This window comes from Amblyraja radiata, chromosome 29, assembly GCF_010909765.2.
Source record: "Amblyraja radiata isolate CabotCenter1 chromosome 29, sAmbRad1.1.pri, whole genome shotgun sequence".
Classification (NCBI taxonomy): domain Eukaryota; kingdom Metazoa; phylum Chordata; class Chondrichthyes; order Rajiformes; family Rajidae; genus Amblyraja; species Amblyraja radiata.
This window is the reverse complement of record NC_045984.1, coordinates 22,597,285-22,885,642: the sequence shown is the minus strand read 5'-3', so window position 1 is coordinate 22,885,642 and position 288,358 is coordinate 22,597,285. Positions and strand designations below refer to the sequence as shown.

Below are 288,358 nucleotides of genomic sequence, written 5' to 3'. Positions count from 1 at the left end.
TGGACAGGCGACGTTTCGGACTGGAAAGGTTGCCAATCTATGTCCTCCAGAGCTGCTGCCTGTCCCATTGAGTTAGTCCAGCACTTTGTGTTCTCCGCAAGGTGCCAGCATTTGCCGTTCCTAGTGTGTACTATGATATACTGTTGTTGGGCAGCATGGTGGCACAGCAATATAGTTGCTGCATCATAGCACTTACAGAGCCAGAGAACTGGGTTCGATCCCGATTAAGGGTGCTGTGTGCCCGGAATTTGTATGTTCTCCCCGTGACCACGTGGGTTTTCTCCGAGATCTATGGTTGCTTCCCACACTCCAAAGACATACAGGTTTGCAGGTTAATTGGCTTGGTGCAAATGAAAAATTGTCGCTAGAGCGTGTAGGGTGGTGTTAATGTGCGGGGATCACTGGTCGGCGCAGACTCGGTGGGCCGAAGGGCCTGTTTCCGCGCTGTATCTCGAACCACAAAACTGAACCAAATAGACATTTGAAAATATGTGTATTCCTATATTTCTGAAAAATATTGGAATGCGTATAAAACATGATTTATTAAGGCATTGATTGATTGAATTGATTGAAAGATACAGCGTGGAAACAAGCCTTTCAGCCCACCTTAAAGATTGCTTTGGGCTAATAATTTTGATTATTAATTTGATTTGACTTTTGATTTGGAGATACAGCATGAAAACAGGCCCTTCGACCCACCAAATCCACACGAACATCACTCACCCGTTCACACTAGTTCTCTATTATCCCACTTTCACATCCACTCCCTGCACACTTGGGACATTTTTTCAGAGGCCAATTAACCTGCAAATCCACGCGTCTTTGGGATGAGGGAGGAAACCGGTGCACCTGGAGGAAACCCAAAATTGTCGCAGGGAGAACGCGCAAACTCCACACAGACAGCATCCGAGGTCAGGATCGAACCTGGGACCCCAGCGCTTTCAGGCAGCAGCACTACCAGCTGTGCCACTGTGCCATCCTCTATTTTAAAATCTGTAAAAAACTGATATAAAAATGCACTGCCTTGTTTATATAAGCTATCCTGACTAATATACACTACATCACATATATATATATATATACACATTATACATCATTATCATCATATCATTGCTTATGTGCTTTGATTTATAAAAAAATCAGACCCTAACCAGTCTGAAGAAGGGTCTCGACCCAAAACGTCACCCATTCCTTCTCTCCAGAGACGCTGCCTGATCTGCTGAGTTACTCCAGCATATTTGCATCTATCTCAAACCACAATCTGCAGTTCCTTCCCACACAGACAGAACGGTTCAGGTCATAGATTAGTATTTGGGAGGTGCCATTTTTGCTGAACTAACTAACAAAGGTTAATTTTAAAGGGGCTGTTTATTGGTAAGATGAATTGCAAATCAAAAAGAAGAGCTTTACTGTTTTTGGTCTCACAATATTTAAAGTAGTTGCTAGGCGATTGAACAACAGAATTATATTTTAAAAAGCCTGGCAACATCAAACAGTCAAATTCCATGGCCAGCTAATAATCATATCGGCCTTGTTTGTTGAGTTGACAGGCAAAACTAAACTTTGTTCCACAATTATTTTAGGTGACAATTAGGTGTGTGGCACGCACTTAAATTAAAGTTACACATCCGTAGAGGTATTTTCACTCCAGTTTCAAAACTAATGCAGAGAAGAGCTCATTTTAAAGCACACTGTATAAACAATACAATTTCTTCAATTTGGCTCTGATCCTAATTAAAAGTATGGCAGCTCAGATTTGGAACAACACCAGCTTAACATGGAATTGGTCCAAATAGCCAGTAGTCATAAGGCAGGATTTACTTTACTTTAGTGGAAACAGGCCCTTCAGCCCACTGAGTCCATACTGGCCATCGATCACCCGTATGGAGCGCAGAAGGTTAAGGGGGGACTTGATAGAGGTCTTTAAAATGATGAGAGGGATAGACAGAGTTGACGTGGATAATCTTTTCCCACTGAGAGTAGGGAAGATTCAAACAAGAGGACATGACTTGAGAATTAAGGGACAGAAGTTTAGGGGTAACATGAGGGGGAACTTCTTTACTCAGAGAGTGGTGGCTGTGTGGAATGAGCTTCCAGTGAAGGTGGTGGAGGCAGGTTCGATTTTATCATTTAAAAATAAATTGGATAGTTATATGGACGGGAAAGGAATAGAGGGTTATGGTCTGAGCGCAGGTATATGGGACTAGGGGAGAATACGTGTTCGGCACGGACTAGAAGGGCCGAGATGGCCTGTTTCCGTGCTGTAATTGTTATATGGTTTATATGGTTATATTCATTCCATGTTATCCCACGTTTGCATCCTACATAGCAGGGGCATTTTACCGAAGCCGATTAACCTACAAACCTGCATGTCTGTGTGATGTGGGAGGAAACCGGAGCACCCGGACGGAAAAAACCCACAGGGTCACAGAGAAATCGTACAAACTCCGCGCAGACAGCACCCGAGGTGAGGATCGAATCCTGGTCTCTGGCCCTGTGAGGTATTAGCTCCATCACTTTGCCACTGTGCCGTTATTCTACCTTTGGCGTTGAAACTACATTGGAGAATACCCGTGTGCTGCTGGCAAGCTTTGCTTGTGACGATCATAGATCAGTACTGTTAGGGTCGCCGGGTGGAAGAGACATTGACGGTATCAGTACATCCTTTCCATTGATGGAGGCACAGGGAACTGCAGATGCTGGTTGAATGTCAAAAAAGACACAAAGTGCTGGAGCAACTCACTGGGTCAGGCAGCGTCTCTGGAGAACATGGATAAGGCGACATTTCGGGTCGGGACCCTTCTTCAGTCTGAAGAAAACCCAACATGTTCACAGGGAGAAGGTACAAACTGCGTACAGGCAGCACCCGCAGTCAGGATCGTTCGATCCTGACCATGGGTGCTGTCTGTGCACAGTTTCTGCATTCTCCCTGTGACCACATTGGGTTTTCTCCGGGTTCTCCGGTTTCCTCCCACACTCCAAAGTCGTGCAGGTTTGTAGGTTAATTAACTTCAGTAAGTTGTAAAATTGTGCCTAGTGTGTGTAGGTTAGTGTACAGGGGCGATCGCTGGGCGAACGCAGGCTCAGTGGGCCGAAGGGCCTGTTTCCATACTGTATCTCTAAAGTCTAAAATCAGTCTGAAGGAGGGTCCTGACCCGAAATGGCATCTGTCCATTCCCTCCACGGATGTCACCTGACCGCTGGGGACCTCCAGCACTTTGCGTTTTGCTCAAGATTCCAGCATCCGCAGTTCCTTGCGTCTCCACCTCGGCAACAGCGATGGTTTCTAATCTCGCCCTCTCCTGGTGCCGCGATTCAGGAATTATGCCGGCATGCTTCCCACTCCCCAAACTTATTTTTAAAAACCTGGAAGTTAAAATTAGAAGCTGCTGAGCTGAATGGACAAGGGAGGGAAGTCAGAGCAAGGCCTCACTTTACACCTCTGAGCAGCTGTGAGCAGGATTGTCAAGCCTTCCCACACAGCTCCCAGACCCACTGCCTCTAGCGACTAAATGCAAAGCTCCTCCTCAGGAAAAAAATGTACACTTATTTATTTGAACTGGACAATTGAACCATCCAACCACAGCCAGAGAGCAGTCCTGAACTACTATCTACCTCACTGGTCACCCTCAGACTAGCTTTGATCGGACTTTGCTGGCTTTACATTGCACTAAACGTTATTCCCTTATCATAAGTTCATAAATTCATAAGTGATAGGAGCAGAATTGGGCAATTTGGCCTATCAGGTCAGGTCGGGGGGAGTTCCCCCCACCACGGGTACCATGTAATCCTGTGCTACCTGCTCCATGGTCGGATAGTCGGCGACTAAACCGTCTCCCCAACCTGGCTTGTCAGGTGAGGAGGGGGCTGTGGACCCCCAGCAGGACAAAACACAAGACCTGTCAAAGGGGGGATGAGCTCCTAGCGACCCAACGGCCATCCACACTTCAGTAGAAGTTGCGATCACTGTCGTACACAGCATTGTAAGGAACGATGATAAAGCACACACACAAAAATCCTATTCTTCCAGCGGCGGAAGTCCGCAGGAACTGGAGGACAGTCACCGTTCCCATTGGAAACCAGCATTTCTACGTCGCTAATGTTTTCAGCGATGATGATGAAGTCTACACCACTGCTCAATCATGGCTGATCCATTTCTCTCTCCTGACCCCATTTTCCTGCCTTCTCCTCATAGTCCCTGACACCTGAATCTATTTATCTCTACCCTAAAAATATCCATTGACTAGGCCTCCACAGCCTTCTGCGGGAATGAATTACACAGATTCACCACCCTCTGACTAAAGAAATTCCTATTCATCGCCTTCCTAAGGGCCTGTCCCACTTAGGTGAGTGCAGGAGACTCTGCGCTCGCCTCATGATCGCCACATGGTCGCCACATGTTCGCTGGTGGTCTCTGATGAGTCTCCTTCATGCTCGCGAGGAGTTCCCGCATTCTGGGAACTAGTCGCGGCCTCAGTATGGTCGCAGCAAATTTGTTAACATGTTGAAAAATTGGTCGCCATGGAGAAAATCGATACTTTTGTGGTCGTAGGTGCAGTTGTATTGGGGTGGCCATGTCGTTGTAGGTAGTCGAGGTAGTCGTAGGTAGTTTTAGTTAATCTCCTTTGCTGACCGGGCATTTTCATTGGCTCATTGGGGGAAAAAAACTTAAGCACGAGTTTTCAGAACCAAGAAAAACTGACCGGTAATGTTAAAAGCCCGCTAAACTTCACAGCTGTGTATCTCTGGCTTATTAAAGGTTGTCTGGCCTCTTAAAAGTGTCTCCACCCTCCTCCCCCCTCCTCCTCCCCCTCCCCCCTTTTCTCCCCCCCCCCCCCCCCGCTCTTTTAAAGGAGTTACCGTACACTGTGCTAGCCGTCTTAACCTTCCTGTTCATCGCGGTGTGTGTTTGTATCACCTTGGCTTTGCACCGTGTGAATTTCAGACAGCGCTCCCCCGCTTTCCCTGGCCCCCGCCTTTGCGATGTGTTTCTGTGCCACTCTTGACACTCGGCATTCCACTTCCACTTTTTCAGCTTGACACTCGCCGGCAGTCCCGCTGAAAGATTGCCTGAGTGGGACAGGCCCTTGGAACGTCCGTTAAATCTGAGGCTATGACCTGTTGTCCTGGACCCTCCCATTAGTGGAAACATCCTCTCCACATCCACTCTATCCAGGCCTTATCATGTATCTGTACAACGCAAATGGCTCGATTGTAATCACATATTGTCTTTCCGCTGACTGGATAGCACGCAACAAAATCTTTTCACTGTACCTCGGTACAAGTGACAATAAACTGAACTAAACTAAACTATTTCAAGTTTAATTTCTCACTCACAATAATTCAGGGTCTGGCATTGGGAAAGGTGCTTGTAAACCTCCTGGGTTTCCTCATCATGGAAACGTTGCTTCAGACTGCAGAGAGATAGGAACGATGGCAAACAGCCACTGACTCTGTCTCTGTTATAACTCCAGCCACATACAATACAATATGTACTCTGGTTCAACTCTATGTCTAGTCAAGAGTCTAGAGTGTTTCCGTAAGTTCATAAGTTCACTAGCGATAGGAGCACAATTAGGCCAGTCGGCCCATCAAGTCTACTCCGTCATTCAGCCGCGGCTGATCTATCTCTCCCTCCTAACCGCATTCTCCTGCCTTCTTCCCATTAATAATAATAATAATGGATGGGATTTATATAGCGCCTTTCTAATACTCAAGGCGCTTGTATACCCCTGGCACTTGTACTAATTAATAATCTACCTATCTGTGCCTTAAAAATATCCATTGACTTGGCCTCCCCAACCTTCTGTGGCTAAGAATTCCACAGATTCACCCCACTCTGACTAAATACATGTTATTGTCATATGTCCCGGAAGGGAAAAATCAAATCCTTACTTGCAGCAACAAGCATGTAAACATAATACTCTGTAAACAGCATGACAAACAACAGAAAGAAATTCAGTATTTGAATAAAAAAAGAAATCGTGCTGAAGTTCAAACAACTTTTGTTGTCTTTGGAGAAACAAGGAACTGCAGACGCTGGTTTACATAAAAAGACACAAAGTGCTGGAGCAACTCAGTGGGTCTGGCAGCATCTCTGGAGAATATGGATAGGTGACGTTTCGGGTCGGGACCTTTCTTCAGACATCAAAACTTGATGTTTTATGTTTTTTATGATCTTATTTTTCTTGGTTATTGGAACTGCAGCGAACCAACCAAGTTTTGCAATCCTTTAAACGTGCCTGGACAGGGTATAACTGTAGATCATGGTCCCGCAGCAGTACATCGCCAGAGGCCCGGGTTCGTTTCTGACTATGTGTGCTTGGCTGTGCGGAGTTTGCACGTTCTCCCCGTGACGTGCGTGGGTTTTCTCTGGGATCTTCGGTTTCCTCCTACACTCCAAAGATGTACAGGTTTGTAGCTTAACTTGCTCGGTATAATTGTAAATTGTACCTAGAGTGTGTAGGATAATGTGCCGGGACTACTGGTCGGCGCAGACTCAGTGTGCCACAGGGCTTGTTTCCGCACTGTATCTCTAAAACTAAACTCAATTAAACTGTAGATGCTGGAATCTTGAGCAAAACAGAAAGTGCTGGAGGAACTCAGCAGGTCAGGCAGCAAATGTGAGGGGAATGGACAAATGATGTTTCAGGATGGGACCCTTCTTTGGACTGAAGAAGGATCCTGATCGGAGAACGCCATCTAGTCCATTCCCTCCATAGATGCTGCCTGGCCCATTGAGTTTATCCAGCACTGTGTTTTGCAGTGACATTCTAGCATCCACAGTTACAGTGTATAGGTGTAAGTGTCAATTATCAATGTCACTTAAACGCCACAAACCTATCTGCCTCCACCACCACCCCGGCAGCATGTTCCAGGCACCCACCACCTTCTGTGTAAAAAAACTATCGTGCATATCTCCTTTAAACTCTGCCCCTCTCACCTTACAGCTATGCCTTTTAGTCCTTGACATTTACACCTCAGGAAAAAGGTGTTGTCTGTCTACCCTATCTGTACAGATCGTAAATTGTATTTTTTAATTTTAATTTATAACAGGTAATTACATCACATGTGATCACATTGAATGGCTGTGCTGGCTCGAAGGGCCGAATGGCCTACTCCTGCACCTATTGTCTATTGTCTATTGTCTATAAAATAAATAGATGACGTTTCGGGTCGAGACGCTTCTTCACACCTTCTTGCCCTGGGCCTGTTTGCATGCTGTACCTTTAATCTAAACTAAAACTGAACAGCAATCTAAGGTCCTTGCTGCCTCTGTGGTCAGGAGTATATGCAGAAACTCAGAGAACAATGAGTTCATCCAGCCACAGACCTATTTAGGCAATTGCAACTCACACTGCATTAGAAGGTGATTCAGCATCAACTAATCTTCATCTATAAACTACATAAGGAAACGGATTTCTCCTGTATCCTCACAAGGAAAATGTGGGGGATTCTGAACACTTCTACTGCAGTTATCTGAAGTATTTAACCCAGGTAAACTCTGCAGTAGAATAACGACTAAAATAGTTTCCTTTCCAAACCAATGTTATTATCCTGTGTGGTATCTTATGATTTACATCATTCAGTTTTATTACAGTGGAAAAGCTTTTCACTGTACCTCAGTGCACTTGACAATAACGAGGACTCTCCCAGTGGCAGCATGCTGTAAGGTTGTAACGTTGTTTGCTCCCTTAACTTTTAACTCCTTGCTTACCACTCTTTCAATGTTACTTGTTATTACTTGATTTCAAGACACGGTCTAACCTTTTTTTAAAGTGTTGATAACACTTTTATACGCTTCAATCGTGTAAAGGACGGAGACAAGAGGAAAAAAATGCTTCTCCGAGGAAGGAGCGTGGGGAAGGCGCAGCCTCTGACTCTGGTACCTTAGAAGCAATATCGAAAATGAACGGAGAAATTAACACACGGTTCTGCGGTTTGGAAGAAATGATGAAAGGAATTTCGAGCAAATTGAAGGAAGATCAAGACAAGCTGATTATGTTACAAGATGAATCTCGTGAACAGAGGGAACAAATGGATAACTTGCGAAACCTTGGGTCAGGAAAGAGATTTGAAGATTGAAACACTGGAACGGAAAATAAACGAAAATACTCGGGTACTCGAGAAATACAAGACTAAAAACATGGACCTGGAAAAGAGAAGCCGTCGACTGAATCTGTGAATTGTTGTACACTTGTCAATAATGAACCAGACAATATCATTCCGTTTTCCCGCTCGATAGAAGTGTTTGAGAAATATTAACCTAAAATGCTTTCAAAATTAACTTAGACTTATTGATTAAGTTGGCCGGGCACCGTATTAAGCTTCTTATTTACTGTCATGTCAAGGTCAATTTGTTCAGGAAATTATCTTAGTATCAGAGAATAGACACAAAAAGCTGGAGTAACTCAGCAGGACAGGCAGCATCCTGGAGAGAAGGAACGGGTGACGTTTCGGGTCGATTTCTTCAGACTGTTGTTCAGTTTTAGTTTAGTTCAGAGATACAACATAGAAACAGGCCCAGGCAAGCAGGTCTGAAGAAGACTCTCGACCGGAAACGTCATCCATTCCTTCTCTCCAGAGGTGCTGCCTGTCCCGCTGAGTTACTCCAGCTTTTTGTGTCTATCTTTGGTTTAAACCAGCATTACTATCAGAGAAAGCGGCTTCTGCATTAAATTCCAGTCAAACCCCGATACATATTGCTGCTGGCAAATAAATTGCAGGGTTTGTTCTTGGACAGTAATGCGTTCCTCTTGCCAGACAGAGCCTGTGTTTAAATCCGCTGTATTTAGACAAACTTACACAAACGTGTCAGGAGACAACTATTTAAATTGTATGTTATACAAGTGTGACTCAGCCTTAACAAATACTTGTACAGACCGACTACCAAGTGACTCATGCCACACGTTTGAAGTTTTTATGACTGCTATTTATTTCAAAAGAATTTGACAAAAAGTGTGGTCAGACGGTCCGTCTAGGAGTCAATTGGATGCTTTGTTGATATAACCTGCCCTACAAGCTAGTGTCTTTTGTTCCACTTCTACATATCTAGTCCATGTCTCATTGTCTACCTCTATAACTGCCCCACCCAACACCTCCCCTGCTGCCGCCTTCACCTCCACTCTGCTATTTACCCAACAGAATTGGCAGGTTGGCATCTTGAAGCTGGCGATCTTCCTCAAGGCCTCTGCAAATGCCATTCTTTAGATGAATGTCGAGAGCGGAGACAAACTTATCTGCTGCTCCAGTGCTGGAGCAACTCAGCAGGTCAGACTCTCCAGGTCTGGAGAGCATGATGGATAAGTGATGATTCGGGTCGAGACATGACCCGACACTTTGCCTTCCCCTGCCCTGCTGAGTTACTCCAGCACTTTGTGCCTATTTTGTGTATTAACCAGCATCTGCAGATCTTTACATCTATATGCCATGCCAACGAGACCTGGGTGTCATGGTACACCAGTCATTGAAAGTAGGCATGCAGGTGCAGCAGGCAGTGAAGAAAGCAAATGGTATGTTAGCATTCATAGCAAAAGGATTTGAGTATAGAGGGAGTACAGAGAAGGTTCACCAGACTGATTCCTGGGATGGCAGGACTTTCATATGAAGAAAGACTGGATAGACTCGGCTTGTACTCGCTAGAATTTAGAAGATTGAGGGGGTATCTTATAGAAACTTACAAAATTCTTAAGGGGTTGGACAGGCTAGATGCAGGAAGATTATTCCCGATGTTGGGGAAGTCCAGAACAAGGGTCACAGTTTAAGGATAAGAGGGAAGTCTTTTAGGACCGAGATGAGAAAATCATTTTTTACACAGAGAGTGGTGAATCTGTGGAATTCTCTGCCACAGAAGGTAGTTGAGGCCAGTTAATTGGCTATATTTAAGAGGGAGTTAGATGTGGCCCTTGTGGCTAAAGGTATCAGGGGGTATGGAGAGAAGGCAGGGATAATAATAATAATAATAATACATTTTATTTATGGGCGCCTTTCAAGAGTCTCAAGGACACCTTACAAAAATTGAGCATGTAGAGGAAAAACATGTAAGGGGAATGAAATAAATAGTAGTGACATGACTAGTACACAAAGTAAAGACAGAATTCAATACAAAACACAGTATGAGGCAATTATGAGGGATGGGATACTGTTGGATGATCAGCCATGATCATATTGAATGGCGGTGCAGGCTCAAAAGGCCGAATGGCCTACTCCTGCACCTAGTTTCTATGTTTCTATGTTTCTATGAAAGAGGTTGTTAAGCTGGAAAGAGTGCAGAGCAGGTATTGCCAAGACTTGAAGGCTTGAGCTATGGGGAGAGGTTAGGCAGACTAGGGCTTAATTACTTAGAGCGCTGGAAGCTGAGGAGTGATTTTATAGAAGTGTATAAGATTATGAGGGGAATAGATAGGGTGAATGCACAGAGTCTTTCATTCCGGGCACCCACTTTGACCCACTTGCCTTGAAGCTATGCTCTCTACCCGTTGACATTTCCACTGTGTAATAAATGATCGAATTACTCCATCTATGCCTCATAATTTCATATACTTCTATCAGGTCTCTCCTCAATCTCCAAAATTCCAGAGAAATTAATTAAAGTTTGTCCAACCTCTCCTTATAGCTCACTCTGTCCAATCCAGACATCATTCTGGTAAACCTCCTCTGCACCCTCACTAGAGCAACCACATCCTCCATGTAATGAGACGAGCAGAACTGTGCACAATACTGTATTGTGTGCAGTTCTGGTCATCTCATTACACGGTTCCTAACCAAAGTCCTATAGAGCTGTAACATGGCTTAATCAGTGCCCTGACCAATGAAGGCAAGCATACCTTCTTTACCACAACTGTTTTTAATCATTGTTCAGTTTCTTTTATCGATACGGGGTGGAAACAGGGGCTTAGGCCCACCAAGTCCGCGCCGACCAGTTGTTTTGGAAAATCAGCGGTAGAGCTGCTGCCTTACAGCACCAGTGCCCTGGGTTCGATCCTGACTATGGGTGCTGTCTGTGCAGCGTTTGCACGTTCTCCCTGTAATTGCGTGGGTTTTCTCCGGATGTACCCACATTCCAAAGGCCTGCAGTTGTGTAGGTTAATTGGCTTTCATACATTGTCCCTGGTGTGTAGGATAGAACGAGTGTACAGGTGATCGTTGGTTGGCACGGATACGGTGGGCCGAAGAGCCTGATTCTGCGCTATATCTCTAAACTAAACTAATCAGAAAGGCCTTACTTTGCACAATGACGTGCCACCAACCACCAATGACAACTGAGATGTCTTCTACTGGGAGATGGACAGCCAAGTGGAGAATGTTTAGGCCACTATGGGGCAGATGACAGCCAGCCCTAAATTCTAAGCTATTAATGGAGGAGGCCTAATAAAATAATGCTGTATTAAATGGGTAGAGAAGAAATATTCCATGAAAAGATATTTAGCGCATACATCTTGTATAATGTCAATGGTACCCAAAGCCCAGCAGTATGTGTCGAGTGAGTGAGTCACACTTACGGCAAGTTTGGTTATTTAATTAAACATTATTACGTATCATTGTTTAATCTTTCTTCACAAAAACCATCTCACTGGTTTGCTCCTTTAGCAAGTAGGCACAATTGAGCATCACACAATATCCCAGTTAATCAGCTCTTTAATTCATGTTCCATTGAATTTAATGATAGAATAGTTAAACTTTTCTTCCCTTTTCCAGTTCAAGAAGATAACAAACATGTGGGCCAATTAACTTTTTATATTCTAAACAAATACGTGAAGTTTACATTTTGTTTTGTGTGTGCGTGAAACTCTCTCTCTCTCTCTCTCTCTCTCTCTCTCTCTCTCTCTCTCTCTCTCTCTCTCTCTCTCTCCTCTCTCTCTCTCTCTCTCTCTCTCTCTCTCTCTCTCTCTCTCTCTCTCTCTCTCTCTCTCTCTCTCTCTCTCTCTCTCAATTCAATTTTTTCAATTTAAAAACTTTATTGGCATGATACAAAATACATTGTTATATTGCCAAAGTATAAAACATGGCATACATATTTAAAATGCATAAGTATAAATACAAGTATACAGTGCATGGATAGATATGTCCCTGTGCATAAACTCGCAATAGGCCTATAGCCCTTTATTGATTGCTACACGTTCTTGTATCTCTCTCTCCCTCTCCCTCTCCCTCTCCCTCTCCCTCTCCCTCTCCCTCTCCCTCTCCCTCTCCCTCTCCCTCTCCCTCTCCCTCTCCCTCTCCCTCTCCCTCTCCCTCTCCCTCCCTCTCTCCCCCTCTCCCTCCCCCTCCGTCCCTCTCTCTCTCTCTCTCTCTCTCCCTCGATTTCGCCCTCTCTCTCTCTCTCTCTCTCCCTCGCGCTCTCTCCTCTCCCCTCCGCCTTGCTTTTCAGGGAAAATGTGCAATTAGTTGAAAGTTTCAAGGAGAAAAAAACGCAGTGAAAATTCTCTCTGGCCCTGAAGGTAATCAAGTGAAAATTCCAGGATGTGAATCTAACCTCACAATCTACGTTCTGCAATCCTGAACAGTTGCATTCCATAGATAACATTTCCACGGTCCCAGCATTTCTGGAGCTAGCGTGTTCCTCGGCGAGCTTGATTATCTCCAAACAGCAGCACAGAGAAATGTGTTCATGCACTCCACACAAGTCCACACAAAATGTACCTCCCCGACTGAATGAAATGGAGAAAAATGAGTCTTGTAGGTCCTGCTAAAGAAATCCACCTTGGCCTACATGATCGCCCAGTCCGCCTTGGCCTACATGCAGTGGCGGACTGGGTCTAAAAATATTGGTTGCCAGGAGACAAAGGGGGCCCACTTCATCAGGGGCCCACTTGCCATCGGGCAAGCTGACACCCTGGCCAGTCCGCCACTGCCTACATGATCTCCAGGTCACCCCTTCCCATCCCCACACTGACCCTTCAATCCTCTGCCTCCTCCATTGTCAGAGTGAGGACAAATGCAAATTGGAAGAACGGAACCTCACATTTCGCTTGGGCAGCTTACAACCCAGCGGGATGAATATTGATTTCCCTAACTTCAAGCAACCCTGGCATCCCCTCTCTCTCAGTCCCTCTCCCACCCTAGTCATGGTACTAATTTCACTGCTGTCTTTGTGAGTTTCATTCTCTGTATGATTCATTATTACCTACCCCGCAGGCAACAACGGACTGTTTCCCTGGTCATCGTTACTTTTTTACATATCTTTCATTCATATGTTCTATATCTCTCTATATCATCGTCTATATCTCTCGTTTCCCCTCCCCCTGACTCTCAGTCAGAAGAAGGGATATGGGCCATACTCAGGCAAGTGGGACTAGTATAGATGGGGCATCTTGGCCGGCATGAGCAGGTTGGGCTGAAGGGCCTGTTTCTACTCTCTATGATTCTATGACAGGCAGTTCCGCTAACACGTGATAGTTGCGTTACTAAGTAAACATGCGTTATAGAAAATTGCATGAGGAATATCACCATGTCAGTTGGGGGAAATTGGAATTAGGGATGAGAGGATTTAAGACTCGCAATGTCAAAGTTATTTTTCCCACAGGATTTTCATGAATAGTCTTTTCAATGGCAATAAGTATATTCTTATTACAGCAAGCTAAAAATACTAAAGATTGTGTGCCACATTGTTTAATAGTACTGGGGAGGATGTACTTCCCGCGCGATATACTAATAGCCCTGTCCCACTGTACGAGTTCATTCAAGTGCTCTCCCGAGTTTAAAAAAAAAAATCAAACTCGTGGTAAGCACGTAGAATGAACGTAGCGGGTACGTCGGACCTCGGGGACGTCTCTTAGAGGCTCGTAACGCTAACGGGAAATGCGATAAGCTCGGGAAGACTCGTGAAGATTTTTCAACATTTCCACGAGAGCCCCGAGTACCTACGAGCGGCCATTACCGTAAATCTCCGAGTTCGAATCAGGGCAAACTCGGGAGAACTCTTTGAATGAACTCATACAGTGGGACAGGGCTTTTAGTTTAGTTTAGTTTAGTTTAGTTTAGTTTAGTTTATTATTGTCATGTTTACAGAGATACATTGAAACGCTTTGACTGCGTGCTATCCACTCAGGGAAAAGACTGTACATGAATCCACAAGCCATCCACCGTGCGCAGATAAAGGATAAAGGGGACAACATACACGTCCTAACATTGAAGTCCGATAAAGTCCAATCAAAGACAGTTCAAAGGTCTCCAATGAGGTAGATGGAAGGCCAGGGCCGCTCTCTGAATCTGGAGGTATGCGTTTTCAAACTTCTGTACCTCCTTCACAATATGTGAGAGGGGAGAAGAGGGAGTGGCCTGGGTGAAACTAGTCCTTGAGTATGTTGGAGTCTTGAGGGGGGGGGCAGCGTGAAGTGGCCATGGAGTCAATGGAAGGGAGGCTGGTTTGTTTGACGGGCTGGGCTACGTCCACAACCCTCTGTAATTTCCTGCAGTCTTGACTGGAGCTGGAGCACATATTCATTGCAACTGCATAGCTGTTTGCAGCCTACAATTGCTTGGAGGAACAATTATGATAAAGTGTTGACAATGGTAGCATTGATAACATAGGGAGAGAGAGGTGTTGCTGGCAAGATTTAGATAACAAGCAGCATACACATTTGTTAAATGGAGGGGAGCCAAGCTATTATTAAGACACAATGAACTGTAGATGCTGGAATCTTGAGCAAAACACCGAATGTCGGAATAACTCAGCGGGTCAGGCAGCATCTGTGGAGGGAATGGACGGACGACATTTTACCGTCGAATGGACGTTCGATTTTACCAGCACCTGCAGTTCTTTCTGAAACATTTTAGGTCAGCCTGACGAAGGGCCCCGCCCCAAAACATCGCCTACCCATTCTCTCCACAGATGCTGCCTGACCTACTGAGTTACTCCAGCACTTTGTATTTAGGTCAAGCTGTTATTAAGTTGTGTGCTGTGAAATAAGTGTGAGTGAATCCTCAGAATTTAACCTTACGACAATTAAAACGAGAAATCTCAATCCACCCTATTAAACTGCGATATTACCTCCGACAACAGAAAATGGCAGAGCTTAAGTGAATTAATCATACTAAAAATAAACACTAATTACTCTCTCAAAATGCAGTTCCCGATGCATCCTGTGATATCGTAGCTCAGATCAAATGTGGGAATGAATAGTCTACTGATTAAAAGCGCCATCATTTAACACGTGAGTAGGTGACTTCAAATAATTCCGCTGACATGCAGATGATTAGTAAAGGTCCCCATTCAGAACTTCACTTGTTTAGAGGCACACAAACAATTTCAATCCAGTCCACCCGATAAATAGATGTATCCAACCACAGACTCTTCATTAGCTGACCGCAACAGATAACTGTTGCAACTTCTAACAACATTCTGCCTTTGCATTTGCAGATATTCAATGTAACAGAGAATTCGAACAGTTACCATAGACCAAGCATGAGATTCTTAAGGCTTTTTGCGTGGCACAAGTTTCGAACCACAAGATGATGCAAAAGCCATAACATCATACAAAATCAGAGAGAGGCAAGGACGCCACGAGTGGACGACCATTCAGGAAGTGCTTCTGCTTTGTTTTGTAAATACCACAGAAGATCTTTCTGACCCAGTTTGATAGCCAAGGTGAAGAAAAAAAATCTGGCCAGCCTAATTTTAATCCGACTGTTTGGGAAAATCGAGGGAAAGACAGCAACAAATATGTTCTTGCTTGATAACACTATCGTACAAGTTTATTCAAGGACTGGGCATCAGAGTACATTTGAGAAGGGGGCAAAGAGCGTTTGGGTGTTCTATCACTCAGTCCATTTTTCTGTACAATGACTATACCTCGGGATTAGAAAGAGACCAAGGACTCAGCAACACTGATCTAAAATGCAGATAACTAAAGCTGACATCATAGAGAAAGTGTGTAGGAAAGAACTGCAGATGTTGGTTTAATTCGAAGATAGACACAAAATGCTGGAGCAACTCAGCGGGACAGGCAGCATCTCTGGAGAGAAGGAATGGGTGACGTTTTGGGTGGAGACCCTTCTTCAGACTGCCGCTCAGTTTTAGTTTAGTTTAGTTTAGAGATACAGTACAGAAACAGGCCCAGGCAAGCAGGTCTGAAGAACTCTCGACCCGAAACATCACCCGTCCCTAGTCTCCAGAGATGCTGCCTGTTCCGCTGAGTTACTCCAGCATTCTGTGTCTATTTACCATAAATAAAGTGGTGAGTTAATTCAGTGGGTGAAAATTTTAACTCTTTAGACTTTAGGCATGAAGCACGAAAATTGGTCCGTCGGCCCACCGAGTCAGCGCCGACCAGCAATCATCCCGTACACTAGCACTTCAAACAACTATCGATTGTTATTAAATTGGAAAGAGTGCAGATTTACGAGGATGTTGCCAGGACTCGAGGACCTAAGGTTAAGGGAGAGGTTGGGTAGGCTAGGACTTTATTCCTTGGAGCGCAGGAGGCTAAGGGGTGATCTTATAGAGGTGTATAAAAACATGAAGTTGCCAGTACTTGAAGGCCTAATTTATAGGGAGGGGTTGGGCAAGCTATGACTTTATTGCGTAAGCCCCTGTCCCATTTAGGAAACCTGAACGGAAACCTCTGGAGACTTTGCGCCCCACCCAAGGTTTCCGAGCGGTTCCCGGAGGTTGCAGGTGGTTGCCGGAGGTTGCAGGTGGTGGAAACAGGTAGGGAGACTGACAAAAACCTCCGGGAACCTCCGGGAAACGCACGGAAATCTTGGGTGGGGCGCAAAGTCTCCAGAGCTTTCCGTTCAGGTTTCCTAAGTGGGACAGGGGCCTTAGAGTGTAGGAGACTAAAGGGCCTGTCCCACTGTACGAGGTAATTCAAGAGTTCTCCCGAGTTTCCCCTGATTCGAACTCGGAGAATAACGGTGATATGTAGGTACTCGGGGCTCTCGTGGACATTTTTCAACATGTTGAAAAAACTTCACCAGCTTACCGCGTTCCCCGAGTACCTGCCGTTAGCGTCACGAGCCGCTAAGAGACGTCCCGAGCTCCGACGTACCCGCTACGTACATTCTACGTACTTACCACGAGTTTGATTTTTTTTTTAACTCGGGTGAGCTCTTGGGTAAACTCTTATAGTGGGACAGGCCCTTAAGGAATATCATTATAGAGGTGTACACAATCGTGACGGACATAGTTAAGGTGAATGCATATGGTCTTTTTTTCCAGGAAAGGGGAATCAAAAAGTCAAGGAGATAGGTTTAAGGTGAGAGGGGAAAGATTTAAAAGGAAACAGAGGGGGAATGTCTTCACACTGGGTAGTACTTACATGGAGTGAGCTACCAGAGCAATTAGTTAAGGTAGGTGCAATAACAACAGTTAAAGGACATTAGGACAGGTACATGGATAGGAAAGTTTAGAGGGGTATGAGTTGAAGGCAGGATTAGGTTAGATGGGCATCTTGGTTGGCATGGGCGAGTGGGGCTGAAGGGTATGTTTCCATGCTGTACGACTCCACGACTAATTGGTAAATAAATGCCTCTGAAAATACTTGATGGCAGCAACCAATATAACCCAGGTCCTGAACGGAATATCACTCTGACAGCATCAGCTGCCAATTGTCATAAGGTCTACGCACCAGGCACAACCATCAGATTGATCTTCAGGGAAACGCTGTTGGTATCATCTGATAATGAGTCACCACAAGTCATCAGGACGTGTCTACTTGTGAATCACGTGAAAGATCTCAGAGATAAATGCTTTTGCAAAATACCACTCTTCTGTATTTTAGATATTTCCTGTGTTCACCCCAATGCTCCACTTTAACTGCACATCACAATTCCTTCATCTACCGGGCGGCACAGAGGCACAGCTCGTAGAGCCACTGCCCCACAACAACGGGGACACAGGTTCTAACCCGACCTTGGGCGCTGTCCGTGTGGCGTTTGCACGTTCTCCTTGTGACCGAGTGGATTTCCTCTGGTTGCTCTCGTTTCCTCTACATCCCAAAAGGGTCCAAACCAGACCATTTGTCTATACATGTTCTCTAAAGATGCTGCCTGACCCGTTGATGTTACTCCAGCATTATGTGTCTATCTTTGGGAGTTAGGGAGCTTGGGTGACAAGAGAAATTGAAGCACTGAAGCATTGAAACTACAGAGGAATGGGACACCTATAGGCACTGGAGTCAAGTGTATCCCTGGAGGAATTTCAGGAACTAAGTAGCAAACAGGAGGGCAAAAGGGGGCAGGAGATAGCTCAGGCAGATAATATTGAGGAGAATTTAAGTACATTAAGAGAAATAGGGTAATTAAGAGAAATAGGGACAATAGGCCCCCTCATAAACCAAAGCGGTCATCTCTGTGTGGAGGCACAGGTGAGGGGAAGGTGTGAAGGGAAAGATTTAATAGGAACCTTAGGGGTAACTTTTTCACAGATGGTGGTGGATGTATGGAATGAGCTGCTAGATGAGGTCGTTGAGGAAAGTACTATAACAACATTTAAAAGACATTTTGGACAGGTACATGGATAGAAAAGATTTCAAGGGATATGGGTATAAAGGGGACTAGCTTTGATGGTCAGCATGGGAAGAGTTGGGCCGAAGGGCCTGTTACGTGCTGTGTAACTGTATATCTCAATGACTCCCAGTAACCTATTCTCTCTAACATACTGAGTTACTCCAGCATTTTGTGTCTATCTTTGATTTAAATCAGCATCTGCAGTTCTTTCCTACACTCTCTAACATACGTATCTATTCCCTCCTGATTCTCCTGCCGTTTACTGACTCTTTGGGAATTTAACGCAGCTGATTAATCTTGCAGCCAAGTGTAAAATAGGGAGTTGGACCACACTAAGCATCATTGCATTGAAAGTTGCAACACAAGCCCAGAAAAAAACTGTGCATGAGATTTCCATAAATGTTTAAATCATGAGCTCACGATGTATTGTGGAATAATATTGCCCGATAATCATGATTTTAATGTACAGTCAATGTAGTTCCAGCTTTATCTTAGTAAACAAATCATACTGTACCTTGTTTCGCTTTCCACCTCTTCTCTCTTATGCTGTACTCTTATGAGTCCAACAGGCTCTTCGGCCCAACTCATTCATGCCAACCAAGAAGCCCATGCATTCTTGCCCCATGTCCCTCTGAACCTTTCTTATCCATGATAATATTGGACCTGCTTCAATCACGTCTTCTGACAGCTCATTCCATATTCAGACGTCACCTGTTCCTTCTCTCCAGAGAAGTTTGTTCGTTCTCTCTGTGACCGCGCGGGTTTTCTCCGGGTGCTCCGGTTGGCTCCCACATTCCAAGGACGTGCAGGTTTGTAGGTTAATTGGTTTCAGTACATTGCCCCTAGTGTGTAGAATGAGAAAGTGGGATAACATGGAACTAGTGTGCGGGTGATCAATGGTCGGAATGGATTCGGTGGGCCGAAGGGCCTGTTTCCACACTATCTCTAAACAAAACAAAAGAAAACTTAACTAAACCAAACTAAACTAAACTGAAGGGCAGCATGGTGGTGCAGTGGTAGACCTCATGCCTTACAACATCAGAGACCCGTGTTCAATCCTGACTGCGAGTGCCTGTCTGTTCGGAGTTTGTACGTTCTCCCCGTAACCTGCGTGGGTTTAGTGTTTTCTCCGAGATCTTCAGTTTCCTCCAGAATTCCAAAGACGTACAGGTGCGTAGGTTAATTGGCTTGGTATGAATGTAAAATTGTCCCTAGTGTGTGTAGTGTTAGTGTTAGTGTGCGGGGATTGCTGGTCGGTGCGGACTCGGTGGGCCGAAGGGCCTGTTTCCACACTGTATCTCTAAACTAAACAAAATAAACAAAGCTAAACTAAACTAAACTAAACTAAACTAAACTAAACTAAACTAAACTAAACTAAACTAAACTAAACTAAACTAAACTAAACTAAACTGAACTAAACTAAACTAAACTGAACTAAACTAAACTAAACTAAACTAAAGAAGAATGGAAGGAGTGAATGTCGTATTTTCTTTCTTAAAGGAGACTTTTGCTGGGGATAAGAATACAGTACTGGGCATACAGAATAAAAGTTGTTGCCAAATTAGTAGCAAGACATCATGTCATTTGAAGGTCTCACCATCCTAAGGTAATTTATCCTTGGTTTTGACCCTCTGACGTCTCTCCACGATGGCTGCTTTGTCCTATGGTCACAAGTGATAATGTTTGTGCTACTTCCATTTCTGCTCAACAGTGTTCATGTTGGCAATCTGCATCATTTCCCCTTGCAAACCCTTGAAGCATGATGTTTTCTGAATGTGCTAATCCCCAGAGGCTTTCTCGTGGAGGTGTCACTAGGTATTTATTTTTGCAGTAGACTTGTACAATTAACTTCAGGTTTTTTTTTTTACAAAAACGAGAAAAACACATTTCATTTCTGCAATTGTGTTTTTTGTTATTGTGAACGTATTTTTCCTGTTATCTTTTAGCGGCCATTGGAAACGGACAATTCTGACAGCGGGCAGCGGGGACATGTTGACAGAGGGTAGCTCAATTTCTGGGAGCAGCTCCTCCAATGTTCAAACCAGCCCAGCAGCATCGAGCAATGGGTTTTAGTCACATCATTGGTAATCCACATCCTCACATTTACAATCATATCTCTTCCAGACATTACCATATATTTTTTATCAAAACTAACATTTAAATTGGTTGCTAAAATATCTGAATATTATAACAATCCAAAAATTAGCAATGATGTAAAACATCTGACCATAGCCATTGCAATTTGTTGGTTTAATATAGTTTAGTTTAGTTTATTGTCACGTGTACTGAGGTACAGTCAAAAGCCCTGGTTGCGTGCAGACTAGTCAGCGGAAAGACTATACACCATCACAGTCGAGCCATCCACAGATACATGATAAAGGGAGTAATGTGAATAACGTTTAGTGCAAGATAAAGCCAGTAAAGCCAGTAAAAAACCTGTACGCCTTTGTTAACGTGGGAGGAAACCGGAGCACCCGGAGAAAACCCATGCGGTCACAGGGAGAATGTACAAACTCCATACAGGCAGCACCCGTACGCAGGATCGAACACAGGATCAACTCTACCTCTGCGCCACTGTGTTGCCCACAGAAACGGACTCCCTTGGCCCATCACACTCATGCTGAGCTTTTGCCCATCTGCACTAATCCCATATGTCCACATTAGGACACTAACCTTCTGTGCCCTACCTATATTTAACTGTATGTCTAAAAGTCACTTGAATGTAGTAATTGGGAGCCTTAATAGTGTTTCCATTCTGAAGCGTTTTTATAGCAATCCTACAGTAGGTTGGCTCATCTGGAGACACCCAATTAAAAATATAGCATGTTCCTAGTTTCATAAGTGGTGCAATGGTGGTCACATCTCACTCACAAGCCGACAACAGCGTTTATTAATTTTGGAGGTACAGCTTTTTTCCAAAGATTTCCACCAGTTTTCCTAGCCCAGTTGACAAACATTTATGAAGGGTCAGTTTCAAGATACAGCGTGGAAACAGGCCCTTCGGCCCAACAAGTCCATGCTGACCATCAATCATCCGTACACTGGTTCTATGTTATCCCACTTTCACATACTGCACACCAGGGGCAATTAACCTGCAAACCTACACGTCTTTGGATTTTGGGAGGAAACCGGAACGCTCGTAGGAAACTCACCCGGAGAACGTACAAACTCTACACAGACAGAACCTGGACTCAGAATCGAACCCGGGTCTCTGGCACTGAGGCAGCAGCTCAACCACCTTTGTTGATAGCAATAGGATATTTGTGATAAGGACAGGACATTTCATGATACCTTATCAATGGTTAAAAGAATCATGAGCCTGCATTGGTACTTGGAACAATCTGCTGCAAGAACTCAGCGGGTCGAGCAGTATGTGTGGGTGGAAATGGACTGTCAACAATTTGAGATGACACCCTGCATCAGGACAATGCATTGATTCCTTTCCCCTCTTAATCTGCTCTGCCTGCATGTGGTCCAGACCCCTCCATTCCCTGCATATCCATGTGCCTTATCTAAAAGCCTCTTAAACACCATTGTCGTATCTGCCTTCTCCACCACCTTCCAGCACGTTCCAGGCACCCACTACTCACCAACAGTGAGAACGTTTTTTCCCAGGGTGAAGACTAGCGAGCATAGTTTTAAGATGAGAGAGACAAAGATCATTCCTGACTGTCACTGTATCATTCCTAACTGGCACTGTATGTCATGTTGTCACTTGCGGGCGGAGCACCAAGGCAAAATCCTTGTATGTGAATACTCGGCCAATAAACGTATTCATAAATTTATTCATTCATTCATTCATTCATTAATGGAGATGCACGGGTCAAGTTTTTTAAACAGAGTGGTGAATATTGCTGGAACACGCTGCCATGGGTGGTGGTGGTGGTAGTGACAGAAACGTCACACATTCCTTTTCACCAGAGATTCTGTCTGTCCTGCTGAGTTACTCCAGCTTTTTGTGTCCAGTTGTGTCCAGCATGTTTTTTTTACCATTCAATCTCGCAGAACCAGCAAATACAATTCCAATTCACCATTATATCTCCCCTCTGTTGCCCATAGCAACAGAGCTGACCCCCATCGCTGAAGTAATAGCCAACCTTAAAATAAACATTCTAAAACAAACGCACGACTCAAAGCAAGCCAAACAGCATGCAAATGTTAGCTCATCCTGCCCTTGTCATTGGTGTAGTTCCAGGGCTTAAGTCTTTGTGTGTCATTTAGTTCGGGCGCAGTGGTGACTGCATGGTTGGTGGAAGTGAGGAGGAGAGACCAAACTCGTGCAAGGAACTCGGAGCCAGGAAGGCCAAGTCTCTCGGCATGAGTAACAATAAGATCTAGGCTGGCTGGATGACAAACAACAGAACGAGCCCTGGCAGAAGGCAGTGGTGAGATCAAGCATGCGGCCATCCCGACAGCGGGTCCGGGTAGAGGGTAGTTTAGCTTAGCTTAGTTTAGTTTAGTTTAATTTAGTTTAGTTTAGTTTAGCTTAGTTTGTCGTGTTAGTTTAGTACATTAGTTTAGTTAGTTAGTTAGTTTGGTTTTGATTTGTTTAGTTTAGCTTAGTTTAGTTTAGTTTAGTGTAGTTTAGTTTGGTTTGGTTTAGTTTAGTTTAGTTTAGTTTGTCTAGTTAGTTTAGTCACTGGTTTAGTTAGTTAGTTAGTTTAATTAGTTTGGTTTAGATTTGTTTACTTTAATTTAGTTTAGTTTAGTTTAGTTTGTCTAGTTAATTTAGTTCATTAGTTTAGTTAGTTAGTTTGGTTTAGATTTGTTTAGTTTAGTTTAGTTTAGTTTGCTTTAGTTTAGTTTAGTTTAGTTCATTATTATCGTGTGTACTAAGTTCATCAGTCATAAGAGCAGAAGTAGGCAATTCGGCCCATCGAGTCTACTCTGGTACTGTACTGAGGTACAGTGGAAAGCTTTTGTTTGCTATCCAGTCAAATAAAATACTATATATGAATACAATCAAGCCGTCCACAGATGTATCAGTGCACAGATAAAAGATAAATTGTACAATATTTAGTGCAAGATATAACATTGAAGTCCGATAAAGTCCAGTTAAAGATAGTTCAAAGGTCTCCAATGAGGTAGATTGGAGGTCAGGCCCACACTCTAGCTGGTGAGAGTATTTCAGTTGCCTAGTAACAGCAGGGATGAAACAGCCCCAGAATCTGGTGGTATGCGTTTTTAAACATCTGTACCTCTTGCCTGATGTGAGAGGGGTGAAGAGGGAGTAACTGGGATGACTTTGGTCCTTGATGATGCTGGTGGCCTTGCCAAAGCAGCGTGAAGTGTAGATGGATTCAATAGAAGGGAGGTTGGTTTATGTGATGGTCTGGGCTTTGTCCACAACTCTCTGCAATTCCTTGCGGTCTTGGATGGAACTGATCCCAAACCAGCTGTTCCTAAAGTAACTTGGCATTTTAATAACCCACTGCCACTTCATCATGGCAACACCTCAACAGTCCAGGACCAGAGGGCACAGCCTTGGAATAAAAGGATGTACCTTTAGAATTAAGATGAGAAGGAATTTCTTTAACCAGAGAGTGGTGAATCTGTTGAATTAATTGCCACAGATGGCAGTGGAGGCCAAGTCATTGGGTATTTTTAAGTTGGAGATTTACATATTCTTGATTAGTAAAGGGTCTGTCCCACTTTCACGACCTAATTCACGACCTTTTTTACTCGTGGACATTTTTCATTATGCTAGAAAAATGCCCCGACCTACTTGATGCCACGAGTACCTACGACTAGCATCATGGCCTGCTACGACCTACCTCCGACCTACCTACGACCTCCTACGACCTCGTGACGACCATGCTGCGAGTATGAGTCAAGGGCAAACTCGGCAGAGGTCGTGAATTAGGTTGTGAAAGTGGGACAGGCCCTTAAGGATGATAGGGGTTATGGGGAGAAGGCAGGAGTATGAGGTTGAGAGGGAAAGATGGATGAGCCATGATTGAATGGCGGAGCATCATCCTGTTAAGCTTCTTCTGCACCATCTCCAAAGCCTCGACACTTTACCTGCAATAGAAACTAAAGATCTAACGTAAATCAGATGGTGGTTTAGCACCCAGTGGTTTTATTGGTTTACCTAACTAATTACTATTTTCTTCCTTAATGAAACCTATTTATTTATTTTTAATACCGAACAACACTTCCTTCTCCCTTCTCCCCAAATTCCCACACTCATTATTTTCCTGAATTTAGCATCCTGTTAAAGCTGCATAATTCAATCTCACTCCACCTCAGCATAATCCGCCACTTATGGCAACCTTTATAATGAAGGAAGCTGAGAGTTGTTTGCTACACGATCCAACAGCAAAATTCCAACTGTAACATGCAATAGATTTACATCATAGCATCAAATAATAATTATAAAACGTTGCCCTGTGACCATTTCACTGTATATCATTTTCCTGCAACCACTTATATGGTCTATTCTTAAATCCAACCAGGAAGAGGATATAGAAACATAGAAACATAGAAAATAGGTGCAGGAGGAAGCCATTTGGCCCTTCGAGCCTGCACCGCTATTCATTGCGATCATAGCTGATCATCCGCAATCAGTAACCCGTGCCTGCCTTCTCCCCATATCCCAATATCTCCATATCTCTCCATATCTCCAATGATATGGAGATAAGAGAAACTGCAGCTGCTGGAAACTTGAGCAAGACACAGAGTGCTGGAGGAACTCAGCAGGTCAGGCAGCATCTGTGGAGGGAATGGACAGACGACGTTTCAGTTCGGGATCCTTGTGACAGATTGATGAAAGAAGAGTCTGGAGGAGGGTCCACTCCCTTTCCAGATGCTGCCTGGCCCGCTGAGTTTCTCCAGCACTTTGTGTTTTGCTGAAAAGTATATACCTACTTGTAATTTTGTGCATCCATATTTCAAATCATTGTCTGTAAGTCATGAGTACCAAGCCAGTCGGTCCAGAAATGGACAGATTTTGAAACCATATCACTGTTAAAAATAGCAAGTGGACCCTATACCCCAATGACTTTAAGTGCATTCTGAAATTTACCTCCACGTGTGTTCCAAAGGAGAGTTTATCTCATCACATTAGTTCATTAAAATGTTAACATATTTCCCAAGTAATATATACTTGGCATTTTCAGATCAGTTTGGATTAGGACTTATTGCTTAGCCTGGCTAAGTAGCTTACATTTTAGCTGGTTATGTAACTGAGCCAAGTACTAAATTTTCTTTAGGTCCAGGAGTAATATAGTCATACATGGAACATAGAGCATAGGACAGTGCAGCACAGGAACAGGTTCTACAGCCTACAATGTCTGTGTTGAACATGATGCCAAGGCCAACTCTTTGCTGCCTGCAATAATCACAATCCATTCTCTGCATACCCACATACCTACCCAAAAGTTGCTTATATTCCACTTTAATATTTTCCTCCACCACCAGCACCGCCACCTTCCAGGCACTCACCACCTTCTGTGTAAATATCTTGCCACATTCATCTATATATTACTAAAACTCTCATCTTGTTTGTTTGTATATATGCGTGTGTGTGAGTGCGTGTCCCCAAAATACCACCAAAACGGTACATGTTAGCGCTACAATTTTCCGCCCACCTTACTCACCATTGTCCTGTGATGTAACTGAAACAAGTTTCGTTCAGATGGATGGTATATTTTACAAGTTATTCACATTTTAAACTTTGCAAAAACCACTTTTACACTTGCCCTGTCCGTCAGCCACGTTCGACGTCACAATGATGTCACAATTTTTTTTAAATTGCCATGTTTTTTTTTGCGTGTACTTGCCTGGCCTCACAACGGGGACCCAACGGTTCTACGAGTAAGTTTCCTTCTATGTTACAAATACCTCCACGGGTCCTCTCTTCAATTTATTAATTTCAATTTAATTTCTGCCATAAATGGCACAACTTTGAACTCGGCAGCCGCCATCCGCAATTTAATGGAATATTGCGTTGGGGGAGCGGGCCCAACGGGTCCACACTCAGTCTAGTCTCCTTTAAACTTTGCCCCTCTCACCTTAAAGCTATGCCATCGAATATTTGATACTTCCATCCTGGGAACCAGGTTCTGATTGTTTACCTTATCTATGCCTCTCATAATTTTATACACTGCCCAGAAAATGGCCCTTAAACCCAACTGATCCATGGCGACCAAGATACCCCATCTATGTTCATCCCATTTACCTGTGTTTGACCCCACATCCCACCAAACCTTCCCTATCCATGAGATCTGAGGATGTATACACCTTGGTCTTTGGGCTTCATCGATGTAAGTGTAGGTTGTGCTCTTTCAGCATGCGAGAGAGGAGAATCCAATTTCAAGCCAGTTGACTGCCTATAACAGCCCTCAGGTACATTCCAGGAGAGGCAGCTGCAGGAGGCTATTAGGAAGGTGGGATAATAACAACGTTTGGGCTGGAGGAACACTGAGCAGTGCAGGAGTGATTTATTCTCAAACAGAACTCCAACTTTGTATTAAACTGCTGGCCACGGTGTGAATCCTAAAACAATGTGAAGTCAGTGTCAAACACAAAGTGCTGGAGAAACCCAGCGGGTCAGGCACCATCTGTGGAGGGAATAGATGGCAATGTTTTGGATCGGGACCCTTCTTCAGACTGATAGTAGTGGAGGGGGGAGGAAGCTGGAAAAGAGGTGGGGAAAGGGTGGGATAGCACCTGGCAAGTGATAGGTGGATACAAGCGAGACATGGGGGGAAGGGTTGATTGGGAGGGGTGGACGAAGGCTAGAGATTATACTTTAGACTTTAGGGATACAGGGCAGAACCAGGCCCTTTGGCCCATTGAGTCCGCGCCTGCTAGTGATCACCTCATAGACTAATACTATCTACATGCTTGGGTCAATTTATAATTTTTACCAAAGCCAATTAACTCACAAACCTGTACGTCTTTGGAGTGTGGGAACATGCGGAGAAAAACCACGCGGTGACAGGGAGAACATACAAACTCCGTACAGACAGCACCCGTAGTCAGGATTGAACCAGGGTCTCTGGTGCTGTAGGCAGCTACTCTACCACTACACCACAGGGCCAAAAAGGATGAAAAGGAGACAAAAGGGTGTCAGATAAGGAGAGAAGTGAAATGTAAAACCATAGGGATGGATATAGGTGGAAGGAGAAAGGGCAAGTGGGGGAAAGGTGGTGGGTTAGAGGGGGAAATGGGTGCTCAGCAAGGTGGGGAAAGGCACATCAAAGAGAGAGGGGGAAGAGGGGGGTGTACTTAAAATTGGAGAATTAAACGTTCAGACCATTGTGTTGCAAGCTGCAAAGGTGGAATATTAGGTGCTGTTCCTGCAGTTTGCACATGGCCTCACCCTGACAGTGAATGAGGCCCAGGACAGAAAGATAGATACAAAATGCTGCCGTAGCTCAGCGGATCAGGCAGCACCTCTGGAGAAAAGGAATAGGTGACGTTAACGGGATGAGACCCTTCTTTAAACTGAGAGTCAGAGGAGAGGGGAAAAAAGAGGCATGAAAAGGTATAGCACAAACTCGAGCTGGCACCAATGACCAAGGAGAGGTGGAGCCCACAGTGGGAGAGGTTTCCCTCTCCGCTGACTCTCAATCTGAAGAAGGGTCTCGACCCAAAACATCATCTATTCCTTTTCTCCAGAGATGTTGCCTGCCCTGCTGAGTTACTCCAGCTTTTGAATGAATGAATGAATGAATGAATGAATGAATGAATGAATGATTGAATGAATGAATGAATGAATGAATGAATGAATGAATGAATGAATGAATACTTTATTGTCACATGTGACAAGTCACAGTGAAATTCTTTGCTTGCATACCCAAGGTATGCAAATGGTCACCCATAAAGGGCGCTTACAAAGTTTACGGTCTCCCCATGCCTGGTCCTCCGTTGCTCATTTCATGTCTATCTTCCACGTAAACCAGCATCGGCAGTTCTTTCCTACCCAGGACAAAAAGCTCAGACTCAGTGAGCTCAGTCTCTCTGTTTCTACGTAATTGAGAACGCCGCAAATAACATATTCAAGGGTTCTAACATCTGATTAAAGTGTATAGAGGAGCCTTGAATTCAGTATTTTGGACACAGACCAACCAACCACTAAATTGCTTCTCTTTCATCCGGTTGATGCCTGTAAAATAGGGGCAACGCAATCCAATTCCCGCTCTTCAGAATATTTTATTTATATCATTTATACATTTCTACGAACAGTTAAAAAACAATTTCACATGAAACCTTGTTTGCATGCAAATTAAGCTTAATTCCGATCAGTTATTTTGAGCTCAAAAAGGAAGTATTCATTCTGAATAAAATTTGCAGATCATTCTGTTAGTGTGCAAAAATACAACTATAGTTAAGGCCTTATGCAAATAGCAACATAGTGCCTCATGTACAGCTCTATTTCTCAGCCTTTTCTTGTAGTCATATATTTCTTATGCTGCCATTTCATTTTGATGCAGTTGTCAATATTTTGTAAAAACCCTCCATCTATTTCACCAGTTAACTCAAAAATATAATCTCTACTGGACATTGAACCATATAGTACTGGATATATTCGTATAGTGCTGTAGTAACTCAGCTGGTCAGGCAGCATCTGAGGAGGACCTGCATTTTGGGACATTCCCAAAACATCGTCCGTCCATTCCCTCCACAAACACTGCCTAACTCTCTGAGTTACTCCAGCAATTTGTGTTTTTCTCAAAATTCCAGCATCTGCAGTTCCGTGTGTCATGCCTGCCTTCAGTTAGAGATTTGAGATTTACCATGGTCAATGGATTCTGCTGTAAACACCCTATCTATTGTACTGAATTTGGTAAAGCGGCGTAATTCAAGTGCCTTTGAATGATAAATAACAGCGAAACCATTTCAGGTTTCTTCTTCACCGTGTGTGTTTCCAAAATGGTGTGACTTGCAATCATTTTCCAGATCTCGTGCACACACTGTTTGACATCCTCTCTCTCTGCCAGTGCGCCCATGTTCACTACATCACCATGAAATCACATCACACTTACACAGAGCCTGTAGCATGTTGAAGTATTTCAAGTTGCTTCAGTAGAGTGCTTTCAAATTAAATTTGACCTTGTGCCACTTGGAGATATCAGGACAGGAAAGTGGAAACTTCGTCACAGAGGTAGGTTACAGAGAACATCTTACAGCAGGCAAAGTGATAGAAAGGGAGAGGGATTCGATGAAGGGAATTTCAGACCATTTGGAAAAACTACCATTGGAGAAGCTTAAGGTCTCCGGCAATCTATTTTAGTTTTCCAGTATCTTTCTTTTGGCTTTTCATTTATACAAATTTTATTTATTGGGTGGCACAGTGGCACAGTGGTAAGAGTTGCAGCCTTACAGCGCCAGGGACCCGGGTTCGATCCTGACCACGGGTGCAGTCTGTACGGAGTTTGTACGTTCTCCCCGTGACTGTGTGAGTTTTCTCCGGGTGCTTCACTTTCCTCCCACATTTCAAAAACGTACAGCTTTGTAGATTAATTGGATTCGGAAAAATGGTAAAATTGTCCTTGTTTCCGTGCTGTATCTATAAAGTCTAAAGTCTAAAGTAAAGGGATAGTGCTTTTCAGACTCAGGGGGAAAAGACACAAATTGCTGGAATACTTCAGCAGGACAGGCAGCATCTCTGGAGAACGTGATGTTTCGAGACGGGACCCTTAAAGGTTTTGTCCTGCCTCTCCTCTTTTCCGATTTCCTCCCCCCCCTCCCCCCCCCACACTCCACAATACATCTGAGGAATGATCCAGACCCTAAATGTCACCTAATCCATGTTCTCCAGAGATGCTGCTTGACCCACTGCTTTATTCCAGCACTTTGCGTTTTTCTCTTTGTAAACCAGCATCTTCAGTTCCTTGAATCTTCACTGCGAAAAAACTGCGATCCATTACAACAGACAAAGCAATTTTGAACCCTAGCGTGCCAGCTTTTAAAAAAGTGTCAAGTCTAAATCTGAGTCTGAAGAGGTGTACTGTCTAGAATTTAGGAGATTGAGAGGGGATCTTATAGAAACTTACAAAATTCTTAAGGGGTTGGACAGGCTAGATGCAGGAAGATTGCTCCCGATGTTGGGGAAGTCCAGGACAAGGGGTCACAGCTTAAGGATAAGGGGGAAATCCTTTAAAACCGAGATGAGAAGAACTTTTTTCACACAGAGAGTGGTGAATCTCTGGAACTCCCTGCCACAGAGGGTAGTCGAGGCCAGTTCATTGGCTATATTTAAGAGGGAGTTAGATGTGGCCCTTGTGGCTAAGGGGATCAGAGGGTATGGAGAGAAGGCAGGTACGGGATACTGAGTTGGATGATCAGCCATGATCATATTGAATGGCGGTGCAGGCTCGAAGGGCCCAATGGCCTACTCCTGCACCTAATATCTATGTTTGTATGTTTCTATGTTAGACCCCCTGCAGTAGTCATTTTTACACATATTGAGTCTGTCAGTGGATGATGTCATGTCCCACTGTGGTGCAAAAGTGAAATTAAAAACTGCACAGTAAACCCTTTTATTCTGGGCTCATTAAATTTGGCTAGAGTGAATTTTAAACATTTGGGAAATGTTTGTTTTCCTGTCAATATTCTTACGTCTTTTATCAAATGGAATGTAATAAGCTAGGTCCTGTAAAATATGGCTCCAGACTTCGTATCCAACACAATTTTACATTGCTGAAACCTCCACAAGCCCCTGAACAAGACAAGGATGAACAACAAGGCTAACCCACTCTTAGCCACAATAGGAACAGGCAGAACCTCTGCACCAAGCACAAAGGTAATGATGGGTACGCTGCCCTCCCCATTCTCTGGAGACTCGTGCATGGTGACCCTTTGGACACATTCCACCTCGGATCTCCAGATGAATCAGAGGATGGTTCGGGTGACTACCATGGTGGAGGGGTGGAGAATGGGTCTCGCGGTCCCGACCTTTGTTGGTACTTGCCCATCTGCCCCAACCAATTCTTGCCTCATCGCCCGGCTCCTCAGAACCATATCACCAGCACCTTCAGGTGGTCTGGCTTGTCATTGAAGGGAAAAGAGGACCGGTTGCCAAAGAACATGGTCTCATTCTTCCAGTGGTGGACTCTGGCTTCATTTAACATCACAAACACTGATTGGTTGTCACAGGATAAAGACTTGACAGCTTGGGGCAGTAGCGCTTTGGTAATAGATAGATAAAGGCGTATTAAAACACAAAACAACTACAAGTGGCTGTAGAATGTTAGTGTATCATGTGAATGGGAATGAATCATGAAATTGAATTTAAAAAAGGGAGATAAGCAAAAACATTAAGATCTTAAAAGATATAGAGAAGGATCATGAAAAAGACATGAAGTAAACAGTTCAACTGACGGAAATGGCTATTGGCTTCAGCTCTTCACGCATACGGGGATCTTTATGATTCTATACATTTTGGGAGGGTTTTTTCTTTCTTTTCATCATCTGTTCAAAAGACAACGTTCAAGTTAAAAGCACTTTGGAACCGAGCAGGTGGCTTTAATAATGGTTCTTAAATCTCCTTTTTCAAAATGACTGATATCATCTCTGATTTCACCAAGGATCATACACTATCTAGAAAATACTTCTCTTCAGACTTTTATTGTCCATGAGTTGGTAAATTGTATTTTCTTTTAACTTGGAATCTCTTGTTATAAAAAAGATAGCTCATCTGTTCAAGACTCAACTTTTCGATCTACCACTTTTAGTGTTGCATTTATCAAATAAGTTGCATTGTATGACTCACCTATATCCATCATTGCACCTATCATTGCTTGGAAATAGAATCTGTGTGTTATTTTTTGCCATAACTGGGTCTACAGCATTATGGTTCAGTTCAGGTCAGTGTTTCCAGCTATGTCAAACACAAGGTGCTGGTGGAACTAAGAGAGTCAGGCAACATCCATGGAGGTAATGGATAGGCAAGGTTTCAGGACGGGACTCTTCTTCAGATTGAATCAGTATGAAGAATGGCCACAACCCCAAACATTGTCTCTTTATTCCCTCCACAGATGCTGCCTGACCCGCTGAGTCCCTCCTGCATTTTGTGTTTTACTCAAGTTTCCAGCATCTGCAGTTCGTTGTGTTTCCAGCTTTGTACCTGGCCTTCGCCACTTCAAGTAATACAGGTGCCTGCGTAATTTTAGTTTAGAGATACAGCGCGGAAATAGGCCCTTCGGCCCACCGTGTCCGCACCAACCAGCGATCCCCGCACATTGACACTATCCTACACACACTAGGGACAAGTTACTAGTCAAGTCAATGTCAAGTCAATTAACTTACAAACCTGTACGTCTTTGGAGTGTGGGAGGAAACCGAAGATCTCGGGGAAAACCCATGCAGACATGGGAAGAATGTACAAACTCCGTACAGACAGCACCCGTAGTTGGAATCGAACCCGGGTCTCCGGCGCTGCAAGCGCTGTAAGGCAGCAACTCTACCTCTGCGCCACCGTGCTGGCCTTTTGTCTGATGAACAAAGATGGCAGTTAAAATCTTTCCCATTGAATTCTTCATTACTCCTCCAGTTCCCATTCGCTCACTTATTTATCTTTATGTTTCTTCTGCTGCCAAATTGCTTATGCTCACAAGAACAATCCTGAAGAGTACGGTAAAAGCAAAATGACTGAAAATTATATCACTGCAATGACTGCCAATTTGTTAAAAACAGAAATTGCTTAACATGTTGGATGCCAAACATAATGTCACAGGAAGCACAGGGATCAATCCCCTGTCAAAGTCTTTTAACCTTTGCAAGACTTTTCCTAATGTCAAGTTGTCACCAATCTAAATTACTGTCTATATCAGTAAAGCTAAGGTACAGCACCATGGTTTGGCTGACGATGTGCTTGCACCCGACTATAAGTTCATATGTTCAAGAGGCGGAATCAGGCCATCCGGCCTATCAAACCTACTCCGCCATTCAATCATGGCTGATCTATCTTTCCATCTCAACCCCATTCTCCTGCCTTCTCCCCTTAACCCTGGCCGCCCTTACTAATCAAGAATCGGTCTATCTTCCGCCATTGACTTGGCCTCCACAGCCGTCTGTGGCAATTCACCACCCTCTGACTAAAGAAATTCCTCCTCGTCTCCTTTCTAAATGTACGTCCTTGTATTCTGAGGCTGTGGCCTCCGGTCCTAGACTCTCCCACTAGTCCCACGACTATGCCGTGAATGGTCCTATGCTTAGCCGAAACTCAGTGAGAGAGCAGGAAAAATTACAGGACTGTAGGGAAACCGTTGGGATGGACAGCATTGTCCTTTTCAACGCCCACCAATCTTCCTGTAATAACTGATGGATTGAAAGATATTGTATGGAAGCAAGTCTTCCAGCCCACTGAGTCCATGCTGATCATCGATCACCCATACACACCAGTTCTATGTGAACCCACCATCACATCCACAGAAGGGGCAAATGGTAGAGGTAAATTAGCCTACAGACCTGCACGTCCTTGGGATATGGGACAAAACTGCAACACCCGGAGGAAACCCAGGGTAGTGTAAGTGTGCGGGGATCACTGATCGGCACGGACTTGACGGGCCGAAGGGCCTGTTTCTCTAAACTAAACTAAACTAAACTAACTAACTCCGCACAGACATACTGGAACATACTGCCAGGGGCAGTGGTGGAGGCAGATAGGATAATGGTGTTTTAGAAGCTTTTAGATAGGTACATGGATATGCAGGGAATGGAGGGGTATGGATCACGTTCAGGCAGAGGAGATTAGTTTAACATGAAGTCATGTTCGGCACGGACATTGTGGGCTGAAGGGCCTGCTCCTGTGCTGTACGGTTCCTTCTATGTTTGTCTTCCCATCTTCTTGCTTGATGAAACCAGTGAGCTCCTGGACCCCACCATGGTCTAAAGTGATGGTTCTGCAGCAAAACTCTGGGCTCTTCTTCTGAACTTAGAGCAATCTTACCAGCATGGCCTTTGGAATCTGTAAGATCAGGACTCCCACATTTGACAGCACATGGGTGTAGCCCATGACTATAATTTAAACAGTTGGATGCCAGTGGTTTAAGTCAGAGCTGTCAGCATAAATAGCGAAAGCAGATTTATAATAATTCCATAATAACTTAAACCCACACAATTTATTTCCTTTATAATCGTAACATTAAATAAACTATTGGGTAGCTTACAATCCAATGTATGAATATTGAAGACAGACACAAAGTGCTGGAGTAACACAGTGGGTCAGGCAGCATCTCTGGAGAAAAAGGATGGATGACTTTTCGCGTCGGAACCCATCTTTGGACTGAAGAGGGGTCCCGCGTCGAGACTTCGCCCTTCCTTGTTTTCTAGAGATGTTGCCTGACCCATTGTGTTACTCCAGCACTTTGTGTCTATCTTTGGTGTAAACCAGCATCTACAGTTCCTTTCTACACAGGTTGAACATTGCATTCTCCACAATTAGGTAACACTCACCTTCTCTTTCCTATGCCCCCCGATCACTCCCCGTCCCAAAGCACATTTCTCCCAAATTTCTGTCTGTGACAATGTAAATGCAAATCCATCCGAAACGTCACCTATCCATTCCCTCCACAGATGCTGCCTGACCCGCTGAGTCACTCCCGCGCTCTGCCCTCTGTCTCTCTGTCTCTCCCTTAATTAAAATACTGTTACATGCACATCCAAAATCTCAAGAACTGTGAATCACTGTGCAACAAATGAGCATTACCGCAATGGTGCCAAATATGTGATGACATTTTTCACAGCAAGCTAAAAGAACATTTTGATTTGGATAACAATGGTTATTATACTACTAAAGGCATGGCAGCACCAGTAAATGCTTCATAAATCCGCTTGTGTGATTGCATTTTCAGTTCTGAGTAAGATGATTAGTAATTAATACCTTTTGATATGCTATATTTTTTGTGCCAAATTTCTGTCTGTGGCAGTGTAAATTTGGCTCAAGAACAATGAATTCTATGTGGAAATTGTATTAAGAAGCTGCCAAATTCTTCTCTGCTGTAGTTACATTATTTCCACTGAGACATTTTTGGAGTGGGCAGGAAAGAGTCCAATCACACAGCAAAAGCCTACGCAATATTTTAGAGTCCAATGTGTTTGGATATACATTGAAACTATTGTGGACTCACTTAGCACTTGAGTCAAGTCTTTGGAGCTGGTAGATGTAATCTTTGTGTGAAATTTCACTCGCTTGTGACATTTCGGGTTCAGGTCTGGGGGAGTTTCCCTCCCGCCACGGGTACCATGTAACCCTGTGCTACCTGCTCCATGGTCGGATAGTCAGTGACTAAACCATCTCCTCCATCTGGTTTGCCAGGTGAGGAGGGGGCTGTTGACCCCCAGCAGGACCAAAAACCAGACCTGTCAAAGGGCGGATGAGCTCCGACGGCCATCCACACTTCAATAGAAGTTGCGATCACTGTCGTACTTAGCATTGTAAGGCACCGTGCCCGTTGATGGTTTCAACAATGATGATGGTGATGATGATGATTGTGACATTGGATGCTCCAATTCCTTCTTTACAGATCATTACATTTAGTATTTCCTTTCATTTTCCTGTTTTAAGTAACCCAATCACCCCATGTTCCTTTCCCGCTCCCATCTGTCCACACAGGGTTCTCCCCCCTTATTCACCTTTCCCATCCAACCCTCCTCCCCCGAACCCCATTAGCTAAACTCATAACCCTCACCACCCGCCCAACCCATCTGTGTGCTCGCCACAGAAGCAGATCTACAGTCACATACAGTCACACAAACTGTACGCAATACTCCTGAGACCACACCTGGAGTATTGCGTACAGTTTTGGTCACCTAATCTGAGGAAAGACATTCTTGCCATAGAGGGAGTACAGAGAAGGTTCACCAGACTGATTCCTGGGATGGCAGGACTTTCATATGAAGAAAGACTGGATAGACTCGGCTTGTACTCGCTAGAATTTAGAAGATTGAGGGGGGATCTTATAGAAACTTACAAAATTCTTAAGGGGTTGGACAGGCTAGATGCAGGAAGATTATTCCCGATGTTGGGGAAGTCCAGAACTAGGGGGTCACAGTTTAAGGATAAGAGGGAAGTCTTTTAGGACCGAGATGAGAAAATCATTTTTTACACAGAGAGTGGTGAATCTGTGGAATTCTCTGCCACAGAAGGTAGTTGAGGCCAGTTCATTGGCTATATTTAAAAGGGAGTTAGATGTGGCCCTTGTGGCTAAAGGGATCAGGGGGTATGGAGAGAAGGCAGGTACGGGATACTGAGTTGGATGATCAGCCATGATCATATTGAATGGTGGTGCAGGCTCGAAGGGCCGAATGGCCTACTCCTGCACCTATTTTCTATGTTTCTATGTTTCTAACCCTCACCACCCGCCCAACCCAGGCGACTATCTGCGTGCTCGCCACAGAAGTCACATATCACAAACGCTCCACACTCCTAAATCTCTACTCCTACAGCAACATATCTTACTTTAACTATGATAAACATCATTCCCCTATCATGTACAACGTGTATGGTTTGATTGTAACCATGCATTGTCTTTCTGCTGGCTGGTTAACGTGACAATAAACTAAACTGAACTGAAACTGAACTGAATTAAACTGAACTAAACACCTGGGTTTCTTCTCCCTTGATTCACTTTCCTATCCCCCTCCCACTCCTCGTTCAGTTTAGTTTATTATTGTCACGTGTACCAAGATACAGTGAAAACCGTTTGTTTTGCGTGCTACCCAGTCAAAGAAAGTACTATACATGAATACAACCCAGTTCAATTGAATTATCAGTTCATTCTGAAGAAGGGTCTCGACCCGAAACGTCACCTATTCCTTTTCTCCAGAGATGCTGCCTGACCCTCTCAGTCACTCCAGCTTTTTGTGTCTATCTACCAGTTCATTCTGTATTTTAAGAAGTGCAACCTAAATTGAAGTTTAAATAAGTTTTCCAGCGATCGGCCCTTAAAGTATGAGTAATGAAATGTGAAAACAATAAGTGTTAACTGAATTAATAGATTTGAACAAATATTTTATCTAGATTCTCTTTTAAAAAATTGCAGTCATAATTTTCCTCAAACACTTCCACTCCAATAAAATAAATCAGTAGAATCTACATAGTAATTTTCACTGTGTTTGAAGAACACGACGAGCGATTAAAGAAAATGAATTGTACAAGCCTCTAATTAAAAAATCCATTTGTCTTGATTCATCCACATTAAAATTGAGATCATTGATGGGGTTCTGCTTTCTGAAATCTTATTAGCTTATTATAAACTGAAAATTATTGATGTGTGTGGTGGAGTCGTTTGGGAGCAAGTCAGATAACAGATTCATATCTAACTCCTACCACAGAGACAGAGTATATCAACTTACCTGTTAGTATCAACATCCATTCAACTCCCCTCATCTCTGTACCTCGAACTCCATTAATTTAACAAGACCGTCTTCACTGACTCATGTCTCAAGTCTTGCTCATATTGCACGTGTATTGTATTGTATTGTTTATTATTGTCATGCGTGGCATGATCCAGTGAACAGCTTTGTTTTCTATGCTATCAGTCAAAGCAAATCGGACTAGGCATGAGTAGAAGCAAGGCGTACACAGGTACAGCAGGTCGTGCAAAAAGAGACATATTAGTCTGCAGAGTATAATGTTACAGTGTTGCAGTTACAGAGAAAGTGCGGGTAAAACAAAAGTGCAAGGGTCTCAATGAGGTAGATTGGAAGATCAGGACTACACCCTCGTTTATGGGAAGACCGCTCAGTACTCTGATAACAGTGGGGAAGGAGCTGTACCTAAATCTGGTGATATGTGCTTTCAAGCTTCTTTCTCTTCTACCTGGGGGGAGAAGGGGAAGGGGGAATGACACAAAGCTGGGTGGCAGTGTGAGGATGCTATGAGAATGCTGGGTGACTTGGACAGGTGGGTGAGTGGGCAGATGCATGGCAGATGCAGTTTAATGGGGATAAATGTGAGGTTATCCACTTTGGTAGCAAAAACAGATTATTATCTAAATGGTGTCAAGTTGGGAAAAGGGGAAGTACAACGGGATCTGGGGGTCCTTGTTCATCAGTCAATGAAAGTCAGTATGCAGGTACAGCAGGCAGTGAAGAAAGCTAATGGCATGTTGGCCTTCATAACAAGAGGAGTTGAGTATAGGAGCAAAGAGGTCCTTCTACAGTTGTACAGGGCCCTAGCGAGAGCACACCTGAAGTATTGTGTGCGGTTTTGGCCTCCAAATTTGAGGAAGGACATCCCTTGCTATTGATTGAGTGTAGCGTAGGTTCACAAGGTTAATACCCGGGATGGCGGATCTGTCATATGCTGAGAGAATGGAGCAGCTGGGCTTGCATACTCTGGAATTTAGAAGGCTGAGAGGATATCTTATTGAAACATATATGATTATTAAGGGTTTGGACACGCTAGAAGCAGGAAACCTGTTCCCGATGTTGGGGGAGTCCAGAACCAGCGGCCACAGTTTAAGAATAAGGGGTAAGCCATTCAGAACGGAGATGAGGAAACACTTTATCACACAGAGAGTTGTGAGTCTGTGGAATTCTCTGCCTCAGAGGACGGTGGAGGCTGGTTCTCTGGATAATTTCAAGAGAGAGTTAGATAGCGGAGTCTGGCGTTATGGGGAGAAGGCAGGAACGGGGCACTGGTTGTGGAAGATCAGCCATGATCATATTGAATGGCGTTGCAGGCTCAAAGGGCCGAATGGCCTACTGCACCTATTGTCTATTGATCAGGATGAAAATAGTCCTTGATTATATTGGTTGATTTTTCAAGTTTTTAACAGTGATACAATTTGAATGAGTTCGGATAGGGGTTTAAAGTGCAATTCCGAAGTGAAGCTTTTGCGGAGTTGAAGGATTAATAAGGAGAGGAATCAACAGTGTAGAAGAAGATTCAGTCTAGAAGCAGGTTCTCAACCGGAAACTTCGTCTGTCCATCTCTCTCCATAGATGCTGCCTGACCCACTGAGTTCCCCCTTGGCTCTCCCTTATATTTTGAAAAGAAGGAATTATCAACAGCTTCAGAGCAGCTAATGAATTGGAGATGGGACGGGACTTATGACTCATAGCAAAGTCTAACCAATGCCAAATAGGTTATTTAGTCAGCAGGTTATAAACAGAAACAGAAACTAATGCGATTTCACCCAATAGTAGGATACAGTGTAGAGGATAATCACATATTGTATAACCTATATACATACAGGTAAAATCAATTTCAGTCACATAACAACAGTGTATTAACCAAGCTTAAGTCCCCGTGACCTGCGTGGGTTTTCTCTGAGATCTTCAGTTTCCTCCCACACTCCACAGACGTACAGGTTTTTAGGTTAATTGGCTTGGTATAAGTGTAAATTGTCCCAAGTGTGTGTAGGATAGTGTTAGTGTGCGGGGATCGCTGGCCGGCACGGTCAGCCAAAGGGTCTGTTAATAATAATAATAATAATAATATCTTTTATTGTCATTGCACATAAGCGCAACGAGATTTGGTTTGCAGCTTCCATCCGATGTCATAACTTAAATAACTAATAAAATTTAGATTTAGATACCCCGAGAACATGGTTTGTCAAAAGAACATTACAACAGTAAAATAGTCAAAACAGTTCAAACAGACTAAAGTGCAGATGTGTCTGTGCGACGTGACCATCCGAGGGAGACAGTCCAGGGGGGGGGGTGGGGGGCACTCAGCAGGGCCGGTTCAGAGCCGCTATAGCTCTGGGAATGAAGCTGTTCCTGAGTCTGGTGCGGGCGTAGAAGGCCTTGTAACGTCTGCCGGAGGGAAGTAGTTCGAACAGTCCATTACAAGGGTGTGAGGAGTCTTTATGGATGCTGACGGCCTTCCTGAGGCACCGTGTGTGGTAGATGCCCTCCAAGGCTGGTAGCGGAGTCCCAATAATCTTCTGCGCTCTGCTCTGGTTCCGCGCTATATCTCTAAACTAAACAAAAAATCATTCATCCCTGCTATTTCTGGTCGTATCGTTTTCATAATGTATTACCAAGAAGAAAATGGAAAGAAAAATCTAGATGCGGTCAAAAGCACTGCCAGATAGAAATAAAGGAAAATTGACTCCATCGACACTTCACACTACACTTAACGCTGCCTTGGAAAAGCAGCCAACATAATCAAAGACTTGTCTCACCCCAGTCATTCCTTCTTCTCCCTGCTCCCATAGTACAGAAGGTGCAGAATCTCAAAGGCGCACCAACAGACTCTTCCACTCTGTTATCAGGCTTTTGAATCATCCTTCCATAAGCTAGGGTACTGTCCGATTCACCTCTACCCCATTGTGGACATTGCACATTGTCTATGGAACTGATGGGCTACAATGTTGAGAACTACATTCTGCATTCTGTACCTTCCCCTTTGCTCTACCTATTGACTTGATTTACATATAGATCAATCAATCTGATTTGATTGGATAGTGAGCAAAGCCAAGCTTTTCACTGTACCTCGGTACATGTGACAATAATAAACCTAATTCTAAACCAGTAAAAAAACATAAGGAACACGGTGGTGCAGCGGTAGAGTTGCTGCCTTACAGTGCAGACCCGGGTTCGATCCCGACTACAGGTGCTGCCTGTACGGAGTTTCTACGGTCTCCCCATGACCTGTGTGGGTTTTCTCCGAGATCTTCAGTTTCCTTGCACACTCCAAAGACATGCAGGTATGTAGGTTAATTGGCTCGGTGTATGTGTAAAATTGCCCCTAGTGTGTGTAGAATAGTGTTAATGTGCGGGGATCGCTGGTTGGTGTGGACTCGATGGGCCGAAGGGCCTGTTTCAGCACTGTATCTCTAAACTAAACTAAAAAACTACCCTTGTAATCCAGTTGTTCCAAGGATGAGTGTAGGGCCATGGATATGTTGCCTCTACTGAACATGTTGCAGTGCCAGACAAACTGCAGTGGATCTAAGCTGCCTGAAAGGCTGGAGTTAATGTGCACCCTGGCCAGTCTCTCGAAGCACTTAATGATGGTGCATGTTAGAGGCAATGGGCAGGAGTTAATTATTTTGACCCTAATTCTAGTCATTCCCACTTGGAAAACATCCTTTCACCATTCAGTCTGTCAGTTCCGCTCAGAAATCTACATGTTCCAATAAGGTTAACTCTCACATTTCTAAAGTCCAATGGGCACAGGTTCAACCTACTGGCATTTAAGAGGCTTTTAGATAGGCACATGGATATGCAGGGAATGGGGGGTGATATGGATCAGGTGCAGACATAGGAGGCTAGTTGGTCTTGGCATCATTTTTGGCACAGACATTATGGGTCAAAGAGCCTGTCCCTGTGCTGTACTGTTCTATGTCCTGTGTACTCCGCCTCTTCAGCCCAGGAATCAACTTTCTGAGCTTTCTCTGTACTGCCTCCAATGTAAATATAATATCATTCCATAAATATAGAGACCAAAACTTTGTGCAGTGCCCCCAGGAGGTGTGGTTATACTGGTGTCATATAAAGTTGCAGAAAAACTTCTTGCAAGGAAGGCCAACATTCCATTCGCTCTCTTAATTACTTCCTGTGCCTGAAAGCTTTTTGATTTCCCATGCTAGGTTCTCCCACATCCTCTAGATCCAGAACACTTTGTGGTCTCGCCCTGTTTAAAGAGTGATTTGCTTTTTCCATTCTTCCATCCAAAGTTGATAACCTCCTGTTTTCCCGTGTGTTATTGCTCCATCTATCACTCCTGGCGTTCGCTTAATGTATCGATGTCCCCCTTGTTGCCTCTCTTCATGCCCTCCTCGCCGCTTGCTGTGGACACTATCTGCGCGTCGTCAACATCCCCGCAAAAGTCAAGAGAGTCAAGAGTGTTTAATTGCCGTGAGTACCGACAACGGAATAATGAAATTCTCACTTGCTGCAGCTTCACGAGCCTGTGAACATGGTTACACACAGGACGAATACATAATAATCAATAATACTAGAAATTAATAACCGTAATACTAGCTAACCAGTATTCAGTATTTACGTTAATGTCATTTTAACTGAGTACTTACATACACAGAAGAACAAAAAAAATTGTTTCTCAATCAGTTCCCGTCAGTGAAGTTAATAAAAACAGAATAAACACATATAGTTTTAAAATTAAAATTAACATATCTAAAATAGGCCTAAAAAATGTAAATAAAAACAGACATTTAGACCGAACAGTGGCTTTGCTTTGACAGGTGCTTAGCTGTCCACAATAGTGCAAAACCAAAGTCTCTAGTTCAACCAAAGGCATAGTTGTTGAGGCTAGCGCTGTGTACCGTGCAAGAACCTGATGGTTGCTGTGAAGAAGCTATTCTTGAAGCTGGTAGAAACAGTTTGCAGTCTCCTGTACCTTCATCCAAGTTATATCTATCTATCTATCTATCTATCTATCTATCTATCTATCTATCTATCTATCTATCTATCTATCTATCTATCTATCTATCTATCTATCTATCTATCTATCTATCTATCTATCTATCTATCTATCTATCTATCTATCTATCTATCTATCTATCTATCTATCTATCTATCTATCTATCTATCTATCTATCTATCTATCTATCTATCTATCTATCTATCTATCTATCTATCTATCTATCTATCTATCTATCTATCTATCTATCTATCTATCTATCTATCTATCTATCTATCTATCTATCTATCTATCTATCTATCTATCTATCTATCTATCTATCTATCTATCTATCTATCTATCTATCTATCTATCTATCTATCTATCTATCTATCTATCTATCTATCTATCTATCTATCTATCTATCTATCTACCAGGCGATCTATCGATCTATCGATCTATCTATCTATCTATCTATCTATCTATCTATCTATCTATCTATCTATCTATCTATCTATCTATCTATCTATCTATCTATCTATCTATCTATCTATCTATCTATCTATCTATCTATCTATCTATCTATCTATCTATCTATCTATCTATCTATCTATCTATCTATCTATCTATCTATCTATCTATCTATCTATCTATCTATCTATCTATCTATCTATCTATCTATCTATCTATCTATCTATCTATCTATCTATCTATCTATCTATCTATCTATCTATCTATCTATCTATCTATCTATCTATCTATCTATCTATCTATCTATCTATCTATCTATCTATCTATCTATCTATCTATCTATCTATCTATCTATCTATCTATCTATCTATCTATCTATCTATCTATCTATCTATCTATCTATCTATCTATCTATCTATCTATCTATCTATCTATCTATCTATCTATCTATCTATCTATCTATCTATCTATCTATCTATCTATCTATCTATCTATCTATCTATCTATCTATCTATCTATCTATCTATCTATCTATCTATCTATCTATCTATCTATCTATCTATCTATCTATCTATCTATCTATCTATCTATCTATCTATCTATCTATCTATCTATCTATCTATCTATCTATCTATCTATCTATCTATCTATCTATCTATCTATCTATCTATCTATCTATCTATCTATCTATCTATCTATCTATCTATCTATCTATCTGTGTGCCTGTCGCCTGCCGTCCGTCCGGCTGCCGGCTACCTTTCTTCCTTTTGATTCGTTCCATCGTGTGATGTCACAATGCCCAATACTCGCAGATGTCCAATCGGAATGGATCCATTTACATGGACGGCTGCTGGCCGCCTTTCTTCCTTTGATTCACTGCAACTCCGAAACCAGACGCAGAATCGCCGACATCTTTTCCATTTCGGGAAGAGATTTCACTTTTCTTTCTAAGTATCCGCTCCTCATTACATTTCGTCGTGTTTAAGTACACGTTTTTAATCAAATCCTTCTCCCCCCCCCCAATATTTCAAAAATAAACTGGCTTCTCACCCATAGAAGCAGCACCAGCCCCAACGTGTGATGTCACAATGCCCGATGCTCACAGATGTCCAATCGGAATGGATTCATTTACATACGCCTTTGCAGGAGCCCCAGCCAATGGTGAACGTTCCATCGTGTGATGTCACAATGCCCAATGTTCACATATGTCCAATCGGAACTTAAGAGGGAGTTAGATGTGGCCCTTGTGGCTAAAGGGATCAGGGGGTATGGAGAGAAGGCAGGTACAGAATACTGAGTTGGATGATCAGCCATGATCATATTGAATGGTGGTGCAGGCTCAAAGGGCCGAATGGCCTACTCCTGCACTAAATTTCTATGTTTCTATGTTTCCCTCTCCTCACCCCTCTCCCTCTCCCACCCAACCCTCACTCCCCCACCCACTTCCCTCTCTACCCCACCCCCTTCCCTCTCTCCCCCCCGCCCCCTTCCCCCATACCGCTCTGTCCCTCTTCCACCACTCCCCCTTCCCCTCCCTCCCCACTCTTCCACTTCTCTCCCCTTACCCCACCCCTCTCCCTCCCCCACCCCTCTCTCTTCCCCTCCCTTTCCCTCTCTCCCCCACCCCTTCCTCCTACCCCTCTGTTCCTCTTCCACCACTCCCCCGTCCCTCTTCCACCACTCCCGCTACCCCTCTATCCCTCCCTCCCTCCCCACTCTTCCACTTCTCTCCCCTTCTCTCCTCCCCCCTCCATCTCCTCACCCCTCTCCCTCTCCCATCCCTCTCTCCCCCACCCCCTTCCCTCTCTCCCCCCGCCCCCTTCCCCCTATCCCTCTGTCCGTCTTCCATCACTCCCCTACCCCTCTCCCCCCCTCTTCCACTTCTCTCCCCCCACCCCCTCCACTCTCCCTCCCCACTCTTTCCCCTCTCTCCCCCCACCCCTCTCCCCCTCCCTCCCTCTTCCCCTCCCTCCCCATCACCCCCTCCCCCACATCTCTCTCCCCATCCCCCTCTCTCACCCCCTACCCCGCTCTCCTTTCTCTCCCAAATCTGTCCCACTTCCTCCTCCTCATCTCCCCTCCCTCCCCTCCTCTCACCCCCCTCCCCACACCTGTGTGTTTGGGGGGTGGTTAATGTGAGTGTTATGCAGCAGCCCCCCCCCCCCCCCCACCAATGTTTCAAAAAATACTGGCTTCTCACCCATAGAAGCAGCCCCAGCCCCTGCCTCTGGTGAACGATCCATTGTGTGATGTCACAATGCCCAATGTTCACATATGTCCAATCGGAACTTAAGAGGGAGTTAGATGTGGCCCTTGTGGCTAAAGGGATCAGGGGGTATGGAGAGAAGGCAGGTACAGGATACTGAGTTGGATGATCAGCCATGATCATATTGAATGGTGGTGCAGGCTCGAAGGGCCGAATGGCCTACTCCTGCACTTAATTTGTATGTTTCTATGTTTCCCTCTCATCACCCCTCTCCCTCTCCCACCCATCCCTCTCTCCCCCACCCCCCTTCCCTCTCTCCACCGCCCCCTTCCTCCTACCCCTCTGTCCCTCTTCCATCACTCCCCCTACCCCTCTCCTCCTCCCTCCCCACTCTTCCACTTCTCCCCCTTCCCCCTCCACCTCCCCACCCTTTCCCCTCTCCCCCCACCCTTCTCCCTCTCTCCCCATCCCCCCTCCCCCACATCTCTCTCCCCATCCCCCTCTCTCACCCCCTACCCCGCTCTCCTTTCCCTCCCAAATCTGTCCTGTTTCCTCCTCCTCCTCTCCCCTCCCTCCCCTCTTCTCACCCCCCCTCCCCCCACCTGTGTGTTTGGGGGGTGGTTAATGTGAGTGTGATGCTGCAGCCCCCCCGCCCCCCCGCAAACGCCGTTGGGGAAACAGACCCGACGGGTCTGCACTTGGTCTAGTAGATTATAAATGGCTGATGCCCAAGCACTGGCCTCTGTTACACCCCACCAGCGACTGACTGCCGCACTGCTGTCCATAGGTTTAAAGTGAAGAGGAAAAGATTTAATAGGAATCTGAGGGGTGACTTTTTCACACAAAGGGTGGTGGGTGTGTGGAACAAGCAGCCAGAGGAGGTAGTTGAGGCAGGGACTATCCCAACATTTAAGAAGCAGTTAGACAGATACATGGATAGGACAGGCTTGGAGGGATATCGACCAAATGCTGGCAGGTGGGACTAGTGTAGCTGGGACACGTTGGCCAGTGTGGGCAAGTTGGGCCGAAGGGCCTGTTTCCACACTATCACTCTATGCCTATATATCGCACCCCAATCAATGTGTTCTACCATTAATGAACATGGACACCATTTGAATTTGTGCTCATAGGAGCAGAATTAGGCCATTCGGCCCATCAAGTCCACTCCGCCATTCAATCATGGCTGATCTACCTCTCCCTCCTAACCCTATTCTCCTGCCTTCTCCCCTTAATCTCTGACACCCATACTGTACTAGATAAGCTGAGTACAGATACTTAATTGATCAAAACACTTTGGTTATTAGTTACAACTATATTATAACCCAACAACCTGTTTAATGTCTGTGGTACAGGTGAGCTTAATGCCTGTTTCCATGCTGTGTGATTTTATAATTCTATGAGAAAGACAAAGAGCGGCCTAACAGAATGGGTCTTTCCAGAGCGATGAGTCCCATCTGTTTTATATTATTGAAGTGAGTACCTTTATCCCAGAAGAAGTCACATGCAGAAAGATAGAGACCAAAGGTATTGTAGGTTAGTTTAGTTCATTATTGCCATGTGTACCGAGGTACAGTGAAAAGCTTTTGTTTGCATGCGATCCAGTTAGAGAAAAGGAGATGCTGGTTAACAAAAAAAAACACAAAGTGCTGGAGTAACTCAGAGGGTCAGGCAGCATCTCTGGAGATCATGGATCAGTGACGTTTTGGGTCTGTGCACTTCTTCATACTGATTGTGGTGGTGGTGGTGGTGGTGGTGGAGGGAATGTCGGAGGAAAGGAGGTGGGACTTTGTCACACACCTTCTGCTATTTCACCTTATCTCTGGTCTTTGTCCAACCATCTTCATATCAAATTACATCCTTCACCTGTATCAACCTATTATGTGCCAGGCTTTGTCCTGTCCCTCCTGTCTTCCAGTTTACTCTCCACCTCCCCCCCCCCTCCCTACCACAATGAGTCTGAAGAAGGGTCCCCATTCGAAGTGTCACCCATCAATGTTCTCCAGAGATGTTGCTTGGCCCAATGAATTATTCCAGTGCTTTGTGTCTTTCTCTGCAGAATGTGTGAAAAGAAACTGCAGATGCTGGTGAGACACAAAAAGCTGGAGTAATTCAGAGGGTCAGGCAGCAACCCTGGAGAAAAGGAATAGGTTGTGCTTGATCTAAGCTGGCAATAAGCATTGAGCTGGTCACAGAGATTCCCCAGGCAGGAGGTAGGACATGGTGCGTCCAGAAATGTTGGTTCATAAGCAAAGCAAAAGTGTGACTGTTTTCAATCATATTGAAATGCCCTAAATTATACTGGTTACTTTTCAACAAATACATTTCCTTATAAGAAAACAATTGGCAATGAGCTTAAACAATGTTGTCCAATGGAATTTGTTGGCAAGCAGCAGGTGTCAACACTGTACTAACCTTAGCAGAAAATAGCTTGCATTCACACACAAACTACAGATAAATATACTTCACATGTGGCTATTTACTTACCAAACATCTATCACCATTCAGCAATCAAGGTAATCGAAAAACACCTGCATACTCTGCTTTTTGTCATGCCACTTAATGAACAAGTAGAAGGAAATGTTACAATCCACACACACACACACATGCCATCTTGAGTGAGTGCTGTGATCACATGGACAATAATGGTGTTTAGAACTCATTCTTCATTACCTAATCAGGACTGCAATTCCATCATCTGGATTCCCAATTAGTTAAGTGTGGTCGCCGTTAATGTATTGGACGCGACTGAGTTATGGGACTGTAATTCAATAGACTGATTGAGACGGTGTTTAACACTGCATGAGAGAGGCAAAGTCTCGAATGGTTCAGAAATGTCACAGTATAGAGGGCTGAATTATAGCAAGATCAATCCCAATTATTTGTAACTCACTTGCAATTGTCTGTTAATTTTGTTTAATCTTTGTTGGCCAATAGTTTAGTGGACTCTTTGTGTTACTTAATAGTCATTGGCAAAGAAACAGACCATAACTCAATGGGCAAAACCTAATCGCACACCTTGAATTTGTGCTTAGTGAAACTATGGGCACCACATCTGAGCCACTTTGGGCACCATACCTGAGGAAGGATGTGCTGGCTCTGGAGAGACGGTTTACAAGAATGATCCCAGGAATGAGTAGGGCCTGTGCTCACTGGAATTTAGAAGAGTGAGTGGGAACCTCATTGAAACGTACAGAATTGTGAAAGCCTTGGATAGAGTGGATGTGGAGTAGTGGGAGAGTGCAGGACTAGAGATCTTAGCCTCAAAGAACGTTCTTTTAGGAAGAAGATGAGGAGGAATTTCTTTAGTCAGCGGTTGTTGAATCTGTGGAATTATTTGCCACAGAAGGCTATGGAGGCCAAGTCAGTGGATATATTTAAGGAAGAGATAGATAGATACTTGATTAGTACAGGTGTCAGAGGTTATGGGGAGAGGGCAAGAGAATGAGGTTAGGAGGAGGAGGAGATAGATCTGCCATGAGATGATGGGCCGAATGGCCTAAATCTGCTCCTATCACTTATAATCTTATGTGTAAGAAAGAACTGCAGAAGGGGCTCGACCTGAAACATCAGCCATTCCTTCTCTCCAGAAATGCTGCCTGTCTGGTGAGTTATTCCAGCATTTTGTGTCTACATATGATCTTATGCCGTTCTTTTGCACTACGGAACAGGCACAAGCCAAAAATTGTATTTGTATCAGGAGCAGAATTTCTAGCATAATCTTTGTTATTCATTTTTACTCGAGTTTTAAATTATTTCCTCTGTATGATAGAATCACCTCTTATCTGAAAGATGTGCATCTAATCTTCACTAGCATGTCTAAAAGTTAAGGATAAAGTTGTGAATGATTCAAGCTTTAAGAGCTGGGGCAAGAGGAATGAGTTGGGTAGTTCAACAATCCCGGTGTATGGACATCAAACTTAATTATATATATATTTTTTGCATCTGCAAAGTACTTTGCTTTTCATTTAGTTATATCGTAGCAACAATTTTTGCACAGCAGATTTTCATTGAAGTTATTTGTTGAAAGTGAGCTGATAGAGTTTCAAGTCAGATTCATTATCTCATCACTAGCTCTAATGTCAACAGATCTTAGGTGCTATGTGGCTCCGTTATCAGTACTCACTCGGGCTGACAGCACTCCTCAGAAGGCTAAGAGTCTGAACCTCAGACTCGGGGTGAATTATCTTGGCCGATACAACAGCGCAGTACTGAAAGACAGTGAGACCGCAGGTACCAAGATGTTTAAGGCATTCCAATTCATTGCTGCACACTGGATGTGATGCCACTGACTGACTAGCTCGGTAAGTAAAGAAATTTAGCAAAGAAATGTCCTCGCCCTGGCTTATCTTTGGAGGTACGATGGAAGTCAGGGCTGTACCGAGATGTATTTGTTGCCCTGCTCTGCGATGTGTTAGCCAGGACTCGGAAATAGCACTCACCTCTGAGTCAGCAAGTTATGGTGCTTGCTGATACTCTTCAACAGTACTGAAAGGAGTTCAGTGTGTGAGCTGAGGTCTCTAGGATCAGAAGATAAAATGAAAGAGCTGGCCCACCTTATAATAGTCCCCATGGCACAAACTAGAAAATTGTAGATGAGATTTCCCAATATCCCAGTCAGAGGTCATATTGCAAGCAAAGTCACCAAAACAAGTGCTGGAGGAACTCAGTGGGCCAGGCAGCATCTGTGGAGGGAATGGATAGATGACATTTCTCGGTCTGGATTTTGAAACCTCTTCAAAGGCTACTTTGAAGGAAGGTCTCCTACACTCTCCCTCGAAAGTTCCATGAGACCCTCTCTCACTGCTCTCCTTTTGCAATCCTAATGTTCGACCAAGCTCTGACCCATACATGCGAATACAGCCACATGTGTCCACCTACCACTTGCCTAACTTTGTCCTGCCCCCACCTCTGTTTTCCAGCTTTCTCTCCCTGAAGAATGGTCCTGTCCCGAAACATCGCCTATCCATTTCCCTCCACAGATGTTGCCTGACCCGCTGACTTATTCCAACATGTTTCTGTTTTGCTCAAGATTGCAGCATCTGTAGGTCCTGTACCTCCACTGAAATAAGTTTCAACATGTTTAACATATCATTCTGCTGTCTGTGTGACCAAGGGGTGTCTACATCAGTCACCATGGTGTCCCTTATTTATATTAATGCCTACTTGTCAATGTATTTAATTGGGTTTGACGTCTTTGAGACATTCTGGGGAAGTTTAAGTTATTTCTTAAATGCAGCTTCTGTGTTTCTTTGGTGCACCATATACACATCACTGTTAAATTCTCTGTCCTTAATATGGGCACAATGAGGTTGGTTCTATTGCATTGTCCTCAGGTCTGAACCATTGACAATGGTTTAATGGCAATGACAATCGCAGCACGATGGTGCAAGTGCCTTGGATGCTGACTGTGTGGAGTTTGCTATGACCACGTGGGTTTTCCCCAGGGTGCTCCAGTTTCCACCAACATCCTGAAGAAGTGCAGACTGTGAGGTCAAACGACCCGTGTAGGCGAGTAGCAGGATCTTGAGGGAGTTAATGGAAAAGTAGGAAGAATTTAAAAATGGGATTAGTATTAAGACACAAGGACCTGCAGATGCTGGAATCCTGAGTAAACCACAAACTGCTGGAGTAAGCCAGCGGGTCAGGCAGCATCTGTGGGGAGAATGGATTGGTGATGTTTATCATCGGGACTCTTCTTCAGTCTGATTGTAGTAATGGGAGAAAACTGGGAAAGAGGAGGGGACAGGACAAAGGTGGATACAGATGAGAGGGGGTGATTGGCAGATTAATGGACTAAGACCAGAAATTAAGCATGCAAGTACAACAGGCAGTGAAGAAAGCTAATGGCATGTTGGCCTTCATTGTGAGAGGATTTGAGTTTAGGAGCAAGTAGGTCCTACTGCAGTTGTACAGGGCCCTGGTGAGACCATACCTGAAATATTGTGTGCAGTTTTGGTCTCCTAATTTGATGAAGGACTTTCTTGCTATTGAGGGAATGCAGCATAGGTTCACCAGGATGGCGGGACTCACATATGAGGAAAGAATGGGTCGACTGGGCTTGTATTCACTGGAATTTAGAAGAATGAGAGGGGATCTTATAGATTGGACAGGGTAGATGGAGGAAAATTGTTCCCCATGTTGGGGGAGACCAGATCCAGGGGTCACAGTTTAAGAATAAGAGGTGGGCCATTTAGGACTGAGATGAGGAACAACTTTGTCACCCAGAGAGTTGTGAATCTGTAGAATTCTCTGCCACAGAAGGCAGTGGAGGCCAATTCACTGGATGTTTGATATAGATACTCCTGCACCTATTTTCTATGTTTCTATGTTACAAGGGGACAAAAGAGTGAGATAAGGAATGAAGAGTGAAATGGAAAGTTAAAGGGAGGGATATAGGTGTAAGTGGACAGGGTGATGGGGAAGAAAAGGGGTGGAATAGTATGTGTGTGTGTGTGTATGGGGGGGGGGGGGAGGCTTTTGGGCAGAGGAAAGAGAGACAAGGTAGGGGATGGGTGTTACCTACAATTGGACACTTCACTCTTCATATCAGTGGGTTGCAAGCTACCCAAGTGGAACATGAGGTGCTATTCCTTCAGTTTGCATGTGGCCTCACTCTGGCAATGGAGGAGGCCCAAGACAAAAGGGTCAGAATGGAATTGGGAAGGGGAGTTAAAGTGGTTAGCAACCGGGAGATCCAGCAGGCCTTGGCGGACCGAGCGCAAGTGTTCGGCGAAACATTTGCCAAATATAAGATGGGTGTAAATGGATGTCGATGGTCTCCATGGACACGGTGGGTCAAAGAGTCTATTTCTGTGATTTTATAACACTTGAGGAGGAACATGGTGGATAGGAATGATTTTGAGGGATAAGGGCTGCACTCATGCAACCTTGGCAATCTCCACCACTGCGGGATGTACTGCCCGATTATAAAGGTCAGATTTATGGCAAATTTCTGTCGGATTTCACCAGTTGTTACAACAAGGATACTTTCAGATCAAAATATGAGACATATACTTGAGATCTGGTTACTCTGTGATCTAGTTAATCTAATGTTCTTCTGAGTCATGCTCATGTAACATATATCGCTGCATTTTATATTGGGGTTATAGAATGAAGCTGTTTGCAACCCATTGAAAAGGATTCTATTTTGATTTCCTCTCTTTCAATGCCACTCTCTCAGTTCCTGATACCATATTTTATTTACTAAAGCATACTCCCAATTATTTTGGAGCTGCAGATCAATATTTTGCATCAGGTTTAGCAACAGAAACTGTTACTATAACTATTGCAGTGTACATCATGTAAAAAGAGCAGATACTGTAGTTGGTTTCAGGAGTGCCTTTAAAGCATGTTGACCGTGTGTCAACGTACTACTGATTTACAATGTTCTAATAATACATTTATTTTTGTGGTGAAGTTGCGTGTTTGTTTGTGCAGGAGGTGTCAGAATTAATCAACAGAGTGCAACATGTCCCTCAAGTGCCCATTGCCATAAATTGAGTGTTGCCCAGCACAATAAAGGCAGACTTACTTTTGACCTGTAGTTCAGGGAAGGACAGTAGCGGAGCTGGTAGAACTGCTGCCTCGCAGTGTCAGAGACCCAGTTTGGAAACATAGAAAATAGGTGCAGGAGTCTTCGAGCCAGCACCGTCATTCAACATGATCATGGCTGATCATCTAAATTCAGTACCCCATTCCTGCTTCTTCCAAATATCCCTTGATTCCTTTAGCCCTAAGAGCTAAATCCAACTCTCTCTTGAAAACATCCAGTGAATTGACCTCCACTGCCTTCTGTGGTAGGGAATTCCACAAATTCACAACTCTCTGGATGAAAAGGTTTTTCCTCATCTCAGTCCTAAATGGTCCTACCCCGTATTCTTAATCCGTGACCCCTGGTTCTGGACTCCCCCAACACGGAGAACATTTTTCCTGCATCAAGCCTGTCCAATCCTTTAAGAATTGTATGTGTTTTTATAAGGGTTCAATCCTGACCTCGGCTATTGTCAATGTGGAGTTTGCACGTTCTCCCTGTAACCGGTTGGGCTTCCTCCGTGTGCTCTGGTTTCCACCCACATCCGAAAGACGTGAGGGTTTGTTGGTTAATTGTCCTCTGTATATTGCCCTTAGTGGATAAAAAAGCAGGATAACATCGAACCAATGTGAATGGGTGATCGATGGTCGGTATGGACTCAGTGGGCCGAAGGGCCTGTTACCATGCTATATTTCTAAATTAAACTATCAGAGGACAGCAATTTCATCTATGGATAATGTAGACAATGATAAGAACAATTACTTTACCATTTTTTGTTCAGTGAGGAACTGTGGGCAAAACCCTATATAGAGCAATATTTTATGGACTGTGATTTAATTTCAACGAAACAATAAACTTATTAAAAATTGTGGATTTTTGGGTGCGTTTTCCACCCACCTTTATTATGGCACGTCAAGTCTGTCATGTTAACAGAGGGAATAGAGCGATATGGATCATGTGTAGGTAGAGGAGATTATTTTAATCATCATGTTGTGAGCCGAACAGCCTGTTCCTGTGCTGCACTATTCTATAATTTATTGTCTCATTACCATCCTCACCTCTCTCTTCGCTAAGACCTAACTCACCCCTTAGAACCCCATGCATGCCCCCATGCATGCTACACCCTGTCATACCAACCATTGCTTCCTTGTGATTGTCCTCCCATTTGAGATATTGACCCAGTGATGGCAGCAATGGCAGGGTGCATGAAGGATATGACCCACTTAGATATGACCTACTTGGTAGCAATTCCTTGTGAGGCAGCAGCTCCACCAGATGTGCCACTGTGCAAGTGCAATACTTAACTTTGCCCTTACCCTTCCATAACTCTATGCCTCCCTCTATGACTCTCAGTCTGAAGATGGGGTCTCCGACCCGAAACGTCACCCATTCCTTCTCTCCTTCTGTCCCGCTGAGTTACTCCAGCATTGTGTGTCTATCTTAAGTGATAGGTGGATAAAGGTGAGGGGAGATTTGATTGGCAGATGGGTGGAGTAAGTGATTAAGGCCAGAGGTGAAAAGAAGACAACATTATGTTAGATAAGGCGAGAAGTGAAATGTAAAGCCACATATAGTGATTAAGAAGGAACTGCAGATGCTGGAAAACCGAAGGTAGACAAAAATGCTGGAGAAACGTTGCCTATTTCCTTCACTCCATAGATGCTGCCTCACCCGGTGAGTTTCTCCAGCATTTTTGTCTACCACATATAGTGATGTGGGTGGAAGTCAAAATAGTTACCTACTGTTAAATGTTACAACCTCGGCTTCAAAGCCATTGTCTCAGTTACCCAATTACTCTAATTTCTTTATCACGGTGTCTAGTGTTGGCCCAAGACGAACAATTTAGTCCATTCTGTTATTTAATTACTTCCTTTGTTGTAGCTTCCATTATACATTCTACTTTTTGAACACCCTCCAGAAAAAACTTTTTCCCTGTCAATATTTTCTTGAAAGGGGTTGATAACACTTTCACAGCTAAAGCTGCACTGAAATAGGCTTTGTGAGTACTAATTGTGGGCAAAACCGTGTTCTTAAACTGCTACGCCCGCCAACCTAACTCCGACATGACTTTTGCAGCCAGCGCTGGGAGGGGGTGGGGGACGACACGTTTGTTCGAAGAGTTCAGATCAGACTCGAGTGCTGGGCTTAAATAGCACGTTTGTTTGTTTCTGATGTTTACTTTTGCATTATCTAGAACGTGGGTGTTGCGTGTGAAACAGGGTTGTGCGCTGTGCACAAGTCAGGGAAGTTTTCGTCCATTAAAATATTACAAGAGTGCGCATGAAAGCATTTCTGCTTTTTGTACAGAGTAAACCCAGCGCTGTTTGAGCGAGGAAGGTGCATTGTACAAAATCTGCTCTGCTAAGACTCTGTCTCGATATTTGGGTGCCTCGAGGTTTTAAATGAAAAGGGGGAAAAAGAGGGGAGGGGAGCCTCTTAATTCACAATTGAGTTTGTGGCCCGGGCTCGACGGAGCGCTGCTTGGTGAGCGGCAGGACATTCGAGTCGACTTGGAAACCCGCCAGCAACACCATGACATCAGCGCCATTCCAAAGTCCTGCTCCGTTTCCTTTTCCTGCGAAGCATCAAATTTTGCTCGCGTTTGGTTAGGACGATGCTCCCAACAAGACGTTTGTAACGCTCTGTAGGCAAGAATCAATTGGCATTGTGGCCCCTGTTGCATTTGATTTTCTTAAATGCTATCAGACCATATTAAAGTGCATTGCATTTTATTTAATTTTATATATTGGTGCATATCTCTCCTTCTTTCACTCAAAGATACTATTGCCTCTCTCCCTTCCTCTTTTTATCTCTCCCACCCGTTTAGTCCCTCCCTCTTTCCCCTCTCCTATTTATCCCTCCTTCCTGTCTTTCCCTCATCCCACTTTCCTTTCCTTATCGCTCCCTCCGTCTTCTCCATTCCCTCCCTTCCCTTTATCCCCCCCACCCACCCACCCCTTTATCACTCATCACTCCCTTTATTTGCCCTTCTCTCCCTAGTGAGCATTTGCTAGTGAGGGGGAGAGGGATAGGGGAGGGCGGGATCTGTCCGCGCCTCCAGCCAATGAGGGAGAGGGAGGGCGGGATCTGTCCGCGCCTCCAGCCGAAGGGGGAGAGAGAAATAGGGAGGGAGAGGGGGGAAGAGAGGAAGGGAGGGGGAAGAGGGAGAGAGGAAGGGAGGGGGGAGAGAGGAAGGGAGAGGGAGGGAGGGGGGAAGAGAGAGAGAGGGAGAGGGGAGGGAGAGAGAGGGAGAGAGGAAGGGAGGGGGGAAGAGAGGAAGGGAGGGAGGAGGAGGGAGGGTAAGGGGGGGCGGGACTTGTCCGCGCCTCCAGCCAGTGTGCGCGCGCCGCCGTGCGGGCCGATTGGCTACAGTGCGGCGGCTACAATGTATCGGCGGGCGGGGTGAGCGAGGCTGTGATTGGCCGAGAGCGCCGCCCATCTGCGACAACCCGCAACAGCCGGGGCCGGGGCCGCGCGCTTACGCCGAATATTGTCCCCGGCGACCAGGCGCCGCCCGCCCGCCCGCCCGCCCGCTCACACTCTACTCTACTCCACTCCAACCCCCACTACCACGCAGCCCCCCACACACCCACCCCCCCCTCCCCTCGCCGCCGCCGCCAGCAGCAGCAGCAGCAGCAGCAGCAGCAACGCAAACGGCAATCGCCCACCCACCCGCACGCGTCGCACGCTGATCGTGGAGAGTTTTTAACTCATTTGTCCGCTCTCCCCGGATGTTGGCGCAGGGATATGTGCCCGCCTCACAATGTGATGATCATGTTGAAGAGGGTAAATATGTCGGCCGCTGGGAATGCATCTGCTACAGTCTAGCACCATTGCAATGAGATAGATAGCCCTCCGAGTGCGCCGGGGGTATCCGACGGTCGGCCGAGGGCAAATTAACTGAGGGGCTCGAAGGCGTTTAAACCCCGTTTTACCCTCCCCTCAACCCTCCCTCCCTTCCTTTCCCTCCCTCATATTTTTAATGCTGGCTTTCGGATGCTCGCCGATGAGGTAAACAAACGGGGGAGCGTGTACTTTTTTTATTGTTGCAGCAGAGCAGAAAGTTGTGTGAGCGCCCAAGGGTAATGAAGTGTGGAGCTGGCTTTTTTTGGGGGGGGGGGGGGGGGGGGGAAGAGAGAGCGGCGAGGCGTAGCTGGGGAAGCGATGGTTAGTGATAGAGTTAGTGGGGTAGGGAGGGAGGGAGAGAGAAAGAGGGGAATCTCTGGCCAAAGTGCCCCCCCCTCCACTCTCTCTCCCTCCCACAGTTGTTGTGCGGATAAGTGGATTTTGCTGCTGCCTTTTTTCTCCCCTCAATGCCCGAAGTTGTTTGCAGCCACTCTGGCACATGCACTAATGTTGCTGGAAGCTAATGGTCGGGGTTGGATTAATGCAGCCTAGCAGAGGCTGAACAATTCACAGCAGTCCCATAAACTTTTTTTTATTATATTAAAAAAATATTATTTAACACCCAAGTCAGAGTTAGCCGCCTTTTACTTTACCACGATCCCATCAACAATATGATTTCTGCTGACTTTTTTTCCCCCAAAAAAAGATGATCTTGTTCCCACACTTTCTTGTTGATGTTTGCATTTTGTTTTTTTTTTAATATATAAAATGGGAAAGCACTCTTTCCCTTAACTTTGAAGTCAAGGCGATTTTTTGAATCTCGTGATTAACATCACGGTGTGGTGGTCAAGGATAGTAAGGTTTGCTTTCCATTTCTTTTTTTTAACCTTTCTTTAGGGGTGTTTTAATTTGTCAAAATGAATCCTCAGCAGCGAATGGCAGCCATAGGGACGGACAAAGAGCTCAGCGACTTGCTGGATTTCAGTGCGGTAAGAATTATGGCGGTGTACCGTGTATTTGCGACCGATATATTTTGTTGCGGGATCGCTGCTTTACTGTAATTATGCACTAGTCACTTGAGAGTAACCAGTTTGATTTGCTATTACTGGTATTACAGTGATTAGTATTTGTATTGTAAGTGAGAGCAGATTCTGGAATGGCAATACCAGTTGGCGGTGATACTGACAGACCTTCAGTCCTGTACTTTGGCAAAAAAAAAACCCTTTTGTTTCCAAATTATTTTTTATAAACGGTGCTTAATCCTAGGGGTCGGTGTTGCAAGATCGTAATACAGTTGAAGTAATTACCCGGAGTGCGACTGGTGCACTTTTGAGTCGAGTTCATACTGTGGAACTAGTGTGAAATTGAGTGGCTTAGCTGTGGGTTTAATTAATTTGATTAACGGACACAAATTGTTTTGTTTTTTAAAAAAAACAACAATTGCCGTATTGTTGACCAAACTGAATTTTGAAAACACTTGACCACGACGCTCTGTTGCAAAATCCTTTATTCAAGTGACACTTTATTCTTTATTTCTTAGATGTTTTCCCCGCCTGCCTCTAATGGAAAAAATCGACCAACCACGTTAGGAAGTAACCAGTTCGGGGGAACAGGTACGGTGCGCTCCTATTTTGCAGTGGGCACAGTGTATTATGTCAGTGAATTGTAATGTGGCACGATTTCTATGTTCAGACTGCTAATCTGCTCTGAACTGTACGGAGGTTGCAAGTTGAAAGAGCTTTAGGGGTATAAAATCAACGCATGTTTTTTTTTTTAAAAGGGAACTGCATAGTTATTCATAGTTGAGACATCAGTGGGGAATGTGAAATGGAGTAAGCTATCTTGGAAAACAGCCTGAGGGGGTTTTACTGAACTAATGAAAAAAAGCAATGGTTTGACGAACAAAAAAACAAGATAATCATAGGAATTATGTAGGGGTTTTTTTCCCCCTGTTATATTTTGCCATCTTATTGGATAAAATCCAACATCAATAGAGATTTTTCACTCCAGCTATATCGTCTTTCATTCCGAATGGCAGTCAAAACATCTGCTCTTCTCGTGGAAACTGCATTTTTTTTTTTTTTGCTTGGCTGTGTGCATCTTGTTCAATGATTCATTGTGTGTGTGTTCCTGTAAGAAAAGTCGCCCAACTTTGTTTTGAACATAATGCATTGTGCCTTGACATCAGTATTTCAATATCACTGTTATGATGCAGCATGATTAATTCCTATATGAATGGTTGCACTAGTAATTTAGCGTGCAAGATTTATGACTCTTAAACCTGTTTTTGGCTCGAAGACTCCGTTTTAAAACCCCTTCTAGTTTGTTGCTTAAAGCTGAAGTAAAATCCCCATTTTAAGAGGTGACCTTCGTATTGACTTACCTCCCTGAGTTGGCAACTCTGGTTATTGTTAGTTATACATGTAATTTGTATTTTCCAGAGTAAAACATAGAGTAATATCATGAGTATTAGGATGGAGAGTATATTTTAAAGCGCGCACCACTATGCATGAAAGCAAAAATGTATAGCTCAAATGTGGAAAGTTTTTAAGTTTGGAAAATTGCAAGCGTGTATTTTTTATTTTATTTTTTATGCTGCAAAGGATATTGAGCATTGTCATTAATTGTTTACAGACATTTGGAAATCTCCACGGGTTGGGGGGAAATGGGAGAGAGGATAACATTTTCCTATATTTCCGGTTGCACTATTTCATTGTAGTACTTGAATTAAGAATTTGCTTTGAAGCTTTTTGATTTTTTTTTGAGTGATGAGGAGCAAAAGTGAATCGCTTCCTGCCAAGTATAAAATATTCCCTAAATTTAATCACTAATAAATTAATCGGCGTACATGTTTTTTTAAATTCTCCTGGATTGCGTTCCCCTTCCTTTCTTTTGTCCCCTTTCTCCCTGCCTCTTTCTCTCTCACCAAGGGGGGAAAAAAACACAGCATTTGCGTACAAAAGTGATGTTGAGGTAGAGGTGTAATTCAATCAGTTTTTGGCTGATGTCTTGAACCAAAGCAGAAAAGCCTGAAGAGTTTGTGAAAGCCTGTTGAATCTAGAGATTGAATTACGGCCTTTTGGTCCCTGCACAGCATCTGTTGTTTTGTATTAATGCGGTTTGTAAATTTTAAGTTGTTCTTTTAATATTATAGCTATGGCCTGTAGATCTCTGCAGGGGGATGAATTTTACCAATACTTTCCATGTTAGTGAGATTGTAGAAAACTTATTGAGAAGAAGGCAGTTAAAAACCTAATCCCAGCACACTAGGGCCATAGTCTTGAAAGGTCCTCAAGTGTACATCAGAGTACATTTTTGTTTAGAGATGCAGTGTGGAAACCGGCCCTTCAGCCCACCAAGTCCACACCGACTAATAATCACCCGTACACTAGTTCTATCCTTCACACTAGGGACAATTGACTGAAGCCAATTGACCTAACACCAGCAAATCTTTGGAATGTGGAAGGAAACTGGAGCACCCGGAGGAAACGCGCGCGGTCACAGAGAAAACGTAGAAACTCCTTGCGGGCAGCACCTGTAGTCGGGATCGAACCCTGGGGCTCTGGCACTGTAAGGCAGCAAATCTACCGCTGCGCCACTGTGCTGCCCTACTGAAATACATTGAAACTCTTTTTAAAGATATCTGTCTCCACCATCTTTTCTTGGACTGAGTTCCAGTGGTCAAATTACTTGGTAAAATCCAGAAGCTAGGACGAATGTTCTGTGGACAGGAGTTGAATACCACAAAGGTAGCTGTAGGAATTTGAATTCAGTTAGTGATAAAGACGAGCCTTGCAGTGACCATGAAACCATTGCGTGTTGCAACAAGCTGCCATCCTTGCCCCTTCTTGCTTGTGGGTGACTCCACGCTCACAATGTGGTTAACTCTTGAATACTCTCTAAAACTGCCTAGCGGCCTGTTCTGCTTAAGGGCTTCGAGGAATGGGGTTCAAATGCTGGCTTTGCCAGAGACCTCGCAATTCCAACAGGAGTGAGGTGTTTATAAAGGAAATCCTTGCAATTTACTCCATCCTGATGCTCAATACTGAGATGTATGCCGTTGAGTCTCCCGTCTCTGTGGCCTGTTCCAATAAACATCCCACTTAGGGTGCCCCGGTGGAGCAACAGGTAGTGCCACTCTCTGGGTTACAATCTGGACTTGGGTGTTGGGTACTCAATGGTTCTTGTAGGATGGCTGACTAAAAAGTTGAGAACATGCGCTCGTGTTCCAAAAGAACATGCCATTGGAACAGTATATTTCTTGTGCTGTATTTGGTGGTTGCTTCATTGTTTTGCTCTCTGGATATTAATATGGCACAGTGAAAGTTGTGCGGTGGTTGTGTTGGTTTCAAGACCAAGATGTGTGGGTATCATTTGTTAATTGCTGAACTAACTTGGGTTCTTAATATACACTGTCCTATCTCACCTTTCTTTTGCTGGGACTCGGGGGTCTGAGCTTGGGCAGGCTGGGACTTGATTCTTTGGAATGCAGAAGGCTAAGGGGTGACACAAAAATGCTGGAGAAACTCAGCGGGTGCAGCAGCATCTATGGAGCGAAGGAAATAGCTAAGGGGTGATCTTGTAGAGGTGTATCGAATAGTTGGTGAATGCGCAAACTTTTTAATCCAGGGTGGGGGAATCGGGAACCAGAGAACATTGTTTTAATGGGAGAGGGGCAAGTTTTATTACTTATAAGGTGGCGGGTGTATGGAATGTGCTTCCAGAGAAAGTAGTTGAGGGAGGTACTATAAGCAAAATTTAAATGACACTTGATACCTACATGGTTTGAGGAGTGATGGGGAAATGGGGCATGGACAAGTTGAACCAAAGGGCCTGTTTCCATGCTGTTAGACTCTATTCCTGCCTTCTGCCACTAGCCTGTTTATGTATAGACTTTGCTTTATTACAATCTTGTTGATCTTCCTAACCTGCATCATGTATAAACACCTAAGCTTTGTACAGCCACCAATACCCAAGTCTTGTTCGTCCATCATCCCTCTGTCCGTTGGTTCCTAGTCAAGCAAAGCCTTTGCCCTTGTTTTCATAGCCCTCAATAGACTTGGCTTTCCTCTCCCTGTCTCTGTAATCTCCTCCAGATCTAAGAACACTTTAAGAATCTGTAGTCCCCTCTTGTGCCTTGAGATTTATTTTGGTGGTCGAATATTGGTGTGCTTTGAATTTCACCCAGCTTTGCCCCCGCTATTGCAATCTTAACCTAAAATGCCACTAGTCCATTCCCTCCACAGATGCTGCCTGACCTGCTGAGTTCCTCCAACAGTTGTTTTGCTCAAGACTCGAGCATCTGCAGTTCCTTGTATCTCTGTCTTGTTGCCTAGTTTTTAAGAGAGAGTTAGATATAGCTCTTGGGTCAAAAGGAATCAAGAGATATGGGGGAAAAGCAGGAAGGGAGTACTGATTTTATATGCTCAGCCATGATCAGATTGAATGGTGGTGCTGGCTCGAAGGGCCAAATGGCCTACTCCTGCACCTGTATTTCTATGTTTCTAGACTCCAAACCCTGGCATTCTTCCCATAGATCTCTCCCTCTTTTATTTAAGCATGTCCTTAGCTTTTTTTTTCCACCTTTCTGCTATATGTCCTTTTCTCAAAAGATCCTATAGCGGAGCAAGATAGACCACTCCTGCTAAATGCAATGGGCTGACGTGTAGTACGGAACGGAACGTGGGCCTTTTTTTCATCCATTTCCGTAACCGGACCCGACCCGCAGTGTAATCATCGTTGCGGAGGGAACAGTTTGTGTTAATAAATTAAAATTCTGGAAATGAGAAGATTTATACCAAATAACTTTTATTTTTACGAGGATGTTTCCGTAACCGGCTTCAGTCTCTGCACTATTATCCTATGGGATCTTTGGTGCGGAGACGGAAGCTGGTTAAGGAAATGGGGCCTTAAATTACCCATGAATCTGCCCATGATCATGCTACGTCTTTTTCATCGAGTGGACTATCTTGCTAGCTATGGAATCTTTGATTTTCTCCACTGTGACTTACTGGATTTTGCTTGATGGTAGCATCTTGGATGACTTTGGCATTAAAGTAACTGTACAAATGCAAGGTATTACTATATGTGTAGAAACCCCCCCCCCCCCCCCTTTAACATGTTTCAGATTAATGCAGAGCTTTGACAAACAATTGACCATACATAAATCTGCCTTTCAAACATTGAGATGGAGAATTAATTGGACTTTAAACTGGTTGCTTTAGGCAGGTGGTTTCTTTGTAGCCTGTTGATATGTTAGCGATGTTTCCTTAAGTGATTATCGCTTCTTTTGTGTGTGTGTGTGCGCTTTTAATTTTTATTTTGGAAGTGTCCATATAATTTCCAGAATTACTCGCATGGAGTTACTTGAGCATGTACTTTGTAATTTCCTGATTATATTTTCATTTTGCTTAATATCAACGGAGCAACTTGTTAATAGCAAATGTTAAATAGTTTTGATTGAAAGATACAGCATGAAACAGGCCCTTTGGCCCACCAAGTCCACGACGGCCATTCACACTAGTTTAGATGTTATTCCACTCCCTACACACTAAGGGTAATTTACAGAGGACAATTAAACTAGAACCCCACATGTCTTTGGGATGTGGGAGGATGCCCACGCTGTCACAGGGAGAACGTGAAAACTTCACACAGACAGTAACCAAGGTCAGGATCAAACTCTGGTCTCTGGCACTGTGAGGCAGCAGCTCTATCACCTGTGCCACCTCTGGTTATAATGTAAAGTGCCTGAAGTAGAGCAGTTTAGAGCTATAGTGATAACTGTCCAAGATTCATGCCCTAATGATTCCAGACTGTCCCTTTAGCACATGAACAGCCATTGCTCATTCAAGAGAGAAGTTGTGCAATGCCTCCAGCCATGTGATGGGAAGGAGGGATTTAAAAATAAATACTACGTTTTAAAGTATTTTCCACAATGAGTTTGTCCTGAACTGTTCGTGTTGCTGTATCATGACCAGGAAATCTTCCCCATATAAAATTACTTCTTTAGTATTCTTATAATGACTATTCCTTTTGGATTAAAATATTTTCTTTCTAATATTGTAATGACTTTGAACTTTCCAATGTGATCTTAATAGCAAAAGTGCAGACTACTCAGATATTGAGTAATACGTTAAATTACTTAACATCATCAGAATATTCAATTTCAAAATCGCACAACTTAAGGGATTTGTATACAGTACAGGTGGGGTGACTGAGAATGCCTTTGATGTGACCCATGAATGTCTTTGGTGCGTAAATGATATTCTCGTAGCCCACAGTATTACAGCACTGCTTGAACGGAGGCATTCTAATGAGCTCTTGAACCACATGAATGAAGGCCCATGAGGTTGAATCACAGGCCAAAATGCAGTTCCTTTACAATATATTTTTGGTGTTTTCGTGGTGACTAAAAGCTTTCTGCAGTAGTTGGCAATTTTCGGAAACATTGCTGAGCATGTATTTTTACGCCATTGGAATTGGGCAGTGTTTGGTTGTCACCATTCATCTCTACATTGTGCAATCCTACCGGCCACATGATGCCAAGAAGAACTGTTTTAAATGAATCATTTTGCGGATTGCTACATAATTAAAAGATTCTGCATCGTCTTTAATTGTTCTATGTTCACTTGATGGGTGTAATTTTGGGAAGAGTCGTAACAGTAACATTACCTTTTATTCGAACAAGCTCCAATTATTGAGCGATATACTTTAAAGCTTTGCCTTCTTTGAAACGAGAGGTATGGGAGGAGCAGAAACTTGACATTTTCACTTTGTTCATTTGTGAAATTTAATTAAAACTGATTGGAAAAAGGATTGTCAGCACAATCTAAACTTTCTACAATCGGAGGCCACGCTCCCCAATGCTGGAATTTCAGTGCATGGAATCATATCCAAATGGGAAATGGAATCGAGGGATTTGGGGGCAAAAGCAGGAATGGGCCACTGATATTGGATGTTCAGCCACGTTTCTATGAATGCTTGCAATCGATGCTTACACATCTTAAAATTTTAGGCAGAATCTTTGTGCGTTTAATTTTTAAAGGGGTGTTTCCTTCTCATTCTTTATCTCTGGAACATTCACATTTATTTGACTCCCTTCTTCCCTCTTTTAAAATGCATCTCTTCCATCAAACCTATGGCTGTCTTTAACCTGTTTCATCTTGGCATTTTCTTTGTGCCTTTGATGTGCTTGTAACTGTTTGAGTTTAAAAACCACTGTACTATATAAATGTGGTTGAGGAGTTTCTAAATCTCTTTGATCCATTCTTGTATCAGTTGTATTGAGCAGTTTCTTATTTCTTTTTGAGTAAAATTAAGTCAACAAACTTTCAACTTGATGGGCCGAATGGCCTAATTCTGCTCCTACCACTTATGATCCAACCTCTCCTCTGCCCCACCTGGACACATGCCAATTTCTCCTTTCTCCTTCCACCTTTATTCTTTCCTCTGCCTTCACAATTTGCAAGTATTTTTATTTCATGTTCTGTCCTTTCATCTCTGGACCATGTCCAATCATCCATCTATCAAACCCCCCTCACTTGTATCCACCTAGCACTTGTCGGGGCTTGTCCTGCCTCTCCTCTCTCCCAGCTTTCTCCCCCAATCCCTCCCACCATCACCACCAATATCAGTCTGAAGAAGGATCCCGATCTGAAACTTCACCTAAACACGTTCTCCAGAGATCCTGCCTGACCCACTGATTTACTCCAGTACTTTGTGGATCAGCATCTGCATTTCCTTGTTTCCCTATAATTACCTCAATCTGATTTGTCTCCTTTCTTGAAGCTCTAAAATTCTCCTGTCTTGTTCATCTCTTCCCAGGTGACATTGTGTATTCTTGCCAGTAATAAGTTCTCTGACAAGCAAGGGCACTGTCCACTCCAGAGATGATTTTCAGCTGGCATGCGGCTATTATGGAACTGATTCGGAGAGCGATGATTCAGAGACTGGTTCAGATTGTGTTATGTGGGCTTGAGTTGGGGACAGTGTCTTGGGTGAGTTCTTAACAGCTCTCCTTGCGTCAAGTGCTGGCTGCCTGTTTATCCTAGATAAGCAGCCTTCTGTTACTGGCTCTTAGCAGGATGGTTCCTTTAGGTATTTGGTTGTCGATGGCCTTGACTGCGAAGAATCTACATGTTGCGGTTATCAGCGTATTGCCGGGTCTTGAGTTCTCTTCACCCATTAGACAGTCTGGTGCTGTGTTTGAACTCTTTAAGTATATTTTACTCCTGTAGTGTACCACTGTGCTGGTGTACTAGAGGCAGTGGCAAATGTTGTAATTATTGGTTATTCTGAGATATCGAGTGGTCCATGAATCTCCTGTCTTTCCAACATTTGTTCCGTATTCCCAAGTTGAGCCTTGGTCGTCAGTTGCCTGTGGATCTTCTATGAGGTTTAGTAGGGTTTTTTCAAATGGTTGTAGAGTCTCTGAACCTCATCAAACCAGGTCTATGATTTTCTGATCAAGATGCCAAGAATTTCTATGGAGGAGGCTTCAGGGTAGACTGGGCACTCCAGGTGCCTTGTGGCATCTGTTGGTCATTTGAGAACCGTTTTCTGTGGTAGTTTGTGTTGCAATTTTTCTAGCTGTAATTTTTCTGCCGGTGTTGCATTTTGAGGTCATAGTGATGGGATTGTCCAGGGCAGATTAAGCAGTGGTTGGCCGAGCATCTGGCATGGCTTCTGGATATATTCTTGTTTTGTGAATGACATAAACTTATGACATGGGAGCATGGTGGCACAGAGGAAAGAGTAGCTGCCTCACAGCGCCAGAGACCCAGGTTCCATCCGGTGCTTGTCCATATGGAGTTTGTACGTTCTCCGTGACCTGTGTAGGTTTTCTCCGGTATCTCTTATTTCTTCCCACACGGCAAAGAGGTACATGTTTGTAGGCTAATTGGCTTGGTGTCATTGTAAATAATCCCTAGTGTGTGTGTGTGTGTAGGATACTGTTAGTGTGCAGGGATTGCTGGTCGGCACTGACTCGGTGGGCCGAAGGGCCTGCTTTCGCGCCTGTATCTCTAAACTAATGGGTTCCTAATCAAGGCTGTTGCCTTGAGGGTTTTGCTTTTGTCTCTCTATGAAATGTTTCTCCACTTATCTCACCGGCTGGCAAACTCAATTGGAATTGACTTTCCTTGCTGCTTCCCCTCCAGTTATGCCATTCCAAGGGGTATTCTAGCCACTGAAGTTATTGGTAATGCAGACTTGCCTCAATGAGAGTTGAAAGTCTTCTCATCCTCCTATTGCTGCCTCATTCCATATTTGAGTGTTTAATAATTGAAAAGGGCGGTATGTTTACTAACATAGGATGATAACCCTGTTCACTATTTGTATTGAGCTGGTTGTTGATCCAGGAGTAAAATGTTTAATGCCAGTGGCTATGGTAATTTGGAACAAAATCTCGACTGCAATATTTACTTTCAGAGAAACTTGTTGTTCGAGTTTTCTCCTCAAGGCTGTAGGGAGGTAAAACTGGAAGATAAATGATAGGCCTCATCTTAGAAGCTTTTGGATAAGGATTTAAATCCTCTTTTTTTTTTTTTTCAATCTACCTTCCATTTTCTTTCTCTAATCTGTGGGTTAAATTTTACAATCACTTTTATTTGACATATGCATGTGGTGATTTATGATCTGAAACTCCATGCAGATGAGCTTGTCATAGTCATACAGCAGGGAAACAGGCCCTTTGGCCCAAGTCATCCATGCCAACCAAGATGCCCCATTTAAGATCATCCCATGTTCCCTGCATTTGCCCCCTATCCCTCTAAATCCTCTCTATCTGCTTACCTGTCCAAATAACAAGTAGAATCTGTAGCAGCCTTAAGGAGAGACTTCAGAGAAAATAACTTGCCATAAAATTATCGGAGGGTGGTGAATCTGTGGAATTCATTGCCACAGAAGGCCAAGTCAATTGATATGTTTAATTCAGAGATAATTATTCTTGATTAGTACGGGTGTCGGGGGCTATGGGGAGAAGGCAGGATAATAAGGTTAGGAGGTAGAGATAGATCAACCATGATGGAACGGCAGAGTAGACACGATGGGCCGAATGGCCGCATTCTACTATCACTTATGAACATGACAGTGTTGGGTTTTAGTACGTTGCCCATAGCTGCAGACTTGGTTGTGTGCAACCCAATGGACACCTCCTTTGATTTAATGAATACGAGCAAGATATTCTCAATAGGCTGGGACACAACAGAACAAACAAACTTGTCATGTACTTGTACTTTGTCATGTTGAAGCAGTGACGTCTTTACCAACACAGCACATTAAACACCTTTAGTTTTAGAGATACAGAATGAAAGCAGGCCCTTTGGCCCACTGAGTCAACACCGAACATCGTCATCCATTGACAGTAGTTCTATGTTATTCCACTTTCTCATCCATTCCCTATACACTAAGGGCAATTTACAGAGGGCTGATTAACGTACAGACCTGCACGTCTTTGGGACATGGGAGGAAACTGGAGCATCCGGAGAAAATCCACGTGGTCAGAGGAAGAGCGTAGAAATTCCAGAGACAGCACCCGAGATCAGAATCGAACCCTGGTCTCTGGCGCTGTGAGGCAGCAGCTCTACCAACTGCGCCACCATGCTGCCATTTGTGTTACTATGTCCATAATGTGGTTTTGTGGGGGGGCAACGTGTGAGTTGTACCTGCTGTTGGATCTGAGTGTCGGCAGCCCTGATTTACACTGTTGTCCGGAGAAAGCCAAATGGTACACGAGTGTCAATGGGGTTTTAATGCTCTTTTCTGCTAGAAAATAACTCATGATTAAAAATACAAGTGTTCAAAGGGCCTCCTGGAAATGTAAAGGTTTCAAAAGTTGTAATAATCATGAATTAAGTTTTCCTTGACTGCTGATTAGTAAATGTTGTCATGCACTGGATGGAAAATAAAACGATTGTTTTTCCAGAGCCTGACTTAATAGAACAAGACAAATGTATTTGGAGGTTGCTACAACCGGAGTACCAGGGGCTGCTTGTTTGAGCAGAACTCTGACGGCAGCTTGGTGTATTTTACAAATGACACTGCAGAGTTTACTTTTACTGCACAACAGATTGTCTTGGGACACAGAGAGTTGCAAGAGATGGCTGGCTTTGGATGGATTATAATTTTAGTAACCAGCACGCCCTGGGAATGCTTCAGCCTGTCTCTGAAGATTACAGGCATATCTCTTTGCTCTGTAACTTAATTGATCACATAATAAGCCTCTAATGTACTTGTCACGCTACCCATTTGTTTGTTTAATTTCCAGTGGATTTAAACATAGAACAGTAAAGCATAGGAACAGGCCCTTCGGCCCACAATGTCTGTGCTGAACATGATGTTAGGACCATTTCTTACCTGCCTGCACCTAATCCATTCCCTACATATCCATGTGCCTACCTAAATGCTTTTAAATGTCGCTATTGTATCTGCGTTCACCACCCCAGGCACCCACTGTCCTCTGCCTGATTTTTTTAAATTGCTCCATACATCGTCTTTAATCTATACCCCTCTCTTAAAGAACATATAACTTTCCAACACAAGAACAGTCCCTTTGGCCTTCAATGTCTCTGCCATACACGATGCCAAGATCATCTCTGAACTACTTGTGCATAATCCTTATCTCTCCATTTCCAGCACATTCATATGCCAATCCAAACGACTCTTAAAGCGAACCCTCTAATCTTTGATATTTTCATCCTGGGTAAAATGGTTCTGATTGTCGACCCTATCCCCCTCATGATTTTATATACTTTTATGCAGCTGAAATCCTCTAATCCAAGCAGCATTCTGGTAAGCCTCCCCTGCACCCTTTCCAAAGCCCCCACATCCTATAATGGGGTGGTCAGAATTACATGCAATACTCCAAACGCAGCCTAACGTAGTCTGCAGAAGGGTCTCTACCCGAAACATCGCCCATTCCTTCTCTTCAGAGATGCTGCCCGTCCCCCTGAGTTACTCCAGCATTTTGTGTCTCTGCAGCCTAACCAAAGTTCTATAAAGCTGTAAACACGTAAAACTCTGGCTGGCAAAGATGTACGCATGCCTGTATGGGGATGGGTTCAAAATGTTTCAACATGTTTAAGCCAGCATTGTGTCCCCATTGTTAGACCGTTTTAAATGGGCCTCCAGATTTCCTGTTTTGCTTTATTTTAAGAAAAGGCACCTCTACAAATGAGCCTTCCTGACTACTCAGACTATCCAGAGCACGTGCTGATTTTTGAAATAAACAAGGCCAATTGGGGTCTATTTATTGTTTTTGAGCTGTTTCCTGGCTTTGTGTTGGGCTATAAACAGTTTTGCAAGTTGTCTGACGCGGGAGTGAAATTCTCAAGAATATGGAGAAAAATTATTATTCTAACTGGAATGATATGAGCAGCTTTCAATGTTCAGATTGTGATCAGCAGCTGTCAATCCAGCAGTTTTGGTGGCGTTCCGGTGAGTTCCTTCGGTTAGCTTCAGCCACGGTTTTCTCAGACACAAACATTCCTTTTTCATTGAAATGTCTCTGTTGTATTAAGTCATTGTCCTTGTTTCTCGTGTATGGATTTGTTGTTGAACAGCCTGGCATTTTTGGTGTAGAAACTAAACCTGGATATTTTTTAGCAACTGCTCCCTTTTAACGCAGACAATTAGTGGACAGACTTGGATTGTTTTCTCTGAAGCGTCGGCAGCTGAGGGGAAACCGGGGAAGAAGTTTATAAAATTATGAGAGTCGTAGATGCGGTAGACAGTCAAGAGCCTTTTCTTACTGGGTGGAAATGTCAAACACTAGAGTGCATAGCTTCAAGGTGAAAGAGGCATGGTGTAAAGAGGATGTGGGAAGCAAATGTTTTTTTGTGAATGCCTGGAACGTGCTTCCAAAGGTGGTGGTGGAGGCTGTTGGGATCGTGGCATTTAAGAGGCTTTTGATTAGGCACATGGATATGCAGAGAATGAAGAGGTGTGGATCACATGCCAGCAGAGGAGATTAGTTTATCTTGGCATTGACATTATAGACCTCTTCCTTTACTGAACTGTTATATTTGCTGGTGGAATTTTTACTTTGCAAAAAAAAAAAAAAAAATTAGTGAGGGGTGTGGAGGTGATGCTTCAGTACTATCTACTTTTGAGAAGCAGCAAGTTTGCAATGAAGCAAATAACCTGTGGGGGAAGTTCTAGTGCCGCCAGTGACAAGGGCCATGGTAACTTTCAAACTGATCTTCATTCTCCATGGCAAGGGGAGGGGATTGGAGGGAAAGACTGAGAATGTTTCTCAATCAATGTGATGTACCCCCCCCCTCACCTGTATCCACCTATCACTTACCTTTGTATCCACCTTTGTCCCACCTTCGCCTCTCCGCCAACTTTCTTTTGTACTCCCTCCCTGCCACCAAAATCAGTCTGAAGAAGGGTCCTGACGTGGACCTATCCATGTTCTCCGAAGATGCTGCCTGACCCGCTGAGTTCTTCCCAAACTCCTTGTTTTATTTTGAAAACCAGTGCCTGCAGTTCCTTGTGCCTCTATCTCAAAGCTAGGATTGGTCTACATCCTGCTTGCTTTCACTGCATTTGCCTGGGGTCTTTGTTCTGTGAAAATAATCACCACCAGTTCAGGTTTAGCATGCGTGTCAACTTTTCTCTAAGTTCTCAAACCTGGTTTTTGCCCCAAGTCTGGATTTATTTTGCCATCTCTTCTGGAACTGGCACTTCACACACAGCAGAGAACAAAGAGATCAGCACTTGGCTGATCTTCAATTGCCAACTATTGAAGTTCTTGCATTTTTCTAGGCACTACCTTTTAAAACATTCTATATTCTGAAGAAGGGTCCTGACCCAAAACATTGTCATCCATTCCCTCTAGAAATGCTGCCTGATCTGCTAAATCACTCCAGTACTTTGTGTTTTGCTGATTTACAGTGGTCTAGTTAACTTTGTAATGTAGAACTTGCAGTAAACTTTTAATCAGCAATGGATTAGAAAACTGATCGGCCTTATTGGTGTTTAGCAAATATTAACCAGGATACACTTCTATTGCTCTTTCAAAACAATGTTATGCCTATCAGAAATGGGCCTAGTGTTAAAAGTCTCGGACAGAAGATAATGACACACTCCCCCAGTGCTGATCTCTTTGTTCTCTGCTGTGTGTGAAGTGCCAGTTCCATGTTGTGCAATGTGTTGGCTCTGTTTTAGCAGTTTGACGTGCACGTGTGGCATCGCTGAGACAGTGCCCCATTTGTGATGTCTTGCTTGATTTCTAGCCGAGTGTTGATGACTTGATTGACTTCGGATTTTGTTTTTGAATTGTGACTCAACGGTGTGGTTGGGCAATGTAAAATAGGATAGAGACAAAATGCTGGAGTAACTCAGTGGCTCGGGCAGCACCTCTGGAGAAAATGGAAAGGTGATATTTTGGGTTGGGACCCTTCTTCAGGCTCTCTCAATATGTAGAGACTTGCTGTACTGACAGATGCCAGTGGCACAAATGATCCATGGCAACACAACGTCTGTGCTCGATTCCACATCCAAAATTGTCAATTTGTTCTCTGCCGTGATGTCACCTCTCAAAGTTGCTTACTGATGTATACATCAGGATAATATTTGAGGTGTGAATGTTTCAGTTGGAATTGGAATATTTGGTTCAATTGAGTGTTTGTGCTTTGGTCATAATTGGCTACTTTCGATAATTTGAACCCCCTCCCGGTCAATTGCATTATTAACAGCTACATTTCATGATAACAGCAAATGGGTGCATATTGGTCGTGTATGTCACCACCATTTTGTGTATGGAGTGGATAAATATTCTTTGGCTGAAAATGCTTACAAACCAGTTTGGAGGAAATATTGATATTAATGAAACTTTATGCAGAGAAACAGTCAGTATAACTCTTGGGGAAAGTGAGAGCGCTGTTCGATTTTAGGGTACGGTTTTCGGCCACTTGAGAGCCATTCTCTCAACTTGGCGAATTGCTGCTGTTCATTTTGAGGTGAAATTAACAACAGTACTTTGTTGATATCTTGAAAGCAAAGAGATCCTGCCATTTGGATCAACAAGTGGTAGATCCAAGTACACAAGTATATATTTTTTTAATATACAAACTGCTGCGCAGCGGAGTTGCAGCCTTGCAGCGCAGGAGATCCTGACTACAGGTGCTGCCCGTGCGGAGTTTGTAAGTTCTCCCTCTAACTGCATGGGTTTTCTCTGGGTGCTCCGGTTTCCACCCGCATTCAAAATATGTGCTAATTGGTCTCTAGAAATTGTGTACAGGGATCATGCCAAAGGGCCTGCTTCCCCACGGTGTGTCGCTAAACCAAAAAATAACTAACATTTTTATTTTAAATTAATTTTAAATGCAATTTCAGTTTTTTATATCTGCCCTTAATGAGATTCTAAAAGTAATGGTTCTGTTAGTAAAGTCAACAAATCCTAATGCAATAAAATGACCAGCGTATATTTGCATTTTATGACATGCATTGCTTGGGATTATAATGCCGGTTTTTTGCTGAAATTGCAAGGGTAATATTCAAGGTTAACGATTGGACTATCGGATCATTAGGACTCTTTCTTTGTTTCGTCTAAACTGGGCACGTGAGTGAAGCAGTAATGTGTGAGTGTTCTCCTTTAGCCTGATTAGTCTGGTGTACGTTTCCTGCTGTTGATCCATAATCAGTGTGTTTCCATAAAAGTCTGTTGGAAGAAATGGTTCACCCAGCAATAATTGAACTTGTGCTACCCACATTGGAATGGGTGCGAACCGATTACTAATAGTTTACTCCTACCGAAAAGCCTAACTATTTGGCTTGTTTGGTGAAATGTAGATCTTTTTATTAAATGGATGTCCCTCCTTCATTTTGTGTATTGGATGGAAGAATTTGTATTTGGTATACTTGTATTGATGTATACTTGGAAACCAAATGTTTTGTTTTGGAGAAAACGCACCTGTGTTTAAGTGTGTTTGGCCCTTATTGCTGCCTTCCAAGTTTAGAATGTCTGTTTTGACTATATTCAGCTTAAGTCCTGACTCGAAGCAAACATAATACTGTGATCGCGTTTGCTTAACTGCACCAGTTCACATATGTAGATAAAGCTTGCATTGATTAAAGTGGGCACTTCACTAATTAGTTCACGTACAACTCTGTGGGCGAGAGAGAACCAGTGGCTTTGGGGGTTTCGTGGTGGCAAATTGTGTTGCTGCCTCCTCATGTGGTTTGATCTCTTATTCTCCTATCAGATAATGAGTACCTCCTTCGTATTGCTTGCTTCGAATTAACGAGGTTGGCTGCAGAATAGACTTTCACGATTTGATAGGGTTCTAAGATATCCATGTTTTTGGAATCCATTTAAAGATCCTGTTAGAATCAGTGAATTGGGTGATGATATCTTTCGACCTGGTAACATGTTTGTCTACACCCCATATACACAAAGCAAGTGCTGGAAGATGGAGTATGGGCACCACAGTGGTGCGGTAATAACGTTGCTGCCCTACTGTGCAAGAGACACTGGTTGTATCCTGACTGCGGGTGCTGTCTGCATGGACTTTGTAAGTTCTCCCTCTGGCCGTGCAGAATTCCTCCGGGTTTTCCGGTTTCCACCCACATTCCGAGGACGTGCAAGTTTGTGGGTTCTGTAAATTGTCCCTAGTGTGTAGGATAGACCGAGTGTATGGGTGATTGTGTTCGATGCGAGCGAAGAGGGCTGAAAGACCTATTTCCACAACGTATCTCTAAAACTACAACAAAGTGGTTCAGGCAGCATTTATGATGGGAATGGGCAGACTGCGTTTCAGCTCGGGGACCCTTCTTCAAACTATATTTTGTTGAGGAAAAATGTGCGGCTGGGTCCGGGTCAGAACATGGTCAAAGGCCAGGAATCACAGAAAGGGAGCTGTGAGTGAGGGTCTCCCAGTACTCCAGTTGGAGAAAGGAGGAGAACCTCTTCGAAGACTTTTGAAAAAGGATCACGGTCAGAAACGTCGACTGTCCATTCCCTCCACGAGTGCTGCCTCACCCGCTGAGTTCTCCAGCACTTTGTGTTTTGCTCAAGATTCTACAACATCTGCAGGTCTGTGTGTGTCCATGTTGGCTTTGTCCATTGCATGGGTCAGGCAGCATCTCTGGAGAATAAGGATAGGCTGTTTGACGTCTACCTGTAACATCGCCATGTCAGTACCTCATTTTAGGGTATGCCTGATGCTGCTATTGGCACCTCTTCAGTGGATTGGAGTTGGTCTCCTGTTTTGTTGATGGTGTGAGGAATGTACTTGTACATGGGGTTGTAGTGCAATACAATTCTGTTGCTGCCGCTAAAGAATCATGTTCGTTAAAGTCATTAAAGGGTTGATTGGACTCGATCGTCCTATATAAGACTGCAAGATATGGGTACAATGGTAGAATTAAATAATGAACTGTGCTAAATTAACCTCAGCTCCTCTGCCTGCATCTGATAGATAGATAGATATAATTTATTTGCCACACAACCAGGGTTGGTGGAAATTTGGGTTGTCAGCAGCAGTACAATAATAAAGAACACACAATAAAACTGTAACACAAACATCCACCACAGCATTCATCACTGTGGTGGAAGGCACAAAAATTTGGCCAGTCCTCCTCCATTTCCCCCCCCCCCCGTGTACAGGACCAGAGTCCAGTCAGTCCAGGATCGGCTCTTCCTCACCGGAGACCGCGGCTATAGATTGTTGTAGGCCGGCGGTCGAGATTTAAAGTCCCCGCCGCAGCCAGAAGCACCGTAGACCGCAGGGCTGGCGGTCGAAGCTCCCCTCCAGGGGTGATGGTAAGTCCATGCCGGCCCCGCGGTAGAAGTTGGCCGCGGGCCGGCAGTGATGGCTTCTTCTTCCCCCTGGTCGCCCACGAGGGATGCCGGGCTGTGGACGCCGCACCAGCTGGAGCTCTGCAGACCGCGGCTTCAGGCTGCCGGCTGCCCCGGGCCAGCGAAACGGAGCGCTCCCCTCCAGCGAGCCCCAGCGAGGGTCGCCCGCTCCACGCCGAGAGTCCACGCTGCTCCCGCCGCAGAAGCCCCGGGAGCGCCTCCGGGAAAGGCCGCGTCGATCCTTGATGTTAGGCCACGGGGGAGGCGACCTGGAAAAAGTCGCCTCTCCATGGAGGAGGCGACCGAAGCGGTTTCCCCCTTACCCCCCCCACACCACCCCCCACGCAAAACACACGAAGAAACACAAAATACACACTTTAAAACATACTAAAAAAAAATTTAAAAGCTGGAAAAACTGACGAGCTGCTGACATGGCTGCACACAGAGGAGCGCCCCTACAGATCCAGGTCCCTCCATTAACTGTGTATCCATGTGCTTGGCTAACAGTTTTTAAATGCCACTATCGTATCTACCTCCACCACCATCCCTGGCGTACATATACATACATAGACAATAGGTGCAGGAGAAGGCCATTCGGCCCTTTGAGCCAGCACCGCTATTCATTGTGATCATGGCTGATCATCCTCAATCAGTACCACGTTCCTGCCTTCTCCCCATACCCCTTGATTCTGCTATCCTTAAGAGCTCTATCCAACACACTTTTGAATGCATCAAGTGAATCGGCCTCCACTGCCTTCTGAGGCAGAATTCCACAAATTCACAACTCTCTGGGTGAAAAAGTTTTTCCTCATCTTAGTTCTAAATGGCCTACCCCTTATTCTTAAACTGTGGCCCCTAGTTCTGGACTCCCTCAACATCGGGAACATGTTTCCTGCATCTAGTGTGTCCAATCCCTTAATAATTTTATATGTTTCTATAAGATCCTCTCTCATCCTAAATTTCAGTGTATACAAGCCCAGTGCGTTCCAGGCACCCACCACTCACTTTTTTTTTTTTAAATAAACTTTGCCCTGCACATCTTTAAATATCACTTGTCTTGTCACTCGGGAAATGTTCTTCCTACCCTATCTATGCCCCTCATGACTGTATAGAAACAAGGACTCACAATTGCTGGTGTACACAAGGACACAAGTGCTGGAGTAGCTCAGTGGGTCCATCAGCATCGCTGGGGAACATGGACAGGTGATGCTTTGGGTCAGGATCCTTCTTCTGGCACTTTTACCTAATTTTATATACACATTTATCAGCCTCTGACACTACAGGGAAAACAACCCAAGTTTATCCTGCACCTATTTTCTATGTTTCTATGTTTATCCAACCTCTTATTGCTAATACCTTCTAATCCAGGCAGCATTATGACAATGACTATACCCAACAGAAAATCCTTTTAGTAGCGGGGAATATTGATTGGCAAGACGCAATGATGTAGGCGTTCTTTCAAATTAATTTATTTCCCAGTGCACGCCCCTCCCACTTATACCTATTTACTATGTAAACTGGCTAATTTGTCCTATGAATTGGTGTTCAGTATTTCCCCACTGCAAACTCTTCCACAGTAAATTGTCAAAGATGCCACCAATTGGTGAGCATCTGCAGAATGTCTATATGATGCAGTGTTACGTTTTGTATTGATCTGGGTTTTATTTATGCATGGTAGAAATACAGGTTTCCTTCCTCCAGCCCCTTTGTAGTTGGAGGTGATGATGTGTGAATGTAAGTGGTTCTGCCCATGGCTGAAAGAAGTTGGGGAGCTGTGGAAGTAACCTAGTCCATTTCACAGACCAGTCTCCCCATCAATGATTCCAACTACACCACACTGTCTCGGGAAGGCAGCCAGCATAATCAAAGCCTTCTCCCACCTCAGTCATTCCTCCTTTTCCATGCTTCTGTGCTAAAAAGATAGAGAAGCTTGAATGAGTGGCACGATACTCGGAAACAGCTACTTCTCTTCTTTTGAAATGAGGAACTGCAGATGTTGGTTTACTGGTCTCCCTCCTAACCCTGTCCTCCTGCCTTCTCCCCATTACCTCTGATACATGTACTGATCAAGAATCTATCTCTGCCTTAAATATATCCACTGACTTGGCTTCCACAGCCTTCTGTGGCAAAAATAATTCCACAGATTCACCACCCTCTGACTAAAGACATTTCTCCTCATCTTCCTAAAATAATGTCCTTTAATTCTGAGGCTAGGACCTCTAATACTAGACTTTCCCACTAGTGGAAAGATTTCAATGTACATTTCAATGAGGTCCCCGTTCATTCTTCTAAACTCCAGCGAGTACAGGCCCAGTGTTGTCAAATGCTCATCCGGCACTTGAGGCACTTAAACATCCAGTGTGTGCATTTGTGTGTAGTAGGGGAACAGTCGCTCTCATTGCTTGCAGTTACTTGTGCATTTTGGGTGACTTCTGAGGGGGTTGGACGAGGGATTGTCACCCATAAAGCCTTCCATGACCAATTAAGCCAAGTTGTACAGATGAACATAATGTGAGCATGAAATACATATTTTAGTTTGAGTTCTTATGTTGCTGATGGGGGGTGGACACTTGCAGAATGCGTTTTCCCTTTGCTGGAGGCACTGGCTAGCACCTTGCTGTGCCTCAGAAAATTACACACAGCTGGAATCGAAGGCTCATTTGTAAATGTCTGAGCTTGCCACAATTGTGTTTCAAATCTGAGACCACCTCTTCGGTAAGGGAAGCTATATTATCAGCTTCTCTGCTAGACTGAGTCACTGGGATATTTGATATTAAACTGTCTTTGCCCAGTTACATTGGAACATGTTCACAGCCTTTTTTTGCCTTCACTTTCTATTGTAAAGTTCACTTTCTCTTGTCAAGCAGTCAAAATGATAATTGGGCAAATGTGTGTAAAAGTTTGCAATTAGATCACGGAATTGCAGACATGATTAGGATGAACAAGTGAACTGCTTAAAGATAACTTCAATGCAGTTACATTGAGACACTGGAAAAATCATCATTGCCATCACAATCATTTTTTCCTCCAGAGATGCTATTTGTCCCGTTGAGTTACTCCACTATAGTTCCTTGTAGAAACAAGGAACTATAGTGAATACACAAGGACACAAAGTGGTGGAGTAACTCTGCAGGTCAGGCAGCATCATCTCTGGAGGACATGGCTTTTGGGTCAAGGGTCCCTTGAAGGGTCTGAACCCAAAACGTCACCTATCCATGTTCTCCAGATATGCTGCCTGACCTACTGAGTTACTCCAGCACTTTGTGTCCTTCTGTGTAAATCAGCATCTACAGTTCCTTGTTTCTAAAAATCATTTTTTAAATTTTGGGCTATTTGGATCACTTTTCCTAGAAGGGGCACACGGTACTGGGAAAAAATATTGGCTGGCTAATTTCAAAACTATATAAGTATGTTAGTGTGGTAAAGCAGATAACATGACTACCTCACACCTCCAGTGACCCAGGTTCAAACCTGACCTTGGATTGTGTCTGTGTGGAGTTTGTACATCCTGTGTCTGTAGGTTTCCTCAAGGTGTTCTATTTTTCCCCTCTGGTCCTGTGGACTGGTAGGGAGAGATGCTGCTCGAAATTGAGGCTCTTTGCCAACTGAGTCCATACTGTACATCAAGCAGCCACCTCTAACCTAATCCATGTTGCTCCCTGCATTCCCATCCAATATTTTGGGATGTGGGAAGAAATTGGGACCGAGAACATGCAAACTCCACTCGGACAGTACTGCCGTTTAGTGTACCAGATTTGCCAGTTAATAAGTTAATTAGATCATGAGGCAGGAGCAGAAATAGGCCATTCTGCTCATCGAGTCCAATGCCATTTGTTTATGGCCGATCTATTTTTTTTTCCCCCTCAATCCCATTCTTTTGCCATCGCCCCAGAGCCATGGATATTCTTACTAATCAAGAACCCCTGCTTTTCAAGTACCCTATGACTTGGCCTCCGCCCCCACCTGTGGCAATGAGTTCCACGGATTTACTGCCCTTTGACAAAATAAATATCTCATCTCCATTCTAAAGGTATGTCCTTTTGTTCTGAGGCCATGCCCTCTGGTCCTAGATTCTCTGCACTACTGGAAATACCTAACCGCATCCACTCTATGTAGACTTTTCAGTATTTGATCGGATTCATGCCCCATCATCCTTCTAAACTCCAGCAGGCACATGTCGAGAGCCATCAAACACTCCTCATGCGTTACGTCAATCCACTCACCCCTGGGATAATTCTTATAAACCTCTTGTGGACCCTCTACGATGTAAGTCCAACGGCAGCATATCTTTCCTCTGATATGGGGCCCAAAACTGCTCTCAATATTACAAATGTGGCCTGACCAGCCTCTCTATAAAGCCTCAACATATCTCCTTGTTTTTATATTCTAGTCCTCTCAAAATGACTGCCAACATTGCATTTGCCTTCCTTACTACTGAGTTTGCTGCTGCCATTTGTCCTTCGCCTAGGTGGCTAGCAAGAGAATTGATAGTCGATGTGTAGATGGGAGAAAATGGCTTCCCAAGGGATTATTCCAAGAGCTGGCATAGACTTAATGGGCCGAACTGGTGTTGTATTAAGTCATGAGAGAGTGCCGTTGCTGTGACTTTTGTTTTGAGAATGGGTGCAAATGTTATTCATGTGAAAGCTCTGTTTGGGGATCTCCACTTTTAGAGGTTATTGCTACACAGCCTGCATGGTGGTCAGTACTCTAAAGTGCACGGCAAAATATTAAAGTTTATTGGTAAATGCCGTAATTAGCCAAGAAGGTAATAGCGAATGATGGTGATGTTAAACTGGGAAAGATTTTCAAATGTTTTTCAGTAGTGAAATATAAGCAGATATATTTTGGTGCAATGGTGAGGGGCTATTGCCATCTAAGGTGGCAGATTGGGTAGAAAAGCCCGTTCCTTTTTTTTAAATTGTTGTTGGACCTCTGTCAGAAGATGGTGCGCAGTTCATTTAGGAAGAGAATTGCATATACCACAGTTCCATTGCAGATATGATAGTGGGGTTTAAGACACTTCTGGGTATCCACGTGGATATGCAGGCAATGGAGTGATGTAGATCAAACACAGGCAGAAGACATTGGTTTAGCTGGGCACCATGTTCAGCACAGACATTGTTGGCCAAGTGCTATGCTCTAAGAGAAGGTGATGAAGGGATTCACTGGAATCTGGGACTTCAGTTCTGTGAAGATGCACAATTTCTGTGCAGTGGAGGGGATTGAGGGGAATTGGTGGAATTGATCAAATTGGTGAAAAGCTTTGAAACAAAGTTTTTGCTGGATGTATGGAGCCTGTGATCATCGAGCAGGGAATTTAAAGGTATTGGTGAAGAAATAAGAAGACTTGCTTCTCTGCCCAGTCCATGTTATGGGCTGACCTACCTTGCCCGTTGGGATGGTAGGTGTACGTTTGGCAGTAATATGAAAATTGGCTAATTAATTGAAAGGGGGGAAATAAAGAATCGTGGGGTAACATTTGTCATGTTAAGAAACCCCTTGTAATGGCTAGCACAGCAGGATGGGTTGAAGGTCTGTGCCTGGTTTGATTCTTTGGCTGTGGAGCCCTCCGTCTATAAAATAACATTGTCATTTGATCTACTAATTAGCTTGCTTGATGTTTAGATGTTTGATCCAGCTGCCATGCTTTTCTGAACTCCCTACAAGAAACCAGTAACTGCAGGTGCTGGTTTACACTAAAGAATGCAAAGTTCTGGAGTAACTCAGCGGGTCTTGCAGCATCTCTGGAGAACAAGGATAGGTTGCATTGAAGAAGGGTCTCGACCTGAAACGTCACCTATCCATGTTCTGTAGAGATGCTGCCTGACTCGCTGAGTTACTCCAGCACTTTGTGTCCTTTCCTTCTGATATTCAGGAAATGGTGTGTCATATCAATGACGTTGACTCATTATTGAGTTCTCTCGAGACATCATTTCAGCATTGTCTGATTTGCATATTTATTTAAAAACCTAGATTACAATACAAATTTCTTCGTTGCATGTTTATATATCAGCAACGGTCCAGCAAGCTTTTTGGCAGACAAAGCGGCCTCTACACAAGACCTTGATCGTTGGATTCCATTGTTGTCCAAGTCCAAATTTGCCAGATCTGTGATCTAATTACAATGAACCGATTGCCTGGTGTATTACTGACTGCCACATAGTCTACAGACACAAGGAACTACTGGTGATGCAGGTGAACAGAAATATACAAAGTGCTCGAGCAACTCGGCAGGAAAAGCAACGTGTGTAGGTCAAAGGTCATGTAATAGGAGCAAGATTAGACCATTCAGCCCATCAAGTTACTCCTCTATTCAATCATGGCTGATCTATCCCTCCCAGCCCCATTCTCCTGCCTTCTCCCCATAACCCGTACTAATCAAGAATCTATCGATCTCTGCTTTAAAAAGTATCCAGTGACGGCCTCCACAGCCTTCGGCGGCGAAGAATTCCACAGATTCACCACTCTGACTAAAAAAAATATTTCTCCTCCTTCCTAAAAGAACGTCCTTTAATTCTGAGGTTATGACCTCCAGTCCTAGACTCTCCCACTAGTGGAAACATCTTCTCCACATCCACTCCATCCAAGCCTTTCACTATTCTGTACTGGAGACAATGTTTGTGTCGGAACCCTTCAGACCGATTGCAGGAGAGAGAGAGAGAGGTGGGGGCAGGACTGAGTCAGGCAAGTTGTTGTGGGGGGGGGGGAGGAGGAGGTTGATTGGCAGATGGGTGGGGGGGGGGGGAAGGAGGTTGATTGGCAGATGGGTGGGCAAAGTCTAGAGATTAAAAATGCCAGAGGGAGGGATGTGGGTGGAAGGAGACAGGGGAAATACAAACAATATCAAAAAACACGTGACAATAACAGACCAATATTAATTTCAGTGTTCCACTCCCACGGCAATTAAACACACACATAGTTGACACGTTGGCAATTTTTATTAATCTATATTTGAATGCTGAGTTTTCAAGATAGTGGAAAACCATGCCTGGATTGCTCTCTGTCAGTGTATTAACGTCTTGTTCCGAATCATTGATCATGTATCACGCTGCAATAGAGTTTCTTTTGTGCTGTCTTCTGAAATATTTGATAAAATGCTGAGATTTTATTTTAGGTCAGGAAAGCAGCTGGTTATAGATCATACTGGATGGCTTTTCAGCAAGTCTATCCAGTGAATCACTGAGTCCCACTTCAGTTTGTGGTTTGTGCTGAATTAGCTTTTTCCAATTGTGGCGCTTCTTGGGCAAGCTAAATTGGGTTCAGCACCCTCCGTGGAGAAGAAAAGACGACAGGATTGTTCATCTAAAAAAAATAGTAGCAACTTGTATATGGAAATTCAATGACTACAGATCTAACTACATTGTTAATTACCCTTACTGCTCTGTGTGATTAACTAGCCTAGTGACTCTAATCAAGGGCCCCTTATGAATAATAGTGGATAAAGTGTTCTGGGATTATTAGCAAAATCGTAACTGCTTTAGTGCAGAATATTATTCTAATTTTAATTTTATGCAGCTTCAAAAAGGTATTGGAGGATGAAATGAAAAGTCTTCTTGGCAAGAACAACTTCTTTATAAAGGATATGTTAATAAATCCTTGGATTAAAAGAAAATCTTGGAAATGGGCAATTAGTCAAATTCTGTGCGGATATTCTTGAAAAGTACTTTGCAAATCTTCACTTCCATATTTAGGTTACGTAAGGGGTATTAAAGGAACCCGTTTTATAATTTTTAGGTGCAGATAAACCTTTTCTCTGGTTGTGTAGTCATGGAAAGTACAATCGTATTTGCATGTGGTAAATATTGGGCCAGTTTGTACAAGTTGAATGTTAATTATAGCAAGTAAATTCAGGGTCAAGGTTCAGACTTGGAGTTGCTCCATTTGCAGTTCTGCCCGAGCTGCTGTTTGCTCCACTTCCCTTCCACGGCCAATCTTGTCTTGATTCAGACTTGCTATTTTAAGAAAGTTACTTCAACGCGTTGAGGCACTATGTACACTTGCAAAATTAGGAAGAGACTGTTGCAATATTGGAGTCGTCACTGAAAGATCTACGTGCAGACCATGACAGTGCCCCACTGGGTTGTACAGCAAGAAAACAAGCACTTTTAAGCCCAAATCATCATTTAAGTAGAAAACAGGAACTGCAGCTGCTGGTTTACATAAAAGGATACTGTGGCTGAAGAAGGGTCCCAACCCAAAATGTCACCTATCCATGGTCTCCAAAGATGCTTCCAGACTCACTGAATTTGAGCACCCATTTACACCTCATTTTATTTATTTTTATTTTTTCCCCCAACAAACCTATCAATTCTTTCTCCATCCCACCCCCAAAGATTCTACCACTCACCTGCATGCAAGAGTGCAATTTACAGTGATTGATCATCCTACTAGAAGTGGCATTGGGAAGTGGGAGGGAACTGAAGCACCCGGGGAGTTGAATAGAGTGCATGCAAACTCCACAAGACAGCACTGGAACTCTGCATTGAACCCGGTTGCTATAGCTCCAAGGCACCACTGTTTCATGCCTGCCGCTCCTCTTTATGTTCCAGTGGAATTTGTTCAGTAACTACATTGTGACGTAGCAAATTTGTCAAGAACCAGGATCTGCATGAGATTCCTGCACAAACGGATATAATTGAAAGCAAGTAAACAGTGCTGAAGAAACTCGGTGGGTCAGGAGATATTGGTGGAGAAAATAGACTGACAAAGTTAAATGCAACTTTCAGAGTTGGTGTGGAATCGCAACCTATGCAATGGATTAGATTTTCAGAATATACTGCTGATGTACTTTAATGTCCAGAGGATTCTTTGCTTGCTTGTGGATAGTGAACATCTGCTTGGAGTCAATGAATTAACACTACTTCAAGAGGATGGTTGTTGCCTTGTTGAAAAGCAGCAAAAATATCTTAATTGGCATCAAATGTGCTTTCAACTCGATCCCCATAGTGGGCACAATAGTTTGAATCATTTTAATCGGATCTGCACTAGGTGTAATGCGTTCTCTCTCTTTTTTGTCTCTCTCTTTTTCTCTCTGTTTCTCTCTTTTTGTTTTATCTCTTTTTGTTTCTCTCTTTTGTTTCTCTCTCTCCTTTTTGTTTCTCTTTTTTGTTGGCAACCAATTTGTTTTCACTTTTTTAAGAGGGAGATGGATAAAAATGTTCGGCCTTGTTAATGAGCCCACAACAAAGTGCTGGAAGTTGTGACGACATCACCAGTGGCTTGCATCAAATGATGCTTGTGAGTGCTTGGGAGTAGTGGCCCTGTTTTCCTGTATTCTTCTGAGAAGTGCACTCAACTTGTGCTCCTTGAACCTCCAGCCAATGGTGTTCTTTGGAATATCCTCCAAATACATTGGTTCACTTATTCCGTGGATGTCCTCTCTCAGGCCAGAATTTCAAACAATTAGTTGTACAGAGCCCTAGTGAGACCACACCTGGAGTATTGTGTGCAGTTTTGGTCCCCTAATTTGAGGAAGGACACTCTTGCTATTGAGGGAGTGCAGCGTAGGTTTACAAGGTTAATTCCCGGGGTGGCGGGACTGTCATATGCTGAGAGAATGGAGCAGCTGAGATTGTTAAAGGCTTGGACACGCTAGAGGCAGTAAACATGTTCCCGATGTTGGGGGGGGGGGGGGGGGGGGTGGAGTCCAGAACTAGGGGCCACAGTTTAAGAATAAGGAGTAAGCCATTTAGAACGGAGACGAGGAAACACTTTTTCTCAGAGAGTGGTGAGCCTGTAGAATTCTCTGCCTCGGAGGGGTGGAGGCAGGTTCTCTGGATGCTTTCAAGAGGGAACTAGATAGGGCTCTTAAAAATAGCGAGGGGATATGGGGGGTCGGCAGGAACGGGGTACTGATTGGGGATGATCAGCCATGATCACATTGAATGGCGGTGCTGGCTCGAAGGGCCGAATGGCCTACTCCTGCACCTATTGTCTATTGGTTTTGATGGGCTGGAATGTAATTTGAATTCTTAATACTAGACCATCAAAATGGACACTGTTCTAAAACTCCAGCATGGCAAGACCTTATCTCAAATTGTAGTAATCCCATCTGACTCAATGGCTTGCTCTGAGTGGAAATGGGGCGTTGACATTTGGCATTGAGAACCTTGACTTCACTTCTGTGTGCTCCTGACAAATGTAGTATTGAAGTGAGCAGCCCACCTCCAAAGCTACCCACTTAACCACCCATGGACCAACACCAGCCCAACCTGTAGTGTTGAGTCTGTGGATGCCACCTTGACCACCCCAGAACCCGCATAACTAGAGCAGAATCTAGAAACTAAGAACTGCAGGTGTTGTTTATACCAAAGTTAGACACACAGTGCTGGAGTACCGCAGCGGGTCAGGCAGCAACTCTGGGGGGTGGTGGGGGGGGGGGGTGGATGGCGTTTTGATTCAGGACCCTTCTTCAGACTGAAGGGTCCCGACCCAAAACGTCACCTATCCATGTTCTACAGAGATGTTGAACCAATGGACTGTTTACCCTCCTACCATCCGGGAGGCGCTACAGGTCTCTCCGTTGCCGAACCAGCAGGTCCAGGAACAGCTTCTTCCCGGCGGCTGTCACTCTACTCAACAACGTACCTCGGTGACTGCCAATCACCCCCCCACCCCCCGGACACTTATTATCACTTATTATTATTTATTTAAATCATTTGCTATGTCGCTCTTCCAGGGAGATGCTAAATGCATTTCGTTGTCTCTGTACTGTACACTGACAATGACAATTAAAATTGAATCTGAATCTGAATCTGAATCTGAATGTTGCCTGACCCGCTGAATTACTCCAGCACTTTGTCTATCTTTGGAGCAGAAACGAATCCTCTTCAATCTTTGGGTTGCATTATGAATGCCTTGTGTGTAGAATATTTGTGCCTCGTGAAACCTTTAACTGGTTGTCTCTCAACTGATACTGCTGACCTCTTGAGTATTGTCTATTTTTATCTCTGAATTCAGAATGTGTGTTGGTAGCTGCAGGTTTTATGCATCAGTGTGGGCTTATTGCAAACTTATTTTAGGAAGAGTAGGCAGTGGCATGATGGACAATGTTATCACATTTGTAGCCAGACTATAATAACACACATGAACTGAGTTTAGTGCATAATTGCACCATTCCCAACTTCTCAATTAATCCAATTTGTTTTAACTTGGGTGGAGTTCAATTTCTCAAATTGAATACTTAAAATCCCTTTAAAGAGCATTCTGTCCCGCCACCCCGGGAATTAACCTTGTAAACCTACGCTGCACTCCCTCAATATACATCTTCTAGATGCGCTGGGATACATCCTCAGTGATGTGACCTGGGGTCTTCGGGTCTCACAACATCAGACACCCTCGCCCAGGCGACCCAGCCGGGGTTGATCAGGCCCCAGCAGCAACCGCCCACGGATCGGCCATCTTAATAAATACTCTGCAGCGGTTGGGAGACTCTAGTGCGTGGAGGGACTGGGCCTCTGTGGGGTGAGTCCTGGCCAGGCCTCTCCTGCGTCATACCAGGTTCAAGGCCTGTGCGCTGCACCTCAGTAATAATGTAATCGAGAATGTTCACACTTCCCTCATTTCGAGAGCGTATCCATGCTGCAGTCTTGTGTGATTTTTTTTTTTTTTTTGGGGTTCTGGACAAGTGTCTTAAATACTTTTATGTTGGAAATGGCTGTACAAGAAGCATCTAGTAGCAATGGAGATATTTAGAAAGCATTTGTGTTAATAAGCCTGCTTTTATGGTTTGGAGCATTTGAAGCTATTGAGTTTTTAAACTCCTTACTAATGTTTGCAGGTCCAATGGTAGTAAGTTATCATTGATATTTGCAGAGGACAATTAACCTACAAAACCTGCACGTCTTTGGGATGTGGGAGGAAATATGCAAACTCTACACAGACGGCACCCAAGGTCAGTTTCGAACGATATCTCTGGTGCTGTGAGCCAGCAGCTCTGCCAGCTGTGCCACTGAGCTGCCCCGAGTAAAATTAATATAAAGCTGTTTGGATGGATTGCTGTACAGTAGAAAGTACCATGTTTACAATTATGCGATGGGATGGACTGCTGTGTTCAGGTTCTGGCGAGTTGCTTGCAATACGGGAAGTAATTGAGGTTGACTGGGATGGACATGTTTTACATCGGATTATCTTTGAATTTAATGAAATGTAATGGGTGTAGTAAACAAACAGCGTTTCATCTGATTTGGTGGATTTTTTGTTGCCTTATTTGTTCCAAGCTTAATCAGGAAAGGGGTAAAATTTAGATCTTTTCGATCAGTTTTGTTAAAGGATTGGGGATATCATTTGCAAGTGCATTTAATGTTGAGAGGTTATAATTATTGTTCGCATTATAAGGCTTCCAGACCTTCCAAGATTTGAATAGTGAATGGTTTAAATGTGTTATCTTGGACTTCACAAGATGTATGATATTTGTGTCTTTTTGCGTCAATATCTTTAAAAGCATCTGCCATGTGAATAAATTATGTTAGCTTTCAGATTTCTTGAAGGGCGATAAAATGTACATTTAACTCTTTTGTTGACATTAACCCTGATTATATATTTTTTACCAACCCAGGAATCATGTACAATGGTTAAGTGTGTAGCCGGGGGTCATGGAGAGAAGGCGGGAGAAGGGTTGAGAGGGAAAGGGAGATCAGCCGTGATCGAATGGCAGATTAGACGATGGGCTGAATGGCCTAATTCTGCACTCATAACTTATGAACTTATGAAAATATTTAGTTCTGTAAACTTGATGTGATTGCTTTATCTTAATTTTCCGAACTGACTTCTAGTAGAATACACTGCTAATGCATATGTCAGGATTTCCCATATTTCAGCGGACCCATGGAGCATTTTAAGATTTGTTCAGCGATATTCAGCTAGAGATCTTTGTTTGCATAGTTCTCCGAATATTGATTGAAGGCTTGTAAGATCTGGTAATGGAGAGGATGGGGCGAGAGAGTTCAATTTCCATTCTTGTCTAAATATTCAGGATCTTTTGTAACCAGCAGCAGGTTTTTACTGAAATAATTGAGGAAAGAATTGAGTGTACTTGAGCAGAGTTGAATTACCCAAAATTGTGCAGGTGGAAACCCCCTCTCTCTCCCTAGTTACAGGAGGCAAGGGGTTGTCCCTGTGTCACGATCTTCCATAATGTGAAGCCATGTCATCTGTATGTGCGTCAAGAAGCATGAATTTGCAAAAATTTAGTTAATTTACTATGTTTATAAATAAATTCTGCAAGAGCGAATTTTATTCAGTTTCCCAAATTTTTGGGTATGATTTTCTAAATCTATAACTGTGAATTTCTATTATCAAGATGGCTGTAAATCTGCCTGTATTTGAGAGGAAAAACTTGGTGCGTGGGCTTAAAAATTCTACATGATGTTTCCCCCTCCTTACTTGATGCGATTCAACATCAGTTCCCAAACCTAACATGGACAGCTGGGTTTGTTTTTTTTATTTTACCAGATTTGCAAAGGACAGAAGCAGTCACTGACGTTTCCAGTGTTGGAACAGAATTGATGGGTTGTTTTCTGTTTTTCTAACTAAGTTTAAAGGTGGTCTGACAAATTTCCTGATCTGTGTTTTTTCAATTTGGCTTCCCACCAACTGCAGTACAACTGCAATTTGGCACAACGTCATGTTGGCAGACAGGCTTTCAAGGAGTTCCATAGCAAATGCAAAATGCCAGGGCATTGATTGTTTAGCTGCATGTTTACTGAGCATAGAAGCTAGTTAATGCAATGTCACCAATTTGCTGTTTAACCAAACTAGATAGCAATGCTTTAAGTTATTAAAGTTTGACTGTGATTTACTAGTGCTGATTAAATTTTACAGTAACCAGAATATAAATTGCAATGTTTGTAAAAACCTCCAAGTGGCAGTTTCGGAGTTCTGAGGGACAGCAGGGAGTATCTCATTTGCTTTGGTCGTTAAATGCACATTAGTATACTTGCGTGTGGTAGGGTGAATGACAAATTCAAGCGATTTTCAATGTTTATAGAGCAGGTTCCCACTGAAATAAAGTGTGTGTGTGTGAGAGATTTACTGCTGTTGTTCCTTTCTGACCATTCATGATGCAATGACTATAAGATTATCATTTCAAGTTAATCGCTCACCTCGTACATTGAAGTTTATGAATGGATTTGTTCAGTCATAAGCAAAGTAAAGGCACCTAACAATTAGGTTAGCTAGACACAAAGCTGGAGTAACTCAGCAGGTCATAACATCAGAAATGATGGGAGCAGAATTGTGCCTTTCGGCCATTGGAGTCTTCTCCACCATTCAATCGAGGCTGATCCATCTCTCCCTCCTAACCCCATTCTCCTGTCTTCTCCCCATAACCTTGGACACTCGTACTAATCAAGAATGTATCTATCTCTGCCTTAAAAATATCCCCTGACTTAGCATCCACAATCTTCTGTGGCAAAGAATTTCACAGATTCACCACCCACTGACTAAATAAATTCCTTCTCATCTCCTTCCTAAAAGAACGTCCTTTAGTTCTGAGGCTATGACATCTAGTCCTAGACTCTCCCACCAGCGGAAACATTCTCTCCACATCCATTCTATCCATGGGTCAGGCGCATCTCTGGAGAAATGGGATCGGTGACGTTTCGGGTCGAGACCCTTCACCAGTCTGATGCTGCCTGCCTGCTGAGTTACTCCAGCTCTTTGTATAAACAAGCATCTGAGTTCCTTGTACACTTTTAACAATTAGGTTATCTGCTTTGGTGTACATGTTTTCTGACTTTATTTGTCTCAAATTCCACTATGGTCATGGTTGTTAAATCAATGTAATAAAGATGTCTCGTAGTAAAATCTAGTAAGGAGTTAAATACTTGAAATTCCACTTGAGTGTAATTGTCCATTTTTAATATGCATTTTAAAAACCTCATGATGTGGGGAAAACTTTTTTTAAAGCATATCTTGATTCTACAATGGCTGTATCAAATCTTGTGTGCTGGTATTCAAACAAAGATTAAATATTTATAATTTTTACCACTATCTTAATTTTCAGAAGTGCTTTCCTGCATAAAAGTAAGATGATTTGGGTAGAAAGGTGCGTTGGGTAGGGGGTAATTATACTTAAGATGAACCGCTGAACACCATTTATTGCCAAAAGTTTCTCAATCATCCTTGCTCTGTCTGACCTTCAGTCTTCTCACTATTTGCAGCCTTGGAAATTGTTTGTTCTTTAACTCTAACTCCATGGAATTTTTGGGAGAGTTTTCAGCGTTGAAATGTCAGCCAGATTATGTGCTGAAGTTTGAGAACAGACCTTCAACTCTCACTTTCTGCCCTGGTGAGCTCTGAGCCAAGCCTGATGCCCAGCAGTGGAGAAAGGGCATGGGTACATCAAGTTGAAGGGGTAGTCAGACCCATCTAGTGTGGCCACAATAGACAATAGGTGCAGGAGAAGGCCATTCAGCCCTTTGAGCCAGCACCGCATTCCAGTCCCTCTGTGACTGGTCTTCTCCACCAGTGAGTTTTGCTTTTGCTTGAACTAAATATTGCGGTAACACTGGGAAAGCTGTGTGCAGCTTTCATTTTAAATGTCAGAGACTCCTTTGTGTCAGTTATTAGAAAATTCTAGTGGTGGTCTTGCCTCATCTTTCAGAAAAATAGAAACAAGTAACTGCAAATGTTTAGTTTAGGGATACAGTACGGAAACAGGCCCTTTGGCCCACCGAGACCTCACCCACCAGCGACCCCTGCACATTAACACGCTCCTACACACACCAGGAATGATTTACACTATACCAAGCCAATTAACCTACAAAACCTGTATATCATTGTAGTATAGGAGGAAAACTAGGATCTCGGAAAAAAACCACGTGGTCACGGGGAGAATGCACAAACTCCGTACAGACAGCACCCGTAGTTGGGTGGGAACCCGGGTCTACGGCCCTGCAAGCGCTGTAAAGCAGCAACTGCTAGTTTACCAAAAAAGACATAGTGCTGTCAACAGGTCAGGCGTTTCAGTTTGGGTCCCTTCAGAAAACTGACAAGATTAGTTCTAACCGTTGACTTAGAACTGGTTTTAAAATAGTTTTTGTTATTTTAAGATTCCCCTGGGCATGGGGAAGTTGGGGAAATGAAAGGAGAGGTGCAGGAAGGCTGTGGGAGGCATGTTTCTGTGCTCTAACTGGGTGCGCCAAAATCAGCCAAAAACCTCAACTCGTATTGTCACCCTTTGAACAGCACCAAGTCCAGCACGTTTTACCCAGTTCGATGTTCTGATCTGCTGCTTTTCGTAGATGTCCTTTCATGAAACTGGGCTTGTTCGGGATTTTACTTCTGGAGAACCAACGAAATATACAATTTAACTTAAGATAGACACAAAATGCTGGAGTAACTCAATGGGTCAGGCTGCATCTCTGGAGAAAAGGAACGGTGATGCTTTGGGTCGAGAGCCTTCATCAGACCGAGGTGTGAAGGGTCTCGGCCCGAAATATGTCCTATTCCTTTTCTCCAGAGATGCTTCCTGACCCGCTGAGTTACTCCGGCATTTTGTGTCTATCTTTGGTATGAGCCAGCATCTGCAGTTCTTGTTTGACCTGCTCAGTGAAAACTTAACTTGAAGTGTAGTCCACATAAAATGAATTGCACAGGTTCAAATTTCAACTATATGTAGTGAGACAGCTTTTACGATCCATTCAGTTGCTATAAAGCCAGGCTGATTTAAAGCACTGTTGGCTTATCTCCTCCTGTTTTAGTGAATGGTGTACATTAAACAGAGTTGTGGTGGCCGAGTACATTCATTCACAAAATCACCTCAACCAGTGACAATAGCATGTGTACGCTACACATCCAGCATGCTCCAGTATATGTGCCTGACAGCTGATCTCCAATGCCCAAGGCAGTGATGACAGGTGAATGGGGACACTGACACATGCAGGTTCCTCTTTAAACTGCAACTTGAAGGGGAATCTGAATGTGCTCATCACCACCTCCTGCCCAGGATATACCACACTTACTGCATTGTCAAGTCTCTAGATCCTGAAACTCCCGAACTACCAAGAATGGGAGAACCTTCCCTTAACTAGAAGATCTATGGTTGACATAGTTGGCTCCACAGCCCCACCTGGTGGGGAATTGGTGATGGTCAATAAATGTAGGCGCAAGGACCTACAGATACTGGCATTTTGTGTGGAACTGTGCTGGAGTAAATCAGTGGGTCGGGCAACATCTCTGGAGGACATGGGTAGGTAATGTTTTGGGTCAGGACCCATCTCCATACATTAAATGGTATTCTTGCCAACATTACCCACATTCCTTATGCCACCATGGGTCTGATAAGGGTCCCGGCACACAACGCTGCCTGTCCCTTCAGATAAGAACATAAAGGCACTGGAGCAGAATTAGGCCCTTCAGCCCTTCTGCTCTGCCATTCAATCATGGCTGATCTGTTTTTCCCTCTCAACCCCGTTCTCCTGCCTTTGACACCCTTACTAATCAAGAACCCAGCAATCTTTATTTTATAAATATCCAATGACTTGGCTTCCACCGCCATCCATGCCAATACAATTCCATAGATTCATCACCCTGTGGCTAAAGAAATTGGATGCTGGCTGACCGACTGAGTCCCTCTATCACTTTGGGGTTTGCTCAAGATTCTGACATCTGGATTTTCTTGTCTCCATAACCCACATTACCCTCTCCTCAAAAGGTTTAGTGTTTAGTTATACCATGGAGTGAAGTATCGTGTACATGTTTATCTTCACCTCGGTTTTGGAGTTCTCTAGTATCTGTGTATTTCTGTGCTGCTTTATGAGTGTTTCTTCTTTGGGGAATCTGTCTTTTGAATTATTTCTGTCATTGATGTAACAAGTTACTATTCTGAAACACAATTTCAGCATTGGCCAATACCACCGAGGAATTTCCCCACTAACCACAGCAACTGGAATCTGATCACTTAAACACTAGAGGTGATTTGTAATTGGTGAGACAGGTTGCCAAGAATTAAACTTGGCAACAACTTTGTGACCTGTTTAACAGACCAGAGCGCAGATTTTTTTTAAACGGAAGTCTTTTTTTCCGTCTAATTCTAAAGGAGAATTGTTATTTTTCATTTCCCATTTATTCAGTGCATTACTGTGGGGAGGGTATATTTAAAGAATTCTTTTGTAAATTGTTATTCTACATTTTTGAAACAATTAGCAAGTGCTTGTGGGTGGACACTTTGCACCGTTAAGGCTTGTGGCAATGTTTGTTTTACTAGGCCTGGTCCCCAATGCAATATTCCACCACTCACCCATAGCCCCCAACTGGCTCATTTCCCCTTAAACCCCAGCGCTCCCTCCCCTTCCTCTTCAGCCTCCCTATTGCGCTTGCTGCCAGGACTTTAAAAAAATAATCCAATTGCACTTCCCCTGCCTCCCCCAGCACCCCCCCCCCCCCCCCCCCCACCCCCACCCCCACCCCCCTCCTCCAAAGTTAAAAACTTGCTTGCAGGACTCGGTGTTCTGTGATTGCAACATTGTTGCGGGAAGAGCCAGCGAGGATTTGGGTCCCATTGTGATGTCATAGCTGTAACTGCCAGTGTGCAGGTGGAAGACATTTTTTCTCAAAGTGGGATTTTGTAAAGTTAAAAATGTGAATAACTTGTAAAATATAACATTAATCTGACCGAAACTTGATACAAACCACCACATGACAATTGTGAGTAAGGTGGTCCAAAAATTGTAGCGCTATCCTGTACCATTTTGGTGTCATTAGAGGACATCACCGAATCAGAGATCACACTCACACACACATTTAGTATTATCTAGAGGGTCCCTGTCACACGGGAGGCCTGATCCCCCAACGCAATATTCCACCACTTACCCACAGCCCCCACGAGAGGCCTGGTCCCACAACGCAACCTGTTCCCAAACGCAATATGCCACCCGTTCCTCCAACGCAATATTCTAGTACTCACCCATAGCCCCCAACTGCGTAGGGTCGGCTCATTTCCCCTTATTCACCCTCCCTCAATAAACTTTTTTAAAAATCCTTGCTGCCAGAAATATATATTTTTAAAGTACCTCATTAAACTTTTTTTTGAATCCTTGCTGCCAGAAATATAAAATAAAAGGATTGCAACATTGTAGCTTGCAATTGCTAGGGCTGGCAGGACTCGGTGTCCTGGGATAGCAACATTGTAGCGAGCAGGGCTACAATCCCATTGTGATGTCATAGCTGTAAGTGCCAGTGCAGATAGAATAATTTTTTTCTCAAATTGGGGCTTTGCAAATTAAAAAATGTGAATAACTTGTGAAATATAACATCAATCTGAACGAAACTTGATACAAACCACCACATGACAACTGTAAGGTGGTCCAAAAATTGTAGCGCTATCGTGTACAATTTTGCCGTATTAAAAATGAATTCTAAACGAAGGAGGCCCAAACCAACAAGAAAACAATCCTAAGGTCTTTCCCTTTGCCCAGGTTGGAAATCTCAAAGGTGAGAGGGGCAAAGTTTAAAGGAGATGTTGGGCATGTTTTTTTTATGTAGAAATGGTGGCGCAGTGGTAGAGTTGCTGCCTCGCAGCGGCAAAGACCCGGGTTCAATCCTGACAATGGGTGCTGTTTGTATGTTCTCCCTGTGACTTCATGGGTTTTCTCATTGATCTTCGGTTTCCTCCCACACTCCAAAGACGTACAGGTTTGTAGGTTAATTGGCTTGGTATAAGTGTAAATTGTCCATAGTGTGTGTAGGATTGTGTTAATGTGCGGGGATCGCTGGTCGGTGTGGGCCGAAGGGCCATTTTCCATGCTGTATCACTAAACTAAAGGTGATGACTGCCTGGAACACACTGTCAAGCGTGGTGGTGGAGGCAGATACTATAGTGGTATTTAAGATGCTTTTGGATAGGTGCATGAGTATGGATCAAGTACAGACAGAGAAGATTAGTTTATCTTGGCATCATGTTTGGCACAGACATGGTGGGCTGAAAGGTTTGTTCCTGTGCTGCATTTTATTGTGTTCTATGGCACATAATGCTAGGGAGAGAGGCATACATCAGGAAACTAATGAGTGGAAATTATTATTATTGAATTAAAATGGGCATTGCCAGTAAGTTACTCAAACTTGTGCTATACAAGGAATAAGATTTACTCTACATGTTTGCTTATTGGTAATATTCCATAAATCACCTTTGAAACATAAACTTTTTGGAATATGTATTCCGGAAAGGGACCTGCTAGTGGTAGTTGAGGCAGGTGCAATAACAACATTTAAGACATTTGGACAGGTACATGGTTTGGAAAGTCCTAGAGGGATATGGGCCGAATAGGGGAATGGTGGGGTTAGCGTAGATGGGTGCTGTATGACTGAGGTTTTTGACGAGTTAATCAATAGGGTGTTTGGGAAAAGTACGATAGACCCCATCTTGATAATGGCACCACGTGGACTGAGTGGGTGGTGGGGGAGGATGATGTTCCAGGAAAGGTGAACTTTCAAATAGGTAGTCTTTGATAAGTGTAACTGCACAGTTCTAACAAGTTAAATACTTGATAGGTCAATCAATTGGGACTTAGTTTTGGACCAATTCTGTCTCCAATCCTGTCTCGCACCACCTGATTTTATGTCTGGCCTTTGTTCCAGCCATCAGCCTACCATTCTCCCCCCCCCCCTCTCTCCTTCTTGCTGTGTCCATTTATTACCTGCTGTGCTTTATTCGAATGGCCTACTCCTGCACCTAATTTCTATGTTTCTATTCTGCCTCTTCCCCTTTTCAGCTTTCTTCTTAACCTTCTTTAGTCTGAAAAAAACGCCCTAATCCATCTTTTCGAGAAATGCTGCCTGACCCATTGAGGTGCTCTTGCACTGTCCTGTAGTGTAAGCCAGCATCTGCAGTTCCTTGTTTCTACATGTGGATTGTGCTGGTGTTTGGGGGTTCCTTGCTGCTTGGGCTGATGAGACTTGAAGTGTTGCTGTTTCTCTCTCTAACCCGACTGATTCTGGCAGTATTTTGTTTTGATACTTGCAGATTAAGTTTGCCTTAATTTAAACATGCTAAAGCGTTAAAGTTTGTACGACACTGCCAGACTTGGCATAGACTTTGAGTGCAATAGCATTCCAAAACTCTGCACTGGCACTTTTTTTATTATTGTTTCAGGCTAGTTGCTTATTTTTGTGGAATGAGTTTTTGGATTTGGATGTTGCATTATGGAAAGTTTCCTAATGTGATTATGGTAGGCTTTTTTTTAGGTTGTGTTGATGTTTCTTGTTAATTGTCAGATCTTTCAGAGAACTTGCCTCAATCTGTTTCTGAGCTGTTCTGTGTGACTCCATTCATGTTAATACTCTAGTCCATTGAAAGCTGGGGGTGGTGATCATAGCTGCTGGCTGCATTCAGTGCCCAAATAAAGGTAAAACATCAGAGGTAGGACAACCTAGAAAGAGCTCGTGCTCTCCCTCTTTAATAGCGGTGTCTGGGTAATGTCAGCGAGACGAAGGAGCTAATTCGTGGACCCCCCCCAATCGGCCTCAATGGTGCCGAAATGGAAATGGTTGAGGGGCTAGGGTACCTTGGAGTTAATATTACCAATGATCTGTCGTGGACCAACCATATTGATGTGACTGTCAGGAGACTGAGTGAATTCGGCATGCCTCCAACCGCTCTTACACACCTGCGCAGATGCACCATGGAAAGCATTCTGTTAGGTTGCATCACAGCTTGGGTTGGGAAACAGCTCTGCCCAAGACAGCGAGAAATTGCAGAGAGTTGTAGATGTAGCTAGTCCGTCGCACGGGCCAGGCTTCCCACCATTGACACCATCTGCACCACGCTGCCTCGGGTGGGTGGGTAGTCGAGGAATGCAGACAACTTAATCCACCCGGTCGTTTCTCCTCTCTGCTCCGGTCCAGCAGAATATACAGATACTTGAATATGCGCACCGCCAAGCTCAGGAACGGCTTCTGCACCCTCTGTTATCAAACTTCCAAACGGACATTCCATAATTTAGGGTACTGTCCGATTTACCTTTTTGATTACATGAACTTTGTGTATGGAACTGGTGCTCTACAATGCCGAGATCTATATTCTGAACTCTGTGTCTTCCCCTTTGATCTGTCTATTGTACTAGAGTTTGACGAATGTATTTATGTATAGTATTTAAGAAGGAACTGCAGATGCTGGAAAATCGAAGGTACACAAAAAAGCTGGAGAAACTCAGCGGGTGCAGCAGCATCTATGGAGCGAAGGAAATAGGCAACGTTTTGTGTACCTATGTATAGTATTATCTGTTTGGACAGCATGCAAAACAAGGCTTTTCACTGTATCTCTTACACGTGAGAATAATAAGCCTAAACGTTCACTAAAGTCCCAGAAACTTCAGTGTAGTCGGCCACGTGCAGTAACTGTGTCACCAGCTAGTTTAGTTTGGAGATAGAGCAGAAGCAGGCCCTTCGGCCCACCGAGTCCATGCTGACCAGCGATCCCCATACACTGGCACTATCCTGCTCATTAGGGACAATTTACAATCTTTATGGAAGCCCATCAACCTAGAAAACTGTACACTCTTTGGAATGTGGGAGGAAACTAGAGCATCAGGGGGAAAAAACCCACATGTCATAGGGAGAACGTACAAACTCCGTACAGACAGCACCTGTAGTCAGGATCGAACCAGGGTCTCTGGCGCTGCGTTTGATCTTTTGATTTTAGCCATGGCCCTGTTTATGATGTACCTCAGTCATAGTGCCTCTTGTGTCTTGCAATGGGTGGATGTCGAGTGATCACAAGCAGTCTTGTGCATGTGGTATAACCAATGCCAGGGGCATGTTGTTGCTGCATTGCCAATGTTAAAGCGGTGATTGCATTTGAGCTGGCCCATGTTTTATTGGTTACAGCAGCATACAGATGGCCCTCTGCAAATTGAAGTATTTTTGCTGAGATTGGCATGACTCTTGTGGCTTTTCCGAGCTCAAGCTGATAGACTAAATGATCCCAATGTAAAGCAATCCATGGGTGATGCAGTGAAGAGTACTACAGTGTAGAGAGACAGCATTCAAACAGACCCTTCGGCCCACCAATTCCACGGGCAAGCATTGATCACCCGTTCACACTAGTGCTATGTTATGCCACTTTCACATCTGCCCTCTACACAGTAGGGGTTTTACAGCGGCCGATGAACCTACAAACCTGCAACTCTTTGGGATGTGGGAGGAAACCAGAGCACCTAGAGGAAATACACGGGGTCATGGAGAATGTGCAACTCTGCACAGACAGCACCCGAGGTCAGGATCAGACCTAGGTCTGGCGCTGACAGGCAGCAGCTGTGCCACTCTGCTGCTCCATCAGAGAACAAATATTATAATGAAAATGTGTAGGAAAGAAATGCAGATGCTGGTTTAAATCTAAGGTGGACACAATATGCTGTAGTAACTCAACGTGACAGGCAGCATCTCTGGAGAGAAGGAACAGGTGACGTTTTGGGTCGAGACCCTTCAGAATAATAGAGCACATGCAATGCCATTTTTACTGTGGTATTAGAAGCTTGCCTGGTCTTGTTAAAAATCTTATCCACCTCAAATTAAAGGAGAAAATGGGGAGGGTAACAGGAGTTCCTTCAGATTGTTACTTATTGCAAGATTAAATTATCAAGATATGTGTGCCATGTACTAATGAGTAAAAGATTTATAGTTTTTAACCAAGGGTTACCAGAAATAACATTTCGGTGTTTTGATGCTTTCTGTGAACTGATTTCAACATGAGATCAAATTAACAGCATGTGTTGCGGTTACCAGTTCCCAGAAAGCTGACCCACTCTAAGCTCACCCCCTTGCTGTGTACGTTGATAACACTTCCCAGTGACTCATTGTACGTGCACTTGCTTTGACAGACCAGCCACCCACCGACCAAGCCTGATCCTTCCTTTCACTTTGCGTGCCTTTCAGCCCCCCTCTCAATTTGCGCTTGCAGCTTCTTGCTCTTTTCACGCCCCCACTTCTCGTCATCAGCAGTTACCATAAGTGCAGGGTTGATGCAAATGTGTGGTGGGGACTTGCAGAAAATGTTGTCGCTCCTGAGAATACTTTTGTTGCTGTCCTGAAAAATTCAGTCAAAAATTATTTGACAGATAACGGGCGGCGCGATGGCACAGTAGTAGTGTCACTGCCTCACAGTGCCAGGGACTCTGGTTTGATCCTGACTAAGGGTTGCTGTCTGTACGGAGTTTGCACATTCTTCCAGTGACCACGTGGGTTTTCTCCGGGTCTCCGGTTTCTGTCGGGGTCCCTGGACAGAGTCAAGGGAGGAGGTATAGCGACAGGTGTTGCATCTTCCGCGGTTGCAGGGGAAGGTACCTGGGGAGGGGGTGGTTTGGGTGGGAAGGGATGAGTTAACCAGGGAGTTGCGGAGGGAACGGTCTCTGCGGAAGGGGGAAAGGGGTGGAGATGGGAAAATGTGGCTTGTGGTGGGATCCCGTTGGAGGTGACGGAAATTTTGGAGGATTATGTGTTGTATGCGATGGCTGATGGGGTGGAAGGCAAGAACTAGGAGACTACGTCTCTGTTGCGACGAGGGGGAGCAAGGGCGGAGCTGCGGGGTACCGAGGAGACATGAGTGAGGGCCTCGTCTATGATGGGAGAGGGGAACCTCCTCCGTTCCCTAAAAAATGAGGACATCTCGGATGTCCTAGTATGGAACACCTCATCTTGGGTGCAGATGCGGCGTAGACAGAGGAATTTGAGTCTTTGTAGGAAGCAGGGTGGAAAGAAATGTAGTCGAGATAGATGTGGGAATCAGTGGGTTTGTAATAGACGTCAGTCAATAGTCTATTTCCTGTGATGGAGACTGTGAGATCAAGAACTGCAGATGCTGGTTTAATTTGAAGGTAAATACGAAAAGCTGGAGTAACTCAGTGAGACAGGCTGGAGAGGAGGAATGGGCGACGTTTCAGGTCGAGACGTCACCCATTCCTTCTCTCCAGAGATGCTGCCTGTTCTGCCGAGTTACTCCAGCTTTTTGTGTCTATCCAGGTTTATAGGTTAATTGGGTTGGTATAATTGTAAATTGTCCCTAGTGTGTAGTATGTTGATCGCTTGTCGGCACGGGCTGAATGGCCTGTTTTTGCGTGGTATCTCTAAACTAAAATACTTAGTTTTAAGAACTAAGAAACGCATTGGTTTGTTAAAAATGAAACATTTTTTTCATTTTGTTATCAGTCCTTTTAGTCACAAAGTTATGCAGCATGGAATCAGGCCCTTCCATCCATTCCAACCAAGATATCCCACTGATCTAGTCCCACCTGCCCGTGTTTTGCCCATATCCCTCGAAAGCTTTCCTATCTGTGTACCTGTCTAAATGTCTTTTAAGTATTGTTATAGTACCTGCCTCCTCTGGCAAGTCATTACATTAACCCACCCACCTGTGCAAAACGATGTCCCATATGTTCCTATTAAATCTTTCCCCTCACCTTAAACGTGTCTCCTCTGGTTCTCTGTCCTCTTTTGTGGGAACCCATGTGTTTGGAAACATTCGATAAGGTTTTTCACACCAGGTAGTGCATAGAGTGATCCAGGAGCACAAGTACTTAGTTCCTCATGACTCCTGACACCTTTTGGTATCAAAGGTAGATAGGGGGGTGAAAAGGGTTTTTGGCACATTGGACTTCATCGGTCAAGGAATGCAGAAGTTGGGACATTGTCACAGTTGTACAAGACGTTGGTGAGGATGCTCTAGGAGTTCAGTTGTGGTCAATTTGTGACCAAATTGTGTACACGTATATAAATAAAATCATGAACGGGATAGATGGGGAGAATGTGCAGTGTCTATTTTACCAAGGAAGGCAGATCAAGAGCTGTGGGCATAGGATTAAGATGAGGGGAAAGATTTCATCGGAACCCGAGGAACAAATCTTTCAAGCAGGGTGGTGGGTAAATGGCCCAACAAGCTGCCAGAGGAAGTAGTTGAGGTAGTACAATAACAATAATTAAACGACACTTGGACATGTACATGGATAGGAAAGGCTTAGAGGGATATGGGCCAAATGCAGGTAAACCTACTAGCTTAGAGGGGGCATCTTGGTTAGCATGGACGATTAGTAACAAGGGCATGCTTCCATGCTGTATGACTCTAGGATTGACTTCACTGGTTTGTTTGTGGTCCCATCCTACGCTCAAGAGGGGGAGTCTGTTGCCTGTTAGGAAACTTTTGTAAAAATATTTGTAAATTTATTTGCAAATTGCCCAACATTCGATCCACTGACAAATATCCTCCTTCCAACAGTTATTGATTGGTGTTTTGAGTATATTAACATGGCTTGGATGATGGAGATTTGCCAGAACACTTGAATCCATGTTTGTTTCCTGTGAACTTGTAGATTGTGAAGGTGTTTTATCTTCTGGTCAGCTGTTACAGTATATCATGACACAAATGTAGTGATGTGGTAACATGCAAGTATCCCATTCCTTTGCTAAGGAAAGGCAATCAAAAGGCATGTTGCCCTTAGGAAATGTCATAAAAGTAAGCTTGCCCTTTATTTTTAGGCCTATCTTCCCTCATTGTTTGGGCTTCTAGTCTTGTCGAATGTACAGTTCTTGGTTAACTTGCCTGTGCTTGGTCCATATCCCTCCAAACCAGTTCTATCCATGCATCTGGAATTGTTTCTTAAACGATGGAATAATCCCAGCCTCAACTACCTCCTCTAGCAGCTTGTTCCATACACCCACCACTCTGTGTGGAAAAAGTTACCCCTCTGATTCCTATTAAATCTTTGAACCTTGTCCTCTGGTCCTCGATTTCCCCCACTCTGGGCAAAAGACTCTGCATCTACCTGATCTCTTCCTCTCATGATTTTCTACACCTCTATAAGATCCCCCCTCATCCTCCTGTGCTGCGTGGAATAGAGATCCAGCCTACTCAACCTCTCCCTATAGCTCACACCCTCTAGTCCTGGCAACATAGTCCTAGCCCTCGTAAATCTTTTCTGAACCCTTTCAAGCTTGAGAATATCTTTCCTATAACATGGTTCCCAAAACTGAACACAATATTCTAAATGCGGTCTCACCAACGTCTTATACAACTGCAACATGACCTCCAAACTTCTATACTCGATACTCTGACTGATGAAGGCCAAAAGCCTTTTTGACCACCTTATCTACCTGTGACTCTATTTTCAAGGAACCATGCACCTGTACTCCTAGATCCCTCTGCTCTACAGCACTACCTAGAGGCCTACCATTCACTGTGTAGGTCCTGCCCTTGTTCGACGTCCCAAAATGCAACACCTCACACTTTTCTGTATTAAATTCCTCCGCCCTCCTGGTCAATCGATCCAGATCCTGCTGCAATCTTTCACAACCATCTTCACTATCTGCAAAACCACTAACTTTTGTATCATCAGCAAACTTGCTAATCTTGCCGCGTATGATCGCATCCAAATCACTGCATTGAGTAGCATTGAAGGGCTAAATCTTGCTCCTATTTTTCTGTCTTTAATTTGCAAGGCTATGAGGAGGGCAGGGTAATGGGACATGCTGCACTGCTCTTTCATAGAACTGGTATCAGGTTAAATGGCCTTTCTTGGGGGGGGTTTGGGTGAAATGAGCAGAGTTTGATTTTCTTTAATTATCCTGCTAATTGAATCTTCATTTAACCTGCAGGCTTGGATGAGCGATCGGGTGCTGCTCCGTGGGCAGGAAGCGGACAGAATAGTAGTCCAACCTATGAGCAACCAAGGGTAAGTCCAGCTTGTTTACCCTCATAACAGGTTGAACAATGAGATAGCTGGAGGCTCCTTCCTTAATTTGCAATATTAAAAATAAATAAAGAAATTGGGGGGGGGGGCCTATTAAAAATGTGAGATGCTTTCATTTTGTTTTCAATGTTTACTTGTATTTTGCAATCATTATTTACATGCACTTTCGGTATCAGATTAAATATTAATTTCACCTGCAAGGTGTGCCCACTTATTTCGCAATCCTTTTAATCCCACTGGTCAACAAAACCATCAAGTAGTTTCCCCTTCACCAAACTCTCTTCAAGCTCCAGGTACCTTGTTGTGTTTCTTATTTATAGCATTTTGTTGGGAGGGGGGAAAAAGCTTCTTATAATCACGCATGATCTACATTTGTCATGCATGGAGAGGTGGCCTGATATGATCAGCATACTTTATAAATTATGCTCTTGTGAGTTGTATACATAGAAATAGTTACATAGAAAATTACAGCACATGAATGGGCCATTTGGCCCACAATGTCAATGCCAACCATGATAAATTAAACTAATATCCTCTTACTGCACACGATCCATATCCCTCCATTGTCTGCATATCCAAGTGCCAATCCAAAAGCCTCTCAAACGCCACTATCATCTGCCATATCCACTGCCACCTGTGGCAGTGTGTTCCAGGCACCCATCACCCTCTGTAAAACAAAATTTGCCCTGCACGTTGCCTTTAAAGTAGGCATACTGAAGAAGGGTTTCGGCCCGAAACGTCGCCTATTTCCTTCGCTCCATAGATGCTGCTGCACCCGCTGAGTTTCCCCAGCAATTTTGTGTACCTACGTTGCCTTTAAACTTTGCTCATCTCACCCTTAAAATATGCCTTCTAGTCCTTGACATGTTCACCCAGGGCGAAAAGGTTCTGACTGTTTATACTGTTTATCAACGACTCTCGTAAATTTATGTAGTTCTATTAGATCTCCCCTCGCCTTCTAACGTGCTAGAGAAAACTAATCAAAGTTTTTACAACCTCTCCTTATAACTAATACTCCTTCCTCTTCTGCACCCTCCCCAAAGCCTCCACATCCTTCCGGGAATGGGACCAACAGAACTATGCACAATACTCCAAATGCAGCCCAACCAAAGTCTTATGAAGCTGCATCATGACCCTTGTGCTCAATGAAGCCGAGCATACTATTGAGTTGACAGCATTTGTTAATCAGAAAAATGAGTATCATTACAAAAGTGAGGTTTTATAGTGCTGAAAGACATCTGAAGTGACGATTAATTGTCACTGTATCAAATGAAACAAATATCTGGGTAGTGCATATTAGGCCAGCTGTAACCCAGTTTCAAAGTGTTAAACTATTTGCTTTGTCAAACATTGCGAGAAATTCTGTCTCACAATTTGCCTGAGTTAGTGAAATCCGCCCCTTGCGATCGAGTCTACGAGTGGGCTGTTGCTGTTGATCAAAGTTTGCAAGCTAAGCAAATGGAAGTTGTTAAATTATTACAAAAGACTGGCACAGAAGTTTGTTCTTGGATGCCAAGGGTTTTTTTTAAAAAAGAACTTGTGCGCTTATGTTTTAAGTTTACAACTGTGAAACTTGCTTATATTGTGTGTATGTGGTCCGACTGGTATATATATATTTTTTTCCTTCTCCTTAAACAGAGCTATGGCGAAGGTTCCCACTACAGCGATCACACATCGAACAGAGAGCTATCATCAAACGATGGCATTTCTTCGTCATCCTTCATGAACCCTGGCCTTGTCGGTGAGGAGAAATATACGACTTTTTTTGCTCCTATATTTTCTGGCAGATCTCAAATTTCCAGGGTGTAGCGTTATTAATGTGGATTGTTGCTTGCATTTCCTCTTTGGGCAACAAGTTTTGCATACTTGTTCCAATGACTGCCTTGCTCATTAGTAGACCTCTGGATGCATAGTTCTTAGAAGCTTGTTTCAATTGTCCTTTTGTAACTGGATGACAAAGAATGTACATCTACAAGCAGTTGCGGGAATCGACCTTCATGTTCTGCAGGGTATCATTTTTCTAAAAGCGAAACGTAAAGGGCTGGAGGAACTCTGCAAATCGAGCAGCATCTGGGGAGGGAAAGGACAGATGATGTTTTGCATCGGGATCATTCAGTACAAATTGAGACCAAATTGAGAAGTGGTGCGATGAGTTGGATCCAGAGACATTGGCTAAGGGAAGGAATGTGGAATTCTGAAACTCTGAAGAAGGGTCCTGGCTTGAAGTGTCTTCTGCCCATTCCCTCCACAGATGCTGCCTAATCCAGAGTTCCTCCAGCACTTTGTTTTCCTCAACATCTGCAGTTCTCTATGTATTCATTTCTAAAAGTACTGCTCCCTCTGTTGCATTGCAGAAATTTAACAAATCGCATTTAAATACAGGACTTCTGACTGGGTGAAGTGGTCACACTTGTAGTAGACAAGACTATTCAAAGGTTTTGGGATTTATTTTGTAAGATGTTTTTCGAACCTTCATTGCCCAAATAGCCAAAAATGAAATCCGTACAAGAATTAATTTTCACACTGGATTCGCTTGATAATTGTCTTCTGATTATCAAATATTTTTACATTAGTAAATATGATTCTGGCTGAAATATAACGGCAGGCACCAGGGACTACAGATGCTGGTTTGTAAATGTTGACCAGCGCTGGAGTAACTCTGCAGAAAAAAAAATAATCTTGGTCTCATCGGAGGTGCACATGGACCTCTGTCTCACTTGGAGGGACTGCTAGGGTCCCTGGGTGGATGTGCGGGAGGTGTAAGGACGGGTATTGTACCTCTTGTTGCAGTGTGGGGGGGGGGGGGGGGGGGGGGGTTGGGTGGGAAGGAATGTGAATCAGAGTTGTGGAGGAAGCGGTCTCTGGAAGGCAAGGAAGGTGATGAGACGATGTGACTGATGGTGGGATAACATTGGAGGTGACAAAATGTCAGAGAATTATATGTTGGATGTGAAGGCTGTTGAGGTGAGGACCAGGGAACTCTGTCCTAGTTCCGTCTAGGGTGTGCAAGAGCAGATGTTCCGTTATTTTAGTCTGAGAAAGGATCTCAACCTGAAACATCACAAGTTCTCCAGAAATGCTGCCTGACCTGCTGTGTCTAGCCATATAATTACCTTTAATTGGTGCATTTAAAAAATGAATAGATCCAAGGCCCTATATTCAGAATGGAGAAATTCTTGGTGATTTTGAAATGAATGACAGAGCTTTGGAAGAGGAATTTAAACATAAGAATGGGTCTCTTGGTGGATTCTCTTGGCTGCAAATAACAACTGAATATCGGTGAAGTCGGGTGATGCATTGCAATAATAAAGTGGACTTAAAAAAAAAGAATCAACGGCAGTCTGAAGGTTTATAGCGGTTGAAATTGGAAGCTAGCAGGTGGAGCTGGAGAGAGAGGCAGCTGCAGGATGATCAAAGTATGTTGCCCTGCGTTTGGAAAGGAGCGATGGAGGCAGATTTCCAAAGGTGATAAAGGATTTTTATGATTGATTTTTGGCCGAGGAGGAGGAAGTTAAGGTCGGGGTTCACAAACTGCAAAGCTTTAACAACTTTAGGCTCGGGCTGAGGTGGTAGCCTGTGGAAGATTAAAGGCCAGAGGCATTTGGTATTTGCAAAAGCCTGAAGGATTTGCTCTTGCCTTGACATTCTGCCAGCTAATGGCTCATGTGTTTTGTATAGCCTGAGTTATAGGCGTGACTTTTGGCTAAAGAGTTTAGTTAAGGACGGGCAGCTCGTAGACATGTAGACATTTAAAATAGCCTGTTATTAAAACTTCCCTTTTGTTTGCCGTGCCTTATAATTTATCCAAATTATCTGACCCGTGTCTAAGTATCCACCTGTGAAGCTACTTGTAATATGGGGAATCCCATGTATAAAGAACCACAGAAAAGAATAGGGTGGCAGTTAAGGTGAGCTGCTGCATCACTGCACCAGAGACTCTGGTTCGATTCTGACCTCGGGTGCTGTTTGTGTGGAGTTTGCATATTCCCTCTGACCTCGTGGCTCTCCGGTTTCTGAGTGGGTTTGTGGATTAATTGACTGCTGTAAATTGCCCTTGGTGTGTAGAGAGTGGAAGCTAAAGTGGGCCACAGAACTAGTGCGCACAGGTGATCGATGATCGGCGTGGACTCGGTGGACCGAAGGCTATTCCTACGCTGAATCTTTCAATCGACAAGCCAGGTTTTGATGACTTTTGTCGGCACAAGGAATTGCAGGTGCTGGTTTACAAAACAAACCACAACTTGATGGAGTAACTCAGCTGGTCAGGCAGCGTCTTTGTAAAACCTGGGTAGGCTACGTTTTGGATCGGGGCCTTTCTTCAAACACTAACCCGCTGAGTTAAGCCCCTGTCCCACTTGGGAAACATGAACGGAAACCTCTGGAGACTTTGCGCCCCACCCAAGGTTTCTGTGTGGATCCCGGAGGTTTTTGTCAGTCTCCCTACCTGCTTCCACTACCTGCAACCTCCGGGAACCGCGCGGAAACCTTGTGTGGGGCGCAAAGTCTCCAGAGGTTTCCTTCAGGTTTCCTAAGTGGGACAGGGGCATTACTCCTGCACTCAGCACTTTTTGCAAAGACTTGTATAGCGGAGATGTAGTTTGATAAAGGGCTTTCCTCTTGTACTCTGCCCAAAGAATTGGTAAACATTGAAGGTGGTGAAAAAAAAGTTTCCTCTAATCCAGAGCTAGAATTCTTCTGCTAAGGCTTTCCAAGGCTGCAGGAAAGCTGGCTTGTAATTGGAGCTGATGTATTTTATGTCTGAAGAATCGTTGAGCAGAAGGTGTGCAGTGTTGACCATGTAATTAAGAGGCTAACATAAATATTTTCTGGTGAGCTACGTTTTGAAGCATCTGGACCCCAATGTACTGCAATTTACTACCTAGGCTGACGTGATGTACTTTGCTTTTTGTAATGCAAGTACATTGATGGCAAGAGCAAAAGTGTTGATTTTCATTTTATCGGGCGATGCAAGGAGACATGTCAAAGGCACACTGTCCTAACATAGAAACATAGAAAATAGGTGCAGGAGGAGGCCATTCGGCCCTTCGAGCCAGCACCACCATTCATTGTGATCATGGCTGATTGTCCCATATCAATAACCCGTGCCTGCCTTCTCCCCATATCCCTTGACTCCACTAGCCCCTAGCACTCCTCTTGCAGTTTTCAGAATTAAACATGGAATGAGGGTGACACAATGGTTCAGTCCCACAGAACCAGAGGCTTGGGTTCAGTCCTAACCTCTAGTGCTGTCTGTAGAGTTTGCACATTCTTTCGGTGACACTGTGTGTACATGTATAGGAAAGGTTTAGAGGGGATATGGGCCAAACATGGGCGAATGGGACCAGTGTTGATGGGGCATCTTGCTCAGCATGGATAAGTTGGGCCGAAGGTGAAAACAAAAAGCTGGAGTAACTGAGCGGGTCAGCCAACATCCCTGTAGAAAAGGAATAGGTGATGTTTCGATCGAGACCCCTCTTCAGACTGAAAGTCAGGGAAAAGGGAAACTTTTCTTCAGGGATGCTCTCTGACCCGCTGAGTTATTCCAGCTTTTTGTGTCTATCTTCAGTTTGAACCACCATCTGCAGTTCCTTCCGACACAGTTGGGCCGAAGGGCGTGCTCTATGACTCTGACTGTAGGGGTTTCCTCCGTGTGCTCCAGTTTCCTCCCACATCCCAAAGACTTGTGGAATAATAGGCCTCTGTAAATTGGCTCTAGTGTGTAGGGAGTGGATGAGAGGGTGGGATGTCAACGAACCAGTATGATTGGAGGTCGGCGTGGGCCGAAGGGCCAGTTTGCATGCCGTATCTTTCCATCAGTCAAAGTGGAAAAGTATTCCATATTTGGAAGGGGAAAGCAGTTGATTTCTCATGGAAATGTTCCTCAGAGGTATATGCTTGCAATTTTCTACTCGAGTTGGCTCCCATGCCATCATACATGAAGCATAACTAATGAAAAATCTCTGACAGCCCTAAGCTGCTTTTCCTCCCACAGTAACTATTTTGGCTCTGATCTGCTTTGTGATGTCCCCAGTGTTTTGCAGTATTTTGATCTTTGCCAAGTACACCCTGAAGGTCGCGCTGTATTGTATTTATTTATTTTTTGTTTGACCCCCCCCTGCCCCATCCTCGTGTTTTAAATAGTTGAACCGAATTGGCATCTCCATTCTATGTTTTACTGATACACGATACATTTCAGAACCATGTTTAAGTGTTCTGACTGTTTCTACTGTGCATTCTCAGTCTCCTGTCACTTCTGACACGTGTCTGCTGCCTTTTCTCGGGCCCTGTAGCTTTCCCTAATTAGATGCTCTGTAGCTCCTTTGAAACTTATTACTGCCAATTGGGAACCTGGCATTTTCCCCACTGAGTCTAGCGTTTTGGGATGAACTCCTCACATGCTCCGTGCAAACACCTTGAGGGACTTGCTGAAAAAGCTATGTTACCACAGTAAATAACTTGGAACAAATGCTGTATTTGTTACTGGGCCTTTTCTTAATGTTTATTAAAACAAAATGGGCTCCAGGGAGTGCAATATGTCACAATTGAGGCAAGCAGCTTGAACAAATGGAATACTTGAAATTACAGCCCTTTTGTTATCATAGGATCAGGGTCGCACAGCGTGGAAACGGTCCTTTTGGCCCAACTTGCCAATGTCGGTCAAGATGCCTCATCTACATTAGTCCCACCTGCCCATGTTTGGCCCTTGTCCCTCAATCTTTCCCATCGTCACTGGTTGATTATTGTGGTGCGGTCGAACTCCAAAAGATGTCGATTGTTTAGTGATGGTTATGTATATAAATAGTCCTGTGCACATGGTGTGACCACAAACAGCATTGTGTTAATGGTGCTGAGGTGAGAGGTTGGAATATGCCAAGCAGATTTCATGTTAATAAGTGATGGGAGCTGAGTTAGGCCATTCGACCCATCCATCAGACCCATCGCTTACCCCGTAAGTCTACTTTGGAGTTAATTTGGGAAAAATAACCATTTGAATTTGAAACAACTATACAAATTCAGTATCCTTTTGTATTAAGACCAGAGTTAAAAAATACACTTGTATTTTCATGTTTACAAAATATTGACTGATTTTGGAGCTTATAAAGTATTTTCAAAGTGTCGGAAATATTATGGACAGCAATCTGCCATAAACAGAAATGTAGTATTGGTGTGAAATTCAAGAGGGGTGAATTAGCTTACATTGCATCCTCCTTGCATCCTTGCACTTTTTCTTACCTGCACTTTCTCCAAGGTATCTTATCGTTATAGAATCAGACATTGCGGAAACAGGCCCTTCGGCCCAACTTGCCCCACACCATCTGACATGTCCCATCTACACTGGTCCCTCTTGCCTGCGTTTGGCCCAGATCCCTCTTGGCCTGTCCTATCCATGTATCTGTCCAATTTGTTAAATCTTGTAGGTTAATTAACAAGAGCAGTGTATCTGTGACATTGCTGTGGAGTGAACACTACAGCTTTTTTTTTTTTTTTTTTTTTTTTTGTACCAGTGTAAATAGTTCAGAGCAGGGGATCTCTTCCTCGTTGGAGTGTTTTTTTTTTCCTTTCATGAATGTAGCCGTGTGGTTACGATGGATGCAGAACATGTAGGCGACCATGTAAGATGTGTGAATGATGTTTGTCATGTAGGATTTGCAGAGAGTAATTGGGGAGTATCCATGTGTGAATTCCTTGTGGATTAGGGAAAACCGTGCAGTGCCATGCGGCTGCTTTGCACCTGCTCCTGGAGTGATTAAATTGTTATGCCAAGGGGAAGATTTTTTAAATATCACTGTCTTACCCTGCATTGTTGAAGGAAAAATATCTCTTGGCCCTTCACATGCTGGATTTTGATCATTTCGACCTCTAGGAATTCCACCAAGTGAAGGTGGAATAGGGAAATGGGGAAGTTATTTTGCTGATTAAATCGTACCTGTGGATTGGATTCTTGATTTAAAAAAGCAGATGTACAGATAACGGCTCGTTCACAACAAACTTTTGTCGTACAGCTTTGTGACGGTAAATTTGTCTTTCAACTTTATTTGCAGTTTAACTTCCATTGATCACCTGAATGATCATAGTTGCCATTTTCTCAAAGTATTTATCTCGTTCATTCAACAAAACAAAGCGCTGGAGGAACTCAGCAGCTTGGGCAGCATCCACGGAGACAGATAACCTTTCAGGTCGGAACCTTCATACTGAATTGGGTCTGAACAAGGATCCCGGACCCAAAAAAGTCTCCTGTCCATTTCCTCCACGGATGCTGCCTGACCTGTTGAGTTCCTCTAGCACTTTGTTTCTTTGCTCAACATACCAGCATTTTCAGTTCCTTGTGCCAACATTTCTTCAATTTTTCTCTCTCTTCTAACTTAACAGCAACTTGCTATTCTCCCATCTTCCACCTTGCAGACTGGAGCTCATCTATAAAACGTTGTCCCCTTTCTAAACTTGAATGCCACTGGGGCCTGTTTGCAGCATCTCAGATTTACATGCATTAATCGTTCAATTTCTTTTGCCTCCCTTCTTTTGTGGCTACATTGACTCTCAAATCTCTGATGTCTCCCTGCTCTCTGACATCTCTGATTTCTTTCATATCTCAATTATTCCTGTTCTTTCACTCATTTTCAATCAATCTGAAGAAGGGTCTCGACCTGAAACGTCACCCAGTCCTTCTCTCCAGAGATGCTGCCTGTCCCGCTCAGTTACGCCAGCATTTTGCATCTATCTTCGGTTTAAACCAGCGTCAGCAATTCTACATTCTGTTTTTTTCCCTACCTTATCAAGATACTGGTGAAAACTGACTTTTTGACCAAAATTTGGCCATAATTTATTAAAGTTTTTATTGTGCTTCTCTAACACTATGCAAATCATCAGTGCATGTTTTTGTATCACATCTCCACTGCAGGCACACAATTCTACTGTAATATTACCAGGTGGCAAGGAAATATTCACCTGGAATATTTATATTAATTGTGACAATAGGTGAAAATACAAGAGACTGTGAGAAATTTGGAAAGACTAAGTTTGTTAGCGATATGTTGACAAATGTGATGTTTATTGAAGCTGCCATAATATTGCATCAAATGATGCACGATTTGTTATTGACTTGCTGAACATCTATCACAAAATCTAAAGTCATGTTTAGAAGGGCCGAGGTTCTGTTCGGGGTCCTGTCTTTACAGTAATATTTGTTGACATTATCACCAAGCTTGTTTGTGATGGAATTCACTGAAGAATTTCAAGGAGAAGAGGTCAGGGTCTGCTTTTACATTCTGCTGTTAATGGCATCTTTCCCAAGATGAGGTTGGGGGCCTCTCTCTCTTTAGGTTGTAACCTCTATCCCTTCATTCCCATAAACAATGACCTCTGGTTGCAATCCCTGACTAGCGTGAATCAAGCAACTTTGCATATTTTGCAGGTGTTCATGTCTCTCAAACAATAGCTTGGCACCATCTAACACTGGTGATTTTCTGCGCGTGTCAATTGAGTACATTAGCAATTTTCCACATTAGTTTTTGTTTTTATCACTGTGTGGTGCTAAGCTAATCTCTGACCTTCTCTGGCAACAAAGTCCAATTCCTAGGTAAATATATGTTTGGATGTCTGCGAGTTTAAGTAATAGGCGGGGAATTTTACTGGTGACGTTGCCCAGCAGGACTGAGTTAAGAGTGTTTAATTCCCATGTGTATCGATAACAGAGCAGTAACATTCTTTACTGCAGCTTAAATCTATAAATTAAAAACCCCATTACTGGTGCAAAAAAGCCCATGGTCCATTGTGCAACCAAAGACTCAAGTTCATAGTTGAGTTAGTATTTTGGAGTTACACAAAATTGCTGGGGAAACTCAGCGGGTGCAGCAGCATCTATGGAGCGAAGGAAATAGGCGACGTTTCGGGCCGAAACCCTTCTTCAGACTGATGGGGGGTGGGGAAAGAAAGAAGGAAAAGGGGAGGAGGAGGAGGAGCCCGAGGGCGGGCGGATGGGAGGGTGGGAGGAGACAGCAAGAGGGTTAAGGAAGGGGAGGAGACAGCACGGGCTAGCCAAATTGGGAGAATTCAATGTTAATGCCATAAGGACGCAAGGACCCCAGACGGAATATGAGGTGCTGTTCCTCCAATTTCCGCTGTTGCTCACTCTGGCAATGGAGGAGACCCAGGACAGAGAGGTCGGATTGGGAATGGGAGGGGGAGTTGAAGTGCTGAGCCACCGGGAGGTCAGGTAGGTTATTGCGGACTGAGCGGAGGTGTTCGGCGAAACGATCGCCCAACCTACGCTTGGTCTCGCCGATGTAAATCAGCTGACATCTAGAGCAGCGGATGCAGTAGATGAGGTTGGAGGAGATACAGGTGAACCTTTGTCGCACCTGGAACGACTGCTTGGGACCTTGAATGGAGTCGAGGGGGGAGGTGAAGGGACAGGTGTTGCATTTCTTGCGGTTGCAACGGAAAGTGCCCGGGGAGGGGGTGGTGCGGGAGGGAAGGGAAGAATTGACGAGGGAGTTGCGGAGGGAGCGGTCTTTGCGGAAGGCAGACATGGGGGGAGATGGGAAGATGTGGCGAGTGGTGGGGTCACGTTGGAGGTGGCGGAAATGGCGGAGGATTATGTGTTGTATTTGCCGGCTGGTGGGGTGAAAGGTGAGGACCAGAGGGACTCTGCCCTTGTGTGTGCGGGGATGGGGAGAGAGAGCAGTGTTACGGGGTATGGATGAGACCCTGGTGTGAGCCTCATCTATGGTGGCGGAGGGGAATCCCCGTTCCCTGAAGAACGAGGACATTTCCGATGCCCTGGTATGAAATGTCTCATCCTGGGAACAGATGCGGCGTAGGCGGAGGAATTGGGAGTAGGGGATGGAGTCTTTACAGGGGGCAGGGTGGGAAGACGTGTAGTCCAGATAGCCATGTGAGTCAGTGGGTTTGTAATGTATGTCGGTCAGGAGTCTGTCCCCTGCGATGGAGATGGTGAGGTCAAGGAATGGTAGGGAAGTGTCGGAAATCGTCCAGGTGTATTGGAGTGCCGGATGGAAGTTGGTGGTGAAGTGGATGAAGTCAGTCAGTTGTGTGTGGGTGCAGGAGGTGGCACCAAAGCAGTCGTCAATGTAACGGAGGTAGAGGTCGGGGATGGGGCCCTGGTACGTCTCGAACAAGGATTGTTCAACGTGCCCGACAAAGAGGCAGGCGTAGCTGGGGCCCATGCGTGTGCCCATAGCTACGCCTTGTGTTTGGAGGAAATGGGAGGAGTCAAATGTAAAGTTATTGAGGGTGAGGACCAACTCCGCTAAGCGGAGGAGTGTGTCAGTGGCTGGGTATGGGTTGCTCCTCTGGTCGAGGAAGAACCGGAGGGCTCTGAGGCCATCCTGGTGGGGGATGGAGGTGTAGAGTGACCGGACATCCATGGTGAAGATGAGGGGGTGAGGGCCCAGAGAGTGGAATGCGTGGAGGCGGCGGAGAGTGTCTGAGGTGTCTAGAACATAGGTGGGGAGGGATTTGACCAAGGGGGATAGGATGGAGTCAAGGTATGTGGAGATGAGTTCGGTGGGGCACGAACACGCAGAGACAATGGGTCTGCCGGGAGAGCCGGGTTTGTGGATTTTGGGGAGAAGGTAAAAACGGGCCGTGCGGGGCTGGGGAACGATGAGTTTGGAGGCTTGGTCACGTAGGGCGTGGGAATTGATGAAGTCGGTGATGGTGCTATTTTGCAGTGTTCAGTAGCCTGAAGGTTGTTAGGAAGAAGCTGTTCTTGAACCTGGGTGTTTTCGTTTTCGAAGTCCTGAACTGCCACAGGAGGATTATGTGACTTAAGGGAGAAGTGAGCAGAGGAGAGGTAGGGGGAATTGGCGACTGAGGGAGGGGTGGGGGAAACGGGCACAGGTCGGAGTGAAATGACAGCTTGGCCAGGGTGATGTTGGTCTTTGCTGGCAGTATTCACTGACACTACAAATGTTTCTACAAAAATAGTGATCAGCTCTAAATTGGTTCCATTTCTTTTACTCCCACCTTCCTCATCTAACTCCTCTCATGGTATTTTTCTTCTCATCAGGCTGTTCTTCTTTATCCATGATCCAATCTCATTTTTTTTCCCTTGGCCAGGTAATCATTAATCAATTTTGTGCATAAAAGTGGCATCAAAAAGCTTTAGGTTACTAGTTTTCACGTCTCTTTGGAAATAGATCAATTGTGTTTTTTGAGTGTGTGTGTATATAGGAAAAATATAGGCGGAAAAAAGTCCCATTTGTAACTGATTTGTGTTGTCTCGTTCAACAGATTCACTAAAAAATGTAATTAGTTGGATATAATCTGTCCTTTTTAATTTGTATTGAGCCTTGAAGTCTCTGTGCGTATTTCCACATTTCTTAATCCTACCACTTTAATGTGGGCAAAATTCCAAACAATAAATTCTGCTGTGATAGAAATCATTGATATGTTATCAATAGCTGAGATCAGACACCAATTCCCTGCAATATGTGACTTGTTGCCACCTGCCCCATGATAAAAAAAAAAGATTCATTTATTCGCACTATTTTCTGTCAATATTTTTCATTACCTTGCTCCACATTCCCGCGTTTTAGTTTTACACGGTAACCTATTATCAAACCTTTTCTGAAAATCTAAGTTCCCCCACATCTGTTTCCTAATATATCAGTAACATCCTCAAAAAGAAGACTCTACCGGATTTGCCAAACACTTTCTTTCCCTTTCGTCAATTCATGTTGACTTTGTCTAATCCAGCTGATGTTTTCTAAGTGTCCTGTTATCTCATCCTTTACAATATCCTCTAGCATCTTTCCTACTAAATATGACTTGACCTCCATTTGTTTTGATGTTTAATTAATGAACTACCCAGAAGTTCAATAAAGCCTCTGTGCCGTGCCATGAAAAGGCTTGTGTCATTGCTTCATCTTCATTCTCTTCTGCCTCCTTGCTATTTGTTTTGAAATATTCTCTTGCTTTGTTGTATGTTTACCCCTACCGTGATAAGAAGGGAAAGGGCATCCCGTTGCACCGAATTTGATAAGCTTGCCAGAAACACGAGATGTAGCACTGTCATGAAAGTGGCGTCACAGATAGATTGGGTGGTCAAGAAGCCTTTTGCCACATTGGCCTTCGTTAATCAGGGTATTGAGTGTAAAAGTTGGGATATTTTGTTACCGGTGTATAAGACATTGGCATGGCTGTGTTTGGAGTATTGTGTTCAGGTTTAGTCACCCTGCGAGAGTGTTTTTTGTAAACCGTGTGATGAGTACTTCGAACACACCGCAATAGGTGGTGGCGGAGGCAAATATGATAGTAGCGTTTAAAAGACCCACTGAGGCTTTTCCCTGGGGCATCAAAGCCATCCACCCAGTAACTGATGCTGTCCTGGCCTGGATGACTACCCTTGATCTTCAACTTTAGGCTGTGCACGCCATACGCAAGAAGAAGTTTAAGAGACTGGATAGGCACATGCAGGGAGTGGAGGCATATGGATTATGTGCAGGCAGAGAAGAGTTGGTCTTGGCATCCTATTCTGCACAGGCATTGTGACTTCTATGTTCTATAGCACATGGAAGGTTGTGCTTAAAAATTGTGCTGAGATTTGTATATAGAGTGGGTGAAAATTGATGGACAAAAATTAGGAGTAACCTGCTTTCTTTTTGAGCTTGGTAGATTTATAACTAGTGGAGTCTCGCATTGTTTAGTCTTGCACCTTCAGCTGTTCACAAGTAATGATTTGGCTGTCAGCATGGTGCATTGTATCAAAGAATGCTGATACAAAGATGGGTGAGGAAGGTCCTGAGTCTTGTATATCTGGCTTTATATCTTGTACTAAATGTTATTTCCTTTATTGTCTATCTATCCAGAGTTGGATAGATTCTTGTGTTTAAGAAGGAACTGCAGATGTTGAAAAATCAAAGGTAGACAAAAGTGCTGGAGAAACTCAGCGGGTGCAGCAGCATCTATGGAGCGAAGGAAATGGGCAACGTTTCAGGCCGAAACCCTTCTGCAGACTGATTAGTACAGGTGTCTGAAGTTATGGGGAGAAGGCAGGAGAATAGGGTTGGGAAGGAGAAATAGATCAGCCATGATTGAATGGCGGAGTAGACTTGATGGGCCGAATGTACTCCTTTTCATTATGACCTTACACTGGATGGCTCGATTGTAATCATGTATTATCTTTCCGCTGATTGGTTAGCACGCAACAAAAGCTTTCCAAGGTACCTCGTTGCATATGACAAACTAAATTAAGTAGCAGGGGCAGAGTGTTATGGGGTTGACTACAAGATTGTACACTTTGGTTGTCAGGGTAGAAAACTAGTTTTAAATGCTGCGTGATTCTTGCATTCCATCTGGGAAGTACGAATGGAGCGTTTAGTCGTGTATGTAAACTTCACGTTTACAAGCAGCATTGAAATTTGATCTTTGTCATTTTTAATGTGGTAGAAAACATACCAAAATAGATGTGTTAACATGATCTGTTGGGTAGGTGGAATTAATCATACCAAAATAGTGTGTTGTATATGTAATGGAAGGGTGGTGTAATCCTTTAAATTACATGAACTTTACCTCTATTTTATCTGGCATATAGTGTTGCATCTTTTTATACACCTTTAAAACTCTAACAGTATATTTTAATGTCAGCTATTTATTTTGCCTGAATTTGCCTCGATGTGAGAGTATTCTGCTTCATGAACTGGAGTGCGGGGGATGAGGGGTGAGTGGCTTCTAACATAATGATGGCCAGAAATGGCATAGATAGTCTTGGATTCACCCAGAGTAAAGGAGTCTAGAACTAGAGAGTGCAGACAAGGATCTGCAGGTGCTGATTTACAAATGAAAAGTGCTGAAATAACTGTGGGTCGGGCAGCATCACTGGAGAACATGGATGGGTGATGTTTCGGGTTAGGACCTTCTTCCCGTAAAGAGGCCCATGGTTCTTAAAACTAGTGAGCGCAGGTTTGAGATGCGAGTGGCCCTGAGGGGTAGGTATTTCACATGGAATAGTAGCTATATGGAGCAAGCTGGAGGAGGAGGTAGAGGCAGATACAATCACAGCATTTGAACAGATACATCGAAAAGAAATAGGGGGGTATGGGCCAAATGTAGGGAAATTAGATTAGCAGAGATGAGCATTTTGGTCAGCATGGCTGCGTTGGGCTAACAGGCCTTTTGTGTGCTGTATAACTCTGAAGCTATGATCATTTTGAGGGGAAGGAAACTTTGATATCAACAATAAGGATAACTAGAAGGAAATTAGCCTGGAGTCGTTTTCCCCCATCCCTGACCCTGTCCAAAATGCTGTGGTTTGACTTGGGTCTTTGCACACTGGTGAACTTGGCATAATCCCGAAAACTTCCTGGTCAGTGTGACTAATGGTTTTGTACTAAGCAATAAACCTCGGTCATGGACTTGCCTGCAGACAACACACAAATTGCTACTGGGTTTGAAAGTACATGTTATGGTAATTGCATGGTTATGTTCGTTTGACATATTGGCATATAGCGTTTTTGCTTGGTTTTTGCACTTTAAAAAAAAGGATACAGCATGGAAACGGTCCCTTCAGCCCATAAAGTCCATGGCGACCACTGATCGCCCATTCACCTTAGTTCAATATTATACTACTTCCACCCCTTGCACACTACAGGCAATTTTACAGAGGGGAAAACGTGCAGAGTGCACACAGACAGCGCTCGTGGTCAGGATTGAACTCGGGTCTCTGGTGCTGTGAGGAGCGGCTATTCCAGCTGTGCCAACCCTTATTGAACTGCTTTGTTTATTATATTACCCATTGACCACTGTGTTCACAAACCTGCTTTGCTGCTGCAAGTAGGAATTTCATTGTTCCGTTTCCGTGCATATAACAATAAACCCACACTCTTGACTCACCAGATATAGAGTAGCACAAGCTCATTCTGCTGAGTCATTGGTATTGTGCCAAAAATGGAGAAATTAATCATACCTTTTATTTGTCCACACGGACTGTGTCCGTTCTCTATGTGTTGCTGATTGATGGTGACTTGTGTTCATTTTCCTACCTAGGAACATCCTCACCTTTTACATTTTATTCTCATATAATCTAAATCTCAATGACGTGATATTGAATGAAAGTGAGGGATTTTGTTCATAAATTTAGTGTTCATAAGTGATAGGAGCAGAATTAGGCCCATCAAGTATAATCTGCCATTCGATCATGGCTGATCTATCTTTCCCGCTTAACCCCATTTTCCTGCCCTCTCCCTATAATCCTTGACACCTGTACTAATCAAGAATTTCTATCTCTGCCTTAAATATCAATTGACAGACTTCGCAGCCTTCTGTGGCAATGAATTCCTCAGATTCATCACCCCTGACTCAAATTCCTCATCATCCCCTTCATAGGATTCATTTAATTCTGGGGCTACGACCTCTGGTCCTAGACTCTCCCACTAGTGGAAACATCTTCCACATCCACTCTATCCAAACCTTTCACTATATGGTATTTACTAAAATGTTTTTTGTTTAGGTCAAAGGGGGCTGAAAAGTAAGACTTTTTCATTGGCCATGAAGTACTTGGGTAATGGGATAATAGTTACACGAGTCAAAGGAAACGGTGTCAGGTGAGAGTTGAGTTGGCCACAAAGCAATTTGGCAGGTCATGAATGTGATTTAGTGTGGAGAAACTGGCCCTGCGGCCTACTGACTCCACGCTGCCCATCGATCACCCATTCACACCAGTTCTATGTTAGCCCACTTTCTCATCCGCTCCCTACGCACTAGAGGCAATTTACTGAGGCCAGTTAACCTACAAACTCCGGAGCACCCGGAGGAAAACCACGCGGTCACAGGGAGAATGTGCAACATGTACACGGACAGCGCCTGAGGTCAGGATTGAACATGGGCTTCTGGCACTGTGAGAACATAGCTCTATGAGCTGTGCCCCAGCAATATCCCAACAATGATTCTTGTTTAATCGTTAGGTACCTTAGTTACAATTGATCTTTATTGTCAGTGACACACCCACGAGGAGGGAATGGAGAGAAATAAATCGGAAGAACATTTCTATAGCAAGTTAGAGTTGCTCGTGCCACCAAGTTACGTCCTTTTTATCCTTGAGGTGCATTACCCTTTTGTTATGCTTACTGATGTGATATTTATTCATTGTGGTAATCTATTCAATTTTGTTGTTTAAATTTCACCCAAAAGTGTGAAAGAACTACTGTATCTATTCAGAGCATTCAAAAAAACTGCTGTCCTTTTTTACTTGAAATGAATAATCCTTTCTTGATACTAAATATTAATTTAAAATGGAGAGCGTTTTCATTTATCTTCATGTTAACAGCCTGTTTGGGAGATTCTCAAATCGTTTCCGTGAGGTAGAATTAGCTGTCGGCTTTATCGGATGGGACGACAGATGGCACAATGGGCTAAGTGTTCGGCTGGCAACCGGAAGGTAGCTGGTTCGAATCCCGCTTGGAGTGCATACTGTCGTTGTGTCCTTGGGCAAGACACTTCACCCACCTTTGCCTGTGTGTGTGGATGTAATTATGTGAAGCACTTTGGGGTCAATGCAAGTTGACTAAAAATGTGCTATATAAATAAAGAAATTAATTAATCAAACTGAAATGTACTCTAGTCCATAATTTTAGCTTAAGCAGACTGTTGATAAGAAGAGAGGCAGCCATGTAAGGGGCTACGCATTTGGAGATTGAAGACAGGTCTTTGGGAGCAACATGTTAGTGAGAAGAGGAGGACATATCAGCAAGGAGCTAATTAGTCTTCAAAATATTGAGACTATATCCAAACACATGCAAAAGTCTTGTGTTGTATTGCTGATATCGAATGCAGTTATCTAGAGGATTTTATTGTAAAAATTAAAATTAAAATACTGGCATGTCAATTTTGGAATTTTGAGTAGTTGGGAATCTTGGGAATTCCAAAAATTCCAATTTGGGAATCTTGGGTAGTTTACACCCCAGCGGTATGAACATTGACTTCTCTAACTTCACATAGCCCTTGCTTTCCCGCTCTCCATCCCCTTCCCAGTTCTCCCACTAGTCTCACTGTCTCCGCCTACATTCTACTTTGTCCTGCACCCTCCCCTGACATCAGTCTGAAGAAGGGTCTCGACCCGAAACGTTGCCCATTCCTTCTCTCCAGAGATGCTGCCTCACCCGCTGAGTTACTCCAGCATTTTGTGTCTACCTTTCATTGAGATAATAGGTTGTTGTGAACTCGCACCTTCATGTACCCAAATATGTTTGAGTCTTCAGCAATGTCATGTTCTTTTTAAAAATTAAAAAAAATCTAATTCAATCATCATTTAATTTTCAACTGGAGGTCAGCATGCCTATATTATAAAGGTACTGTACCTTGCTGACAGAAATGGCAAACAAGATTTGAATTGTCTAGTATGTGACAAAAAATATAATAGCGTGTGAATTAAAGTTGGTCATCAGGAAAGCTGTTATACTATTGGACAGTTGCTGATGTTGACAGATTCACTGAGTTGCTCCAGCAGTTTGTTTTGCTGCAGGTTACACTGTAGAACCAGGAACAGTACAGCACAGGAACAGACCTTTCAGCCCACAATGCTTGTGCTAAACATGCTGCCAAGTTAAACAAATCTCTTCTGCCTGCATGTGATCCACATCCCTCCTCTCCCTGCATATCCATGTGCTTGTCTAAAAGTCTCTTGAATGTCACTATCATATCCGCTTGCACCACCACCCCTGTTAGTGCATTCTAAGCACCCACCATCTGATTTTTTAAAATCCCTACACAGCATTTTGTTGCTGTCTTACAGTGCCAGAGACCCAGGTTCAATCCTGACTGCGGGTGCAGTCTGTAAGGGATTTGTACTTTCTCCCGTGGATTTTCTCTGGATGCTCCAGTTTCCTCCCACATTTTAAAGATGTGCAGTTTATTTGATTTCTGTAAATTGTCTCTGGTGTGTGTGTGTGTAGGATAGAAGCAGGCAGTGAAGAAAGCAAATGGCATGTTGGCCTTTATAACAAGAGGAATTGAATATAGGAGCAAAGAAGTCCTTCTGCAGTTGTATAGAGCCCTAGTGAGACCACACCTGGAGTATTGTGTGCAGTTTTGGTCCCCTAATTTGCGGAAGGACATTCTTGCTATTGAGGAAGTGCAGCGTAGGTTTACAAGGTTAATTCCCGGGATGGCGGGACTGTCATATGCTGAGAGAATGGAGCAGCTGGGCTTGTACACTCTGGAGTTTAGAAGGATGAGAGGAGATCTCATTAAAACGTATAAGATTGTTAATGGCTTAGACACGCTAGAGGCAGGAAACATGTTCCCGATGTTGGAGTCCAGAACCAGGGGCCACAGTTTAAGAATAAGGAGTAAGCCATTTAGAACGGAGACGAGGAAACACTTTTTCTCACAGAGAGTGGTGAGTCCGTGGAATTCTCTGCCTCACAGGGTGGTGGAGGCAGGTTCTATGGATGCTTCCAAGAGAGCTAGATAGGGCTCTTAAAAACAGCGGAGTCAGGGGATATGGGGGAGATGGCGGGAACGGGGTACTGATTGGGGATGATCGGCCATGATCATATTGAATGGCGGTGCTGGCTTGAAAGGCCGAATGGCCTACTCCTGCACCTATTGTCTATTGTCTAACTAGTGTGCGGTTGATCGGTGTGGATTCGGAGTGCAAAAGAGTCTTGTTTCCATCTCTAAACTAGATCTCCTTTGCACTTTGCCCTCTCACCTTTAGAGCTACGCCTTCTACCCTTTATCCAGTGTATTGCTTTTGAAATGTATCAGCTGGTTCCTTAGTGGCACATTCACATCAGCACAGAGGTCTTGGGTCAACATTCACTCCAGAGATTTGAGTGTAAAGTCAAGGCTGATTGAATGCTGCACTCGGTAAGGCTCCACTACTTGGACAAAATAATAAACCAGCAAGCCGCCTGGTTTTGGATATATTTTAAAGATCCTCTGGCTCTTGTTTAAAGAAAGTGTTTTTCCTTGTGGCTTCCTCTGTAGTTAAAACTCCATCAACGTACCTATTACTTTACACAGGATCTGTTATTCTCAACTTAACTAATTTTTTCTGCATTACTTCAGTGATTCCGATTTAACAGAACTTAAAGGAATGCAAAGCAAAATCCAAAATGCTAGAATGTCCAAAGAAGGGTCTCACCCACTCCTTCTCTCCAAAGATGCTGTCTGTCCCACTGATATACTCCAGCATTTTGTGTCCATCTTCCATGCTGGAGTAACTCAACGTAGTAGCCATTAGTAACCCTACAGACTGACTGTAGAGGATTTGGATATTAACAGGTTGTGGAAGGCAAGGTTTTTTTTTTTTTGTATAATATTGGTCACATAAGCAAGAGAAATTTTAATCATCATTGAATCTTTTTATGCTGTTTGAGAGAGTTAAGTGTTTAATTGTAATATGTATCAGAAACAGAACGATGAAATTTATACATGCGGCAGTTTTATTGGCACATAACACACAACACAATGAATGATTGTATTATTGTTTATGGTATATTTATCAGTAATACTAGGTAACTAGATCATAATGGTTCTTGCTGAAGTACATAATGCAACCAATACAAAGTCCATGGTGGTGTGGATCTGGGGTAAGGTTATGCTTAGTGTTGTGGAGGGTGTTCCCAACATCGGGAACAATCTTCCTGCATCTAGCCTGTCCAACCCCTAATGGTAGCAGCAAGGTGAGAGTGTGGACAGGGTGGTGTGTGTTTTTGATGATATTAGGTTCGTTCATGACGAAGTGCTTCCTGTAGGTACCTTCGATTAGTTAAGGTGGGGAGGTCGGTTCAAGTGATGGGTCGGCCGATGTCCACCATTTTGAGCAGCCGCCTTTGCTCAGGAGCATTCGAGTTACCAAACCAGGCCGTGATGGATTAATCATCAAAAAAAGTTTATCAAGAAATAATGCAATGAGATTTTTGATCCCAGCTGGAATAGGTGTAAAAAGTCGTAGTTCATCTTGTATATTGTGGCGCCTTTGCCGATAAATAATGTTTGATACCGCACAGAAGTATTAGGAAGATGAGGAGGAATTTCTTTAGTCGGAGGATGGTGAATCTGTGAAATTCTTTGCCACAGAAGGCTGTGGAGGCAACATCAGTGGATATATTTAGAGTCATTGAGTGATACAGTGTGGAAACGGGCCCTTAGGCCCAACTCACCTACAACAATGTCCCAGCTACACTAGTCCCACTTGCCTGCCCTTGGTCCATATCCCTCCAAACCTGTCACCTATACAGGGTGAAGGAAATAAACACAATAGTGAGGATTTTTAACCATCTGTTTAAATAAACTTTTTAAGGGAATGCAAGGAATGTGAGAATTAATCTTTAAACTATTGATGCATTGTGGTACAAATTTGAAATTAATAACGCTGTTTGTGAGGTGTTGAGTGATGTCCTGTTACTACACCCGGTGTGAAATGTACCCTTGCCTGCACACCAGGGCTGCATTTCCAAGGTCAGGTTTATGTTTGAAAGCTTTGAAGTGCGGAGAGCAGCGACTATTTTCCCCAAAACATTAAAGACTCTGCTTTGGTAATAAAATGCCTAGGTGGATTAGATGGCTACCAGAGCACCGTTAAAGCAAGCCCTGCTGTTTCTGCTTCAAGGCAAAGCTATGGGAAAGGTGAACAGGGGCTAACTCATTTTTAACCTGCTGTGATTTTTCTTCCATGTTTGCCTCTTGGAAGTGTTGGCTGTGAGACTCCAACTTGTGTTGAAAGTCTAACGGTGGATTCCACACCTCTTGAGCTGCATTCCCTGAGCTATGGAATCATGGGATATGGGGGGAAAAGCAGGAACGGGGTACTGATTTTGGATGATAAGCCATGATTATATTGAATGGCAGTGCTGGCTCGAATGGCCTACTCCTGCAGCTATTTTCTATGTTTCTACTCCCTAAACAGTTAACCTGCAGTGTGGGGGGAAAAAAAAAAAAAAAGTCCTGATCCCAAACACAATTTTTCCATATCCTCCAGAGATCCTACCTGACCTGCTGAGTTACCCCAGCACTTTGTAAACCAGCATCTGCAGTTCCTTCTGTCTCCTGTCGATCTACAGAATTGTTCCTCTACTTTTTCTATTAAAATTAGAGGACATTGCTTTAAGGGGAGAGGGGAAAGATTTAATAGGAGATTGAGGGGCAACTTTTTCCCCACTAGTGTGGTGGGTATATGGAATGAACTGCCAATGGAGGTAGTTGCAGTAGGTACTCTAACATTTAAAAGACATTTAGACAGAATGGACAGGACATTTTTGAAAGAACAACATCGGCCAAACGCAGGCAAGTGCAACTAGTATTGATGGGGCATCTTGGTCAACTTATACAAGTTTAGCCAAGGGGACTATTTCTATGCTGTATTACTCTACAAATGCAACAGACAGCATTGCGCATCAGGAGACCATCCTCCTAATATAAATAATGTTTCTTGGAATTAATTGTAGATGGTTTCTGGGAAGTTAATTATGCTTTGATTATAATTCCTTGAGTAAAACCTCAGCTCAGTTACAGATTCGAACTCTAGAACACAGTGGCGCAACTGGTAGAACCGCTGCGTCACAGAGTCGGAGACCCGGGTTAGATCCTGATCTCAAGTGCTGTCTACGTGGAGTTTGCACATTCTCCCTGTGACCATGTGGGTTTCTTCCGGCTGCCCTAAGACGTGTGGATTTATAGGTTGTTTAAGAAGGAACTGCAGATGCTGGAAAATCGAAGGTACACAAAAATGCTGGAGAAACTCAGCGGGTGCAGCAGCATCTATGGAGCGAAGGAAATAGGCAACGTTTCGGGGTTAATTGGCCTCTAAAATTATCCCTAGTGTGCAGGGAGTGGATGCGAAAGTGGGATTAGATAGAGCTGGTGTAAACGGGCGATCGATGGTCGGCATTGACTGTGGGCCGAATGCTGGTTTCTGCACTGTCTTTCTGAACTAAATTGAAATTGATCATTGTAAAACATTGGAGTTCAGTGTTTTAGCTTGGCAGCAAGGGCATTGAGGGAAATGGTTCATTCTCTACACACGCACGCACACACACAGATTTCTTGCTTCTGTGTTCTTACTGCATGTGTATCTTCCCTGATATCAGTCTTGATCATAGGATGTGTACACCAGCAGACTCAGGAACAGCTTCTTTACCTCCGTTATCTGGCTTCTAAACGGTCCTTCCATAAGCGAGAGTAATGTCCAATTCACTTCCACCCCATTGCGGACATTGGACCTTGTCTCAGGAACTGATGCACTACATTAATATAAGAATATATATTCTGCACTCTATCTTGCACTTTGCTCTACCTTTTGTACTGGAGTTTGTCTTGATTATATTTATATATGGTATTAACTGATCTGAACAGCTAGCATGCAAAACAAAGCTTTTTATTGTACCTCTACACGGGACAGTGATAAACGTAAACGGGGTGTGTTGTTTCAGGATATTGTGTATGAGTGCAAAAATGGAAAGAATGCTACTGTAGTAATTTGACCTGTTTTGTTGACTTGAATGTAACTTGTATCTTCCACAGTGAAAAGTGCTGAGAGAGTTACATTTCCGCCATTTGGAAGAGATTCAGCCATGCCAGCATTAAATCAGGTACGTAGATGTACATTTGCAGATCTATCGAGGCCAAAGTCTGTTTTGTGATAACAGCAGATATAATAGATTTTACTCCCCTCCAATACTCCCCTTAAATTCAAACGTTATTATGTAAAGCTGAATTGATGTGTAAATAATTATCAGCTAAGTATTCAATGTTATGGAAAAGGTTCACTTGAATGGGAGTATTGTCATTGTCTTATCAAAGAGAGAACACTTAAGTTACTCATGCAAGAAATTGTTAGTGTTGCCTGCTGTACTACTTTTGTACAGCAGTCAGCTAGCCTGCTAAAATGTCACCAGTGGAAATTTAATTTGTTCAACCTATAATAAATGCTCCATAAAACAATGAACTTCGGGTTAAATACCAGCATGCGACTTAGGAACGGAAATAGGCCACTTGGCAACGTGAGCCGCCAGCTACAATTCAATAAGATCACGACTGATCTGATTGTAATCTAGAGGTGCCTTTAAAAGACACTTGGACAGGTAGGTGGATAAGAAAGGCTGAGAGGGATATGGGACCAGCTTAGATGGCGTATCATGGTCAGCATGACGAGTTTCTGTGCTGTATGACTCATGGCACCACAAACCCATCTATCTGTAGTAGCGTTACCGCCCACATACCCCATGCATTTCAAGAATGCCTCTACCTCTGCCTTAGATTTTTTTCAAATTTTAAATTCAAGGATTCTGCTTCCATTACCTTTTGAATGTCTTAAATGAGCAGTTTATTTTGTCATGTGTATCAAAACCGAACAATGAAATTTGTGCAACAGGTTTGTAAACATGGTACTTGATAAGATAACATAATGAACAAAAGTTCAATAAGCTTTAAAAAAAAAAAGCAATGTGGTGCAAAAACAAAACAAAGCCCAACGTTCTTGGTGCAACCCAAGCAGTTCAAGCAGTCTGAAGAAGGGTCTCGACCCAAAATGTCACCCATTCCTTCTCTCCAGAGATGAGTCCCGCTGAGTTACTCCAGCACTTTGTGTCTATCCAAGTAGCTCATAGTTGGAAGTTTTTGTTTGAGTTGATAATGGCTGTTGGAAGAAGCTGTTCCTGAACCTGGATGTTACAGTATTCAGAGTCGCATACCTTTTGAGATGAGAGTCAAGAGTATTTAATTGTTGCAAGCGTGGGGACTGGAGCAGTAAAGTATTTGCTTGCTTACAGCTTTTCAGACACAAACCCAATAATGCAATAAATAAATATATAATAAAATAACAATTAAACTAGGTAACCAGTCTGTAACAAGTGGAAGGGTGCCTAGTTCTCCCTGGAGGAAGTATCCTCCACATCTACCATATCAAGATCCCTATATGTGTCCATCAAGTCACTTTGCCCTCTTTTAAAAACTCCAGTGCTATAAGCCTGGCCGGTCCATCCTTTCCTCGTGTGACAGCTGTTCTTGCTGGGTATTGGTTTGGTAAACGTTCTCTGAACTTCAAATCTATGCACATCCTTGTGTAAGAGACCAGTGCTGTACACTGAAATAATCTTACCAGTGCTCTATGTAACTGAAACATCTCTCATTTTTGTTTTAATTGATTTTCTGAGCATTTAACAGCAACAATCTTTTTAACTTTAATAATTGCTTTGCCCTTCCTGCCCAACTATGTTACCTTTCATAAAAGGTTTTTACCAGCTGTTGGTTTTTTCTCCCAATTTTGCTTCTTCCTTGTGTGAAACTGATAGAGTAGCAGATGCTTCTAAATTTCCAGACAGCCTATTAGTATTCTTCTGCAGGTACTGGGGAAATTGTTGGCAATTCTCATTTAACATCAGTTTAGTTGCTCTGCACTTGTTTAAGGTTATCAATCAATTTTATTGTTCTGTTGATGTTCCAATAAAGCACAACCTTCCTGTTTGCTGAGCATTTAATTTTGAAATCTTAATAGTTTGGGGGAAAATTGCAATTTTCTCAACACACAAAATTGATTAGAGTTGTAGATCAAATTTTAATTAGTGCACTCGGGTATTTATACAGTTCTAAAAGTTATTTAATTCTGTAAGTAGGGGTCTTTTTGTGAATTGTTATAAACCCCTGACAAAATTCAAATTTTGTTACTATTAAAACTTTGAGCTAACAAGTGAAGTTTTCTGTTCGTGTGTTTACATTGAGAACTGTTACTGAGTTATCCTGTTGCCTTGCCCATTCATTTCCCTGTCAACCTTTACAACATGGTTCCTTAAGGAAGGAGATTATGAGGAATTTCAGAGGTGGAATTCATTGTCACAGAAGACTGGAGGCCAAGTCAATGGATATTTTTAAGGCAGAGGTAGATAGATTCTTAATTAGTACGGGTGTCGGGGGTTATGGGGAAAAGGCAGGAGAATGGGGTTGGGAGGGAGAGTTAGAACAGCCATGAGTGAATGGCAGAGTAGATTTAATGAGCTGAATGGCCTAATTCTGCTTCTATCACTTCTGAACATGAACCACATTCTTGCTCTTATTGTGCAAAGATGCTGAAACTGTTTGCTTTGCAAAGATTAGACAATTATACTTTTTACCAGTTTGCTGACAAGCAAATGAAATCTCAATTAATGCAGCAGTGCTTGAAACACAATCAAGTACTCAGAAATGTGGTTGTTGGCTATTCAACGATATGACTTCATCCATTAAAAAAAAAATCTGAATTGTGTATAAAACATTAAGTTGCAGTTATTGCATTGACAATGCCTTAATGAAATTGTACTGGCTTTCGATGCAGAATGTCATTTTTTTTCTGTCTTGGAGTGAAATTGGTGTTCAAGACCCTTGGCATCCCTTCAAAACCGATGAGACCCCTTCATCGTGTTGCATTGATGACATTGTTCCTGGTGTGACTGAATCATTGTCATACAGCATGAAACAGGCCCTTCGCCCCCAACCTGCCCATGCTGATCAAGATGCCCCATCAACGCTAGTCCCACTTGGCTGCGATTGGACATGTCCCCTCTAAATCTTTCCTATCCATGTACTAACCCAACTGTTACTTCTAGAGTATTGTGAAAGAGACTTGTTGGAAAAACAGTGATTTGTTGGGGAACCTCTGGGACCATTAAGTCTTCCCAGTGTAATGTCGGACTGGCACCCTTGTCAGATTAATCATCTAATTACCTATCAGTGGTTCCTTTCACTGCACCACCACCATCATTCCAATGTTGCACCAGTCCCTGCAGCTCTCCAACTCTAGTGGAGCCCTTTATCCCCAAGTTCCCCCCCCCCCCCCCAACCAACCACTCATCCTTGCCACGAACACACCTCACCCATGAAAACATTCCAACCCGAAATATCACCTGTCCATTCCCTCCACAGATGCTGCCTGACCTGCTGAGTTCCTCTGGCGCTTTGTTTTGCTCAAGATCCCAGCATTTTAGTTTTATTTAGTTTAAAGATACTGCCTGAAAACTGGCTCTTCAGCCCAATACAATCATCGATCACCAGTTCACACTAGTTCTGCTTTATCCAATTTTCTCATTCACTCCCTACACACTAGGGACATTGTTAGAGGCCAATTAACCTATAATGCGTCTACATTTTCCTGTGATGCCCTTGTCCGTGGAGCGTTGCAGCATCTTGCCAAACCATCTTGAAATGCATAACGTTGGCTCAAATGAATATACTACTGCCACCCTCCAGATCTGGCTGCTGATGGCTCGTTGTCAGATTCTGGGCTGTCTATTTTCAATTAAGAATGCATCACGCGTCTTGTGCAAGAGAAATTTTCAGGAAGACAGCACGACCATAATGGAAACACAGGGAACTGCAGACCCTGGAATATTTTGCAAAACACAAAGTGCTGGATTAATTCAGCAGGACAGGCAACCTCTAAGAATGGATAGGTGATGTTTGCGGACATTCTGAAGAAAGATCCCAACCTAGAACATTGCCTGTGTCCTCCAGAGATGCTGCCTGACCCACTGTTACTCTAACATTTCATGACCAGAATGGTGATCGCCACCCTACTGAAACTCCCAAATTCCATGGTGGTCTAGAATCTCCAGACCTGGGTTTTTAAGGTCAGTTTTGGTGCATCAACTTTTAGAATGGGTGATTATAAAAAGACTAAAAATTGGATCGGTTGGATGTTAAAATAGTTGCAACAGTTTTAATCTTTACTGTTCTTGGGGTTCTGCACTAATAACGTTTTTTTTTTAAATAAATGACTGAACTTTTTTTTTAATTGTGTATTCTATGAGTCTACAGACCTGTTATGCTGTTGCATGTAAGGATTTCATTGTTCTGTTTTTGGTTCCTATGACAATTAAACGCCCTTGACTTTTGACTCTCTCTTGACTGTATAACCCAGGATGGTTGAGCTAATTGTGCCTTTGCTTATTCAACGATGCAGGGAACTTTTCTGAATTCAGAAATGGGAATGGCCAATTCGGGAACAATGTCACCAACTGGCATCAAACCTGGGTCCCAGTATTACCCCTTTGCCAGCAATCCTCGCAGAAGGCCAGTGCAAGAACCAAGCAATCTAGGTAACATTCCCGAGTGGTTGTCTCCTCTTCGTGTTGTTCGTGTTCCGACCCTATCACTTTATGTTTTATTAGCTTTCATCCATCTTTCTAGTTTTGTCTGCTTGCATAAATGGTTATGATAAAACGATCAGTTTTATTTTTGGTGATGCTTCATACTTGTTTGAGGTTTATCATCTAAGCTCCTTGATCAGATTGCCTTGTAATCACTCCTAAGGATCTATCCTCTGTGGAACACTTTTCTGTTAACTTTATATAGTTTTAAATCTTGCTGATTTTGAAATGGTGTATTTTATTTCTTATGCTTATTTCTCTGTCCTCTGATGCATGGATAACCCAGCATCTGATTCTCTCTTTTGCTTTCACATCTCTCATTCAACAATGGATTTTCTAAATTCATTTTTCTTGTTTTATTAAAAAAAAATAATTAAATTGACTTAATAATTTTGAATCCTAATTTGCATTTGTTCCTCAGAACCCCAGCCCAAGAAAGTACGAAAGGTGCCTCCTGGTTTGCCTTCTTCGGTAAGTATTTAGTTAATTGTTTAAATAAGAACTACTCATTTTTGAGTTGAAAGTATCTAATTTGTTTGCAAGCTGCCACAAGCCTTTCACTATTTCAGATTCAGATTCAACTTTATTGTCATTGTGCAGTGTACAGTACAGAGACAACAAAAATGCAGTTAGCATCTCCCTAGAAGAGCGACATAAATATGAGCAATAAATAAATCTATTTACGTGCATACAGTCATAGTTTTTTTTTCCTGGTGGGAGGAGTGTTCGGGGGGGGGTGATTGGTAATCACCGAGGTACAGTGTTGAGTAGTGTAACAGCCGCAGGGAAGAAGCTGTTCCTGGACCTGCTGGTCCGGCAACGGAGAGACCTGTAGCGCCTCCCGGATGGTAGGAGGGTAAACAGTCTGTGGTTGGGGTGAGAGCAGTCCTTGGCGATGCTGAGCGCCCTTCGCAGACAACGCTTGCTTTGGACAGACTCCATAACCACTTGCAATACTGAGTTCTACAGGCAAGTTTATTTAAAAAAAACAAGATGATGTTTCAAATGTTCTGGTGTTTGTTTGCAGACTACATACATTAATGGTCACGAAATAAGTTTGTTTCACTATATTGGGTTGTAGTATCAAGACTGCAATGTTAATAAGAAGGCAGATGGAAATTAATGGCACTCTGAAGATTAGTTAAGCTGCATTGAGCTGGAGAGAGGTTCTGCAAAGTGCCTGGTTTGTTTGGTGCTCAGTTGAAGTAAAGAGAATGGGGAAAATCTTAACATTGTGAATGGTAGCTGCCCTTGCGAGGTGAATGCGTGTTTGTTCAGATAAACTTCTAAAGCACTGCTACCTTGAAACGTGGATACAGGAGTACACTCGTGGGAGCCGAGATACTACTAAAAGCTGCATTAGCAGACTGACTCTGGAGACCAGAAACTGAACTGTGGGTTGTGATTCGAACATGTCTCGGGAGGCGAGCAAAGATTCTTTTGGTTTTGTGTTGTTTTGGGGTATTGATTTGGGAATTTAGTACCCTGACCTCTTGACAATTGCTGTTTTTAAGCAGTGTCGAATTTTGGTTTATGAATATTCTAAATAAGACTTTAAACAAACTCACTGTGCATTTAAAAAAAAAAAACAACGCGCTCTATCTTTCAAAAAAGCTGCAGAAGCTTCGGTAGAATTCTGTTTTGTTTATGTTTTGCTGCATTGCAGGAGAGATGTAATATGTTTTTTTATTTTTTTAAATTTTTTTTTTTTTTAGAAGTACAGTAAATTACAGTAATACACATCAGATATATCTTATTACATTTGTTGTACCACTTCGTTTTTGAGCTTTAAAAAAGGTAGAAATAAAAGAAGTAAAGAAAGTGAGCAAGAATCGTGAAGGTGCAGGAAAGTGTTGGGAAAAGAAAGCCCCTTAGGGAAGAAGTTAGAGAAGGAAGTAAAGAAAGGAAATAAGACCCTAGAAAGAAAAGAAAAAAAAAGGAAAAACAAGCGCTCTATTGTGACACAAAATTCCGCAAAAAAGGATATACCAAGTGTTTTTTTTTAAATTTATTTTATACCCCCTGTTACCAGATCCTGGTACCATTGATATTTTAAATTACTATTGCACCTTATGCTTGTAATAGTTCCATAAATGCAGACCACGTCTTTTGGAAGTGGTCTGCTTTGCCTTCTAGGAGGAGTCTCATCTCTTCCAAGTGTAGTGTTTCGAACATGTTTGAAATCCACATTTTTTATTGTTGGTATTGGAGCATTTTTCCAAAATTTGAGTATAAGCTTTTTTCCCATTATTCGCCCGTAATTAAGTAAGTTCTTTTGAAACACGTTTAATTCGGGGTTACCTTCCGCTATTCCAAAAATGATCCATTCTGCTTTTGGGACAAGTTTTATTTTAAATAATTTTGTGAAGATTTCAAATATTTCGTTCCAGAATTTTTGGATTTTTATACAAAAAACAAAAGAGTGCGCTATGGTAGCTTCTTGTAACTGACATTTATCACAAATGGGTGAGACATTGGGGAAAAGTTTATTTATGAGATGTAATATAAGTTGATGGAAATAGGTAGGCAAGAGTTGGTCTGAACATCATTACATCAGATATTTTGTAGAATCGGTAATATTGTCGGCACAGTGGAGCAACAGTGGTGGTGCTGCCTTACAGCGCCAGAGACCTTGGTTTGAACCTGTTCGCGGGTGCTGTCTGCACGGAGTTGGCATGTTCTCCCTGTGACCACGTGGGTTTACTCAGTGTGCACCAGCTTCCTCCCACACTCCAAAGACGTACAACTTTGTAGGTTAATTGGCTTCTGTAAATTGTCCCCAGTGTATAGGATAGAACTAGTCTAAATGGGTGATCGCTGGTTGGTGTGGACTTGGTGGGTCAAAGGGCCTGTTTCCACGCTGTCTCGAAACTAAACTTGCATTTTCATGGCAATGAATTATACTCACCGGTGATCACTCTGGGGTGTGATTGATCTCCTGGTGGGTCCTTTCTGTTGGTCTTGGGATGGGTGAAGAGTCCAATCCTGGAGACATAGACTTTGCAGGGGGTACATCCCTTAAGGTGTGCGGCATGTTTAACATAGGGAGCAAAGAGCGCAGTCAGCATTGACAGAGACAGACCTGGGTCCAGTGGCACGGACTCTACCACGGTTGGGAGTCTCTCCCTGCTGCAGCCACCTTATGCTTCAGCCTTGGTGGTGCTCCACCCTTGGTGGTGCTCCACCCTTTGGTCAGCCACCATCCTCCGCCTGCTCCGCCATTGAGGGGGTGTCTCCTTAGGCCGCGCTTTGTCATGGACCCTTCCCTCGAACTACCCGCACAGCTCCAGGCGGTTTCCATGTCGTGATTTAGGGCCCATGCAAGCTTCACTACCATGACAAGTTGATGACCCTGGGAGACAGATTTATGCCACTGGATCAGTGACACAACCATCTATCGTGATGGTTTATTTTAAGATGACTAGTAAAGTGAAACAGAGGAAAGGTGAATTCAACTCCCCCTCCCATTCCCACACTGACCTTTCTGTCCTGGGCCTCCTCCATTGTCAGTGAGGCCCAGTGCAAATTGGAGGAACAGCACTTCATATTTCGCTTGGGCAGCAGTATGAACATTGACTTCTCTAACTTCAAGTAACACCTGCATTCCCTCTCTCTCCATCCCCTCCCCTATCCCAGTTCTCTGACCAGTCTTACTGTCACCGACTGCATTTTATCTCTGTTTGCTTTGTTGTCACCTTCTCCCAACTAACAATGATCTATTCTACATTTTCCTTGATCTCCATTCCCTTTGTCCTGTTTTCACACCTTACACTTATCTATACACTTCTTAATCTGTGTACCACTCCCCTGACTTCAGTCTGAAGAAGAGCCTCGACCCTAAATGTCACCCATTCCTTCTCTCCAGAGATGCTGCCTGTCCCGCTGAGTTACTCCAACATTTTGTATCTATCTTTGATTTAAATCGGCATCTGCAGTTCCTTCCTACACAAAGGTGGGTTTATTTTACAGGACTGGCTGATTGGAATGCATTCCCCTGGAAAAGGTGGTAGACGCAAATTCAGTAATTATTTTTGAAAATTATTTGGAGAAATACTTGTCAGCCGAGCATGTTGCAGGGTTTGAGGAGATGAGACAAATTGGATACCTTCTCTATAACCATCATCACTGCCACTACTTTTGTTGGATGCCTTCAGTGATGCCTGCTGATCTTCTGACTGTTTTCCGCCAGATTGCTGGTGCTTGCTGCGTGTCATAATTTCTCTAGTCGGTTTTGGTTTTAAGAAAGCTCAACAACGTTGATGTACAAAAGAGATCGTGGGGTCCACAGCTCCCTAAAAGTGGCAACACTGATCACAATGAATCAGCCATGATCACAATGAATGGCGGTACTGGCTCAAAGGGCCGAATGGCCTCCTCCTGCACCTATTTTCTCTTGTTCTAAGTCGTGTTGCAGCTTTATAGAACTTTGATTAGGCTGCGTTTGGGATATTGTGTGCAGTTCTGGTTGCAGGAAGGACGAGGAGGATTTGGAGAGGGGCCAGACGAGCCTTCCAGGATGCTGCCTGAATTACAGGGTATTGCCTACATGACGAGGTTGACAATCTTGAATTGTTTTCTCTTGAGCATCAGAGGTTGAGGGAGGCCTGATGTAAGTGTATAAAATTAGGAGTGATGTAGGGTACATGGAACTTTTTTCCCCATGTTGGAAATGTCAAGGATTAAAAGGCTGAGCTTTAATGCGAGAGAGGCAAATTTCCAAGGGGAGACACACAATGTTGGAGTAACTCAGCAGGTCAGGCAGCATCCTCGAAGGACATAAATAGATGACATTTTGGGTAGAGACCCTTCAGGGTCCCAACCCGAAACATTGGGAGAGAAACTCTCTGGATGTAATCGAGAGTTGGATATAGCTCTTAGGGCTACCTGAATCAAGGGATATGGAAAGAAAGCAGGAACAGGGTACTGATTTTGCATGATCAGCCATGATCATATTGAATGGCGGTGCTGGCTAGAAGGGCCGAATGGCCTACTCCTGCACCTATTTTTCTATGTTTCTATCATCTGTTCATGCTTTACTTGGCTTGTTCGGCATGGACATTTTGGGCCGAAGGGCCTGTTCTTGTGCTGTATTGGTCAATGTTTGTTTAGGCTTTTCTGTAATTCCCTTGCGTCTGCTATGCGTGCATAAAATCAGTGCTATATCATCACCTGTGATGCAGAAAGTAGATGAAAACTAACCAGTTTAACTAAGCACTTGGTTGTTTTTGGAATGAACGGTGGAAGGAATTTATGCTAAGACCAAGATAATAGAGCATGTTGTATATTGAGTGGAAGTTGTTCACAGCCTGGCTTTTATCGTTAATTTGCCTTGCGCTGCTTGACATTTTTCTTCACACTCATTACTTTCTTTCCCAAGGTGACTGACCTCTTAAAAATGAAGCAGTCAGTACCATTTCAGAGAATATTTGCAAGTTCATAGTTTATCCTGTTGAGCTCCGTTTTCCCAGGCATTGGTAATATCTGGAGAAATTAAACCTTGCAGAGTTTAATTGAAAGGTCACTTTGTGGTTTGCCTTTGTATTGCTGTGTTAGAACCTTTTTTATCAACAGCTGTAGCACGAGTTGGGAAGTGGAAAACCATCATAATTTCTGCTCACAGAACAGTGGAACTGGTTCGGTGGAACCACACGGGGTCATTTTTCCTTCAGCAAGGTGCAAAGTTTAAAGGAGATGCGTGGGACACGTTTTTTTATATACATGGAGGGTGGTGGGTCTGGAACACTCAGCCAGTGGTGGCGACAGGTGCGATAGTGGTGTTTGAGGTTTTGTACGAGGATGGATATGCAGGGATTGGATGGGTTATATTTTTTTTTAAATAGTAGAATTAGGCCATTCGGCCCAACAAGTCTACTCCACCATTCAATCATGGCTGATCTATCCCTCTTAACCCCATACTCCTTCCTGACACCAAGGAGGAGAGGAGATTAGTTTATCTTGCCATCATGTTAAGCACAGACAATGTGGGCGAAGGGCCTGTTCCTGAGCTGTAATATTCTACAAGCTCCAGGAAAAATCATAAGAGATAGGAGTAGAATTTGGGCATTCGGCCCATCAAGTCTACTCCGCTATTCAATCAAGGCTGATCTATCTCTCCCTCCTAAACCCATTCCCCCATAACCTCTGACACCCGTCCTAATCAATAATCTATCTATCTCTGCTTTAAATATATCCACTGACATTGCCTCCTCCAGTCTTCTTTGGCAGTGTGAATTTTGTGCTGCGTCCAGTATTCACAAATAAAAATGTAATTCAGATTTGTCTTGAAGAAAGGAATTGTTAACGATGTGATTTGAACACAAACTGGTGTATAATGCAGGTTAGCAACTGCTGATATGTTTAACACGGAAATCAGATTCTGAATTAAACGTGCACATTTTAAGCATTGATGGGAGCATTTAAGCCCCACTGAGTCCAAGCTAACCAGATAAAAGGCAAGGTCTCGACCAATACCGAAGGATACTGATTCTGGATGATCAGCCATGACCATATTGAATGGCAGTGCTGGCTCGATGGGCCAAATGGCCTACTGCTGCACCTATTTTCTATGTTTCTATGCCCCGAATCATCGGCCATCCCACTGCCTGCACGGATGCTGCCTGACCACTGAGTTCATCCAGTGCTCTGTTTTTTTGCTCCATATAACAGCATCTGCAGTCTCTTCTTCACCCTCCAGAAAAATAGCTCATGAAACTAAACACACAAAACAAATGCTGTGTTACTACAGTATTCAGTTTTAATTTTGTGTAAACCAGAATCTGCTGTTCTTGTTTCCGAGACTAAACGCACCACCTATCTCACTGGTCCTTGCAGGTTACACCTTATTAACCACTCACCTAGTTTTTAATTATTATGCGGTTAGGATACGGCAAGAATAAATTAGTTTCTACTTGTAAAACTGTATGAGACATTTGCAGCCTAAGTGAATAAAGAAACCCCATCAGTAAATTGTACACGTCAAATATTAAATGGTTAGCACGAGAAGTTTCACCTAACTGTTCCAGCATTAATGAGTGTTTTGTGTATGCCATGTGGTGTTGCGGTGCCCTTGGGACCCTGTTTCTATATCCCCCCCCCCCCCCCCCCCCCATCTCCAGCAAAAGTGCATGCAGGCTCGTGTTTACTTGATAACGGAGTGAAATGACAATTAAGGTGGACTGACGTGCAGTTACAGTTCAGGTATTGTTTTGTGCTGTTCTCCAGTGACACAGTTGAGCAGGATAGAAGCGAGATTATCTTTCATTATCAGTCCCTGGTGTATGCATTAACATGATATTCCAAGCTGTACAACAATGGTGCTTCATGTATACAGAGCATTTATCAACTTTGGCTTTTTTGTGTTTAAAAGTAGCATCACATTTCTGATCTATCGGTGTGAAATATCATCTTTGTGTATGGTTGAATACGCTTGGTCATTGGTGGAGGGAGAGTGCTGATATTTTGGTATGAAGGTTATCTTGTTTTGTTAGGAATTTCCAGGCGTTACTTGGCCAAGTGTAATTTTCAAATTTTTCTGCTTGATTTCTCCTTGCAAAAATTGACTTGTTTTCTCTGAACTCAAATTCAGTGCTGTCCAAGTAGAAAGAAACATTATTAATACATGCAGTAGTGTTGAGCGAATCGAGTTAAAGTCAACTGCACTCGCATCGTAGAAATCTTCAGCACAAACAGAGGCCCTTCAGCCCATCGTGTTCATGTTTGGCAATCGTATCTATCACTTGTAGACAGTAGAGATTAGGTTAATGTGGCATTGTGTTCAGCCAGGACATTGTGGGCTGAAGGACCTGCACCTGTTCTGTTCTATGACCTACATCCGGAAAGGACACATCATCGGTGGAATAAACCAGGGAAGTTATATGAATTTGGAGCCTTTAAAAATTATGACCAGATTTTTACCAATATTGGGGTTACACCAAATCAGATAATGGGCAAAATTTGATCTGCTTGTGAATCACAAGCAGATCAAATTATGCCCATCATCTGATTTGGTCTAATCCTAATATTGGTAAAAAAATCTGGTCAAGGTGTGACAGATGAAGAAGTTGGAAATGAGATTACCTGCATTGGCCCCTTTGGCTTAGATGGGCACGGTTTAAATGATGTAATTTCTGCCATTTTATGAACTTGATAGGAACATTAAGAATCAGTAAAACAACACCAAGGAGCCTAGTGGCTCAGGCATTCCACTCCTATATAAATCATAAGTACTTAAGATGTACTTAACAATGATTTATAATTATATATTATATTATAATTATCAATAGCTGGGGCAGGCACCAATTCCCTACGAAACTGCCTTACTGAAAAAGACCCGCTTATTTATACCGTTTCCTGATTGTCAACCAATTTTCGATTAGTTTAGAGATACAACATGGAAACAGGCCCTTACGGCCCACTGAGTCTGCACCGACCAATGATCCCCGCACATTAACTATCCTACACACTAGGGACAATTTACACTTATACCAAGTTAAACTGTTCTGAATACATACGACCATTCATTGTTAATCCCGTACATCTCTATCTTATGGATCAGTCTACCATGAGGGACCTTATCAAAAAGCCTTACTAAAATCCAACATCCACCACCCCACCTTCATCAATCTTCTTCGTCAGTTCCTCAAAAGAAAAACTCAATCATGTTAGTAAGACACAAACTGGCATGTACAACGCCGTGCTGGCTGTCCCTAATTGGCCTATTCTCTTCCAAATGGGAGTAAATCCTATCTCGAAGACTTCTCTCCAATAGTGTTCCTACCTCTGATGTAACGCTCTGCATGTAATAGTTCCCTGGATTCTCTCTACGTCCATAATTAAACAAAGGAACAGTGTTGGCTTGCCTCTAGTTCTTTGGGACCTAGCCTGTGGCTAGAGAAGAAACAAGTCCTTGTCAAAACCATGCACTCTCTTCTTGCCTCCCTAATTGAACTGGGGTAGATCCCATCAGGCCCTGAAGACTTGCCCACCATAATACTCTTCAAAGGCGTCCACACCACCACCTTCTCAACCTCAAACTGCCCTTGCATGTTTGTATTCTCCACTCTGGAGGTAGTCTACCCATCTGACATTCAACCCCACCTCTTCACTTGTCTGCCCCCCTCACCTATTACTTGCCGGATTTTGTCCCACCACAATGTCCCTTTCCAGCTTTCTCTCCTTCCCCCACAACTACCAGTCCGAAGAAGGTTCCCAACCCAAACCCGTCTATCCATTCCCTCCAAAGATGCTGCCTGATGTGCTGAGTTTCTCCAGCACCACCTCACTTGAGCATCTGCAGTTCCTTGTCTCCAATCAGTAGAACGTGGTGGAACTCCAATAGTACACATTATGGCTTTCCCGGTATCCAATAAAATAATTGTTATCATCCTCTCGTTGTAACCAAGTTTCTGTTTGATCCCTCTTGGAAAAACAAAAGCCTAATTTAATGAGGAAAAATAATAATTTAGTTGAAGCCTTTCACTAATTTTGCTGCTGGAAGTTGAAGACTTGCTAGCCTCATCAAGTTTGTTTAGAATCTGATGCATGCATACCTCCTGCACAGCTGTGTTCAAAGCTGGAAAGATGCCAGAAATGGACAGATGGCAGAGTTATTAAATGTGCATCATTCAATTCCCATCATGATGCTTGCTATTTAATCAGATTATAAAAAAGTCAGTTTTGCTAGATTAATATTCAGGTCTGGAACCTGTTCTATTTTACCCCATTGCTAATGGAGGGGGGGGGGGGGGGGGGAGAGAGGAAAATAGGTTTTGGAAAATGCATTGTGGTTCGAAAATATTTTGCTTCTAATTATGCTTATTGCCATCCACATTGAAGCATTTTATGAACGGAAACAGTTTTTTTAAACTGATCCAGAAGATTAAGTCGCATGGGATCCACATTGACTTGGTCGACTGTCTTCAAACTTGGCTTGGCGGTAGAAGAAGAGGTCGTGGCAGAGGGGGCTTATTCAGACTGGGGGTCTCTGGTTACACCTGAATTGGTGAAGTGGCCTCAGTACGTCGCCCATCTTTTCTCTTCAGAGATGCTGCCTGACCCGCTGAGTTACTCCAGCACTGTCTCTCTTTGATAGTTTTGCATGCGCCATAAAGATTGATGGTTGGGCAGAGTGAAGTTCGCAGATGGATATAGATTTGTGATTGGAGTTGGCATGTGGGTGGAGAAATATAGTTTGTCGTCATATGCACGAGTTTGCAATGAAATTCTTTGCTCCAATGAAGCTCACAGTAGCAATATACATACGGTAAGGATACGTACGTCAATTAATATATTGAGGGCATACAGCAGTATGGTGTAAGATTTATAATGCAAAATCAAAGTAGTACAAAAGAATATTAAAATCCAGTAACGGAAGAACTCAATGAGGTTGAGGGAGTATGTGGCAGCACCTTCGGTAAGATGGTCTGAAAGAGGTGATCTATTCAGGAGTTGAGTAGCAGTGGGGAAGAAGCTGTTATTTCTGAACTTCCTGCTCCTGTATCTTTTCCCAGAAGTTGGAAGAGAGAAAGGGAATGGCCAGGGTGGCAGACATCCTTGACAATACTTCTAGTCTGCCTGATGCAACGTACCGTAACGATGGATTGGATGGTAGGAAATGATGAGCCTGCGATGGACTGGGCTGTGTTGCCATATTAGGCTGGGGCGCATCCCGCCACCTGTAGAAGTTCTCGGGACGAATTTTCTCAGACCCGCAGGAAAGTAAATGACGTATGGAATTCAATCCAGACAACAGGGAACCAATTCACTTTGGCAAGTCAAACATAAAAGGAATTGGCAGGATCCTTAAGACCATTGATGTATAGAGAGATCTTGGCTGCAAGTCAAAGCTTCACGAAAGTAGCAATATGAGTAACTGGTAAAGTAGACACAAAGCTGGTGTGACTCTACGGGACAGGAAACATCTCTGGAGAGAAGGAATGGGTGACATTTCAGGTCGAGACCCTTCTTGAGGTCTGAAGACTGGTAAAGGTCTCCCCATTACAGGAACGATGTGGCGGTTTTGGGAAGAGTGCACTGGAGGTTTGCCTCTGGGATGTTGCCTGGAGTGAAGAGCAACTATAAGGAACGGTTGGAAAAATATGGATTTTTTTTTTGATTTTTTTTGGAACATCAGAGATTGAGGATTCGCACGAAAGGGAGAGATGAGATGTGTTGGTAGCACGGAAGGGGAAAATGCACACTGGCCTGCGAGAAAAATGTGGCCATGACCCGAAACGGCACCTATTCCTTTTCTCCAGCGATGCTGTCTGACCCGCTGAGTAACTCCAGCTTTTTGTGTCTATCTCTGGCCGGCAGACGGTCAGAGATACCTCACGGCCGTGGAACCGTCACTGTCACCAAAGCCCAAGACTGCAGCCCAAGTCGGGTCTCGCCACCCAATTCCTTCGGTAGTAAAGCTCTTGCCCTTTCACACCTTTACCAGGATGGATGCTTTTATATAAAATTATGCACAGCTGCAAAAAGGGTAGATAGTTTGTCTTTTTCCCAGGGTAGAAATATCAAATACTGGCGAGCATAGGATTAAGGTGGGAGGGACGACATTTAAAGGAGATTTGCCAATACTGTTTTTCACTGCGAGGGTGCCTGTAATAGTGTGAGGGAAGGTGATGAAGCAGATACTAGTGTAACGTTTTGGATACATTTGGACAAGTTCATGAGTAGGCAAGGAATGGAGGCATATGGACCATATGCAGAGAGATGGGTTTAGTTGAAATTGGCATCCTGGTCGGCATAGATATTGTGGGCCGACCATGAAGCCTATTTTGTACTATGCTCTATTTATCATGGCATGGAAACAGATGTATTCCTCGAAGTCTTTCCTATCCGTTTACCTGTCCAAATGTCTTTTATCTGCTGTTATTGTACCCGCCTCAACCAATTCATCTGGCATAGGCATAGACACATAAACCGAAGATGGACACAAAAAGCTGGAGTGACTCAGCGGGACAGACAGCCTCTCTGGAGAGAAGGAATGGGTGACGTTTCTGGTCGAGACCCTTCTTCAGACTTCACCTTTCTTCGGTCTCGCCCATTCCTTCTCTCAAAAGATGCTGCCTGTCCCGCTGAGTTACTCCAGCTTTTGGTGTCAATCTTCGGTTTAAACCAGCATCTGCAGTTCCTTCCCAATGCTTCATCTGGCAGGTTGTTCCGTATATCCACCACCTGTGTGGTGAAAAAGTTTCCCCAAGGGTTCCTATTAAATCTTTTCCCTCTCATCGTAAACCAACGCACTCTGGTTCTTGATTTCTCCTACCCTGGTGCATTAACTTTGTGTGAACTCAGCAGGTCAGGCAGCATATGTGGAGGAATGAACAGATGCCATTTTGCTTTGGGAATCTTCCGTTCCTCCAACTCTTTTTTTTTAAACTCGAGTTTCCAACACCTGCAGTCTCCGGTGTTTCTAGTGTTCGACCTATTGAACTAAAGTAAGCTGACAAGTTTGGAAGGCTAGAATTAATTCACTTCTCGCCTCTTGTACAATCCAAATGTTTAATCACTATTGCTCGCAATCCTTTTAGCTATGACATCCCTAAGCTCATGAATTCTTCCCTCTAAACATCTCCAACTTTTATTAAAGAAGATCAAGGAAAAACCTCCTCCAGCCAAGCATTTCCCCTCTGTTTCCTCCTGTTGCTCAATATCCTATTTTGCCTAAACTCGTGAGGAATGTTGTGGCAGGTTTTCATTATGTTTAGGCTGCTGTGTATATGCCAACCATTGTTATTTTAGAAAGGGGATACTCTTTAAAAGGCAGAAATTCCAGCTGTTTTAAGAGCGTTGAGTTTTTAACTTTCTTATTTGGAGCTCTATCCCATGGAACCAGTAGTGGGTTAAAAATTGACCCATTTGTACTTTCCGTAGCATGCCATTTAAATATTAGTTGGAATATGTTTGATTCTGAGGCTGCTGTTTTTGATTTTTGGTGATCAAAACCTCCACGGGCTCTGGTTGCAAAATTCTTCTGAACTAAAGTTAGAAGTGAGTCCGATCTTGCTATCAGAACAGAAAAAAATAACTATTATATACAACTTTTAACCTTCATGCGTCCATAGTTCATGAGTGATAGAAGCAAAATTAGGCCATTTGGTCCAACAAGTCTACTCCGCATTCAATCATGGCTGATCAATCTCTCCCTCCTAGCCCCATTCTCCTACCTTCTCCCCATAAACCCCCGACACTCGTACTAATCAAGAATCCCTCCTTGGGATCACCTCCAAAACCTCTCAGTGAATTAGTTATGATAAAGGAGACAATGTCCTGGAGAAACTCAAAGGGTCAAGCTACACCTCTGGGGAACATGGATATCTGTTCCGATGTTTAGCTATATAAGTGGATAAATTTAATTTAGACATGCAACGTGGAAACAGGCCCTTCGGCCCACCAGCGATTCCTGTACATTAACACTACCCCACACACATTAGGGACAATTTACAATTATGCCAAGTTAATTAGCTTACAAACCTGTGTCTTTAGAGTGTAGGTGGAAACCGGAGCTCCCGGGGGGAAAACCCTTGCAGGTCACGGGCAGACTTTATCAACTCCGTATAAGCACCCGTAGTCAGGATTGAACCCGGGTATCTGGTGCTGTAAGGCAGTTTGGTGCAAACAGCATAGATAGTTAATGACGTCCACTTTGAACTGTCAGCATGAAAAACTAAATTATAATTCCACAGTATCATATGACACGTAATACCTTTTATAAAGCAGAGTATGACTTGTTTCCATCACCATAAGCCATTGTTCATAGTTATAAATGAATATAGTCAAGGGCTGCGATAGCCAAGAAAATGGTGCATAAGTTATAAAAACCTGAAATACACAAACGGAAAACTGAATCCACAGTTTTTATTTTATGGCATGAGATGTCAGATTTGAAAATTTTTTGAGGAAAAATATTTTGGCTTGCCGAACTAAGACCGTACTGTTCTCACAGTTGTGGAGATAGATGTGGACTTGTTGGATGCTTGTTCCAATGGAGATTAACAATTAAGTCAAGAGATATGAAATGTCCATTCGTGTTAAAGTCCAGTCTCGCTGCTGTTATAACTTCAATTTTAGCAGTATGTATGTTGTGAATACTTGGATATACTTTGTATCATCTCAAAGTTGGGAAAGGTGATTATATGTAAATGTAAATCTTTTGGCTCATTGTGAAATGCTTTATTTTATTAAAAAATAATAATTAGAAATAATTTGCATAGAGATCTGAATTGTTGGCAAATACTGCTAATTGATTTAAAAATGACAAACCTTTTAACACTGGTGTTTATCATTTATTTTTATTTTATACAGGTCTACGCATCCACATCAAGTGAAGAATGCAGCAGAGATTCCGCTGGATATTCTTTGTCCAAACCTTCAGGTTCTGTATTTCCGGGCTCTTTCTACATTCAAGGTAAAGGTTAATCATGTGTGGTTGAATTAATCAGTACAGTAGTAATAAATCAGTACGAGAGAGAGAATGTTTTCCGTTTTCTCAAACCTGCCAAATGACTCATGGCTTGCAGCTGAAAACACACTTTGTGCACCAAAAAAAAGACACACAATGTGCTGGAGTAACTCAGCTGGTCGGGCAACATCTCTGGAGGACATGGATGTGATGTTTTTTGGTCGAGACCTTTCATCATGAGGATTGTTCCACTTGTGGGGGAGTGTCGGACCGGAGGCCATAGCCTCAGTATAAAAGGACGCACCTTTAGAAAGGAGATGAGGAGGATTTTCTTTCGTCAACGTGTGGTGAATAAGTGGGATTCTTTGCCACAGATGGCTGTGGAGAACAAGTCGAGGGGTATTTATACGGGGGAAATTGACAGATTCTTGATTAGTATGGGTGTCAGGGAGTTATGGGGAGAAGGCAGGAGAATGGGGTTGAGACGGAAAGATAGAACAGCCATGATTGAATGGCGGAGTAGACTTGATGGGCCGAATGGCCTAATTCTGCTCCTATAAATTATGAACATGAACTTCAGGCTCCATGTCACCTAACCATTTTCTCCATCGATGCAGCCTGACATGCTGAATTCTCTAGCACTCTCTTTTTTTTGTAAACCAACACCTGCAGTTCTAAGTTGTGCAGCAACTTTCTATGCAGTTAATGTTTTCGGAGAAACATTCAGCGCTATACTTGGAGAAATTTGTGTAGTTTGAATTCTATATATATATTTATTGCTGCACATCACACTCAAGAATGTTAGGCTAATAAACAAATTGCATTTAAAATACACAATGGTAATAGAAGTAAAATTGAAATCTTATTTTAAGAGATATGGAATATTGGATTTGATGCAATTTGTAAGTTTTTGTAAAGCAGTTGTTGTAAAATAGTTACTTATAATTACCGAGGCATGTTGAGTCTGAAGGGTCCCAACCTGAAACGTCACCTGTTCATGTTCTCCAGAGATACTACCCGAGTTACTCCAGCACTTGTCTTTTTTTTAATAAACCGGCATCTGCAGTTCCTTGTATCTACTTTGCAAAACAGTGGTTTGATTCATGAAGATGTAGTATCTTGAAGAGACTAAACTAGATGTTTTACTAATTCTGATTTGTGTGGGGAATCGGTGCCTCAGGCAGAGTGTCTTGGAACGATGAATGTGGGCTTTATTGTTTATATTGAAGAGACCTGCTAGAAATATTGTGGTTCTAATTGAATTTATTCATCTATGCTGTTTAAGCTCCAAGTTTTAGTTACAGGCCTGCGGTTACGATAACAATTATGTTGGAGAGGTCTGCACTAAGCCTGGTTTTTAAAAACCATCAAGAGTGCACTGAAGGGACCTGTGGCACACTATACTTCAACATAGGGGTAGCACAGTGGCACAGCTGGTAGAGCTGCTGCCTCACAGCGCCAGAGACCCAGGTTCAATCCTGACCTCGGACGCTGCCTGTATGAGATTTGCACCATCTCACCGTGACCGTGTGGGTTTTCTCCAGGATCCTCTGATTTCCTCCCACGTCCCAAAGACGTGAGGGGGTTACAGGTTAATTGGTCTCTGTAAATTGCCCCCAAGTGTGCCGGGAGGGTCGCAAAAGTAGGATAACATAGAACTAATACAAACGGGTGATCGATGGTCGGCATGGATTCGGTAGGACGAAGAGCCCATTTTCCTGCTGCATCTTTTCATGCTTTAAACTAAACTTTAAACTGTTCATTTCTTTCAACTAAAACAAATTAAAATAATCAAAATTAAACAAATTAAGAAATTAAAATATTTGAATGGTTATTTAGAATAGTTATAAAAAAATAACTGCAGTATATTGTAGAAACAAAGAACGGCAGATGCTGGTTTATACCAAAGATGAACACAGTGCTGGAGTAACCCAGCAGGTCACTCTAGTGTACCACAGCTTTCCCCCCCCCCCCCACCCCCACATTCAGTCTGAAGAAGGGACGAGACCCAAAGCGTCACCTATCGTTTTTCTACGGAGATGCCACCTGACCCGCTGAATTACTCCAGTACTTTGTGTTTATCGGCAGTATGTTGGAGGCTGTTGAACTGATTTGATTCTACCATATGCAGCATCACCATAGTGTTGTCAATGCAGCAGCCCCTTCAAGATGTTGTCAAATCTCTTTCTATTTGCTCCTGTGCAGGAAGGACTTATCCTTCAGGTTTTGTTTAATGATCAATTAGGTTCTGCTGTAGTACTTGTATCTTAATAGTTGCACGAGGGTGGAGTTTAATGGTTTATTGTACTTGTACTGAAAATGGTGGACCCGCTTACAGGTGAAACTTTGAGGTTTTGCGCTCTGAAACTAAGTTGTTACAACTGCTTTGATACAGTCTTCAAATAACCAAGAAAAGATTAAGAAAGGGTGTACAGCAAACCCCACTGGCTATTTGAGTTGTAGTAATTCAACCTTACAGAATTCCCAAACCTCTGCCCAAAAATGTAAGATGTGGAACGAACTAGGAATTTATTTGGGAAAGAAAAGTAAATAAATCAACACTTTTTAAACTTTATTCCCGGGCATGGAACATCGGGATGCTGATAGTTTTCTAGAAATGCAAACCCCCCCCCCCCTCCGTAACATGGGTGGGGGAGTCCGTCACCTGTACTGTATTGTTATTTGGTTCTTCACTTGCCTATGGTCCTGTTTCCAACAGGCTGGTTGGACCTGTGTTAGTGGGTGTGAATTAAAATTGAGATAGAAGATTTAGGTTCTTTTTAAATTTAAACATGGCTTCAGCATCGACACTAGAAACGCAAGATGCTGGTTCACAAAAAGAACAGAGTGCTGGAGTAACTCAACGGATCAGGCCGCAACTCTAGACAACGTGGATAGGTGACATTTGGGGGCGGGTCCCTTCGGACTGGTAGAAGAAGGATCCCGACCCGAAAAGTCACCTATCCACGTCCTCCAGAGGATGCCTGGCCTGCTGAGTTACTCCGCCGCTGTTATTTAGTATCGTCATTCTCCTTGTCTTCAAACTGCAATCGGAGCCCTTTCCTTTCTTGCAACTTGGTGCTAACAGCAAGTATTCTGAGATGAAAGGGGGATTATGAGATGCAGATTATAAATCCTTCTCGTTCTCTCCAACAACATACTGCCAGCCTAATACCTGAAGGGGACAAGTGCTCTGCACAGCACTGGTTGTATTTGTTCACTGCCCTTGCCAAGACATCCTGCCATTTATCCAGCTGAGATGGCCCAATTATTGCTGAATTACGGACGCACATCTGTAGGCTGTTGCTTACCTTGAAGTAGCACATGTTCCTCATTGACTCTCGGCTCGGGAGAGGAAGCTTTTATCCTGCAAGACTGGATTAGGTTCAACCCCAACTCCCTGCTGAAGTGTGTGTCAAATCCACTGCTTCGAATCACGAGTTTTCTAGCTGCACCATTTTAAAAGGACCTTTAAAGTGTGAGGCTTAAGCCATGGATTGTAAAGAATTGATTCAAGTAATGAATCTACTTTCATTTTGTTTTCTGTAGAACACAAAGTGATGATAGAAACAAGAAGCTGCAGATGCTGGTTTAAAAAAAAAAAAAAAGAGGCACAAAATACTGGGATGATTCAGCAGGTCAGGCAGCATCTCTGAAGAACATGGATAGGTGACGTTTTGGGTTGGGATTCTTGTGCCGTGGTAACTCAGCAGATTACATTGCATTCGTGGAGGGAATGGGCGGACAACAGCTTGGTCCCGTCAGGCTGGTTGTAGAAGGGCGAGAGAGCTGGAAAAGGGCTTTTGTCACAGTTTTGTTTCCTTTTTCACCTCTAGCCTTTGTCCGCCCATCTGCCAACCCCGTATTCAACTATCACTTCCCAGGTTTGGCCCACGCCCACCTCTCTCCCAGCTTTTCCCCCCCCCCCCGGTATAATCGGTCTCAAGAAGAGTCCCGACCGGAAGCATTGCCTGTACATGTCCTCCGCAACTGCTGAATGATCCGATGAGTTACTCCATCACTTTTTGTTCTATGCAAGAAGATTCCAGCATCTGCAGTTCCTTGTGTCTTCATTTTGTTTTAATCTGTATTACCAGGTCTGCTACATATACTGACTGATAAGAGTGTGAATAATTGCATGGTTTCATTATCGAAGACTGTGGAAATTTATACAAACTCTTTAAACTCTAGATGGTATTCACAATGGTCCTGATGTCTGGAACTCGTCCAGTGGCATGGGTCAGCCCGGTGGTTATGGAGGTTTGATGGGGAACCCTGCGGCCCATTTGTCTCAAGCAGGTGGCTACAGCAATCTACATCCACAGGAACGCCTGGTAAATCTTTTTTTTTCCTCTGCAGAATAGTCAGTGTCATACAGCACGGAAATAGGCTCTTCATCCCTTCTCATCCATGCCGACCAACATGCCCCATCGACACTAATTTGGGTGCCTGTCTGCATTTGGGCCGTGTCCCTCCAAACCTTTCCCATCCATGTACCTGTCCAAATGTCTTCTAAATGTTGTTATAGTATTTTCCTATATGGGATGAGTTGTCAGATGAGAATCCTCTGGCAGCTCATTTCATATATCTTTCCCCTATCGCCTTAAAACTATGTCCTCTGGTTCTGCATTGCCCTGTACTGGGTAAAAGACTCTGTGAATTCAGTCTACCTTTTCCCCTCATGAATTTATACACCCCTCTCAGCCCCCTGTGCTCCAAGGAATACAGTCCTAGCCTGTTGTCCAACCTCTCCCTGAAGCTCGGGTCCTCGAATATCAGTAACATCCTCGTAGAATGACGATTCAAAGCCGGCAGACTTGAGGGTGGGGAAGTTTCAATTAACATTAAGAGAAACTGATTGTGCTGAATGTTGAGAAGAAGCTCTTGTGTGGGGGAGGGGGGAGATAAAACATTTTTCTCTGCAAGTTAATTGGATTGTAATTGCATTATCACTTAAATCGTTTGACCATTGCTGAGTGCATGCGTACTGTAACACAACTTACGGTGGGTCACCTTCTGGAAATGGTTTTCAACGAGTAAGCAGCTCACAATTTTATTCAGAGTTCTCTCAGATAAGCTCTGAGTGAGTCAAAGCAATTTTGGAACTGCTGTTAAAAAGAACTGCTTAAAATTAGGCTTTTTTTTTTCTGGCAACTTAACAGCATTTCTGGCTGAGCAGTCGAGCTTAGAATGTTTCACTTTTTGCATGTGTAATCTATTGTCGTGGTTAAATGGTTTTTGGGTCGCCTCTAAGACTGGATGCAAGGTATTTTCAAAAATATGTAGCAGAACAGGAGATTGGTAATATAATGTGGATCGTAAAAGTATTCTGTAGAGTTTTTAATTGCAGAACCATGGGTTTAAACTTAATTTTCCCCCATGGATAATTAGAGTCTGGGTCATACAGCATGGACACAGGCCCTTTGGCTCAACTTGTCCATGTTGACCGATGCCCTTTCTAAACTTGTCCCATTTGCCCGTGTCTCGCCCATGTCCCTCTAAACCCATCCTATCCATGTACCTGTCTAAGTCTAATGGCTGGCACAGTGCCGCAATGGTAAAGTTGCTGCTTTATAGCGCCAGCGATCCGGATTCTATGCTGACTACGGACACTGTCTGTACAGAGTTTGTACACTCTCTCTGTGACCACATGGGTTTTCTCCAGGTGCTCCGGTTTCCTCCCACACTCCAAATGCATGCAGGTTTGTAGGTTAATATGCTTTGGTTAAATTGTCCCTAGTGTGTGTAGTTTATTGTGTGCGGGGTGATCGCTGGTTGGTGCTGATATGGTGGGCTGAAGGGTTGTTTCCATGCTGTATCTTGAAAGTCTAAAGTGTTTTTTAAATGCTGATATAGTACCTGTGTCGTCTACCTCTGGCAGCTCGTTCCATGTGCTCGCCGCCCTCTGTTTCCCCTGCACGGAGGCTTTAAGATAGGCACATGGATATTTTAGGTTTAGATTTATTATTGTCACATGTACCGAGGTACAGTGAAAAGTTTTGATTTGCATGCTATTTTTTTTTTTTTTTTTAATGGAACAGGTACATCATACATAAATACAATCACGTTAAACTCAAGTATAATAGATAGAGTTAAGGGGAAGATACAGAATATAATTCTCAGCATTGTTGCTCATCAATTCCTTGACACAAAGTCCAATGTCCATAATGGGTGAATCAGTTTCGTTTTTCTCATTGTTACGTGTGCGGAGATACAGCAACGAGCTTGTTCTGTATGCTATCCAGTCAAATCATAATATACATGAGTACGATAGAGCTCTTCTGGAACAGCATGCAAACAGTCGTTACATTGTAGTGCCATTTTGCAACTTCGAGGTCTCTGAACAGTCTAGTATTTGTCTAAGGAGATGTACAATTTCTTACATACTCACTTGAAGGCCCAATATCCTGGTGGCACGGGATGGCAATGGGGGGGATATGGATCGCTTGCTAGAAGAAAGTAGGTTAATTTAACTGGGAACCATGTTTGCATCGAACATTGTGGGATTGTAGGGCCTGTTCTATGTTCTGTACAGTTCATGCCAAAATGTTTATCATGATAGCTTTGTGAACTCGTAGTGAAAGTTCTAGAGTCATACAGACCCTTCGGCCCAACTTGCCCACACTGACCCACATGACCCATTTACACTAGTCCCACCTGCCTGGATTTGCTCCATATCCCTCTAAACCTATCCTATCCCATGTACCTAGGTAAATGTTTCTTAAACATGGTGACAGTACCTGCCTCAACTACATCCTCCAGCAGCTTGTTGCATACACCTACCACCCTTTGTGTAAAATAAAAAAATTACCCCTCAGGATCATATTAAACCTTCCCCCCCCCCCCCTCACCGTAAACCTATGTCCTCTGGTTCCATTACTCTGATAGAGGAATGCGTGGAATTCCACTCTGGAAATGAACTGATGCAGAAAAGATGTTGGTTCTCCAAACCAAACCAGCTGCTGAGATTGTGCTCTTTTCTTTAACCCCGTCTTTTCTGTTCCACATTCTCTCCCACCCTACAATAACCTTCCTCCCTGGAGCCAAAGCGCGTGTGGCTTCACAGGTTGTTTGACCTTTAAGTTACCTCTTAGTGTGTAGGAAGTGGATGCGACAGTGAGTTAACAAGAAAACTGGTGTGAATGAGTGATAGTCAGCGTGGACCTGGTGTATCTCTAAACAAAACTAAAATTTGACTTGAGTATCAGAGTAGGAGCATTCTAAAGTTGCATGCCATCAAATAGCCAAGTGAACAACTTGAGTCTGAAGAAAGGTCTTGACCCAAAACATCACCTCTCCATGTTCTCCAGAGATGCTGCCTGACCCGCTGAGTTAGCTATGTTGCCTGGAGGTGGATTTTGGCTCTACCGCCAATATATTAACGCACCAACAACTCTGCTCTTTGTGATCAAGCTTTGCTTGATTGCAACACGTTTAAAACCAAATCAAATCTTTTTGGATCTAACTATAAATTCTCTCGTGACTTTTCATGCAGCGCAAGCCAGCATTCCAGAGTGTTGCCCAAATGATTTTATGATTAGGTAGTAGTTGTTGTTAATGAGCCAGAAACATTTAGAATTTTCCTGTTTGTTTCTGGTCAATTGGAGCAGCCAAAAGTCTTTTCATTCAGGACTATTAGTCTGAAATTGACTCGTTTTTGTGAATGGGTTAATAATTCATTTGCTTGTGAGAAAAACCTTTTCAGTACATTTTTATTCTGCCTCTTTTGTGCCCCCAGAGACTCATTATAATCAGACTGCGTCACTGAAAACAGACGACTTGGGAAACATAAGCAAACTAATCTGCAGTATACTATTGCATTTCTGAAATTATTGATTCATCTGAAACAGTGACTGATGGGACTGCAGATCTGGTCTTATTTGTCCCAATGTTAGAACTTGTGCCAGGTCCTCTGGCAGTTTTGGTGAATAAATTTAAAATCTCAAATCTATTAACCAAGTTAGATGTAATTGTATCCCTTCGTCTGAAAGGCAATAAAGTAGATTGTTGTGGCCAAGTTACCGTTGCATGTTGTACAATGTAACGTGGAGGCTTTGGAGAGAGTGCAGAAAAGGTTCCTGGATGGATCAGGGGGTATTAGGTATAAGGAGAGATTGGACAAACTTGGTGTAGGAAGGCACTGCAGATGCTGGTTTACACCAAAGATAGACACAAAATGCTGGGATTGTATTCCCTAGAACGCTGGAGGTTTAGGGGAGACCTGAGAGAAGTATATACAATTGTGAGGCATAAATAGGGTTAACAGTCAGAACCTTTTCTCCAGGATGGAAATGTCAAATACTAGAGGGCATAGTTTTGAGAAAGGTGGAAGCTTAACGAAGATATGCAGGGCAGTTCTCTTCAGAGGTGGATGCCTGGAGTGGAAACTAGAGCACCTGGGGGAAGCCCAGCTCTATCTTATCTCACTTTTCCATCCACTCCCTGCACTCTAGGGGCAATTTTAGCCTACAAACCCATACATCTTTGAGATGTGGGAGGCACCCGGAGGAACCCCACTTGGTCACAGGGAGAACGTGCAAGCTCCACACAGACAGTACTCAAGGTCGGGATCGAACCCGGGTCTCTGGTGTTGTGAGGCAGCAGTTCTATCAGCTGCGCCAGTGGGCTGCCAAAGGTCTTGGCCCACCCTGAATACTAACCTAAAGCTGTTTACTCCTCTTTAAATATTAGCTGCATTCATAGTTTTATATGATTAAACATTATCAGATAATTTGAAATAGAGCTCTTAAAGATAGCGAAGAGATATGGTGAGAAGGCAAGAACGGGGTACTGATTGTGGATGATCAGCCATGATCGCGGTGAGTGGCGGTGCTGGCTCGAAAGGCCTACTCATGCACCTATTATCAATTGTCTAAATCTAAGATTGCAGTCAATAGCCTTCACAGAAATAATCAATAGAAATTAAAACATTGAAAATTTCAAGTGAACCAGATTTTTTTTTCCGTCTGCTGCGAGTCAGCTGGACAAATCCACAATTCAATTATTCTGGTTTTATACCTCACTGCTCTGTCATTGCTAAAAGATTAAATATGTTTATACCTGATGAGCAGCTAGTTCCTGCATCTACAGTTTTCTGATCCAGTGTTTTGACTTTGAAATATGGCTTGCCTGTATGGTTGGAAACCCTTGCACAATTTTATCATCATTTCCGCCCCCCCCCCCCCCCCCCCCCCCCCCCCAAAAACCCTCCCTTCGCTTTGTCTCTGCAGTTGGCTGCAACCCCTCTTTGAGGGCCTCACGTTGTGAAGTCCTGACAAAGCCGCTCAATGGCCATTGATAAAGGTTAATTCCTCTGGGACCAGAGGAACCGTGACACAGAACCTTGAAAGCACGTGCCACCAGACTCGGAAGCAACTTCTTCCCTTCTGTTATCAGGCTTCTGAATGGTCCTTCCATAAGCATGGGGACAGTCCCGTTCTTCCAACCTCATTCATTAAGGGGCAGCACAGTGATGCAGTTGGTAGAGTTGCTGCCTTACAGCGCCAGATACCCGGGTTTGAACCTGACTGTGCAGGCGGTGTCTGTACGGAGTTTGTACGTTCTCCCTGTGACCTGCGTGGGTTTTCCCCGGTTAACTCCCCACACTCCAAAGACATACAGGTTTGTAAGTTAATTAGCTTGGTAAAATTGTAATTTTCCCCAGTGTATGTAAAATAGTGTTGGTGTGCAGGGATCGCTGGTCGGTGCAGACTCGGTAGGCCGAAGGGTCTATTTCCACGCTGTATCTCTAAACAAAATTAAATTGAATTTGACTTTTGACTTTTTTCCTCTCTTATTATCATCTCCAGTGCTGAGAAACTATTCTACACAGGCATTTTTTTGCTCTTCACTCTGTTGTATTTGCGTGGAGATTGATTGCATTCATATATAGTATTATCTGACTTGATTGGACAGCATGCCAACAAAAGCATTGTATCTCGGCACACGTGACAATAATACGCCAGTACCATTTACTTTACTGCTTGACACGATAACCTGAGATTAGAAACCTAACCAAGGAAATCTTAACTTTCAGCAGGTTTCATTTGCAATTCCTCCTTTATTAGATAATTCAAAATGTTCATCTTGTATGCTTTCTTGATGGTGTGCAAGTGTATACACACATTATCTTATTAGGTTGCATTATTTGTTTCGTGGATATAAATGTATGGGATAATTTTCTGCCAGCATTCACTTTGGTGAGCCCTTGCATTACCCGTGGTGTTTGAGATTGAGATGGGGGTCTGGTAATGGGGAGATTTTAAGGTGAGAGGGGCAAAGTTTAAGAGGGATGTGCTGGGGGTGGGATTTTTACACAGGTACCCGGTGCCTGGAATGCACTGGTGGTGGAGGCCGATACGATAGTGGCATTTAAGAGACTTTAAGATAGGCACATGGATGTGGATCACGTGCAGGCAGCTAGAATTCTGTCATGTTGGGAACAGGCACTGTGGCTGAGTTTGCCTGCCCCTGTGCTGTCCTGTACTATGTTCTGTGTGTCCGTTATCTTATTTATTTAAAACCCCAGCTGTTTAGTTATTATTTTCCCGTGTACCAAGATACAGCGAACAACTTTTTAGTGCGTGATGTCCAGTCAAAGCAAAGACTACGTGACTACAATCAAGCCGTCCACAGTATACAGATAGAGGGTACAACATTTAGTGCAAGATCAAATCCAAATGATAGTTGAAATATCTCCAATGAGGGTGGCTCAGTTGCCCGATAATCTGTAACACTGGCTCTGCCTTCAACTAACCATCAAGATTTATAAAGGTGGCAAATGAACTTTGCGACTGTTTTCTTTTGCAGGGCTATCCAATACACGCGGTGCCATCATCAGAAGTCAACGGGAGCCTCCCTTCCATGTCCGGGTTCCACTGTTCTAACAATGCAAGTTCGGCTGCATTTGGCGTTTCATCTCACACACCACCAATCAGTGGGACAGACACCATCATGAGTATGTATGGCTCCTTGTGCATGATCATTACCTCAATTCAGTTGATACGTCTAAATAGGTTCCCATGGATAACTTGAACACGCCTTCCCACATGAATGAAGAAATCTTGTTCATATACTTTCTGTGGTCATTCTCATGGAATCACACAGCGCGGAAAGAGGCTACTCTGCCCATGTCATCCATGCTGACCACGGGTTAGTCCCATTTTCCCGTTTAGCCCTTATCTGCCTAAAGCCTTTACTATCCATGTTCCTGGTGCAGTGTGTTTTTAAATGCTGTTATAGTATCTGCCTCAATCACCACCTCTGGCAGCTCGATCCAAATATCCATCACTGTCCGATTGAAAAAGTCAGCCCTCAGGTTCTTATTAAATTTAGTCTTTCTCACCTTGTCCTTCTCGTGTCCTCTTGTTTTTGATTCCCCTACCCTGAGTAAGACTCTGCATTCACACTGTCTACTCCCCTCGTTAGATTTAATGTAGATAAGTACAAGGTGTTGGCTTTTGGAATGAAAAAACTAGGATAGTACCTTCACAGTGAATGGCAGAGCCCAGGGAAGTGTGCAGACAGAGGGATCCAGGAGTACAGCTATATAGTTCCATGAAAGGGGTGTAACAGGTTGATAGGGTGGTCAAGAAGGCTTTCGGTACATTGGCCTTTATCAGTCAGGGTATTGAATATGGAAATTGGGATATTGTATTACAGTTGTACAAGATGTGTGAGGCTGCACTTGGCGTATTGGGTTCAATTTTGGTCACCCTGCTATTCGGATGTTTTTAAGATGGAAAGAACGCAGAGAAGATTTGAGGATGTTGCCAGGACTTGGGGGTAGTTTGGGCAGGCTAGGACGTTATTCCTTGGAGAGCAGAGGTCTGAGAAATGATCCTATACAAGTGTATAAAATCATGAGGGGAATAGATAGGGTAAATGCACAGTCTTTTACCCAGAGTAGGGAAATTGTGTTGGTGTGTGTCTTGGTTCTTTTTTTGTATGGCTGCAGAAACCAAATTTTGTTTGAACCTCATGTGAGGTTCAAATGACAAATAAAAGGTATTGTATTGTATGAAATCAAGAACCACAGGATATGGGTTTAAGATGAGAGGGGAAAGTTTTAATAGGAGTCTGAGGGGCACCCGTTTTCACAAGTGGGTGGTGGGTATATGTAACAAGTTTCCAGAGGAGATAGCAGAGACAGGTACTATAACAGCATTTAAAAGACACTTGGACAGATAAAATGGGTAAAGGTTTAGAGGGATGTTGGCCAAACGTGGACTTGGATTAATGCTACATGCCTTGTGACCAACAATCCTTTTACATATGGAATCAGGAACTTTATGCATAATGCTTAATGAAAATCATCTTGATTTGCATGGACAACTTGGGCCAAAGGGCCTGTTTCTGTGATGTATAACTCTTAAGATATTTGATTTGAAACTTCCACTGTCATCTAAAGTTTATTCTCTGTTCTGAAATACAGATGCAGATTCTCAATTCATAACCCTTATTTTTTTTGTCACTTCCATGATTGAGTTTCTCAAGTTTCAGCCCTACTTTGGTTTTGAGTTGTTTTACAATTGTTTTTAGGGTTAGCTGAAAAGTGATACACAAGCTCATGGAGTTGGGTTGAAACCAGCCCGAGGTATTTTCTTGTTTGGAAATGATAGAGAAAACAAGATCTCCTCAAAGTGTTTCATGTTGTTTGTGAGTCATGTTTGTCTAATAACTTATGCGTTTTGAAAAAGGGTTGTATTAAAAAAGAAAATTAACCCCAGTCGAAGCAAATTAATTAGATCCAGCTTTTACTGGGGCAAATCCCACATCTGGTCCATTTGTAGTGTACTTGTGTGGAAAGAATCCCTACAGTTTTGACATAATGGATGTCTTTAGACTGAGATGCAAGGCATGTGTAATGTTAAGTCTGGTTAGCTTTGAAGACCACCTGAATTTAATGCAAAATATCTATCTCGGGTTACATTTGGCACTTTTCACCAGATGACATCTGTGTTTCAACGGGAATGAGAAATTGCAAATTTATCTTTCTGTTCCAATAGAATGTAATTTCTCTGTCTACAAGGACAAGATTTGAAATGTAATTCTATATCTCGTGTAGAAATAGCAAGCACTCCTGTTGTCTCCATTCAATGAATTTGACAAACATATACGTCAAACCCAAATAATAATTTTCAAATGCAAGTACTACTTTCTGCATTAGAGACAGATTTGTTGACATTTCTGTGGTCAATGAGTTCATGGTTTGAAGAATTTGATCATGTCTTGTACTGCCAGCTGTGGAGGAGGAAAAGACTACTCTTGGATTTATGGGCTGTCTTACTAGTTTAATGTTACATAGAATTACACGGTTCCTTTAGCAATATCTGTGGCGTTGTATTCAATTTATGTTGTGTTACAATTTTCTGTGGCATTGTCGACTACAAATGTTGAGAGGCATTATGTTCGCACACCCACCCAGGTCACCAACTATTAACTGTTAGTATCTCTCTTCTCATTAGTTGTCCTTTTATTTTTGATTCAAAGATACAGCATGGAAACGGATCCGTCGACCTACTGAGTCCATGCCAACCATTGATCACCTGTTCACACTCTGCATATAAGATCATAAGACATAGGAGCAGAATTTGGCCATTTGGCCTATGGAGTTTGCTCTGCCATTTGATCATGGCTGATCGTTTTTCCCCTCAACCCCATTCTCTTGCAGCATAAGATTTATGTTATGCCAATGTAGATTTAGAGTCCTAAAGTCAAACAGCACAGAAATGGGCCCTTTGGCCCAACTCGCCCACGCCGACCAAGATGCTTCATCCAAACTAATCTCATTTCGCCCATATCCCCCTAAAGCTTTCCTATCTGTGTATCTTTGCAAATGTCCTTTAAATATTGTTATGGTACCTGCCTTAACTACTGCCTCTGGCAATTCTCTCAATATACCCACCAATCTCTGAGTGAAATATTTGCCCCTCTGGTTCCTATTTGTCCCTCAAATCTTTCCCTTTTCATTTTAAATCCTTGTCCTCTGGTTCTTGATTCCCCTACTCTGGGTAAAAGACTATGTGTGATCTTCTTTATCCCCTGCTGCATTTTGGCTGGGATTGATGAGGCTGAAGTTGAATAATGGGAGTTGGTTGAGAGTTGTGGGAGACTTGTACTAACTTGTATCCATTTATAATTTCCTTTTTCATTAAACCATTGTGCATAAAGATCCTGATTCCCAATGTAAAAGGATTGTTGGTCACAAGTCATGGAGCATTGATCCTCCAAACAAACTTGCATTAAACTTTTCTAAGTTCTCGGCAGTGTCTGTTTGTCAACTTGAATTATTGTGTGAAGCTGGTGCTGTTGCCTCACAGCACCAGAGACCTCGGTTCAATCCTGATTTTTGGGTGTTGTTTGGTTGGAGTTTGCACGTTCTCTCTGTGACCATTTGGGTTTCCTCCGGGTGCTCTGGTTTCCTCCCACATCCCAAAGACGTGCATGTTTGTAGGTTAATTGGCCTCTGTAAATTGTCCCTCGTATGTTGTGAGTGGATGAGAAAGTGGGATAACATAGAAGTAGTGAGAAGGGGTGATCGGTGGTCAGCGTGGACCCATTGGGTCAAAGGACTTGGTTGCATGCTGTCTTTCAATCAATCAATCCAGACTTCTTTAATAATTGAGTACTTTCACTACAAGTATATTTATCTCTCCAACTCGTAGAAGATTTCTTTAGTGGTTGTCCTTGTGTGTAGATGTTTGAACTTTGAAATTGGAGAATAGTTAAGATTGATTAAAACCATCTAAACTAGAACTCTTCCGACTTGTCCAGGACTTTGCATTAATCGGTTCATGCTTTGTAAAACTTGGTTAACTAAATTGAACTGCTTTGTTTGTGGATGCTCTATTTGGCTGAGTAAGCAATGTGCTGGAGTAACACAGTAGGTCAGGCAGCATCTGTGGAGAACACAAATAGGTGATGTTTCGAGTTTAGTCTGAAGAAGGTCCCGACCCAAATTATCATCGACCTGTGTTCTCCTGAGATGCTGTCGACATGCTAAGTTACTCCAGCACTTTGTATCCTTTTTTTGCAAACCAGCATCTGCATTTCCTTGTTTCTGCACTAAACATGACTTGAATTTGAATGGGATAAATTATTTGGTAAGAAATGGACGATTGAACGTGGTTTAGGGAAACCCGTGTGTGTTGTGATTACAAAGATGTGTTAATCAGAAGTAGGTTCTGCTTTGATAGGTGTGAAGGACCAGTGTGGAGGTTTTTTTCTCAATGTCACTTACAACTTTGACCGTGGCATAAGATATCAACTGTTTCCTATGAACGGGTATTTCATAAGGAGGAATTGCTTTAGTCAGTGAGACAAAAGACAATAGGTGCAGGAGTAGGCCATTCGGCCCTTCGAGCCAATGTGATCATGGCTGATCATCTCCAATCAGTACCCCGTTCCTGCCTTCTCCCCATATCCCCCAACTCTGCTGGTGGAATCTGTGGAATTCATTGACACAGGTGGCTTTGGAGGCCAAGTTGATGGATATTTTTATGGCGGAGATTGACAGATTCTTGTTTGGTGCGGTTGTCTGAGGTTATGGGAAGAAGACAGGAGAATGGGGTTGAGGGAGAAAGATAGATCAGCCACAATTGAATGGCGTAGTAGACTTGATGGGCTGAATGGCTTAATTCTGCACCTTGAACTTATAATTCTGCTCCTTGAACTTATTGTATTTCTCTCAGTGGTCTAAGGTGTTTTATATCTGTTCTGGTTCCAGGTAGCAGAGGAACCTCAACTGGCAGTCCCCAGACCTGTGATGCCCTTGGAAAAGCTCTAGCTTCGGTAAGCTGGTCTAATGAGTCTCATTAAAGTAAGCGTTTAATTAATATTCTCATTAATATCAACGTGGTTTAATGCATGCATGTGAATTTCTTTACGTGGCTAAAATTAGAATATTTGAAAGGTTTTCCATCCAAGTTTCTTCTATCTTAAAAAGACACAGAGTACTGAGTAACTCAGCAGGTCAGGCAGCATCTCTCGAGCACGTGGATAGGTTTTGGGCCGAGAGCCGCCTTTAGATTGATTGTCTGTACTAGGGGGGAGCAGGACAAAGCCTGGCAAGTGATAGGTTTCGGTGTGGTATTGGTATTCAGTGTTTATTTAACGTTTGACGGTGTACATAGCGTCCCTGTATTAAAAATTGATAGCTTAATTGTACAGTGGATCGGCTGCCTCACAGCGCCAGAGAACCGGGTTTGATCCCGACCTCGGGTGTTGTCTGTGGGGAGTTTGCACATTCTCCCTGTGACCGCGTGGGTTTCCTCCGGGTGCTCTAGCTTCCTCGCACGTCCCAAAGACGCGTGGGTTAAATGGCCTCTGTAAATTGCCCCCAGTGTGTAGGGAGTGTATGGCGAAAGTGGGATCACATAGAACTAACGCGAATGGGTGGATCATTGGTCAGCGTGAACTCAATGTGCCGCAGAGCCTGTTTCTGTGTTGCATCTAAGTTTTTGGCACTTGCCTATTTTCCAGATCTATTCACCAGATCACACCAGCAATAACTTCCATTCAAATCCATCAACACCAGTCGGCTCTCCAGAGGCAATCGCAGGTATTTATGGTATTTCTCCCAGTCTCTAAGATGTGGTCGTTATTTACAGAAATATATTTTTTCTCTCTGCAAACTTTTAATTGCTGTGCCTTTATAAATAAAGAAGTACAGCTGCTTTCCCCGGTGCCCTGGGCTGCCGCGCACGCATGGAGGGAGCGTCGCGTGGAGCCGCCACAGGGCGGGACGCTCCCGCTTGGCCCGACTCGCCGGAAAAGTCCGGCGACGAGGCCTGTCTGGGCCAAAGGAGTGATGACAGCTGCGTGAGCCGCGGTGGGTGGGGGGGGGGGGGGGGGGAGAGGTGGAGTGGGGTGCAAGGTGATGGGAGCCTCGGCGGCAACGGGAGCCTCGGTGGCGGGGGGGAGGAATCGCGATCAACCTGTGATGAGCGTGAGGGGGAGACAATGGGGACCCGGCGTGGGGGGACCGCCATGATGGACGGTGGGAGAACAAAGGGGGGCCTGTTGTGGGGGGGGGGAGGGGCACTAGTTTAGAATCCTCTGCCCAGGGGATAAGTCTGCATTCGGTCGTTAGTTTGTTTGTTCGTTCCGGTGAAGGCGCTGTGAACAGGGCAGTCAGCCAACAGTCGCTTGTCTTTTTCTTTTTGTTTTCGCTTTTAATTTCAAGTTTTCATGTACCTCGTGTGTTGTGACTGTCGACAGACCAATTTCCCTCTGGGGATGAATAAAGTTTTATCGTGTCGTATCGTACTGTTGAGGAAAATGGTACTATAGCACCACCCAGTGTTCAAAACTGAAATTGTGTCCCTGCCGGAGATTTTGTCCGAGACGCAAGGGACTGCAGATTCTGGAATGTAGAAACTAGGAACTGCTGGTTTACACACGAAGACACAGAGTACACTCCTACTTCGACAAGAACCTCGACCCACTACAGTTCGCTTTCCGCCACAACAGGTCAACGGAGGATGCAATCTCACTGGCTCTCCACTCCGCTCTGGACCACTTGGACAATAAAAACACTTACTTCAGCCTGATTGATAGACTACAGCTCGACGTTCAATAACATCATCCCCTCCAAGCTGGTTACCAAGCTCACGGAACTGGGTCTCTGCGCATCCCTCTACAATTAGATCCTCGACTTCCTCATCCGCAGACCACAATCTCTCTGAATTGACGGAAATACCTCATCCTCAGTAACAATCAGTACGGGAGCACTTCAAGGCTGCATGCTCAGCCCCTTGCTGTACTCGCTCTATACTCATGACTGTAGCCGGACATAGGGTGAACTCCATCATCAAGTTCGCCGACGACACCACTATTGTGGAACGAATCACAGATGGTGATGAATCAGAGTATAGAAGTGAGATCGACCGATTAACCAAATGGTGCCAACACAACAACCTGACTCTCAACATCAGCAAAACTAAAGAACTGATTGTGGACTTTGGAAGGGGAAGGATGAGGACCCACAACACTGTTTATATCAATGGGACGATGGTGGAGAGGGTCAAAAACTTCAAATTCCTGGGCGTGCATATTTCCGAAGATCTTTCCAGGACCCAGCACACTGATGGAGTTATCAAGAAGGCACATCATCGCCTCTACTTCCTGGGAAGATTACGGAGAGTCGGCATGTCAAGAAGGATTCTCTTGAACTTCTACAGGTGCACAGTAGAGAGCATGCTGACTGGCTGCATCGTGGCTTGGTACGGCAACTTGAATGTCCAGGAGGGGACAAGACGGCAAAAAGTTGTGACCACTGCCCAGTCCATCACCGTCTCAGACCTCCCCACCATCGAAGGGATCTATCGAAGTCTCTGCCTCAAAGGCGGCCAACATCATCAAAGACCCACACCATCCTAGCCACACACTCATTGCACCAATGCCATTAGGAAGAAGGTACATCGGGCTATTAAACACGACAACAAATAAGCTCTGAACTATAACAGACATTATTATTGCACTATATTTGTTTATTTATTGAGTATGTGTGAATGTGTATATACACACACACTGAACTTTTTTTTTCTCCCGTTATGTACTATGTTTACATACTCTGTTGTACTGCAGCAAGTAAGAATTTCATTGTCCTATCTGGGACATATGACAATAAAACACGACGACTTGAGTACTGGAGTATCTTAGTGGGACGGGTAGCATCTCAGGAGAATATGGATAGGTGGTGTTTCAGGTCAGGACCCTTCTTCAGACTGCTGAATAAGAGGTGCTGTTCCTCCAGTTTGCATGTGGCTTCACTCTAAGAATAGATCTTTTTAGGCTGTTTAATTGAATAAAACTGATTGCCTTTGTCACTTTGCAGGTTCAGGTCAGTGGTCAAGAGGTGGGGGCCAGGGTGCGTTGTCACCAAATTACGAAGGGACGCTACATAACATGGTAAGATTTTCGTGATTAACTTTAATTTGCAATGTTAAATCTGCACAGCGCAAACATTTAATACAACGATAACATTGTTTGGAAGAGAACATACAAACTGCACTCTCCCTTCATTAACTATTTCCTTTGAAAATTATTAAGAGAGCTCTTCAAAAATAATATCTGAAGAGCCAAACAAACTTGTGGTGTTTTGTGGCTATTGTTATTGTTCTCTTCTATAATATGTCCGAGTCGTACAGCATGGAAACGGGCCCATTCAGCCCAAGTCGTCCATGCCAACCAAGATGCTCCATCTTTCCTAAGCAGTCCAGCTCTTTGCTCTGATTCTCCTGCTGGAAGGAATAGTTGCCCCTTATTAACCCTGTGGAGCCCCATGACTATTCAAAACTTTTCTAATTAAGATTTCATTATCAGCGGCCTCAACCTTCAAGTGAAGAAAAGTCAAGTTCATACAACTTGTCGTTTGAACTCAGATTCTGATGTTACCACTTGTGCTTCTGCACTGTGTCTCCTGTGAGACCGATGCATCTTTCTCGAGTCTGCAACTCAGTTATTCATCATATCTTGCACTGTATAGCTAAAGAATTAAATCTTCACTTTTGTATTTAAAGCATCTTTAATTTTTCTTTTTGTGTTGCTAAAACTAAAGCTGCCCGTTTGGTGTCTGTCCACCATCTACACATGGCTGGTAGACACCCTACCACCTCAAACCTATCTCGGAGGCACCCCAGTAACCTACTTGACCCTGAATTACCTCCTCCACATTCAGTTCTGCACGCAGGTCCTCTTTCTGCCACCTGCCCACCGTCTCCCTCACAACCCCCCTTAGTTCCTGTTGCTCCTTACTCTCTTCAGCGCCCATGACCTCAGCACAAAGTTCCCTAACCTGAACATCCTCCTGTTGACCTTTCACCTCTGACCCCTTTCCCTGCAGACGTCGCCATTGGTAATGCCATGGCCACATCCCCATCTTCACTGGAGGTGGTCGTGGAGGGGAGGATGCTCCTCAAACTACGGAGCATCTTGGACAATACAGCTCACCCCCTCCATGACACACTGGTCAACCCGAGGAGCACCTTCAGCAACAGACTGGTTCCACCAAGATGCAGCACAGAACACCACAGGAGATCATTTTTCCCTGTGGCTATCAAATTGTACAACTCCTCCCCCTTCTGTCATGGGGTAGACAGAGGGTCCCAACCTTTTTTGTGCCGTTTACCCCTGGCAACTTTAATAGCACATAACAATGTTAGTTCACTTATTTATGAACAACTAATGATGAACAGATACCTATATACCAGAACCTAACACAGTCAGTCAATGAGAAAAAATATGTACACATCCAGAATCAACAAATTTACCCCCTGGGTAGGCAAAATTTATCCCCTGGGGGTAAATTTACCCCAGGTTGGGAACCTTTGGGGTAGACTGACTCCCCTTCCCCCTCTCCCCAATCTTTGCACATCCCCAATCCTGGACTTTCCACTCGTCACTTTAATTTCATGTAACTTGTTGTGTTTTATCACTGGTGGCAGACCTGCGGGGATAAATAAAGTTGTATCGTTTCACCAGCTGAACTCTGATGGATTAATTAAACTACTTGCTCATGTCCTTCTGTATCCTGCCTCTACCAAGCCCACAATGGAGAGCCCACGACATCCTGGCTCTAAATTTGGCGCGGGTTTGCGGCCGATTCTCTAGAGTACATCCAGTGTGTGTTGGACAGCATTGCCCTGCTCCCTCTTGACCTCACCCCATTCTTGCCTCTCCACCACTTTCCTCCTTGGTTTCAAAGGTCTTAGAACAGAGAGTACAGCACAGGAACAGGCCCTTCGGCCCACAGTGTCACCGATAAACTAAACCTATCTGCCTGCATGTGATCAATATCCCTCCATTCCCTGCATACCCATGTACCCATCTAAAAGCCTCTTAAACATCACTATTGTATCGTCTCCACCACCACCACCACCACTCTGTTTTAAAAAACAGCTTGCCCCACGCATCTCCTTTAAATTTTGCCCCTCACCTTAAAGTATTGCCTTCTAATCATCGACACCCCTTCAAATATATTTGCCCTGCGATTTCATAAAGCACCTCTTAAGATACTGAAATGTTTTTCAAACTTGAGGTGCAATTGCCTCCTGCTTTACTGTAATAAATCTTTTTATAAGGAATAGGTAGACACAAGGAGCTACAGGTGCTGGAATCTAGTGTAGAACACAGTGCTGGAGTAACTCAGCAGGTCGGGCAGCATCTTCTAAGGACAAGGATAGATGACATTTTGGGTCGGAACCCTTCAGACATATTGATTGGTGGGAGGGATGAAGCTGGAAACGAAGTGGGGGCAGGAAAATGCCAGGCAATTGATGATAGCTGGATACATGTTTATTGGCAGATGGATGAAGTAAGTGAAAAGGCAAGAGGTGAACAGGAGACGAGGGTGGAAGATGAGGAGAAATCACCAACAATGATGCACCCATTTACACAAATCCTACATTGCCAACAACCCCACCCTCCTCACCTGCATCCATCTAACACTTGCGGGCTTTGTCCCACCCCACCTCTCTTTCCAGCATCCGTCAGTCTGGAGAAGGGTCCTAGCCCGAACGTCACCTATCCATTCCCTCCGCAGATGCTGCCTGACCCACTGAGTTACTTTTGATAAAGAATGATGTGTGTGTGTGTAAAAAAAAAAAGAAAGAAAGAAATTTCAATCGTACACTTCCGATGAATGAAATGTGTGATCTTTTAATTCCAGCTGGTCAGAACGATTAGAGCTGCACTTTTCCTCTTGTTTATAAATGCGTTTCAGCATTGCGTTTCCTTTCCAAGCAGCAGAATAAGATGGAGGATCGACTAGACCGACTGGACGATGCCATTCACGTGCTGCGGAGTCACGCTGTTGGGTCAGTACCAGCTATGCCTGGTAACAACCATGGTGACTTGCATGTGTTGATAGGACCGTCGCACAATGGGCCGGTCGGAGGTATAAGTGCCGGATATACACCCCCAGTCCTGCTCTCAGCCAACCGGCATTCCATGGTGAGTTCTCCCTCGATCGTGACACTAGGCAAAGTCGGCCCGTTTATTTTGCCGCGCTGGTTGATTCTCAGTGAAGTTACCCCTTTTGTGTGTCTGACTTATTTTGGTTGTTGCTCTCTGCAAGTTTATTGTTATCTACGAGCATGCGTAGTTTTATTTATTATTGTTGTGTGAAAAAAGCTTTTGTTTGGGTGCTATCCACTCAAAGAAATAAACTATACATAAATACAATCAAGCCGTCCACACTGCACGGATAAAGTGCAAGATAAAAGTTGGATTAAAGATGGTTTAAAGATATCCAATGAGATAGATGGGTGGTCAGGATCGCTCTCTCGCAGATGAGAGGATGGTTCAGTTTCCTGGTAACTGATGAGAAGAAATTGTCCCTTCATCTGGAAGCATGCGATTTCAAACTTCTGTACCTCTTGCCTGATAGTTGTCTTTAAGTGAAATTATCTTTTGTATATTGTTAGCCATACGATCTGATGTGTTGAGATGTTTACAGTGAGCAAATAAAGTCTCTGAGAATAGGGGCTTTAGTCTTCAAAGGAACATTGGTTAAGCAAGCGGGAGATTTTTTTAGATACAAGTTTAGGAGAACGAGAGACAATCTTATTGGTATGTGGGTGGGACTCTGAGGGTTTTGATCGGTGGAACGTCTAGATCTAGGAGGCAGATTTTCCGAATTAGTGACAGCTAATTTAAAATATGGTGAATTCTAGTGAGCATTGTGAATGTTGCGATCCATGGAGTAGTCGTACATAGAACAGTACAGCACAGAAACCGGCTCTTTGCTGAATATGATGCCGTTAAACTAATCTCTGCCTGCACATGATCCATAGCCCTCTATTCCCCGCATAATCCACATGTCTATCCAAAATCCTCTTAAATGATATGCTTGTGTCTGCCTCCACCACCATCCATGTAAAACTCTATGTAAAATAAAATCCACCACTCTATGTAAAAAAAAAAAAATTTAAAAAAAACTTGCCCCATACATCATTAAACTTTGGTACACAAAATTGCTGGGGAAACTCAGCGGGTGCAGCAGCATCTATGGAGCGAAGGAAATAGGCGACGTTTCGGGCTGAAACCCTTCTTCAGACTCATTAAATAATGAGTCAGACTCATCATTAAACTTTGCCCTTTGCACCTTAAAGCTGTACCCTTTCGTATTAGATTTATGTTCCCTGGGGAAAAAGTTTCTGACTATTTACCCTATCTGTCTCAATCATAATTTTATATACTTCCATCAGGCATCACCTCGGCCTCCAATGTTCCAGAGAAGAAAATCTAAGTTTGTCCAACCTCCCCTTATAGCTAATATCCACTAATTCAAACAACATTCTAGTAAACCTCTTCTGCACGTCTCTCCAAAGCCTCCACATCGTTTCTGACATGGGGCGACTGGAAGCTGGACAAACTGAATTTTAGAAACATAGAAAATAAGTGCAGGAGTAGACCATTCGGCCCTTCGAGCCTGCACCGCCATTCAATATGATCATGGCTGATCATCCAACTCAGTATCCTGTACCTGCCTTCTCTCCATACCCCCTGATCCCTTTAGCCACAAGGGCCACATCTAACTCCCTCTTAAATATAGCCAATGAACTGGCCTCAACTACCCTCTGTGGCAGAGAATTCCACAGATTCACCACTCTCTGTGTGAAAAATGTTTTTCTCATCTCGGTCCTAAAGGACTTCCCCCTTATCCTCAAACTGTGACCCCTTGTTTTGGACTTCCCCAACATCGGGAACAATCTTCCTGCATCTAGCCTGTCCAACCCCTTAAGAATTTCATAAGTTTCTATAAGATCCCCCCTTAATCTTCTAAATTCCAGCCGATTCCATCCAGTCTTTCTTCATATGAAAGTCCTGCCATCCCAGGAATCAGTCTGGTGAACCTTCTCTGTACTCCCTCTATGGCAAGAATGTCTTTCCTCAGATTAGGAGACCAAAACTGTACGCAATACTCCAGGTGTGGTCTCACCAAGACCCTGTACAACTGCAGTTTTGGTCTTTAGCGAGGTCTTGACCTGAGGCCGTGGTCCAGGGGTTATTTTTGCTCTTGTCTTTTTTTTTCCCCCGTTTCTCACGTGAGCCTTTGGATAGCTAAACATGTGTTGTCTTTGGATCTAGGTTGGAGCTCATGAAGAAGGCTCGGGAATATCTAACAACCCGAGTGTTCTGTCGAACCGCGTACTGCCATCACAGTCAACTGCACTGTCGGACCTCAACCGGCCTCCAGAAACCTACAGCGGTCAGTGTGCATGGTGTACTTGTTTCCTTAAAGTGAATGTAGACAAAAATGCTGGAGAAACTCAGCGGGTGAGGCAGCATATATGGAGCAAAGGAAATAGGCAACGTTTCGGGTCGAGACCTGTCTTCAGACACTCTTCGTCGAGATTTAAACCCAAAATTGTGACCCGAAATGTTGCCTATTTCCTTCGCTCCATAGGTGCTACTCCATAGATTTCCTTGCTCCATAGATGCTGCCTCACCCGCTGAGTTTCTCCAGCATTTGTGTCTACCTTCGATTTTCCAGCATCTGCAGTTCCTTCTTAAACTACTTAAAGTGAATGCTCATTTGTGAAACTATATTGTGAAAGGGCAAGATCTTTGGAAATCTCTACTTGGTGCATCATCGTTGAGGTCCCATTCAGTCCCAATCTCAGCCATGCATCTGGGAGTCAAAGACCAATTTGCAAGGAATTGCAGATACTGGTTTACAAAAAAAAGTCATCTGCCTGCACATGATCCATATCCTTTTATTCTCTGCACTTCCATGTGCCTATCTAAAAGTCTTGTAAATGCCTCTATCATATCTGCTTCCACCATCACCCTTGGCAATGTGTTCCAGACCCCCACCACTCTGTTTATTTTATTTTTTAAACTTTCCCCCTGAATCTCCATTAAACTTCCTCCTCTCAGTTTATAGCTATGCCCTCTAGGATATTTCTATCCTGGGGCTAAGGTTTTGTCTACCCTATCTATGCTCCTCATAATTGTATATACTTCTATCAAGTCTCTTCTCAACCTCCGGGTAAAACAACAAATTTTGGGGAGATAATTCGGCTTCCTTTTTTTAGGGTTTGTAACTCTGACACCGTTTTTTAAACCCAAAATCTACGCTGAGTTACTTCCAGTTAAAACCTGTGATTCATCAGACTCTTGTGTCAAACTCCATCAGCTGCATTGCCACTCCCTGTATAAAAGGCCCCTCAGTAATTAGCACCTGACTATAAATGTACCTCCCATTGTGGGTTCCAATAAGTTCCTCTTAAATTGGTGGGGTCAGATTTAATTGTCACAGAAAAATAGAAGTAATTTCCATGTGGATTATATAAATCCATTATAAACATTTGCTAATGTTACCAAAGGAATGCTTTCCTTGAAGGCATTTATTTTAGAGAGATGTGGCATGGAAACAGGCCCTTCGACCCACCGAGTACATACCGTCCATCGATCACCCACTCGCGCTAGTTCTATGTTATCCCACTTTCGCACCCATTCCCTACGCACTTGGGGCAATTTAGTGGCCAATTAACCTACAAGCCAGCACATTTTTGGGATGTGGGAGGAAACTGGAGTATTTCTTTACCCATCATAGGCTACCTCAACTCCAGATGGGGGGGGGGGGGGGAGTCACCAAGTCTAGGGAGATTTATAAAAGGTATCTAAGTGAAAATTGACAACCATTTTTCTAAATACAGGTGGTGTTGCAATATTTTATTTTATGGTGGGGGGGGGGGGGGGGTAAACTGCGTCTAAGGCATACTCCAAAGAGGGGACACAAAGAGCCGCAAATGCTGAAATCTAGAGCAAAACATAAAGTGCTGGAGGAACGCAGCAAGTCAGGCAGCATCTGTGGAAGGAATGGACAAATAATATTTTGGGTTGGGACCATTCTTCATGACATACTCCAACAAGTCAATGGTTATATAGCAAGCAATTATTGTGGGCTGCAAAAGTGAGTCATGCTATGTTCTTTCAATATCTTGGAGGATTGGTACTGAACTCGACTTTGTAGGACCCAAGGTCTAAACAGCACCATATACTTACTCCACCTGGATAATCTACAGCCCAATTGTATGAACATAGAATGTTTACATTTCAGATAGCCCCCACTCTCTATGCCCCTTTCTATCATCTCATTACCCAGTTTCAGTCATAGAACACAAGGTGCTGAAGTAACTCAGCAGATCAGACAGCACCTCTGAAGGACGGGAATAGGTGGTGTTTTGAGTTGGGATACTTCAGAATCCGTGTCCTCCAGAGATGCTGCCTGACTCCAGTACGTTGAGTGACTCCAGTACTTTGTGTCCTGCGCACAATATTCCAACATCTGCAGTTTGTGTACCCAGTTTTATTTCCCACTCCACCGGTTGAATCTGACCATCATTCCCCCCCTTCCCCCCCCCCCCCCCCCCCCCCCCCCATGGTTGCACCTAATATCTGCCAGCTGGCTCTCCTCACCCTCCTCTCATTATCCCCTTCTACACTCTGTCCAAATGTAAGGACACAACCCCAAATTCGCCTCCACAGATGCTGCCTGACCTGCAGAGTTCTGCCAGCAGCTTGGGTTTTTTTACTCCAGATTCCACAGTCCCTTTTCTCTCTGACTTCCTGGTTGATTGCTCAGATTATGTAACGTCTTTGATTCTCATCCTTCCACAGGAATGACCAGTGGTCTGCAGAGATCAAATGCCGGCCAGTCTGCTGCAGATATAAAACGCGAGGAAAAGGAGGATGATGAAAACCACAATTCATCGGGTTCAGAAGACAAATCTGATGACGAGAGGAAAGATTCCAAAATGTCATCAAGGGCATCAAGAACAAGGTATTAGCCTTTTTGTCCTAGAAACTCGATTGCAATCTACTTGTCTTCAGTAACTCTGAGTGCAGGTCTCTTTGAGTATTCCTTTACAAATGTATTATTCATTAGAATAGAGACTATTAAGTAAAATAATAGGTGTAAATTGAAAGTGTTATATTCCCCTTAATACCCCCCTATAATTCTTGGGTGTGCATCATCACCATTGTATATGGAAATGTGTGGAAAATTTGGGTAAAGTCAGCAAGGCATCGAGTTCTGTCTGATGTTTTTGAAAATTATTTTGGCCACATGGTGAGTTGTCAATAACACTGCTCCGAAAATTTTAATTATTTAATTCAGACTTTTTTTGGAAGCTGGTTCCAAACCAAAATATGGGGGCCACACTAGCGTAAGTGCCCACTTTATCAATGTAGGATAAGGGCATGGGGATAAGTACATAATATAACATCACTATTAATGAAGGCATTTAGGAAATTGCTAATTCATAAGCTGTCATATTTGTACTAGAACTAGTGAATATTGTGTTTGTGATAACTTGTTAGGCATATATTTTAGGTTTAGGTTTATTATTGTCACTTGTACCAAAGGACAGCGAAAAGCTCTGTTTTACCTGCTATCCAAGCAGCTCGGATGTATCATTTTATAAATACAATCAAGTCAAAGTCAAGTACAATGGGTAGTGCAGAGTGAAAGAAAGATACAGTGCAGAATATAGTTCACAGCATTGTAGTGCATCGGTTCCATGGACATATGGCACTATGCAGAAACGAGTAACTGCAGAAGCTGGTTTACCAAGGAAAGGCAAAAAGTGCTGGAGTAACTCAGCGGGTCAGGCTGCATCCCTGGAGAAGAGTCGAGAGGCATATGTCCCAGTTAGAACAATTAGATTCTTACTTGCAGCAGCACAACAGAATATGTAAACATAGTACACTGTAAACAATATAATATGTGAGACAGAGAAAAAAGAACATGGACAGATGACATTTTGGGTCTGGACCCTCTTTCATTTGGTCTGAAGAAGTCCCTACCCAAGACGTCACCTAGCCACCTTCTCCAGAGATGGTGCCTGACCCTCTGAGTTACTCCAGCACGTTGTGCCTTTACAGAACAATATGCATATTCCATGGAATTTAGAATTTATAGGTATTACTTGTTGATTATGCAGCTAAATCTCCTAGATTGTAAAATCCTAACACAGTTTTGCAGATACAGTAACAGTGTTCCACCTTCCTGTTCGTTTATTTTCTTCGAGGTCTATATTAGGCTACATCAGTGCGGGTGGTACAGTGACGTTGTTGTGGGTTAGCAGTCGTTTGCCTGTGATATTAATTCGGAGTTTCTAAGTTTAGTTGATGTATTCAGTGCCACTTAATTGAATTGTAAAACTCCAGCTGTGTGTGGCAAATGGAACGAGCTCCACAGCAAATACGGAATACTGCTTGGAGGTTTGAAGACTTTGAAACGGGCTGATTTTTTTTCTTCCATCTGGAAATTGGCAAATTCCTCCTTTTTGAGGTGCTCAGCTGGATCTTTGCAATTAACGAGCATTGTGCACATGGATTGAATGCAGGGATTTCAAGTGGATCCAAACCACCTTTTTATGGTCGAGTATTGGTTCTCACCTCTGACATCATGTTTTCCCATTACTGAAGAAGATTAAGAAGCAGTGGGCTGCTGGACAGAATAATTCTCTTAAGTGCCTCGCGTTTCAAGCAGGAGGGAGTAGCGGGCGACACAGAGCTACTGCCTTACAGCACCAGAGACCCGGGTTCCATCCTGACTACGGGTGCTGTCTTCGGTTTCCTCCCACACTCCAGAAACGTACAGTTTTGTAGGTTAATTGGCTTGGTATAAATGCAAATAAATTGTCCCTAGTGTGTGTGTGGGATAGTATTAGCGGTATCGCTGGTTAGTGCGGACTCAGTGGGCCGAAGGATCTGTTTCCGCACTGTATCTCTAATCTAAATGTTGGGCCCACTGTTGCCATACAATGTCATGTAAATTGGGAATTATTTTGCGGTCCATAGCACATAGAAGAGCTGTGGAATTCTCTGCCTCATAGGGTGTTGGAGGTCGGTTCTCTGGATACTTTCAAGAGAGAGCTTGATAGGGCTCTTAAAGATAGTGGAGTCAGGGGATATGCGGAGAAGGCAGGAACGGGGTACTGATTGTGGATGATCAGCCATGATCACATTGAATGGTGGTGTTGGCTCGAAGGGCCGAATGACCTACTCCTGCACCTATTGTATGTTGTCTATAGTGCAACAGTGGAACAGGCTCATTAACCCACATTGTCTGTCAACTATGAATAGCTCCCAATGTTGGAGGAGTCCAGAACCAGGGACCACAGTCTAAGAATAAAGGAGAGGCCATTTATAACTGAGATAAGGAAAAAACTTTTTCACCAGAGAGTTGTGAATTTGTGGAATCCTCTGCCACAGAAGGCAATAGAGACCAATTCACTGGATGAATTTAAAAGAGTTAGACAGAGCTCTTGGGGCTAGCAGAATCAAGGGATATGGGGAGAAGGCAGGCATGGGTTACTGATTGTGGATGATCAGCCATGATCACAATGAATGGCTGTGCAGGCTCGAAGGGCCGAATGGCCTCCTGCACTATACTTCTATTATGCCAAGCCAAACTAATCTTATCTGCCTGCACGTGATCCACACCCCTCCATCCCTGCACACCCATGTGTTCATCTAAAAGCCTCTTAAATGCCATGGCTATATCTGCTTCCACTATCACCCGCAGCAAGTGCTCCAGGCACACACCACTCTGTGTAAATACTTATTCCAGTATATGAAATAAAACTAAGTGGCATTGAAATATTTCTGCTCTTCACATTCAAGTTAACGTATCTGACACTTGTCGGGTTATTGATAATGAGATTTTTTTTTTCCAAGGCTTTAACTATCGTATTTAACTAGTCTGATTTTCCTTGGCATTTGGTAAATTATAAACTATCAAATGAAAATAAAATTTAACTCATTAATTGTCAAAAGTCATAGAGAGATACAGCATGGAAACAAGCCACTCGCCCAGCTCGTCAAACATTCACTTTTACACCAATCCCATCCTGATCCATTTAATTCTCCCCACATTCCCATCAATGCGCCCACCCTCCCCACCTTGTTTCTATCACTCACCCACATAGGGGTGAGGGGCAATTTACAGTGGTCAATTGACCAACCTGCACAATTTTAGGAGAGGGCAGAAAATGTACCTGGAAGAACTCGGGTAGTCACGAGGAGTACATTTAGTGTAGTTTATTCGTTTTATTAGTGTCCTGTGTACTGAGGTACAGTGAAAAGCTTTCGTGCAGTCTCCACACAGATAGCAGCCGAGGTCAGAATTGAACCCGGGCCATTGAAGCTGTAAGACAGCAGCTCTACTAGCTACACCACTTCACTTGATCAATAATTTACTCGGGATTAAAGTGAGAAATAGGGTTAATGTGAGTCGGTGACGTCATTTTAATCCAGAAGGAATTTGTTGGAGGTCTGCAGGATAAGCAGGTGATGGGACAGTGTCCTCGATGTGCACACTAACATCTGTAAATATTTGTTCCATGCCGAGCCTCTGCATTGCCAGCTGTTTGATATCCTGCACATATTTTTAATCAGCAGACATTTGGCCTTGAATTGTGCAACTTGCATTGGAGCCTGAAGATCAAATTATCAGTAAAGTTTTCAGGAATTGGTGCTGGAATTTAAAAAGGGGCAGCAAAGAATCAGATTCACGGAATTGTAAAGCAAGGAAGTCGAGCAAGAGGACATGGGTTTAAGGTGAAGGGGAAAAGATTAAATAGGAATCCGAGGGGTAACCTTTTCACACAAAGGGTGGTGGGTGTATGGAATGAGCTGCCAGAGGAGTTAGTTAAGGTAAGGACTATCTCAACATTTAAGAAACAATTAGACAAGTACTTGGATAGGACGTGTTTAGAGGAATTTGGGTCAAACGCAGGCAGATGGAACTAGTGAAGAAGGGGCATGTTGTGGGCAAGGTCCTGTAGCAGGGTGACCAAAACTGATCTCCAAATGCGCCGTCGCCAATGTCTGTACAAGGAAGTTATTTAACCACCCATATCCGAGAATGTTCAGGACCGTGTCAGCTGTAGAAGATGTAGGCATCTTAATGTAATGGCAATGGAGTTGGAATTCCTCTCTGGCGCCACAGTTTGGCAATTCTATATATTCAACGGCTTTCCGCAAAGTAAACATTTGAAAATGTAACAAAACTCTTGGAATGAGATTGTCCGTAGCCACAAACTTTCAATTAATTGCATTTTTTTCTGAAACCCAGTGATAAGTTTACAAAGTGAGATGTGGCATGATGTCTTGCAGCTTCACCCAAACTTTCACAAATTTGTGGTGTCTGTGCTTGTAGGCAACTATAGTGCAGACTCGTGCATGTCTATCAAGAATGCGGTGAGATATAATGGTATAAACCATAATGTGTGACACTATTAATGTTTTTATTATAAAAGAGAAAATGTGCTAACTGGTAGATGAACAGTTTAGTTATTCAGATCTTTTACTTGTAATTGAGCCAAGTTTTTAAATGTTTTATCGAATTGCAGCCTTCAAAAATAATGCATGAACGTTATAATTGTAGTAATATTATTACATATTTGTGTGGCAATGCTTTTGATTGTTTCAGATATTTGAAGTGGGGGCATGCAGTTGCCTCAATTACCTCCAGTTGATATGTTTGTACTTGAGGGATGTTTTTATTGTATTTTGATCAGTAGTCAAGATGATGATGAACACCTACTCCCAGAGCAAAAGGCAGAGAGGGAGCGGGAGAGGAGAGTAGCTAATAATGCCCGTGAACGCCTGCGTGTGCGTGACATCAATGAGGCCTTCAAGGAACTTGGACGCATGTGTCAACTTCACCTTAACAATGACAAGCCACAGACAAAACTGCTTATTCTCCACCAGGCTGTGTCAGTCATTCTCAACTTGGAACAGCAAGTCAGAGGTCAGTTGGACATAGTGATATCATCCGGCATAGGGCTTTCTGTACTTGCGAGATGCAACATGCCAAAAGGCTTCTCCTCCCTATTCTCCGTCAACATGCAGCTCCTGTTTTACAAACCTGGCATTTTGCAGAAAATTACAATACCAAATGAACATTCAGTTTTGTGCTCTCCCGAATCACTTTCCTGGTGACTATTTTATCATCTTGAAGCTTTATGTGTAGTTTGTGAAGCAATACCTGGGGGTAATGTCTGGTCCAGAAATATTATCCAGCATTGCTTTTCTTTTAGGAGGGGGCAGTGAGGTGACATTAGATGGCTAAATAAATAAGTCCATCATCTGAAATTCTACACAACAGTCAGACATGTTGGGCAATGCTTTACTGTGGCATTGTACCATCCAGACCACAACACTGAAAATATCAATCTCCACCAAGGCAACACTAAATATACTAAACTTGGCTTCCATACCCTTGGAAAATAAAGGTGAATTTGTAAACCAGAATTTCTGCCCCGATTGCTGTTGCTCCCAGGCTTTTAGTGTGGAGGTTTAGTTTGGTTTAGAGATACAGCACGGAACCAGGCGCTTCAGCACACCGAGTCTGCGCCGACCAGTGAACCCCGCACATTAACACTATCCGAAACCTACTAGGGACTATTTACAATTTTACCAAGCGAATTGACTTACAAACCTGTACGTCTTTGGCGTGTGGGAGGAAACCAGAGCTCCAGGGGAAAACCCACGCAGGTCGGGGGGAGAATTTAGAAACACTGTACAGGCAACACCCGTAGACAGGATCGAACCCGGGTCTCTGGCGCTGTAAGGCAGCTAGATACTCTACTGCTGGGCCACCGTGCCACCCTGTTGTGATTGATCTTGGATGCAATGCAGCATTAGTCGTATATAAGCTGCTTCCTGGCAGAAGCAAGAATACCCACTTTGATGAGTAGATGGAGGAAAAGAAGTAGCTGAGGGAGAAGGGGGAAAGACGAGATAACATTGTCACGTCACGCATCTTCTGAACGTATGCCCCTGTGCTGGGCTGTTCATTGTTCACATTTACTGGAAGAATCGTGCATCACCGTAGCTTTTCAACAGCCCAGAGTTTAATTTTCTTCCCCCGTCCCGTACTTCTAAAAGGAAACGTGAGTGAATTTACCATCTAAACCACTGCATTCATTTGCGGTCTGAACTACTACACTCATCTAAGTTTTGAGAGGTATCAATGTTGATGACTCTCAGAGCTACATGTATTTGCCTCGACTCACCAAAAACGCTCAAAGTTCCAAGAGTAATGTCAGGAAAGAAATGACCGGATGATCATCTGTTTGTTCATCTTATGGGGTTGTGTTTAGCTTTGCTAGGTTAACCCAGCCTCCTTGGTGCTCCTCGACATCTTTGCTTCATTATTGTGTGTTCCTGTTGCACCTTTTCAGAGGTGCCTTGGGTTTTGGGTGCCTGTAGTCTTATCCCTCTTGCTTACCTCCCCTCTCAGTCCTCTAAATGCATGGAAATCTTGGCACACTCAAGCCGTCTAACAGTTCCTTTTGCATTTGGTTATAAACTTGGATTTCGGACTGTTTGCTTCTGGCCAGCTTTTGCTCCATGTCGTAACAAATGTATTCTGCTCTCCTGTTCATAGCTTGGATGGTCCCAAACCACCGACACTCACTGGTTCCATTCTGACCTCGTACTTGGTAGTGTTCAAGGCTGAAAATTGATTTATTATTTTTAAAAAATTAAACGATTGAATTGTTCGTTCTGACACGTCTGGCAACTCTGATTTAGTATTACAGTTCCAAGTTCTGATTTAGAGACACAAGAGGCTGCAGATGCTGGAATCTTGAGCAAAGCAAAAAAGTGCTGGAGGAACTCAGCGGGTCAGGAAGCATCTGTGGAGGGAAGTGGACAGGTGACATTTCTGGTCGGGATCTTTCTTTAGGCGGGGATGGAGTAGAGAGGGGTGGCTGGTAGAAAGGTGAAGGAAAAGGGTGGGTCGAGATCTGGCAAGTGAAAGGTGGAATAATCTTCCCCCCTCCCCCTACTTCTACTCCCCACTTTCCTTCCTTCAGATTCCACTGATCACCTCGTTTGCTATCTCCACCCTCCGCTGTCGCATCGGACTCGTCTTCCAATCAACTCCACCTTGCCTGGATCACTGTCCAGCTCCATCCCCACCCCTCCCCTCGCTTATATCTTCCAGCTTTCCTCCAACTCTAGTCTGAAGAAGGGTCCCAACCTGCAACGTCAACTGTCCATTTCCCACCATGGATGCCGCCTGATGCGCTGAGATCCTCCAACAATTTGTTTTTTTTGCCAAAGTTCTGATTTACATTAACACATGATTCTGTGTAAATGATAAAAGCCCGCCTCGAGCTAGCCTGAGCAGTAACGGTGAGAGAGATTTCCTAGTTGGCCTCATTCTGCGCACTGTGGCAAATCAACAGCAATTCTAGCATTCAGATGTAGAAAAGCACAGTGACAGTGTGTGTCACCGTGGTGACTACGAGCAACCAAAGAAAATAAAATGAGCGAGGAAATGTGAGTACAATCAAAAACACTATCAACGTCAAATAGTGAAACTTGACAAACCACAAAAGGTTTAAAGGCAAATAAATTTGAGTGGACTAGCATTCCCTGTGAAAAATTTTATATAGATATTAAGGAAATTCTTAATTGATATACATTAAATTTATTAAAAGTTAGTTTTAGCTTTTGTGAAATATTGAAGCTTTCAATAATGCTAGATTGTTTTGGACATTTTTTTAACAACACATTTGGCAGAGCTTTGCTAACAACAAAAAATGTTTACCTGAATGGCACATCAGGATTGGAAAATGCGTAAGGCAGCTGTCTAAAGTGCTGTTAGTGACAGTCTTGCATTTTAAAGAGAATTAAAAATTGAAACGTACTATGTTTTTTTTTTTAAATTTACCAAATCTGCATCGATTTAGGATTGATTCTAGAAGTTTGCGAAAGGTCTCAACTATCACAGAAACTAATTGAGAATATATCCCATCGCTTTTTGTTTTATAATTTATAAAGCCAGATAGTTACTAACATGCAATCTGAGTAGTGAATTGGAACTCCTTAATGAGGGTTATGTACCCTCCTGTACCCATCTCTTTTAGCAGTTTGCTCTGGGTGTGGTAGTTTGCTGTAAGCCACAAGACCTGTTTTATTGGCTAATTGTTATATTTAACTTATCACATTTTTGTGTTAGCCTGCCTCACTCTACCAATGATAACAAATTCAGAGGCATTAACTGATTTATTAAAACAAATTTGGCACCTATTTAAAATTTTAAAATTATGATTGAGATTTGATAGAATCGTTTTGCACTACAGAGGGAATATGGCGATTATTTTTAAATGCCATCCCTAACTAACACCTGTTGGCACTATGAACCCTGCAGTACTGATGAAGGCTTTACAGGCGAAGAGAAAGACGTGAAGAATCGTGAAAGGCGAATGGCAAATAATGTCAGAGAGCGAATTCGCATCAGAAACCACAATGAGGCTTTCAAAGAGTTGGGCCGCATGTGTCAGCTGCACTTAAATACTGATAAAGCTCAGACCAAACTGATCATCCTGCATCAGGCCGTCCAAGTCATTCTCAGCCTTGAGCATCAAGTACGAGGTAGTGTACAGCAACTAACATTGTACCGAGGGCAAATACTGACTGTTCCTTCCATGTTCAACCTTCTTTATAATCAACTGCATGTGGAACACTGAAACACAGGTGACCTACATAATGAAAATGAATTTGTGAACTAACAAGTCAAATGTGATGTAAACTTTTGTATTGATCTTATTTGAAAATGGCGAATTACAGGTTTTTTTTAAAAATATACGTTTCATTGATGCTGGTGGGTCGGGATATCAGCATTTATAAACTCAATGGTCTATTGGCTGGGATTGATCACTTTAAAATGACCACAAAGCTGTCGCCGCTCACCATCCTTGCGTTCGTGAAAATGAAAGCATCATTTGCGCAGTTGAAAAGGCAAATCAAGGATACTGCTGGCACAGAACCAGTCAATTAACTTGAACATTTAAGCATTGTTCTTGCTGCAAAAAAAACTATTGAAAATATTTGAAAATCAAAAAGAAATCCTGTAGATGCTGGAAATCTAAAATAAAAACAGAAAATCCTAAAAATACTCAGCAGGTCAGTCTGCATCTGCGGGAAGAGAAACTGTTAACGTTTCAGGTCGAAGATAATGCTTGACCTGAATATTTCCAGCATTTCCTGTTTTTATTATTGAGACTATTATCCCGTAGTGAATGAGTTTCATGAGTTGAGCAGAGTTAGAATTAGAGCATGGAAACGCCCTTCAGCCCAACGAGTCCACACTGACGGTACACAAAAATGCTGGAGAAACTCAGCGGGTGCAGCAGCATCTATGGAGCGAAGGAAATAGGCGACGTTTCGGGCCGAAACCCTTCTTCAGACTGACCATCGATCACCCATTCCTACTTTCTCATCTACTCCATACACTTTAGGGGCAATTTACAGAGGCCAACTAACCTACAAACACACAGTCTTTGGGATGTGGGAACAAACCGAAGCACCCAGAAGTAACCCGCGAAGCCACAGGGAAATCGTGCAAACTCCACACAGACAACACCCAAGGACAGGATCGAACCCAGGTCTCTGGCGTTGAGAGGCAGCGGCTCTACCAGCTGCACCACTGTGTACTGTCAACCAGGTTAATTGCCCTCTGTAAACCACCCCTAGTGAGTAGGGAGTGGATGAGAAAGCGAAATAACATAGAACCAATGTGAAGGGGTGATCGATTGTAGACGTGGACTCATTGGGCCGGAGGGCCTGTTTCCATGCTGCATCGGTTTTTAAAAAAATCATCAGGCTGCAATGATCAGGCAGAGATGGATGGGAGTGGACAAGCTTGCCTTGCATAAAAAGACCACCTTTAGTTAAAGACCATGGTATCACCACATCTGTTGATCCTTACTTAATCTCTTCTGATTAACAAGCCGTGGATGGTATAAGCATACACCTTCCCCTCCCTCTCCCCCTCACACAATCTCTGGGCTTTATGGCCACGTCAGCCTCTACAGCAGAGAAAGTAAAATGGAGAACTTCTGGCCAAATGGGGAAACTGGTGTTGTACTTGGTACAGTTAAATGTGTTAGCCCAGTCGGGAGACTTCTCCACAAGAGTTACATCTAAAGATAAGGTTTAGAGTTTAAGAATTGGACTGCCTGCCACGACAAAGAGAAGCAAAGGTATTAACCGTAGTAGCTTGTTCCTGCCACTCATCCTGGTCTTTAAAATTATCACATTGCAGTAAAGAAAAATATTTTTAAAATATTTCATGTTATCAATCTTTGAGTCGGTACAATATTTTTGGGCAGAAATCTTGTTCTTAAATATGATGCCACCATACATACTGTAAAGAACAATTGTTTAATTACTCAAAGATATGCTGTAACATTCCTTTTTTCAATCCAAAGGAATTCTGTCATTATGTGTACAGTCCTTACTTTGTTTTATTCAAATATTCGTCCAACTTTAAAGTTGTAAAAACAAATAGATTTGTGTTGAAGGACATAGCCAAACATTGATCTCACGATATTTCTATTGTTTTTAATTCATGGCTTGTGTTTTACAAATTTTTTTTTCTCTGTCACGTCGTCTGCAGAACGTAATTTGAATCCTAAAGCTGCCTGCCTTAAACGAAGGGAAGAGGAGAAGGTATCAGCAGCGGTGGGAGAGCAGCCTCTGCCTCTGTCAGCTGCACACCCCGGTATGGGAGATAATCACAATGCAGTGAGCCACATGTAGGAGGTAAAATATCAATCAGTAGAATGTCAACCATAAACCCCTTTATAAATAAAGTAAGCTGCTGGAACAGTTTGGAGGCTTGCTTTGTTTTACACGTTACACAAACCTGCGTGCTAAAGAACATCTTTAGTGGCATTGAATAATTGTACATCATCAATAGGTGAATCTTAGATAATCGGATACATCAGTCTCTGGGAGTGGCAGGAAGAAAAACTGTCCTGTCTCCCAGATTAGATTGTTAATTTAATGGCCCCTGTCAGCAAATTAAATGTTAGAAAATTCAGCTGATTGTGATGTTGCCTACTTAGGGCAGTACATCTTGCTAATGCTAGTTGGGTCAGTCAAAGAGTTGTACTGCATGGAAGTGGGCCCTTTGCCCCAACTTGTAAATGTTCACTATGATGCCCCATCTAAACTCCATTTGGCCCCTTTTCCTCCAAACCTTTCCTTTCCATGTACCCATCCATCCAAGTATCTTTTAAATGCTGTTTTAGTTCCTGCATCAACTACCTACGCTGGTAGCTCATTCCATACACCCAACACCCTCACAGTACAAAAGTTTCACTTCTAACCCATTGCAAACACTGAACTTGGCCTCTGGAACTGTTGGGGCACAATGCTATATTCTGCACTATTCCCTTATATATTTCCCTTCGCTCTGCTGAGTTTGGATTGATTTTATTCATGTATAATATCTGATTTGATTGGATAGCATGCAAAACAAACCTCCGTGCTCAACCCCTGTGCACATGACAATAATAAACCTAAAGTTGCCCCTCTGGTTCCCATTAAATCTTTCCCCCTGCACCTTATACCTACAGTGCATTGAGAAACTATTCAGACCCCTTCACTTTTTCCACATATTGTTACATTACAGCCTTATTCTAAAATTGGTTACAGTCATTTTTTTTATCATCAATCTACGCACAATACCTCATAATATAAAAGCGAAAACAGGTGTTTAGTAATTATTGCAAAATAATTAAAAATAAATAACTGAAATATCACATCTACGTAAGTATTCAGACCCTTTGCTGTGACTCTCAAAATTGAGCTTTGGTGCATCGTGTTTCCATTGATTATCCTTGAGATGTTTCTACAACTTGATAGGAGTCTACAAGTGGTAAATTAAATTGATTGTACATGATTTGGAAAGGCACACACCTGTCTATATAAGGTCCCACAGTTGACAGTGCATGTCAGAGCAAAAAACAAGCCATGAAGACGAAGGAATTGTCTGTAGACCTCCGAGACAGGATTGTGTTGAGACACAGATCTGGAGAAGGGTATAAAACATTTTTTGGAGCATTGCAGGTCCCGAAGAGCACAGTGGCCTCCGTCATTCATAAATAGAACTTTGAAACCACCAGGACTCTTCATAGAGCCTGGTCAAACTGAGCAATCGGGGGAGAAGGGCCTTAGGATAGAGACTTACTAACATATTTAGGGAGGTGACCAAGAACCCGATGGTCACTCTGACAGAGCTCCAGAGTTCCTTTGTGGAGATGGGGGAAACTTCCAGAAGGACAACTATATCTGCAGCACTCCACCAATCAGGCCTTTATTGTAGAGTGGCCAGACAGAAGCTACTCCTCAGTTAAAGGCACATGACAGCCCGCTTGGAGTTTGCCAAAAGGCACCTAAACAAGATTCCCTGGCCTGATGAAACCAAGATTGAACTCTTTGGCCTGAATGCCAAATGTCACGTCTGGAGGAAAACAGGCACCGCTCATCACCTGGCCAATACCATATCTATGGTGAAGCATGGTGGTGGCAGCATCATGCTGTAGGGATGTTTTTCAGCGGTAGGAACTGGGAGACCAGTCAGGATCGAGGTAAAGATGAACGGAGCAAAGTATAGAGAGATCCTTGATGAAAACCTGCTCCAGAGCGTTCAGGACCTCGGACTGGGGCAGACGTTTACCTTCCAACAGGACAACGACCTAAAGCTCACGTCCAAGACAACGCAGGAGTGGCTTTGTGACAAGTCTGTGAATGTCCGTAAGTGGCCCGGCCAGAGCCCGGACTTGAACCCGATCGAACATCTCTGGAGGGACCTGAAAATAGCTGTGCATCAACACTCCCCATCCAACCTGAGAGAGCTTGAGAGGATCTGCAGAGAAGAATGGGATAAATTACCCAAATACAGGTGTGCCAAGCTTGTAGCGTGATACCCAAGAAGACTTGAGGTTGTAATCACTGCCAAAGGTGCCTCAATAAAGTACTGAGTAAAGGGTCTGAATACTTATATAAATGTGATATTTCAGTTATTTATTTTTAATTATTTTGCAAAAATTTCTAAACACCTGTTTTCACTTTTTTATTGTGGGCTATTGTGTGTAGATTGCTGATAAAAAAAATGAAATTAATCCATTTTAGAATAAGGCTGTAACGTAACAAAATGTGGAAAAAGTGAAGGGGTCTGAATACTTTCTGAATGCACTGTATGTCCTCTGGTTCTTGATTCCCTTACTCTGGTTAAATGTTTTGTGATAAATAACTCTTGGACTATCTCCCCTAGATTCATTAAACAGATGCGCTGCCAAAATAAGTTAATTGTATCTGCTGCATAATGAATGAATGAATGAATACGTTTATTGGCCAAGTATGTACACATACGAGGAATTTGCCTTGGTGCAAAGAGGCAACCATTTGCCTTGTATAGAGTCCGTATCTGTTCCCGAGGGACCAGTCCCACTTCCCTTTATCTGAGGTTAGGACCAAGCCTGAACCCATGGTGCAGGGAGACAGCAGCACTAATTGCTGCGCCAACGAACCGCTCAGGTTTGCTCCACTGCATGTGAAATTATACAGTACTCCATTCACCCTGCAGGGAGTGGATGAGAAATTTGGATAACATAGAACGTGCGATAGATGGTCGGCATTGACTCAGTGGGCCGAAGGGCCTGTTTCCATGCTGTATCTCTAAACCAAAACTAAAATTTTGCTCTTGGCTATGAATTAATTGCTAAGAATTCTAAACAAGGGTCCTGACCAAAGCACTACCTATCCACGTTCTGCAGGGGTGCTGCCTGACCCGCTGAGTTACACATGCACTTTGCGTCTTATAGTAGCATGATAACAGCCCTCTCCTCCCCCCTCCTGACCACCCCCCCCCCCCCCCCCCCCCCCCGTCACAAAACCACGTTTGACAGTAATTTGGAAGCTATCCCCATTGTCTATTTTTCCTGACTATGTAAATCCTGGAGAATAAATAAACAATGTGGAAGATAGTTGCAAACATCTTGAGCATGATAGAGTGATACAGTGTGGAAACCGGCCCTTCGACCCAACACGTTCCAGCTACAATAGTCCCACCTGCCTGCATTTGGTACATATCCCTCCAAACCTGTCCTATCCATGTACCTGTCTAACTGTTTCTTATATGTTGGGATAGTCCCTGCCTCAACTAACTCCTCTGGCAGCTTGTTCCACACACCTACCATCCTTTGTGTGAAAAAGTTACCCCTCGGATTCCTATTAAATCTTTTCCCCTTCATCTTAAACCTATGTCCTCTGGTTCTCAATTCACCTACTGTGAGCAAGAGACTGTGCATCTGCCCGTTCTATTTCACTCATGATCTTATGCACCTCTATAAGATCACCCCTCAACCTCCTGCACTCCAAGGAATAGAGTCCCAGCCTACTCAACCTTTGCCTATAGCTCAGACCCTCTAGTCCTGGCAACATTCTCGTAAATCTTCTCTGCACCCTTTCCAGCTTGACAACATCTTTCCTATAATGGCGCCAAAAACTGAACACAATACTCTAATGCGGTCTCACCAACGTCTTCTACAACTGCAATATGACCTCCCAACTTCTATACTAGATACTGTGGCTGATGAAGGCCAATATGCCAAAAGCCTTTTTGACGACCCGATCTACCTGCGATTCCACCTTCAAGGAACCATGCACCTCCTAGATCCCTCTGCTCTACAACACTTTCCAGAGGCCTGCCATTCACTGTGTAGGTCTTGCCCATGTTAGACTTCCCAAAATGTAACACCTCCCGTTACTCTGTTAAATTCCATCAATCATTCCTCCGCCCACCTGGCCAATCGATCAAGATCCTGCTGCAATTTTTAACAACCATCTTCACTATCTGCAAAACCACCCACTTTGGTATCATCCGTAAACTTGCTAATCTTGCTGTGTATGTTCTCATCCAAATCATTGATATAGATGACAAACAGTACAGGCCCAGCACTGAACCCTGAGGCACACCACTAGTCACAGGCTTCAGTCTGAGAAGCAACCTTCCACTATCACCCTCTGCTTCCTTCCATTAAGTCGATTTTCTATCCATTCAGCTCTCTCTCCTTGGATCCCATGCGATCTAACCTTCCAGCGCAGCCTACCAAGCAGTACCTCGTTGAATACTTTACTGAAGTCCATATATACATTTACAGCTCTGCCCTCATCAACCTTTTTGGTCATGTCTTCAAAAATCTCAATCAGATTTATGAGACACGATCTCATGTACAAACCCATTCTGACTATCCCGTACAACACCATACTGACTATTTAATGCAGATTTATTCAAAAATAAATAAAAATGTTGAGTAACTCCATCACTTTGTCTTCTCTAAAGAATGCTCCAGACTGGATAGTTCATCTGAGTGTTACCATTTTGTTTCTCCAGCTCCCTCTGCCTGGTTTAACTGAAGGTGGTGAGCAAGAACGACGTGACATCTGTCATCTTTCTCCTCGAGGAAGAAGCCTTGTTCTGCCAAAATTGAAAAAAAATGATAAACTGACAAATCCTTTTGTGGATCAGAGTTGCAAATGTGAACGTGTGCATTTGCCTTATCTATCTAAAAAGGGAGGACAGTCGATGCATATCATTTGAAGTACTGGATCTCTGTGCTGCAAAAGGTTTTTTTTTCTACAGCCCAAAGGGGAAAAAAAACCTTCCCCACAGTGGAAGAAAGGAATTAGTGCCTGAGCTTATGTTAAATCCCAGTATGTTTTAATGAAACTTACAAGGATGTGAGGTTGTTTTGGAACAAAATTTCAAGTCCTTTTTTGCTTGTTTTGTAAGCAATTGGTCTTATTGTTTAAACAGAAAACTTTTGATGTTGTTGGTTTTCAGCATTCCCAGAAAGTAATATTTGTCTTACTCGATTGACGTGCACCCACTCCATGTCTCCCTAGTAGTTGGCTGGGGGAGGGGCTTGTTAAGCCAACAAGACAAACTATTCTACAGATCTTCTCTTGCCCTGCCTTTACGATCAGGTAAATCTCTGAAGGGCCAACATAATGAGTGCATTACAAAAGCTAGTTCATTCATTTGTAGGGAGTTATTTTATGTAAAATGAGCAAAACTATATTTTTGCATTATTAGACTTTACATTGTAGTTTTTTAAGGTAGCTGGGCATAGTATGTACTCAGAACTTGAAAGGTCTTTAAAGTCTTTCAAATTGCAGCAAATAATGCTGCAGATTCTAGGTATTGTATGACCATAGGTTTGTCATGGACTTACTCAAGAGTGGGAAAAGTTTCCACCTTTTTGTAGATTCCTGCACAATGTAATGTTCAAAATGTTTCAAAACTCACGTGAAATGGTTGTGGAATCTAATAAGGATGCGAGCAACTTGTGTAACAGTGGCTTGCATTATGTCAAGCTGAATTCATTTCTGCAGCAGCCTGTGTGACCTGTGGAAACGAACCCATTGCAAATAAAACACGGAATCAGTCTTCCACTGAGAACGTATATTCGCAGACTTTCACCAGCCAAGCAGAAGGCACACAGTACTTTTGACATTTTTTTTATTTAAAAAAAAAATAAAGATGTGAACAAGTGGAAAAATGGGCAACGGCAAACTGGGACTGAATGAACAAATTTTTTTGACATTTTAGGGTAAAAATGCCTGACATTTCTAGAACTGCATTGAATATAATGCAGTGACATTTCTCAGCTCATTTTGAGTATTGCAGATGTATGTAATAGTTTAAAAAATAATTACATGTGGCCTTTTCATTCTTGTACTTGTGATGCAATGTGAACGGAATGAAAAATGACCTGTGCCTAACATTTCATTAAAAGCCTCTTTTTTGTCTAGTGCTTTTTTTGCTAAGAAAAGACTTGCAGTATACCCTTACGAAGTGAAATTTAAGGAAAAAAGTTGGCTTATTTTCACAACAGCGATCCTTTTATACCATAAATCTTGAAAATGTCTTGGATTCCGAAAGTTACTTTTTGTAGATTTTTACTCTATGTCCAATTCCAGAAGTTTATTTTACTACATGTAGGTAAAGCTTCTTCTTCTAGCATCCACACAGTACTTAAATGTTGCACAATTAGATTTCTGATTGTGTTGCTGAGTGCCTCGAGTTCCTTGTGTTTTTTTTTGTATTTATACAAGCATCAAAACAGCTGGCTGGAGTATTCAGAAAAGTAGTTGAAACCATTTCCTTTTGTCTTAGTAGTTAATGAGAACTGTCATGTATATAACAGTAATGTAGCAATACATGTGCCATTTTTATAACAGGAATGCCCCTCCTTTTTAATGTCCGTTTAATCTTGTATACCCAATGTCATTGTAATAAAAGGTTTACCTTAAATTTAAAGAAGTGTTTCCTTAACTTTTTCTCTCTGTAAATTAGCAAATATATTTTTATTGAAAAGGTCAATTCAAATGTGTAGTCTTTCACCTTTTATTTTCGGAAATAACAAAATGTTCCCAATTCACTAAAACGACATTCACCTGAATGAAAAACAATGGTGTCGCAATGCCTAATGTCAACCAGGAATATACTTGTACTAACAGATTTGCGGCTTTTGTTGGTTTGGATTGGGGCATTTATGACCTGTTATTTTTAATGAAAATGTTAGTCTATAATTTTTATAAATTGCTTGATATTTAAATTTTTAGGAGTCCTCTTGGAGTCGTACAGGATGAAAACAGGCCATTCGGCCCAACTGGCCCATGCCAACCAAGAAGCTAGTCCAACCTGCCTGCATTTGGCCCATATCACTCTAAACCCGTTTTATCCATGTACCTGTCAAAATGTCTTTTAAATGTTGTTATAGTGCCTGCCTCAACTACCTCTTCTGGCAGCTCATTCCATAGACCCACCGCCATATGTGTGGAAAATGTTGCCCCGCAGATTCTGGGTAGATAGACTGATTCTTTTACCCAATCTATTCCCCTCATGATCGTATACACCTCTAAGATCGCCCCTCGAGCTCTTGTGCTCTTGAGTAATAAAGTACTAACCTGCCTAATCTTTCCCTCCAGCTCTGTCCCTCAAATCCTGGCAACATACTCGTAAATATTCTCTGCTCTCTTTCCAGCTTAACGACGTCTTTCCTGTAACAGGCTAACCAAAACTGAACACATTGAACTCCAAATATGACTTCACCAACGTCTTGTGTAACTAACATAACATCCCAATATTCTGGAGTAACTCAGTTGGTCAGGTCACATCCTTGGCGAACATGGATAGTGGCGTTTCGGGTTGGGACCGTCTAAAGAAGTATGCTGCATGACATGACCTGTTGAGTTACTCCAACATTTTGAGTCTTTCCATGGTAAACCGGCATTTGCAGTTTCTTATTAAGGTAAGAGGATGTGATAACATTCTTAATGTGACATTAGAAACTATTCTAATTTAGCAACTTCAATGGATGGGAAATAGATGAACAAGAAGCATTCATAGATTTCCACCAAAAACATCACTATCAATCCCTTTCAGGTTTTCCAATGAGATTTCTTTTAGATTGGTGTTTCTGAAAAGATGTTGGTTTCATAAAGCTCCATCATTGACTTGAAATTAACTTGCTTCAAAGAGGAGGAAGCTGTTGAGAACTATAACAGCTTTATTACGTAGAGCATGTTCTTCAGAGATGCTGAGTTACTCCAGCACATTGTCTTTTTTTTGTAGACTAGCTTCTGAGTTCCTTGTGTCTACAATTTACTGCTCCACTCCAAATTATCTTCAAGGTATGCTACCTTTGAGGAAGTTTGCTCTCTCTGGGAGTTCTGTGAGCCTCTCACTGCTCCCCTTCTGTGATTTCTGCTGCTCTCCAGCTCCAAAAATATTTTTCTAAAATCCACCTATCACTTGCCAGGCTTTGTCCCACCCCCTCCTCTCTCCCAGCCTTTCCCTCCCCTACTACAATTGGTATGAAGAAGGGTCCCGACCCAAAACGTCGCCTATCCATGTTCTACATGGATGCTGCCCGACTTGTAAAGTTGCCCCCCCCCCCCACACACACAATGTATTTTTGGTAAACCAGCATCTGCAGCTCCTTTTTTTTCCTACAATTTTATTTCATAGAAAATAGGTGCAGGAGTAGGCCATTCGGCCCTTCGAGCCTGCACCGCCATTCAATATGATCATGGCTGATCATCCAACTCGGTATCCTGTACCTGCCTTCTCTCCATACCCCCTGATCCCTTTAGCCACAAGGGCCACATCTAACTCCCTCTTAAATATAGACAATGAACTGACCTCAACTACCTTTTGTGGCAGAGAATTCCTGACTGAAAAATGTTTTTCTCATCTCGGTCCTAAAAGATTTCCCCTTATCCTTAAACTGTGACCCCTTGTTCAAGTGCGTTTTGGCACTTTGCTTTTTCCAATTTCTGGAAAGCATTTTGGAATGATTGTGTTTAATGGCCCAGGTAGAACCAAATGCTAAAAATAGTTTTAAATTCTGGTTCATATTCCTTTTCTGATGCTTTGTAATATCATCTTCACCTCATAATCCCTTGCATTATTTATGTTACATTAATTTGTTTGCCTCAGGAAAAAGTTAACTACTTGACTAATTTCCTATTTGCAGGTACCAAGGCTTGTGTCAAAATAGAACAAAAAGGTTGAATTGAGCTTCTGTAGATGTTTGAGTTGAAGGAAAGATGCAGCATAACAATATTCACAAGGATGACCAATGTATTTTTAATCTCACACAGTGGCACAGCTGGTAGACATGGTTCCTCACAGTCAGAGACCCAGGTTCGATCACAGTTAAGTTTCTTGATTAATAAGGGGGGGTCAAAGGTTACGGGGAGAAAGCAAGAGAATGGGGTTGAGGGGAAATTAGATCATTCATGATATAAGGGCGGAGTACAGTTGATGGACCGAATTGCCTAATTTTGTGCCTGTGTCTTATGGATCCTGACCTCGGGTGCTGTAAATGTGGAGTTTGCAAGTTCTCCCTGTCATCGCGTTGGTTGCCTCTGGGCCCTCTGGTTTCCTCCCACATCCCAAAGATGGGTGGGTTTGTAGGTTAATTGCCCCTGGTGTGTAGGGAGTGGATGGAAAAAGTAGGATATGATAGAACTGATGTGAACAGGTGAGTGATGCTTAGACTGGACTCGGTGGGCTGACCGGCCTGTTTCCATGCTGTATCTCTAAACTGATCTCATACAGAAATGCATGGTAGAATCTGGGTAGAAGGAAATGTTACTAAGAAGAGGAAGATAAATTGGGCCAGTAATGTAGATGGGCTAGTGGCTGTGCAGACTCGACTGCTGAATGTTCTGCTTCTGTCCTCATTGAATAATGCTGGTTCTCCATCATCCACTTTGCAAGGCGCATCCTGAAATTTCAGGATCCAGATTTCATAAATCTGATCCTGTCCGTCTTTTCACTCCGCCAATTCTGCTTTCCAAACACTGCGATTGCTTTTTTTTTTTAATGGCTCGCATTTACCGGATTATTGACTCCAAGCTAATAATAATTCGAATCACCTGTTGGAAACCCGCACAGTCATGGAGATAACGTGCAAACTCCACCCAGGCAGCAACCAAGGTCAGGATTGAACGCGGGTCTCTAGCGCCGTGAGGCAGCAGCTGTACCACCCTTGTGCTGTGGTTATTAATGTATTGATTTTTTGTTTATATGTCGTCTGAGTATTGTGTTCACTGGACTGCTATGGTTCTGCAAATAAGAAATGTATTGCTCGTTTGTCAATTAAATACTGTTGTTTCGCCAGCAGTTTGATCATTGCCCCCCTGCTGCCAGTCCTGTCCCCTTGCATCGAGTGAGGATACGACCATATACAATAGGTGCAAGAGTATTCAATGTGATCATGGCTGATCGTCCACAATCAGTACCCCGTTCCTGCCTTCTCCCCATATCCCTTGATTCCGCTATCTCTAAGAGCTTTATCTAACTCTTTTGAATGCATCCAGTGAATCGGCAACCACTGCCTTCTGAGGAAGAGAATTCCACAAATTCAGAACTCTGTGTGAAAAAGTGTTTCCTCATCTCAGTTCTAAGTAGCCTACCCCTCATTTTTAAACTGTGGCCCCTGGTTCTGGACTCCCCCAACATCAGGAACATATTTCCTGCCTCTAGCTCTCTCCAATTTACCCAGTGTGCGTGGTGCCTGTTTCACTCGCGAAATGTTCTTTGTTTGGATATTCTCAATGACTTGTTTCTGATTCAAACCTTTTTAACAATCCATTACTTTTAACTGAAGATAGACACAGAATAATGCTGGAGTAACTCATCTCTCGACCCTTCTTCAGACTCTTTAAACCAAAGATTAGTATCTTTGCTTTAAACTTCTGAGCAAAGTTTGCAGCAAAGATCTTAGAGCAGAGGTACACAAAATTGCTGGGGAAACTCAGCGGGTGCAGCAGCATCTACGAAACCCTTCTTCAGACTGAAGAAGGGTTTCGGCCCGAAACGTCGCCTATTTCCTTCGCTCCATAGATGCTGCTGTACCCGCTGAGTTTCCCCAGCAATTTTGTGTACCTTCGATATTCCAGCATCTGCAGTTCCCTTTTGAACATCTTAGAGCAGAGCTCTGGTTTGCAGTGGCGGCAGTTCCGGCGCCCACCACAGGGGTGGCAGCACCGGCCGCCATCTGTCAAGTGCCAGGCGACTTATGCCTTTCGATTTAAAATATTTAATTACAAATGTGTGTGTAATGCGAGTCGGTGCTGGTGCGTCTGTGAGCGGCGGGGAGGGGAGGGTGCGGTGGTTTTGTTGAGGCGCCGCGGCGGGCAGGCTGGGGCAAGGGCGGGGTCCTGCCGCCATCTTGTGGGTCGGTTGGTCAGGCGGCGGCGGCGGCGGCGGGGACGGAGCAGGAGGCGACGCCATGTTGGAGCGGGTACTGGGGCCGAGATACGCGCAGCTGCTGAGGAACTGGTGAGCAGGGAGGAGCGGGACCGTGGTTGTGGGCCCGGGACACTGCAGCTGCCCGCCTGCCTACCCACCCTTGGGCGACGGCTGCCGGGCGCCAAGGTCAGCGGTGTCCCCGGCAGATGAGGGGTCGGGATCTGTCACCCCTGCAGTAAAGAGCCCGCTCTACCCGCAGTGAAAGGCCACGGGTCGGCGGTCTGTCTACCCCGTCGTCAAGGACCAGGAGTCGGGGGCCGTCTCCCTGCAGTGAGGGAGGGAGGGAAGGGGTCTGACTCCCTCCAGAGTGTGTTATTGTCATGTGTCCCAGATAGAATAATGAAGTTCTCAGCATAGGTCACCTGTCTTCCCGCAGTCAGGGACTGGGGGTTGTGTTCACGGGTCTTTCTGCAATGTTCACCCGGAATGGGGGGGGTTGTGTTGTGTTCACCAGTCTCCATGCAATGAGCGGTAACGGGGTCGGACCTGGCAGCATCTCTGGAGGACATGGAAAAGCGACGTTTCGGGTCGGGACCCTTCTTCACACACACGTCTTCATTAGTGGGACATAGAAGACAAGGACTGGGAAGTATGTTTAAGAAGGAACTGCAGATGCTGGAAAATCGAAGGTACACAAAAATGCTGGAGAAACTCAGCGGGTGCAGCAGCATCTATGGAGCGAAGGAAATAGGCAACGTTTCGGGCCGAAACCCTTCTTCAGACAGACAGGGAAGTGTGGTTAGACTTTATAAAGCAGTGGTTAGGCCACAGTCTGAGTACTACGCGCAGTGCTGATCACCATGCTATAGGGAGGTCGTGGCTGCATTTGGAGGGCACCGAGGAGGTTCTCTAGGACGTTGCCTGGATGGAGGACTGTAGTTGTGGAGAGAGCTTGGATAGGCTGGGCTTCTTTTCCCTTGATCAAATGAGTCTCCTAGCAGTGTGAGGCCCTGGGGTCAGACCAGATTTCCTCTTGTCAGTGAGGGGCCAGAGGTTGGTCTGTCTCCCGGCAATGTGAGGCTGGAGGTTGGATTGGGTTGAGCGATCTCTGGGCCGTGTGGGGCCTCTGGCTCTTCCGTCTAACAAAGCTACAGTGAATGTGCTGAAGTGCTGTGTGCAGCTGGTTCTGCTGTAAAGCACTTTTCTGCAACACACAATGGATGTATCAAGTCAGGTGTGTATTTAAAGCAGCAATTGATTAGTATCGATGTCAAGGTTACAGAGAGAAGGCAGGAGACTTGGGTTGAGAGAAGGAAAATAGAACAGTCATGATTGAATGGCAGAATAGACTTGATGGGCTGAACAGCCTAATGTTGTTCTTATGTGTGCCTGGGAGTGGAAGACTTGCCCAGCCTGACCTGGCTTAGGCTTATTATTGTCACATGTACTGAGGCTACAGTGAAAAGCTTAGTTTTGTGTGCTATCCATTCAAATTAGATATACCATAGAGCAAAGGGGAAGTTGCAGAATATAGTACTCAGCATTAGGCCATAAGTGATAAGAGTAGAATTAGGCCATTCGGCCCATCAAATCTACTCCACCATTAATAAATCATGGCTGATCTATCTCTCCCTCCAAACCCCGTTCTCCTGCCTTCTTCCCCAAACCTCTGACATCTGTATTAATCAAGAATCTATCTCTACCTTAAAAACAAAAGACTGACTTGGCATCCATAGCCATCTGTGGCAAAGAATTCCACAGATTCACCACCCTTTGACTAAAGAAATTTCTCCTCGTCTCCTTTCTAAAAGAACGTCCTTTAATTCTGAGGCTATGGCCTCCAGTCTTAGACTCTCCTACTAGTGGAAACATCCTCTCCACATCCACATTAATACTCGTAACCATAATAGTGCAAAGTCAGAGTCCGCATGCGTTAATAGTTGATGTTGTGTAGTATTCAGGAGCCTGATGGCTGTTGAGAATAAGCTATTCTTGAACCTGGTGGCCATGATTTTCAGACTCCTGTGCCTGCATCCCGATGGTAAGAGTGAAATTAAAGCATAGCCAAGGTGGTATGGGTCTTTGATGATATTGGCTGCTTTTTTGAGGCAGCCCCTCCAGTAAATCATTTTGATGGTGGGGAGAAGATGACTGACATTTCATTACGCAGGCTGAATTGGTTCTAACTTGAGACATAAGAAACTGCAGGTGCTGGAATCTTGCAAAAAAAATGAAGTACTGGAGGAACTCAGGAATGGATAGACCATGTTTCGAGTCTGGAAGAAAGAAGAGGGTCCTGACCTGAAATGTCATCTGTCCATTTCATCCACAGATGCTGCCTGACCTGCTGAGTACCTCTAGCACTTTCTTTTTTGACCATGACCTTTGCCTTTCCAGTGCTGATATTCCAGCACATTCCTTGGCAGTATTTCTTATGCAACTCTGACAAAACTCTGTCTTAACTTGCACCACATCCCTAGGATCTTCATCGCTAAGTTTGAAGGCCTACATTGCTTTCTAATTAAATAAACGTTCCATTAGAAAATAAACGTAATTTAAAAAATATATATTTCTAATTGCTCAAGCCCTCTCTCTACCTCTGAAATATTTGCATCGTTCTAATTCTGGTCTGTTAGTCACACCTGAAGTGAGTAGTTTAACAATTGACAGCCATGTCTCAAGTTTCGGAGCTATGGATTTTCCCAGCCTACCTCCTTTTCCTACTTTGAGAGGTGCACAGTCAGGTCAGCTGCCTCTGGATTTTCTTGTGTCCCTCAGCGTCAGTATTATCTTAATGGTATTTCCACAAAACCTCTTCTGGCATTTTGTACGTTAAAGGTTAAAGACGCCACATAAATGGGGGGGAAGGGGGGGGGGGGGGTCCCAACCCAGAATATCACCTATCCATGTCTTCTAGATATACTGCCTGATTGAGAGAACTTGGGCATTTTTTCGTAAACAAACATCTGCAGTTCCTTGTGTGAATAAACAGAATAAAGTTGTGGTACTTTACAGGCCAGCAAGTAAAATTCTATTTCCATGTTGAAAATCATCAGATTCATATTTTAAGCAGCAGGTGGCAGCATCAGTTAAAACAGTTCAACAATTTTAATGACAAGCCTGCTGTACCTACCAGATATTTGTTTTAATTGTATGCATCATCTGTTTAGCAATTGCTTCTTTATTAAATCCAAAGGGGAAAAAAATTGAATTGATTTCACAATCCATGCCAGATTAACAACATCACCTACACATGGACAATCATTAAATAATAAGGTTTGTTCACTATCATCAATTATTATCAGTGACTGGAAGTTACAAAGCTACAGGGGGAGCAGAATTGAAGCTGTCTATGTTATGCTGCATCATTCAGTGCTTGACTCTTAAAAGCCTTGCTAATGAAGCTAAAATCAGGAGTGTCGTCAACTTCTCATCACTGACCAACAAGCTTAGTGAACGATTCAGCACGGAAACAGGCCCTTCGGCTCACCGAGCCTTCGCCGACCAGCGATCCCCGCACATTAACACTATTCTACACACACCAGGGACAATTAACCTACAAACCTGTATGTTTTTGAAGTGTGGAAGGCACCCGGAGACAATCCACGCAGGTTACAGGGATAACGTACAAACACCGTACAGGCAGCATCCGTAGTCAGGATCGAATCTGGGTCTCTGACACTGTAAGGCAGCGACTATCACTGTACAACTGTGTTGTGTATTGGCAGTATTTTCTTTAAATGTCGTTCTTGCTGGACTCTATCCACCACTTCCTACATCAGCACTGCACTGGCTTTTGTACGTGTGTTCCCTAAATGCACTGTAAAAATTTACTTGTTATTACAATACTATGTTCATCTATGTATGTTTCACAAAAAACGTTCTAACCATCTCATAGGAGGAGATATTAGGAAATCTGATCATAACCTTGGTCAATGAGGTAGATTTTGAGGAGATTCTTAAAGGAAGAGGCGTAGAGTGATTTGTGGAGGTAATTTAAAAACTTGAAATTTAAATTGCTAATAACATGACAATCACTGGGAGGCAAAACAACTAAGTAATGCACAGAAGGACACACAGAGGTTTAGCAGGGGGTTTCCGACATTTAGAGAGAGAAGGCTATGGAGGAAATTAAACAAGTTATTGGTGATTTAAGGCAAAGACATTGTATCACAATTTCCTTAATTTCTATAATCTTTTTTCTAGGATTCCAACAATGACAACTTGGGGAGCTGTGGGGAGTGTAGCATTTATATATGTTACAGACTGGAAAGTAATAGTTGGTCGTATCCCATACATAAAAGGAAAATTCAAGACTGAATGAAGATCTCACTAGCTTAATGGTATGCCACTCTTTCACTTTTTTCATCAACTTGTAGTTCATGTGAAAAGTCATATTGTATAAATTAAGTGAAAATCTATCTCAACATATTTTTAACTAAAAACGTTGGTCCGTCCAAAGTGAGAAACAATTGTACTGCTATGAATTGCCATGCTGTTTTATAACGAACTTTGGTGGTACAAAATGTCTGGGAAACTGCTGGAATATCGCGAGGAGCCATCTGTGGTTCCTACAATGACAGATGGCACAATGGGCTAAGTGTTCGGCTGGCGACCGGAAGGTGGCCGGTTCGAATCCCACTTGGAGTGCATACTGTCGTTGTGTCCTTGGGCAAGACACTTCACCCACCTTTGCCTGTGTGTGAATGTGTGTGAGTGATTGGTGGTGGTCGGAGGGGCCGTAGGCGCAGATTGGCAGCCACGCTTCCGTCAGTCTGCTCCAGGGCAGCTGTGGCTACAGAAGTAGCTTACCACCACCGAGTGTGACTGAGGAGTGAATGAATAATGCGATGTAAAGCGCCTTGAGTATTAGAAAGGCGCTATATAAATCCCATCCATTATTATTATTATTATTATTACAATTCATATCACCCAACGCACAGCCTATAGGAATTGGTTTCAACACTATTATTTATTGCTCTTACGGTGTGCCAGAATACTCGGTTTTTGTGGATTAATCTTCTTGTTTCATAATTCATTGTTATTGACTGACTTTCATTCAGAAACATTTGCCTTCCCGGATGATTTAATGTACAACTGTGTTAATAACCTGTTACTTCATGATTAATCTAGGTTTAAATGTCTACTTGGTTGGAATATGCAGAACTTGATCTTGGTAAAATGTTTAGTTAAGTTTAGAGATACAGAATGGGAGCGGATCCTGTGGCCCACTGAGACAACGGCAACCATCGTTCACCTGTACGCACTAGTTCTATGTTATCCCACTGTCTCATCCACTACCAAGACACATGGGGCAATTTACAGAGGCCAATTGGCCTACAAACCCGAACGTCTTTGGAATGTGGAAGGTAACCAGAACACCAGGAAGAAATGCACACGGTCACAGGATGAACATGCAAACTTCACACAGACAGCTGCTGAGACCAGAATGAACCTGAGTCTCTGGGGCTGTAAGCAGCAGCTCTGCCTCTGAGCCACCTTATTGTTTGGTGAATAAAGCCCAGGGAACGTGACGAATCGGTAAGACTGCACAATGCATAGTGGTCTCCTTGGTATGAATGTTACCCTATGAAAGGTGTTCCTGTGGTCAAAGTCATGACAAATATTTGCCAACTTAACAGTTTAAGCTATGTTGAGATAGCATGTGTATTTAGTACATTCTTTGGCTTATTTTGTTTTCTTTTTTTTTAGGAATTAAAAGAATAATCTGACCAAGTGATCAATGACAGACACCAAACCAGTCAAGAATTTTGTGAACTGAACATTTCTAGTTTTGAACTTTTAAAGCTGAGCAGGAATCGGTTCTAACATCTTCTGAGGCTGCATGTAATAATATAAAACAGATTGTGGCCACTGGAACACTTACTGCTCTGATTCTTCAGATTTTGGGGATATTTTGGTCTTTGAATGTATCCTCCAGCTTCTAAAATAAAATATGTAAACCTGTAATATAAATATTCTTTATCAATTGTTTCTTCCAAATTGACTCATACACTGAGATATGCATATGGTAACTACATTGGATTAATTGGGGCTGTAACATAGCAATGCTGTTAAATTCCACTACATTCACAATGGTAGATGAATCCCAACTGGAAACATCGCCTATCTATGTCATCCTCAGATGCTGCTTGACTCGCAGAGTTACTCCAACATTTGTGTTCTACACTATTGCTCCTTTGGCACTGAAAATAAGTTTATGTTCATGGAGGTTCTCCAAAGATGATCCCTTTTAAGAGAAAAAAAATCTTTACCGTATCTTTAATTTTAGGTCAATTTCATCTTTCTTTATTTTATCGTCTCTATATCTTCCACAGTTTATGATACTTTGCAGGGATGAGCAGAGCACAAGTTATTTGTTATACAAGCTATATAACCAACACGGATTGCACAATTATGCACACTTTGCGGGAAGGTAAAAGTGGAAGCCCCTAGCATGGATCTAAGATGCTGAGATAGTTTTCTGCGATCTTGTAACAAATGCAAATATGCACAATGCTGATGATAAGTCATTGGATGCTTGGAATAATCTGCATTCCTTCAAACTGACCTTGTGTCCACGGGAGAAATGTAACAGTTGTATTTGATAAACATTAGTGCAATGAATGGTGAGGCCCTGGGGAGTACTGAAGAATAGAGAGAGAGTACATAGAAAATAGGTACATGACTAGGCCATTCGGCCCTTCGAGCCTGTACCGCCATTCAATATGATCATGGCTGATCATGACATGAAGGTAGGTGGCAGCACAAGTAGACATATTGTTAAAGAAGACATGAGATGCAAGGTACTGCAGATGCTGGAATCTTGAGGGAAACTATTCCTTTTCTCCAGAGATGCTGTCTGACCCGCTGAGTTTCTCCAGCTTTGTGTGTATCTCTGGAGGAAATGGATAGGTGACATTTCATGTTGGGATCCCTTCAGACATATAAAGTACATGCCTCCATCATAAAATATAAGTGCAGGGAGGTTATGGTACTATATATATTATTCGTTAGGCCACAGTCAAAGTACTGTGTGCAGTTCTGGTGACCACACTACATGAAGGAGGTGGATTACATTGGAGAAGATAACAGGAGGTTCACCAGAATGTTGCCTGGGTAGAAGACTAGTTAAGGAGAGACATTGAATGGACCTTTGAGTCAAGGAGAGTGACCTGATAGAATATGATTGTGAGAGACATCGATAAGATAGATAATGGTCTCTTTACATGGAACAAGACGATAAAGGTTTAAGGTGTGAGGCTGCTGATTCAAAGGAGACCTGAGAGGTAATATTTTAACACACCGATTAAACCCTGCAATGCACTGCCAAAGGGGATGATGGAATCGTGCAATTACCAAGTTTAAGAGCATTGAGACAGACAGCAGTTCGCTTACCAAACAAAGATGGGGGTTGAGGACGCCATCATCCACCTGCTCCATCGTTCCAATGCTCACCTGGATAGGCTGGGAAGCACTGAGAGTCATGTTTTTTTACTTCTCCAGTGCTTTTAACACTATCCGGTCTGCACTGCTAGGGAGCAAACTGACGAAGATGCGGGTGGATGCTCCATTGATGTCCTGAATCACCAACTACCTGACTGGATGACCACAGTATGTCAGCCTACAGAACTATATCTTGGGCATGGTAGTGAGCAACACAGGGGAAGGTTCTCTCCCCCTGTTCACCATCTACATTTCAGACTTCAGATATAACGCAGATTCCTGCCACCTGCAGAAGTTTTTAGATGACAGCAATTGTGGGCTGCATCAGTGAGGGGAGGGAAGCTGAATACAGATGTGTAGTCTACGACTTTGTTGAGTGGTGTGGGCTGAATCACCTGCAGCCCAACACCGACAAAACTAAGGAGCTAGTGGTGGACCTTAGGAGGAGAGGAACACCCCTGTCTCCATCAATGGTGTGGATGTGCAGTTTACCAAGGAGAACGATGAGGCCCTGTACAAGAAGGGACAGAACCGGCTGTACCTTTTGAGAAGGCTCCGCTCCTTCAACATCTGCAGTAAGATGCTGCAGATATTCTACCAATTGGTGGTAGCCAGTGCTATCTTCTTTGCTGTCTTGTGCTGGGGCAGCAGGGCGAAGGCCATGGATGCCAACAGGAGTTGGATTAACGGGAAGTGGTCTTGGAGGAGAGGTTGCTCCTCAAACTGCGAGCATCGTGGACAATACAGCTCAGCCCTTCCATGACACACTGGTCAACCTGAGGAGTAGCTTCAGAAACAGACTGATTCCACCAAGATGCAGTACAGAACGCCACAGAAAATTCTGCTTCCCTGTGGCTATCAAACTCCTTCCCCTTCTGTCGTGGGGTAGACTGACTCCCCTTTCCCCTGCCGACCCCCCCCCCCCCCCCCCCTCTTTGCACATCCACAATCCGATAAATAAAGTTTTACCCTATCGTACTTTAATAGGCAAATATGTCACTTCTGGGGAGAGTGAATAGCCTGGGTTCCTTTTCCATGAAGCACTGTGGCGTCTGATAGAGGTGGACCATATGACGAGGGCTTAGATAGGAAACTTCCCCATTTGTGAGATACTGAAAGTAGAGACGGCAGGTTTATAGTGAGGGTTTAGAGGGGATCTGAGGAAGATTCTTGTTCACCTTTGGAACTGCTGAGAGATTTGTAGAGGTAGATAGTCCCACAAATTTTAATAAGCACCGAGGCAAACACCTAAATTGACAAGACACGGATGGTAACAGGACAAATGCTGGGCAATGAGATAAGTATAGGCAGGTACCTGATGGGCGGCATGGACATGGTGGTCCGTTGGACCTGTGCTGTACTGTACGACCCAATAAATAATCTTGGCAGGATGCGGACACTTATCCAAAGCATGCCCAATGTTAGATACACTACATACTACACCAACTAACAGTTCACAACTGGAGCAAAGAAACAGGCCTCCTGCCCGATGATAGCAATGTGAAGAAGGTATGTGCTGGATGGTGGAGATAGACAATAGACAATAGGTGCAGGAGTAGGCCATTCGGCCCTTCGAGCCAGCACCGCCATTCAATGTGATCATGGCTGATCATCCCCAATCAGTACCCCGTTCCTGCCTCTCCCCATATCCCCTGACTCTTCTATCTTTAAGAGCCCTATCTAGTTCTCTCTTGAAAGTATCCAGAGAACCCGCCTCCACCGTCCTCTGAGGCAGAGAATTCCACAGACTCATAACTCACTGTGTGAAAAAGTATTTGCTCGTCTCCGTTCTAAATGGCTTACCCCTTATTCTTAAACTGTGGACCCTGGTTCTGGACTCCCCCAACATCGGGAACATGTTTCCTGCCTCTAGCGTGTCCAAACCCCTAATAATCTTATATGTTTCAATAAGATTAGATGAGATGACTGCCTGTTTCAATGAGATGGCTGCCTGTTTGAGGCAGTCCCTCATGGAGATGCTTTCGATGCTTGGGAGAGCTGTGCCTGTGGTTGCCCGGACTAAGTCCACCACTCTCTGCAGCCTCTTGCGTTCCTATGCGTTGGCATGCTGTACCAGCTTGTGATACAACCAGTCAGCATCTCACAATCCTGCAAACAACGCATTGTCCTGCATGCATAAAGTTTTGAAGTTCAGTCGTATTAACAACAAAGAAGGGTCTCAACCTGAAACGTCACCATGTTCTCCAGAGATGCTGCCTGACCCGCTGAATTACTCCAGCACTTTGTGTCCTTTTGTGCATTAACTATATGGCAGCCATCTTTGGAGAAAGTTTAAAGACTAGTTGAGAGTGAATTTACAATACATGAATACTTTATTAGCCAAGTGTGTTTCACAACATGCGAGGGATCAACAAAAGCAGCATAAAAATATAATGCATTGCTGTGGGGGGAGGATCTAGAGATGTTGGAAATTTGATACAAAATATGCAAATATCCCTGCACCACTGTATATTTATCAAGTGTTATCAAATCTGTTTTGTTCTCTTAAACAGGGCTTGAAATTGTAAACTTCTTAGCATTAAAGAAGCCTTCATGACAAAGTTCAAATTAATGCAAGCAACACAATATTTTTAGGAAGGAACTGCAGAAACTGGTTTGAACCGAAGATAGACGCAAACAGCTGGAGTAACTCAGCAGGTCAGGCAGCATCTCTGGAGTAAACGAACAGGTGACGTTTTGGGTCAAGATCCATCTAAAGGGTCTCAACCCGAAAAGTCACCTATTCCTTTTCTCCAGGGATGGTGCTTGACACGCGGAGTTACTCCAGCTTTTTTGTGTCTTATCTTCAGCATAGTATGTTTGTCAGAGGGGATTTCACAAATAGTTATATCGGGATTCCCCTGCACTTCCAATGTGTCACAAATTCTAATCCCTGCACTTTGACTTTATCCAGTTTCAAACACAAACAGGTTGCTTATCAATTTGCAATTGAATAGATCAAGAATGAACAGTTAAATCTGCCTGCAGTGGTAAATGGGAAGAATGATTTCATCTAAGAAGGTGTTACATTTGGCAATCGCAATATGAAGAAAGAGTAAGTATAATCCATTTAATAATTGAATTGGAATCCCTAAAAAAATTATTGTAAGGCTATAGTGGACCTGAGATATAAGTAGCTTGGTAGTTTGAAGAGAAAGGTTGAACAAGTTAGGGCTTTATTCTTTGGAGCGCAGAAGGTTAAGGGGGGACTTGATAGAGGTCTTTAAAATGATGAGAGGGATAGACACAGTTGACGTGGATAAGCTTTTCCCACTGAGAGTAGGGAAGATTCAAACAAGGGGACATGACTTGAGAATTAAGGGACAGAAGTTTAGGGGTAACATGAGGGGGGTGGCTGTGAGGAATGAGCTTCCAGTGAAGGTGGTGGAGGCAGGTTCGTTTTTATCATTTAAAAATAAATTGGATAGTTATATGGATGGGAAAGGAATGGAGGGTTATGGTCTGAGCGCAGGTATATGGGACTAGGGGAGAATACGTGTTCGGCACGGACTAGAAGGGTCGAGATGGCCTGTTTCCGTGCTGTAATTGTTATATGGTTATATATGGAAGAAGGGTGTCGATCCGAAACGCCACCTATCCATGTTATCTAGAGATGCTGCCTGATTTACTCCAGCATTTTGTGTCCTTTTTTTTGTGTCTTAACCAAAAAATGTTTGGTTCTTTGATTCTACATGGTAGTTATATTCTAGGTTCAAAAGTATTGTGTATGAAATTATTCATATATTTCTGCCTCAAGGTTTTAAAATAAAACTTTTGAAAACACAAGGAACTGTAGCTGTGGAAACTTGAACAAAATACCAAGTGCAGGAGGAATTCAGCAGATCAGGCAGCCTCTGTGAAGTTAATTCAACAGATGAGGTTTTGGCTCTGGACCTTCTTCAGATTTAGAAAATAAAACTTGTGACAGGGATTAATTGAAAGAATGGGATTTATCTTAACCTCCACAAAACCTCTGATAATTATTAATCTGTGAAATTTAATGACAAATGTAGCTGCCTTACTTAATGTTTCTTAGACGATGATGCCTTAGAGATGGTGTAGAAGAGGTTTAGCAGATGCTGCCTAGATTTGAGGGCATTAGCTATAAAGAGAAGTTGGACTTGGAAGACAAACTTGCATTGTTTACTCTGGAGTGTCAGGTTGACTAGAGAGGAGGAAAGTTTAAAGGAGGTATGCGAGGATTTTTTATTTTTACACAGAGAGTGATGGGTGCTTGGAATGCCATGCCAGGGATGTTGCGAGGCACTATAGAGGCTTTTAGATAGGCACAGAGACATGGATCATGTGCAGGAGGAAGAGGTTTCTTTAACTTGGCAACATGTTCAGCATTGACATTGTGGGCTGAAGGGCCTGTTCAGAACAGTTCTATGTTTGGGAACAACTAGACTTCCCTGAAAAAGAATTCCATTGTTTACGTGAATAATTATTGCGTCATTTTTTAAAACTATTATTATTACTTTTTTGTGAAACAAATCTGATGTGAAGAAAATGACTTGTAAATACATTTGTAGACTTGTTATTAGATACTGTACATTATTTCCTATGAACATTCTCATTTGTGTGGAGTGTATGGTACTCCTTGAATTTAATTACGTCCTCTTTAAGAAAACAGCTTCTTTTAAAATGACTTTAAAAAAAGAAAATGTTTAATACAATTTCTGTGATTCATCTGAAATATCATATCTTGGTAAAATATAGAGGATTGTAAGACTTTCTGACTGAGTTTGTTCACTGAACATGCAAGATCTAAATGAACGATGTCACAATGTGACCATCTTCAAATGTGTTTTCTTCTTGGATTGGCTTTTTTATTTCTATTTTGGGGAATTCAAATTGATTGGAAAAATTGAGCCAAAGAAACCATTTGGTGCTTTTTCACTTTTTTTTCTGGTGTCACCACTCCCCCAACCACAATCTTTTTTTTCTTGGTATTGCAAAGAAGGTTTTGTGTAAAAGGGAAGTAACGATTTGGCCTCCCTTCAGTTTTCTGTATATTTAGCAGAATACAGAATGTGGCGAATGAAAATTGAGAAAGTATCAATTTTAGGGGAAAAAACTAAATCGTGATATAATGTGTTCATTGAAATCTTTTTGCGTGTTTGTGTGTTTTACGTGGTTCATTGGTTGGTAGTAAAATAATTGAGTGTATAAAATCAGTAGAAGCTGCTGAGTATCGATTAGAGGAGCAACTGGTGTCTTTCTGAGGTCTGCCATGAGTTTTCTGATTAAATTATGCAGTATGTAATTGTTTGGAAAATCAAGAAGAATCTCGACTCGAAACGTCACCCTTTGCTTCTCTCCAAAGATGCTGCCTGTCCCGTTGAGTTATTCCAGCATTTTGTGTCTGCCCTCAATTTAAACCAGCATCTGCAGTTCTTTCCTATACTGTTTAGAAAATTTAATGAACTGTTATATGAACTAGGGAATATACCTGTATATTCCTCAAACGATGGTAAATTCAAATCTGTAGAACCCTTCCTATCTCTGCAATATGTAAATGGTTTGGAAGATCTAATGAACAGTTATATGATTAAGAAGGAACTGCAGATGCTGGAAAATCGAAGGTAGACAAAAATGCTGGAGAAACTCAGTGGGTGAGGCAGCATCTATGGAGCGAAGGAAATAGGCACCGTTTTGGGTCGAAACCCTTTCAGGTTGTGTAAATTGCCCTTGGATCACAAGGAGTGGACGCAAAATTGGTATCACAGTCTGAAGAAGGGTCTCGACCCGAAACATTGCCTAAAACCTCACATTTATCCACATTATACTGCGTCTGCCATGCATCTGCCCACTCACCCAACCTGTCCAAGTCACTCTGCATCCTCATAGCATTCTCTTCACAATTCACACTGCCACCCAGCTTTGTGTCATCTGCAAATTTGTTAATGTTACTTTTAATTCCTTCGTCTAAATCATTAATATATATGGTAAATAGCTGTAGTCGCAGCACCGAGCCATGCGGCACCCCACTAGTCACTGCCTGCCATTCTGAATGAGACCCATTAATCCATATTCTTTGTTTCCTGTCTACCAACCAATTTTCTATCCATGTCAATACCCTACCCCCAATCCCATGTGCTCCAATTTTGCCCACTAATCTCCTGTGTGGGACCTTATCAAAGGCTTTCCGAAAGTCCAGGTACACCACATCCATTGGCTCTCCTTGTCCATTTTACTTGTTACATCCTCAAAAAATTCCAGAAGATTAGTCAAACATGATTTCCCCTTCGTTAATCCATGCTGACTTGGACCGATCCTGTTACTGCTATCCAAATGCGCCGCTATTACATCTTTGATAATCAACTCCAGCATCTATCCCACCACCGATGTCAGGCTAACTGGTCTATAATTCCGTTTTCTCTCTACTGCCTTTTTAAAAAAGTGGGATAACATTAGCTACCCTCCAATCCACAGGAACTGATCCAGAATCTATAGAACATTGGAAAATTATCACCAATGCGTTCACGATTTCTAGAGCCACCTCCTTGAGCACCCTGGTCAGTGAGGGTTGTCGGGGACATGGTGAACTTCTAAAGCCTTCTAAGGAAGTAGAGGCATTAGTGTGCTTTCTTGACCAATGCTTTGATGAGGCTGGTGTTGCTGAGACTATTGCAATCTGCGATGAGGAACGGGTACTCGAAGGATTTCAAATCGACGAAGTTGCTGATGATCTATAGTGCTCTGTGTTGGCCTTACAGAATGGTGGCTTGCATTTAATTCAAGAGTTTTACAAATCGCCCCATTTGCAAATGAATTACAAATCAATGCAGAAAGTTAGGGCTGCTACTTAAAAGTACATAATAGGAGTCCTTTCGTGGCAATCAGCTTGAAGAAGGGTCTCGACCTGAAATGTCACCTATCCATGTTCTCCAGAGATGCTGCCTGACCCGCTGAGTTACTCCAGCACTTTGTCTTTTTTTGTAAACCAGTATCTGCAGTTCCTTATGTCTACAGCTTATTTTTCTTCTGTAACCCTGTTAATATGCAGGGCTTTGGGTACTTTGGAAATGGCAGGTATCTGTGAAAAACTGGGCTTCAATGATAGTGACAATATATTGCAAGGTGCTCGAGGCCCATGTGACCTAGTTGGATCAAGTCTAGACCTCTGAAGACCTCTGAAGAAGCCTGGGAAGCTTCTGCCCATGTGACCCACCTGTCGACACCAAATCTAGGTTCCTAAAGTGGTTTCTGTTAATGTTTCAGTACACTGGCGCTTAATGCATGTCTGTGATTGGTTGGGGAAGCTTTATGTTTCTACTTTGTTTCGGTAACTTCCGCTGGTATTTGTGATTGGTCTAAGAGGGGTTACCTCAGCTAATATGTATTTACTTTGTATTCTGTGTACCGAATCGATGCAGTGATTGGTTTGTAGGGATACTTTCGCGCCGTTAGTTTTCCCTTTATATAGGGGTATAAAAGGGTGGGTAATTTGTTAGGGCGTGTCGGTTGTCTTTCCTTCTGTTCTGTTTACGCGAGGCTGCTGAGGGCTCGAGTGAGTGGATCCGAGGCCGACCCTGCGGTGCTGCATACAAATAAAGAAGGGATTGGACTCCAGTGTTTGGACTCAGTGGTTTTACTGAACCAGTCTGAAGGCTTTGTGTCTCAATGCAAGGAGCATTCGTAATAAGGTGGATGAGTTGAATGTGCAGATAGCTATTAATGACTATGATATAGTTGGGATCACGGAGACATGGCTCCAGGGTGACCAAGGCTGGGAGCTGAACATCCAGGGATATTCAATATTCAGGAGGGATAGAGAGAAAGGAAAAGGAGGTGGGGTAGCGTTGCTGATTAGAGAGGAGATTAACGCAATGGAAAGGAAGGACATTAGTTTGGAGGATGTGGAATCGATATGGGTAGAGCTGCGAAACACTAAGGGGCAGAAAACGCTGGTGGGTGTTGTGTACAGGCCACCTAACAGTAGTAGTGAAGTTGGAGATGCTATCAAACAGGAAATTAGAAATGCGTGCGACAAAGGCAAAACCGTTATAATGGGTGACTTCAATCTACATATAGATTGGGTGAATCAAATTGGCAGGGGTGCTGAGGAAGAGGATTTCTTGGAATGTAGGCGGGATAGTTATCTAAATCAACATGTAGAGGAACCAACGAGAGAGCAGGCTATTTTAGACTGGGTATTGAGTAACGAGGAAGGGTTAGTTAGCAGTCTTGTTGTACGTGCCCCCTTGGGCAAGAGTGACCATAATATGGTTGAGTTCTTCATTAGGATGGAGTGACATTGTTAATTCAGAAACAATGGTTCTGAACTTAAAGAAAGGTAACTTTGAGGGTATGAGACGTGAATTGGCCAAGATTGACTGGCAATTAATTCTAAAAGGGTTGACGGTGGATATGCAATGGAAGACATTTAAAGACTGCATGGATGAACTACAAAAATTGTTCATCCCAGTTTGGCAAAAGAATAAATCAGGGAAGGTAGTGCTTCCGTGGATAACAAAGGAAATCAGGGATAGTATCAAAGCGAAGGATGATGCGTACAAATTAGCCAGAAAAAGCAGCATACCGGAGGACTGGGAGAAATTCAGAGACCAGCAGAGGAGGACAAAGGGCTTAATTAGGAAAGGAAAAATAGATTATGAAAGAAAACTGGCAGGGAACATAAAAACTGACTGCAAAAGTTTTTATAGATATGTGAAAAGAAAGAGATTAGTTAAAACAAATGTAGGTCCCTTGCAGTCAGAAACAGGTGAGTTGATCATGGGGAACAAGGATATGGCGGACCAATTGAATAACTATTTTGGTTCCGTCTTCACTAAGGAAGACATAAATAATCTGCCGGAAATAGCAGGGGACCGCGGGTCAAAGGAGTTGGAGGAATTGAGTGAAATCCAGGTTAGCCGGGAAGTGGTGTTGGGTAAATTGAATGGATTAAAGGCCGATAAATCCCCAGGGCCAGATAGGCTGCATCCCAGAGTACTTAAGGAAGTAGCTCCAGAAATAGTGGATGCATTAGTAATAATCTTTCAAAACTCTTTAGATTCTGGAGTAGTTCCTGAGGATTGGCGGGTAGCAAACGTAACCCCACTTTTTAAGAAGGGAGGGAGAGAGAAAACGGGGAATTACAGACCAGTTAGTCTAACATCGGTAGTGGGGAAACTGCTAGAGTCAGTTATTAAAGATGGGATAGCAGCACATTTGGAAAGTGGTGAAATCATTGGACAAAGTCAGCATGGATTTACAAAAGGTAAATCATGTCTGACGAATCTTATAGAATTTTTCGAGGATGTAACTAGTAGCGTGGATAGGGGAGAACCAGTGGATGTGGTGTATCTGGACTTCCAGAAGGCTTTCGACAAGGTCCCACATAAGAGATTAGTATACAAACTTAAAGCACACGGCATTGGGGGTTCAGTATTGATGTGGATAGAGAACTGGCTGGCAAACAGGAAGCAAAGAGTAGGAGTAAACGGGTCCTTTTCACAATGGCAGGCAGTGACTAGTGGGGTACCGCAAGGCTCAGTGCTGGGACCCCAGCTATTTACAATATATATTAATGATCTGGATGAGGGAATTGAAGGCAATATCTCCAAGTTTGCGGATGACACTAAGCTGGGGGGCAGTGTTAGCTGTGAGGAGGATGCTAGGAGACTGCAAGGTGACTTGGATAGGCTGGGTGAGTGGGCAAATGTTTGGCAGATGCAGTATAATGTGGATAAATGTGAGGTTATCCATTTTGGTGGCAAAAACAGGAAAGCAGACTATTATCTAAATGGTGGCCGACTAGGAAAAGGGGAGATGCAGCGAGACCTGGGTGTCATGGTACACCAGTCATTGAAAGTGGGCATGCAGGTGCAGCAGGCAGTGAAGAAAGCGAATGGTATGTTAGCTTTCATAGCAAAAGGATTTGAGTATAGGAGCAGGGAGGTTCTACTGCAGTTGTACAGGGTCTTGGTGAGACCACACCTGGAGTATTGCGTACAGTTTTGGTCTCCAAATCTGAGGAAGGACATTATTGCCATAGAGGGAGTGCAGAGAAGGCTCACCAGACTGATTCCTGGGATGTCAGGACTGTCTTATGAAGAAAGACTGGATAGACTTGGTTTATACTCTCTAGAATTTAGGAGATTGAGAGGGGATCTTATAGAAACTTATAAAATTCTTAAGGGGTTGGACAGGCTAGATGCAGGAAGATTGCTCCCGATGTTGGGGAAGTCCAGGACAAGGGGTCACAGCTTAAGGATAAGGGGGAAATCCTTTAAAACCGAGATGAGAAGAACTTTTTTCACACAGAGAGTGGTGAATCTCTGGAACTCTCTGCCACAGAGGGTAGTCGAGGCCAGTTCATTGGCTATATTTAAGAGGTAGTTAGATGTGGCTCTTGTGGCTAAGGGGATCAGAGGGTATGGAGAGAAGGCAGGTACGGGATACTGAGTTGGATGATCAGCCATGATCATATTGAATGGCGGTGCAGGCTCGAAGGGCCGAATGGCCTACTCCTGCACCTAATTTCTATGTTTCTAGATGAGAAAGAGAATATTAGAACCAGAATCAACAACACTAGGTGGCAGCATTGAGTTGATTTGTTTAAAAAATAATAAATTCCAAATTGGAAGAACAAAACACTGTGAACTATTCATTTAATCAGTCTATTGATCTTGTATTGGTTTTACATATTGGGCCTAATTATTTAAGATTAAAGTGTTGAATAATCCTATTTGCCTTTTATTGTAATATGAAATTAATAATCTCCTATATTACAGTGTTGTGTTTTAAATTTGCCTTTTAGAAACATAGAAAATAGGTGCAGGAGTAGGCCATTCGGCCCTTCGAGCTTGCACCGCCATTCAATATGATCATGGCTGATCATCCAACTCAGTATCCTGTACCTGCCTTCTCTCCATACCCCCTGATCCCTTTAGCCACAAGGGCCACATCAACTACCTTCTGTGACAGAGAGTTCCAGAGATTCACCACTCTGTGTGAAAAAAGTTTTTCTCAAAAAGTTTTGCTTCCTTAAAGTCTGAGGTAAATGAAGCAAATCCTAATGCTACATAAAGGAAAGTTAACCTATTAATTTGTTTTGTCTGACTTGTTATACAAAGATGGGTTAGGCTGCATTTGGGGTATTGCGTGCAACTCTGGAGAAAAGGAATAGGTGACGTTTCGGGTCAAGCCCCTTCTCCAGACTGAGAGTCAGGGGAAAGGGAAACGAGAGATATAGACTGTGATGTAGAAAGATGTAGAACAAATGAATTAAACATATGCAAAAAAGTAACAATGATAAAGGAAACAGACCATTGTTAGTTGTGTCCTAGGTGAGAACGAGTATAGAAGTAAGCATGCAGGTACAGCAGGCAGTGAAGAAAACAAATGGCACGTTAGCCTTCATAACAAGAAGAGTTGAGTATAGGAGCAAAGAGGTCCTTCTGCAGTTGTATAGGGCCCTAGTGAGACCACACCTGGAGTATCGTGTGCAGTTTTGGTCCCCTAATTTGAGGAAAGACATTCTTGCTATTGAGGGAGTGCAGCGTAGGTTTACAAGGTTAACTCCCGGGTTGTCGGGACTGTCATATGCTGAGAGGAGGAGGAGGGGGGGGGGGGGGGGGGAGGGGAGGAGGGGGGGAGAGAGAGGAGGGGGGGGAGAGGAGGAAGGGGGAGAGGAGAGGGGGAGGGGGGGGGAGAGGAGAGGGGGGGAGGGGGAGAGAGGAGGGGGGGAGAGGAGGAGGGGGGAGAGGAGGAGGAGGGGAGTGCGGAGAGGAAGGAGGAGGGGGGAGAGGAGGGGGGGCTGAGAGAGAGGAGGGGGGGGAGAGCCGGAGAGAGGGGGGGGAGCAGAGAGGAGGGGGGGAGAGAGAGGAGGGGGGGGAGAGAGAGGAGGGGGGGAGAGAGAGGAGGGGGGGAGAGAGAGAGAAGAGGAGGGGGGGAGAGAAGAGCGGAGGGGGGGAGAGAGAGGAGGGGGGGGGGCGAGAGAGGAGGGGGGGGAGAGAGAGGAGGGGGGGGGCAGAGAGAGGAGGGGTGGGGGGAGAGAGAGGAGGGGGGGGGAGACGAGAGGAGGGGGGGGAGGAGAGAGAGGAGGGGGGGGAGAGAGAGGAGGGGGGGCGAGAGAGAGGAGGGGGGGGAGAGAGAGGAGGGGGGGGCGAGAGAGAGGAGGGGGGGGAGAGAGAGGAGAGGAGGAGGGGGGGAGAGAGAGGAGGGGGGGGAGAGAGAGGAGGGGGGGAGAGAGAGGAGGGGGGGGAGAGAGAGGAGGGGGGGGAGAGAGAGGAGGGGGGGGCAGAGAGAGGAGGGGGGGAGAGAGAGGAGGGGGGAGAGAGAGGAGGGGGGGAGAGGAGAGGGGGGGAGAGAGGAGAGAGGAGAGAGGAGAGGGGAGGGGGGGAGAGAGAGGGAGGGGGAGAGAGAGGGGAGGGGGAGGAGAGGGGAGGGGGAGGAGAGGGGAGGGGGAGGAGAGGGGAGGGGGAGAGAGAGGGGGGTGGATGCAAGGGCTACTTGAAGTTAGAGAAACCAATACTTATTTGTAAGCTGGAGTAACTCAGCGGGACAAGCAGCATCTCTGCAGATAGACTGCAGTTGCTGGTGTGTTGACACCAAAGATTGACACTGCAGTCGCGCACTATTTCGATTGGCGGATGGAGGTGGCGCGGCCGCGGGGTGTGGCGCGGCGGGCGGAGTGCGACGCGGAGGGTTGGTTGGGCGGGCGGGAGGAGACGGCGGTGGCGGTGGCGGTGGCGGTCGGTCGGTCGGTCGCCGTTAGTTTCTCCACTGGGACGCGGGGCGGCGACGGCGGCTTCGCGGCCCACGGACTCCCCGCCACCCTGGAGATGGAAAGGAAGCGGTTCGAGTGCTCGGCGCTCCCGTCCGGCTGGAAACGGGAGGAGGTGACTCGCAAGTCGGGGCTGTCGGCGGGCAAGAGCGACGTCTACTACTACAGGTGAGCGGCCGGCGCTGCCGCTGCCCCCGGCGGGACCGGCACCGGGACTGGGGAGAGCGGGAAGGCCAGGCCCAGGCCCCACCCTGCCCCAGCTCCAGGCCGGGGACCAGGGAGGGAGGGGCGGGCTGGATGGTTCCAGCCCCCGTGAGAGAGGGCCTGACCGGGCCCTGGGCAGCAGCAGCAAGGAGGGAGGGAGGGAGGCTTCACTCTGCCCCAGGCGGGTGGTAGGCCGAGCAGGACCGGGCAGCAGCAGCAAGCAGGGAGGGAGACCTCACCCTGCCCCGGGCGGACACACTGTACCCCAGGGAGGGAAGCGGCTGTCCGTCCCCTGCCCCGGGCCTCGGGAGGCTGCCCGTCCCAGACCGGGCTGACGCCGGCTCTCCCCGCAGAGAGTGAGGGAGGTAGGGTGGGCTCCCAGGCCCTATGTGGGTTAGTTAGGGCTTCGTACCCGTCCATCCATCCCTCCCTCCATCCCTCCCAGCCCCGGGCAGGGGGGCTGTACTCGACCTGTCCTTACTTTGGGCCCCAAGAACTGACGGCTCCCAGGCCCCTCGGCCCCTTTACCCTGCCCTGGGACTCTTCCCCCCCCCTAGTTGGTAGTTGCCCTGGGCCCATGGCGGGATGGGCTCAGAGCCGGTGGGAGAAGTGGCCGAGCCTGGGGTTACCCGTCCCCGCCTTATTCCAGGTCCAGACCCCCGTCCCCGGGATGCATGACCGAGTCTCCTTCCACCCGAAGTCTTGAACAAAAGCCCAGAGACCCGGACGTCACTCCCTCCCCTTCAGCATGTGTGGTGCCGGCCCGGCGCTGGTATTATTTTCGAGCCGAAGATGATGTGTGGCAGGCACGCCGGTATATTTGGGGGGGTATTTGTTTCTTGGGGAAAGGCCACCATCGTTAGCAATAACATCCAGCACTTGCAGCCGCTGTGCCAGGGCTTATCGTGGTAAATCAATGTAAAATTAAAACCCTTTACCCTGTTGACACCATTTTTATTGTTGTACGTTGAAAACAGTGCCAGCAGCGGTTTTACACGTGGCTGTCGCGTTCATATTGTGTTTGGACTTGAAATATTTTATAACTTTCAGGAAAATAAGTCTCCCCCTTACACATGTGATTATGCATTAAGACCTGCTGGATTGATGGGATAATTTGACGCGGGAATTTTCAGGGTTGCTTTTAAGTTAAATATATAAACAGCAGAATGGTTAGTAGAAATTCAGATTTGTTAGACTGTTGTTTTGTAATATGCAAAGGTAGACAAAAAAAAGCTGGAGAAACTCAGCGGGTGAGGCAGCATCTATGGAGCGAAGGAATTGGCGACGTTTCAGGTCGAGACTCCAATATGCAGGTAGTGTAGTATGCAGGTAGTTTTTTGAGAGACACAAGGAACCACAGGTGCTGGTATCTTGTGTAAAACACAAAGTGCTGGAGTAACTCAGCAGTTCATGCAACATCTCTGGGGGACATGGATAGGCATTGGGTCGGGAGATTTTGAGACTAGGATTTTAGTTCCATTTGTGGCCATGTTGATCATATCATTAATGCGAGTACAACTTTTAAAAAGTTTGCCTACATGAAAGATATCCAGTAATAAGGTGTAGTAACTTATTTGTAGTAACAGGCAGCATCTCTGGAGAGAAGGAATGAGCGACGATTCAGGTCGAGACCCTTCTTCCTCAAGATATCCAGTAATAGCTCTATATAAAAACCCAGAATATTAATCTTAGTTTTATTATCTGTCTCCAGCTCACTCTGAGATTAAGTTAATTGGTTTAGTCTCTACCATTCCCAAGTTCTTTCAATTATTGATTTGTGGCATGACTGATTTTTGTTGGGTATACCAAAATGACTGTCTGGAACCGTGCTCCAAAGTGATGTTTGTGATCCGAAGGCAGTGTCTTTGACAGTGCAGTGTAGGGCTGAAATTTGAAGAAAAGGTGTCAGGAGTGATATCAATTGCAATTTAATTAACTAGGATTTAAGTTTTCTAAAAATTGTAAAAGTTTTCTTATAATTGTAAATTCCTATTGTTGATTTATTGCCTAATTTGCTAAATCTGTGGTGAGCTAAGTGCCTTTTTTAAGATGCTGGGTTCCATCTGACTAATATCATGAGTAGTTGGTCGTGAATTTGGATCCACTATAGAGATCTGAGCAAATATCTTAGTAGATACACACATCTTTGAGCTAAGGTGAGACTGACAGATGTGCCACCTTCCAGATGATATGTTAGCTACAGCCCTGAATGTGTTATCCAATAGCTATAAACGATCCAATGACACTATTATGGAAATTAGAGTGTCCTTGGTTCCTGACAAATATTTATCTTTAATTTAACCTCAGTTTATTTGGCTATTATCACATATTTTTAGCGGTGTCTTGCTGTGCACAAATAAACAGCCATTTGTTTCTTACCACAAGCTCATGTTCTGAGGTTATGTTGCCAGAACATTAGGATGCTTTCCCAATGCATAATGGTATCTGTAATGTAGAATAGTAGAAAACGTGCAACGTACAATATGCTCATGATGAATGTGATGCCTACCTACACTCATCCCATTCCCGACAATAAACCCTTACCCCTTTTTGCCTTTCCTAACATTTCCCATTAAACAGTGTAATAGTATCTATCTCCATCACCACCTTACTCCCACCACCTTAAACTTATTCCTCAGATCTTTCTTAAATTTCTCCCTTTTCATCTTAAACATGCCCTTTAGTCTGGGCTCCCCTGCTCTCATGGAAGGGGAGATTCTGACAATCTATCGTATCTATGCCCTCATAATTTCAAGATTCTATAAGGTCGCTGTTCAACCTCTAATGTTCCAGTGTGAATAAAACCAGTTTAACCAATCTCTTTATAACTAAAGGATCCTGGTGAATCTCTTCTGTTCCCTCCCCAATGCTTGCACATCTTCCTGTTATTTGTAAAGGATTTATTTTCAGACTGGAGGGAAGTTTAGTTTAGAGATACAGCATGGAACCGGGCCCTTGGGCCCACTAGGTCCACAACGATCCCTAATCACCCATTCACATTAGTTCTATATTTTCTCCAGTGAACAGTGGAGCTCCCCAGTTGTTAGACATTGGTTTTCTTTTATGACTTTGCCGTGCGTATACAAGGTGCAATTTCAAATCTGCAGATGATGCACAAGTTAGTAATTGTGAAGTATATAGGATTAGAATTTAAGGCAAATATATTTAGGTTGGTGACAGATGAAATTTAACACTGAAAAGTATGGCTTGTTTACATTTCGTAGCAAGATTGTCAAGAGATATAGTGAACTAGAAAGCATAATGAATGGGATACGAGAATAAGGTGACCCATTTCGTGCCACACGTTAGGAAGATGAGAGACCACGGTATCAAAGGGCAGATACTAGCATGGATAGCAGGTTGGCAGGACGGCAGAACAAAAGAGTGGCAATAAAAGGGGCTTTTTCTGGTTGGTTGCCAGTGACTAGTGGAGTTCCGCAAGGGTCGTGCTGCGGGCCGCTACTCTTCACGCTGTATGTTAATGATTTGGACGAGTGGATTGAAGGCTTTGTGGCAAAGTTTGCGGATTATACAAAAATAGGTAGAGGGGCAGGTAGTGTAGAGAAAGCAGGGACTCCGCAGAATGACTTGTACAGGTTGGGAGAATGGGCAGAGAAGTGGCAGATGGAATATAGTGTAGCAAAGTGTGAAGTCATGCATTTTGGTAGTAGGAATAAAGGCGTAGACTATTTTCTAAATGGGATGAGAATCCAGAAATCGGTGGTGCAAAGGGACTTGGAAGTGCTGGTGCAGGATTCCCAAAAAGTTAGTCTGCAAGATTAGTAAAGAAAGCAAACAACGCTAGCATTTTTTTTCAAGAGGGCACGTATACAAAAACAGGGCCGCATTTGGAATATTGTTAGCAATTTTGGGCACCATATCTGAGGAAGGGTGTGCTGGCTCTGGAGAGGGTCCAGAGAAGGTTTACAAGAATGATCCCAGGAATAAGTAGGTTAACCTATGTCGTTTGTCGGCATTGGGCCTGTACTCGTTGGTGTTCAGAAGAATATGGGGGGGGGGGGGGCGGGGGGCTCATTGAAACATATAGAATAGTGAAAGGCTTGGATGGAGTGGAAGCAAATACTAATTCATTCAAACGGTCTGAAAGTGTCACTTAGTCAGGGGTAAATGGATGGTAGTTGAAAGTGGATATTTCCTGATTGTTCTAGACATTTTCAGTGGCAGTGTGGTACCCATAACCCCTCCTTTTAAAACCCTGCTCTTGCTGATTACAATATGGTTTTTCTACAAAACAATGTATAATTGTCAGAATTATTGCGTTTTGGACAAATGCCACCATTTATAAGGACAAAAAGTGATTGTGTTAATTTTACGTCTTATTTTAAGTGTAGGCTGAAAAAATAAGTATATGTGAATATAACCTGTGAGAATTTATATTTTCAAAATGGTGTGTTGTAGAAAGGTAAAATGACTATTTTAATTGACGAATTTTCACATTTATAACAGAAGTAACATGATTTCCTCTTTTGGCGGGTGGGGGAAAGGTGATTGTGGAGGACCTAGTTGACACTTTAGTCAACACAGAAAAGCGCAAAGGCACAAAGTTAAAATATTCTGAACCAGTAATTGACACAGTACAAATGTGTGCCTTTGTATAGCACTATTTTAATATTGTAAAGTGATGGATTTTTTATGCTTTGTGTAATTTGGACCTGTTAGAGGTCTCTATTAACTGTGATTTAAATAGCCAATCACCAGAGAGATGTTTTTAGCACTTTGCTTTCTTTTGCTACCCCTTTCCCCTCTAATGTGTTATGATACCCATCTTTTCTACCAAATTCCAGATCATCTTCAAAAGCACAGTGTGCACAAGATTCTACTATTGTAATTCATTTCCAGTGCTGTTAAACTCTAGACCTTCAGTGTTGCTGCAGATCTGGATCCCAAATCCTCACCTGTTGGGCAAAAAATTCTCCAAATGCCCCTATTCTCCAAAATTAAAAAAAAAAAAATTTCTACCTAACTCTAACCATTGTTTCTGCATCCCCCAAATACCTCACTGTTTCAGAATACAAAGTGCTTTATTTGTACTCTGAAATTTCAAAAATGCATGTTAAATTGGATATGGTGAGTTTATAACAATTAAGATTGATATACAGTATCGTGAAATATTATTTAAGTGAGATTTAAAGACAGCACAGCATATTCCCAGTTGTTAATACATTGGCTGGTTCACCTTGCAGTACCATGTAAAATAGACTTTTGGGCTTGATATTTTATTTTGCTGAACCTTTCTGTAGTTGCTATCCTTTGCTAACTCCGGCTGTCAGTTTGCTCTGCAATAGATTGAAGTTTACAACTCATGACTGGGAATTCATGACTGGGTTGTAAATGTGGTGGTGAAAGCACAAAATGGAGACCATTCGGTCCATTTGCTATTTGCAAGAGCAATCCAGATACTCCCATTCTCCTGTCTTCCATGACTGCCACTTTTTTCCCTTCCAAGTACATATCACAAATTATCTCTTGAACATAATGATTAAACCTGCCCTCTGCCAATCCCATTCTATGAACTGTCCATTCTAGGTCCAAGCCACTCACATTATAATTTTTTTAAATTTCTTCCTTGTGTCACTTTTAGTTCTGGTGCCAGTCACCTTTATTTTATATCCTCCGTTTCTTAATTAAATTGGACAGTTTGTGCGTTTAGCTTCTGTGCATAAAATATAAACAATCTACAGGGGTATTAAAAATGAGAATTATAGTATAGTATCAGTAGCTATGACTAATTTACTCCATCAGAAAGTTTCTTAATTTTTGTCAGGTCATTCATAGTAAGTAATTTTCAGCATTTGAAGTCTTGCTGAGACAGTGACAGACAATGGATGAAAGTTCAAGATCATGCTTCTTGATAACGTATGCAGGTCTCATCTTGAAATTAATTTCTGGTGAGTAGGAAGCCCAAATGCACCTAACTACGATCATTATAGATCTTAGATACATTGGGGGGAATTGGGTTGGTTAATGGAGATGATATCAGGCAAAAGAATAGTTAATACATGTTTTATTAACTTCAGTTGTCATTAAAACTACTAATAGTCCAAACCCTTTGTGTCTGAAGTGGTAGCATTTTAAAGTTTGAGAGTTATCTCAGTGAAGGTGATGAAGTGGGAAGAATTCAGAATGCTTAATTATGTTCCATTTCCATCCCCCATTTTAAATTGTGTTTCTCCCCTCTTGTTTAGGTTGCCAGTACATCACGCACCATTCCCTGGCCAAGAAGAGAGACAGGTGATCTGCTACCAGGCCTCTGCCAATGTAGCTCTTGAGCTGTCCAATAGGAGGTGCGTGAGAGACCTTTTTCTTCCCCATGGGGAAGCGTGTGACACCTTCTCCTTCTCTAGTGTGATTGAGATCAGGAGATTGGTATGTGGGGATCATGGGTCCAAACAACTAACACAGTAGAAGTTCTAGAGTTTATGGCACTGCGGAAATATCAACACAAATTTTAAATTAAAAAAACCTCAATTGTATTATACATTTTCCCCTTTGTTTCTCCCCACCCCTCCCACTGCGCTGTTCATCTTTCTTGCTGAAAAAAAATGCATTCTGCTTCCAGACCTCTGTCAATGCTGCTGTATAACCAGTTGCTTGGAAGTCTGTGCAAATAGCAAAAAGGGCACTTTTTTTTCTCTTCCCTGCCCTTTGGAGAAGCTCTTAACCATTATTTTGCTTAGCTATGTTCTTGTGTGAAAAGTGCAATGCTCCAAAGTGTACTGCCGTGCCATGCCAAATGGTTAATTTTAGTGATGCCCCTTAAGTAGATTCTGCATTCCCTTGGATGGTCATGACTGTTCCCTTTAACTGTATTGAAAACTGGATAATAAAACATTTGATTATAACACCTGTATCACTTTAAATAGGTTGCTGTTTATTTGACTGGTAGTGCTGAATGATGATTTCATTAGTATGTCTACATTACCTGTGCGTGTGTATGTACCATGTTAGTATGTTTTAGTATCTTTATGAAAATTGATTATTTTGAAAAATAAATGACGATGTTTAATAATGCAATAAGAAACGCTCTTTTTGCGGTTGCATTATTCTAGCCCAAGTGGAAAAAAGTTCAGAAGCAAGCCACAGCTTGCACGTTATCTGGGGAACTCCATGGATCTAAGCAGCTTCGATTTCCGAACCGGGAAAATGCTCATAAGCAAACTGAATAAGAACAGACAGAGACTGCGCTTCGATTCTGCCAACCAGGTCAATGTATTTAAGTTTTCGGCATTTGCACCAGTTGATTGTATTACACAACAATTTGAAGAATGGTCCGCATAATTTGTTCGCAGTATTATTAGCCCAAGTGGTATTTGTCTTACGATCAGAACCAAAATGGACTTCATGATTGTATGAAACACCAAGAGCTGGAGTAACTTAGCAGTCAGGCAGCATCTGTGGAGGGAATGTCCAGTCTGAAAAAAGTGTACCAGCTCAGAACGTCATGTCCATTCCTTCCAGAGATACTGCCTGACGTGCTGAAGTCTTCCAGCACTTTGATTTAGGCAAAATTCCACCATCTGCAGCGCCTTGCGTCTCCATGATTGTCCATCTGTCCAAGCGTACAACATTTAATTAGTTCATTTTAGTGAGTGGGTTCAGTGATTTGAACGTGGCATGTCTTGGAGACTTTCCAGGCATCTACCAATGTTGATAGAACAGCCAGTTGGTTGGTTAGCATGATACCTGGACACATTTATTTTTGCTGTGATTCCTGGCCATCACTTTGTATTATTAAGATTGACCGTGCTGATTTTGAAAGTCGGACCTCTTCAATCATGTGTAATCTGATATCACTGGTGGAAATGCCTGGGGAAATAAGAATATCAGCTCGCAATGTATTTTACAAATGATAATGATTTATTTGTCATTGGTGCTTGCTCCTTTCTTTGGGATGAATAATATTACTGAACTGATAGTCCAGTGTTTAATTTTCCATGACAATAGTCATATTGCAAGTTCCCTTTCTCTATTATAACTTCTGGTGTTGGCTGCCAATTTGAGTTAAAACATTTGGAAATGCAAAATGTGGAACTTAAGCACTAAAATTGCTGAAATTAATTGAACTGAAATTCTAAAGTTTTACTCCTCGGCATAGATATAAAAGTAGATCAGTATCTTTTTTTTCCGACTATATTTGAAAAACTAAGTCTAAACAGTATAATTTTCAATGTGGTAAAGGTTTCGATGTGACAATGGTGTGGACAATTTTGTTTTGAGCCTACGAATTCTATGGTGGATTTGCTAGATTTCTTGAAACTGGGTAGCAGGAAAATGGTGTCTACTTGATTGTTGCAGATTAAATCGTTGTCCGACAACTGTCATGTGTGTAGTGATGTGAAAAGTATCGATGGGAGACTATTTTAGCATTGCCCATTATACTGACCGTCAATAGTGAATGGCTTTTGATTTGTAAATATACAGTTTGTCAGATTGCCATTAATAATGCACAATGGCATCAGTTGCAAACTTACAAAATGTTTTTTAGAATGGTTATTTAATTGATGTAAAAGATTAAATAAACATGCATAGATTAAAAGCAATTAGTGAGCTAAACCTGATCTGTTTGACCAGGGAGTGGCCCATCGGAGCAGATCAAAAATCTCTGCCTTCACATGGCAAGCACCATCTTCAAGGTCAATTTCTTTTAGTTTAGATTGGAGATAGATGGGAACTAGCCTTCGGCCCATTGTGTCCACGCCAATCATCACTAACCTGTTCACATAAGTTCTGTTATCCCTCTTTCTCTTCCACTCTTTTTGGTTTACTGGCCACATCTCAAGGTTAACAAGGTTGCTCCAATTTGATGGCAATGTGGGGCAACCACATTTATGACTGCTTTTGTCTACACATTATGCAACAGAGGTCTAACATTTGGGGGGGGGGGGAGTAAAAATTAATGGAGTTGGGCTTTGAAATTAGTCGAGAGAATATTTGACTGACTTGCGTCCTTTCCTGGAAAAAGTGAAAATGTTCAAATTAACTGCAGAATCCCAGAGCACTCAAAAATAAATCATTATCTCTGGAAAATGCAATACTGCTGATCTCCCCATATAATAGTTTGATGTAGTAGTATTAGAAAACACTCGATACATGTAATGAATTATAAATATGCAGCATGTAGCATTCTAAAATTGTAGATTATATTTTTCATGTTGTAAATTATTTCTGGATTCTAACGAAATATGTTCAGTAGAATATTGTCAAAAATGCCAAGCCCGTTGCGGTTATCTAATTATAAAATTATATACTCAAGAACGTATTATTTTTTACAGGGCAAACCAGATCTGAACACTTCACTCCCTGTTAGACAGACGGCATCAATTTTTAAGCAACCAGTCACTAAAGTTACCAACCATCCCAACAACAAAGTAAAAATGGATCCACAGAAAGCTGTGGAGCAGCCACGGCAGGTATCTGATATTTAATAATGTATTGTCAGGGCTCGAAATTAGTGGTTGCCCGGGTGCCAATGGCAACTTACAGTCCCGCCGGGCAACCTAAAAGCCATGCCATTTTGCCCGGCTTGGCAAGCAACCGGGAAACCTAGCGTTTAATTCTGAGCGGGGCCTCCTATCTATTTCTCTCTGTCAATCTCCGTCTCTGCCCGCCATCTGGGTCTCGGGTCTCCGCTCGGCTCTCGAGTCTTGGGTCTCCGCTCGGCACGGCTGGCCGCCTTATACATGCGCACTGCCACGGCCAGCACATCATCGAACGTGGTTGTGAGCCCCTGCACATGCGCACTGCCACGGCAACTGGTCGGCGTCGGCCACTTTCTCCCTCCCTTTGCATTGTGGGAGTTCTGGCCGCCATTGCTGTCAGGTCGCTGAAAAACAACGCAGAATCATTCCCTGGAGTAACTCTTGCTTCTTGGTTTCCTGATCCTCCAAAAATATTCGAAATGGAATTTAAACTGGTGAACCCACCACCACCAAACTCCAAACTCTGAAAAATAACAGCCTATTGCATTTTATCTGTTTATTTATTGTGTATATATATATATGGTCTATAGTATATAGACACACTGAACTTTTATCTCCTGTTCTGTATTATGTTTACATATTCTATTGTGCTGCAGCAAGCAAGAATTTCATTGCCCTATCTGGGACACATGACAATTTTTTGTATGTTGGAAAATAAAATATAGTGGCACAGCTGGTGGACTTGCTGCCTCACACGCCAGAGATCTGTGTTCGATCCTGTTCTCGGGCACTGTCTGCACATTCGTCTGTTGAATTTGCACATTCTCCCTGCAAGCGTGTGGGTTTCCTCCCACATCCCAAAGACGCATTGGCTTTGTAGGTTAACTTGTTTCTGTAAAATTGCCCCTAATGCGCAGGGAGTGGGTGAGGAAAGTGGGATAACAGAACTTGTGTGAATGGGTAGACAAAAATGCTGGAGAAACTCAGCAGGTGAGGCAGCATCTATGGAGCGAAGGAAATAGGCAACGTTTAGGGTCGAGACCCTTCTTCAGACTGATGTGTGGGTGCGAGGGGGGGAGCAGGAAGAAGAAAGGAAGAGGCGGAGACAGTGGGCTGAGGGAGAGCTGGGAAGCGGAGGAAAAAGTAGGGACTACCTGAAATTGGAGGTCAATGTTCATACCGCTGGGGTGTAAACTGCCCAATAGGCGACGTTTCGGGTCGAGACCCTTCTTCAGACTGATGTCGGGAGGGGTGGGGGGCTGGAAAAAGAAAGGAAGAGGCGGAGACAGTAGGCTGTGGGAGAGCTGGGAATGGGAGGGGAAGGAGGGAGAAAGCAAGGACTACCTGAAATTGGAGAAGCCAATGTTCATACCACTGGGGTGTAAACTACCCAAGCAAAATATGAGGTGCTGTTCCTCCAATTTGCGGTGGGCCTCACTCTGGCCATGGAGGAGGCCCAGGAAAGAGGTAGGATTCGGAATGGGAGGGGGAATTGAAGTGTTGAGCCACCGGGAGATCAGGTGGTTATTGCGAACTGAGTGGAGGTGTTGAGCGAAGCGATCGCCAAGCCTGCACTTGGTCTCACCGAGGTTGATCATACGCTGAATAACCATATTTTTGTTTGGAAGTGGAAAGAGATAATAGAAATTGCATTCATTGCAACGTGTAAAAAGAGATGAGATACTGTATTGTAATTTTGTTGCATGTCATTGTGGTATATATCATGTCTTGATTGGTGAATATGTTTAGTTTGTGACTTTATTTGAAGCAGAAATAATATGTGAATGCTTCATTGACCATAATTCCGACTGGTAACTACGCACTTCGTCCGAGCACATTATCGCACACGTCATGCAAGCAGGCTTAAATGACCACCTAAACTGTCATTTGGCAACCTAAAAAGCTGCCGAGGTTGCCCGGCTGGCAACAGGGAAAAAAAGTTAAGCGAGAGCCCTGTAGATTGCTGCAAATTTAATGCAGCATCACTTATGATCGATCTTAATTTTATAAATATTTGACTGTCTTTATTTGTTTTCTCTTGATACCTTGTCACCTGCCCCCAGTTTAAACGTAGCAATCTTCCGGTACATTTATAAAAATGTGGATTCTTCGTACATCAGAAAGTGTTGGCAGGTTAATTGATCATGCATTGTTTAAGCTCAATTCTGACCATGTCCACTTTTTATAACATAGGACAGTGCAGAATAAGAATGAGCCCGTTAGCCCATAATATCTGTGCTGAACATGACATCAAGGCGAACGTTCATCAGCCTGCACATAGAAACATAGGTGCAGGAGTAGGCCATTCGGCCCTTCGAGCCTGCACCGCCATTCAATATGATCATGGCTGATCATCCAACTCAGTATCCCGTACCTGCCTTCTCTCCATACCCCCTGATCCCTTTAGCCACAAGGGCCACATCTAACTCCCTCTTAAATATAGCCAATGAACTGGCCTCAACTACCTTCTGTGGCAGAGAGTTCCAGAGATTCACCACTCTGTGTGAAAAATGTTTTTCTCATCTCGGTCCTAAAGGATTTCCCTCTATCTTAAGCTGTGACCCCTTGTCCTGGACTTCCCCAACATCGGGAACAATCTTCCTGCATCTAGCCTGTCCTACCCCTTAAGAATAATCCATATCCCCCCCCATTCCCTGCCTACCCAAAGGTCTCTTAAATGCCACTACTGTATGTGCCTTAACCACCACTCCCAGCAATGCATTCCAGGCACCCACCACCCTCTGTGGGGGAAGGGGAGGGGCCATTTGCCCTGCACATCTCCTTTAAACTTCGCCCCACTTAACGCCATGCCCCCTAGTATTTTATTTTAACCCATTCTGGGGAAAAAACGTTCTGACTGTCTACTATATCTATGCCTCTCATAATTTTATATCCATCTATCAGGTCAGCCTCCAGCTTTTGATGGAAACAGGTGCAATGGCCAAAGGGTCCATGCTGACCATCAATTCACACTTGTTTAAGAAAGAACTGCAAATGCTGGAAAAATCGAAAGTAGACAAAAAAGCTGGAGAAACACAGCGGGTGAGGCAGCATCTATGGAGCGAAGGAATAGGCGGCGTTTCGGGTCGAGACGCTTCTTCAGACTGTTGTGTGATACCAATTTTGCATCCACTCCTTGTGATCCAAGGGCAATTTACAGAGACCAATTAACTTGCACCCACATGTAGAAGCACACAGAGGAAACCCACAGCGTGAATAGGCAAACTCCACACAGACAGCACCAGAGGTCAGGATTGAATGCAGGTCTCTCATGCTGTGAGACAGCAGCCATACCTGTGCTGCCCTTTTGCAAATGCAATGTATTTGGGAGGCATATTGGAAAGTTCCATATTATACCTTTGCTGATTTAAGCATAGAGATAAGGAGAGCTAGTTTTCAAATGTTTTCCTTTTTGGTAACCAACTATTTCATTTCAATATATGCTTCATTAATTGTAATGGTTCTGTTTAAGGTAATCATGCACGTTTGTTTTAAATTATGGTAAATTATCTTTAATTTTTCTTAGTTATTCTGGGAGAAGAAACTTACTGGATTGAATGCCTTTGATATTGCAGAAGAAATTATCAAGACTATGGATCTACCTAAAGGTTTACAAGGCAAGCACAAATTTTAATATCAATACCTACTTATTTTGTGTTAGAATACATTTTTGAAAATGTTTTGGAAGAAATTTTTTGTTTGGTTTGCTTGGGGCCACGCCTATCTGAAAGGCATTATTGTTTGAATCGAGCCTCATTTGGCATTTCATGCACTAATCCTTGGTGTTCTGGCATAAGTGAGTATGCTGCTGTCGGAGCCAGATTATAGCTATCCGACACCAGGCTCCAAGATTATTTATTTTCCTGCCTGCTCCTGTGCTTCTGGAAGCTTGCTCTTCTCATTGATGATCGCCGTATTCTGGCCACTGTTGGTTTGTACAGAACAGATAACCCTGGACATTTATTTTCTTTCATCACATGGTAGCAGAACTACAACATGGAGCAGACATAGGCTGCACAGATCGTGGCTGATCTGATCATGGCCTCTGTCTCTCTTTCCTGCTTCTTGTTTGTCTTTTCTATACTCTAATTCCATCAATCCCTACCTTGAATGAATTCAAACAGCTTTCACAATTCTCTGGGGTGCATTTCTGAGCTTCATACATAGAACCTACAACAGTACAGAACAGGAACATGCCCTTCGGCCTACAATATCTGTGCCGAACATGATGCCAAGTTGAAGTAATCTCATCTTTGCCCTTTTATTCTCTTCCTCTTCAAGGGGGAAATACTTTTCAGGGCCTATCCTGTCTAACTCCCATCTTATAAATTGCAATAATTATAAACTCGGCCTACTCAAACTTTGCTCGAAAAGACATTACCTTCATTCCAGGAAGCAGATAAATCTCCTCCGAGACCAAAACTACATATTACTCCAGATTCAGAAAACATAGAAACATAGAAAATAGGTGCAGGAGGAGGCCATTCGGTCCTTCGAGCCAGCACCGCCATTCATTGTGATCATGGCTGATTGTCCCCTATCAATAAACCGTGCCTGCCTTCTCCCCATATCCCTTGACTCCACTAGCCCCTAGAGCTCTATCTAACTCTCTTAAATCCATCCAGTGACTTGGCCTCCACTGCCCTCTGTGGCAGGGAATTCCATAAATTCACAACTCTGGGTGAAAAAGTTTTTTTCTCACCTCAGTCTTAAATGACCTCCCCCTTATTCTAAGACTGTGGCCCTTGGTTCTGGACTCGCCCAACATTGGGAACCTTTTTCCTGCATCTAGCTTGTCCAATCCTTTTATAATTTTATATGTTTCTATAAGATCCCCCCTCATCATCTGAACTCCAGTGAATACAAGCCTAGTATTTTCAATCTTTCCTCATATGACAGTCCCGCCATCCCAGGGATCAATCTCGTGAACCTACACTGCACTGCCTAAATCACAGGGATGTCCTTCCTCAAATTAGGAGGCCAAAACTGTACACAATACTCCAGATGTGGTCTTACCAGAGCCCTATACAACTGCAGAAGAACCTCTCTACTCCTATACTGAAATCCTCTTGTATGAAGGCCAACATTCCATTAGCTTCCTTCACTGCCTGCTGTACCTGCATGCCAACTTTCAGTGACCGGTGCACAGACACCCAGGTCTCGGCTGTACCTCCCCCATACCTAACCTAACCCCATTGAGATAATAATCTGCCCCCTTGTTTTTGCCACCAGTGGATAACCTCACATTTATCTATATTATACGGCATCTGCCACGCATCTGCCCACTTACTCAACCTGTCCAGGTCACCCTGCAACCTCCTAACATCCTCTTCGCAGTTCACACTGCCACCCAGCTTTGTGTCATCCGCAAACTTGCTAGTGTTGCTCCTAATTCCCTGTTCCAAATCATTAATATATATGCTAAACAGTTGCGGCCCCAACACCGAACCTTGCGGCACTCCACTCGCCACTGCCTGCCTTTCTGAAAAGGACCCGTTCACTCCTACTCTTTGCTTCCTGTCTGCCAACCAATTTTCTATCCATGTCAACACCCTACCCCCCAATACCATGTGCTCTAATTTTAGTTACCAGTCTCCCGTGCGGGACCTTATCAAAGGCTTTCTGAAAGTCTAGATACACTACATCCACTGGCTCCCCTTCATCCATTTTACTTGTCACATTCTCAAAAAATTCCAGTCAAGCATGATTTTCCTTTCATAAATCCATGCTGACTTGGACTAATCCTTTTACTGCTATGCAAATGCTCCATTATTACCTCTTTAATAATTGACTCCAGCATCTTTCCCACCACCGAAGTCAGGCTAACTGGTCTGTAATTCCCCGTTTACTCTCTCGCTCCTTTCTTGAAAAGTGGGATAACATTAGCTATCCTCCAATCCACAGGAACTGACCCTGAATCTATTGAATATTGGAAAATAATCACCAATGCGTCCACTATTTCTAGAGCCACCTCCCTGAGGACCCTGGGATGCAGACCATCATGCCCAGGGGATTTATCATCCTTCAGTCCCATTAGCCTACCCAAAACTATTTCTCGCCTAATGAAAATTTCTTTCAGTTCCTCTACCCCCTTAGATCCTCTGATCTCCAGTACTTCTGGGAGATCGTTTGTGTCTTCCTTAGTGAAGACAGATCCGAAGTACCTGTTCAACTCTTCTGCCATTTCCTTGTTCCCCATAATAATTTCACCTGTGTCTGCCTTCAAGGGACCCACATTTGACTTTGCTATTCTTTTTCCTTTAACATATCTAACATAACATGACAAGCCTACATGATTGGTTCACGGACTTTAGAGTGGACAGGGGAAAGCAACAGTCTGATCAGTTGCTGACCAAATGATTCTCTCCTAATCCTTAAGGAAGATCGACAATAAACCAAAGTCCAGAATTTAATGTCGGTGGTGAAGTTACAATACTAAAGTTTACAATCCAATGAAGTTATTGATGTTGAAGAAAGCTCCCACAAAGATCTAGTGACAAAATTATGTACTTCCTGGTGCTAGTTGCTTAGGCTTCAGCTCAAGAAAGTTAGGACTGATGTTATTATATCCACAGTCAATCAGTTGGGCCTTTAAACTGAATTATTCTCCCAGATGACATACTGGGAAGCAAATGCACATTCCTTCGAAATTTTAACTCTATTCAAAATAATTCAAGGTGGAGATCATTAGAACTGCCAATTAATTACCCAAGCCACCATTCAACAAGATTATAGCTAATCAATGTTTTTTTTTAATATTAAGGAATGCAAGATTAGTACAGGAAAAGGGCACATGATCTTATTCAAAAGTGGAGCAGATGCCAGGAGCCAAATGGCTACTCCCATTTCTTATCGCATGGGTTTAAAGTGGAAGCTGAAATACCAGACTAAAACAAATCGAGAGAACTATAGTGGTCCAAATTTTGTTAGACAAGTAACAGGCAAGTGGTAACAATAGCTTTGTGCGATAAGACTTTAATGACATGTAAGAAGCTCATTTTTTCAGGGATATTTTGCATAGATCACCAGGGGCGCCGGGGGGATGGCTGCGCTGCTGGCAGTCTGTGCGTTTTTTCATTCTTTGTTGTTTTTTAGTGTGTTAAAAGTTTGTTTTAATGATCTTCGGTTTGTTTTATGTGGGGAAGTGGGGAGGGGATCGGGGGAAACTTTTTTTTCAAGCTCTTGCCTTCCTGGAGATGTGATTAATTTTCGGATCACATTCTCCGGGCGCTCTGCGGCCTTCCATCGACGGAGCTGGTAACCTCCTCGGACTGTCGTGAGCCCCACCGCGAGGGCATGGACTTAACATCGGAGCGGATCCCTTGCCTGGGATCGCGACCACCGTGGAATCAACATCAAGGGCTCGCAGTCACGGGTGAGGCAGAGTCGGGAGCTCCAACGTCGCGGAACGTTCAACCAGCCCCGACACGAGGTTCGATCGTCCGGCGCGGGGGAGCTGACATCCCCCCGGTGTGAGAGCTTGATCGCCTCGACACAGAGGGCCCGAATGCCGTCGGCTACGGGAGTCAAGATCGTCCCGTCAACGGGGGCTCGAGGCCCACGACCGAGGAAGAACAGAAGGAAGAGACTTGAACTTTATTTCGCCTTCCATCACAGTGAGGAATGTGTAGGAGTCACTGTGGTGGATGTTCATGTTAAAATGTGTTTTTGAGTGATCTGTTGCTTTTTATTGTATGACTGACCTGGCCAATGAAATTCCTCGTATGTTGCAAAACATACTTGGCGAATAAAGTGTGATTCTGATTCAGATTGGCATAATTTCTAGTGACTGCAAAGATCAATGTTGGAATATGCGATTTATCCTCTGATTTCTTCAGTAAACTGCATAAAGGGAGACAACATAGTTTACAATTTTTGTGTTCTGACCTGACCCCAGATTCCGATCCAATTGCCTCTAACATGTAAACTACTTAATTCTCTAAGTGTATTATGACCTGCTGACTCCAATCTGCTAAATTGGCTCATCCAATTCTCTACTGCCATTTTCTACATTTGTATGCCAATTGCAGGACCATCCTTTCTTTGTCTCTTTTCCCCTTTGGCTATTAATTTTCTAGCATTGTTTTAGATATTTAGACACCGTGGTCAAACATAAACAACTAAAAGATATTTGGAGGGGAAGGTTTAAAATTCATCTATTGAGTCTTGATCATAGAAATTGTCAACAGAAATATCTTAGAAGTTACAAGTGACTTTTTTCTTGCAAATAATGGTGAACCATTTGCATGTTAATTTTTACAATGCAAAGAAACACAGCTTTGATTTTAAAATGTTGTTTCCAAGTTGTCAAGCTGTATGATATTGATTACTTGATGCGCTGGTGAACTTGGGAAGATAGCATTAGAAACAAAATGCTGGTTACTCAGCGGGTCAGACAGCATCTCTGGAGCAAAGGAATAGGTGACATTTCGGGTCGAAACCTTTCTTCAGACTCGGGGGTCTAAAAAACAGTGTTGATCTGAAATGTCACCTATTCCTTATCTCCAGAGATGCTGCCTGTCCTGCTGAGTTACTCCAGCATTTTGTATCTATGGTGTAAACCAGCATCTGCTGTTCCTTTCAACACAAAATTAGAAATGTGGTTCATGAGAAAATTATTAATTACTGAACCTACTGGCTTATTCTTTTGCAGGCGTAGGGCCAGGATGCACAGATGAAACGTTGCTGTCTGCTATTGCAAGTGCTTTACATACTAGTTCTAATCCTATCACCGGCCAACTCTCAGCAGCAGTGGAAAAGAATCCTGGCGTGTGGTTGAATACTTCTCAACCTCTCTGCAAAGCTTTCATGGTCACTGACGAGGATATTAGGTAGGAACACTAACTGTCATGTTTGGTAATTGTCACAGGTAGTGCTATTGAGAGGTTGCAAAGTGAAATCTGGGGCAACTGCATTTAGTTCTCTGTCATGGAAAGTTCTGAATTTGAAAACTTGATCCAATTCATTTGGCATATCTTGTTTAAAAACCTAAGTGGCCTTTTATTCCTGGTGTAAATAGTGAGATTGTTGAAATGTTTCATCCCAGAATGGTGTTGCTATGTTGTGCAGCAGATATTCAAGTCCACCAGGTGCTCTTGTTACTGTAGAGTGACACTGGAATGGATGGCTTGTCTTATGAGGAGATGTTGGAGAGGCCAGGATTACACCTGTTGTAGTTCAGAAGAAGGAACAATGCCGCATCTAAATAAGACCATAAGACATAGGAGCAGAATTGGACAATTTGACCGATCGAGTCAGAGTGATACAGTATGGAAACAGGACCTTCGGCCCAACTTGCCCACACCAGCCAAAATGTCCCAGCTATACTAGTCCCACCTCCAAACCAGTCCTATCCATGTACCTGCTCCAACATTTGATCATGGCTGATCTATTGTTCTGTCTCAACCCCATTCTCCTGCCTTCTCCCAGAAATCTTTAACACCCATACTAATCAAGATCCTATCAATCTTCGCTTTAAAAACACCCAATGACTTGGCCTCCATGGCCTCTTGCCTCCTCGTGGTGTAAGATCCTGATGGATCATATTCATAAGATAGAATTTGGGGAGGATTATTTTTGAACGAATTTAAAACCAGGCAAATTTTAAGGGTTTTGAGTCATTTCCTCAAAAGGACAGTGTAGGTGGAGTCTCTAAGGGAGAGGTATGTTATTGATAAGGAAGGATCTGAAAGGATACTGGGAGTAGGAGGAAGAAGAAAAGGTAGCAGTCAGATATTTAATGCAGGGTAGGCTCTTTACGTGTGTGTGTGTATATATTATATACTAGACCAAGTGCAGACCCGTTGGGTCTGTTCCCCCAACGTGCGGTTGTGGGGGGGGGGGGGAGGTGGCATGCAGCGTCACACACACTAACTATCTCCCCCCCCCCCGCAGTCATGCTAATTACCCCCCTTGCTATTATATTAATATTATTAATTTGCTCCTTTTACCCCATAACCACCCTATCTACTGACGCATAGCCCCCAACTTGCAGTCACATCTACAGAGGGAGGGGGGGAGGGGGGTTAGAGAGCGAGGGCAGAGAGAGAAGTGGCAGAGACACAGAGAGAGGGGCAAGAGGGAGAGGGAGTGGCGAGGAGGAGAAGAGGGAGGGTGGGTGAGGGGGGAAAGGTGGGGGAGGAGAGAGAGGGGGAGAGAGAGGGTGCTGAGAGGAGGGTGAGGTGGGGAGCAGGGAGGGGTGGAGGGAAGAGGGTAGGGGGTGTGGAGGGGAGGGAGGGGGAGGGGAGAGAGAGAGAGAGGGGGGGATGAAAGAGGGGGGGTGTGCTGAGAGGGGGAGGGGGAGAGGTGGGGAGCAGGGAGGGGGAGGGAGGGTGGAGGGAACAGGGTAGGGGTGTGGAGGGGAGGGGGTTTAGGGGATGGAGGGTTGGAGAGGGATAAAAAGAGGGGCGAGAGAGAGGGGGGGGAGAGGGGGGAGACGGGGAAAGGGAGAGAGACGGAGAGAGAAAGAGAGAGGGATAGGGAGAAAGAGAGAGGGATAGGGAGAGAGAGAGAGAGGTGGGGAGAGAGATAGATGGGGAGAGAGAGGGTACCATTTTACCCAAACCCCCCAAACAACCATTTGCAGGCAGTGCTTTTTTCCTCAAACTAACCATATTTTCATTTTCAAATCACATTATGGGTACTCACAGCTGTGGAGACATTTGTTCAGTCATTCAGAGCTCTGATTGAGGCACTCCACTTGCAGAGACTGATTGAGGCACACCACTTGCAGAGACTGATTGAGGCACACCACTTCCTGGTTTTATAGTCCCTCCAGAAGGGGCAGCAGAGAGAATGGGGAATTTTGTAAAAACATTAACATCTCTGTCCTATTTCATCGACGGGAAAAATCCTCGGCACACATGCGGCGGAGGGGGGCTCTGAGCGAGGTGGCCAAAAATGACGGCTGTAGGTGGCGGCGTTCTCTCGGAAATCGCAGCACAGATCGCCAAAACCGGTCAAGAACAGAGTTTTAGTAATATAGATAGATATATATATATGTACTGTCTGACCCACTGAGTGGGACAGGCAGCATCTCTGGAGAGAAGGAATGGGTGGAGTTTCGGGTCGAGACCCTTCAGAAGTCTCGACCCAAAATGTCACCCATTCCTTTTCTCCAGAGATGCTGCCAGAGATGAGTTACTCCAGCATTTTGTCTACCTTTGATTTTTTTTATAATACACACACGCACGCGCGCGCGCGCACACACACTATATATATATATCGGCCTGTGATAACTACAATCTCCTACTGAGTACTGTATCAGAATTATAGTAAGATTTTTTAAGTAATGAAAAAATCTGATAGGACCAGACCATTCAAATCTCAGAAATTGTATGTGGACTCTATCCATGGACGCAATTGAGGGATGCCTCTTATTGTAAAACTGCTATTTGATCAGCCGTGCATTAACTGAGAACATCTCAATTAAAATGTATTGCAGGAAGCAGGAGGAACTTGTACAACAGGTGCGGAAGAAGTTGGAGGAGGCACTGATGGCTGATATGCTGGCACATGCTGAAGAATCTGGAAAAGAGACCGATTTAGTGCAAGATAAAGAGGACGACTTATAGCCAAGGTATCATAAGGATAAAGAAAATCTATGTTTGTAATATTGTGGTAGATATTTACATAGAAACATAGAAAATAGGTGCAGGAGTAGGCCATTCAGCCCTTCGAGCCTGCACCGCCATTCAATATGATCATGGCTGATCATCCAACTCAGTATCCCATCCCTGCCTTCTCTCCATACCCCCTGATCCCTTTAGCCACAAGGGCCACATCTAAGTCCCTCTTAAATATAGCCAATGAACTGGCCTCAACTACCTTCTGTGGCAGAGAGTTCCAGAGATTCACCACTCTCTGTGTAAAAAAAGTTGTATACATGTTGCATAAACCTTGCATAGGGAACTGAGCCAGTAATCCAGAGACCTGGATAAATAGTCTGGCAACAGTGTTCACATTCCACCATGTCGTATGTGGAATTTAAATTTGCTTAATCTGTAATTTGATAAAATGACAATCTTAGTACTGTTACAATTATCACGGACAATAATGAATTGTTTATTTTCTAAAGAAGCACATAATTCTTCGACATTTCCGCCAGCTGCAACATGATATTACAGCTAGGCACACCTTCCCGTCCCCACTGCTTTCTGCGCTTGATGACCCCTTCCCCCCCAATGAATATTGGATTTCTTCATTTCAAGTCACCAGCTTCCCCTCCATTCTTTGCCTGTCTTTCTGATCTACCCATGTCCACTCTCAATACACAGTGGTGGAGCACCAGAAACCCGTGTTCAATCTTGACGATGGGTGCTGTCTGTCTGGAGTATGTACATTCCCCCTGCGAGTTTCCTTTCCGCGTGGGTTTTCTCCGGGTTATACGGTCATAAGTGATAGGAGCAGAATTAGGCCATTCGGCCCATCAAGTTTATTCCGCCATTCAATCATGGCTGATCTATTTCTCCCTTCTAACCCCATTCTCCTGTCTTCTCCCCATAACCCTGACTCCCATACAAATCAAGAATTTATCTATCTACGCCGTAAAAATATCCAATAGGGTATTCGGCTTTCCTACCGCATTCCAAAGATGTGCAGTTTTGTAGGTTGATTGGTTATGTAAAATTGTCCATAGTTTGTAGGATGTGAAACTGGGGTAACATAAACCTAGTGTATGGGTGATCGTTGGTCAGCACGGACTCGATGGGCCGAAGTGTCTGTTTCCAAGCTGTATCTTTAAATTAAACCCAAACATTTTTTCTAAACCCTTCAGCCCCTTAAAACGCAGTTCATTTCCTGTTTTCTATCTCCCACACACTCCTACAGGATCCCTATCCCCTCCAGCCACTGGTCCTGTCTGTCCACCATACTCTCCTTATTTGGTCCCACGCTTCCATTCCTATCAGATTCAAGAATCTGCAGCCGTTTGTTTCTTTATATCCTCCCAGCCTCTGTCACTTTCTTTACCTCTCTCTCCCCTAATCTGACTGTTAATCCATCCTTTGTCACCTGGATCAATCGATCCATCACTTGCCCGCTCTTCCACCCCCCCCCCCCCCTCCCCATACCCCCCTCGCCTCATTATACTAGCTATCTGTCCTCTGCTAGTTCAGTCTAATGAAGGGCCCTGACCTGAAAAGACAACTCTCTATTTCCCTTCACAGATATTGTTCGACCCGCAGAGTTCCTCTAGCAGTTTGTATATTTTTGTTCCAGATTCTAGCACCTCCAGTCTCTTGTCTCTGGTTTTAAACACGTCGGAAGGGAGAGTGTACGCTGGCGCGGTTTAGCTGCCGCTGCTCTCTCTTCACATTGTGTTTTTGATTTTTTTTGTCTTTGGATTGAATTCTGTCTTTAATTTGTGTATTGGTGATGTCTTTATTATTTATTTTACTCCGATTATATGTTTTTTACTCTTGTTAAATTCTGTAAGGTGTCCTTGAGACTTTTGAAAGGCGCCCACAAATAAAATTTATTATTATTATTATTATCTAAGTAAGAATTTCATTGTCCTATCTGGGACATATGACAATAGAACACTCTTGACATCTTATTTACAAATGCTCTCCAAGGGAAGAAATCTTGTCATACTGATCTGGACCAGGTGTGGCTCCAGAACCCTTCCTCTGCCACCTCCTACTTGGTTAACTGGACTGGTCCACCAAGCCACCCACTAATGGATGGGTGTTGCCCATCTCCACAGCTCGAGGGCATGTGGAGATGGGCAACAAATACAGGTTTTGCTGGTTCCACCCACATCCTGAAACATGAATAAAATTCACAGTAATACGTCATTCAGCATCATCTATACTCCACTGGAATTGCGTGATTTAGCTGAGATAGGGACACCTCCCAGAGATGCATTGCTATCCGAATGTAACCAAAATTGTTCAGTAGCAAGCTGGATAATGCCCATGCTAACCTATATGGGCATGGTTATGGATTTACTGAGCCACAACATTGCATGGATTGGCAGCAATTAATATTTGCCCTATCACAATACCTGAGATATTTTCCTGAAATATTATTATTTGCTTCATTGACAGGTTGTTACTAGAATCCAGTATTTTTCAGGGAAGTGTGGACAAAGACCAGTGAAACTATTCGCAAGAATGAGAATCAGTGAATAGTTGAATCATTTTGGAATTTCCACAATCAAACTGGTTTATCATATGTTTGAAGAACTACTTTTCCAGTTTTAAAGTGCTTTTTGTCAGATGGAAACTCATTTGTGATGGGCATGTAGACCATTGCCAGTAATCATTTTTAAACTTGGTTTGTTTTTATATGCACATTTTTTTAAAGCTATGTAAAATATTGTAAAAATTGATATGTGCACGTTGTCTCGTGGTAGGTATCTTATTGTTTGTGGTTTAATCGTGAAATAAGCATACATAATCTTTAGTGACTAAAAGCACTAAAGAATGACTCCAGTATTTCTAGTTTTGTATGTTACCATTCTAGAACATTGCCTCATTAAAGCATTAAGAATGCTTTCTTCAAACCAGAAACTGCATTCATGCATGTTCTGTGAAAAATTGTTTTGAAAATGTTTTATAATGCATGTTTCCAGTTTCTCCCACCATTGATAAGTGTACATTATGTGTAGTGGAACTAAACTGTAAAAGCTGGAATAGCATGTCAATAAATTCTCAATGTCATATGTTTTCTAATTGAACATGATATTTTAAAATATATTGTGAATACATTTAGATTTATGGACGTGTACAGCAGTGTTCTGTTTTAGATTGGGGTGCAACTGCCAAAGAGGCAAAGTAAACTTCTTGTTTATAAACGTTATGGTGAATTTAGTTTTGAAGTATTTAAAATTTCTGTCCTATAGATTTTTTTAAACTTGAGTGATGGATTTTTTTTAGAGGGCAGCTAAAACTAATGAAGCCAAATTTCACAAATTTCAAATCTCCGTAAATTCTGGAGTTGAATAAAGGTCAAATGGATAGGAAAGGTTTAGAGAGATATGGGCCGAATGCGGGCAAATGGAACTAGCTTAGATGGGGCATCTTTGTTAGCATGAAAGTGTTGGGCCACAGAGCCTTTATCGTGTTATATGACTTGAAATCTGTGGATTGGTACATATATGTGTCTTTTTGGGAGGGTGGGAACCTCAGTAATTCATACTTCAACTGTGAATACTAAAATGTAAAGGATGGGATGTTCAGATCATTGTTGTGTCCCACAGTTGAATGCATGGGTCATTCTATAATACCCCAAGGGTCCAAATGTTGGACACTACAATGACAGTTGTATTATATTATAAATAATATGTTTTATCTACCCTTTTTTTTAAACAAAACAATGTTCAAAAAGGAGTTTATAATTTAACATGACTTCATTGACTAAAATAAGTTGACAAATTTCCTGCAAAGTGCAAGCTTGGCAAAGTGATAATTATAAAGTGATATATTTGTATGTTGTTGGTTGAAGGATAAATGTTAACCATGAAACAGGCTGGAAACCCACCGGCTGTTCTTTAACGGTAACAGTATGTGTTTCTACTGAACCGCAATAGGCATTTTTAGCCAGCACATTTCAAATGTCTGAAACCTTTAAGAGAACAATCACCATTACGATTCTGAAAATATCTGATGCCAGTCTGAACTGTAAAATGCTTTTGTCAACCTGCCAGTTGTGCAGATTAAATCTGTATTGAATTTAATGCACAATCTTTGATATTTGCAAACAACTGGCTGTCAAAATCCACGGCATAAAATTGAACAATAGCCTTGCTTCAGTGCCCCTCTGCAGTTATTTGCATTGTCTATGTCTCTGCGTGTGTGCGGAATGGCCACCAGTTTCCCTTCATTCTGACATCTGGCTTTCACTTGGTTGGTTCTCTTTCCTAATTCTGCCAACATACTGCAGTTATTTGTGGTTGCATGTTCAATTAATCCTCCCCGAGGCATGGAATACTGTTGAAATCATTATAGACTTGCACTTGATCCTTTCTGTAGTGTAGCAAGGAAAAACAAATTTGTGTTGCTGTCTGACATTTGCTTAAAATCTAAATTTCTACAAGCTGGAAAACTTGTAATTCTCAACTAAGGGTATGTGGATTTAAGCTGTCTTTTTATCTTCCACTGGAAATGCCAGACGTTTATTTTAAAGCAACTATCAAATGAATGAATAAATAAGTGAATCCGTAAAATGCCCACAAACACACAATGAGCAGCAGCTGCTACCATTGCTCATGAGTTGGTCTTTTAAAAAAAAGAGTGGCTTAATGAATATAAATTTAAATTGCTAGGTTGCAAGTGGTGCAGCATCTAGCAAATCAAACTACAGATGTTGGAAATCTGAAATAATAAATAATCGCTGTAATCACTCAAATAAATCTGCCTGTCACCACTTGCACTGTTAAGATCTCCAAAGTGAGCTTGAGGGAAAAAAAGTTAATCTTCCTTCAAGACACATTGCGGACCATATTGTATTCTTGAACTTTAAGCCACTCTTTGTACCAGTATTGGCCATTCTGCTTGCAGGTGGAATATTGTGTACCATTCTTGGTTTCTTGGTCCTCCAAAATATTCCAAATGGAATTTAAACTGGAGGTGGTGGAGGGAGGACTTAAGCCAGAAAGGGTTATTGGGAAGAAAGAGCTACTTTAAATTTAGTTGCATCTGGTTGGGTAACTATAGTAAGGTGGAGATTATTCCATGCTTTAATTGTGCGGGGGAAGAACGAATTGCTGTACACATCTGTCTTTGTAGCTGGGATCACAAATTGGATCGAATGCCCTCGTCTGCTCCTAATCGGTTTGGGTTTGGTGTAGGTCTTGTAATCTATGTCGAGCTGACCATTTAACATTCTATAGCATGCAGTCGATTCTTGGGGATGTTGCCAGGACTGGAGGGCTTGAGCCATAGGAAGCAACTAGACAGACTGGGACTGTTTTCACTCGAGTGAAGAAAACTGAGGACTGACCATTATAGTTTATATCATAGAGAGTCGGTATTTTTCCTAGGGTTAGGGTGGTGTAAATCTGGAGGGCATGTGTTTAAGATAAAAGGGAAAATATGGTACCTGAGGGAATGTTTTTGCCAGATAGAACATGAAATGCTGGAGTATCTCAGCAGGTTAGGTTGTATCTCTGGAAGATATGGATAGGCAACATTTTCTCAGGATATATGGAATGAGGGTATTATAACATTTAAGCCATTTTTGAAAGGGGTATAGATCAGAAAACATTATAGGGATATTTTGCAAATACAGGCAAATGGGACCAACAGAACAGTTCACTGTAGGAATGTTTGTGCTGAATATGATGTGATGTTAAACTAATTTAATCTGCCTGTACATGATCCATATCCCTCTATTCCCTGTATTAAAAGCCTCTTAAACACCACTCTCTGTCTCCACCACCACCTCTGGCAATGTGTTCCAAGCTCCCACTACTCTCTGGGTGGGGGAAACTTGCCCCCAATCTCCATAAAAACGTTTTACCTCTCACTTTACAGCTATGTCCTCTAGTGTTGGACATTTCCACCTGGGAATTCCCAGTCTACCCTATCCTAGGCAGGTACCTGATTAGATAGATATATAGATAGATATAGGCTGAAGGGCTACATCTGTTTTAATTTTAGATTTCAACCTTTTTTTTTTAAAGAACCTTATTCTGTTGTATAAATCTAACCTATGTTGCAGTTAGACTGAACTATTCCAATTATTTTGTAGTCAACTTCTCCTGTTCTAATTCTGCTAAACGGGGTCAATCAAACTTCTGGCAGTTTCATAAACTGCACCAAGTCGCATTCCTTCACCTATGTTGACTCTCAATTATATTATGCCTCAATTTTATACTTAGGCCCTAGTCACAAATTTCTTTGGACTACTTCTCCAAAAGAGAAAATTCTGCAATTTCACATTGCCACTATTTCTGTACTTCAATTTTGACCTCCTTAATATTCCCAATGTAATCACTTCCTTTGAGGTAATGCTTTCAGCAACCAAAGCTTTAGAATTGCCCCACGAAATCTATTGTCCTTAAAATCTGTGTCAATGCTTCTGGTCATTTCCCTTAATCTCTTTTTACAGTTTACTATCAAATTATGTTTGTCTGCAGACCTGTGATGTTGGGACATTTTACTATGTTAATGGATCACAATTCATATGATCCAGTGACGTGTGTTCATTGCTTAGGGACGAGTTGCTACAAAAGAAAATTTATTGAACATGAAGAATTATTTGTGATCCTGATACCAGTAATTATTTTGTAATAGAATGTGCTATGTGAATTATTCTTCAGTCACTAATTTTCATGTGAGATTGAAAACAAAACTAGTTGGTTTTCCTTTATCTAATTTGCCAGTGACTATCTAAAAACAAAATCACTAATCATTTACCAAAATGTGACTCCTTTTCTGCCCAATACTATGCCCTTTCCAGGTGCCCTATTGCCACCTCTTTAATCATGAATTCTAGCATTTTCTCTGCTTCTGATATCCAGCTCTTGGAACATAGAACTGTACAGCACAAGAACAGGTTATTTGTCCCACAATGTCCATGCTAAGCATGATGCCATGTTAAACCAATCTCCTCTGTCTCCATGTGATTCATATCCCCCCATGGCCATGATTTGGACTCACTAACCCATGGTTTGCTGTCTTCTCCCTCCCTTTGTGAAATAGTAGTTAACTTTAATCTCTGGCACTGATGAAGATGGTAACCTGCAAATGCAATATTTTCACAGCCAGCAGATTTTCTTCAAGCTAAGATTGACTTTAAAAAAAAGTTTTTTGTTGGCAAATTATTTTGGTGCTCTTCTACATATTTTCACATTGGTACATGGTAAGGCAAAGTGTTGTACAGGTCTGTACATTTATTGGAGAGACTATGTTTATACAGGTAAGATAGACATATTTGGGACACTAAGTAATATTATTCACTTGTAACTAAGCAACTACTGAATGAGATGGATGTTATTTTACATAAGTAATTCAATTCAAGTGTACTGGTACGATTTAAGCCTTCTCCTAATATTGTCAGTTTCCACTTGTAAGGCCGTTTTGCATGGATAGACCTATATATCTTGAAACAAAACTTACCATCTTATGAGAGGGGAGGGAATTGACGATCATGATAACACAAATGATGAAAAGAACGACTGTGCCCTCCATATGTTTGGGACAAAGACCCATCATTTATTTATTTGCCTCTACTCCACAATTTGAGATTTGTAATAGAAGAAATCACATGTGGTTAAAGTGCACATTATCAGATTTTATTAAAGGATATTTTTATACATTTTGGTTTTACCATGTAGAAATTACAGCCATGATTAGACATAGTCCCTCCATTTCAGGGCACTGTAGTGTTTGGGACACATGGCTTCACAGGTGTTTGTAATTGCTCGGGGTTGTAAACCTCCTTCATACAGGTATAAGAGAGCACTTGGTGGCGGGGGCGTTATGGCCTGGGCACGTATGGCTTCTGAAGGTACAGGTTCACTTATCTTCATTGATGGTAGTAGCATAATGAATTCTGAAGTGTATAGACATATCCTATCTGCTCAAGTTCAAACAAATGCCTCAAAATTTCATTGGCCAGCGGTTCATTCTACAGCAAGACAATGATCCCAACCATACTGCTAAAGCAACAAAGTTTTTCAAAGCAAAAAATTGGTCAATTCTTGAGTGGCCAAGTCAATCACCCGATCTGATCACGCCTTTTGTATGCTGAAGAATAAACTGAAGGGGACTACCCCCCAAAACAAGCATAAGCTAAAGATGGCTGTAATACAGGCCTGGCAGAGCATCAACAGAGAAGACACCCGGCAACTGGTGTCCATGAATCACAGACTTCGAGCAGTCATTGCATGCAAAGGATATGCAACAAAATACTAAACATGACTACTTTCATTTACATGACATTGCTGTGTCCCAAACATTATGGTGCCCTGAAATGCGGGAGGACTATAAACACTGCTGTAATTTCTACATGGTGAAACCAAAATGTATTAAAAAATGGCCTTTATTAAAATCTGACAATGTGCACTTTAACCACATGTGATTTTTTTTCTATTACAAATCTCAAATTGTGTAGTAAAGAGGCAATTAAATAGATGATGGTTTTTTGTCCCAAACATTATGGAGGGCACTGTATGTACCAGCATTGCACCCAAGTATGCCCAACATGTCCGGTTGCCATTATTGATGGATGGGAAAGATTTTACTTTTGACATTCATACAGATCAAGCAAAAGGTTCTATTCTTTGCTTGACTAGAGATTTACCCCATAAAGTAAATAGTTATCTCTTTTGTAAACCATTTCCCAGGATACTCGGCTTGGCACAATTGAGACAAAATAGATTCCAGGTCTGATGGAGTCAATCTTGGCCAAAGACCAGGGTATTTAGGATTGTAAAGGAGGAGGAAGATAGATTTAGAGGGAGAACATATTAGCAGATGATCTGTATCCTGAATCTTTGGCATTCTTTTTTTGTTGGATGAACAACTCTGTCGAAGGCAGCACTGTTTTCCCTACAGTGAGGTGGAGTTAGTAACAGGAGTATACTATTTAGACCAAAGAGTGAAAATTTGGGTGCAGTGGAAAAATTGGCCTTGGTTTTATGATGACTGAAACAAAATATTTGTTGAAACCGCCACTCCTTTCTGTCCTTACTTCCTTGGTGATTTAACCTGGATTACTACTAACACGTTATTTATGATTTACCACTTAGCATTAATTACTCAGATTTCTTTGGCCTTTCTTTACCTATGATACTTAATCCATCACCTACTTAACTGCATACCACCTTATTTCTCCTCCGTCTCCCAACCTTTTACTTACCAGGGCAGGACAAATGTTGGCCAATACTTAATATGATTACATCAGCCAGTTGTTTAATTAACCTGAGGGACAATATTTCCATTGCCAATCTCAAGATATTCGGAGAATGAATCGTCTCCTAACATCAACTGGCCTGTAATTGTATCAATCTTATTCTAGCTAGTGCCTGGGCTGTTAATAGGTTTCTCTTATTTTTGTTATCAACAATTGTGTATACCTCAGTGACCTGCTAAGCCACTTAAGATCTCATTATCAGTCAACCATGACTATTTCATCATTTACAATGTAGGGCTATAGAAACCAGTCTGTTAAATTTAAGTGCTGTACTTCAGAAAATTGGACTATCTAAATGTAAATTCAGTCTTCAACGCCAAAATCTTACAGAAGTTAAAAATTAACCACGTCACTGCTGAAAAAAAAGTTTAAATGTTGAAACAAAGAACTTAATAGAGGTCTTTAAAATTATGAGAGGGATAGACAGTTGACGTGGATAAGCTTTTTCCATTGAGAGTAGTGAAGATTCAAACAAGAGGACATGATTTGAGGATTAAGGGACAAAAGTTTAGGGGCAACATGAGGAGGAACTTCTTTACTCAGAGTGGTAGCTGTGTGGAATGAGCTTCCAGTGGAAGTGGTGAAGGCAGGTTCGTTTTTATCATTTAAAAATAAATTGGATAGGTATGACAATACACTAAAGGACACTCAATGCTTATAACCCGGTGCTGAGACTGCAGCTATTTACAATATACATCAATGATTTAGATGAAGGGATTCAAAGTAACATTAGCAAATTTGCAGATGACACAAAGCTGGGTGGCAATGTGAACCAAAGATCCTATAGCGGTGTGAACTGTGAGGAGGATGCTATGGGAATGCAGGGTGACTTGGACAGGTTGGGTGAGTGGGCAGATGCATGGCAGATGCAGTTTAATGTGGATAAATGTGAGGGTGTCCACTTTGGTAGCAAAAACAGGAAGGCAGATTATTATCTAAATGGTGTCAAGTTGGGAAAAGCGGAAATACAGGATCTGGGGGGTCCTTTTCATCAGTCAATGAAAGTAAGCATGTAGGTACAGCAGGGAGTGAAGAAAGCGAATGGCATGTTGGCCTTCATAATGAGAGGAAGTGAGTATAGGAGCAAGGAGGTGCTTCTGCACTGGTATAGGGCCCTAATGAGAACAAATCTGGAGTATTGTGTGCAGTTTTGGTCCCCTAATTTGAGGAAGGACATTCTTGCTATTGAGGGAGTGCAGCGTAGGTTTACAAGGTTAATTCCTGGGATGGCGGGACTGTCATGCTGAGAGAACGGAGCGGCTGGGCTTGTATACTCTGGAGTTTAGAAGGATGAGAGGGAATCTTATTGAAACATAAGATTATTAAGGGTTTGGACATGCTAGAGGCAGGAAACATGTTCCCGATGTTGGGGGAGTCCAGAACCAGGGATCACAGTTTAAGAATAAGGGGTAAGCTATTTAGAATGGAGACGAGGAAACACTTTTTCACACGGAGAGTTGTGAGTATGGAATTCTCTGCCTTGGTGGTGGAGGCCGGTTTTCTGGATACTTTCAAGAGAGCTAGATAGGGATCTAAAAGATTGTGGAGTCAAGGGATATGGGGAGAAGGCAGGAACGGGCTACTGATTGGGGATGATCAGCCATGATCACATTGAATGGCGGTGCTGGCTCGAAGGGCCGATTGGCCTACTCCTGCACCTATTGACAGCAGGTCAGGCAGCATCTTTGGAGAACAAGGATGGATGAAGTGTTCAGACACTGAAGTGTTTGTTTTAAGACCTCTATCTGGTCTGAGCACTTATCACAAATTTGGGTTTACAAGCATGGATCTACTTTGAAACCAGAATTTCAATCCATGCTAAATGCTGATCCTGCTAAACTGGATGAACAGGAACTTTGCGTGGTTTACAAAAAAAAGATAGAAATGGTTAGAGTGGGAGTTATAACATCTGTCACTCAAATGTATTAATCCAATGTTCCACTGCTCCAGAACTATTATTCATATAGTTAAACAAGCTGCATTGTTGCAATTATTGATGTTGTTAGCAGACTAATAAGGTAGGAAATAAAACATGAACTGTGAATAATGCTCAGTGTGCTTTGAGAATATTTCTGGCCCAGAAAAACTTATTTCTTTCAGGAGAGGCAGAAGCTGATTAATCAAAATATGGATAAATCCTTGTTGACTGATTCTAAGTCAGTTATAGTAACCCTACCTACAGGGTTAATTAGCAATCTGAGAGGCTGTACCTGTAAAATATAGTCGCTGTACAGCCAACACACCAAATTAAGTCTGACTTTTTTTGGAATTATTTTGTGAATGAGGTTTGAAATTATTGTATCTTTCAGATGTGTTCAACAAATTGTTACATAATAGATCTGGTGAAAAATTGCTGTGTATGGGACAAAAGGACATTTTTTCTGCAATTTATGTCTATTGTCTCAAAAGTAACCACAAATATCTGCATGAGTAAAAACAACCATTGGTCAGGAGTGAATGCGGAGCTCAAAGAAATTAGCGACATCCAGTAGGCCTTTGGAGGTGGTAATGAAGATAATGGATGCACTGGTTGACATCTTACAAAATTCCAAGGATTCTGGAATAGTAACCTCTCAGCTTCACTAACCATCAATGATAAAGTGAGAGGTCAGCTTGCTTAACTAAAACCCACGGTCTCAGAAGCTTATAAAATGGAACCATCTAAATCTAAATAAACAGGTCCACTCTCAGATACCCAAGGCCACAGCAGCATTGTTACAATGGTGATAAGAGATGATGAGAGACCCAAGTTAAGGCAGGGAAATATCCACAATGCTTGGCCCCAGTTGTGAATCAGGGTCTTGACATGAAACACTAGGACTAATCCAATCATTCTACTCTGTATCTGATTTGCTCAGTCCCAATAACTCGGCTGCAACACAATTAGAGTTGAAAATGAATGTGATGTTGAGTTTGCCAATGGTTCAGCTGCAACGGGACTAAGATGGAGGAAAGCAGGCCCAGAGTTGGACTAGGACTATCAGTTTGGTGGTGTTTCATGGGAGAACAGAAGGTAAAGATGTGAAATGTGTTTTGCAAAAAGGATTTAACTCATTTCTGAACCCTGGAACAGCACCTCAACCTGGGAATGGTAGAAAAAAAATAACATTTCAGATCAAAGACCTTTGAGCAAAAGTTACCCACTTGTTCTTTATCTGAGCTAACATTCCATGTTCTTCACAATGTGATTCACCGGGTTCATTTGAGATTATTATTTTTTTGCCTGTGCTTTACCTTTTGCAGATATATATTGCAAGGCATTTGATAAGGTTCAGCATGGTGGGCTGCTCTGGAAGGTTAGATAGCATGAGATCCTGCCAACTGGATAGTGAATTGGCTTCATGGAAGGAAGCAGAGGGTGATGGTGGAAGGTTGTTTTTCAGGCTGGAGGCCTGTGACTAGTTGGTGTGTCTCAGGAACCAGTGCTCAGCCCTTTGCCGCTTGTGGTTTATATTAATGATTTGGATGAAAATGTACAAGTCATGATTAGCAAGTTTGCTGATGATCCAAAAGTGGGTGGCATCGTAGATAGTAAATATGAATATCACAAAATGCAGCAAGGTCTGGAAAGGTTGGGCAGGTGAGGAATGGTTAATGGAGTTTACTACAGGTAAGTACACAATGTTGCATTTTGGGAAGTCAAACTCTGTCAGGACCTTCACAGCAAATGGCGGGGATCCAGGGAATGTTGTAGAGTAGAAATCTAGAAGTACAGGTACAAAGTTCCTCGAAAGTGTCACAGGGTGGTCAAGAAAGCTTTCGGCACATTGGCCTTCATCAGTCACAGCATTGAGAATAGAAGTTGGGAAGTTATATTACAGTTGTACAAGACAATGGTGAGACCTCGTTTGGTATTGTATTCAGTTTTGGTCACCTTGTTATAAGACAGATGTCAAGCTGGAAAAGGCACAGAGATTTACGAGACTGTTGCCAGGACTCGGGAGGCCTAAGCTATAAGGAGAGTTTGAGCAGGCTAGGATTTTATTCCTTGGATCGCATGAGGATGAGGGGTGATCTTATAGAGGTGTACAAGAGCATGAGGGGAATAGATATGGTAAATGTACAGTGTCTTTTACGCAGAGTAGATGAATCAAGAACCAGTGGATAAAGATTTAAAGTGAGGGGAGAAAGATTTAATAGGAACCTGAGGCGCTACTTTTTTTGTGCAACGGTGGTGGGTTTATGGAATGAGCTGCCAGAGAAGGGTGTTGGGGCAGGTAGTATCACAGTGTCACATTAGGAAAATATTGACATTATTAGTGCATCAAATACTTGTTATGTCATTTGTTGCTGTAATCCACATTCTTAGAAACTAGTAATCCTGGGCAATTTTGACTACTGTTTTTGAGGATAATCAGCTGCTTGCTGCAGAAAGGTTTACCGGAAGACTATAGCAGCTCCCCGCAGTAGAGTTGCGTTCCTAGAAAACAGTGCACATTGTTATTTTATGTTACACGATCCACGTCATCTGCACATGCATCAAGAAATGCAAGTTAGGAAAATATAACTTTTGAGTTAATTTATTTGCAGTTTTTCCACACAAATTCCCAAAGGACAAAATTCATAACCCCAATGGCTGTAATGTAGGAGTTATTAAGCTTAACATGGATTCTGGTCTTTATCTTCATTTATATCAAACAACGTTCTAGGTAGAATCAAAACATCTCACTGTTAACTCTTGGGAACTGAAGTCAATTGTTGCCAAAGGGAAACTTGAGACTTCCTTGATATTCGTTCAGTTATCCCACTGGATATACTGGCCATTAAAGCGCAAAAACAGTAATTTTAGAAACTCCGAAGAATAACAGATTATGTAGCCCCTTAAATGTCGTAAAAATGCCTTACGGGCCTGTCCCACAGGCAACTTCCAGGGACTAGTTTTAATGGAATTCACCTACGACAGTACCTGACGACAACCTATGACAACACCTATGTCAACCCACGAAAGCAAAAAATTGTCGCCACTGTCGCAATTTTTTCTTCAAAATGTTGAAAATTTTGTGGAAGTCGCCTGTAGGCGCCCAAAAAAAATCACCTATGTGGGACAGGCCCGTAAGGAGATACAATGCATCAAGATTGGTGACCAAAGATTTTAATTGAAGCAGTTCAATGGCGTCCTCAAAGAGATGGAGTGGGTTAGAGGGTATTTCAGGAATCTGCATCGTGGGCAAGGTCAGAAAAGACACAGCCATTAAAGATGAAATGATCAGAATTAGGTATGTTTTAGAGCCCAGAATTGAAGAAGGGGGATTGAAAGGCTTGAAAAATAGAGTGAAAAGGGAGAGAAAAGACCATGGTGAAAATGGAAAGCAAGTGTAACAACTTTTAACTGAGGTGATGCTGGACTTGGAGCCAACATCAGTCAGCAGATAAGGGACAGTCTGTGGACTTTGATGCAAGATAGGATGTAGATAATAGATTTTCGGATGCCTCATTCAGCGAAGCAAGGATTTGACTCTGGCTCAGAGTGTGTTTGTAGCAAGACTGGTAGCAATGACTTTATGCTTCCCAATGTTTACTTTGAAAGAAATGTTTGCCCCTTCAAGGCTGGATGTCAAACAAGCAATTTGGCAGATTACAGGCTTTGGAGGGATCAAGGAAGGCAGCATTTGTGTGGAACCTTGACAACATATTTGTGAACACCAAGTAAAGAAAGTTTGAAAATAAGAAGTATTTTCATGGAATAACCTCCAACTCGTTTTAAGAGTAGCATAAACAGCAGCTGCCTTAACCTTGATTAGGCCATCAAAAAAGCTAGAAAGGACTTTTGCTTGGTTTGAAACTAGTCTAATATTCTTATTGAAACAATACTCTATTAAATACAAATTCATATATAAATTGGAAACAGGAAAATTACTGTTAAAGTGAATCTTTCTTTACCCCATCTGAAGTCACCACATCATTCAAAGAAACTTAAAAAAAACATTAACCTTCATTCTCAGTTAATTTGGTTACAGCTGCCGGTACAATGAATAGAATCATTATGCAGAAACAAGGAACTGCAGATGCTGGTTTACACAAAAGGACACAAAGTGCTGGAGTAACTCAGCGGGTCAGGCAGCATCTCTAGGGAACATGGATAGGTGCTCTTTCTGATCGGAACCCGTTTTCAGAGTTTATTCCCTATAAATTCTCTCTATTGCTAATTAAGTCCACCATACCAATTTGAACTACGTTTAAATCAATGAGTCCAATTACAACACTTAAAATTTTTAAAATCAATTCTTGTAATGGTTTTCTCATGCCCATTTCCATTAACCCTATTTGCTCTGTAAACAGTTCTAATTGTTCTAAAATCTATTGTATCCACTTTTCCAGTAATTCAGTGCCTATTTTAAATGTTCCTCTTAAAATACTTAACTCTTGTAAACAGGAAGTAACACAACTTCCATAAGCATTCCAAGGCACATTAGATTTCTTATGGATGCTGTGATAATGGCTTACAAGAATTTACTTTACTCAATAATGAACAACAAATGCTCAGTCAAATGTTCATTTTAAAGTTGAGATTGCTAGATCTTTGTTAACCTAAGGTAATAACGAATAAGAGGCACGAATAGATATGCAGCAAAAACCACAATAATCTGCAATCCAGTGCTTCAGAAGTTCCAATGGCACTGGTGATGTTTCCCAAGCCTCCTTGAAACTCACTGGAGCTCCAGTTCCCAGGCATCATTTGTCTGGGTAACAGGACATTTTATTATAATATTGTGTAATGTCAGGAAAAACTAACTTTAAAGTGCATTGGGATATTAATAGAAATAATATGGTTTACACAATCTGCAAGTCTGGAATCAGACTCGAGTGTGTTGGATAATCGTAGTTTTACTGTATTCAGGCGCAACATTCACCCAGGGGTAAGTAATCCTTACTTTGGATTTTACCAAAGTACACTTTGGCTAAATCTAACATCGGATTAAATGATAATTCATATTTTAAAAAAGACACATCGCTGGAGTAACTCTCAGGTCAGGCGGCAAGTCAATCCTGCTCCACCATTCAACATTGGCTGAGCATCCAAATTCAGTTCCCTGTTCCTGCTTTCTCCATTTCCCTTCATCTCTCTAGATTTAAGATCTAATTTTGAATATATTTATTGATTTGGCATCAGATGCCTTGTGATATTGAACTGCACAGGTTCACCACTCACACCATTCAAGTCAAGTGACACAAAATTACCCAAGAAGTCCAGATATGGCCTTAATAAAGCAATCAAAAATGCTAGAAATAACCTTTGCTCTAAACTGGAGGGTGAGGCGGATGGCAAGGAGAAATTGGCGCAGATCAAGCAACTGTAACTCATCACTCCAATGCAAGCTCATTGCATTCTACAAACGCTTTGATAGGAAGAACACGGGCGTGCCTTCCCGGGGCTCCCAAAGCCCCTGATGGTATTACAATCTCAGTCACAGAGGCCAAGATCCTTCAGGAGGATGAACCATCAGAAAGCATCTCGACTTCATGGTATACTTGGTTGTGTTCTTATAACATGTGCAGACATGTTATGCATTTACAGATCTCAGAGACAGCAGGTGGCACTAAAGTTAGTATCCCATATAGTTCTCTATAAAATGTCTTTTTTATTTGGTGCATATTTTAAATCTCATTTAATAAATGTTGATTATTTACAAATGTTAATACAAATTCTGAAAATACAAATCATATCAATAATATATTTCTATAACCATTAGTGTGGAGTATCCAGTACTGCCTATAATTCCCTCCCCCCCCCCCCCCCCCCCCCCCCCCTATTTTGTTCAAATCGTCATTAATGCAGAGTATTCGATCCAGGAGGGCATCAGAAATTAAGAAAGCTATCCTTACCCAATTGACTACTACAGGTCATCCCCAGATAACAAATGATTCAATTTTTACAGATGTCTATAAGTTGCTTTTGTTCCTAAATCGGAAAGAGTAGGAAATAAAATCACTCTATATGGTAACCATACCTCTGTAATGAATGGCATTGACATCAATAGGAAAGACAATTACTAAAAGTGGAGAGCAAACTTCTGTCATTTGCAGAAACTAACGTATGTAAGACATTTCAGGTCTTTGAATTTAATAATATTATGTGAGCTTGTTCTGATATAGATCTCTAAGTTGGGCATTCATAACCTTGGATAGATACCGAAGATACACACAAAAAACTGGAGTAACTCAGCGGGAAAGCATCTCTGGAGAGAAGGCGGTGACGTTTCGGGTCGAGCCACAAACGGCGTGGCCTGTCCACCACTCAATTAGCAGCTTTTTCAGTACTCCTGCTACCAAACATCTAACCTGACGAACAAGGACCCCTGCCATAAAATGTTAATTTTCAATTTTCTAAGATGTTGCCTGACCTGGCTTATACCCCCCCAGCATATTCTGCTCGTTAACATATTTCAGGCATTTGTATCTTTTTTGATTGTCATGCACCGTTGAATTCAATCCACTTCCCTTCCAGGAAGGTCGACGTTCTCCGAGTCTGAAACAGCACACTGCTACAGCTGGTAGAACAGCTGTTTGACAGCGCCTGAGAACGGGTTCAATCCCGACCTCGGGTGCTGTCGGGTGTGTGGGTGCTCCGGTTTCCTTCCAGATCCCAAAGATTTTTAGGTTTGCAGGTTTATTAGCCTCTGTAAATTGGCCATAGTGTGAAGGGAGTGGATGAGAAAGTGGAATAACGTAGAACTAGAGTGAATCATCGAAGTGGACTCGGATGGATCCAATGGCCTGTTTGTCTCCAGAGGCTGTTCGACCTGCTGAGTGTTTCCAGTTTTCCTGTTGAGCTTTCAGATTTGTAGCATCTGCATGTTGTTGATATCGGTTCTCTGACCCAATCGGTCACTCTACGCCATCAGAAGCCCCCACCCGGTCTAACGTTAGCATCGGGCCCGATCTCCAGACCTCAATCCACGCCTGTCCCCCGTCGCCGTTCCCAGCCGCTCTGTCGCCGGCTGACCAGTTACCGTTTACAGCCGCCGGGCCTGGTTCCCCGCCGGTGGTCGTCACTCACGGTGGCCGGTCCATGATCCTGGTTCCTCGCCGGTGGTCAGTCAGGGTGACCGGTCCTAATTCCCCGCCGGTGGTCAGTCACGGTGACCGGTCCCCTCAGTCACGGCGGCCGGGCCCGGTGAGTGGGCGTGTCGCCGCCCTGACCTCTGACCCGGCGGCGGACGGCCGCTCCCCATTGTTTGGCGGCGCTCACGTCACTGAGCACATTAGCCGGTCTGAGCGAGGGGGGTGGGGGGGGGGGAAGACAAAGAGAGAGGGAGGGAGGGAGTGAGTGTGAGAGGGAGGGAGGGAGCGGCCGGCCGACGGGCAAACAAGAAAAAAGGGGGCAAGCAAGTAGAGGGAGCGCGACGCCCGGCCCCGGCGCCAGAGGCGGCAGCAACAGCAGCAGCAGGAGGAGGAGGAGGCGCGCGACCGGCCGCGTGCACGCGCTTGGCGAGAGGGACAGAGGAGGAGGGGGCAGAGGCCGCGAGACAAAGGGAAGGCGGCGCGCGCCCGGGGGCGGGAGGAGCCTCGGCCGAAGTGGGAGGAGCTTGAGCGAGGTGGGAGGAGCTCCAGCTGCTCCGGGCGCGAGAAGGAAGGGAAGGAAAGGAAAGAAGGAGTTGGGGGGGGGGGGGGGGGAGGAAGCGGGAGGAGCCTCGACCGAAGTGGGAGGAGCCTCGACCGAAGTGGGAGGAGCTTGAGCGGCGCCGCCAGAGAGTGCAAGGAGAAGGGGGAGGAGTTTCAAGCGGAGTGGGGAGGGGCTTGAGCTGCTGCGGCGCAAGACGGGAGGAGGTAGTGGGAGGAGCCTCGGTCGAAGTAGGAGGGGTCTGAGCGCGAGGTGGGAGGACCTCCGGTGGCAGTAGCTGCGCGCGCGCGCGGCCGGCCGGCCGGCAGGCAGGCAGGGGAGGGGGAGGAGGAGAAGAAGGAGAAGGAGGAGCTTGGGCTTGGGCGGCGCGAGAGCGCGAGGGGAGAGGGCACGAGCGGAGGCTCAGGCAGGCACTGGGAGCGGAGAGCGCGGCGGCGTCGGGAAGGCGGGGCGGGGGGTGGGGGGGGGAGGAGGAGGAGGAGGAGGAAGGCGGCAGCGCGGCCGCGGCATGCCAGGCTCGATGTTCTCCGAGATGGAGCCTGTCAGCGACTCTGGCGGTAACGGTGGCGGAGGTGGAAGCACGGTGGCGGTGGGCAGCGGGGGAGCCGCCGACGCCGCCGCCGCTGCCTCCGCCGCCGCCGGCCACATTAGTAGCACGGAAGAGGATCAGAAATCGCTGCGGCTCGCCTTGGATCACCTCTCCATCTTGGGGCTGGGAGAGGAAGGCGACGGGCTGCTGGTCGAGGGAGGCGGCGCGACGGTGGAGGACGAGGAGGAGGAGGAGGAGGAGGAGGAGGAAGAGGAGGAGGAGGAGGAGGAGGAGGAGGAGGTGGTGGTCGAGGTGGTGGTGGACGAGGTGGTGGAGGGTGAGGGCGGCATGAACGGGCTGCCGCACTCGGCCGCCTCGCTCTTCCAGCCGCCGCCGCTGTTCGCCGTGCCCGGGGACCCCGGGCGCAGGAAGAGCGTCAACATGACCGAGTGTGTACCGGTGCCCAGCTCCGAGCATGTGGCCGAGATCGTGGGACGGCAAGGTAAACGAGGAAGCGTCGCGTTTCCCCCTTCTATTCGATTAAACAAAAGTTTTTTCCCCATTCTGTTCAAAAAAAATTCAAACCAAATTCATCAATTAAAATCCATTCCAGTCATGAAACAATTGAATATAGAGTGTTAAGCGAGAAGTGCAACCAGAATGAAATGCTTTCTAATCCATTAGTATTGTGCCCTATCTATAATTGGGGCAGGTAGTAAAAGTATCATTTTTGTTTTAAAGTTAATGCAGTATTTAAAGTAATTGTTTTAAAAAGAATTGCATCGTTTATACCTTGGAGTGATTATTTTGCAGGAGGAGTTGACAGATTGTGATAATGCGTCCCACATCATTGGAAGATGTTGATATTCTAGTTTGTGTTGCTGTTGGGTTATTCAGTTGTTGTGGGTGGGGTGGAGCGAAGGGTCAAAAATAGCTTATTTGTGCATAACATAAATGGGTGAAATGCTGTGCTTGAGACGGGCTACGTTGTTTTAATAATTATATCCCCATTTGACATGTCACGTTCTTTACTCTTTCAATATATTAACAAAAAACGGTTTGACTATAATACTCAGGAAAATAGTTTACTTGGAAATGGATAGTTACCTGATTCCTTTGTATACCCACACCCAAACACACGCACTGAATGGATGCTCTGAATCCAACCTAGTATGCCAATGATTATCATGTAGCATTGAACTGAAATTTTCCTTTAAATTCTCATTTTTCTTATATAATGGCAATAGGACAAACTAGAAAGTCCTCGTGTTGCAGTTCCTGGTGCTAATAATTTCATTTTTCAGTTAATTCAGGCAAATTCTCTGGTGTTTCATTGTTCCCTTTGTTAAGGAATCAAACCATGCTCTGATTTATATGCTGACATCATAGGCTGTAGGGTTTGGTCTAGGAGTCTGGGATTGATTTTTGCGTTTGTTTCCAGAACACCAAATAATACCATATTTGAAATGCATTTCATTCCAAAATTTTGCAATGTCGAGAGATTAACCTGAATGTAAACAACATCTTGATTTATGTCCTTTGGGTGTTCATGTGTTTTAACCAAAAGCAGTATAATTCACAGCAAATGATCCTATTGAATGCATGTTCATTGTTGAATATTTCAAATGTACATGTATTCATTTGTACTTGAATACCACGTCAATGTGATATTTTAGCTTGTGGAGGCAAATCAAGCTCTGTTGTTACTGTGGGTTCATTAAAATTTTAAGCTTTATTTTAATAATGTTTTTGGTTTTTCTTACAATGTAGACACCCAAACTAATTTTACAGGGAATATTTGTTACAGCAAAAGTCCTTGCCGCTTTGTATATCTGCTAAGGAATGATACCCCTGTGGTCATTTTTGATCTGATTTTTGTCTCAGTACAAGCCATTTGTACTGCATATTAGTTTTAAAAGACTCTTAGAAATGTTATTTCTATATATCAATTTTGAGTGCCGTGTAATTGGTTACTTTTATTCTTTGTTTTCTCATCCGTGCCGTTTAAATGTATGAAGCGTGTCGCATAAATATGGTCTGATTTTCATTGTTAAGCTTGGACTTTGAGTGGCTGTGGATTGTTTGATTGTGGAGTCATTTCCTAAGAGAGACCCTTGAAGAATCATTGTATGTGTTGGGAACACTCAACAGGAACGGAGTACTGATTGTGGATGATCAGCCATGATCACATTGAATTGTGGTGCTGGCTTGAAGGACCGTATGGCCTACTCCTGCACCTATCGTCTATTGTCTGTAATTGGAATATGGGCTCTGATGTTTGCAGGTTAAATATGCCAGTAAATGTATAATTATTTTTTCATGTTTAATATTGTACCCAGCACATTCATGTCTTGGTTTCCCTAGGGATTCTGTATTTTAGTTTTGCATAAATATTATTTTTCAGTTAATTTAACTTTCTTTTGTTTATTGTGTTGTATCAGTACTGTTTACAGACACGTACCATTTTCAGTACATATAACAATTAAACACACTGTAGATGAAGCACATACTCAGCACGTTGATTCCCAGCACCCATGCTTTTGCCTTGTCTTATCTGAGTTCTATGTCACTTTGGACATCTGTTTGAACAGCATTATTTTACACCATTGCCATCACAAGCTCTGTGGCATCCTCTCAGGTCATACAAACTCTGTGGCATCCTCTCAGGTCATACATCTCTGAGCATTTGGGCTATGGCCTTGCCTTAGTTTTGGTAATCATTGTTGGAAGTTTTTAAATTTCAAAAGTAAACTTTATTTAGAATAAAATAAAACAAAAACTGCAAAAGCATCATACATTTTAAATGTTGGTGCATTCAATGGTGTTATAATCAGTAGTGTTTGTACCTATCTTTAACCAAAGCAAGTGCCCCATGGGGTGAAATCTCTTTCCTTGTTTGACATACTTTGCACCTCAATATCCAGCAGCAGATGGACCCCAGACTCTGGTCTTCTGCTGCCCCTCCTCTCCCTCCTGCCCCCCTCCACAGGGCCTTAGCTTTGGCTGCACTGAATTGGCCAGGCCTGCAGAGATATAGCTGACATCATATTCAACAGTATAGAAAAGAACTGACTCATGTCCATAATGTACCACTTTCTGAGACTTTTTGTCATACCATAGGGTACTATTCAAATGAAACTACATATTCTGGGAAGTTGCATATAAAATGTACTTGCACTATTTATGATTTCTCTCCATCCCTACACTGCCGCACCTCCTCCCCCTTTTTCCAGGCCAAGTGTGTTCCTGTTATTTGCTAATATTTTTTTTTTAACCTTCCAGCTTGTTACATTTGATTGAATAGCAACTTCAGCTAGCAATTGTTTGGCTTTGAGTCAACAAGGTCAGGAATGGGTCTAAGCAAGCACTTGCAGGCAGTGATAGTGTTATTACAGTATTGCAATCTAGTGGACTGCAGTTGATTTATAAGCAAAAGGAGCCTTGGAAAAAGGAGAGAGTGTGCCAGTTGAGGCTTTGATACCATGAAACTTTCATATTACTTACTGGTTTATGAAACTTTTTTTAAAAAAAAACAAACCTATGTACTTGCGTAAAGTATTGCTGAGCAGAGTATAGTTTGGAGCATCCTAATTACAGCTGCACTTGATTCTACATTTGCATGATATTTCAAATCTTAAAACATGTGTGGGTTAAGCAAAAGATCACAAACGTTTTTATTAAATTGTTCTGGTTTCTCTTTTAGTTTTACTTTTCTTCCTCTGAAAGTGACCTTTTTTAAGATATTCCAAAACGAACCTGCTTCATATGCAACTCAGTGTGTTGATATCAGAAGACATTTAGTGAGAGGGGAGATTGACAGTTGATTTTGTTTTGCCCAATTGCTTGCAAACCTGTATTTTCTATCACTGTTCAGTGATCAACGATAACAAGGCATTTTCTACCTGTTTTTATTTTCTTGTAGTCTTCAGATATTACTCAGAGTAGGCCTAGTTTTCCCACTGTCCCCACAGGGGAAAAGCTAACGCGAGGCCCTATTCAGCTGGTTCACATCCAGTTTGAGCAGTTTAGTTTAAATTATAATGTTGACTACTGTAACAAGAGTGGAAAGTGACTATCAAATTTAAATTTATTTACCACATGTTGTCTAGTTGTTCGCTATTAAACTGAACAAAAGTAACCACAAAGGATGGTGCACTAACTTAGTGTTTTGCTTAATATTGAACTATACTGTGATTTGGGGAAATAGGTCAACAGCAAGTAACCCAGTCTAACGAAGGGTCTTGACCTAAAACGTCACCTATCCATGTTCTCCAGAGATGCTGCCTGGCTTGCTGAGTTACTCCAGCACTTTGTCCGTTTAAGCAAGTGACCAAAAGTTGTGAATGAAATGAACAGGGTGGTTCAGTGATTGCAGCAGTTATCTAAGTTTCCTCTCCGTTCTAGGAGGTCAGATTAGGCAAGAGATAAATGAACCGTAGGATTGTTGATGGATATATAAGGAATGGGACTAAGGGGATTGCTCTGTGGTAAAACAGCATGGACCATCAGTTTGTGATAAGTGCGCTACTCTTAGAGTACGGGCTCTATGTTGTGATATTGACAAACAATAATATTGAAAACAGAAGTTAAAGCTTGCTTTAAAAAGAAAACGTATTGGCTCATCATTAGCATGTGAATGAACAACTTGGACCATATCTACAATAAATGATATTTTCCCTAAAATTGACTGTAAACATTAGTTTAAAGGAGTTTCTGTTGGTTCATTGTCACTGGATTGGAGCACACAGACTGTTTAAATTACCGATATATTTGTACTGACTTTGCAGAAGATCTTAATGTTTTGAGGCTCAGCTGCTGTTCAGAGATCCTTGGATTAATTGTGACAAAATAGTGTATTAGATTATCTCTAAATGACATGGTGGGATAGAAACCGTGTTTAGCACAGCTCCAACCTAATGTGTGAGCAAAGTTGATGAGCTCTCACTTGGGTTTTGGGTGATTATACATTTACGGTTTGAGCATAATGTGAAACAGAATGATGTGCTAACAATGAATTACTTGATAATCACACTTGTACATAATGCTGATTTTGTTTTCTAACATTCCATATTATAGAGGCCGTCCATTTGCTGATGTGCTGTTATTGAATTTTAAGGATTTGATCATGTTGCAATTTAATGCAATTTTTGGCATAGTTTTCCAATAACAAAATTTGTAATGGATGACATTACAATATTGTTTCTATTTGTTTAACGTGGGTGTCTTGTTAATGCTTGTATATGTCAATATAGTTTATTTTACTTTTCAGATGGGTTGGAGCAAAATCCTTTTTTAGAAAGCTTGATTTGTATGTGGTGAGGGGGGACCTTTTGCAGTCATCCAAATTAACAAGCAGGTCTGTGTTCCTAATTCTTCTTTGATTGTTGCAGTATACAATAATTGGTCATAAAGTCAAAAATATAAGATGGAGCTGCTATTGCTACATGTTTAATGGGAAGAGGTTCTGAGATTTTTTGGCTATTTGTTATTTCTTCCAATGTTCCAGGTTGTCATAAATGTTCATTTAACCCATCCGTTAGCTTACCCACAACTTTAACGTTGACTATACGAGCCTTCTATTTACGTTGGCTGTTCAGCCATCCTTGGTGTGTAACTCCAGCTCTTGTGCTCAATCAATGTCCAGGCACAGATTTAATTAACACTATTTTACTTGATTTAACAAATGCCATGCTCCTCCGATTGGCAATTTCCATTCAACATTATGCACTGTATAGGAAAAGTTCAAACGGATGTGGGCTACGCACCCGCATAGCATGGGACCAGCTTAGATGGGTCAGCATGGATGAGTTGGGCCAAAGGGCTGTTTGCATGTTGTATGACTCTATGTATGACCATATCCTTTTCTTATTTCTCAAACCTTTTCATATTCCTTCAATGTCTTGATTGATTTTCTTCCCTAAAGCTGATTTCTGTACAGATATGCTTCCTCATCTGAGGTTAACTTTATTCACGGCTCACTTTACAAAAAGTTGTCAACTTATTAATATGTGCCATCTTCTTTATAAATAGAAGGTAAGTTGCAAGACAAAATTTGATCCTCAATTTTCTATGTTGGGGGGGGTGGAGAGAGGGAATTTGGCAGGAATTTGTATATTCTAGTTTTTGAAATTAAGTATTGGCATATTTTAGTTTTCAGGTCGTTTGAAATTTCACTTCAGTTTAGGTGGTTTTTCATGATAATTTTAAGGGGTAGTATTTAACTGGTTTCGCATTTGGAATGGGTATTTCTGCTTGCTCTTGCTGTGCCTTTTAAAAAAAAATCATGTTTTGGCCTCAACCCCGCGAGTGTGCAACCAGTCCGGATCTTCATTTGTTTCGGGTTTTTTTTGTCATGTGTACTGCGGTAGTGTGCAAAGCTTTTGTTTGCATGCGATCCATTCAAATTAGAGACTATAGGGGGGTTGCATGTAAGGTCATCGGGTCAAAGGGCGTGAAGCACGGAGCAGCTCAATCCATGTGGAGGACATGGCGGCCTCGATATACACTGTTAACAGACGGAACGCGTACTTTCTTTCCCGATAAAAAAAAACGCCGAAATGATCATTTTTTGCACTGTAAATGATTGTGGGTGCTGTCATTGAAAGCGGGAAGGTATCATGTTTAAACTGGTGTTATCTCATGGTGTAGCATCTTTTACAATCCGCGACTAATAGCCGCATTCATTGTTGTGTCCAGAGAGACAGCACCATCTCGATAAGCCTTCGCTAAATAAAGCAAACTCAAAGTCAGACCAATTTGATTGCAATATTGTGGGGTTATTTTTTTTGGGTGACTGAGTGCTCAGAACCAAATGCTCTAGTATCTTTGCTCTGAACCCGAGCACCAAGGTGTAAACGTCTGAAGGGGCGCATCCCTCGGGACAGTCCCACTCTCCCCCCCGGGGTCAGCGCTGTCCGGCCATGTGGGCCGCACTGTTGGGGGCTGTCGGTCGGCAGCGCCCACACACGGGGCCGGGTGAGGTGGGGCCGCGGCTCTGGACAACGTCAGCTGCAGCGAAGTTGCGGACGGTCTGCTCCCTCCGCCCACCCAGAGTCACTGACCGTACTGCACCGACACCCCAACCTCTTCCTATCCCCGCCCCCGGCCCACCCCTCCCCCCCCCCCCCCCCCCCCGGCTGCAGGGATAGACGGCCCGGGGTCCGCGAGTGTGCAACCAGTCCGGAAGAAGGGCCCGCTTTGCTGGCAGCCATAGTGAATGCTTACCTGCAGTTCATCGCGTGTACTCCAGTTGGCGTTGCGTGGCAACAGTACGGGTCACAGGTCGTGACCTCGACTGAGTGCAACCTCCCTATACATTAATATAATCAAACCAACAGGTAGAAAGAGTGGGGCGATTGTATCTTATGATTGTAGATCCTCCTCTAGGACCCGCATGTAAAGAGTCTCCACATGCCGGCGCCATCTTGGAGATGGTACACCCATCTTGGAGATTGGTTCTCATCTTTGCTATTGATTGCATTTGTCAGTCCTTCTAATGTACACCCTTTTTGCATGTGTTCTGCTCTGTGGTTGTAACGACCGTCCAGTTCTTGCTGTTACAACGACTTTATCAAAATTGTACCATCTTCTGTCACTCTATTCCAATGCTGTCTTCTTTCATTGACACCTAATTATTTTATCAGCATATTATGTAATTTTGACTCGAAAGAACAAAGTATTTTTAAACCATTGCAGCTACCAGAAAATGCCAAATTATTATAGATCTCTCTGTACTACAGTAAGTCAGACTATGAAATTAGGTTTATTTTGTAAGACTGGTACAGAAACTAAAGGCAATATTCAGATGGTAATTAAAATATTAAAATCAATGTTTTATTGTCAAATGATAGTTCCAAAGTTATGGAACAGTAGCTTTCAGAAATGTGTGGCTAAAAGTGTACTTAATGTAAGATGCATTTTAAAACGTGCTATCATCTGCCTGGATTCGGCCAGTAACTGGCTGATAAGTGCTGATATTCAGGACATTCAGGCAATTGCAGAAGCTAGTTCTGCCGATCAAGGTTCAACAACACTAACTGGTGTGCACTGGCCATTGCCTGGACCAGGAACTTGCTGAGATTTTCTGCAATGAGATTGGAATCTGCTCTTGGTCCTGCATCAGGATAAATCTAGTACCAGACCCATGAGCCCATTCAATCCAGTGGCTGTGCAAGCCTTTAGGAAGAAAGTGATAGTTAAATTATATATATTTAAAATTATCTGTGTTAGCTTTACTGTTCCTAAGTTTTCAATTTTTTTTTAATTTTAATGTTCCTTTTCAATAGTTTTAAATATTTCTGAATGTAAAATAGCCCCGAGAAACATTGAAAAAACTTTTCTTGCATTGATAAATAACTAATAGCTTTGGTTTCTAACAGCTGTTTCCAGTGGAGTTTTATAGACAGGATTGTTCTGGTCCACATTATTCAAGCCCCTGCAGAACATTTTCCACCAGCAAAAGCGGTCATGCTTGTTTGGAGCTGGGGAGATTGTAATAGAGGGAACTATTTAAATGAGGCTGACTTAGAAAACCTGACCCGGTGATCTTTTGGCACGAAAACCTGGATGTAATTTCATTAACGGGGTCAGTCTCTTTACAAGTTTTGTGGAAAATAAATTTGTGCAAATTTGATTTTCTTACTTACAAGATGACATACATACAGACAGTATCATATCACTGAAAATATTGTCAGTTATAAACAGGAATAGTCTTAAAATGCAACTTGTCCCTTTTACTGTTTTGTTGTGGTATCTTTTTATGGTTAAATTTGTAGGAGATAAGAGTGGAGTTAATTTTGAGGAAGTTAAGATTAGATTTGGGGAGAAATAAAGCAGATAGGAAAATATCTAAAATAAATCAGGAGACTATATTCCACCAAACAGAACAAATGTAATGAATAAACATAATTAAAGAGAAGTAGGAGTATTTGAAGTTTGGAAAATATTGTGCAAAAGGCATACAGTTGGAGATAGGACTACAATGTACAGTCAAGATTAATTTGCAGTCGGGTCTAGTGAGGTGGGAAAAGTATAATGTTTTTTTTAGCTTAAGTATTTCATAGAGAGATCAATTATGTGGGTATGACATCAATAGATGAAATTAGAAATGATATAACTGCATTTAAAATAATATAACGTACTTGAGATTATGGATTACCTCCACACATCTTTAAAAAAAAATCTTGGGTTGAGACAGCCCATTGCCCATTTAATAGTATGGAAATGCTGAGGAAAGCCTGTATCAGTCAGCTCCTGACAAACAATTCCCGATGCTGCAAATATGAAATAAAATTGAAAATGCTAAAAATAATCACATGGTCTGACAGCATCTGCAGAAAATGAATTATTTAATGTTTTGGGTGGATAACCTTTTATCAGGTAAGCAGGGCAGTAGCTGGCTGATAAAACCAGTCCTCCCAAACATACTGAAAGCCTACTTCTATGTGATCATTCGTACAACAGTCAACATCCAGAAGTGGCATCCTGGCATGCATTGCATGACATGTGCCACTGCTTGTGTCTGATATCTTCTCTCTCTAATCCATCAGATTTATAAGAAGACCCTGGAATGAAAAATGTAGTCTTTATCATCCATATTAATATTATTTTCCATTGAAATTGCTATGTGTGCTGCATATAATCCAAATTTTCTCATTAGCTGAATCAAACAATAGTACAGGTGCACAACCTTTTATCCGAAAGCCTTGGGACCAGACACTTTTCGTAATTCAGAATTTGTCGGTCTTCGGAATGGAAATTTTTTAGCGTAGATTTTAAAGGCTGGCTCAGTGGTAGAGTGCTCGGCTCATATCCGCAAGGTCGCGAGTTTGTGCCTTGATCCCGGCAGTAAACTCGGTCGCGAGTTTGAGTCTTCAATGTAGTTTTTTCTTGCAGAATAAATGTTTGTATGAAATGCAGTGTAGGCAGAACTTTGGAAGTGATTGCCCACCAGTCTAAAAAGCCGCTGTGTCTCCCTGTCCCTGGGGTAGCAGGGGGCGATCAAATAGCACAATACCCCCCTCCCCCTCCAACTCCAGAGGAATCCGCTCCCCGATGGGCCGCTACAGCGACAAGTGGCAGTTTGCCCACAACCCGAGCTGCGCCCCCTCATCCGCCACCCCAAGAACAAGATGTACCTTGCACACCATCAGCTTCTGCCCCTACGTGTTCCTCTGGAGTTGGAGCGGGGCTGGGCTGGAGTTGCTGCTGGCTGTGGGTCTCTGGGATCTCCGTGCTTGCAGTGGGCCTGGGGGTCGGTGTCCCGTTGGTCCTGACGTCTCCGGCCACCCCCATGGACAGGAGCTGAGACTGGGAACTGTACTGCCCTTGCCCCCTCCCTCTGCAACTGCAAACAACCCCACTCCTGCAAGGGCGGTACAGTTCCCGGAGGATGGCAGGTGGCCGGAGACGTCAGGACCAACAGGAACGCGCTCCCCGATGGGCCTCTACGACGCCCCGAGCTGCGCCCCGTCATCCGCAACCCAGGTTCCTCTGTAGTTGGAGCGGGGCTGGGCTGGGCTGCTGTTGGCTGTGGGTCTCTGGGATCTCCGTGCTTGCAGTGGGCCTGGGGGTCGGTGTCCCGTTGGTCCTGCTGCAATCGCCGACGTGAAGACAGTGCAAAGCCCCCACGCCGGTGCAATGGGCGGGGAGCTGGAGAGGGGAGGGAAGGGGTCACACACATGGCCGGGAAGCAGAGGGGTGTAGGTGGGGTGAAACTGAAGGGAGCGAAAATCTGCTGCTGCCTGCCCCGCTGAGTTAAAAAGTTCCCACGCAAGACTCACGATACACTGTGTATCGTGAGTTTACCGTGGGAACTTTTTAACTCAGCGGGCAGGCAGCAGCATATTGTCAATTATTAACCCTCCCGCGCAATATAGCCTCACCTTCTCTTTTATGAATGGGGATTTAGTTCCCCTTTCTTCGAGGACCGACCGGAGGTTCCGCTGTCACCTCTGCGGGCCGCCCTCGGTGAACGTTTTCAAGGACCTTTCTTCAAGGACCGAAAAAATGTCCGCTATTCGGAGGTTTTCGTTATTTGGATCTTCGGATAAAAGGTTGTGCACCTGTATTGTGTAATCGGTATTAATGCTGGTACATTTTTGGAGAAGAGTTTGGAAAATGAAAAAGATTGATGATGCATCGGTCTGTGGCTAGTGTAAAATACCAAAATGCATAACTTAACATGACACATTCATTTAGCAATACTGATATCCCTGGCTATATATACCAAAATATAAAGTGACCCAATGAATTTGTCTGCATTATACCCAATGAATTTGTCTACAGTTAAAATGTAATGCAGTTGAATTAAGTGCTTTATTGATATGTTTATTGTGAATTAGATTAGATGAATTCTGTGAAATAACTTGCATTCAGGGGAGATCTTTGATTAAGTCGAGAGGTCTATAATGCTGCAGATTAAGTGTACATTGACCCATAGTTACATATTTTCTTGCCAAAGAAAGTTAATTGTTTTGGGATTCTTTTGTCACCCATCTGACTCCCAGTTAATTTAGCCGGAAAGCTGCTTTTGTAACTAGTAGTGAATGTTCTGTTTCTAAATTTCTGAATATTTGAATTTATAAGGCCACATTAAAATGAGCAATAAACGTGTTTATTTAGTAAACTAGTAAAAGGGAGGGCACCAGCTTCATGAAGCCTACAAATAGATGGCATCTGCAGCATAGCTGTGATTATCTTTAAAAAATGTCTTAAGATTTAAGTTTAGAACATAGAACAGTACGTGGGAGTGGGCCCTTCCGCCTACAATATTTGTGCCGAGCATTATGCCAAGTTAAGCATATCTTAGCTTGGCATAATGACCTTATCTGCATGTACATGGTCCATATTCCTCTATTTCTTGCACTTCCATGTACATATCTAAAAGCCTCTTAAATATCACTATCGTATCTGCTGCTGCCTTCACAGCCCCTGCTACACATTCTCTCTAATGCTGTTTGCATGATATTTCTTCTGTATTTGAGGCAAAAGTACTCTTTTGGACAGCGGAGGCACAAAATTAATAATACTCTTTGGATGATAGGCATTTTAAATATTTCATCAATTAATTGCGTTTTGTTTTAATTTTGATCTGATACTTTACGATATGTCTTTGGTTTCTCTTTTCACAGAAGCTATCTGTCCTCAGTTTTTCTACAATTTTCTACTCTTTTTATTTCCAGCATCTAGCTTTCTACTTTATAGTTTGTCTGCTTTGAAAAAAGGAAAGCAATAAGATTTCAATTTTACTACTTATTACTGCCTTGTATTTGAGTGATAAACTAAAAACCATTATAAGGGTCCTGTGTTGTATATGACCTGCTTAATGGAAACCTGACTGTAAATTCTCCATATTTTTAAAGCATTTTCAAGCACGATAATGTTTCGTGATGTTCATTAAAGACGGAATACAGTAAATATTTGTTCAATTATGTGTAGTATTAGGGTGGTTATTCAAAGAAACCAAAGAACGATCTGACATGGCTTACTATAGAAAACGGGTGTTCCTGATATGGGGGAAATTGGCTTGTGCATAATACTCAGGAATGGGACGCGTAACATAACCCAGGGACTTGCCTCTACTATCATTTAAATTGTAGATGGCGTTTATTTTATGGGTCTTGAATTTTGCAGATTAATATCGTTTGACGTAATGGATCCTGGTTGTGATTCTCTCATTGTGATTGGAATCATCTTGATGAATTAGCTAGTGTTTTCTTCATATGAACTGCATTAAATTAAGTTAAACATTTTGTTAATCTTAAACATTTATTGGCCCACTTCCATTCCAGGGAAAGCATTCTATACACTCGCTTCCCGCTCCACCTTTTTCTCTCTCTCAAATAAATTCCCTTTAATTTTTTCACCATCCTTATTATTATAACTATAAAACTCTGATCTTGGATGTGTGTGTGTGTGTGTATTTGTTTCTGTGTTTTCACATCTTCTCTAAAAAACGACGCGTGAACGGGGAATGTTTTACATATTCCGGTAGAGATTTACCCCCTGGAGTCCGAAATCAGCTTCCCTGAAAATGTTGTGCTTTATTTCTTGAGTTATTAATAAAAATCTTCACAAATCCGATCAAACTTTGAAATCAAAACGCCTGTTTTTCGCTGATGACATGACAATGAATCTGCCTGCCTGCGCTGCGACTGATGTCACGTCCCACCACCCCCTCCTCCCCCCCCCCGTTATACAAAGGTCGCCCTGTCGACTGAAGACCAAAGATCATAGCTAAAGACTGCGGCACGCGCTGCGAGTGAAGAACGAGCAAGTCGGGCTCTGTACTGGAGCTCTCGGGGTCCGGTCCGTTGCTGCCGAAAAAACGTTGGGGAAAAAAACCCCGCTGTCTTCTTGCTCCCCCACCCTGACCATTCCCCCCGTACTCGGGCCCTGCCTGCAGCCAGGAACGAGGTTCGGGAACCAGCCCTCCCCTCTGACGATGTGCCCCCCCCCCCCCCTCTCTGCCACCCCCACTCTCTGCCCCCTCCCTCTCTGCCCCCCCATGCCTCCCGTGGGGGTAAAGGGTAGGGGACGGGGGCGTTTTGCAGCTGGGAGCGAGGGAGTATTGCGTTCGGGAACCAGCTCTCCCCTGTGATGATGTGACTCCCCCTCTCCCCCCCCCTCCCTCTGTGTCCCTCTCTGTGCCTCTGACTCCCTCTCTGTGTCCCTCTCTGCGCCTCTGTGTCCCTCTCTGCGCCTCTGTGCCCCTCTCTGCGCCTCTGTGCCCCTCTCTGCGCCTCTGTGCCCCTCTCTGCGCCTCTGTGCCCCTCTCTGCGCCTCTGTGCCCCTCTCTGCGCCTCTGTGCCCCTCTCTGCGCCTCTGTGCCCCTCTCTGCGCCTCTGTGCCCCTCTCTGCGCCTCTGTGCCCCTCTCTGCGCCTCTGTGCCCCCCTCTGCGCCTCTGTGCCCCCCTCTGCGCCTCTGTGCCACTCTCTGCGCCTCTGTGTCCCTCTGCCTGCCTCTCTGTCTCCCTCTCTGCCTCCCTCTGCCTGGTTGTCCTGCTGGGAAAGCAGAGCCTGTGACCAGTGGGTGGCTGCCGATCCGAACAAGGACAACTCGTTAACCGGTGCCCGGGCTGTGCTGTGCAAGAAATGCAAGTTTCGATGTAAATTTAATTCATGTTTTATTTACATTTCTAGCAGTCCATGGTGATGGAGAGACGGAAGGTGTATTATTGGTGGGTCAGAGGTGTATTATTTATTGTATCATTATTACGTGACTGCTATTGGTCTGGCAAAATGGGTAATACGGCTGTGTATTCAAAGGTGTCGGAAAATAGGTGGAGGACATGTATTTGTTTCTATGGAGATTATTCCAGGCTTCTAATTACAAGAATCCATCTGTTTGGATTTAAAAGCTTAATGTGATGGTAAAGGTTCGAACACCCGTGGCATTAAAGTATAAATTCTGTTTTTGGGTTGGTTGATGTTTGGAAGGAGTGGAATTTATTGAATAATGAAAATTAGCTACAGAAACCAAATGCTTAATAGTACATGACAATATTTATTGGTCTAATTTCATTTGGTTCGCATAAAGACCTCGCTAATAAATTATTTGAAGCATTTCATTTTAAATCTATGCGTTGATTTAGACTTAAAATATTCCATGGTTCCATATTGACAGAAATGTAGAAAATTATTTTTTACGTTTTGAACCCTAAAACAACACAGACTTTTAATGGCCACTGTGAACTGAAATTGCAAACAAAAATTGTTTATATTTAATAGTTTCTTAGTTTAAAATGTGAACTGATTACGTGAGTTTACTCCAAGTACCCGAGTATAAATTACTCATTACAATTTCTGACCCTCTAAAAACAATAATTTAGTGGAATAATTCATTATCACAATTTATCTATAAAAGTAAGCAGAGAAATGTACTTGTATTCTGGTATCTCAGACTAAATACAGAATTGGCACTGAACTGCTTTAATGTTTGTTTTTGCCTCTGTAATCCACAATTTGAGATTTGTAATAGAAAAAAATCACATATGGTTAAAGTGCACGTTGTCAGATTTTATTAAATGGTATTTTTATACATTTTGGTTTCACCATGTAGAAATTACAGCAGTGTTTATACATAGTCCACCCACCCACCCCCCCAAAAAAAATACAGAGGGCACCATAATGTTTGGGACACATGGCTTCACAGGTCTTTGTAATGGCTCAGGTGTGTTTAATTGCCTCCTTAATGCAAGTACAAGAGAGCTCTCAGCACCTAGTCTTTCCTCCAGTCTTTCCATCACCTTTGGAAACCTTTATTGCTGTTTATCAACATGAGGACCAAAGTTGTGCCAATGAAAGTCAAAGAAGCCATTATGAGACTGAGAAACAAGAATAAAACTGTTAAAGACATCAGCCAAACCTTAGGCGTACCAAAATCAACTGTTTGGAATATCATTAAGAAGAAAGAGAGCACTGGTGAGCTTCCTAATTGCAAAGGGACTGGCAGGCCAAGGAAGACCTCCACAGCTGATGACAGAAGAATTCTCTATAATAAAAATCCTCAAACACCTGTCTGACAGATCAGAAACACTTTTCAGGAGTCAGGTGTGGATTTGTCAATGAACACTGTCTGCAGAAGACTCGTGAACAAAAATACAGAAGCTACACTGCAAGATGCAAACCAATGGTTAGCCACAAAAATGGGATGGCCAGGATACAATTTGCCAAGAAGTACTTCAAAGAGCATCCACAGTTCTGGAAAAAGGTCTTGTGGACAGATGAGACGAAGATTATCTTACATCAGAGTGATGGCAAGAGCAAAATATGGAGGAGAGAAGGAACTGCCCAAGATCCAAAGCATACCACCTCATCTGTGAAACATGGTGGTGGGGGTGTTATGGCCTGGGCATGTATGACTGCTGAAGGTATTGGCTCACCTCTCTTCATTGATGATACAACTGCTGATTATAGTAGTATAATGAATTCTGAAGTGTATAGACAAATCCTATCTGCTCAAGTTCAAACAAATGCCTCAAAACTCATTGGCCGGCAGTTCATTATAGTGTCCTGAAATGGGAGACTATGTATAAACACTGCTGTAATTTCTATATGGTGAAACCAAAATTTACAAAAATGGCCTTTATTAAAATCTGACAATGTGCACTTTAATCACATGTGATTTTATTCTAATACAAATCTCAAATTGTGGAATACAGAGGCAAATAAATAGATGATGGGTCTTTGTTTGTCTCAAACATTATGGAGGGCACTGTAATGCATAATTCTAAATGCATTGGCTAAAGGAAGAAAAATTCTCAGACTGTCGATTCTTAAACTAGAAAGAAGCATAAGGAGCAAATGCTACCATAAAATCATATGTGCACATGTATGTGAAACTAATGAAGAATCCTACTACTTTGAAAATGGAGCTGTAATAGTGGTGGTCAGGGTGAGAAGAGAATCCTAAAGCAAGGTGCAAATTAAAAGCAAGGAACAAAGTTGCATGGTGTCTCATGTTGTGTGGATACAAATGGGGATGTGCAAGGAGTGAACCTGGGGCAATTTTATTAATTGTAAGATCTGAGATGATTAAACAAAGGGTGCAATTAGAATGGAAGAGGGATTAGAATGAAGGAGGTAGTGAGACTGTTGGAATTGGATCATTAGAGACATGGGCCTGGAGAAGTCAGAAGCTGCAGAACTGCCATGTATTGGGGCAAGAGCTATAGAATACTGAATAAAAAACAGTACCTGTATTAAAAAAAAATATCTGTTTGCAAGAGCAGCATTATAATTTAGGAATCACACTGACATAGACCAACTAGACTTTTAGGGCAAGATAACCGGTGGACTAAATTAAGGCAATAATTTAAAGGCTGGGTAAAAGGAGGTATAGTTGAATTTTGTTATTATTGTTATATTTTGCCCTTTCACGTAAGCTGGCAAGGAAAGTTGGAGGGTATTAGCATTGAACATGATGTAAATTTGAACTTCAGAAAGTTGGAGACTATCCATGAGAACACTGCTAATGCAACCTAGATGGTGTAGTGCCAGTAATATGTTTGTGGCTGCAGGAGTCAGTACTTTAGAAGCTATCCTAAGACACCACATGTATAAATTCATTTGCAGGATAAATGACTCTAAAAATGTGCTTATTGTTGCCTTGACAAACATAAGGGTTAGCACTACACGCTACGAATCCCAGTTGTGGAGACACTGGTATCGTTGTCTCGTTGTAGGACATTGATCATCTTTTAATCTGGATTTTTAACTTAAGGATTGTGGGTTTTTGTTAAATATAAATTATGATGTTTTTATGTGATATACCATGATTTTATATATATTTATGATATTTGATATGCAATGCATTTTTTATGTAATGTTGCTCCTTGTCTGGACCATGAGTCCGTAATAAAGTTTATTATTATTATTATTATGCTAATATTTGGACTGATTTATCCCGATTGAAATGGTTTGGGAACCTCAGCCCACTGGTTATTTGCCTGTTTGCAATTGAAATGGCGTTTAATCAAACTGCAAGAATGAGGCAAAATCCAAGTGCTACTCCAATAGGTGTATATTCAGTTAGATATAAGGAAAAACTGCTGAGGTCAGTGTAATGCTTACTTGGAGAGTAGCTTACTTGAAGAGCTGTAACATGGAGGAGACATTTGGAATTGCACTGTTATGACAAATGTATACAGCAAAAGATGCCAAACAGTAGTGAGATATTGACCAGATAATCCAGGACCACTTGGGGCGCTGTACAGTCTGTCAGTTTTTTCGCCTTTTTTAACTTTTAGTGCATTTTAAAAGTCCGTGTAAATGTTCTCCGGTTTGTTTTATGTGGGGGGAGGGGATCGGAGGAAACCTTTTTTCAGTTTCTTACCTTGCTGGAGATGCGATTGCTTTCCGGATCGTATCTCCGGTCACTCTGCGGCCTACCATAGATGGAGCTAGAGGCCTCCTCGGACTGACCTTGAGCCCCACCTCGGGGCTTGGACTTAACATCGGAGTCAATCCCTTGCCTGGGATCGCTCCAACCGTTGTCCGCGGGCTTTGATAGTGCGAGCTCTTAGTCTCGGGAGAGGCTAATCAGGAGCTCCAATGTCGCAGAGGCTCGACCAGCCCGGACGCGGGGTTCGATCGCCGGCACGAGGGAGCGGACACCCCCGATGCAGGAGCTGATTGCTCCGATGCGGAGGGCCAAAACGCCGCCGGCTACAGGAGTCAAGATCATCCCGTCAACGGAGGGATCGAGGCCCCAGACTGCGGGAGAACAATGAAGGGAAGAGATTTGAACTTTTTTTTGCCTTCTATCACAGTGAGGAAAGTGGAGGAGTCACTGTGGTGGATGTTTATGTTAAAATGTATCTTGTGTTCCGTTGCTTTTTATTTGTATGATTGTCTTAGCAAATGAAATTCCTCGTATGTTGCAAAACATACTTGGCTGATAAAGTATTATTGTGATTGTGAAAAGAAGGGTGGTAAACTGTTTGTGTACCACATGTTTCATGCATTTGGGTACCATGTGTTCTAATTTGGCAGTGTAGACATAGGTGAACATGCAACCATTTTAATGAGCAGTATGTTGAATAGTGTGTTGAAATATCTCCCAAAGTACTTTGCAAAGGTTATCGGCCTCATCTAAAATTCATTTTTTTTTGTGGTTAAGTCCACAACAGTAAATTATTAATCCTGTTTGTTCTTAGTGTTGGTCTAATTTAGTGTTTGAAATTCTGATTTTCCATTAATGAAGTTAAAGAGACCCTCTTGGGTTGGAGTTCTGTACTTTGAGACAGCGCAAGGATCTACACATTATAATTTATGTTACTTCCTGAAATTTATTTTTTCCTTTTGACACACATCTCAAGTATTTAGCCAAAATTGCATGCATATTTTGTCTTGCCTGAATGAAAGCTTTTGTTTTAAAGATTCAGAGGTGTAGTAAATTCCGAATGAGCATCTACTTTGCAGATGGTATTTTATATGGTTGAGTACCTCTTGCATTGAATCATACTAAGCGGGATGCTTTGCCCAAGTTTCCTTGTCTTTGATTCAGTTGATCTCTGGCATGCCTGTAATGGGTGACCAAATTGCCATCAATGCCTGTGAGTAAGAGAATCATTTCCCACTGGCATTTTCCCCTCAGGGCCATGAATAGTAATCTCTTGTAGAAAGCTATTGGGAACGCAATAGTGTAGGTGTACGAGATTCCAATGATTTCGAAATCTTAAGCCAGATCTGATTTTAGCAATGTAATATTGTTACAGTAGAAAATATTGCCATCTGTGGTTATATATTGGTTCAGGTATGAGGTAATTATTGGATGATGAGGTTAAAATAGGATATGGTTGACCAACCATAAAGAAATAAGTAATGAAGGCCGAAAGGAATGGTGCAAGCTGGAAATAGAATAAGTGAAAATGTACATGTGCATAAATATGTCAATTAAGATGCAATGATTTTGTACACAGTACAATTCCATAAACAACAGTGAATGACTTGTCATTAAGCTTGGTTTGTGAAGAAATGTTGCCCAGAACACACAGACAACTGATATTGTGGGATCTTTAAGTCAGAATTATTGTGGAAAGAGTGTCTTATGCTGTCTAATAAATAGCATCTACACAGTAAAGAACTTCATCAGCAGTGCATGAGAACGTGAACCATGAGCATTAGAACACAACAGCATTGAAGTGGAATTTGATTCCATAATTTTCTATTAACGTATTTTGGTACAGGTGCACAACCTTTTATCCGAAAGCCTTGGGACCAGACACTTCTCGGATTTCGGAATTTTTCGGATTTCCGACTGGAAGATTTTTAGCGTAGGTTAGGTAGGTAGCGCGGGCGGCTTGAAAAGTCTGGAGCGGCTGCCTCCTTCCCGGAGACCGGGGAATCATTGTAAATCATTGCTTAAATGTTAGTCACTTAGTTTGGAGGGATTTTATGTGGTGGGGGGGGGGGGGGGGTGAAGGGGGAAACTTTAATTCTCAGTCCCCTACCTGGTCGGAGAGGCGGGGAGCGGGCAATGCCTTACCAGGCCGCCGTGCAGTAAGCGCCGGAGCGCTGTGGCCGCCGACTCCCAACATCGCGGAGCTTGGGGCTGCGGGCGTCCGGCCACGGGCGGCGCCGGTTGGAGCTCCGACCCCGGCAACTGTACCCCTGGCTGCGCGGCGCTCCAAATCCAGCACCGCCCGCGGCCGGACGCCCGCAGCCCCAGTTCCACGATGTTGGGAGTCGGCGGCGTCGCAGCGCTGGGATACCAGCGGGGAGCGGGCAATGCCTTACCGGGTCGCCGTGCGGTAAGCTCCGGAGCGCTGTGGCCGCCGACACACAACATCGCGGAGCTGGGGCTGCGGGCGTCTGGCCGCGGGCCGCGCTGGACTTGGAGCGCCGCGCAGCCAGGGGTAGAGTTGCCGGGGTCGGAGCTACAACCGGCGCCGCCCACGGCCGGACGCCCGCAGACCCAGCTCCGCGATGTTGGGAGTCGGCGGCCACAGCGCTCCGGAGCTTACTGCACGGCGACCCGGTAAGGTATTGCCCGCTCCCCGCCTCTCCGACCAGGTAGGGGACTAAGAATTAAAGTTTCCCCCTTCACCCCCCCCCCCCCCCCCTTCACATAAAAGCCCTCCAAACTAACTGACTAACATTTAAGCAATGATTTACAGATGTTTAAGTGTCTCCCCGGTCTCCGGGGAGGAGGCAGCCGCTACAGTAGTACAGACCTGGGTTGGCCGTTGGTCGTTTCGGGTCAAGTTTGGCGCCAAACGCAAGCTTTGGTGTGCAGACGACATCCTGGAAAAAATGCCCGGTTTTCGGAGCTTTTCGGTTTCCGGAACTCCGGATAAAAGGTTGTGCACCTGTACTAATTTGGTTTAAGTGACTCTTATTGATCATTGCAAGTCTATCTTAAAGGGCAAGTAGTCCCACTGCACAAAATTGGCATAATTTGATATTGTTAACACTGGGTGGGTGGCTTGTGTTGCAACTTTATTTAACGCACTTGTTGAACGGTGCAATTAAACGTATATTAGAAGATGCATATTTGATTTGCCAATTTAAAGAAGTGCTCCAACTTGATCGTCATAAATTCCTAAAGTATGATGGGTGAAGAATCTGTAAGAACCATATTCCTTATTATACAATTTTGCCTGTTGCTTTCCAATTAAAAGTCTGTGAAATGGTGACGATTATATACCTAGTTAATTTTAGACTTTAGAGAAACAGCATGGAGAATGGATCTTCGGCACACCAAGTCCACGCAGACCAGCAATCACCCCGTACACTAGCACTATCCTACACACTAGGGGTAATTTACACTTTACAGAAGCCAATTAACATAAAAACATCCGCGTCTTAGGAGTGTGGGAGGAAACCGGAGCACCCGGAGAAAAGCCAAGTGGTCACAGGGAGGCAGCAAACAGCATCTGTAATCAGGATTGAACTTGGGTCTCTGGCGCTGTAAGGCATGAACTCTGCCACTGTGACTCCCCTGGATTTTATCCATATGCAGGTGGTTATAGTTATTCATTGCTTTCATTATTAGAAAATAATATGCAATATGTTGTAAGCAGCTTAGATCCTATAATCAGTTATACTTTGGAATTTCTAATAGTTAGAAACATAGAAAAACATGTGCAGGAGTAGGCCATTCGGCCCTTCGAGCCAGCACCGCCATTCAATATGATCATGGCTGATGGTCTAAAATCAGTACCCCCGTTCCTGCTATTTTCCCATATTCTTTGATTCCTTTAGCCCTAAGAGCTAAATCTAAGTTGCTATTATTGTGAGTCTGCACCTGAGTTATACAACTGAGTGAGAGAATGCATCACTGAAACAAGACATATCCCTGTCTCTAAGTAACAAGACAGTTTTAATGAAGGGCTTTCAACCCAATGTTATCTTATTTTCTGTCATTGGTTCTGCCTGATCTGATAACTTAAAGCATTTTGATTTTGTTTCATATTTCCAGTATCTGGAGTTTTTTTCTTTTTCACAGACATTTGTAATGTAAATTAAAATTAAGACTAAGAGTAGTCTCTCTTTCCTACTCCAAAATTTGGGAAGCAGAGAGCAGCGATATTTGATTATAACACCCCTGGTTTGATTAATTTTAATGCTGTTTTTAAATGAATATGAGGTTTGTGGAATCCTTTTATAATAAGTACTTACATGCCTGAGGGATAACTTCACACACAGAGGTGTACGAACGAGCTGCCGGAGAAGACATTTGAGGCAGGTAGTATCGCAACGCTTAAAGAAACATCTGGACAGTTACGTGGATAGTACAGGTTTAGAGGGATGTAGGCCAAACCATGTAGGTGGGACATGTTGGTCAATGTGGGCAGGTTGGGCCGACTGGCCTGTTTCCACACTGTAGATAATAGTCTGATACCATGGCCTGTATTGGCTCAGAGCCTAGGAGACAGTAAACCAATAGTACAGCTGAGTTTCTCCAGCGTTTTTGTCTACCTTGGATTTGTCTACCTTGGATTGAGCCAGGCAACTTTCATATTTGTTTCAGTAACCCCATATCAAATGTGTTTTATTGTCCTATGTCGAAGATAGAACACTGAAATTCATTCTTGTTATCACTATCATTTTATTATTATTACTATCAGTCATTTTTGTTTTTCAATGGATGGAGCATGGCCATGTCACGAGCCTGGTCAAACTGCAACAAGGATCTGGATTAAAGGAATTGGGATCTCAGCAAAATTACAGATTAAATATTTATTGAATTAAACATATTAATATTGGTGACAAAATTACCAGTGTTTGTAAAAAGTTACAAATCATCAATTCCATAAATGTCTATAGGTGAAGGAAGTGTATGCTGTCTTTACCTGGTTTGGCATATGTCCCTTGACCTACAGTAATAGACAATACGTACAGGAGTAGGCCATTCGGCCCTTCGAGCCAGCACCGCCATTCACTGTGATCATGGCTGATCATCCACAATCAGTACCCCGTTCCTGCCTTCTCCCCATATCCCTTGACTCCCCATATCCCTTGACTAAAAGCTCTATCTAACTCTCTCTTGAAACCATCCAGAGAATCGGCCTCCACTGCATTCTGAGGCAAAGAATTCCACAGATTCACAACTATCTGGCTCATCTCCGTTCTAAATGGCCTACCCGTTATCCTGAACTCCCCTGCTTCTGAACTCCCCCAACATCGGGAAAATGTTTCCTGCCTCTAGCGTGTCCAATCCCTTAATCTTATATTTTGCAATAAATACCCTCTCATCCTTCTAAATTCCAGTGTATACAAGCCCAGTCGCTCCATTCTTTCAACATATGACAGTTCCGTCATTCCGGGAATTAACCATGCGAACCTACGCTGCACTCCCTCAATTGCAAGAATGTCCTTCCTCAAATATGGAGATCAAAACTGCACACAATACTCCAGGTGTGGTCTCACCAGGGCCCTGTACGACTGCAGAAGGACCTCTTAGCTCCTATACTCAACTTCTCCTGTTGTGAAAGCCAACATGCCATTAGCTTTCTTCACTGCCTGCTGTACCTGCATGCTTACTTTCAGTGGCTGATGTACAAGGACACCCAGATGTCGGTGTACTTCCCCTTTTCCTAACTTGACACCAAAGATCTTAGAGCGGAGCAAGATGGTCCACTCCTGCACCAATTCATTTTGTTCACAAATGCCACCCGACCCGCTGCATTTTGTGTCTATCCTTTAATCTCTCAGCCTGATATAGCAGAATCTCCATGAATTAGCTTGACGCCATGACGGAAGCCTGTTACGGAAATGCCGCTCAAGATTACCCATCACCTACTACGGCTTTTTTGCGGAGTGAACCAACTTGCTATGCTCTATCATCTTTGCTTGACACCATTCAGATAATAACCTGCCTTCCTGTTCTTGCCACCAAAGTGGATAACCTCACATTTATCCACATTAAACTGCATCTGCCATACATCTGCCCACTCACCTACCCAACTCTGTCCAAGTTACCCAGCATCCTCATAGCATCCTCCTCACGGTTCACACTGCCACCCAGCTTTGTGTCATCTGCAAATTTGCTAGTTACTTTTAATCCCTTCATTTAAATCATTAATGTATATTGTAAATAGCTGCGGTCCCAGCACCGAGCTTTGCTGTACCCCACTAGTCACTGCCTGCCATTCTGAAAGGGGCCCATTAATCCCTACTCTTTGTTTATTGTCTGCCAACCAATTTTCTATCCATGTCAGTACCCTGTCCTACCCCCAATTTTGCTAACTAATCTCCTACGTGGGACCTTATCAAAGGCTTTCTGAAAGTCCAGGTACAGTGCAGCCACTGGCTTCCCCTTGTCCTTTTTCCTAGTTACATCCTTAAAAAAATTCCAGAAGATTAGTCACGCATAATTTCCCCAATGTAAATCCATGCTGACTCGGACTGATCCTGTTACAGCTATCCTAATGCGCCGCTATTTCATTTCATCTTTTATAATTGACTCCAGCATCTTCCCCACCACCGATGTTAGGCTAACTGGTCTATAATTCCCTGTTTACTCGTTCCTTCCTTTCTTAAAATGTAGGATAACATTAGCTACCCTCCAATCCACAGGAACAAATCAAGAATCTATAGAACATTGGAAAATGATCACCAATACGTCCAGGATTTCTAGAGCCACCTCCTTAAGTACCCTGGGATGCAGACCATCAGGCCCTGGGTATTTATCAGCCTTCAGTTCCACCAGTCTACCCAACACCATTTCTTGCCTAATGTGAATTTCCTTCAGTTCATCTGTCACCCTAGGTCCTCTGGCCATTAGCGCATCTGGGAGATAGTTTGTGTCTTCCTTTGTGAAGATGGATCCAAAGTACCTGTTCAACTCATCTGCCATTTCCTTGTTCCCCATAATAAATTTGCCTGTTTCTGTCATCAAGGGACCCATATTTGTCATAATTAATTTTTTTCCTCTTCGCATACCTAAAGAAACCTTTATTATCCTCCTTTATATTCTTGACTAGCTTACCTTCGTACCTCATCTTTTCTTCCCCCATTGCCTTTTTAGTTATCTTCTGTTGCTCTTTAAACGTTACCCAGTCCTCTGGCTTCCCGCTCATCTTTGCTATGTTGTACTTCTCTTTTATTTTTATACTGTCCTTGACTTCCCTTGTCAACCACGGTTGCCTCTTACTCTCTTTAGAATCTTTCTTCCTCATGCAAATGAACTGATCCTGAACCTTGTGTTATTCACAGAATAATGAGTTCAAGTAAAATAAATCAGATATTTTCTTACGATGCTAAGTGAATTAAGAATAAAATTGGCCTGTCCCATCAACCTCTGCACCTTTCACAACGGATGGGTGTTGTTGGCGGCCATTCATCTCATGACTATGGAATTCTGAAGAAGGGTCTCGACCCGAAACATCACCCATTCCTTCTCTCCTGAGATGCTGCCTGTCCTGCTCAGTTATTCCAACTTTTTGTGTCTATGGAATTCTTTAGACCAGGATCCTGGTCAGAAACCAATTTCAGCTGTTGCACGGTGACCTTTATCCTCTTCTCTAAAATGATCGTTGCCAAAAAACTCCATCTAAATACATAATACTGGAGGATGTTTAACATTTCAAAAAATATTCAACAATGTACATACTCCTCGATTCATGAAACTGCAAGACATGGGCGGCATTCGGGTTCAGGCTGAGAAGTGTCAAGTGATATTCTTGCTGTGAAAGAGCCAAGCAGTAACTCAGCAGAAAATCTTGACCTCATTCATTGACATCTTCGCTGAATTCTAGACATCACCATTGTCTAGCAACCCAGCAAGAATATCCATCAAAAATATGGTGGCTAATGAGTAGATATTCTGCAGCAATCATACCAAGTGTACATGAATACTTCCCATTAGCCTGAACGAGGACATTGTAAAGTAACTTGGCGCCTAACTTGGCGCCTTTTGTACAAAAAGACCAACGTGATCTGCATGTAGAGATACAGGAGACTACAGATGCTGTAATCTAGAGTATAAAACAACGAGTGGAGGGAAATGGATGGACAACATCTCCGGTCAGGAAAACTTTAGAGACAGAAGGTCCTAACCTGGAAAATCGTCTGTCCATTTCCCTCCACAGATGCTGCTTGACCCACTGAGTTCTTCCAGCATTTTATTTTTGATCTGCATCGAACCTACCATCTTGAATCCCCTCTGCCACTTGCAGACCATGGCAGTAATTGTGATTACTTATCAGACTTGCCTTTGCAGTACTGTCTAAAGAAATTACCTTGAACCCTTATGTACAAAAAGAAACAATGCCATAGGAATAGTGGGGCAAATCTTGCTGGAGTTGGTCCTTTCATCTGTTGGGATCTTTGTAAATTTCACCTGTACGTGTATTGTTGAATGCAAATGTCTGAATATTAGTGTGATACACAGTGCCATAAATGTTAACTTCCACTGCTGGACTCCCCATCAAGTCTACGGGAGGGACCCAGTCTTGGTGGGATTTCCCAGCGTTCTTTCAGGGTACTAACACTTGAATCCTGTTCCTTGTCAGATTTAAAATCGCATTGCTTAATTGGATTCTAGGCCTGTGGATTATGAGGCAAAGAGATGCTGATTTTTCTTCTTTTTTTTTCTTCTTTTTATTTATTTATAATCGTTTCAAATATTTGGTATAACTTTTAAGTGTTCAAATGTTTTAATTTCAAAAACTTGTAATTAATCATTTGCCTCCATTTGAATGGTATTTAGAGATTGCGTAATGTTAGGCATTCAATGAAAATGTATCGCTCGTTTAACAAGGGTCCCCCACATCAAATGTTGCTGGGCCTGCAGCGATGGTCCCATCCAGCGTATGAATAACAAAAGATGCATTGATCACCTTTTAGGTTTCTTGAAGTATTCATCCATGTCTTTGTTACCTCCAAATTCAATTCCTTTTTTTCTGTTATGCAACCATGTTAGATATGGTTTTAATTCCTCACTGAAGCCACCATCCCACTTCTCTTTTTCCCCTTCAAGGCACTGCCTAAAACTGATAGAACCTTTGATCTGAAAAGTTAATGCCATTTCTCTCGCAACAGATGCTGAGTATTTCCAACATTTTTATTTTTCCCAAAACCAATAAATTCAGCCAGACTTTTTCACTTTGCTCCCGTGGGAGGATAATAACGAAAGTGTCACCAGGCAGTAAAATTACAAGTGATGATGTTTGCACACAAGCAATTTTTTTTTTTCTCACCATATGTATTTGAATCATTACAAAAATTAGAGCTATTTAGTGTAAAGAATTAGGTTTTGCGACATTGAGCGGTAGGGTGTAGCTGAATCTGACCTTGCATGGTGTAATATATTTCTCAAGTAAATGTAGAAAAACCCATGTTTGATGTGTGTGAAAACTTAATTGAATGTTAATCGCAGTATTTGTAAACTTGTCTCTTTTTCTTCTCTGTATATGGTTTCAAGCAATTGTTTCTTCCACAATCTTTGGGCATTTTAATCCCAGGATAGTGTTCCCATTGGAAGTGTTCCATCTCTATGTTTAGTATCAAGAAGCAATTGGCAGACTGAAGTTTTGACCATTCAATTTTTTAATTAAATTAAGTTTACAGGCCATTGGAAATACTGTAAACAATTTGTATAATTATACTTATTCAGTTTCTACATTATAGTTGAACAAATCCCTCGTCTTCTACCCTTGATACCTCAGACCACCATTATGAGGCAATAATATGTTTGTCTCTACATCCATTATCATGGAAAGAGCAAATAGTTGAAATAATTGTTTTCCAAACCATGTATTGCACCAACATTGACTTATTTAATACATTTTGATAGAGAACTTTAAAATATATCTAATTGCAATTTTCTTTTCTTCATAGGTTGCAAAATTAAGGCTCTTCGCGCAAAGACAAACACGTACATAAAAACCCCTGTTCGAGGTGAAGAACCTGTATTTATTGTCACTGGGAGAAAGGAAGACGTAGCCATGGCCAAAAGGGAGATTCTTTCAGCAGCAGAACACTTCTCAATGATCCGAGCATCTCGCAACAAAACTAATGGGTTGGCAGGAACTGTAGCAGGATCTCCTAACCTGCCAGGACAGACGACAATCCAGGTGCGTGTGCCTTATCGCGTGGTGGGGCTTGTGGTCGGACCGAAAGGAGCTACCATAAAACGAATCCAGCAAACAACTCATACATACATAGTCACCCCAAGCCGTGACAAAGAGCCAGTCTTTGAAGTTACGGGCATGCCAGAAAATGTGGATCGAGCCAGAGAGGAAATTGAGGCTCATATTTCAATGAGAACTGGAGTGCTTATCGACTTAACTGCAGATAATGACTTTCACTCTAATGGAACTGATGTGAGCTTAGATGGCATCAGCACTACCGGGAGCCTCTGGTCCAAGGCCCCCAACCCAGCCCGCAGACCTGCTGCTAGCTTTCGAAATGACAGCCTAAGTTCTTTGGGAAGTACTTCCACCGACTCTTATTACAGCAACAGATTAGCAGATACCAGTCCAACAAGTCCATTCAGTACAGGCAGTGGTGGCTTTACATTTGGGGAATCACTTACCTCTGTCAATGCAGATGAGCGCGATGTGGGCTTGGAGTACCCGGCCATTGATTGTCTTAGTGGTCCTCACAGCATGATATGGTCTCCATTCGAGCACGGCAATCCTATTCAAGTCTTCAATGGTGGTGCAACTATCCAGAGGCGCACCAACAGCATTGGTGGTTCCTCCACTCTTCGTGTCTCTCCCACCATTTCTGACGGTAGTGCCCTCGACCATCCACTGGCTAGGCGTGTGCAGAGTGACCCTTTAGCTAATTTAGCATGGCTACCTAACCAGACATCCCTGTCTGCCTTTTCTAACAGCCCAGGCTATTCATCATCTTCACTTCCTGGGAGTACCTCAGCAACATCTGGCTCTCCCACAGACTCGAGTGGTTCCGAAAGCAGGCAGAAAAACAACCGTGACTGTGTAGTTTGCCGTGAGAGCGAAGTGATTGCAGCACTTGTTCCTTGTGGTCACAATTACTTTTGCATGGAGTGTGCCAACCGCATCTGTGAGAAAACCGAGCCCAAGTGCCCAGTCTGCCAAAAACCAGCATCACAGGCCATCCGTATATTTTCTTAGCGGCTTCGTGTCATAGCAAGTACTGCAGGCAACACCAGGAACCGAATAACCGCTGTACAATATACCCCAGACAACCCTTATTTTATTTCGACTGGAAGACTATATTTCCTAGAGGAGATGTTTACAAATTAGCTTTAATTTTAACCCAGTCATCATTGGCAATTTTGGAATAAGTTAGATATTGTTGAGCAGTTGTAACCACGTGCTGAGAGTGTGTACTGCTTGTCAAAGTTACTATGACAGTATTCAGTTAGATTTAAATAAAGGAAAGGTCCGCCGCACTTTGCAGATATGAGTTTTTAAAATTTCTACCTAGCATTTTATTTTTTAATGCATAGATTATATCTTGTACACATAGCTGAGAAAAGCCAAGTGGTTGTATGTTTTATAACACCAGAGTTTAAATGTGACAGCACCAGTACAGATTACTAAATATCCAAGTTTTATCATTTGTTTACCTCTTACTATGTATATGTAGGGAATTTATAGGACTGAAAATGTACTTTATTTGAATAAATTTTAAAAACTAAATATATTTTATTTTAAGATAATGGACCTTTAACCTTACATGGCTAAAGTACTGATATATATTTGCTGAACTGACTTGACGGTATGAAATTGTATTAAGAGTTTTATTTTTTGACTTAAAATACCTTCTTAATAAAAACTTTTTACAGTATGTGGTGTGGAAGAAATGTTTTTTATTGTGTGAGAAATGTTGCTGAAATTTGCTGAAAATTGCTGAAACCCCAAGGTGTGTTAGCACACTCAGTAAGTGTTTGTCACTAAATGTTAGAAATGTATATGGGGATGTGAAAAAGTTGAGGTGTTTCAAACTGCGATGGGTTTAGGCAAGGTGAATGCCAAACGTTTTAATCAGTGAGACCATATAAAAATATTGCTCACATTTTTTGGAAACGAGGTACTACCTTTAACTAGTAGGAATAAATTGAGGAGGCTGCCCCTCAGATTGATGCTATTGTTCATTAGGTACATTGATATGAATGGGATATTAAACACCAGATTAAAAGGTACAATTGACGTGAAGGGGTTTCTCAATATTACCCGCACTCATGATTGTTTTCTGTGCATTGGGGAGAAACATATTTGTAATCGATTGAAAAAATATTTTTTAAAAAACAACTTTTACTGAAGAGTTCACTAGTATAAGGTTTATGTTTTGGTTTCCTGAATATACATGAGACGCCACATTTGGCCCAGGCAGCACCTCTTGGTATTATATGATGTTAATCCATCTTCCCATGCTGTCTTCTACCTCATTATATCCCAGTGATTAAATAATCACTGTCATTTGCAGGAACCACTCTCATAATGGTGAATTTAATATTCAATATTCTTGCTACTTCGTGGGAAATAATTTATTCTTTGGAATCTATTTAATTTGTTGACTGTCTTATCTACATGACTTCTCATTTTGTTCTTCCCTACAAGTTGAACCAGTCTTGACTATCAAAAGCTTTCCTAATTGAAAATAATAGCTTGCACCTTTAATTTTAAAGTTCCAGTATCAAATTTCCATCAAAGAGCTTCTTTTAAAGGAGCTCGTGGTTTGTGATGATAAGTGTTTTTTGTTAGATGTTAAGTGCTTTAAAAAAATGGTGATATTGTGAATGGTAATATTTTTGCTTTGATCCCATGTGCTTGTTTGGGACTGTAGCACAATTTATAACATATGTAAATTGCTGAATTAACCAATGATGCAACTTTTTGAGCCAGGCGTAAATTGAAAAGACATCAAATCTTTCCGGCAAAATGTTCACATTTTACAATGTCTGTTATTTTCCACTGTTATATGGTATTTTGTCCTGCCACAGTGTTCCCTTGGTTACAAATTTGCTGTTCTCTGCATATCTGGTTGTTATCTTGTTTCCTAATTGCAATCAATTTCTTGTTGCTTCGCACAGCAGTACCAAGGTGGATGCATAGCTGTTGGCAGTTAACTGTGATTGTAGAAGATTAATGTTAAATGAATGAGTGAAGGTGTCCTTTTGGCTGTAGCACATCCCTGTTTTCTGATGACCCAATTTGTTTTCACTCAGCAGCAATTAGTCATGGTCATACAGCATGGAATAACCTTTGGCCCAATTCACCCATGCCAACCAAGATACCCTATATAAGATAGTCCCATTTCCATGAATTTGGCCCATATTCCTCTCCATGTACCTGTCCAAATTACCAGTCAAAAAGTCACAACATAGGATGTATTTCCAGCGACAGCTGAGGAAGCACAATCTGCCGCAGGCAATGATGGTCCAATTCTATACAGCCATCGTAGAGTCTGTCCTCACCTTCTCCATCATGGTCTGGTTTGGCACGAACTGTACACGGCAAGGGCCAGGAAGCGAGCGGGTAAGATCATCTCTGACCCCTCTCACCCTGGCCATGAACTCTTTGAATCACTTCCCTCTGGAAGGTGACTCCGGACTGTCAAAGCTGCCACAGCCAGACAGAAAAACAGCTTTTTTTTCCACGAGTAGTAGCTCTACTCAATAACCAAAAATATGTAACTTCCATTTGTCTGGTATTTTATTTAATTCACATGTTTAATCGATAATGTTTTATGTGTCATTCCTAACTGTCACTGTATGTCATGTCACTTGTGGGCGGAGCACCAAGGCAAATTCCTTGTATGTGAATACTTGGCCAATAAACTTATTCATTCATTCAAATGTATTAAAAATGCACCTGCCTCAACTACAGTGCCCTCTATAATGTTTGGGACAAAGACCCATCATTTATTTATTTGCCTCTGTACACAATTTAAGATTTGTAATAGAAAAAAATCACATGTGGTTAAAGTGCACATTGTCAGATTTTAATAAAGGCCATGTTTATGCATTTTGGTGTCACCATATAGAAATTACAGCAGTGTTTATACCTGGTCCCCCAATTTCAGGGCACCATAATGTTTGGGACACAGCAATGTCATGTAAATCAAAGTAGTCATGTTTAGTATTTTGTTGCATATCCTTTGCACGCAATGACTGCTTGAAGTCTGTGATTCATGGACACCAGTTGCTGGGTGTCTTCTCTGGTGATGCTCTGCCAGGCCTGTATTGCAGCCATCTTTAGTTTATGCTTGTTTTGGGGACTAGACCCCTTCAGTTTTCTCTTCAGCATATAAAAGGTATGCCCAATTGGGTTCAAATCGGGTGATTGACTTGGCCACTCAAGGAATTGACCATTTTTTAGCTTTGTAAAACTAATTTTTTGCTTTAGCAGTATGTTTCGGATCATTGTCTTGCTGTAGAATGAACTGCCGACCAATGAGTTTTGAGGCATTTGTTCGAACTTGAGCAGATAGGATGTATCTATACAATTCAGAATTAATTATGCTACTACCATCCGCAGTTGTGTCATCAATGAAGATAAGTGAACCAGTACCTTCAGCAGCCATACATGCCCAGGCCATAACACCCCAACCACAGTGTTTCACAGATGAGGTGGTATCCTTTGGATTTTGGGCAGTTCCTTCCCTCCTCCACACTTTGCTCTTGCCATCACTCTGATATGTTAATCTTAGTCTCATCTGTCCACAAGACCTTTTTTCCAGAACTCTGGTTGCTCTTTTAAGTACTTCTTGGCAAACTGTAACCTAATTTTGCGGCTAACCAGTGGTTTGCATCTTGGAGTGTAGCCTTTGTATTTCTGTTCATGAAGTCTTCTGCGAACAGTGGCCATTGAAAAATCCACACCTGACTCCTGAAAAGTGTTTCTGATCTGTCGGACAGGTGTTTGGTGATTTTTCTTTATTAGTGAGAAAATACTCCTGTCATCAGCTGTGGAGGTCTTCCTTGGCCTGGCAGTCCCTTTGTGATTAGTAAGCTCACCAGTGCGATCTTTCTTCTTAATGATGTTCCAAACATTTGATTTTGGTAAGCCTAAAGTTTGGCTGATGTCTCTAACAGTTTTATTCTTGTTTCTGTTTCATAATGGTTTATTTGACTTACATTGGCACAACTTTGGTCCTCGTTGATAAACGGCAATAAAAGTTTCCAAAGGTGATGGAAAGACTGGAGGAAAGACTAGGTACTGCGAGCTCTGTTATACCTGCATTAGGGAGGCATTTAAACACACCTGAGCAATTTCAAACGCCTGTGAAGCCATGTGTCCCAAACATTACGGTGCCCTGAAATGACGGGGGTGGGGCAGGACTAAGTAAATACACT

General features: G+C 43.1%; 4 protein-coding genes and 1 long non-coding RNA gene across 18 annotated transcripts; all 5 read left to right on the top strand.

Moving 5' to 3' along the window:
- The first annotated feature begins 56,379 nt into the window (after positions 1-56,379).
- Positions 56,380-189,895, top strand: LOC116989471 (transcription factor 12-like). 9 transcript variants are annotated; one of them, XM_033046882.1, is made up of 20 exons: positions 56,380-56,712; positions 57,670-57,761; positions 58,313-58,385; positions 103,157-103,233; positions 104,890-104,992; positions 126,739-126,806; positions 131,147-131,282; positions 131,755-131,804; positions 145,644-145,746; positions 149,932-150,074; positions 156,550-156,697; positions 161,468-161,532; positions 162,223-162,301; positions 164,579-164,652; positions 167,488-167,694; positions 169,834-169,954; positions 172,372-172,534; positions 177,282-177,514; positions 183,179-183,283; positions 187,964-189,712. In XM_033046882.1, the coding sequence occupies exons 2-20, from the start codon at positions 57,690-57,692 to the stop codon at positions 187,984-187,986; spliced, it is 2,043 nt and encodes a 680-aa protein (XP_032902773.1). In that variant the 5' UTR covers positions 56,380-56,712; positions 57,670-57,689; the 3' UTR covers positions 187,987-189,712. The 9 variants fall into 9 exon arrangements, with proteins under 9 accessions (XP_032902773.1, XP_032902771.1, XP_032902774.1 ...); XM_033046880.1 differs by lacking the exon at positions 177,282-177,514 and adding an exon at positions 180,929-181,152 and having other exon boundaries at positions 56,389-56,712; positions 183,179-183,324; XM_033046883.1 differs by lacking the exon at positions 177,282-177,514 and adding an exon at positions 180,929-181,152 and having other exon boundaries at positions 56,554-56,712; positions 167,485-167,694; positions 187,964-189,895.
- A 4,381-nt stretch (positions 189,896-194,276) lies between these two features.
- LOC116989470 (cytochrome b-c1 complex subunit 10) lies at positions 194,277-200,314 on the top strand. 2 transcript variants are annotated; one of them, XM_033046872.1, is made up of 3 exons: positions 194,278-194,428; positions 198,545-198,681; positions 200,051-200,314. In XM_033046872.1, the coding sequence occupies exons 1-2, from the start codon at positions 194,379-194,381 to the stop codon at positions 198,660-198,662; spliced, it is 168 nt and encodes a 55-aa protein (XP_032902763.1). In that variant the 5' UTR covers positions 194,278-194,378; the 3' UTR covers positions 198,663-198,681; positions 200,051-200,314. The 2 variants fall into 2 exon arrangements, with proteins under 2 accessions (XP_032902764.1, XP_032902763.1); XM_033046873.1 differs by lacking the exon at positions 200,051-200,314 and having other exon boundaries at positions 194,277-194,428; positions 198,545-198,686.
- Positions 200,315-209,358: 9,044 nt separating this feature from the next.
- On the top strand, positions 209,359-212,307 carry LOC116989675. Its single transcript, XR_004416286.1, has 3 exons — positions 209,359-209,389; positions 211,681-211,690; positions 212,297-212,307. It is a non-coding gene; the product is annotated as an uncharacterized LOC116989675 (long non-coding RNA).
- A 2,126-nt stretch (positions 212,308-214,433) lies between these two features.
- Positions 214,434-238,964, top strand: mbd3 (methyl-CpG binding domain protein 3). Of its 4 annotated transcripts, none has more exons than XM_033046869.1 (8): positions 214,434-214,688; positions 220,931-221,029; positions 221,795-221,948; positions 224,018-224,155; positions 227,691-227,781; positions 232,818-232,995; positions 235,608-235,742; positions 238,213-238,964. In XM_033046869.1, exons 1-7 carry the CDS (start codon positions 214,579-214,581, stop codon positions 235,735-235,737), a joined length of 900 nt encoding a protein of 299 aa, XP_032902760.1. In that variant the 5' UTR covers positions 214,434-214,578; the 3' UTR covers positions 235,738-235,742; positions 238,213-238,964. The 4 variants fall into 4 exon arrangements, with proteins under 4 accessions (XP_032902760.1, XP_032902762.1, XP_032902761.1 ...); XM_033046868.1 differs by having other exon boundaries at positions 214,458-214,688; positions 221,795-221,954; XM_033046871.1 differs by lacking the exon at positions 220,931-221,029.
- Positions 238,965-255,426: 16,462 nt separating this feature from the next.
- On the top strand, positions 255,427-284,847 carry LOC116989467 (RNA-binding E3 ubiquitin-protein ligase MEX3C-like). Of its 2 annotated transcripts, none has more exons than XM_033046866.1 (2): positions 255,427-255,619; positions 282,907-284,847. In XM_033046866.1, the coding sequence occupies exons 1-2, from the start codon at positions 255,466-255,468 to the stop codon at positions 284,166-284,168; spliced, it is 1,416 nt and encodes a 471-aa protein (XP_032902757.1). In that variant the 5' UTR covers positions 255,427-255,465; the 3' UTR covers positions 284,169-284,847. The 2 variants fall into 2 exon arrangements, with proteins under 2 accessions (XP_032902757.1, XP_032902758.1); XM_033046867.1 differs by lacking the exon at positions 255,427-255,619 and adding an exon at positions 260,382-260,473.
- Positions 284,848-288,358: the final 3,511 nt, after the last annotated feature.

Bases quoted from the DNA above. Each gene is read 5' to 3' on its own strand.
- mbd3 (XM_033046868.1), top strand. From the start codon at position 214,579: ATGGAAAGGAAGCGGTTCGAGTGCTCGGCGCTCCCGTCCGGCTGGAAA. The intron at 221,955-224,017 runs GTATTTAAGTTT...TATTTTTTACAG, and splicing joins ATTCTGCCAACCAGGTCAAT to GGCAAACCAGATCTGAACAC. The intron at 227,782-232,817 runs GCAAGCACAAAT...ATTCTTTTGCAG, and splicing joins TCTACCTAAAGGTTTACAAG to GCGTAGGGCCAGGATGCACA.
- LOC116989471 (XM_033046876.1), top strand. From the start codon at position 57,690: ATGAATCCTCAGCAGCGAATGGCAGCCATAGGGACGGACAAAGAGCTC. The intron at 145,747-149,931 runs GTAAAGGTTAAT...TTTAAACTCTAG, and splicing joins GGGCTCTTTCTACATTCAAG to ATGGTATTCACAATGGTCCT. The intron at 169,955-172,371 runs GTCAGTGTGCAT...ATCCTTCCACAG, and splicing joins GCCTCCAGAAACCTACAGCG to GAATGACCAGTGGTCTGCAG.
- LOC116989467 (XM_033046866.1), top strand. From the start codon at position 255,466: ATGAACGGGCTGCCGCACTCGGCCGCCTCGCTCTTCCAGCCGCCGCCG. The intron at 255,620-282,906 runs GTAAACGAGGAA...TTTTCTTCATAG, and splicing joins CGAGATCGTGGGACGGCAAG to GTTGCAAAATTAAGGCTCTT.
- LOC116989470 (XM_033046872.1), top strand. From the start codon at position 194,379: ATGTTGGAGCGGGTACTGGGGCCGAGATACGCGCAGCTGCTGAGGAAC. The intron at 194,429-198,544 runs GTGAGCAGGGAG...TCTTTTTTCTAG, and splicing joins GCGCAGCTGCTGAGGAACTG to GATTCCAACAATGACAACTT.